Source organism: Dermacentor andersoni, chromosome 9 (genome assembly GCF_023375885.2).
Source record: "Dermacentor andersoni chromosome 9, qqDerAnde1_hic_scaffold, whole genome shotgun sequence".
Lineage (NCBI taxonomy): Eukaryota > Metazoa > Arthropoda > Arachnida > Ixodida > Ixodidae > Dermacentor > Dermacentor andersoni.
Window position 1 is genome coordinate 80,262,391 of NC_092822.1, and position 288,358 is coordinate 80,550,748.

Consider the following 288,358-nt stretch of genomic DNA (forward strand, 5'->3'; position numbering starts at 1 on the left):
GTGCAAATCTGCAAGCCAGACAAGTCCAGATAATTAAGCCATAGCTGCAGGACGCTGATTGTGGGAAAAGGGTAACCCAGGTACTTCACCACAAAAGCATGCAAAAAACTTGGTTACCTGAAATGGCATTTACACCTTGCGAATACAGATACCAGACTTCATGCATACAGTTCCCTTATCAGGCCCTCTTTAGAATATGCGTCCATAATTTGGCACCCCCATCACGCTAATCTCATGAACCTACTCGAATCAGTTCAAAAGAAAGCTGTGCAGTTCATCTTAACTTCATACTCTTGATATCAAAGTGTGTCCACCTTAAAGAAATTACTCCATCTCCATTCTCTTGACATGCGCAGGAAGTTATCACGGTTGTCCTTCTTCCATAGCCTTTACCATAGCAACATTGCATTCGCTCGAGCCCAAATTCTTCCCACTCCCCACATCTCGACCCGCACAGGCCATGTTCATAAAGTAAAACCTATATTTGCCAGGACTAACGCTTACCAAAATTTGCCTCTAGTTTCATCTGTCGCCGAATGGAACTCGCTACCTTCAAACATTGTCTCGCCTATGGAATCATTTCATGCAGCACTGCTAACCATTTTATACTGTATCAACCTGTCCAGACCCACATTTGCTTGAATATTTACTTAAACAGTGTTTTCATGTGCTTTGCATTGTATAATATTCATGCCGTTTCATCTTATATGTATCTGTGTAGGTTGTTTACCTAAATCATCATTCGATCGTATCTGTAAACTCGTGTTCTGATGGGTACTTGTCGTCTACATCGCGTTTTAGGCTCTTACGTGTTTTTCACACTGCCAAATAATTTATAAACTCCACTTCTTTTTTTCTATTTTGTTTGTTTCGGCTCGACGTATAGATAAATTTTTTTTTTCAATTGTTCCTAATGCTTTCCTATATTATTTGCATTGTACACATTGCATTTACGCTTGAACTTTTTGTCCCCCCTATGTAATGCCCTAGCAGGCCCTTAGGGGGCTCAAATAAATAAATAAATACTTTATTCCTTTTAGGTGATATGAATTGCAGACCGAGGGCATTTCACCGTATTCTCGCCATATTCCTGTGCTTAAATCTTCGTCGCCTGTTACAGCTTGTTTCGTCAACAAGGCAACTGGTTACATGTAGATGGTTACTGAAAAAGTTAATTGAATCACAATGAGTGTTACAGAATAAGCAAAGTAATCAATGAATTATAAAACTACCAAAAATGTAATTGATTACAAGTGGTAACATGTAATTTGTTATGTGCAAGAACGTGACTAATTGACTGTGTTTATGTCACAAAGCAATACAGGGGTTATGAAAGCCATGAAGGGCTCCAAATTAATTTCTATTACATGGGGCCAACATGCCTCTCATTGCTCGGCACACAAGTGTTTTTGCTGCATTGTAATGCTTTTATTTTGGTTGGCACCATCGACCTTCGTTACTATCATGCACGAGGTGCTGATTTAGTAAGTCAGCAAAAGGCAAAAGAAAGATTGGTGGCAATGGCCCCTTGAAGCCACCACAACAGCTTACCAGGGTATCATGAATTTTAAATGTGTCTGCACCTGCCGTGGTTGCTTATATAGTGGCTATGGTGTTGGGCTGCTAAGCACGAGGTCGCGGGATCGAATCCCTGCCACGACAGCTGCATTTCGATGGGGGTGAAAAGCAAATACACCCGGGTGCTTAGATTTAGGTGCACGTTAAAAGAACCCCATGTGGCACCAAATTTACAGAGTCCCCCACTTCGCTGTGCCTCATGATCTGGTTTTGGCACGTAAAACCCCATAATTTAATTTTTAATGCGCCTGCTGAGGCCTAGTTAGTTATCAGCAATGATAAACATAGAAAGCAGAGGACAGCACACACCACAGAAGGAGAATAAAAGGACTAGATAACCCGTTTTCATGCGATGATCCTTCTTTTTGAACTTGACCCAGTATTTGGTATCTGTACCCTTGTCTTCGGCTATCTTTCATGCCAACTTGGGTAGATGGGTAGAGCGTTGGGGCTGCTGTGCTGAGGGAACAGGCTTCAAAATCGACCATCTGACCAGCTTGGGTCATTAGGTATATGTTGTTCTTCGTCAACAAACCTTTTTACGACAAAATGGGTCAATTAGGATGTACCACTCTTCAATGAACCTCTTTTGACACCAACTGGGTCACTTGGAACTAGGATGTGAGCAAGTTCTCGTGGCCCACAGGTGAAGAGCTCGCATCCTAGCACTGGGTGCATACCACTGATGGCGCATAACCAGTGCACCATTTGCACAGCCATTTTAAAAATAGATTACTAACTACACTAACGCCTCCAGTCATCTCCAAAGGATGGATGTGCCAGCAACGCTTTGCGTCTACTGTGTGCTCCTTCCCACGTTCTGAAGTGTCTGGTCGCCAACTTGCACAACTGCTGACTTATCTTAGACTACCTTACATCCCAAGATAGCCAAAGATAATTGGCAATATTCATTCAAGGACCTTTTACAACAACTCGGCACACAAAATGCTTTGAAATTAATGACATCATACTGACCAGCATTCCTGCATTCTGCCCCATCTAACGCAGCTGTCGCCGCTAAAAGTCAAAAGCACAAACTTGGGCTCTACAGCAAAAACTGCACGACCAGTTAGCAGCTATTGTCGAATCCAGTGCCACAGCAGGACATGCAAGCGAGACTCAAAAGAAAATGTGTATTTCTTTGCAGCTGTCAGCTTCTCACAACCTCAAGAGAGTCAGTCAGGTAGTGAAGAACAAAAAGACAAATATTGCACTCTGGAAGCAAAGTGCAAGTGACCTGCTGGCAGGTCACTCCCTTTGGCAATGTCTGCACAGTGCCCGAGTCAGCAATTCCACTTTGTCTATTGGAAGTCCACAGTGCACAGGTTTCTAAACTATTCACTGTTACAGCTCCATGTTTTATTCCTCACGTTGTCTTTTTTTTTTAGTTTTTTACTAAACGTATATATACACTTTAACCTGTGACCCTCAATTCTTCCAAGGCCAAAAAATGAGACAAACAAAGTCCAGCCTAATTCATGCCGGATGGCATGGTGAGCCTTTATCACTTCAATTGGTATTGACTAGTAATGAACTTTGAAGTACATTCTGCTAACGAGCTAGCAGCAAATGCAAATCATGCTGCTCTGTTTGCTCAGACATACTACTTTATATGGTCCACAATCTGGCATAACTAGTGCAACAGAGTTCGTTTTAGATTCAATTGCTTTTTTTATGATTCTGCAGTCTTCCACTACACATGAATAAAACACCTTGTGCATTGCTTTTGGTTGTGTATTAAAGCGGCAAAAATGTTGCATTATAGCGAACCAAATGCAGCGTTTGCTTGGCCAAGCAGTTATGAGCTAAGGAATGGGCTATACTGTAACAGCACACAATATACCAAGGCAAGAAAGAAAAAGATTCTCATCAACGTTCATGTTTGAACCAAGTACTCCACACCTTTGAAACGAGTACCCAACAACTACACCCCAATCGCACTGCACAAGAAAAAGTTGTATTATAATCTTACTCTCTCCGTTAAAAACGCCCACCAAGCAAGGCACAGTGCGCCTCGTCACGTCCTTCTGAAATTCGCGGCCATCAGGGGATAGCAGGCAACAAGCAACCTTCTTCGCTAGTCCACACGAAGACACTGGGGCACCTCTCTCAGATGACAAGTATATTTGCCAAAAACTTGTCAAGCTGAGCGCAACTAATAGCGTGCTGTACCAAAGGAGGCCCAGAAATCCCATTCTCTACTTCTGACTCCCTCGTACCTTTTTCCAAGCACACATGCATGCAACTGTCTTAGGCCCTCACTCTCCCTTGGGATGTGATAAACCATCACAGTGAACGCAGATCAGGCCACCCCATTGGACAGGTCTGTAGGCAGTATACTACCATGGTACACAGGTCCTCGTGATGTCCCCACACCTTCTCACCACATATCATTCTGCACACCATCACCCCATCAGTGCCTTATATCTGGATGAACTAGATCATGCCTTACAAAGAAGGCATGTGCCAGACTGTGGCTGCTGCTGGCATGCTGCATCCGCCACATGACAGTGTCACATACACACCAAACATGCGTGATTAATTACGACTCAGATGTACACACTCGTCCTTTGCTGAGCGTGAACTAAAGGACGAATGTACATATCTGACTCGTATTTAATCCCACATGTTTGGTGTATAGGTAATACTGCAAGAGGCTTTAGTTGCCTTCAGTCTTCAACTTGACATGTTCCTCTTTGGACTTGTCATGTGTCTCTTTCAGAACAGCGCTTGTATTGTCCTTTCTTTTTGTATCTGTCAGCTGTGCTCATCCACAGTTTTAATTAATGTAATGAATGTAATTAATGACTGTAATTCAACTCATAGACTTTCCCATTTTCACCCAAATCATTTTGTTGCTAGTTGAAGCACAATTAAGTAAGCCTATGTAGGACATTAGCACCATACTTCTTTCTAGGATTCAAGTTTTACAAACACTCTCGGGCGCTCCTCAATGACTCATACTGATTCATGACACCTCAGCAATGAAGTAACCAATCAAGAAGTTCCTGACATTGCCTGGTAACAAGGCTAATAAATACCAACCGTGACTCTCAACTGATATCATGACCGGTATGTGAAGGTCTAATCTTTATGCTTGTAACTTCATTTACTGCACATTCACTTTCCAAGCACTCAGTTTTCTAAGCACGGCAAGGCAATTTGCACACATGCATAAACAATGCAAATCACTGAATTTGCAATGTAATGCTGTCTTGGAAATGATAAACTTGAGAAGTTGCGAAGCAAAATATTTGAAAGCATCACGACAAAGTTTTGGCAAGTCCATCTGCAGCCCACAATTCCCCATGCCAGCCGAATCACCATACTTGAAGCTCCTTTATACGACTAGCAACAGAGTTCCCCAAGTAATTTTAGTAACTGCAACTCTACGGTTTAACCCGCTTAGCTTCAAAATGAAGCATCTCTCTGTAACATTCAAGATCATGCTAGGACGCAACTTGCAGAAGCCACATTTGTGAGCACTCATCATGACAAGTATATAGAAATAGGCTTACAGGGACCAAGGAGAAGTTCAGGGGTGAGATTGCACAAGGATCTTGCTTTCCGAATGTTTGCTGTGCCTCCAACGTCACATACCAGGTAGTTTTCCATTTGTACTCGCACCTTGCCATGTTGACAACCTCTGGCGAAAGTGCGGCACAGGCCAATCATGAGAGTGCAAGCTAACGTTAGTAAAGCAAGATGCTTTAGCGACCTCACTCCAGCACGTTGACATTCATTACTGGGCCAACAAAGCTCTTATGCAGAACAATCTGCCCAATGAAAGGCATTCGCCATAACAAGAAAAAAAAAACACCAGAAAAAAAAAAAGACTTTATAGCGCTGACCATCACACGAATGTGGCCAGCTTGTAAGGCAATACATAAGTCTTTGCAGAAAAATGGTAAAAAGGAACAAAGGTGTCGGAAAGGACATCTGGCTTCTAAAAAACCAAGCGCAACATTCACAATGCACATATAACAGGTGTTCAAATCATGCGAATGCCAAAAACAGCAATTCACTTTTTAAAACACATCAGCTAGTTATATTATGTCTACAATAAGTTCCGAAAGAGTGTGTGGGGCAGTGTCACCAAACGAAGAACGCACACAAGAACATATAACCATGAAGTGAACACTTCTGGATAATCATTAGGACAGATGAACCAGGCCAAAATGCAGCCAAAGAGATTCCTTACACATTGAGAGGACTTCATCCACTTGCAAATTATACATTTGTTTTCGCTGGTCTGGTACGAAATACACTTTTCACGATAAAATGCGACAGCATTATCACAATAAAGTGGCTTTAGAAAAGCAACACAGCGCAGCTCCATTTCTCTGCAGACCTCCAACGACCTGAAAGGCTGCCCGAGAGCGCCACTTGATAGCCATGACTGAATAAAAAGCCCACCTGCCATTGGTATAAGCTGCGAGGCAAGACAGACAACAGTGTGGATAATGTGTGCTGTGGAGAACATCAGTTTTTTTCGTGAGGCTTCAGGCTACTTTGCAATTGAAGCAGGCCTAAAAGCAGGGCCTGAATATCATCCAGTACCATGCATGCCTTCATTCACTTATGCTCGAGCACCATAAGCAACAGGGCACCAGAGACCCTTCTTCATACAGTAGATTGACAAAGGTAAGTGATGGCTAAACAGGGAAAAAGAAGCTTGAGAACACTGTACTAAGCGTCATTTAAGGGCACAGGTGCATCATGTCATGCACCCATAACCCAAACAAGCACAGCAACACATGCACTGGGAGTCAAATTTCACAATGACTCTGTCTGGAGAAATTTGGCTCTGCCACGACACACAGCAAACGGCCTTTCATGCAGTGGTTTCAAGTCACATGCAAGCATTGCCGGTTCGTTTTTGCACTCATGGGAGAAAGAGCTGGAAGGCGGGCCAGCCACTTTCACAACTGAATGGCACAAAGCACACATTGGTAGACTTTGCTGTACTATTATAGAACTTTACTCAGTGCCACCAGAAGGCATATGGGACATTGGTTTTTGATCCACAACTATGGCTCACTCGCAGGCAGAGCTGTCAAAGGCCTTGTTGTGTGTTATGACTGCCACTGTCAATACCACAGCCCAGCATAGTTGCCTTGAAGGCTCGCGGGCAGGGGTCCACCTGCTGCAAACAGCCGCAGCCCCGAAGGATCATAGCAGTGCGTGTAGATGGCTGGATTGTACTCAGTGTTCCAGAAAACCTCACGGTACAACTCGTCGGCATGGACCCAGCCCCTGTTGGCTTTCAGGGTGCTGTACCTGGCCCTATCGGCGTCTTCGAGGTACTTGGAAGCGCGCAAGTCAAAGAACAGCAGCACACCTATACCAGTACCGATGGTTAGCAGGTCATCCATGAAGCTCAGAGACCGGATACCGCAGCCGATATATTTTGACGGAACCTTGTGCGTCTGCTGAAGCGTCCGCGAGTCCAGAAACGTGACGTACGACTTGGAACCGACCGCATAGACGTTGCGCTCCGGCTGCTGCGCGAGGCAGACGTTCTCTTGGCAGTAAGGCATCTTGTGGGATGCCTTCCAGCGAAGCGTGCGCGCGTCCCATTGGTGGATGTAAGCGTTGAGCGACAGCGCGACGATCTCGTCGTGCCGTCGGCTGAACAGCAGCGCTCGAATCTTGTCGGCGTCCTTGCAGCCGCGCACGGCGAGCGGCCTCACCACCTGATAGCGCAGCGGCAGCAGCGAGGGCGCATCCCAGGCGACGTCGTCCCAACCGCGCGGCTCCTGCACTCTCCACAGTGCCAGCGTCGCGTCCCGCGAACCAGTCACGTAAAACTCGTCATCGAGCCATGCCAGGTCGAAGATCCAGTCCGTGTGAGCCCTCTCGCCGACGCACACTGGGTCCAAGGTGGGCAGCCTGTAGATGGCCGTGTCGTTCGAGTGCTGGGCGCCCGTCGCCAGGAGAGTCCGCGACGGGTTCATCTGGAGAGCGTGGATGCCGCAGTGGTTCTCGGGCGGCGGGCTGGCATGCGAGCTCTGCAGGCTCGGAATCTGGCAGAGCTTGCCGTTCTCCGAGTCGAGCACCATGAGTTTGTTGCACTTCGTGCCGAACACTATTTGACGCTCCGAGAGCCACGCCGAGCAAAATACCTTGTTTATGCGACCTAGGCTGATCTCGCGCTCGCGGTAGAGGCCATTCTGGAGCAGGTGTCGGGCGCCGTACGTCTCGTTCACACCCAGCCGTTGTCTATGATGGAGGCCCAGTTCGCGGCTCTGCACGTAGTCGCCGAAGTTCCGCGAGGTTCTCTTCGAACAGTACATGTCACGTCGAATGATAAATTCGAGGCGCACCGGATCGTTCAAAAGCGACGGAGTCGTCGTTCCACCGTTCGCCGATTCCCCGGGCCAACCAAACTTGTAGGAGGCGTCGAGATTTCGCTCGTCGTCGTCATCGTCTGTGCGGAACCCGCTGATGCTTAGCTTCCTTACGTGGGCCATGGCGTTTCCTTTCGCTGTTGTGCTATACTATGGACGGTTTTAATCTGTAGAACAAAGCTGCGCAGGAAGTCTTGGCACCTACGAACACAACTTTCGCACATTCAGAGCTACCCAGCTGATGACTGCCATGACTGCGAGAGATGCCACTTCTGACCACCAAGTGTCGCCTCTGTAACGGCTATTTCGAAACCGAAACCGGATTCTTCTTGAAGTCAATCCAATCCTTAGCTTTTAGCTAACTCCGTTTGTGGCGCACACTTCGTTGTTGCGAATCGCGAACGTGTTCTGTGACAGAAGTTTGGCAAAGCGGACCAAGCGAAGCTGTTACCACTTCAGTACCACTGGGTCTAGTTGGTATGGCATCGTTCGGATTACTGCGCTGTTTGTTCACTCAAAGGACAAACTAAAAGAAGCGGACGCGCATGTGCGTACATGTGTGTCATATTCATTCATTTTGTCCTTTGTGTGAACAGTACAGCGCAGTAAACAGAATGCTGTTTTCAGTCTTCATTTCTGTCGCTGTGTCGGAGAAATAGAGTGACTGTCTTTGAGGCTTCGACGAGTTCGACTACAGGCCCGTGAAATTCGCTGGCGGACGGACGGGTGTGCGCTTTATGTGGTGTGCCCGCGGTAGCGCTGCCATGCAGCTTTGACCAAAATCCAACGTGGGCGCATGCCTCCTGCGCCTGTGCGAGCTATCGCTCTATTCAAGGCATGCTGACTCACGTGGACGCGAGCGGCCAACTACACTTCAGATCTGACGCCGTGCAGTTGCTCCAGAACGTTCACGTGTAACAATTCTGCGACAGGTGGAATGCGCCTACGGCATCCACGAAGCCCTCAGCGTCGACCTGCATCACTAACTTGCGGACTGCATTACCCTTAAAGATAACAGTGCTGGTTATTACCTGGTTGTTTCGTGACGTCCAGAAGACAATCGAAAAGAAGGTGACAACGTGCCCAAGTACTCGAGCGGTGCTCTATCTTAGGCTGGCAACTACGCACTTAATGCTTGTGGAAGGTGCTTGGTGAGTACTATCTGGCCCCTTCTGTTGAGCGAACCGTAGAATTTTTTGTTCACCTATAAGTGCTCTTGTGTGTCTACTTCATCTCACTTAAGTGCATGCGGTAAGAAATCACGTGCAGCAAAAGAACCTAAAAAAAGAAAAATGGCACGGCCCCTGACACTCTTATACAAACAGGCGGGTACAGTAGTAGATCAGCAGCTTCCAGGTTTATTTTGTGCGGACAACATTGTGTTGCTAGCTAACAAGCAAATTTATTCGCAACGTCTGGCAAATATCTGTGGACAGGAAAGCAACAATTTAGGTTTGAAATTTAGTGTTAGAAAATCAGGTGTTATGGTATTCAATGAAAACAGTGAACAGACAGTGGAGATGCAGGGCCAAGAAATAGCTCGGGTAACAGAATATAAATACCTTGGTATATGGATAAACGAAGGCAATAGAAATATGTAAACACAGGAAAAAACAATAACAGTGAAGGGGAAGAGAAATGCAGCCATAAAGAAGCACAGAGTGCTATGGGGATACAATAGGTACGAGGTGCTCCGGGGTGTGTGGAAAAGTGTAATGGTTCCAGGACTTACGTTTGGAAATGCGGTTGTTTGCTTTAAATCAGGGGTACAATCAGGACTCGGTGGGAACCAAAGGTCACTGGGACGCCTCAAATTGGGCGCTCACGGGAAGACTACAAATGAAGCTGTGCAGGGTGATATGGGCTGGACTAGCTTTGAAGTGAGGGAAGCTCGCAGTGAAATTGATTATGAAGAACGACTGAGGAATATGGAAGAAAGTAAATGGGCTGGGAGAGTGTTGAGGTACTTATACAGGAAAAACATTGATTCACAGTGGAGGAAAACAACCAGGAAGCTTACCAGCCTATATGTGGCCTGTAGGGTGAGCAACAAAGAATGTCAAGTGGAAAGTCAGAGAGGCTGAAATAATCTTATGGGTGGCGGCAATGGAGAAGAAACCTGCCATGACAAACTACTTAAAACGAAAAAATGAAATAAGAAAATAAACAATTTATGATAACTCAAAGGGAAGCTTGCTATTTTTCGAAGCGAGATCAGGATGCCTTAGGACACGCACCTATAAAGTGAGATATAAGAAGGAAGAAGCATGTGCTTGCTGCAGTAAAGCTAGGGAAACAATGGAGCATGTTTTATTAGAATTTGAATATATCTGCCGAGCGGTCGATTTAGGCACCACTGACGTCCTTGAAGCTCTTGGGTTTAGCGAGAGCAAGGGGAAAGTAAACATGTCTGCTGTAGAGATTAGTAAGAGGCATTTTGAAGATTGGTGGAAGAAAAGTAGGGAAACGACAAAAAACGGAGACGTGCAAAAGTAAAGTTTGCAATAGGGAATTCGAAAATTTTGTAGTGGGAGTTCAGTGTTCCTTTCTTAATTTTTTTTTTTTTACCTAGGTAGGACATTAGGCAGTATAATAGCAAGAGCTTGGTGGCGCAACCCACCGCCCCGTTCCAAAGGGGACGCTTATACATCCATCCATTTTCAGGTCAAGGAGTTCATAGTGTTTTCTTTTCCTTTCTTTCTCAACTTAGGTAGGACATTAGGCAGTATAATAGCAAGAGCTTGGCAGTGCACCCCACCGCCCCGTTTAAAGAAGACGCTCATAACATCCGTCTGGTACTCTACCGTTGATTGGTGCGGCGTTGTAATTAGTACGGCGACTGTTGTGTTGTGGCGAACTGCTTGCCTAGTTGATGATTTTTGCGAACACAGTGACAGTGATGTCACAAGGCTTTGATCGGTCCCTTGGCTCTGAAAGTTGACCGCCCGAACCTGAAAAATGTCAGTGCGTCTAGTCCACTCCTCTCTAAAATAGTGTTAAGTAACTACTCCTATTATCTTTTTCAGGCAGCAGCAAACCACACTGATCTTGCAGATTATTATAATTAACAGTGTAGAGTTCATCAAGTACAAAACAGTTTCATTGTGTACGATGTAAAGTTTGCTTCTGCGCTGTTTAGAAACTGGAAACCGCCGTAACGTTCGACGGCAGAACAATTGCCACTGATTTTAACTCTTAAAAGTTGTCCATGAATGCGTGGTAAGTTCAAAACGAGAATTATTCATACAGCTTCACTGTGCGCATATCTTTCAGACCACCGTTATGCTGCTGCCGTACCATGCAGAAAAGCTGGCTTTGCAGTTTAATTGAAAAGAGTTCAGTGACACAAAGCATGCAGCGCAGCACATGTTAAAGTACTGGGATTGCTTTTGCAAGCTTTCTACTGTGCGAGACATACAACAACATTAAGAACAAGCTATGCTCACCTCTCCTTGAAACAGACTTGATCAACCTATTGCACATATCGCGCACTGGACTTGTGAATCCTTTTACCAGATCATGTGCCTTTCACTACGGCACACAGGAGTAAATCCTAATGTCATCTACAACATTAGGATATCTGTAATCAGCTCAGAAAGCTAGATTATCCTACGAATCTTTTAAATCCATTTTTCCAGTCTCTTACGGAGGCTAGGAAATGGAATTTTATGCCGTCTAGCATTGCAGCTGCCACCTATGCTCGTTGTTTACCTCCCTTGCACCGCTCCTCCTCTAATTTCACCATTCAAATGCCAAGCATTCGCAAATTTAAAAGAAATATATATTTGTGAATTTATTATTTTCCCACCAATACAAGTGTTTTGTGCCTGCCAAAATGGCAACACGAGCGCTAAACAGATCACAGAAGCAGACGAAAGCGAACTAGTTATAACTAGCGCCACTCTGCTTGTACGCTCTGTCCTTAGCGGCAAAAGGGGCGAACTAGACCAGGCGTGCTAGAGCAGGGAGATATGTGCAGGTCTGGAGTTCAGTAGGTCATGGTAAAGACACACTTTATAGAAAAAGGACATCTAATCTTAAATAGAGTGTTGTAGTTGAGCGTCTTTACGGTCTGCTCAGAGTTTCCCCGCTAAGTCACAGCGGAGCGGCGTGCAATTAGAGTGTTTTAGTTTGGCGTTTTTACCTTCCGCTCAGCAGTTGAGCGGGAACTTGAACGCGCAGCATGTTGGCTAGCATTGGCATCAGAAAGGATTGGATGCAGAAAGCAAGCTCGCTGGTTATCACGTGGCGTTCCCCAAGACGGCGCTTTATTTTCCACTGGATAAACTGGACTGGTAATGCATTGCAAGCGCACATCTAGATACTTCATGAACAAATTGCATTTCCCTAAATCTAAATCAGTTGCATACTCTCTACGCTATAAAACCCGGTACATTGGTCCTAAACGATATATTTTTGGCAAATCATGCAACTCTGTAAAAGAAATTGTGTAGCAGTCATCCCGTCCTCTACAAAAAAAGAATCAACCGGAACTTGCACCCAGAAATGATCTTTCGTTTTCTGCAGTCTTTACTAACGCATGCAGTTATCTTCCAAAGCGCAAGCTTGTATCTAACGTCATATCATCAACAGACAGCAACTTGTTAATTCTAACAGAAACTTTGCTACACAATGACATCACTGATAGCGAAGTTTTGACCGAGCTATCTGACTTCCAAGTTTATCGAACTGACCGCGTAGGCACAAGGGGCGACAGTGGTCTTGTAGCAGTTCACCGGCAACTTTTGTGTTCATTTATTAACATTGCATCAAAAGTCGAAATACTATGGCTATTATGTCACACATCACCACTTACAGTGCTGCTGGGGGTTTGCTACAGGCCTCCCCATGCCACTCCTCAATTCTGTGGGGAGCTCAATAACAACATAATACAACTTATGACAACCTACCCTAATGCCTCCATCCTCCTTTTCTGCAACTTTAATTTCCCAAACATAGACTGGAGCAACTTACCATATTCTTCAATAGTAGGTCCCCCAGAGGCAAGAAATTTTATCAACATTTGTTCGAACTTTAATCTGACACAATTAGTTTCAGAGCCAACGCGTGTCGCACTAGAATCCGCAACCATTCTGGACCTAATCCTGACTGATAATCCCAGTACACTCTCATCTATTACACACCTTCGAGGAATTCGTGACCATGTCATTCATGCTACTTTGTTGGCTTCTCATGATATTTCTCTTTTCCTGTAACACCAAATAAGACACATAAGAAAGCTATAAGGCTTTACAAAAAGGGTGACCATGACGCAATTCACCGCGAACTTGAGACCTTCTTCCCCACGTTTGAAGCCGCGTATCGGAATTATTCAATATTCGATAACTGGTCGATGTTTAAGGATAAGTTAACAGATTTGGCTAACAAACGTATTCCTAAAGTTCACATTCGCCCCAGTAATCAAAAACCATGGTTTACTAATGCCTTAAAAAACTAGAAAATAAAAAGAAACGTCTTTACGAGTGGCTAAAAATAATGGAAACCAGGATTGATGAGAAATCTACTACAAAGCTGAAAACGAATATCTGATTGCTATCCGTAGCGCAAAGCGTTCCTTTTATGGCACCAAACTCCCAAATTTGCTGTACACTAACCAAAGACAATTTTGGCAAGTAATCAACCCTCATCCTGTTCGCACTATTATGTTCACCAATGACTCGCACAAGGAGATTACCGATACTGAATGCACCAACACTTTTAATTCCGCATTTACAACAGTATTCACGAAAGAAATCGAAACAAATGTTTCTTTATCTTTGTTCAGTATTGAAGGTCACATGCCATGCATCACATTTTGTGCTGACAGAATTTCATGCATAATCCAGAAGACTAAGCTATCATCATCAGTTGATGAAATCAACTCTAAACTTCTAAGAAACACAATACACATTGCTGCATCATACTTGTCCTTACTGTTCTCACAGTCACTCTCTTCAGGAAACATGCCGGGTGATTGGAAAGTGAGAAAGGTCGTTCCAGTCTACAAAACAAGTAACAGGAATTCTCCATTAGATTATCGACCTATCTCACTAACAAGCGTGCTGTGCAAAATCATGGAACATGTCATCTACTCTCAATTCATTGCCTTCTTGGACAGTAACCACTTTTTTCACCCTTCACAACATGATTTTTGCAAAGGTTTCTCTTGCGAAACTCAATTAGCTCATTTCGTTCATGACTTGCATACTAACTTTGACATTAATGTACAAACTGATGCAACCTTTTTGGATTTTGCAAAGGCATTTGGTAAAGTATTCCACCGACATTTGCTACTAAAACTTCAACTGTTGAACTTGGACCCAAACATTCTAATCAGGATGAAGGAATTTTTGTCTAATGCACACAAATGGTTTTAGTCAACATTAACCTATCAAGTCCCCTCCCAGAAACTTCTGGCATGCCCCATGGATCTGTTCTTGGTCCCCTGTTATTTGTAATATAGTAGTAGTAGTATAAGACTTTTATTCAGCCCAAAATTACAGGCCGAGCATATCGACCGCCTGGATGGCCAGTCGACGCTTCTCTTCTTCAGCGCCAAGCCAGTCGAGCAAGGTGGTGATGGAAAGCGAAGGGGGAGGATAGGAACTTGATTGCTGAGCAGCCGGACCGTAGAATAGGCAATGGGATAGGTCTCCATAAATAGAGGGGCGGTTGGGACAGGAGGGGTGGGAGCGATAGAGCAAGAGGCGGAAAGGGGTAACCAGTGCATTCATTTGGATGTGCCGCAGAAGGCGAGCCTCCGGCACAGTGAGTGATGGATGAGGTGGAGGGTACAGGCGCTTGTTGAGACGGAGCTGGAGGTAAACTTGAAATGATTTACCTCACTGTGTCTCTTGTAATATATGCACGTTTGCAGACGACTGCATCATCTACCGCTCTATCAATAACTCCTCTGACCATACTGCTCTCCAAAATGATCTTAATAGTGTTTTAGAATGGTGCAGCAATTCGCTGATGACCCTTAACGCCAACAAATGTAGATTCGTGTCCTTTTCCCGCCGTTGCAGCCTTTTCTTCTTCCCATATACAATTAATAACACACCATTAAAAATAGTACAATCCTATAAATATCTAGGTGTAACCCCATCTCATGATTTGTCTTGGCACGCACATGTCACTAGCACTATCTCCTGTTGGTATCGCACCGCTGGCACGAGTTGTTGCAAACTCAGCGCTGACACCCGTTGTTGCAATCGGGTCGCAAGCCCCAAGGGTAGCGTTGGCCTGGCGGCCTGGGGCACTGGAAGCATCCGAAGGTCCCGGCAAAGCATGAGTCAACTGGTAACAGAACAACTTGTTTATTCTAACATCGCAAAAGAGCGCGCGGTCAGGTCGACCGAAGTGGAGAGACGGGAGAGCACGTAACTCAACGGATGAAATCGGAGCCTCTCTCTTGGCGTCCGGGGGCAGCTGCTCTTATACTTTCGCAGTTGAGGGCAAGAAGGAAGACCTCGTGACGAGACCACGTGACGGCGGGTACGGACGAGCTGAGATACATGTTGAGACGAGTGTAGTGACGCATCGCCAAGCTGGCGCCTGTCAGACCTCCTCGCTTCACACTTGGGGAGCTCCTCTCCCCGGCTGCCGCGCTTTGACAAGCGTGGGCACACACACACACACGCACACACGAAGACACGTGGCACTGAAACACGCCTGGACGCGCTTGGCGGGGAGACTGCGGGAGCTCCGAACGGGCCAAAATGTCCGCCGCTTTGAACGAAGCTCCGGCGTCCGTTGCATCCGCGCCGGCTATACCGCGCGTTGTAGGCGAAACGTAACAGACCGCCCCGCCGGGGGAAGGAGATCCCGATGGTCAGGGGACTGCATCCGCTGTCCGGAGGGATGTCGCTCGATGATGCTCATAACCGAAGTCGGGCGTCCTTCGGCGTTTCTTGAGCGCAGCGCACAGAGAAGGCCTCGTTCTCTCGTTCAGGTTCACCCAGGACACTGCAAAGTGACTTCGGGAGAGTTGACATATTTGTTCTCGTTCCCGGCAAGCGTTAGAACTACGCCGAAACTCAACCGCTCAGTCAGCAAGCACGGCACAACCCTCACTAAGCCCTGCCAGGCTTTTTCCCCTTTTATACTACTGCCTAGTTCCTTACAGTAGTTTAGCAGCACTCAGAACACGTCCACAAATTGGAAAATTGCACGAGAAAGCACATCATCACTTTGAAACACTACACAAAAGCAATATGTTAAAAATCCTGCCTCAGGAAGAAAAACATCAGTAACAAACAATTTTGAGGCTGATTCCCACGTTAGGGGCTTCGACTTAAGCCATCGGCGTTACCGTTGAGACTCCCCTTTTTGTAACGCACCTCAAAGGAATATTGTTGCAAAGCGAGGCTCCAGCGCAGGAGGCGGCCATTTGTGGTAGAGATAGTCTGCAGCCATTGGAGAGGGCAGTGATCCGTCTCGAAGCATGCGAAGCGGAGAACGCAGCGAGCGACCGTACACTAGCTCAGCTGGCGAAAACCCCGTAGCCGCATGCGGCGCGGTACGTAATGCAAACATCACCCCAGGCAGACACAGCTCCCAGTCAGTTTGATGTTCAAAACACAATGCTCTCAACACGCGCTTCATGACGGAGTGGAGCTTCTCAACGGAATTCGACTGGGGGTGGTGCACTGAGCTGTGTAACAGCTTTACCCCGCACCTTTCAAGAAAGGCTGTCGTCAAAGCGCTAGTAAACACTGTGCCCTGATCTGATTGGATTTCCGCAGGAAAACCAACTCGCGCAAATATGGACAGTAGTGCATTGACCATCTCAACAGAGCTGAGTTCTTTAAGCGGCACTGCTTCAGGGAACTTTGTCGCTGGGCAGATCACAGTCAAAATGTGTCTGTACCCCGTGGTTGTTACCGGCAGAGGTCCCACTGTATCAATAACGAGCCGTCTAAAAGGCTCCGTAATGATAGGTACCAACTTCAACGGCGCCCTCGATTTGTCCCCTGGTTTGCCCACCCGCTGACAGGTGTCACATGTCTTCACAAAGTGGTCTGCGTCCCGAAAACACCCTGGCCAATAGTACTCTTGCAAGAGACGGTCCTTAGTTTTCTTAACTCCTAGGTGTCCGGACCACGAACCCCCATGCGACAAGCGCAACAGATCCTGACGATAGCATTGAGGCACGATCAGCTGATCGAACTCCACTCCCCTGCGGTCTAGATACTTCCGGTACAGGACCCCACCTCTTTCCACAAAGCGAGCATTTTTCTTGGCGATACCTTCCTTGACAATGCAGCGGATGTTTTCTAGGCTGCCATCCTTCTTTTGCTCGGCTATCAAAGCCGACCGGCTGACTTTTAGCAACCTGTTAAGTCCATCTGACGTAGGCGCGATGAGCAAATCTGCAGATAGCTCTTCTAACTTTCCCGTGTCGGGCATTTCCTCTCCAGTATCTGCTGCCTTTAACGCTACAGGCGCAATTTTATTCAGTTCGGGCGTGCTCTGAATATCAGCTTGCTGCACCTCTGACCCTTTCTCATTATCTGACAACGTCGGTCCCGCAACTACCGCCTTTGCAGCGAGCTCCCGAACCTTCGATCTGGTTAAGGCCTGAACGCTAGCCTCACCAAACAAAAGCCCCTTCTCGCGCAGGAGGTGATCGGACCTGTTCGAAAATAGGTACGGGTACTGGGGGGGCAGCATAGATGACACTGCGGCCTCCGTCTCAAGCGCTCCGAAAGGTCCTTCAATAAGCACTTTTGCTACGGGCAGACACACGCTATGAGCTTCCACGGCTTGCTTGATCCATGCACACTCGCCCGTGAACATATCGGGTTTTACGTAAGAGGGGTGAACTACATCCATCGTAGCTGCGGAATCGCGAAGCACTCGGCACTCTTTCCCGTTCACGAGGAGGTCTCGCATGTAAGGCTCGAGAAGCTTCATGTTCTCGTCAGTGCTGCATAAGGACAAAAGCACGACTTTTGTTTTTGTTTCTGGACACTGCGCCGAAAAGTGACCCGGCTTCTGGCACGTATAACAAACGCGCGCTTGCCTCGTCTCGAACCGCTTTCTGCGTTCGGCTTCGGTTGCCGCCGTCTCCTTACGTTCGGTCGGACTGCTTTCACTCGCATCCGCACTACGTGTGTCCCCCTTTGCTCTCATGGGCGTGAACTTCGGCCTCTCAAACTTGGAGCCAAATTCACCCTTTTGACCGTCCTTAGCTCCGCGAGCCCGACGCGTCACAAACTCCTCGGCTAGCTCGGCGGCTCTAGCCACCGTACTAACGTCTAGCCTATCCAAGACCCAGTACCGCACGTTCTCAGGTAACCGACTATAAAACTGTTCTAGCCCGAAACACTGCAGAACTTTCTCGTGGTCACCAAACGCTTTCTCTTCTTTGAGCCACTCCTGCATGTTTGACATTAGCCTGTAGGCAAACTCTGTATACGACTCACTTCTGCCTTTCTCATTTTCCCGGAACTTCCGACGGAACGCCTCCGCGGACAGCCTGTACTTTTTTAGCAGACTCGATTTCACTTGGTCGAAATCCTCTGCCTCCTCTCTCTTCAAGCGAGCGACTACGTCGGCCGCCTCGCCGGGTAACAAAGTGAGCAAGCGCTGTGGCCACGTTTCCCGAGAGAACCCCTGCTTCTTGCACGTTCGCTCAAAGTTAACCAGGAACAAACCAATGTCCTCTCCAAGCTTAAACGGCCGCATCAGGTCAGTCATTTTGAACAATACTCGTTCTCCTGCACCGTGTGCCTGACTTCCATTACGAGCGCGTTCCATCTCTACCTCGAGACGCTTCATTTCCAAAGCGTGTTCGCGCTCTTCTTTTTCTTTCTGCTCTTTTCGTTCGCGCTCCTGTTTCTCTTTTTGCTCTTTAAGTTCGCGCTCCTGTCTTTTTGCCGTCTCCCTCTCCTCAATGGTCTCAAGGCATTCCGACAGCTCGTCATCCTCAGCTTCTAACTCAAGAATAGCCCTCAGCAGTTCTGGTTTTCTGAGTTTGTCTGAGACATCCAGACCCAACTCTCTTGCAAGCTCCAGCAATTTCGGTTTGCGCAACGACTTCAAATCCATGGCTGCTCTGAACGCTGCTTTCTCTACTGCCTACTATTGTCTTGCCGCAAACTAACCCGGCAGCAACGACAACCACAATTACCAGCTCTGTTTCTGACACTAACAAAAGCCTGGCAAAACTCAGTAGAAGAAAGTCCCGCACTCACCAAACCTCGCAGCCAAGAATTCAGCGCAGTCGTTCCGCTGCAGGCAACCAGTCATCACACAGGGCTCGTTGCACTGCTCCCGGATGGTCGTTGTGCTGCTCAGCATACAGTCAACTGCATCTCTTCGCTGCTGGCCTCCGTTGTCGCGATCCCACCGCTGGCAACCAGCTGTTGGTATCGCACCGCTGGCACGAGTTGTTGCAAACTCAGCGCTGACACCCGTTGTTGCAATCGGGTCGCAAGCCCCAAGGGTAGCGTTGGCCTGACGGCCTGGGGCACTGGAAGCATCCGAAGGTCCCGGCAAAGCATGAGTCAACTGGTAACAGAACAACTTGTTTATTCTAACATCGCAAAAGAGCGCGCGGTCAGGTCGACCGAAGTGGAGAGACGGGAGAGCACGTAACTCAACGGATGAAATCGGAGCCTCTCTCTTGGCGTCCGGGGGCAGCTGCTCTTATACTTTCGCAGTTGAGGGCAAGAAGGAAGACCTCGTGACGAGACCACGTGACGGCGGGTACGGACGAGCTGAGATACATGTTGAGACGAGTGTAGTGACGCATCGCCAAGCTGGCGCCTGTCAGACCTCCTCGCTTCACACTTGGGGAGCTCCTCTCCCCGGCTGCCGCGCTTTGACAAGCGTGGGCACACACACACACACGCACACACGAAGACACGTGGCACTGAAACACGCCTGGACGCGCTTGGCGGGGAGACTGCGGGAGCTCCGAACGGGCCAAAATGTCCGCCGCTTTGAACGAAGCTCCGGCGTCCGTTGCATCCGCGCCGGCTATACCGCGCGTTGTAGGCGAAACGTAACACTCCGCAGCTAACAAAACCTTACATATTCTAAAACGGAATCTATGGCACGTCCCACCAGATGTAAAATTGCTAGCATGTAGCACTTATCAGGCCGAAACTGGAATATGCGTTGGCCATCTGGAACCCGCGTCAAGCATATCTAACCGATTCATTAGAATCAGTTCAAAATCGTGCTGTTAGATTCATTCATACCTCATACTCACATGACGTCAGCGTTTCATCTCTGAAATCAGAATCCGGCTTGTCAATGCTTTCATGTCGACGTTGACGTTTCCAGTCTTTCCCTGTGCCACAAGTTCTTCTTTTCTTCCCTTAATCAAGAGCCTTACATCACAGCAGCAGCAGCACGCATATCTCATTGCACCAGCCATCCACTTCATGTAGCATGCCCACGTGCACAGACAACCACCTTCACACACAGCCTCCTTTTTCTTCCGTACCGCCACAGACTGGAACAGCCTCCCCACCAACATCGCTCCTACCACTTGTCCATCTTCGTTCACAGAACTTGTAACCAACCATTTTGTTAAATAATTAATTCTCACAATGTCCTCGCTACTTTATAAAAGCCCACCCCTTATGTAATGCCCCTACGGGGGACTTTTAAGGTCACAAAATGTCAACTGAACTGAAATGAGTTATATATATATATATATATATATATATATATATATATATATATATTATTTTCAATACTGCTGCTCTCCTTTGAGAGCGTGGCAGTTGGGCAGTACAATAATTCAACTGTACAGAGCAAAGAAATCAAAGTATAGGTTACTCAAAAAACGACATAAGCAGTGCACGTTATACATACTATTCAAGTAAACCATGTTAAGATCAAACGGAATAGTAAATAAGGAAAAAAAAGGGGGAAAAAAGCAAGAGGCTTTATAACGATAGCACAGGTATCACTAGGCGCAAGTAATAAAACAAAAATAAAACTAACAGCAACTAAAATAAAACTGAGTTTTTGAGAATTATGGCAAACGAATAAGCTGTTGTAAATGAGAAGGTTTATTAAAATTTCCTAACAAATAAAGCAATCTGTGCCGGTGTCCCTGCATGCATAGGTACCGTTATTCACACACAGTTTCTTTCTATTTGTGAGATAAATTCAGATAATGATTCAGTGTTGGTGATAGTAGCATCAAGTTGGCTCCATTCTGCTATTGCGAGTGGGAAGAAAGAATACTTAAACGTGTCATTTTTACATACGTATTCTGTCAAGGTGTGCGCATCCTTGTTACGTGTAGGTCGAGCCTCGGAGAATGAAATGTATTTGGAGGTATCTATCCTGTAGTTATTTTTTAGTGGTTGAAACAAGAATTTTAAGCGAGCGTGTTTCGTTCTTGTGGATAACATTCGCAAACCGGACTGGGTTAAAAGATTTGTTGGTGAGTCTGTACTTTTATATTTGTTATGGATGAACCTGGCAGCCTTCCTTTGTATTCACTCTAGTTTACCTATGTTAGTGTATGTGGAAACCAGTGTTACCGTATTCGAGAACAGGCCTTACAAAGGATGTGTAGGCTAGCAGCTTCATTGACTTGGTTGCAAGCGCCAGGCTTCTTTTTAAGAAAAATAGTTTGCGTAGCGCCATTGAGATTATGTTTACTTTATAAATTTTATAATAATTATAAATATTATAATATATAAATTTAATATATATATATATATATATATATATAAAAATTATGTAATTATAAATATATATACTTTATAAATTTAGATTTTACTTTTTAAAAGTGATCAATGGGTGTTTTTTGTTTCTTTCATTACCCTGAATTTGGCCAGACGGTGCTGCAAATATGAAAGGTCCACTCCGCTGTGGCTTGGCAGGGCAACTCGGAGCGGAGCATACTGTAAAGATGCTCAACTAAAACGCTCTATTTTCACATTTTACTTATACGTTTAGTGTAGCGGAGTGGACGGATAGATGTTATGAGCGTCCCCTTTAGAACGGGGTGGTGGGTTGCACTACCAAGCTCTTGCTATTATGCTGCCTAATGTCCTACCTAGGTTAAAGAAGAAGAAAAACAGCCCATGCTGAATTTCCACAACCAAATTTTCTGACCCCCTATTGTGAACTTCGTTTTTGTACGTCTCCATTTTTGGTCGTTTCCCTACTTCCACCAATCTTCAAAATGCCTCGTACTAATCTCTACAGCAGACATGTTTACTTTCCCCTTGCTCTCGCTGAACCCAAGAGCTTCAAGGACGTCAGTGGTGCCTAAATCGACCGCTCGGCAGATATATTCAAATTCTAATAAAACATGCTCCATTGTTTCCCTAGCTTTACTGCAGCAAGCACATGCTTCTTCTTCCTTCTTATATCTCACTTTATAGGTGCGTGTTCTAAGGCATCCTGATCTCGCTTCGAAAAATAGCGAGCTTCTCTTTGAGTTATCATAAATTTTTATTTTCATATTTCATTTTTTCCTTTTAAGTAGTTTGTCATGGCAGGTTTCTTCTCCATTGCTGCCACCCTTGGGATTATTTCAGCCTCTCTGACTTTCCACTTGACATTCTTTGTTGCTCACCCTACAGGCCACATATTGGCTGGTAAGCTTCCTAGTTGTTTTCCTCCACTGTGAATCAATGTTTTTCCTGTATAAGTGCCTCAACACTCTCCCAGCCCATTTACTTTCTTCCATATTCCTCAGTCATTCTTCATAATCAATTTTACTGTGACCTTCCCTCACTTCAAAGCTTCTCCAGCCGATATCACCCTGCACAGCTTCATTTGTAGTCCTCCTGTGAGTGCCCAATGCGAGTCGTCCCACTTACATTTGGTTGCCATCGAGTCCTGATTGCACCCCTGATTTCAAACAAACAACTGCATTTCCAAAAGCAAGTCCTGGAACCATTACATCTTTCCATGTGTCCCGGAGCACCTCGTACCTATTGTATCCCCAAGCGCTCCATGGATCTTTCGTAGTTGCAGCGCCCTCTAGCCAAATTCAAGGTAATGAAAGAAAATAAAAACACCCGTTGATCACTTTTATAAAGTAAAACACACGTGTGTGTGTATATATATATATATATATATAGCTATTTTGTCTATGACGTATCTAGACATGCGCTTGTAATGCGTCACTGGTGCATTTTATCCAGTGGAAAATAAAGCGCTGTCTTGGGGAATGCCACGTGACAGCTAGCGAACTTGCTTTCTGCATCCAATCCTTTCTGACGCCAGCGCCAGCCAATGCGCTGCGCAGCACGCTTCGCCCAGGCATCTTGTAAGCGGACTGTGTTTGTCGCTCTGCTAGCCCACTTACGGCTAAGCAGAGGGTGCATGCACGCTTCCGCTCCGCTCAGCTGCTGAGCAGAACGTAAAACTGCCAAACTAAAGCACTCTAATGTCCCATCATGCATGTGCCTAATGCATCCAGTTGTTTAAGTATTGTTTCTTTGCTCGAGAGTGGTATTCTTATAATCAACCTCTTTTGTGCATGTGGAAGTGTCGCTTTTCTTTTTTAGCACCATTTACAACTGCACACCTTGGTGCCAGTTTTTCCGAGGCCGAGACTTGCACTGGGACGCTGCATTGTGCTGACGCTTTTTTTTTTTTTTGAGTCTGTGTGAGAGCTGGTGCACATGTGGCACAACAGCAGGGTACTTCTCTGAACAAGTGCATGCACCTTGTAGCTTCCTTCCACCAGACTACTCTGGTGAGACTTTATGAGAAAGATAAGTGTAGAATCATTGCATTCTGCCAGTACTAACATACGGAGGAGAAACTTGGAGGCTAACAAAAAGTGCTTGAGAACACGTTAAGAAAGAGCAATGGAAAGAAACATGTCAGGCATAACCTTATAGAACACAGCAAAAAAGTCGTGTAGATTAAAGAGCAACTGGTGGTAGCCTATATTCCAGTTGACATTAAGAGGAAAAAATGGAGCTGCGCAGAACTTGCATAGGGCAAATACCTGGCAGTCTATTAGAGTTACAAATTGAGTGCCAAGGGAAGGGAAGCGTAGTTGAGGACGGCGGAAAATCGCAGGCATAAGATGGCGTCAGCTAGTGCAAGACAAGGGTGGTAGGAGATCACTAGGAGAGGCCTTCGTCCTGCAGTGGACATAAAGATAGCCTAATCATGATGATGAGGCTTTCCAGGAGAGAGGAAAAGATCTCTTGTGGAAGTCTTCCGTTGAGAGATGTCTTATGGTACACTTAACTGTTTTCTATCGTACTGCCAACTTGGTATACAGCATTCAGAAGCCTCACGACATTGGATCCAGAGAAGGCATGCCTGAGCCAAATGTTGAGCTATTCCCAGAGCTATCAGAGGAGGCATGTGGCCAGACTTCTGTTGGATCATGCTTGGGCTCTTAGCTTGAAGTTGAGAACGCTCTGAACTGGACTGCTGTTGTCTTTCAACCAGCCGAAAGTAAACCTCACCGCAAAGGCTCTCTACAGTGACCAACCAAACGCACCAGTAATGGTATGCTGAGGGAGCATTGTGCACAGGCTCAGGTGACTGCAGGATCAGTGGTCCTCTTGCAGACCATTGCAAAAAAAAAATATGAATGCAAGCTAAGTTTGGCAGAACATGTGTACTGAATTGACATAAGGCTCAAAAATGCACATTTGTGTGCAAGGCCTTTTGAATTCGAAAAAAGAAAAGACATTGTATTCTACGTTCCAACGGCACAATATAATTGATCAACTTCGTGCTTATCACTGCAATACCATTGCAGCTAAGCTACTGTGGCAGGTTTTTCAATACGAAAAACTGATCACTGCATTAGCTTACCTTGTATCAGAATTTTAAGTGAAGAAATTTGTTACTTGAATAAAAGGGTGCATGCTACGCCCGTGATAGAAGATTTAGATGGTATATTGGGCTTCCTTGAAGTATGATGCAAGTGTGCCTTTCATGCATGTAAGCATTAGTGCAGTAAAACTAGTTGATGGTGCTTTTCCTGTTTGCCTTTGACTTCCTTGGTACTGTAACCTTGTCTCATAGTGCCAGTAATTAACTGAGCCATCCTTGAGCAATACTGTTTTAGTACCCCGCAGGGGCGTCTGCGTTCGCAGACGTTTGGTGTGTTGCGACACCACGGACTTGAGCACACGAGGGTTGGGTCCTTCCACCCCTAGCTATGCGTGGCTTTGCCAGGTCTAGGGAAATGGGGATCCTGGGGATTGAGATAATGCCAGGTGTTTGGACCTTTATGGCCCCTCGGCGGAGGCAAGACACCTTTTGGCCTCCGCTTCACGTAGGCGGGACCCCCGGACTGACCCACCTGGGGGAAATTGTTAGTTGCGTTTTCCTATCCTCCTCTCCAATCTTCGACTTTCTTACTTTAAATCTTTCCAGTCTTCTCTTTTCTTCACTTACTTTCATTTTTCCAGGCAGCAAAGGTGAACCTTGTGTGGGAGCCAACCTTGGATATACCATATTTGGTTATAGTAATGTCATACAGCTGGTGCATGCAGGAGCTTCCTTATCAAGGTCCTGCAGCATCCCCTCGTTGGGCACCGTAGTGGGTGGCTTCCATGTGTATCTGTGGCTACTTCTTGTCTCCCACTACCTAATCACCCTGAGAAACGAGGGTGCACCAAAGAAGTATTTAGGCTTTTCGCTGTCAAAAAGCGAATTTTTCTCGATTTCATGTCATACACTCAGCGAAAACCAAAAAGGCAGCTGGAATGATCTCTCCTTTTCTGGTTTTGAAATCACTAACTGAAGTTCTGGGCCAAGGCTATAATGTTTCCAAGCTAGCAAGGGGAGATCTCCTTCTGGAACTCCACGATAAGAATCAGTGTGAAAGGCTGCCAAATCTTCTGTCTTTTGGGGACGTTCCAGTGAATATGATCCTGCATCGTACCTTGAACACCAGCCGTGGTGTTGTATCTGATAGTGACCCGATTGATCTGACAGAGGCTGAGCTACTTGAAGGCTGGAGTGAGCAGAACGTGATCAGTGTAAAACAAATCAGAATGAAACACCATGGTAAATACGAACTAAGCATCTTATTCTGACATTCGGTTCAAGTGTGCTGCCCGAAGCAATCGAGGCACGCTATGTGAAGATCAGGTTCAGGCCATATATTCCAAACCCCCACCGATGCCTCAAATGACACAGGTTCAGCCACAGTTCTCAGAACTGCCAAGGCTGACCAACCTGCACCAAATGTAGCAACCATGAACATCCATGTGAATCATGTGAGAACGCTCCACACTGTGTGAATAGTAATGGGAGCACGCCACGTACTTGCTGTCCTGCCAATCTTAGAAAAAAGGAGAAATAGTGGCAATCAAAATCAAAACGTATTTAGTTTTAAGAAGCACACAGGCGAGTACTTTTCCTATTAAAGAATAGCTTTGCCGAAGTAGGGCATTAGAGCACAGCGCCACAAGGGCCTCTGGTGCAGTGGTTGCCGAGGAAAATGATTTCTACTTTTCCATGTATTTAGATAGGAGGCCCCTAGCTGAAGCATCCTTTAAAAGTATGTGCAGAGCAACAGCCCCTTGATAGGAAATGTGCACGAAATGGAGATTACAATGGCCCATTTAATTTGGCTCAACTGAAAACTTCTCTCACTTGTTGCAACAGCTCAGTGCCAGGCGGTGGCTGTATCATGTATGAAATGATCATGCACTTACACCCCAAAACACGAAAAACACTTCTCTCACTTTTTTAATGTCATGTGGGCTGCTGGGTACATTCCATAGTCTTGAAAAGAAGCAATAGTAATTTCCATACTTAAACAAGGCAAGGACCTGCCCTTAACTAGCAGCTACAGACTTTTTTTTGATAAGCCATCTCTGTAAGCTTTTTGAAAAGATCATAAACAGGTGGCTTGTCCACCTCTTAGAATGTAAGAGAATACTAGATTCTTACCAAGAAAGTAAATCGACAAAAGACCATCTTTTCTACATTGAGTCAAATGTGAGGTATGTGTTCATGCACAAACAGTTTTTAATGTGTGGGCATTCTTTGGCCAGCTCCCCAGCCCCGTCATGGAAAAAGTATAATTCCTTGTATCAGAACAAAAATGCATAATATGTAAAGTTAAGACATTTAATTGTTATGATAATGTAAATGTAGATGATTGGAAGCTTTTAAGCGATAAGGAACAATTTAAAGCAAAAAAAAACAAGAAGATACTACCTTTGAAATGCATATGACTCCTTAGAAAATGTATGGGGAAGCTTATAGTAATGGTGGGCCAACTGAAATTTAGGTGTGGTCCAACTTGAAATTTGGGGGTGGGCCAACTTGAAATTTGCATGTGGGCCAACTTAAATTGAGGGATGGGTCAACTTGAAGTTTGGGGCTGGGGTTGGTCTATTTGAAATTTGGGGGTGGACCTACTTAAGTTTTTCTCGGGATCATCATCAGCTATTTATATGTCCACTCCAAGATGAAGGCCTCCCCCTGCGATCTCCAATTACCCCTGTCGTGAGCCAATCAATTTCAACTAGTGTCCATGTATTTCCTAATTTCATAGCATCACGTAGTCTTCTGTCGTCCTCGACTGTGCTTCCCTTCTCTTGACACCCATTCTGTAACCCTAATGGTCTGCCGGTTATCTAACCTGTACATTACATGACCTACCCATCTCCATCTTTTTCTCTTAATGTCAATTAGAAATATTGGCTATACCTGTTTGCTCGCCGATCCAAATCGCTCTCTTTCTGTCTCTTAACATTATGCCTAGCATTGTTCGTACCATCACTCTTTGTGCGGTCCTTAACTTGTTCTCAAGCTTCTTTGTCAGACTCCAAGTTTCTGCCCCATATGTCAGCACCGGTAAAATGCACTGCCTGTACACCATCCTTTTCAGTGATAGTGGTAAACCTCTAGTCAGTAGCTGAAAATGTCTGCCATATGCACTCCAACCCATTTTTATTCTTCTTTAAATTTCTTTCTCGTGATCAGGGTTCCCTATGAGTAATTGACCTAGGTAAACATGCTCCTTCACAGACTCTAAAGGCTGATTGGCAATCCTGAATTCTTGTTCCGTTGCCCAGCTATTTATGATTATCTTTGTCTTGTGCATATTAATCTTTAACCCCACTCTTACACTCTCTCTGTTAAGGTCCTCTATGATTTGCTGTAATTCGTCTCCAGTGTTGCTGAACAGGAAAATGTCATCTGCAAATCAAAGGTTGCTAAGACATTCACCGTGGATCCTTACTCCTAAGCCTTCCCAGTTTAATTGCTTGAATACTTCTTCTAAGCATGCAGTGAATAACATTGGAGAGATTATGTCTCCTTGTCTGACACCTTTCTTTATAAGTATCTTCCTACTTCTGTTGTGTAGAATTAAGGTAGCTATTGAATCTCTGTAGATATTTTCCAACGTATTTATGTAAGCGGCCTGTACTTCTTGATTATGTAATGCCTCTATAACTTCTGGTATCTCTACTGAATCAAATGCCTTTTTCATAATCTGTGAAAGCCATATAGAGAGGCTGATTGTAGTCTGTGGATTTCTTTATTACGTGATTAATCACATGGATGTGATCCATTGTACAGTATCCCTTCCTGAAGCCAGCCTGTTCCCTTTGTTGACTAAAGTCCAGTGTTGCCATTATTCTATTGGAAATGACCTTGGTGAATATTTTATATAATACCGGGAGTAAGCTAATGGGCCTATAATTTTTCTATTCTTTGTCTCCCTTTTTGTGGATTAGTATGATGTTTGCATTCTTCTAGTTCTCTGAGACATTTGAAGTCGATACACACTTCGTATTGAGAGCCACCAGTTTTTTAAAGCATTATGTCTCCTCCATCTTTGATTAAATGTACTGTTATTCCATCTGCTCCTGCCACTCTTCGCCATTTCATGTCTTGCAAGGCCCTTCTGACCACATTGATAGCTATAAGAGGAGTTTCTGTATCTTGTTCATTACTGCTTCGAATGGAGGCATTTTGGCTCCTCTGGGTACTGTGCAGGTCAGTATAGAATTCTTCCACTGTTGTTACGATACCTTCGAAATTGCTGATGATATTACCCTGCTCATCTTTCAGTGCATACATATTGGTTCGTCCTATGCCAAGTTACCTGCTCACTGATTTCAGGCTGCGTTCATTTTTTACGGCTTCTTCAGTCTTTCTCATGTTATAATTTCGAATGTCCCTTATTTTCGCCTTGTTGATCAGTTTTGACAGTTCCGCGAATTCTGTCTTATCTCTTGAGTTGGACACTTTTATTCCTTGTCATTTCTTTATTAGGTCCTTTGTTAGGTACTTGGGAGAGCTTACCTACTGGTTGCCTTGGTGCCTTGCCTCCCATTTCGATTGCTGCCTCTGAAGCCAGCCTAGTTACGGTTTCATTCACTACTTCTATGTCATCTTCATATCTCTGTTCTAAGGCTGCATATTTGTTTGCAAGTGCCAGCCTGAATTTGTCTGCTTTTACCCTTACTGCCTCAAGGTTGACCTGTTTCTTCTTGACCAGTTTTACTCTTTCTTTCTTCAAATTGAGGTGACTCTTTGCCCTCACTAACCTATGAGCACTGCACTTTACCCGACCTATCACTCTTACATCCTGCACTATGCTGGGATCAGCAGAAAGTATGAAATCAGTTTAATTTCTTGTTTCTCCATTAGGGAAGCTTTTACAGGTCCACTTTCTGTTGCTACGCTTCTGAAGAAGGCGTTCATTATTCGGAGCTTATTCCTTTCCGTGAATTCTACCAACATCTCTCTTCTAGTGTTCCTTGAATCGATGCCGTAGTTGCCAATTGCTTGTTCACCAGCGTGCTTTTTTCGCACTTTTGCATTGTGAAGTCACTACAGTACACTATTAAAAGTGTGCAGTAAGCTTCCATTGGCAGTATGCCCCGCACACTGTAAAATAGGTGAAGATGCTTATCCCAATAAGGTTGGCGGCGATGCCTGTGAATGCAGCATGCGACGACAGGGGAGGAAATTTGCTGGTACCGGAATAGTAAATTGAATGTGCACTGGCATTTTTATGTGAGACAAGCAGGCGAGTATTGTGGCTACCGTTCCCGATTGCGCATGCCTCGCACCATTTCTTGTTTGCCTGGGACCTTGCAGCCGCAAAATGCATCATATGATTGCAATTTGGCAATGTACTGAGTGTTGGTGCCGAAAGATCATGCTTTCCGGGAACGTATGAACTGATAAAAGAGAAGCCTAACTGTATTGAGTCATTTCTTGCATTCTCGATTGCGAATGTTGGCACCTGGAAATCATACGTAATAGTATTGTATCACTGAAGTTCTGCTGTATGAAACAAAGAGAACAAGGAGCCAGTCCTTTTCTGATGCTCCTCAAGACACAAGTACACTTTCCCAGAAGCACTAATATTTGTATTTCTGTGCGAGAATTGTAAAAGAAATAATGCAGTTGGTGGAGGTATCACCAAGTGGCCGCCCTTTCTTGGAAAACTAAAACCTATAAATTCATTACCTGAATTGTCGCATTGTCAGATTATGCCTCGGTACCTCGGTGTCAGCATCCTCGTCAAAGTGCGCGAGGATGGGTGATTCCTGCAGGCGCTGCCGTAACTCGGTGAAAGCTGCGTCCTGCTCATCCGTCCATACGAAGGGTGTATATTCTTGCGTGAGGCGTATGAGTGGTTCGGCGATCCGGGAGAAGTTAGCGATGAAGCGACGATAGTATGCACACAGACCAAGAAAGCGGCGTACTGCGTTCTTGTCACGAGGAGTCGGAAAAGCAGCAACAGCAGATGTTTTGTCTGGGTCAGGCTGGACGCCATCGGCGTTCACGACATGTCCGAGAAACTTCAACTCTTCGTAACCGAAGTGACACTTTTCTGGCTTTGGTGTGAGATTAGCGGAGCGGAGAGCCTCAAGTACCGCCTCTAAATGCTTCAGATGTTCTTCGAAGGTTGCCGCAAACACGACGACGTCATCTAAGTATACTAAACAACTGTGCCATTTCAGACCCGTCAGAAGTGTCCATCATTCTCTGGAATGTGGCCGGTGCAGAAAACAGGCCGAATGGGAGTACTTTAAATTCATACAGTCCATCCAGGGTAACAAAGGCAGTTTTTTCGCGATCTTGTTCGTCAACTTCGATTTGCCTATATCCACTCTTCAAATCTATGGATGAAAAATACCTAGTTCGTCGCAGTCGATCTAATGCATCATCAATCCGCGGAAGCGGATAAACGTCTTTTTTTGTGACGTTATTCAACTTTCTATAGTCAACACAGAACCGAAGCGTTCCGTCTTTCTTTTTGACAAGGACCACCGGCGACGACCAAGGGCTTTGGGATGGTTGTATGACGTCATCGTCAAGCATTTCTTTCACTTGTGCATTAATCACATTGCGCTCTTTCGCCGATACGCAATAAGGCAGTTGTCGTATGGGACGAGAATCCTCATACGTGATTATTTTTGGTGTCTCGGGATGGGCGTCTGGCGTACCTTAGAAGAAGATGCAAAGCACTCCTTGAACCGAAGTAGCAACTCGCGCAGCGCTTCTTGCTTTTCCTCCGAAATGCCTGAATTGATGTTGATATTGCTGAGTGTCTGAGCTGGGTTGTCCTTTGTCATAGACGCAAAGCATTCAGCAACGTCCGCTATGGGCTCAGCAAAAGCGATAGTAGTACGACGAAACAGGTGCTGATGTTCCTGGCTGAAGTTCGTCACGAGGAGCGCAGAATGTCCACCTCGAAGCATAATGAGACTGCGGGCTGCACATACACCATGAGTCAGCATAAGGGAGGAATTGCCCTCTGCCACAGCTTCGCCGTCGCGCAGATCGTCGCATACAACCGCTACCAGGACACTTGCGCGTGGTGGTAAAGTTACACTGCCGGCGTAAATCCGAAGCGCGTTACGTCGGCAGTTGTCGCGGATGTTCGCTGCTCTCTCTGTCGAAAAAGTCACTGTGCGCTCCCGGAGGTCTATAATGGCACCATACTCTCGCAGAAAGTTGATGCCCAAGATGAGGTCCCGAGAACAATCGCGGAGTATAAGGCAGCTGGCTGGAAACGTACACCCACGAATTTCTACTCTGACCGTGCACATGCGCAACGGTGTTACGATATGCCCGCCAGCAGTACGAACTTGCGTTCCAGACCAAGGCGTGATAACTTTTCTGAGTTCTGTCGCTAGTTTTCCGCACACGATTGAGTAGTCGGCACCCGTGTCCAATAACACACTAACGTGGCGGCCATCGAGCACAACAGGTATGTCTAGCGAGAGTCTGTCGCTGAGTTCGGCTGCTGTCGTCATTGAATCGTTCTGAATAGACCGTGCTCGCGTCGATTGTAGGTCTTCGGAAGGGCGATTATCAGCGGCCTCGCCCCCGAAGGTCGCTGTTCTTAGTTTTCCTGGCGAGGGCTTGGCGATCGTCTCTGCGCTGCCATTGGAGGGCTTCTAGGAGCTGGGGAAGATCGCCTGGGGGACGGCGAGCGCGACTGCCACCGCGGGAACAGTGGCATACCCTGCTGGTTCAGGTACTCTTCAATTGCCTTAGGCCTTTCACCATATCTGGGCCTTGGTGAATCCGCGGCAAAACCTTGCAGTCCGAGGCGGCGGTATGGGCACTCGCGGTATACGTGACAGGCTTCTCCACAGTGATAACACAGAGGCCTTCTGTCCGTGGTACGCCAGACGTCAGATTTCCTTTCGAGCGGGCGCCGATCCTCCATACATTGGATCGGTTGCACTGATGGGAGCGGCGGGACGTATGACGCAGCGTAAGACGTGGCGGGGATGAAATGGGTTGGAGCACGGACAAGGACTCGCCCCAATACTTCCGCATACGACGGCCGCTGCAACTGTGTTGTCACAGGTGGCACATTGCTGCTTGGAGCGGGACCTTGGATCGCTTGCTGCACTTCACTTCTCACGAAGGCAGAAATGGAACGCAGCGTGGGCTGAGGTGGGCAGCTGAGCCGTTGAAGCTCATCACGCACCACCGAGCGGCTAACGTCTCGGAGAATGTCCAGGTTCCCAAAGGCAACCACATCCGTCAGTGAAGCAGCATTCACGTGCCTGTCATACGTAGTGGAGCGCTGGTCCGAAGGTGAAGTAGCGTCCATTTGCCTTTCATAGAAAGCTGAGCGCTGGTTCAGCATCTTTTCCATCGTGGTGGCTTCGGTTAAGAATTCAGCCATGGTCTTCGGCGGGCTTCGAACCAGGCCAGCAAATAGCTGTTCTTTAACTCCCCGCATTAGATGGTGCAGCTTCTTTTCCTCTGACATAGTAGGGTACACCCGACGAAAGAGGCGCGTCATATCCTCTACGTACGACATCACGCTTTCATTCGGCAGATGAATGCGGGATTGGAGCGCCCGTTCGGCTCGTTCACGGCGATCAGCATTGGTGTATGTCTCCAGCAAGGCACGGCGGAACTCGAGCCACGATTTGAGGAGCCCTTCTCGGTTCTCGTACCAAGTGCGAGCACTGTCCTCCAAGCTGAAGTAGACATTTCTCAACTTCGCGGCGTCACTCCATTCGTTTATCTCGGCAACGCGCTCAAATTGGGCTATCCAGTCTTCTACATCCTCGAAGATATCCCCGTGGAAGACTTTCGGCACTTGGAGATTCTGCAACAGGTACTGAGTTGCCGTTGTGGCCGTACCTTGCGTAATGGTTGATAGAGACGTCGATGTTCCTTCTATAATGGTCCGTGGGGGCGTCGATGTTGTTGCGGAGCGATGATCAAGCTCCGGAGGCAATCCTCGGATTCACCTGCTGGCCTGGTGAACAGGGGTGTCCACTAGTATAGGGCTGGTACTCCTGCTACCTGGAGGGGTTTGTGGCATCGGATGAACCGTACCCGGCACCTCCACCAGTTTTGTCACGAAAAGACAAATGAAGATGCACCCGGCGTCGGCGAGACAGACAGCTGTACAAGATGGCGTACACAAAACTCAAGCCGGCATCCTCAGCCTCTACTACTTCTTCTTCAGCGCCCACCTCTTGCCGAGCGCGCGTTCCAGTCACTTCTTTCTCAGCGCTGGCGCGTTACACCTAGCGGCAATATGCTGTTCACTATGGCGTGGTAATCCTGAAGCATGGCAGTATTGTATGGTCATAGAGTCTTGAATCAAGGCCATAAAGTATGCCTTTTTATGTCTCGTGCCACTACAGTTCCATTTGTGAGGTGGTGTTACAGCTGTCTGAGAGGGAGGACGCAGTCCCTCCTTGTCATCCATCTACCTAGAATGAATATTCCTGTTGGTGATGCGGCCGGTGTGCCTAGTATGCCTGTCATATGGGCAAATTTAGTGTCACTTTGAAGGGGTGCACTTCACCTTTAGTGTCATTCACAGGCTGTCAGAGGGAAATGCTTAGTGACACTCATTGTAGAGCATGTTTGCCTACAAGTCTAATGGTCAAGCTCACTTGATGGTCAAGCTGCGTCGAAGTGTGTAGCCTCAATGGCAGAGCTTTAAATATAAAAAATACTCAGTGGTCGGTCAGCACTAATTCTGAAACCTTTTCTATTAATTTTTTTATGTGTTTTAAGTGTCCCTGCTTATCAAAGATTGGCATTCTTTCTCTGCCAACGAAATCATTATTTTCTTAGGCGCCAGCACTTCATAACTGTCGGCACTGTCAAACACGCAGTGCATCGCTTTGCTGTTGGATGTAATGTCATCTGGTCTTCGCTCCTGACAATTGAGTATGTTAACAGTATTTTGCAGTGTTGACTAAAATGACAAGCATGTAATGTGCTGTCTCATTTGATACTGTCATCGTTTTGAGAGGACACTTTTCTTTCTTGTCTAGCAGTGCTCTGTCGAAGTGACACTCGCTGTGGTGAACTGAACTTGCTCAAAGTACTAAATTTGCCCGCTTGACTTGGGCATAAGTGTCGCCACAATAACATGGCGTAGGGTTTCAGCTACTAGCCTTGGTAGAAATTGGTGATGTGGCAGTGCATTTTATTGCGTTCTCGTTGACTTGTAATAGCTGAGCATGCCATTAATCAAACATTCCTTTATTAGCAAAGAGTTGGACATAATAGTTCTACGGAAACCCGTAAGGTGGAGAGAAGTAATTAATAAAGGGAAAATGGAAACATCCACCCAATCGTAGCAATTCCTTTGTAGCAATTGCTACAATTGGGTGGATGTCTCATTTTCCCTTAATAATTAGCAAAGAGGCTCCTAAGGGGTGTGGTAGCTTTCAAGAAGGGGCCAACTTGTGTTTACATAGTGGCGGTGATCTGGTGATAGATTTTGCTGCGTTGTGTTATCACATTTGTAAGAGCAACCGTTTGTTTTTCCATGTGAAGTTGAGTGCTGCCAAAGGCAGTGGGATGTTGTGAAGTAGTATGATAGATGTGGCTACTTGTTAATTTATTTGGAAGCATTATTATTTTATGGGAACATTAAATGTATCGCCCTCTGGCCCAGTAGAAATGAAGGGTAATAATAATGAGTGTAAGTAAAGCTAGTAGTGGCCTTGAAGCCCAGCTTTGCATGCAAAGTTCCTCAATGACACTGATGTGCACTGGATGGCAACCTGAATGGCTGGCTTTCTCTGGTCATGTTGACCAGATGGCAGGCTTTTGTGTTCCCTTCTGGTTCATCCAAGGCAGTGGTATTTCCACAACAGATGACTGCAACTGCGGTGCACTCCTGTGTTGCAGGTCCGACAGTAGATGGCGGGCGCTGCAGAAGAGGGCGTTTTGTCCCGCAGAGATGCACCTTTCTTGATGACACCTCTCCATACTGTGTCGGCCTCTTCAAGGTGGCCCTCTACCAGACCAGGGCATCATCCTCCGTGAGGGCTACTCCTATCATAGCTTCTGAACTGACCTGAAGACGGTGAGGGAGCTGCTTGGTGAGGTGTTACGTGGCACACCTGCTCGAAGCTCCCTTTTAGCATGCATTCTGTCTTGTTTTCTTAGGTCCCATAGACCGATGTGCTGCATCGTCCATCAGCGCAGATAAGTGGCAGAGGAACAGCTTGTTATTGGCTTCATTTCCAAGACAGCCCTGCTTGCATGCCCTGTACTATGTTTCATACTTAGCAGGCAATGCTGTGGAACTTATGCAAGTAGTAGTACCATCATGGAAGTTTCCCTTCACGCCTTTCGCTGTGCAACTGTTTTTCATCTGTCATGCTTTCTATGGAGATAACTGCTTCGTGTATGTGGACAATAGGTTACCTTAAGTTGCTTAATCTAGTTGGATCCTCGATTTTGGTGTTTTATAAATTTTTAAATTTGGAGGCAAAATTGGGTGTTATTTTTAAAGTGGAAAACTGGAAAAATTAAGATCTCTCTTTTGTCTGATAGCCCAAATTTCAGAATCTTTTCGGTAACCTTCACAAAAAAATAAAATGCAGGCAGTAGTTTTATTTTTGACACAAGCATTTTATTTAACAACCAAATTAATTACAGGAACATGTAATTGCAAAGAAAACTGCTCGCGAGTCGTGATGAATTTATCTACACAAATCTTCAGTGTAAGGTATTATTAGCACTCTTAAACAAACCAAATACACACGAAAAGTAGAGGCGTATTTAAAGATCTCTTACCTAATTTGCTCTTTGCACTATGAGTTGTGTGTGCACAACTCATAGTGCACACAGGCATGCAGAGGTGCAATGCTTGTAATTACAAGCCATTGTTAACGTACATTATTATTTGCCTTTTCATCATTCTTGGTCTATCCTAGAGCTGTCAGAACTTAGCCAAGAGAAACATGCGCTCAAGCTCATGCTTACTGTAGCTATGATCGTTTATAACTTGAATTTTTCATTCCTTCTGATATTGTTATAAGTCACGTGCACTGTATGCGCTCAGTCATCTAGCGAGTCACGCACAGCCACGGTCAGGCTAGAGGTGGAGACACACTTTCCCCCTGTAGCATGCGCCTGTCGAAATGACCGGGCGCCCACTCTCCCTCGCACTGGAGGAGGTGTTGCTGGGGTGTAAACATGGCTCACAGTATGCATTTCCGGCCCTGAAAGTTACTTCTGGCACATTTAACAAACAAAAGCACAGCCTTCGAGATTTGCTATTTTTATTCTGAGCTACTAGCCAGCTTCTCGCCTCTGCAAGTTCTTTACTAACACGACATATGGCGCTGCGCTGTTTGCTGAATACCACACACCTACGCAGCTTCGCTAAACCTGATCATCCCATTTTCTCGACTGCGTTTTTGCCACTCAAGCTCCTCTCGAACAGAAGGATACATTTAAATGATGACTTCTGCCTTTTGTAGTTTTGAATAAGTTTACTAGCCATGAAAGCTCCAAGTACATGCTTGAAAAGGCAGAAAGTTTTGGTAAATCTAAGCTGTGGTACGAAATTACTTGGCTAAATTGCAAAAAATGAATTTCGTATTCAATAGAACTGAGATCAGGATACCAAAATAGTTTGTTACATCAGGATTTTGGTAAATTTTGGTTCATGGTATTTAGCTTTGACTGCATTGTTCTGTTCAAGTACTATAAAAAACAGCAAAAGCTTTCACAGTTCACTGGGAGAAATACTGGTGCAACTGAAGACATTCGAATTAATCCGCTGCATAAAAAACCCCAGTTGTACAGACACACATATCCCTACGCGAACATATGAACCTGTTCACATTTGCACAATAGCTTTCAGTCAGTAAATTAGATTTTGCCTTAGACAGCCTGTAAGGATACTGTCTTAATCTCGATGAAGCGGTTTATCATTTCGCAAGTCTCACCGTGTTTCGATTCCTTTTGCACTGATGCGCAGTGCTCTAGTACTTCACTTACCTCCTTCACTGAGCACTAAACTGTACTATGAGCGTCTGCACACACGCATGCTGTTTCTTTGTTAGATTACTGTCATTGTCATGGTGCACCAGATGTGACCAACATTTCTTTTTTCTTGTAATTTAAAAGCTTCAATAGAGCTGTAATGCAGTTGATAAGTGCATCAATTGTGATTAATAATATAACTAACCTGCTGTTGCCAAATAGACTCCATTACACCTTTACATGTTAATTTGTTTAGAAATTTAAAACATATGGTATAATATATTTGGAGGTCATCATTATACAAGGCTTCTTTTAGAAGTGATTCAAAAATGTTCTATAAGAACACAAGCAATTGGAAACTAAGTGTTATACAAGTGACTGATCTGGTTACATTTTTCTCCCTTTTGTCACAGCAAGGCGTCATCGCCACCTTACAACCGCCAAGAACCAGGCGTTGCAGCAGAAGCACCTCATTTCTTGCGATCAATTTGACTTTGTCACCACCTGACAGTTTGAGAATTTTTGTATTTCATAAGGAAGAGTAAGGAATGGCAAACTGGTCCTGGACGAAGTAAAGCCGCATAAGTACATCTGCGTATGTGTGTGGATGCCTTTCTGTTTGTGCCCAGTTTGCACTCCTTTATTCTTCCTTTTGACAAAAGCTGCGATTTTAGTATTGTATCTTATTAATGCCACTCTTAGCAGTTCACTGTTGCAAACAGCTTTGTTTCACTCTTTCCCTACCAACATGTGTGTCACTGGTACATGGAAAATATTATATTTGAACTGCTGCTACATACTACATTTTTACAACTTGGGAAACTTGTTCTTGTTAGTGGCTGTCACTTTGTGAATGTTTGTGCAACTGTGTGTCTGATCTTTCAGTAATGTTGTTTGGTGCACGATATGATGTCGTCTTCTTTATTTTTAGTCTTGTGATTGACTTGCCTGTGTTTTCTAGCACTAGTGCACCTTTTTGCAGTTTATCTTATGATTTCAAGATTTTTCCTGTGCCTGGGCATACCTTTACAACAATTGAGTATTTTAATTGGTAATTTCACTCGCACTGTGTGTTTCACAGCGCTATATAAACGATTCTATATTGAATGTGCATTGTTTATTCTGGTTGATATTTTAATACTTGCAATAACGGCATCTAATCTTTTGGTATTAATATATTCGGTATGATGCAACGAGAAAAGTTTACTGATTGCACTTGAAAATTGTTTCTTTATTGCCATAATACAGTTTTAAGATATTCTTGACTAATTGCAATTTTCAGCTGATTGATTGATCCATGTTGTTATCTTAAACCTCTATTGATGCAGCTACATTATCAGGAGTCCTCCAGCCACCAGTGGGCCATGTTTCTCCAGGTATGCATATATGTATGAATTTGTGTTTTGTCTGAGCTGTGCAATGATATACAGTTAAACCTCAGCATAACGAGCTTCAATGTAAAGAAATCCTCAATGTAAGAAAGTATGTACCTTTTAATAATTTCTTGCTTAGAGAACTCCACGTATCTCGACGCTCAATATAACGAAGGGCTTTATATAAGATTTGAATACTACAATGAAATGTCACTGCTACTGTAAAGGAATATCGAAACAATTAATGGAAACCCCCACAGACACAGATGATTTTCGCATAGCTGAATTACATGTTTCTAGCACACCGCACTAGAAACAGCGGCTGCCAAAGCACAGCAGCGTAACGGGAAGACCTTCCTGCCATCGTGGCCGATATAAATTCGAAATGCAATAAGATCCTTTCACAAGCCGTATGTTGTTAAGCGGTGTGCAAGGATTACGACAAGGATAGTGGCGAATGAGCTTACTGTCAATAATAGAAATAGATCACATTGACAACATTCGCTTCTACATGCATCTCCTTTTTATTTGTATTTTAGAATGTTCAAGTCGATTCGCAATGGATTTTACCTTTCTTTTTTTTCGAAGGTATTTTATATGCTACGCATTTCACTAATCCCTCCCTCCTGTTAAAACTGGATTAAGCAGTTTCTCTTTGTTCTTAAGATACTTATTAGAGAGTGACAGCATCAGGTGACATGGTGTCAGCCCGTCTTGAAATAAAATAATGTTCTCTGTCACTCAGGGGATTTTACGAAGCCACTCAGGGAAAACCAGGAAAAATAAGCGAAATTGGAAATGTCAACTTGGTAGACACCCTGATTATATACCCATTATACTGCGCCATTCTATAATGTTCCCGCATCTTACGTTGAATTTGAAAGTGGCCACCATCTAAATATAACTGTACAGGGAGGCTCTTACATGTTACGACAAGCTACCAATTTTATGAGGCTATGACAGAGCATTTGCAAAGCATCTGAAAAAGCGCATCAATTAAAACCTACAGAAGTCATGCACGGGGCTAGAGTTACTTTGGAGCCTGCAAAGGTCTTTTTTGCATTTCACGCCAGTTCTCGTTAGTCAGCTTCGGCGCAGTATTACCATATTGTGCTTTGAAGCATATTCAGAATACTTCGGTAGGGGCCATTGTCCCGTAACACAGTAAGTTTCCCCTAACTATACATGCGTATATGTGCCTTTCCTGGTCACAGTACGAGCACCGAGACATTTAATACCTGCAGTAGCAGTCACTGTGACTGTTTCTCACGTTGTGCTGTGGTGAGTTGTACCTTTCTGCACGGTTACGTTTTCCCTATTGGTAAGTTTTTTTACCATCGTCAGTTTCAAAGCCTATCAATAGGGTTCTACTGTATCGAGGTATTTAACTGTACGTGCAGTACACATGCCATTGTACAAACAGCTTTTCTATCCCAGAAAGGTTCTTCCAGAATGGCATTTGTTCCAGTCTCTGATAGTACACTTCCTGAACACCAAAATCAATTGACGCATGTGTATTTATGTTCACAAACTTCAAGAATTATGTGTGCTTTGTTTACTGTGTATGTATCATACAATAATGCACCCATTTGGGTAAAGTAATAATGGGAGCGCATAATTGCTATCAACCAAGTGGCCCAATAAGAATTGGGTATACTAGACTGATATAATTACATTATTTTATGCAGTGCGATGCTTGTTGTGTATAGTTATTGTATGCTGAACTTCTCTGTCACTGTCACATGGATATACTTAAAGTGCCCCTGAAACGGTTCAGACAAATATTGTAGACGCGTGGGGTACAGCTTAGGTAGAACTTTCGCACCACAATTTAAGTGAAGCATTACATATTAATGGAGCTACAAGCGATTACAAGTTACCCTCCTCCCTAGCCATGCTTTTCCTCCTCAACTTGTTCCCCGAGCGACCGGGGCTAAGCTCCGCCTTCACTGGTTCTGCGTCACGATGCGACGTCACATCGTCCACTTGCGGTTGTTTGGAGCCCGCGCCCTCCCGCGCGAAACGTCTCCGCTACCTTGGCCGTCAACCCCAAGCGAGAGCTATCGAAGCAGCATGCGTTGGGAGCATTCTGTCGTAGCGCCGAACCTGTCTGGTATTCCAGTAATCACACACTAGCAGAACGTTCCGACGGAGCAGTGAAGGCGTAAACTCAAGCTGATGAAGGAACTTTAGCGTAGACGTACGTGAGCTGCCTGATCGGTCTCCAGAGTCCAGCCACACGTTGGCGCAGAGCTTAACCTGCCAAAGAAAGAGCAAATATTGCTCTAACAAAGTGTAAAACATTTTAAACATTTACAAAAACAACCTGTTAATGATTACACTCCTGCGAAAAGTTTACACCAGTAGCAAAGAAGAATACATTTTGTTACTGCTATTGTGTGTGGTTGAGCTCTGTGCCACGAGGTGGCTGCGCCGTGCAGACAATTCACATTTGCGCTTCGGTTCATCCCCTGAAGCGACACGCAAGGGGACACGGCCAGGCCCTGGCCCCTTGCGCTTGCGTTTACCATAATACCGGACTCGCGAAACGCTATTGCGTTCGTAATCTTCCAGTGTAAAGTGACGGCCGCAATCGCGCAAATCCTGGCGCCCATTGGATAGCGGCTGTCCAATGCGCTGCAGCCAGTCCGCTCGTCTACTGGCTTGCAGGAGGACACAATGTCACAGCTTGATATATTGCCAGTCGCTGCGCTTGCAGTCCACAACGCAACAACGTCGAATCATAGGGCTCGCGAAAAGGCAGACCGACACTGACTGCGGAGCTCTCGTCAAATACGGAGCACGTTGTAACCCAAGCTGACGACACTTGCTGTGTGCCGGACGTGCTTAAGTGTACTGAAAAATTGTTCGTGTGCATTCTCTTTGTTACTTTCTTTTAATAAAAACAAGCTGACAAACTAACATTCCAACTATTACAAACATCATTTGTTTACCATAAAGTTGGAAAAATTATCGATCACGCGCACTGGTCAGCCAATCGGATAGCTTGCCCCACTGACATCATATGGGTGATTTCCGTCATATGGGCAGGGGCGGCTTAAAATTCCGCCGAGCAATGTGCTGCGATTGGCAGCGATGTGCATTTTTCAAACCTTATAATAAATTACACCCTTTTCGCGGAGCACTCAGATGTGCCAATTAATGATCAGAAGGACCTACTCTAATGACTCAGTACGTTTAAAGAATCATCAAAATCGTTTCAGGGTCCCTTTAACAAATATGGCTTCTTGCACACTAAGATTCTTGCGTAGAAATGTAAAAATATTTCCTTTCAATACTGAAAAAATACTATACTTTCTGTACGTAAAACCTGTACTTGAGTGCTTTTGGTGTGTCCGGAATTCCTGGTTCAAAATTGAGATAGACCAGTATGAAAGAATACAGAATAGGCCTCCGATGTTTATATTTGCTGCTTACTGTACACATTTTAGGATGTCTAGTGCTAGAGAAAGCATTGACTTGGAGACACTGCATGAACGATAAAAGGAACTTCGATTAAAATTATTTCACGAAATATTTTATTCGAAAACTGGTATTAATCATAATGCATTTCCTTCTTTTCGCCTTATTTATCTTGTGCAAGGCGGGGTTTGTTTATCTGTTTGTTTATTTTCCTGATTTCGGGTATAATTTACGGTTGTTCAACTACTTGCCATGTTGGCTTAGTGGCTATGGTGTAGCTCTGGAAAGCACAAACGTCGCAGCATAAAATCCCAACTATGGTGGCTCCATTTCGATGAGGGTGAAATGCAAAAACGCCCGACTCCCATGCATTGGGGGCATGTTAAAGATCTGCAGGTAATCAAAATTATTCCAAAGTCCTCGACTGTAGCTTGCCTTCTTGATGAAATTGTGGTTTTGGTGCATAAAACCCCATAATTCATTCAGCCATTCTTTCCTGTTGCTCAATTATTTTAGGCTACTAATGCTAGTCTTGCTTTGTGTATCGATTCACCTGCTTGTCTTAGTTCCCCCCGCACTCTAATGCCGTAATAGTGCTGTGGTTACTCTGATAAATAAATGATGTATTTTTTTGTGTATTATGAGCAATTATAAACTATAACACACTGTTTGTTGTAATCTCCACAGTGAATATCGCCGTGGAGTGCACTAAAGGAAGGTATTGCTTGTTCCGAGTTAAGCTAGCCCTTACATTGAGATACGACATATCTGCTTTACGCATTTCCAAAGTGTACATAATCTTGTTCTTCAATGTTAATTATTGATCTATGTACTTGCTTACCGATTAGTGGTGCCTTTTCATGCTTAAGGGGGGACATGGGTTGTGGAGATTATTACCTGCATCTTATGGCCAAATCTGATGAAAATATACAAGCTTACTTAGTTTTTCGTGCTGATTTCAAATATGCAATAATCTTTCTTGTAGGTTCATTAGTTCAGGAGATCGACGGTGCTGCCACTCTATTGTTTCCGGAGACAATGGAAAAAAAACTGCTCAGCAGAAAGTGAATATTATTGAATAGCTAGATACTATAATGTGCAATAACTGCAATGCTGCAAAAAGTTTTCAAATGAAATTTTAATTAGCCATTCTGCAGGTGATCAAAATTCTTTCCTTGAACTAAGCCTACCACACCAAAAGAAAATTCATAAAATGGAAATATACATACGCACAAATTTGAAATTCTGCTCTCAGCACTTTGTAATATGTAGATTAGGCTTTCTGCTAAAGAAAGAATTAGTGCTCTAGCTGTTCTAGATCATGAGATATCACTTCGACAGTCTAGTGAAGTGACCCAAAAACATGTTTTGAGAAAAGTGAGAAAACGTGCAAAACCCTACTTTATTTGCAAATTTACAGCTGTAACAGCTCAGTAGGCACCAGGCATGTAGTCCTGCTGACTCCCAGCCCCGGTGTGCCGCTTTTTGAGGGACTGGCGCAAATTTTCTGATGCTTTGCATTTCTTTGCTGATGCTGTCATTTGACGCCTATCTTTCTCGGCCATGAGGGTGCGACTTTGCTCGCTCGAATTTAGACATAGTTCTTTCATTATGTCCTTTGAGGCCCTTGCCCTTGCACACAACGATGTTCCCAGTATGACCCACGTTCAGTTCGGCGTAAAGTTCGCGAACCGACCGCGCGCAGTCGCTCGTCAGATTACGCGCCGCGCGATCGGCCACTGGCGTCAACTTCGTCTTCACGTAGCTCTGGCACGTTTTCGTGTGAAGAGCCCGACGGCTGTTGCCCATCAACGAGACAAACGTCATTGAACGCGGTCTGTCGGTTCTCCGTTGCCTGCATGGCACGCGTAGCCAAAACGTTCACAGCAAAGGGTTTCATTCGTTCAGCACTGTGAACGCGCGGCGAGCTCCACACCGACGCAATCTCTCCGCAATTTGCGCACATAAACGCAGCTTCACAGCGAGTCCGTATTCCCGCTCGTCTCGGACGATTTATAAGGCACCACTGCAGATGTTGCTGTTCCCAAATGTTAATAAAGTGTTCACGGCACTCAAATCCACAATCGTAAACGTAGTCCAATCAGGCGGGCGAAGTGCATCGTCGGTACCGTCACCCACAAACTCGCGTTTCCTCTCCGTCGCTGGAGCGGAGGACAACTCCGATAGCTTTGCTTTGGCTTTCGCTTCCTCCTCCTCCCGCTTGGAGGGTTGCCGGTAGATCGTATCTTGCGGTACGCGAGCGCTGCGTCGAAGGGTCAACGGCAGGCGGACTTGTGACAGTATCCGTCTATGGTATCCGCAGCAGCCGATGCGGTCGTTAGGCCTGCCGTTGCTGCATCGACGATTTCGGCATCGGTCGCTGAGGTTGTGGCGTCCTGAGCGTTTTGCAGTGTTGAGCTGCGTTTTTTGAAGTTTTCGATGAGTGTCCGTCTCACTTTTTGCGCACCAAACTCGTGCCGCGTTCGAAATTTGCGTTCCGTTTCAGATATCGCGGTGACACTGGGGCAAGATGGCGCACCTCAGTGCGCGGCTCCAAGCGCGGAGCAGACGATGGCCATGCAGTTCCGCCAATCGGGAGGCAAGCTCAAGTCACGTGCACCGAGTGACGAATAGGAGGGCGTTCTAGTACCTTTCTTTGCCGCGCATTTTATAAGTGGTCAATGGCTGAATGGGGCCCGTTCTGGTGGGAATTTGAAGGGAAAAGTCGCCTCTTTCAAATGAGACCAAGATGTCCGCGCTAGCACACGTGGAAGAGCAGGCGCGCATTTCGGAAAATATGCCGTTTCAGCGCAAGTTCCGCCTGAAATTCAGCTAGTACATGTCGTATCAGGCGTCACTGCGGCTAAAATACTGATGTTATAGGTATGAAATTAACAATATAGATGCAATAATAGCTGTACATTCCAAAAATGCAAGAAAAAAAATCGAGTTTTTTTCGCGATTTTTGGTCGCCACAACCCGTGTCCCCCCTTAAAGGGACCCTCAAGTTCTTTTGACGATATTGTACAAACGCTCTGAGTCATCAATGTAATTTATTCTAATCAATAATTGACACATCTAAGTGCTCCACGTAGAGAGTGTAACTTACTATAAGTTTTAAAAAGGTTCATCGCTACCGATTGCAGCATGCCACTTGGCCGAGTTTTCCGCCTCCCCTGACCAGATGATGCAAGTTGACCATATTGCGCCAGTACGGCGAGCTAACCGATTGGCTGCACAGGCCACATCATCGATAATCTCAATGTAATAGTATTAAGGGCCACGTCTCGCAGAAATTCGTTGTCTGTATAAGATGTCGTTTTGCAAAATATAATTCCGAAACACAACCATGCAGGCCCTCTGCGTGGTGCACAAGCGTTACTGAACTAATTGAACTCCTTGAACTAAAATGCATCATAAAAATTGTAAAGCATGACCTAAACACAACATACAGTCATGATAGCGTTAGAGTTTAATTTCAATGTACCAGAAAACACAATTTTGTTATGCTGAAACAGGAACGATATTTCTACCATTCATAGAGTGCCACTGTCCACCGGCTTGCGGATGCATTCGCATCCGCAAGAAAGCTGTGCTTCCCGGAAAGTGCGGTAACCACTCAATGATTTTTGAATGCCTTAGTGTTCCACTCTTAAAGGCAAAGCTTAAGCGTCCTCCAAATTTTTGCAACTTCAAGGCAAAGTAATGTTAGTAATAGTTGGAATGTTAGTTCATTTGTTTCTATGGAAAAGAAATTAACAGAAAGCGAATGCACAAGGACAATTTATCGCTACACTCAAGACTTCCAGCACACAGCAAGTGTCGTCTGCTTGCGTTAAAACATGCTTCACGTTGACGAGAGCTCTGCAGTCAGTGTTGGTCTCGATCTTTCCTTTCGCGAACAACATGGTTCACCCTTGTCACTTTGTGGACTGCAAACGTAGCGACTCGCAATATGTCCAGCTGCAACATTGTGCCCTTCTGCAAGGCAGCAGAAGAGCGAAGTGGCTGCAGCACATCGCACTGTCTGTATCCAATCGGCGCCACAATTCGCGCATTTGCAGCCATCACTTTGCACCCAAGGATTACTACCGCAATGGTGTTTTGCATATCCGGTATTCGAGTAAATGCAAGCGCAAGCGGGCTGGGCTTGCACTTTTCAAGCATTAGCGCAAACGAGCATTTCGAGCATTAGCGCAAACATGAACGGTCTGCACGGTGCAGCCACCTGGAGGCACCAAGGTGAAACAAACTCGCAACTAATATAGCAGTAACATAGTTTATTCTTCTTTGCTACTGGTGTAAATATTTTAGAGGAATGTATTCATGAACACATCCTTTTTCGAAATATTTAAAATGCGTTACACTTGGTTAAAGCAATATCAGCTCTTTGTTTCTCTGGGTAAGCTCTGCGCCACCAGTTGGCTGAACCATGCAGACCGATCAGGCCCCTCACGTACGTCTACGCTAAAGCTCTTTCGTCATAGCAGTAGTAGTATGAAAAGCTTTAGTTTACGCCTCCACCCATCCATTGAAACGTAGAGGTTGGCTGTGGTTACCGAAGTACCAGACGCATTTCGTGCTGTGACAATGTTTGTAACGCACGCTGCTTCGACAGCTCTCGCTTGAGGTGGCTGTCGGGCAGGGGGTGAAGAGCTTGCAGAGGCTTTGCGCACTATCTCCAAGACAAGTATAAGTAGACAGCACGACGTGCCATCATGACACAGAGCCAGTTAAAGTGGAGCTTAGCCCCGATCGGAAAACACCTTCAGGAAAACATGCATAGCTATGCAGGAGTGTAAGTTCTAATTGTCTATAGCTCTCTTAATAGGAGACGTTTCACACAAACTGTGATGCGCGAATGATTTACTGTAGCTGTACCATGCACCTGTACACAATTTATCCAAGCCATAACTTAACAAACATTGACGCATTAAACATCTCGTACTGTTCTAAAGAGGCTAGCCAGCAATGCCAAGGGCAGTAGCAGCTTTAACGATACGTAGAATGGTGATGAAAACAGCTGTATTGATAGCGCTGCTGCATTATATACAACGCAGTGCTGGCAGGGTTTTGGGCAAGGGAAAGGGAAACAACATTATGTTGGTTCAGGAACAAGAGGGAGAAAAAATGTGGATGAAAGGACGTGTGCACAAAGCTTGCTTGGCTAATCTGCAAAAAGGAAAAAACAGAATGTAATGCAATCAATTAATATAAACAAGCAAAAACAAGTGTGTGTAATGAAAATTTGCTTTTCCAGCGGAGTGGGTGTTTTGGCATTTCACTCGAAAAGCCAAGTGCTCCATGCACCTCCTGTGTGGACGATGGCACCTTCACTTAATTGCTGTCATTAGTGACGCTTAGGTTGTGATGAACCGCACAAAACTTAGTGTGACAGTCGACATGTCCACAATGAGTAAACCATGCAAATACTGTGCACAAAATATCTTCATAAAGTGTGACATACAGAAAGAAAGCTGAATAACTAACAGTAACATATATTTTTTGTAGCACTTTTGCATATGTATTTTTTTATATGATTTCTATCAAGAATATCATGAAAGCTATTTTTGCACCCTGACAACTCGGCAGAAGAAACTGAAAATATTATGAGAAGTTTGCTTTGTTAATTGGCTGTATTGGCAGCATGTGCAGGCGCTTGACTCCCATCTGCTCTCACTTCACTAAATTGTTAGCACAAGCGTCTGTGTTTTTTTATTTGGCCTAAGGCAATGTTGTTTCACTGTGCAGGATCAAGGGACTCTACCTCTCTGTCAACTACCGAAGATGGCAGGTCACAACAGGGACTCCACTGCCGCTATCCTCTCTGTTACTACGAAGCAGAAACGCTGCTTGAAATGGAAAATCACGTCAAGATCCACAAAGACGAGCGTACATTTCAATGTGATTTCTGCCCTCGGAGCTTCTTGCAAAAAAGGAGTCTCGCACTACACCTACGCTCCCACACAGGCGCGAGGCCATTTCAATGCCCTTCATGCCCTCGGAGGTTTTCGCGCAACGACATCCTTAAAAAACACCTGTGCATCCAAACAGGCGACCATCCTTTTGCATGCCATTTCTGCCGTAAGACTTTTGCACGTGGTGACGGCCTCAAGCTACACATGCGCATCCACACGGGTGAGCGACCATTTCAATGCCATTTGTGCCCTCAGACCTTTACAATGAAAAGCTCCCTGAAGGACCACCTACGTATCCACACAGGGGAGCGCCCATTCCACTGCAAAATCTGCTTCAGGTCCTTTGTGAAGTCTGGTAATATGAACGCTCATATGAAAACACACCACCCAGATGCCACTTAGTAGGTCACTAGCTGGTTTAGTTTGCTCTATATACTAAGGGCCGTCTGAATTGCAAATCTAAATCAGTTTATTCGGGTAAATGACTGTCTTGTGCATCAGGATGCACAAGTGTTGCGATATGTTCTTATATGTTGAGCTGCCAAGTAACATAGCAGGATGTTTGACCATCACTGAACAACTGGCAGGGACATGGGTTGGAGTAACATTGCTTAGATTACAACTGTGTTCATGTGATATCGCTTCATGTGAAGGCACAATAATTTACACTCGATCATATCTGAAAAGTGTGTGGAAAACACTCATGTTTGCAATAAAATAGTGATGATAAATTTTGACTGTAGACCTCTCATTGGGACTTACTCGTATCCTCGAATTGTACTGCAACCTAAACGAACATCATTTTGATTGAAATGGTCCTTCATTATATTTTGGCATTGCCAACAGACAAGTGTGGTACATAGTTCACACAATAGCAATTGTCTCAGTAAAATAACAAACCATTCAGCGCAAAAATAGCTGAAAAGCAGTGGGTGCTTTCACTATGCCGGGTAGACGTTTGAGTCACTTTGTTTTTAACAGCCACTACTTGGAACTGGGTGAGACATGGTACAATTTTGGCTGTGACACGGCGTCCTATACACGGGAACGGCAAGCGGAGCTGAGGCGTTTTGCCGTGCCATAGTGCCGAATTGGACGCCTTGTGTGCAACAATTTAGTATGAGACACACAGTATGTTTCGGCGTCCACTGTGGTGGCTGATACGACAGATAGGCTACCGCAGTGTTGTGTCATGGGGCTGTCGCTGCGTATTATGCGGGTGAGCGCGGTCGTGGAGGCTTTATTTTGAAAGTAATCTACGGTGGAGGATGCAAAATCTAGCCGTGCAAAGGTCTGATTGACTGCTTCTTGCATGCAGTGTTCTCTTAACTTCCCATTGAAGCAAGAGGCAGCACGACAGACAGTTCAGTCGCTGCAGCTTCCCCTGTTCGTAACGCAAGCATACTGACAGCAAGTGTCTGCAGTCATCAAGTGAGACGTGTTCCCATTTGCCTGTGCATGTGAAACATGCTTGTCAATTTAATTAGTAAGCGAATGTTTACAAATTTATACTGCCGATAAAGCTACAATCCTTTCATTGTATAGCTGTCTAACAATTTTCTATTGCAATCAGTTCCTTGCTTTTGGGGCAATACTGCAACACTATTTTTTGAGACAATGGGGCAAAAGCAGGATCAAATCCTGTCAGCAGTGGCTACATTTCAATGGCAATCAAATGCAAGAACACCCATATACCGTGCATTGTTCGCGTTAAAGAGTGCCAGGTGGTAAAAATAAACTCAGAGTCCCCCACAACAGCATACGTCATAATCATATTGTGGTTTTGGCTTAAAGTTGTTGTTGTTGTTGTGATAACTTTATTTGGAGTCCGGCGATTGGGAGGCCCGGGCCTGGGGCCGCCTAGATGGCCACTGGGAGCTGCTGCTCCCATGCGGCTTCCTTGGCTCGCTGGACGGCCCAAAGTTGGTCTTGGACTTCTGAGCTGAGCAGCACAGTTGACCACCGCGCCCGTAGATTTTCTGGGGAGACTGCCATTTTATTTTGGTATATTTCACATCCCCACAACATGTGTTGAAGGGTGGCTCTAACAGACTTGCATAGCTTGCACATATCGCTCTCGTATATATCGGGGTAGAAAGTTTTTAGTTGCACGGGACTCGTATAAGTTTCTGTTTGTAGTCGCCTCCAAGTAACGGACTCAGCTCTGTTCAGTTTAGTGTGAGGCGGTGGTAATCACTAATCACTAAATCCTGTTAATATATCTTTTTCTCTCCAGATTTCCTCCTCCGCGTTCTCCTGACCGATGGAAGTCACTCTTTGCTCAGCTCGGCGAGTAAGACCTCGAGCTTCGCGGTGTGCTACCTCGTTGAGGTTGACTGCGGGAATGTCTGGAGTCGTATACGCTGGGAACCAGATCAATTGCCTGCCGTTTTTCTCTGCATTGGAGAACTTTGCTTCATTGACTCTGATGATGTGCCATGCCTCAGGAGAGATCCTACCTTTTGCATAATTTCTAATGGCCGCTTCAGAATCGCTAATGATGTACTGAGCATTCGTGGAGACCAATGCTAGTGCAATGGCTACCTCCTCTGCGGTCTCGGAATGTTTGGTATTAACTGATACGCTTGTAAGGGGTTTTTGGGTGTGATCTACGATTACTGCTACATAGCTATTTCTGTCTGGGTATTCAGCCGCGTCTACGAAGGTTGCTCTGTCGTCTGACCCAAAGCTTCGGATAATTTTCTCTGCTCTACTCTTGCGGTTTCGATGTGATCTTTTCCTTGCGTTCTCCATCGTGTTCTAGATTGGTTGTGTATCCTGTGCGTCGGAGAATTGCTCGGCCTGTGGTTGTGAGCTTGAGTCTCTCGGAACATGCATCCAGAACACCATCGAGGCAGACGGCTCGCCAGGGTAAACGCAATCAGACACAAGCACCGTAACGACCCGCAGGCGCGCTAAGTGGATGCAGCCAAGTATCCTGGCCGAAACGCCTTTGCCATCAGCGTGACAGACTACAGGGGGACGACACTGGCGTTGGCGACAATTCTCGCCAAACACGCGGAGACAGCTGAGGAGGCCGCTATAGCACTCGCCACCCATACAAGCGAGGATGCCATAGTGGTCTTCACCAACTCTCAAACAGCGGCACGCAACTACATGAAGGGCAGGATCTCCATCAAAGCGATCAACTTACTGAAACGTGGCGATACTCCTCCCCCTTACACCTGCGTCATGTGGGTTCCGGGACACGAGGGACTCGAGGGGAATGAAGCGGCACACACCGCGGCCCGCGCAAGCATCAACCGGGCTTCCCCGCACGACATTCTAGACAGGTCCCACCCACCCAAATCAGAGGAGGAAACGGAAACAATACTGTTAACTTACCAAGCACTGCTACAACACTATCGACTTGGACGCAGGGTCTACCCTCCACCACATCCAAAACTAACAAGAAACGAAGGCACAGACTACAGGCGACTCCAGAGCAATACCTTTACCCACGGAAGCTTACTGCATCATTTCCACCCGACGCTATACAGTTACATCTGTCCACACTGCAACGTGCCAGACACCCTGGCGCACCTCCTCATGCAATGCAAGAACGCCCGAGCAAGCATCACAGCGCCATAACTAATAGCAGCAGACGCAGACCCAAACCTCCTCGCTGAAATGTGGGAGGCTGCGATCTCCAAGCCGGACCTGGTCGACCAGCGCGAACTCGTCGCGCAGGCCCGGAGGGCGATCCAAGCCAGAGGGTTCCTGGAATAAGGGACCCTCCCACGTCGACTGACGTATCACTACAAATAAAAGTTTCTCTCTCTCTCTACTCTTGCGTCTGCCGTCATTGTAACCGGGATGCATGTTCTTGGGTATATTTGGTACTAGGAGTTTGTCACGAATTTCTCTCGTTATCGTCCTCTTTTCCCCGTATAGATTGTGATAATTCATTCCTAGTTTGCTTAGTATATGCCGTCCCGTTTTGGTTTTGGTTAGTCGCTCTGCTTGAGATGTTTGTTGTGCTTCTATGAGTTCTTCCAGTGTGTTGTGGAGTCCTAACTTTAGCAAGAGATCCGTGCTCGTACTGATGGGAATCCCTAGCGCTAGTTTGTATGCTTTTTTTTATCATGTTGTTAATTTTACGCTTTTCAACTGCAAACCAATTGTGGAAGGCTGCTATGTATGTGATCTGACTGATTACGAATGATTGTATCAGCCGTATGATACTTTCTTCCTTCATACTTTGGTGCTTGTTAGTAATTCGTTTGATTAATCTCATGGTGTTTGTTACCTTTGTGTCTAACTTCTTTACGGTTTCCTTATTAGTGCCTGTGTTCTCGATTACCAGACCCAGCACTTTGAGCTGGTTGACTATTGGGATATTCCGCCTGTTGTTGGTGTGTAGCTTGATTTCCTCATGAGCCTTGTTTCTGTCGTATCCTTTGGGAGGCCTGCCTCTAAGTGTGGGGCGGTACAATAGAAGTTCAGATTTCTCTGCAGAGCATGTGAGGCCTGTTCCTACGAGGTGTTCCTCTACTGTGTTAATTGCAGTCTGGAGTCGTTGTTCTATTGATCCGTCGCTGCCATCACAGGTCCAGATAGTAATATCGTCTGCGTAGATTGTGTGATTCAGGGACTCTAGGTGATTTAATTTTTCGGGGAGTCCCATCAAGACGAGATTAAACAGCATCGGCAAGATGACAGCGCCTTGCGGCGTGCCGGCCCCCCCTATGTCGATCTCGGGCGACTTGAGCCCTCCGACGGAGATGACTGCTTTCCTATCTGATAGGAAGCTCTTGATGTAGTCATACGTCCGTTGCCCTAGTCCTATTCGTTCGATGTTTTCCAATATGGTTGCGTGGTTGGCATTATCGAAAGCTTTTTTAAGATCAAGGCCCAAGATGGCCCTTGTCGAGCGCGTGTTATAATCGATTATCTGATGCTTAAGTTGGAGCATCGCATCTTGTGTCAAAAGATTTTTGCGAAATCCTATCATTGTATCTGGGTATATGTTATTATCCTCTAAGAAGTTGTCTACTCTGTTTAAAATTACATGTTCCATTAATTTTCCGACGCAGGATGTTAGGGAGATTGGTCTGAGGTTGTCTATCTCAAGCTTCTTACCAGGTTTTGGAATAAGCATTATCGTTGCTTTCTTCCATTGAGCTGGCACTTCTCCCTTTACCCAACACTCGTTTATGTATTTTGTTAGTTTGGCTATCGATTCATCATCCAGGTTCCTGAGAGTCTTGTTGGTTATGCTGTCCGGGCCTGGGGCGGATTTGGTGTTTAACTTTTGTAGGGCCGCGCGGATTCCTGCCTCCGTGAGTTCCTCGTCTAATTTTGCGTTTGTATTCCCGTTGTAGCTAGGATAGATGCAAGGGGATGCCTGTTTTAAGTATTTCTGCTGTAATTCATTGAGAAATTCCTCTTCTGTACCCTCATATGCGTGTATTAACTTATTAATGGCTTGCATGTAATTTTTCTTGTTATTGTCATGGTCAAGCACGAACCTGAGCATGTGCCAGGTTTTGCCGGTGCTTAATTGTCCGTCCATGGAATTACATATCTCGTCCCATTGTTGTTTGGTCAATTGCTTAGCATGTTCTTCTACTTTTTGTTGAGGAGTGCTATGCGCTTTCTTAACTTTCTGTTATACTTCTGACCGCTAAGTCTATTTTGAAGCGACTGCTTAGCTTCCCACATGTGTAGAAGTCTGCTGTCGCATTTATCCAAGTTAGATTCAGGTGGTGCTATTTTTGTGGCAGCTTTGACGTCATCACTGAGCTCCTTAGTCCATTGTTCTATGACTGCGATTGATCGTTGATGTGTCTTCTCTCGCGTTCTACGAAATAGTTCCCAGTCTACTAATTTGATCTGTTGTTCCTTGGGTCTATTCGGCCCTTCTCTGACGTGTAACTCCAATATGCGGTGGTCACTACCCAAATCTTCCAGTGTGTTGTGCCACGTCGCCTTTTCAATATTCTTGGTAAAGGTTAGGTCTGGGGTTATGTCCCTGTTTAGCGCCGTGCCTACTCTGGTTGGAGTGGCGGGGTCTGTGACGAGCGTGAGGCCTAATTCTTGCGAGTCGTTCCATAAGTCCCTTCCTTTTGCTCTGGTATATAAGTATCCCCACGTGGTGTGTGGGGCATTAAAGTCTCCTCCTATAACTACCAGATTTTCTCCAGCAAGTCTGAGTGTTTTCTGGAATAGGTTCTTGAATTTGTGTTTATGTAGCATGGGGTTACTATAAATGTTGAGAATAAATAAGCTACGTCCTGTCTTTTTTTGTGGGATGAGTTCAAATAGAATATTGTCAATGTGCGTTATGCCTGTGTTGTGCTGCATGCAAGTTATGTTTCTTTTTACCAGCGTAGTTAATGCCCTGGTGTCCCTTTCGACATAGCCAAAAGATCTGTATCCTGCTAGCTTTGCAATCCCGTGTGTTTCCTGCAGAATTATGACGTCCGGTGTATCCTTGCCTTTCAAATGCTGCTGCAAAACTGACTTTTTGTTTTCGTAACTTCTACAATTCCACTGCCATATCCTGAACCCTTCTTTAGCGCGCCTCATTTCGGGTGCGACCATGGGAGGGAGACGGGAGGTTGGAGAGAAGCTGATCTTATATAATTATGTGGTTGTGAAGTGGGTAAGGATCGTGGGGCTTCTGACGCAACGGAGGGGAGTCCATTACCTGGTGACTGGTTTGCCTCTAGGATTTCTAATCTACTCATAATTGCTACTATTGCCTTAGCCATTTGATTCATCATTTCATCCCGTTTTTCATTTGACTTTTGTATTTCTGCTAGGCTCTTTTGAATATCGGCTAATGCTTTATCTACCACTGCGTTATCTTGTTTATCACTGATGGCTTGGGCCTTGCATTTAAGTGGAGGGGGGGTCATCCCCTTCGTCCATCTTATTGTCCGGGATTTCAAATGGCTCTTTCGTGCTCGCGTGTGGAGCGGGAGTTACCTGATTTATTTGGTTTTTTCCTTCCTCGAGAATTTTGATTTCATCGCTCATACGGGCTAGCAAAATCCTCAACTGCGCGTTCTCGTGTTTTAGTTGCTTGACCTCGTTATTAATGGCAGTCTCCCCACCAGCCCCCGGGCGCACGCCATCGACCACGTCTGCCCAGCTCACCGTGTTAGTCTGGTTTGCTGAAGAGGATGGCCTAGTTCTGGACCTGGATCTGGATCGTGTCCCCGGTGTCCTGGAGCCGGACCGGGTTAAGGATCTGGTGGTGGATGGAGACGTTGTTCTCGATCTGGAGCGTCGTTCCCTGGCGTTTAGGAGGCCAGGCGTTCCGCGGGACTCTGCTCTGTCTTCTCTTGAGATAGCGTCTTCATGTTCTTCATGTCTTCATGTTCCTCTGTTAACTAAGCATGGCATAAATTAAGCATGTTGTCAGGGACAAATGAAAAGTTTTTAATCTTTGTAAGTTATACATAGAAAGTTACTTATTCAAACGTTCCAGAATGTTAAGGGGCTGTTTTACACAACATTGCCCAGAGTCCTAAAATAATGAGACAAGGCACCAACTGTAAATTGAGCAAAGATAGGGGGAATATGCCAAGTGCACAAAGCGATGAAAATTTTGTTTCTGATTTAAATAAAGCATTGTAAATAATTACTGAACCATCTTTCTTTTTTCAATGCCTGATATGAGGAATGCACCTTGTTAACCAGGTGTCCTGATAAACTAATCACCTTGTTTATATTCAACTGAACTTTGGGGAAGGTGTTGCATAATGTGTACCCAAAGTGTGTAGCCTAACCAGGGTTGCCAGATTTGGCTACTTTGCTCCAAATTGGCTACCTTTTTAGGCTGCTGGCGGGGAAAAAATGCCTTGGCTACTTGGCTACTTTTTTGGCTACTTTTGAAATAGCTTGACTACTGTAAAAATTGGATAGGAACTTGTGTATCTCATATTATGCAGCAATATTGGCAAATATTTAGGCCAGCGCACGACGACGACACTTCAAATCTTTTCAAACTGGTCCATCATCATTGTCAATCTGACTTGGGCGCTTTCATTTCATGCAAAGGATTTCGCACTGGTGACCTCACAGCGTGTTCCATCTTCGCATTGACGTTCCGCGTCAGGCCTTCCACACATTGGGCTTCTTCTGATTTTCGGAGTTCTGGCAGCCAGACGGCAGCCAGCTAGTGCTGGTCCTGATGGGAAGTCAACGTGAGGTGGGATCCTAAGACAACCCGAAGCTGCCCAAAGTTTGCAAAATCGGACACTTGGACAGCTGGCCGCGGGATAAACGTAAACATGCTACCAGCATGTCAGCGGCCGGTCTGGCGCGCGCGCTCTCGGCGTAGTCGGTCTATTTATGCGTTCCCAGCTTGAAAATATACAGCTGTATTCAGGAATACGATCACTTTTGCAAGATTTCGTGCGACTGGACATCTCACTTTGCAGAGCGTAACAAAAGGCCTGCAACGCGTCCGATGTCAAGACGCAAAATCGCACGTAAATAATCGCGAAAGCGATCGCTCGAGGATGCCTCGATCTTTGACATTCTTCGAGAAATGTGTGCCAAGATTAACTCAAACAATGATACCTGAACTGGAGCTGTGATTCTGATTTGTGATATTCTAGTCATATTGCATGCCTATCAAAGCGCTCTTAGCTGTAGTCGTCATTTATCCACGTTTCATAATATTTTTTGTATGTTCCTACATTTACTAAAAGCAGCTTTAAGTGTTGGCCGTGATAATGTCTTCAGAGTTGCATAATAAATAAAAAGGCAACGTTTTTCCATAACGTGGCTACTTTTTTGGCTACATTTCTGTGTGTGGCCAAAAATGGCTACTTTTCTGGCTACCTTTCGAGATTTTTTGGCTACTTTTCACATTTTGGACCTGGCAACCCTGAGCCTAACTACAGCTTTTGCAATGCATTACATATGCAAGTGCACGAAAACCTTACACGAGTATGGTTTATGAGCAGCACACTATTGTGCAAGCTGCCCTGGCATAACAAAAAACGCCAGCAAAATTAAAGCCACTGAAGTTAGAGGTGAAGTTCTTGGAAATTTGTGTACAAGATAAATGCATCTGCATAAGTTACTGTTTTTCTGAAAACTGCTTACGAAGTGCTTGAATTTGTCAGGTGAACGGTTTCACCTACATTTTCTTATTTCCTTTGAGAACTCTGCATTAAAAAAAATTACGCCTTTTCGAAATGCAGGGCGCGCTAACTGCAATGTTTACTGAAACTTTCATGTTCTTGGCTTGATAACTAAAGTTAAATATAAAATCGGACCCCTGTCTTCTCGGGTTTTTTTGTGTGTGATAGCATATTCGTTTGGTGTCCTTGGTGAGATAAACGAGGTGGCTACTTTAAGTTCAGGGACAGTAAGGGCCTGGTAAAGGGTGATGTGTAGACAAGGCTGAAAGAGAGTGGCTTTAATGGGGCCTTAGAAATAAATTATGTATTCAAATGCTCTTCAGTGTTATGAAGAGATTTAACAAATGTTGCTCAATTTAGAATTGACAGCATGTTCTTTCATAAAAAATATAATGCCTGGTTGCGCTGCCCCACTATAAATTGTGTTCTGCCAAAAGCAAGAGAAAGCTCTGAAACAAAATTAGGCTCGTTCATAGAGGCCTTCGTCCTCCACTGGACGTTAAGATCGGCTGTTGCTGATGATGATAGACTTGCTTGAAATGGAACAGTACCGTCGACGATCTGAGCCCCAGCCATTGTTACCAGAAACGTGTCGACCCTCCTCGTCCGAGCTCGTTCAAGCACCCAGCTTGGGCGAGCATGCAGCTAATCCAAAGCACAGACGCAGTTTAAGAAGCATGGGAAACAAAGCGGTGTTTGCCGTGCAGGGTACAGCGACAAAGTGTAGGGACTTGTAGGTCCATAGCGCCAGATGAGGTGGACCACCGTCCCGGGCAACCGCAATGACCAGTCTTGCTGCTGTAGGCAGAAGCTGTAGCTTGAGCTACTGTGTAGCTATCGTGGCCGTTGTTACAGCTACTTCTGTGGCTGAAAGTCATCCCATGCCATCGGCAAACCCATGGTAAAGTCATCCATAAGACATTGAATGCTTTGAGAACCAGAAGATGTACAGTCGAGCCCACTTATAACGGCCCCACTTAAGACGAACGCTCGCTTATCACGAACAAGTACGGCGTGACCGTCAAAATATACGTTTAGGCTATGGCGCTCAGTCTCGGCTACAACGAACGCCCACGAGCCTAGCCGATCGGCTACAGCGAACGCCTTGGTGTCGCGGACCACTTTCCACGTGGCAAGACGCCGACCCTGTGCTGTGCACGCTCCAAGAATTGGCTTTCCCGTGGCGTCTCGCCGAAGGCACGGAGGAGCGGCGATGTGCCGAGGGGATCGCCGCAATAACGAGAAAAAAAAAATTGCCGGCCCAGCTCGCATCAGCAATGTGAACACGCAAGTCGAAGGGAAGCCTGAAAGTGACAGCTCATTCGCCACGGGACCCCACGGGCCATCGTCGTCGTCAGGGCAGCGGCGAAGTTTTCCACCAATTGACAACGTAGCACGTGATCACGTGCTTTCGTACCCCCTCTTCTCCCTCCCCCCTCCCTTAACGCCGCGCCTCACACCTCATATGACTGCGGGACTGTCTTTTTCTCGCTTGTGGTTGTGCTAGCGTTGTCGGCATTGTGTCCTACTGGTGTGCTCCCGTGCCTATCCGAGATGGCAGATCCACCGGCGTCTGCTTTGACAGTGAAGCGAAAAGCTTTGGACTTGGCCACGAAACTGTTGATCTTGAAAGACCTTTCCCAAGGCGCGAGAAACCACGAACTGGTGAAAAAGTATGGTTTGTCGAAATCGACAATATCCACGATACTAAAAGAGAAGGACAAAATCTACAAGAGTGCCGCCACGGACTCCGCGACGAGGAAGCGCCTACGGAAAGCCACATATGCAGACGTTGAAGACGCGCTTCTAAAGTGGTTCCTTGATACTCGAGCACGCAATGTTCCCATCAGCGGGCCGCTGATGTTGTCCAAAGCAAAGGACTTAGCGTTCCTCCTGGACTTCCCAGATTTTTCTCCTGGTAATGGCTGGCTCCATCGCTTCAAGCTCCGCCACGGAATTATTTTCAAGACCATCAATGGCGAATCGGCATCGGTAAGCGACAAAGACATCAACACGTGGATGTCTAAAAACTTGGCCCGTATATCAAGTTATGCTGAAAGGGATGTGTATAATGCCGATGAAACGGCGCTATTCTATCAAATGCTGCCTGGCAAAACGCACGCTATGAAGGGTGACAAATGTGCTGGCGGCAAGCTCAACAAAGTTCGCATAACTGTGCTTTTGTGCACCAACATGGATGGAAGCGATCGTTGCTTGCCATTTGTCCTCGGTAAATCAAAGAGGCCACGTTGGTTCCGCACATACGTACCAGTGCGTTACAGGCATAACCCGAAGTCGTGAATGACACACGAGTTGTTCGCGGAATGGCTTATTGACTTTGACAGCAGCATGGCGAAGAAGGGGCGTAAAGTTCTGCTGATTCTCGACAACTGTACCGCCCAGCATGTCCAAGCTGTCTTAACGGCAGTTGAGTTGCTTTTTCTGCCGCCAAATGTAACTTCAACAGCGCAACCGCTGGACATGGGTGTAATACAGTCGTTTAAAGCGGCCTACAGGCGCCGTGTTGTGCAGCGGATGCTGATTGCAGTTGATCGCCCCACTGCCATTGTGCCTCTGCAGGTCTCGCTGTACTCGGCGATAGAAATGATCAAAGCGGCGTGGATGGAAGTGACACCCGAATGCATCCGGAATTGTTTTCGCAAGGCCGGCTTCACTGACGCACCTGAAGCAGGCATTGAAGACACTGAACAAAGCCAGCCGGACGACGACTTGTGGCGACACGTTGTTGACACTAACCTGGCCGGCTGCGATCTTGATTGGCAAGATTTTGTTGATGTGGATGACGCTGCTGAAGTTGCGGAGTCGTTTTGCGACGAGACTGCCGCCCGGGAAGTGCGGGCATCAAGCGACGCCGAAGCATCGGACGATGACAACGATTCGTCGGAGCCAGCACACGTAAGCGCGACCACAGCAGTGAGCCATATATTGAGGCACTTAGAAATCTTGTGTATTTTAAGGCCGTGGGTGACGAACACATCGCAGCTTTGAACAAGCTTGAAACCGCCGTCATCGGGTGTGCTCTGACGAGGCAGACAACGATCACCAATTTTTTTTCTCAATAAATTTTTTTTTTTGATTGATGTCAATTTTTGTGTGTGGCCCACATATCACGAACTTCTGGATAGAACGAACGAATTCCGCGTGACGCTCGGGTTCGTTATAAGCGGGCTCAACTGTACCTTGAAGCATCAGTGCAGCTCTACAACTACGAAACGCATGGCAGGAAACATTGTCTTATACAGTCGAACCCACTTACAACAATGCTGGTTTTAACAATATATTGGATATAACAGTAAGCAGCCAACATACTGTCAACTATAGTACATGCTCTATGGTAAAATGAAACTCTTACTGCAATGCTCCCATGTGTCGCTATAAGCTAAACGATTAAATCTCGCCACTGGGTGTCCCTGCAGGGGTGTCTGCATCAGCATACATTTGGTGCGTTGCGACACCACTTACCCGAGCACATGGGGGTAGGACCCTCCTGCTTGTAGCTGTCTGGGGAAAGCGGGATCCTGGGGGTTGAGCCGACTCCGGGTGTTCGGACCTATGAATCAGTGAATGAATGAATGAATGAGGTTTTATTATTGTCAGACAAGATATCGTACAAGGCACTAATATAAAGGAGGAGGGCCCGAGGTCAAAGACTGTAATGGGACCTCCTGTACAGTGTATAAGTAAAAATATGAACAATAGTTCCAACAAATAGTGTAATATATTCAAAAAGATAACAAACTTTGTATTGCTTTAGGTTTGGCAGTACTATACAATTCAGCTGCAGACATGCATGAAGTGCCTTCACACAGGCAACACACCTCTTTGTTCTTGACTTCACGTAGACAGCATCCCCAACTGACTCACCTGGGGGGAATGGGTAGTTGCCTTTTGCTATCTTCCTCTCCAATCTTTTCCTTGCTCTCTCACTTCCAATATTTCCTGTCTTCTATTCATCTCTTCTCACTTCCTCATTCCCTGGTGGAAGTTAGAAGAACCTGGTGTAGTTATCCAACGTTGGGTATCTTACATTAGGATATAGTAGCTATGTACAACTGGTGTCAAGAGAGCTGTACTACCACACCCTTCCGTAGACCTTCAGATGTAACAACTATCTATTATTTATTTATTTCAGGAGTACTGCCGACCTCTCATATGGGGCCCTAAGCAGGAGTGGGTTATAAAACAAAAACAGATTTGAAAACAAAAAAACAATTCTAGAAGTGCAACAGAAAAATTTGCCAAATCAAGTCCAATGCAGCTACTAGGGAGAACATGATTAATGCACAAGTACAAGAAACTAAAATGCTGGAAACTCGAACACTAGAAATTATACAATTCAAAGGCAGAATAATGGCAACAGACATCTCTTGACAAACATCTCTGCAGCGAGTGAACATACCATAATCAGTGCAAGATAAACATGTAATATATTGCGCCTTGCAAACACCAAAAGATACACATGATGCCAAGAAATATTTTTAGCACACCGAAAAAGTACTAGAGAATAAAATGTAAATTGAAGAGTAGTGCGCGTGCCTTGAGCGAGTCCAGATAAGGAAGGGGGGCATGTACAACGAAGTGAGGTCAAGTGGATTGTTGCCTCAGCCCTGCCATAAAAAAACTTAACAGTAGTGCAGTTTACTGTATCAGCAAAAGGAGCATTCCATTCAGTAACGGTGCGCGGAAAAAAAGTAATTTTTTAAAAGCTTGTGTCTTGCAAGAATACTCCCTCGGTTACATTGGGTGCTCAGATCGCCTAGATCGCCGATTAACGGATTCTATGTACGTCTCCTTGCTTATGCACAGCTTGTTATGATAAAGTAAAAACATGTATTTCAAACAATCATGCTGTCTTGTCTGCAATGTGTGTAGGTTAGCATTATTTAGACATGTGATGGGGGATGTAAAGGAACTGTAGCGATTGTAAACAAATCTAATTGCTTTTCTTTGAATCATTTCAAGCTTTTTAATGTTTTCTTGCGGATGCAGATCCCAACCCACGGAAGAGCACTCGAGGATTGGACGAATCTAAGTTTTGTACACAATTAATTTTTATTTTGGGGTGGATTTGCTTAGAGACCTTTTTAGAAATCCCAATTTCCATAATAGCTTTCTTTTTAATATAGGCAACATGCTCGTTTCACCTAAAATCAGCGCTAAGTATAACGCCCAAATACTTGTATCAACGAAAGATAGTTTTTGGCCATTAATAGAATAATCCTATTTTAAGGGAGACCATTTACGCGTCGCGCTCATAGCCAGTCTTCTTCTCGTTCACCTTCATTTGTCAGACTTCACACCAAGATATTTTGATTAAAGCTGTGTTTAAGAGAGCCTGGTCGTGTGGACTGTGTATTTCTTGATAAAGGATTCAGTTGTCTGCAAATAACCTAATAGTAACCGGAATATCAAGGGTGATGTCATTTATTAATATTAAAAAGAACAGTGGCCCAAGCTCTGAGCCTTGAGGGATTCCTGACTTCGCTGGTCGTGAATCGGAGCACACATTGTCGATAGTGACAGTTTGATTTCGATACGAGAAATAGGCCTCGATCCATGAAATTAAGGTATCATTTTTCAGTATAGGTTTGAGTTTTGCCAGAAGTTTGGGATGGGACACGCAATCAAACGCTTTTTCAAAGTCTAGCAATATCATGTCAATTTGACCTTGTTTATCTATGATAGCTGCAATATCATGAACAGTTTCCAGCAGTTCTGTGATAGCTGAGAGTCCCCTATGAATGCCGTGCCCTGGGTCATTGATTAGATTATGTTCCTCCAGAAAAAGTGACAGGTGCTTGAATATGAAGTGTTACAAAACTTTTGCACATGAGCACACCAGGGAAATCGGTGTGTAGGAATAATTTAGGGTAGTACTTGATGTTTTAGGTAAAGGAACAATTTTTGCATATTTCCAATCACTGGGAAGCTCGCGCTGAAAAAACAATCTCTGAAAAATAATGCACAAATACTTTGAGCACCATTCAGCATACCTCACAAGAAATGCATTGGGTATGCCATCTTTACTAGATCACTTTTTTGGATCTATATTAAGTAACAGTGACAAGATTCCTTCAGGTGTTGAGATGTCACGTATTGGTGGAATAACATGACCTGTTTTGGTGCATGATCTTCTACCATCATCATCGGTAAACACGGAACAAAAGAATGCCTTAAATGATTCCATAATTCTTTGTTTGTTACAACAGCAGCATTTATACACATATTAAGGAAGAACTTCTTGGAGAAAAGTGCCGCCAGAATTTCGCTGGGGACGAAAGTAAAAGGTTCTCTAAAGTAACGTTATAATATAATCGTCTGCTTTTTTATACTTTCAGCTCTTTGCACACGACACTGAGTTTATGCATGCACGACGAGGATCGGTTCTGACGATGTTGTTTTCTTAACCTTGCTTTTCTTCCCAAGCGAACCATTGGCATAGTAATCCACGGGCGAACATTTCTTATTATCTTTACTTTTGTTGGTACAAAGTCCTGAACGCATTGCAATACAGGGTACAGAAACACGAAACGGCATCAACAGTACAAGTGCTAGATTTAGAAAGCGTGGTAAATCGACAAAAATGTAATTCAAATGTATCTAGTATTTCTAAATCATTAGCATGCGAGAAGACCGAGACAACTCGCTCTTTCCGCTTTGTTTTTGTCACTTCGTTCGGTTTAGCGCCCATGCACACCAATTTGTGGTCTGATATTCTATCAACCACGTCGATACCCAACACACGATGTAGCATGCCTCTGTTAATGAAAGAAATATCCAGGGTTGAGGCAGTAGTGTTCTGGATGTGGGTAGGTAGCTTAAACAATTGGGTTAAATTATGATAAAGGATTATATCAACTAAGCGTTTAGCTGCATTTGTAGACGGTACAAAGAAATTTGTATCCCATGTGACTAAACGGACATTGAAATCACCGCCAAGTATTATGTTGCTAGAGTAGCCACGGACGGTGCAAAGAAATTCACTAAGCTTATCAAAGTATGTTTCATCTGTGCCTGGGAGGCGGTAAAAACCGCCAACTATAACTTCAAACCCTCACAATAACACATTCGAGATCTGGTATATAGGCCAGTCTTTCAACTTAAGGTTTCCTTAAAATATATTGCTACTCTGCCGCCTCATGATCTTCTGTCCTTGCGGATGACCCGGTATCCCTGTGGCGTGATTTCGTCATCGCCAATCTCGGTGTGAAGCCAGGTGTCAGTAATCATCAATAGTTGAGGCTGATAAGTTAATATGACACTGTCTAAATCATCGCTTTTTGCTAGAATGCTACGAGCATTAATATTTAAGCACCAGAAGTGTTTGCCATCGTTATCATTTCATTTATTAGGAATTCCTCTGGTCGCCGGTTTGTGCGCACCGGCCATTTTGCACTGAACTTTATCTAATGTTAGTAATCGATTGTCAATCTTAATTTTAGCATGTACGAGCTTCACCTTTGTACCACATTTCCTAATTTCTGAGGTACTGTTTCAGAGTAGGTTCCTCACGTGCCTAGTGGTTGCAGAAAAATCTTCGGAGATAGAGATTCCCTTCTCTTTCAATTTGTAGCAATTTTTTAGGACGTGAACTTTTTCCCTGTGTTCATAAAATTTCATGATCACTGGTCGCCGTTTACCATGCTGCTTTCATCCTAGCCTATGAATCCGTTCGACTGAGTTAACTTTCATGTCTAGAGTATGTGTCAACACATTATCAACTATGCTATCCATGAGGTCATCAGAGACGGCGTCTTTCTTTTCCGGTATGCCGAACACAACGTTATTACGCCTACTTCGGTCCTCCAAATCAACGAGCTTACTTTCAAGTTACGAATGGTCATTTCAAGACTAGAAAATTTATCGCTGAAGCCTTACTCGTCAGAGAAGCTTCCTAGACAGTTTTTAATTGCGACTCAATATATGTCATCAAGCCTTTTTTGGATATGCTAACATAGATTGAAGATGGAGTCTTACGAAAAAGACGCTTCTCTTTAATGGCGGGCCAGAAGAAGAACGTGCAGCCCACACGCTTCGTCTTTCATGGCGCCCACCTTTGCGCGCACAGTCCCGTGGTGCGGGAGCCCCACATCATTGTGTCAACTGCCAACTATGCGAAAAGCGACCATCTCGGTCTCAGAACTGCAGGGGACGATTCAGCAGGTCATGTCACTGAGGCGGCGTGTAACCTTGTAGGGAACAAAATACTGGCGGAGCAACTTTTCCGAGTCGACGGTGACAGATGGGCGTCCAGACCCACACAAACGCACCATTATTGTAATGGACGTCGCGTCGACCCTTGTTGTATCGAAAGGTTTCGGTATGCTGTTGGCTCCGGATACAATGCCGAGCAAGCTGACGTGCTTCTACGGCTCTTTGTACGAACTCTTCCGCGTGTTCGCTGGTTGGGCTATTATCAACTAGAGGTAGCACGGCGTCAAGTGTTGACGTGACGTGGCGCCTGTATACAAGTTCGAGTGGCGTAAACTGTGTAGTCTCCTGTACAGCAGTGTTATACGCGAAGGTCACATAGGGTAAAATCCCCGCAGGAGCGTCTGCGTCAGGAGGCGTTTGGTGTGTTGCGACACCACGTACCCGAGCACACGAGGGTTCGACCCTCCCGCGTCTAACCGTGAGCGGCTTAGCCGTGTCCGGGGAAAAGGGGATCCTGGGGGTTAAGTCGATGCCGGGTGTTTGGACATTTACGGCCCCTCTGTGGAAGCAACACAAACCTGTGGCCTCGGCTTCACGTAGACGGCACCCCCGGACTGACCCACCCGGGGGAAATCGGTAGTTGCCTTTTCCTTTCTCTCTCTCCCTCCAACCTTCATCTTTTTCTCACTTTCCATCTTTCCTGTCTTCAACTGACTTCCCTTTACTTCCAATTTTCCAAGCAGCAAGGGTTATTCCACTCCATCCAACATTTTCTCTTAGTCATGTTACCCTTTTTAACCTGGTAACAGTCTTTAGCGTTTTAGATTAAGCTACTATCGTGGAAATAATTTGGCCAGGCTATATGTAGTACAGCCTCGCCTTCAAGGCTGAAGCCGCAGTGACATAAGTATTTGAAGCACGTGCCTCTCAAACCTTTAATTCATGAGCCCTGTGGAGGCAGTATTGCTTGTATGCAAATTATTATATCACTTCGTCATAGCAAAACTTTTCTGTTCCTTTTGTATCACGAGTCATTGTCATTAATCCTATGCTTATATATCTTACGCAGCTTACAGCGACCAGTTTTTACGCCTCCTTACAGCCACATTACGTCTACATTTGCAACTTATTTGAGTATTTCATACATAATACTTAGACAATTCATTGCCATATGCCATGGCACTCCGTGGCCATAGCTGGCCCTTGCACCATTTAACACCACATATCATAAAGGAAACTTGGTGGCCGTGCCGCAAAAGGATACAGAATCCTCCATAAAATAAAATTAACACTAGCTTCTTTGCCACACACACACGGCATACTCACATTGCCGAGCAAAATAAAATCTTTAAAAATTAAAAAAAAATGCGATCCCTTTTGCCACACCTACCTTGCAAACACAACTCAACTTTGTTGTGCAATAAAAAAGCTTTTTTAAATTGCATTAAGTTCAGATGTTCAAGTTTGAGCAATAGAAATAATTTGACAGCTTCCCTCAACATTCCTGGTCGATGGTATGTTGTCACCGAGCACTTAGAAACAAATTATCTGTGACCCACGGTCATTCTCCATACACGTCCAGAGAATAAGAAAGGAAAGAAAAGTGAAATGGTAGCACCAACTCATTCTACAATGTCTGTAACATAGCGAGCACGAAGATATGCCATGGAAGCAACCCCGAAGCAGTGTACAGCCTAGTTTGCAGAAGTTGGCGCCGAGAAAGCGCAAAGCTGTGTGGCTTGAGATGAAGCTGCAAATTTTACAGGACTCAAAGAATTATGTTCTGTCACAGACAAAGATATAGGGGATTCTGAGAACAGGCAGCACCATGATCGTGAATGCTGGAACCAATGGCCATGCTCATCAACAGAAAAAAAAAAGGGTTAGGGACCCTTTTTGACCATAAGCGTCTGTTTCAGAAAGGCGGGCTTTGTGCACTAGGTTGAAATCCCCTACGATAGTGAGACCAACATTTTGGAATCCACTGACATTACCACAATCTGCGATCAGGTCGCTACTGGCAATGAAACAGGTGCCTCTGAGGCAAAGACAGCAGCGGCAGTAAAGACTAGATTCACAATGGGACATGTTTAACGCTTATCCCGGTGTTTATGCAAAGTGCACTGTCGTCGATCGAGTCGCTCATTGATTTCATGCACTTTAAGAGATTTGCTGCCGGTGTTCTTGCACCACGCGCGATGCACACTGCAGTTGTAAACATGAAAGTGCTTCAAAAGCGATTGCACATTTCAGACTATTTCAGTGCAGCTAACTCTTGACACGCTGTCTTGAGGTATAAATGAATGTTGAATTTTACACAGCCTAATTTCTGTGTTTATCTTTTGGTGTAAATGACAGATTTCACTTCAGAGCCACAAACATACATTTGGCACTTTCTTTTCTTTTTAAGGCAGTCCAGATACAGCTATGACCGCATATAACGATTGAATTTTTCATTCCTTCTGATATCGCTATAAGTCACGTGCACTGTATGCGCTCAGTAATGTAGCGAGTCATGCACAGCCACGGTCAGGCTAAAGGAGAAGACACACTTGCCCCCTGTACCATGCGCTTGTCGAAGTGACTGGGCGCTCAGTCTCCCTCGCAGTGGAGGAACTGTTGCTGCGGTGTAAACATGGCTCACAATAGTATTTCCAGCCCTGAAAATTACTTCTGGCACATTTAACGAACAGAAGCCCAGCCTTCGAGATTCGCTGTTTTTATTCCGAGCTGCTAGACAGCTTCTGGCCTCTGCAAGTTCTTTACTAACATCACATATGGTGCTGCGCTTATGGTTTACTGAATACCACGCACCTATGCAGCTTCGCGAAACCTGATCATCCCATTTTCATGATTGCGTTTCTTCCACTCAAACTCCTCTCGAACAAAAGGATACATTCAAATGATGACTTCTGCCTATTGTAGTTTTTAATAAATTTACTAGCCATGAAAGCTCCAAGTACATGCTTGAAAAGGCAGAAAGTTTTGGCAAATCTAAGCTGTGGTGCGTAATTACTTCACTAAGTAGAAAAGAATGATTTTCGTTTTCAATGGAACCGAGATCCGGAGACCAAAATAGTTGGTTACATGAGAATTTTGGTAAATAATTGTTCATGATATTTAGCTTTTACTTGATTGTTCCGTTCAAGTACTATAAAAAACAGCAAAAGCTTTCTCAGTTCACTGGGAAAAATACTAGTGCAGCTGAAGACATTCGAATTAATCCGCTGCATAAAAAACCCCAGTTGTACAGACACACATAATCCTAGGCAAACACATGAACCTGCTCACCTATGCACAATAGCTTTCAGTCAGTAAATAAGCTTGTGCCTTAGAGAGCCTGTAAGTATACTGTCTTAATCTCAACGAAGCGGTTTATCATTTGGCAAGTCTCACCGTGTTTCGCTTCCTTTTGAACTGATGCGCAGTGCTCTAGTATTTCATTTACCTCCTTCACTGAGCACTAAACTGTACTATGAGCGTCTGCACGCATGCCGTTTCTTTGTTCGATTACTGTCATTGTCATGTTGCACCAGATGTGACCAACTATTCCTTCTTTTTTTTTTGTCATTTAAAAGCTTCAATTGAGCTGTAATGCAGTTGATAAGCGCCTCAATTCTGATTAATAATATAACTAAGTTGCTGTTGCAAAATAGACTCCATTACACCTTTACATGTTAATTTGTTTAGAAATTTAAACATATGGTATACAATATTTGGAGGTCATCTTTACACAAGGTTTCTTTTAGATCTGATTCAAAACTGTTCTATTTAGAACACAAGCAATTGGAAACTAAGTGTTATAGAAGTGACTGATCTGATTACTTTTTTTTTACCTTTTGTCACAGCAAGGCGTCATCACCACCTTACAACTGCCAAGAACCAGGAGTTGCAGCAGAAGCGTCTCATTTGTTGCGATCAATTCGACTTTGTAACTACCCGACAGTTTGGGAATATTGTATTTCATAAGGAAGAATAAAGAATGGCAAACTGGACATGGACAAAGTAAAGCCGCATAAGTACATCTGCGTATGTGTGTAGATGCCTTTCTGTTTGTGCCCAGTTTGCACTCCTTTATTCTTCCTTCTGACAAAAGCTGCGATTTTAGTATTGTATCTTATTAATGCCACACTTAGGAGTTCACTGTTGCAAACAGCTTTCTTTCACTCTTTCCCTACCGACGTGTGTGTCACTGGTACATGGAAAATATATTTGAACTGCTGCTATATACTACATTTTTACAATTTGGGAAATTGGTTTTTGTTAGTGGCTGTCACTTTGTGAATGTTTGTGCACCTGTGTGTCTGATGCTTTCAGTAATGTTGTTTGGTGCACGATATGATGTCGTCTTCTTTATTTTTAGTCTTACGATTTACTTGCCTGTGTTTTCTAGCACTAGTACACCTTTTTGCAGTGTATCTTATGATTTCAAGATTGTTTTGGTTTTCCTGTGCCTAGGCACACCTTTACAACAATTGAGTATTGTAATTGTTAATTTCACTCACACTGTGTGTTTCACAGCGCTATATAAACGACTCTTTATTGAATGTGCATTGTTTATTCTGGTTGATATTTTAATGCTTGCAATAACGGCATCTAATCTTTTGGTATTAATATATTCGGTATGATGCAACGAGAAAAGTTTACTGATTGCACTTGAAAATTGTTTCTTTATTGCCATAATACAGTTTTAAGATATTCTTGAGTAATTGCAATTTTCAGCTGATTGTTTGATCCATGTTCTTATCTTAAATCTCTGTTGATGCAGCTACATTATCAGCAGTCCTGCAGCCACCAGTGGGCCATGTTTCTCCAGGTATGCATATATGTATGAATTTGTGTTTTGTCTGAGCTGTGCAATGATATACAGTTAAACCTCAGCATAACGAGCTTCAATGTAAAGAAATCCCCACTGTAAGAAAGTATGTACCTTTTGATAATTTCTTGCTTGGAGAACACACCACGTATCTCGATGCTCAATATAAAGAAGGGCTTTAGATAACATTTTAATACTACAATGAAATGTCACTGCTACAGTAAAGGAATATCGAACCAATTAATGGAAACCCCCACAGACACAGGTGATCTTTGCATAGCTGAATTACATGTTTCTAGCACACCGCGCTAGAAACAGCGGCTGCCAAAGCACAGCAGCGTAGCGGGAAGACCTTCTTGCCATCGTGGCCGATATAAATTCCAAATGCAATAAGATCCTTTCACAAGCCGTATGTTGTTAGACGGTGTGCAAGGATTACGACAAGGATAGTGGCTTGATGGACATTGCTTTCCCATGCAGGGGGCGGAAGAGTGCACCGTAATGTCATCAAGCGCGCATAGCTAGGTCGGGGAGGGTGGAGGCTGATGGACGCGTGTCTTCTGCCTTAAGCCAGCTGAGTGCATAGGCAGACCAGGCACCCTGCCTTGGAGGTAATCTATGTCATGTTCAAAGGCTTTACCAGCAGAGATCACCGTGGCCTCATGTTTGGTGCCTTCCAACGTGTTTATGCTGTAGGTTGCGTAATCTCGAGTTTTGGAAGCATGATACAGCCACATCTAGTTGAACCGTTAGCTGAGTTTCCCCTCTGTCTGCCCTGTTCATAATAGCGTTGTCCCACTGTGGACGACACTATCAGCCTCATCAGCGGAGTGCACGCGAAAGCTTCGTAGGCTTCACTTCGTACTACCAATTTGAAGATATCGTTGATGCAGCATGAAACAGTATCCGTGGTCACCGATGTTCAAATTCAGCAGAATATATTTTATCTCTTAGCGAACTTTCTTTCGTCCGAGTGCCTGATAATTCAGCAAATTTTACACCGCCTTCCGCAAAACAATATCCCATTGGCAGCTATACTTAAATGCTTAATAGGTCAAATATAAATGCATATAACAAAATTTTGTTAAACGTAGTCAAGCATGTATTTTGTCAAATTTGTTAAACGGTGGAACCTCATTGATACTTTCTTTGCATTCGCATTTTCCTAGCTCCCACGTCATGTTTCTGTGTTCCCGACCTAAATCTTATTCACTGTGATTCATTATATTCCCATTATACTGCGCCATTCTATAATGTTCCTGCATCTTACGTTTAATTTGAAAGTTGCCGCCATGTAAATATATCTGTACAGGGAGAAATTGGCTCTTACATGTTGCGACAAGCTACCAATATTGAGAGGCTATGAAAGAGCATTTGCAAAGCGTCTGAAAAAGTGCGCATCAGTTAAAACCTACAGAAATCATGCACGATGCTAGAGTTACTTCGCGGCCTGCAAAGGTCTTTATTGCATTTCATTCCAGCTTTCATTAGCCGGCTTCAGTGCAGTATAACCATGTTGTGCTTTGAAGCATACTCAAAATACTTCGGTAGGGGCCACTGTCACAGAACATTGTAGATTTCTCTTAAATATACATGGGCATATGTGCCCTTCCTGGTCACAGTACGAGCACCAAGACATCTAATAACTGCAGCAGCAGTCACTGTGACTTTCTCACGTTGTGCTGTGGTGAGTTGCGCCTTTCCGCACGGTTACGTTTTCCCCGTTGGTAAGTTTTTACAAAGGTCAGTTTCAAAGCGTATCAACGGGGTTCTACTGTATCGAGGTATTTAACTGTACATGCAGTACACATGCCATTGTACAAACAGCTTTTCTATCCCAGAAAGGTTCTTCCAGAATGGCATTGGTGCCAGTCTCTGATAGTACACTTCCTGAACACCAAAATCAATTGACGCATGTGTATTTTTGTTCACAAACTTCAAGAATTATGTGTGCTTTGTTTACTGTGTATGTATCATACAATAACGTACCCGTTTGGGTAAAATTAATAATGGGAGCGCATAATTGCTATCAGCCAAGTTGCCTACTTAGAATTGGAGTGTACTAGACTGATATAATTACATTATTTTATGCAGCGCGATGCTGGTTAATAATAATAAAAAAATATTTTATTGATGACTTGAGAATCATACAATGGAAGAATCGGGCCTGCCAAAGCCGCAGTGGGCTTGAACGGCAGTGCCTGGCAGACAGCAACACAGCCATTAGTAACACGTTATTAATTTTTAGACGACAATGAGAAAAAAACACACACACACATCACAGGCTTCCGATCACGCAATAATGTGTCCAACAGCCTTTCTGAGACCATATTTCGTCTTCACATCTTTTATGCTTTGGGGAAGTAAATTAAACGTTGCTACCGTAATAGTTACGAAGTCTTTGACCATATCTCGTCCTACAGTGACGTGTAACATACGGATTCTTTGGTCTCAGGCAACGAACAGGCACATAAGAAATTTTATACTGGCTTATCCAAAAATTTTCTAGCAGCAAAGAATTGAAATCAGGTAAAGCGAAAGTTTTGAACACATCAGATTTGGGGTAGACATCATAAGCAACATGCTTCAGAATGCCACGAAAGAAGGAGTTGACCCGGTTTTAGAAATGTTGAGCGCCATGACCATATGTAGATATCCCATACCGGATTACACTGTAGCATAAGGCATGTACTACAAGCTTTCGGACAGACAATGGCATATAAAATGTAATATTATACAAAACACAAGACACTGCGAAGTTTTTGACAAATATATGTGAAATGAGAGTTCCAGGATAAATCACTGTAAAAAAAAACACCAAGGTATTTAATTGAACAAGCGTATTGCACCGGGTCACACAAACAGGGATTGCAATGTGATGTGTGCAAATATAATGGGGTCGATAGGGTAACTTGCTTGACAGGGTTGTGGAAACAGATTAGTTGAGTTTTGGGTGCATTGATATGGACTACATTATTCCGAAACCAGTCCATCACTTTTGTTGTTGCCATTTGTAAAGAAGAGATGCCGTCAGTGTAACTTCGAGCGTGTGAAACAAGGACAGTGTCATCAGCATACTGATATAATTTGACGTTCACAACATTTGATAAATCTTTAAAATATAAATTAAATAATAACGGACTTAAAATTGAACCTTGGGGGACGCCAGCTTTAAATTCGGTCAGGTTGCTGTGAAATTTTCCAATAGACACAAGTTCGTGCCTGTGAGATAAGTTTTTCAGAAGCCGCAAAAACGCGCCCCGAAAGCCTAGTGAAGAAAGTTTGGTTAGTAGTATACAATGACAGACGCTGTCAAATGCTTTGTGGACGTCGAGAAACAGTGCACAAGCAATCTGATTGTGTTCAAACGCAGAGTTTAGTGTATCGGAAAAATCTTCAAGCAGCAACTGCGTACCCCGATTCGGCACAAAGCCATACTGGCTAGGAGATAACACGCCATGATTGTTTAAAAAGGTGCTCATTGTCTTGAGCAGATGTTTTTCCAATATCTGTCCAATGCATGAAAGGATTGAAATAGGCCGGTAGTTTTCGATATTGTTGCGTGTGCCATTTTTAAACAGAGGAATGACCAGTGCATTTCTCAGATTATCGGGAATGATACCAGTGGTAATAATATTGTTTAAAATGAGTAGTAGCACATCTTTTATTGCTTCGAAAGTTCTGCACAGGTCTAATATTGAAATACCATCAATTCCTGGGGACTTATTTGGTTTTGGGCCGAAAAAGACTGATTTCAGATCATGTTCCGAAAACATGAGAAGAAAGGTGCATTCTGAAATACTAGTTTGCAACGTGCAAATATCTGGATGAGGTCTCGCTACACTAGACACATTTGAAAAAAATGAGTTAAAATCATTAGCGGTGTTAGTACCATTTGAAGAAAAACGAGACATCAGATCAACATGGCAATTAGCGTTAATATCACCACCTCTAAGATTGTTAATAAGGACCATGTTTTCCTGCTGTCACAACGAGCGTCCGTGAATTTTGCTCATATGTTATTACGTTTTGCTAGACGTATCATAGCATTGACCTTATTTCGAAGCTCTTTGAACCGAAGCCGCAAAGCAGTACAATTAGGGCTTCTCTTTGTTTGAACCCATAACAAGTCTTTTGCTTTTATTGCCGCGAGTATTTCTGCCGACATCCATTTTTGGTCCAAGTTACATTGTTTAATTTTACAGACCTGTGTAGCTGCAAGCCGGAAATCGGTGAACGGTGTTACAAAGTTGTCATAGGTGTCACCTGGAGGAACAGTAATCAAAAAGTTATACCAGTCGTGATTCATTACAGATTTGTCGAAAGCCAAGGGGTCAACAATTGTGATTTGTTTGACTTCGTTTGGAGCGACCAAGTGAGTAGTGTCATCTGTTAGAGAGCAGCAGACCATGTAATGATCAGCAAGTTTCGCTGTAATAACGGCAGATTTGACACTCAAGTTATGTGCACGTATATTTATGTGATCTATGCAAGATGTGACAAGATGACCAGCAAGGAATTCTTCGCGCGTAGGTTCACAGATCGTGTTTTGCAAGCCCCATTTGGAAATGACGTCCAAATAATTACCAACTGTCGTCGCTGAAGGGCGTAGCGCATCTATGTTGACATCCCCAATTAGGCAAACACGGTCCATTGATGACATCGAGGCCAGGGCGACATCCAGTTCATCCAGGAATATATGACCGTTGCAACACTGTGGGCGATAAACTGCAAGCAGAATTAGTGACAAGGAAGGTGCGCAATGACGCACGGCCACAATTTCAGCTTGGGAAAAGGAGAAAGTCAACTCAGTCGTCGCCCATTTGTCTCGGATGAAAACTGCCACGCCTCCTCCCCTCTTAATTGGCTTAGTGTATGAAAAAACTTGGTATCTAATTATCTGATACTGATTGATGCAGGTGGACGGAACGTTTATCTCGGTAAGCATGATCACATCGAAATAGGAGTTCAAAGGGGTAATTAAGGCCTTAAAATGGTCCCAATGTTTTCTAACACTGCGAATGTTGACGTGAACAGCACGGAAGGCGCAACCGTTAGAATTTGGAAAGAAACTACAAACCTCATTCAGATTAGTACATCTCTTGAAGGCATCTTTGTTCATGCTCATGCAATACTCTCGAGATCAGATGCCGTATTGATATAGTACAGAATAGGTGCATCTTCATCCCTCTTAGCCAGTATCTTGCCGTTTTTGGTTCAAACAAATTTTAATTTTTTTTCTTTGCTTTTCTGCCTTGCCAGCCGATACAGCTCCCGTTGGGCACGTGAAAGATTATCGTTGAAGTAAAGCCGCGGAAAGGAACTATCATGAGCAAGTTCACGTAGGATTCCTCGTGCAGCGAACCATTGCTGTTTGGCCGAGACAGTGTGCACCTGCACAAGGTTTACATCATCATCATCATTTATTATTCCCTTAAGGGTCCCTTCGGGGACATAAGGGGGGGCATGGTATTACAGGACTGGTATTGCTGCATGCGGGAAGACGGTGAACGGCAGAAACATCGGTCGGTTTGAATTCAGAAATGTTTAGCTTCGACACCAGTCCTGACAAGAAGGAAGGCAAATCCTCGTTGGGGTTATATTATTACGATATTACGATGCTCAAGAGACGAGCCGCCGCGAGAACGACGACAAAGTGGGTCTGTGCCCTTCGCGCGAGCGAATGTCGGCCTGGCGCTCTGGCTCCAGTCCAGTGTAAATTAGTGTAAATAGCCTCTTCCGTCTGTGTCTTTCTACACGTATCATTCTGGTGGAGGTGAGCGATCCCCATTGTCGTCACGGAACTTCGGAGTGGTAGGTACATCGAGCTTGTCACGATGCCTCCCGGTGACGAGACCGCCTCTACAACGGCTTCGGCTTGTCTGACTGCTCCCATCGTCACGGTTGCCCAACATCGTGACCCTGGTGTGTTCTCTGGCCTGGAGGGACAGGACGTTGATGAATGGATCAAGCTATATGAACATGCCAGCGCTAATAACAGGTGGCACCCAACCATTGTGCTCGCCAATGTCATCTTTTATCTCAGCGGCACCCCACGCGTGTGGCACCAGACGCATGACGACCAGATAACCAGTTGGGACAGTTTCAAAGAAAACTACGGGAACTGTTTGGCGACCCTATTGGCCGCAAGGTTGCCGCGAGAAAGGCTCTTGCGTCTCGTGTTCAGACATCTACAGAGCCGTACGTTTCATACATCCTCGACGTCTTGGCTCTATGCCGCAAAGCTGACGATGCTATGTCTGAAGCTGATAAAGTGTCACATGTTCTAAAAAGCATCGTTGACGACGCTTTCAACTTGCTTGTTTTCAGCTACGTATCGACAATCGACGCCATCATTAAAGAATGCCGTCGCCTTGAACAAGCTAAGAGCCGCCGTATCACACACCACATCACGCGGCTACCCAACACTGCTGCTACGTCGACATGTGAGGGTCGACCGCGTCAGGCCACCACCTGTGATGACGTCACCCGTATTGTTCGCCGCGAGCTCGAGGCTGCCTGTTCGCCAGCTTTATCCGCGACGCCTCCCGATCCGCCAGCTACCACGCTTGCGATGATTCAGGCCGTAGTCAGACAGGAATTTGAGAGCATGGGTCTGCACTCCGTGTGTTCAACATCTCAACCCAGCGTTCCCCAGTTCTCTACTGGCCCTCCTTGTCCCTGGCAGTCCTTTTCTGCCATATCTCGCCGCAACCCGTCCGAATGGCGTACCCCTGATGACAGGCTGATCTGCTTCCTCTGCTGTCGCTCGTCACTGCCGCAACCGATCGCCACCACCTCCTCGGACATACGCCGCCACTTATTCCCGCACCTTTGCACCTTCTATTCCCTATGCCACCCGCCATGAACCCACTGCTGGTGATGCCCCTGCTCTGAACCTTCGCTACAGCCGCTCGCCCTCACCTCGACGACATCAGTCTCGTTCGCCCCAACCTCGCTGCTTCTATTCGCTGCCTATCGCCTCCCGGACCCAGCCAGAAAACTAGGCACTGCAGCTTCTGGAAGTGAAGCTGCGTTGTCGACCCTGCCCTCAAATCCTCTGCTCACGTTACCTATGAACCAAAACCTTCTTGACATTGACGTAGACGGCTATCCTGCCACTGCACTCATCGATACAGGCGCTCATCTTTCTATTATGAGTGCTGCCTTCCGACGACGACTCAAAAAGCTCCTCACCCCAGCGTCGGCAGGCGTCGTCCACATTTCGGATGGTGGTACTGTGCCTATCGTCAGCATGTGTACGGCATGCGTCAGCATCGCTGGCCGCCACACTCCTGTCCTCTTCACCGTGATTGCTCATTGCCCCCACAACCTAATTCTCGGCCTCGAATTTCTCTCCGCGCATTCTGCTCTTATTGACTGCTCTGCCAGTACCCTTCGCCTTGAGCTGCCGATTCTCGCAGAACCTTTAGACGCACCCCAGTGCCGCTTATGCCCCGCCGACTTTCTTCGCCTGCCGCCCAAGTCAATAGCCTTTATTTAACTGTTGTCTTCCCCACCAGTTCCTGATAGCGAGTACCTCGTCACTCCTCTGCCCGACATTCCACTACATTATGACGTTACCGTGCCTCACACTATAATTACTATTACTGCGAACCGCACTCGCATACCTATCTTTAACTTTGGATTGGCAAAGCCAATTCTACCACAATGTATTTGCCTGGCCAACATTGATTGTCTCGGTGACCATCATGTGGCAGCGCTATCAACCGATGGTTCTTACAAGCTTCGCAGGCCCCTCGCTCTAGCCTCGGGTGCCGATCCCAACATAAAGAAAATGGTTGCGATGGACCTGTCCTCCGCGCAGGCTGAAGACCTTTGCCAAGTGTTATCATCCTACCGAGATATTTTCGACTTTGACGATCACCCTTTAGGCCGCACGCTCGCGGTCAAGCATCAGATTCTTACTGGCGATGCTACGCCTATTCATCGACAACAGTATCGAGTTTCTGCGTCGGAACACCGAATAATTCAAAGTGAAGTGAACAAAATGCTAGATAAAAACATCGTTGAGCCTTCTTCGAGTCCCTGGGCATCACCTGTGGTGTTGGTTAAAAAGAAGGACGGCACATGGCGCTTCTGTGTAGACTACCGTCATCTGAACAACATTACTAAGAAGGATGTCTACCCGCTCCCACGTATAGACGATGCGCTTGACTGCTTCCACGGTTCCAGCAATTTCTCTTCTATTGATCTTCGTTCTGGATACTGGCAGATTGCTGTTGGCGATATGGACAGAGAAAAAACTGCGTTCATCACACCTGATGGCCTATACCAATTTAAAGTAATGCCGTTTGGATTATGCAACGCCCCTGCTACCTTTGAGCGTATGATGGAATCCTTGCTCCAAGGTTTCAAATGATCCACATGCCTCTGCTACCTCGACGATGTCATTGTCTTCTCGCTAACATTCGACACTCACCTTGAGCGTCTAACAACTATACTTGATGTATTTCGAAAGGCGAAGCTGCAGCTTAATTCGTCCAAATGTCGTTTTGGCCACCGCCAAATTACTCTTCTGGGCCATCTTCTTGACGCCTCCGGAGTACAGCCTGATCCCGAAAAAACTCGTGCTGTCCGAGACTTTCCGGTTCCGAAGACAGCCGCAGACGTCCGAAGTTTTGTAGGACTATACTCGTACTTTCGTCGTTTTGTTCCAGATTTTGCGACAATTGCTAGACCCCTCACTAATCTTTTGAAAAAAAGGCGTACAATTCTCGTGGAGCACTTCAGAAGCCGCCGCCTTCTCTCGTCTCATCACTCTTCTAACCTCACCACCGATTCTCGCCCACTTCGACCCTGATGCCCTTACAGAATTGCGTACAGATGCCAGCGGTCATGGTGTAGGTGCCGTCTTAGCCCAGCATCAGCGTGGCCAGGATTGCGTTATTGCTTATGCAAGCCGCCTCCTAGCACCATCGGAGCGCAACTATTCCATTACGGAATGAGAATGCTTTGCTGTTGTCTGGGAGGTTGCGAAGTTCCGTCCTTACCTTTACGGTCGCCCTTTTTCCGTAGTCACTGACCATCATGCTCTCTGCTGGCTCTCATCGCTAAAAGATCCTACAGGCCGGCTTGGTCGATGGCCTTTGAGGCTACAAGAATTTTCTTATTCCGTGGTCTACACGTCACGCTGCCTGCACCAAGACGCTGACAGCTTGTCGTGTTACCCTGTTGACGACCCTGACTCCTCAAATATTACCAGTGCTGCTTGCGTATTCTCTGTATCACAGCTGCTTCATTTCGCCGACGAGCAACGTCGTGACGCCTATATCAGAGCACTCATCGACCGTTTTGAACACTCTTTACCCGATGACACTCTACGCCTCTTCGTCCTCCGTGACAGTACTCTGTACACAGTCATAGGTTCGAGATACGCCAAGGTGTATCTCGAACCTATGACCGTGTACGTCGCCGTTTTTTCTGGCCGGGCCTTGCGGGCTCCGTACGACATTACGTCGCCGCTTGTGAACTTTGCCAACAACGCAAGAAGCCTTCGCAGCTCCCCTCAGGCTACCTGCAGCCGCTCGACATCCCTGCCGAGCCCTTCCATCGTGTTGGCTTAGACCTTCTCGGCCCATTTCCTGAATCTACATCAGGAAACAAGTGGATTGCAGTCGCGGCTGACTACGTGACCCGCTACGCCATAACCCACGCTCTTCCGACCAGTTGCGCAACTGATTTTGCGGACTTCCTTCTACATGATATCATTTTGATGCGTGGTGCTCCGTGTCAATTGCTAACAGACCGTGGCCGTACATGATATCATTTTGATGCATGGTGCTCCGCGTCAATTACTAACAGACTATGGCCGTACGTTTTTGGCCAAAGTCATTGACGACATCATGCAAGCCTGCTCCATACAGCATAAATTTGCCACCTCCTACCACCCTCAAACGAGCAGCCTCACTGAGCGTTTGAACCGCACCCTTACCGACATGCTATCAAAATACGTTTCAGACGACCACCGTGAGTGGGACCTGGCTCTGTCTTACATTACCTTTGCGTACAACTCGTCCCGTCTCGTAACTGCTGGCTTTTCCCCGTTTTACCTCTTATACGGCCAAGAACCGACGCTACTACTAGACACTGTGCTTCCGTCCACCACAGCTTCAACTAGCGCTTATGCCCGTGATGCCATCGCCCGTGCTGACCATGCTCGTCAACTTGTGCGCGATCGTCTACAAGTGTCTCAAGACAAACAGAAGCAATGCTACGACCTCCGTCACCGTGATGTCCATTTTGTGCCCGGCACCCTCGTGTTGCTTTGGTCACCATAGGTCATTGTGTAAAGTTGGCCTTTGTTAGAAACTGCTTTCCTGTTATACAGGCCCATATCGCGTGCTCCGTCAAGTGACCGATGTCACCTATGAAATTGTTCTAGCCACGCTCACTACGTCTTCCACTCAGAAAACCAGTGACATTGTCCACGTCGCCCGACTCAAGCCCTACAACTCTCCACGCGCCTTGGATATTTAACAGCACCGTGACGGCGCTTTTGCCGCCGGGGGGTAGTATTACGATGCTCAAGAGATGAGCCGCCGCGAGAACGACGACGAAGTGGGTCTGTGCCCTTGGCGCGAGCGAATGTCGACCTGGCGCTGTGGCTCCAGTCCAGTGTAAATTAGTGTAAATAGCCTCTTCCGTCTGTGTCTTTCTACATGTAACAATATTGCAGGCAACGAATCTTAAAATTGCAGCGTCGGCTGTATTGCTCTAATTTGCTAAGTTCAGAGCCAACCTTCTCAAGCAGCTCAGCCTGAGCAACAATCTTAGAGGAGAGTGTATCTACCTGCGAGCCAAGCTCGCCATCTGCTATCTGGTTCGCAGTTGCAGTGGACGACACTGATTTATGTTTAACAGCAAGGGAATCGAGCGACCCCTGTATCTGCAGAACAGTTTGTGCAGTTTTTTCTCCGATAGCTCTGAAGGTCAGTAGTTCTTCCACTCGACTAGCCAACATTTCGACTGTAGTCGTCAGCCGATCCAGTTTATCGTCTACAGTCAAAATTTGTTCTAGTGCTCCATCATCCGATTTATTACCCATTGCCAATTGCTTGACAGCTTGCGTCTTGCATGCCGGGCACACCCAAGATCCCCGTTTTGCTGCCGGCATTTTTAAAAAAGTGGGTTCAGCAACTGTCGAGCAGTTTTTACCCAGGTGAAAAGCTTCATTGCAAACAGAGCACGTCAGAAACTTATCGTCTGGCGGCAATGGCTCAGCACAAGTGGTACAATCAGGCATTGTGGTGCAGTCGGCGGCAGAGAGCAAAATACAAAAAGGAAATGCGGGCAGGTGGTCGTTTGAACTCACCTGTCGACAGCAAAATAATGGATCAATACATGGTACAGCCTTGCCGCCGACTGCGACGGGATTCTGTGAGAGCAGTCCTTTTGTAGTCGGTAGTCAGACTTGATTGGGCTGCCTAGATAAGGTGGCCAAGGTGATGGGAGCGACGGTGGGCGACAGGGAACGAAACTGATGTTGGTCCTTTGGTATCTTGACGCGAAAATCGGTGATCCAGGCAGCCAACACGCATCGATGCGTGTTCCCTGATAACCGGATCGGTAGCTTCAAGTGCGTGCGCAACCGGACAGCCTGTCGACAGCAAAATAACGTATCAATACATGGTACAGCCTTGCCACCGACTGCGACAGGAGTCAGCGAGAGCAGTCCTCTTGTAGTCGGTAGTCAGACTTGATTGGGCTGCCTAGATCAGGTGGCCAAGGCGATGGGAGTGACGGTGGGCGACAGGGAACAAAGCCGATGTTGGTACTTTGGTATCTTGATGCGAAAATCGGTAATCCAGGCAGCGAACACGCGTCAATGCATCTTCCCTGATAACCGGATCGGTAGCTTCGAGTGCGTGCACAACCGGACAGCTTGTCGACAGCAAAATAACGGATCAATACATGGTACAGCCTTGCCGCCGACTGCCAATAACTGTGTACAGTTATTGCATGTGGAACTTTTCTTTCATGATCGCATGGATATACTTAACAAATAGGGCTTCTCGCACACTAAGATTCTTGCATAGAAATGTAAAAATATTTCTTTTCAGTACTGAAAAATTACTATACTTCCTGTACGTAAAACCTATACTTGAGTGCTTTTGGTGTGTCCGGCATCCCTGGTTGAATATTGAGGTAGACCAGTATGAAAGAATACAGAACCGGGCTCCGATATTTATATTAACTACTTACTCTACACATTTTATCGTGTCTAGTGCTAGAGAAAGCATTAACTTGGAGAGACTGCATGAACAATAAAAGGAACTTCGATTAAAACTTTCTCACGAAATATTTTATTTGAGGACTGGTATTAATCATAGTGCATTTCCTTCTTTTCGCATTGCGTATTTTGTGCAAGGCGGGGGTTTGTTTATCTGTGTGTATTTTCCTGATTACGGGGATAATTTACGGTTGTTCAACTACTTGCCATGGTGGCTTAGTGGCTATGGTGCAGCGATGCAAAGCACAAAGGTTGCAGCATAAAATCTCAACTATGGCGGCTCCAGTCCCGTGCATTGTGGGCACGTTAAAAATCTTCAGGTAGTCAAAATTATTCCGTAGTCCTCGACTGCAGTGTGCTTCCTGATGAAATTGCAGTTTTGGTGCATAAAACTCCATAATTCACTCATTAATTCCCGGTTGTTCAGTTATTTTAGGCTACTAATGTTCGTCTTGCTTTGTGTATAGATTCACCTGCTTGTCTTACTTTCCTCCGCCTCCCCCCCCCACTCTAATGCCGCAAAAGTGCTGTGGTTACTCTGATAAATAAATGATGTATTGTTTTGTGTATTATGAGCAATTATAAACTATAGCACACTGTTTGTTGTAATCTCCACAGTGAATATCACCGTGGAGTGCACTAACGGAAGGTATTGCTTGTTCTGAGTTAAGCTAGCCCTTACATTGAGATACGACATATCTGCTTTACGCATTTCTGAAGTGTGCATCATCTTGTTCTTCAATGTTTTATTATTGATCGATGTACTTGCTTATTGATTAGTGGTGCCTTTTGTTGCTTTAAAGGACCCTGAACTTGTTTTGACAATATTGTACAAACGCTCTGAGTTGTAGTGTAATTTATTCTGATCAATAATTTACACATCTAAACGCTTTACGTGAAGCGTGTCATTTATTATAAGTTTTACAATTGCACATCGCTACCGATTGCAGCATGCCACTTGGCTGAGTTTTCAGCCACCCCTGACCAGGTGACGCAGGTTGAGCATATTGCGACAGTACAGCTAGCTATCCGATTGGCTGCACAGGCCACATCGATAATTTTGATGTAATATATTAAGGGCCCCGTGTTGCAGAAAATTTGTATCAGATGTCGTTTTGCAAAATATCATTCCGAAACACAACCATGCAGACCCTCTTCGTGATGCAGAAGTGTTGCTGAACTAACTGAACTCCTTGAAGTAAAATGCATCGGAAAAATTGTAACGCATGACTTAAACACAACATACAGTCATGATAGCATTGGAGTTTAATTTCAATGTACCAGAAAAGACATTGTTGTTATGCGGACACTGGAACAGTGTCTCTACCATTCATGGAGTGTCACAGCCCACCGGCTTGCGGATGCACTCTGTGCCTCTGTGCATCTGCAAGAAAGCTTTGCTTCCAGGCAAGTGTGGCAAGCAGTCAGGGATCTTTGAAAGCTAACGTGTTCCACTCTTAAAAGCGAAGCTTAACGATCCTCCAAATTTTTACAACTCCATGGCGAACAAATGTTAGTAATAGTTGGAATGTTAGTTCATTTGTTTCTATGGAAAAGAAATTAACAGAAAGAGAATGCAGAAGGACAATTTATCGCTACACTCATGACTTCCAGCACACAGCAAGCGTCATCTGCTTGCGTTAAAACATGCTTCGTGTTGACGAGCGCTCTGCAGTCAGTGTTGGTCTCGATCTTTACTTTCGCAAGCAACATCGTTCACCCTTGTTACTTTGTGGGCTGCAAACGTAGCTACTCGCCATATGTCAAGCTACAACATTGCGTCCTTCTGCAAGGCAGCAGCACAACGGAGTGGCTGCAGCTCAATGGTGATGCAAACAGCTCTATTGATAGCACTGCTGCATGATATACAAGGCAGCGCTGGCAGCGTTTTGGGCAAGGGCAAGGGAAACAACGATATGTTGGTTCAGGAATGAGGGGAGAAAAAACGGGTATGGAAGAACATGTACACAAAGCTTGCTTGGCTAATTTGTAAAAAGGAACAACAGAATGTAATGCAATCAATTAAAATAAACAAGCAACAACAAGTGTGTGTAATGAAAATTTACTTTTCCAGCGTAGTGGGTGTTTTGGCATTTCAATCAAAAAGCCAGATGCTCCATGCAGCTACTGTGTTGAGGATGGCACCTTCACTTAATTGCTGTCATTAGTGACGCTTAGGTTGTGATGAACCGCACAAAACTTAGTGTGACTGTCGACATGTCCACAATAAGTAACCCATGCAAGTACTGTGCACAAATGTATGTTCAGAAAGTGTGACATCCAGAAAGAAAGTAAGCTAAATAGCTAACAGTAACATATATTTTTTGTAGCACTGTTGCATATGTGTTTTTTTATATGATTTCTATCAAGAATGTCATGAAAGCATTCTTTCTGCACCCTGACAACTTGGCAGAAAAAAAACAAAATATTATGAGAAATTTGCTTTGTTAATTGGCTGAATTGGCAGCATGTGCAAGCGCTTGACTCCCATCTGCTCTCACTTCACTAAATTGTTAGCACAAGCATGTGTGTTCTTTGATTTGGCATAAGGCAATTTTGTTTCTCTCTGCAGGTTCAAGGGACTCTACCTCTCTGACAACTACCAAAGATGGCAGGTCGCAACAGGGACTCCACTGTCGCTATCCTTTCTGTTATTACAAGGCAGAAACGCGGCTTGAAATGGAAATTCACGTCAAGATCCACAAGGATGAGCGTACATTTCAATGTGATTTCTGCCCTCTGAGATTCTCGCGAAAAAACAAACTCGCACGACACCTACGCTCCCACACAGGCGAGAGGCCATTTCAATGCCCTTCATGCCCTCGGAGGTTTTCGCGCAAGGACATCCTTAAAAAACACCTATGCACCCACATAGGCAACCGTCCCTTTGCGTGCCGTTTCTGCCATAGGACTTTTACACGTGATGACAAACTCGCGCTACACCTACGTACCCACACAGGGGAGCGCCCATTTGAATGCCATTTGTGCCCTCAGTCCTTTACAGTGAAAAGCTCCCTGAAGGTACACCTACGTATCCACACAGGGGAGCGCCCATACCACTGCAAAATCTGCTCCAGGTCCTTTGTGCAGTCTGGTACTATGAATGCTCATATGAAAACACAGCACCCAGACGCCACTTAGTTGGTCACTTGCTGGGTTAGTTTGCTCTATGTATTGAGGGCCGTCTGAATTGCAAATCTAAATCTGTTTATCCGGATGAACGACTGTCTTGTGCATCAGGGTGCACAAGTGTTGCAATATGTTCTTATATGTTGAGCTGCCAAGTAACATTGCAGGATGTTTTACCATCACTGAACAACTGGCAGGGACATATGTTGGAGTAACTTTGCTTAGATTACAACTGTGTTCAGGTGATATCACTTCATGTGAAGGCACAATAATTTGCACTCCATCACATCTCAACTGTGTGTGGAAAACACCCATTTCTGCAATAAAATAGTAATGATCAATTTTGATTGTAGACCTCTCATTGGGACATACTGGTACCCTCGAATTGTACTGCAACTTAAACGAACATCATTTTGAGTAAAATGGCGCTTCGTCATAATTTGGCATTGCCAATAGACAAGTGTGGTACCTAGGTCACACAATGGCAATCGTCTTGGTAAAATAAGAAATCATTCAGCACAAAAATAGCTGAAAAGCAGTGGGTGCTTTAATTATGCAGGGTAGAAGTTTGAGTCACTTCTTTTTCTCGGCCACTACTTGAAACTGGGCGACACATGGTACAATTTTGGCTGTGACACAGCGCCCCACACGGGAACGACAAGTGGAGCTGAGGCGTTTTGCCGTGCCGTAGCGCCGAATTGGACACCTCGTGTGCAACAATTTAGTACGTACGAGACACGGTATTTTTCGGCGTCCAATACGGTGTCTGATACAACAGATGGGCTTCTGCACTGTTTTGGTATGGGGCTGCCGCTCCGCCGTGGTTGCTCAGTGGCTATGGTGTTGGGCTGCTGAGCACGAGGTCGCGGGATCGAATCCCGGCCACGGCGGCCGCATTTCGATGGGGGCGAAATGCGAAAACACCCGTGTACTTAGATTTAGGTGCACGTTAAAGAACCCCAGGTGGTCGAAATTTCCGGAGTCCTCCACTACGGCGTGCCTCATAATCAGAAAGTGGTTTTGGCACGTAAAACCCCATAATTAAATTAATTAAATGGGGCTGCCGCTGCGTATTATGCGGCTGAGCGCGATCGTGCAGGCTTTATTTTGGAAGTAATCTACACTGGAGGATGCAAAATCTAGACCTACAAAGGTCTGATTGACTGCTTCTTGCGTGCTGTGTCCTCTCCACTTAGTTCACATTGAAGCGAGAGGAAGCACGACGGGCAATTCGCTCGCTGCTGCTGCCCCTGTTCGTCACGCAAGCCTGCTGACAGCACGCGTCTGCAGTCATCAAGTGAGACGTGTTCCTGTTTGCCTGTGCGCATAAAACAGGCTTGTTAATTTAATTAGTAAGAGAATGTTTACAAGTTTATACGGCCGATAAAGCTACAATTCTTCCATTGTATAGGTGTCTAACAACTTTCCATTGCAATCGATTCTTTCCTTTTTGAGCTATACTGCAACACTACTTTTTGAGACAATGTGACAAAAGCATGACATGTGCGAAGTGCAGCATAAATGTGGGTGTGGTCAAGCGACTCGCTGCCCCTCCTTCCCCTGAGAATTTAACAATATTTTTCCTTTCAGGGTAGATACCTGAAATTTAATTGTTATAACCTTTTATCGTGGGAGCATTGTAGTAAGCAGTCTATTTTACGATCGAACATATACAGAAGTTGACTGCATCGCCTCCTCATTGTTATATCCCATGTATCGTTAAAAGCGGTTTCGTTATTAATGAAGTCGCAGGCGGTCTACCAACTCGGAAAACCGGGAATTCTCAGGGAATTCGAATAATCTGAAAATAGTGAGGGAAAACTCAGGGAATTTGTGCTTCTACACGGGACATTAGCTATAACTTTATAGAAAGTCAATGTCACGGTAATGTTGGCTCCCGTAACAGAGGAATTGCAACAAATCGTATTTGACGCTGTGTTGACGGCTCGAGGAGTTTCCAGAGTACAGTCAACGGCCAATTTTCCAGATGCCCGATTTTTCTGACTTGCCCAATAATTCGCACGTCTTCGCGGCACCACCATGGAGAGCCAGTGTATAAAAAACGTCTGAAATAATTTGGGATGCAAGAACACTTCGGGCCGACCGATATTTCATACTTTTTGCCGTGACTGTAGGTCCGAAACGGCATTAATCAAAGCCACCGCCGCCGCCATTCTGATTCGCCGCCTCGAACCGGCGCTCTAGCATGGAGAACCGCTGGCAGCCTTAGCCACCACCGTGGCAACGCCACGCCTAGCTGCTTCTACATTCTCTCTTAAGCTTCTTGCCGTGCAGTGCCGTGTTTTTCATTGAAATTTTTCATTGAAATAATTCGCTGCTGTCACCAGTGCAACCGACTCCGCCATTGTAACCCTCCAGATTGACTTCGAAGCTTGGAAAAGACAACGCGCTGCATAATGCTGGTTCTCGAAGGTCAGCTTTGCCTCAGTACACAATTGTTAGGCAGTGAAGCATACACAAATTATTGCGGTGAAGCTTAACAAGCGTGGGAAGGGCAGTTGTCACGGCACACAACATGTAGCCTAGGGTTTGACAGAACCCTGTCTGGCAAGGGATTTAAGGACACAGTACGTGTTCCTTAATTATATATGCTTGCATCCCCGTCTCCTGTCGCACTATCAACACCGACATGCCTAACAAGTTTACTGGCAGGCCTCCGTAGCTTTTTCAGACATGCCTGTGGCGATTTGAGGCGTTAAGGTCAGTTACACATGCATTCATATTTTTCGACTTGATTTATCAAATGGTACGTGGGGCGAACATGTGGTGAAAGAAGGACGAGAACAGAAAGGATCTATGCATAGAGGACTGAACAGGAAAGGAACCGTGCTGCCACATCTTTGAAGAAGCTTGAACTCAAAAACCAAAGTGTTGGCTGACGCCGACTGCAGGTGTCCCTCACCCTAACCAATATAAACTTTACAGCAGTGCAACCCAGCACTGAAGTGTTGTGTATGGGCATGGTATGGGCTGAGTGTATGTAAGGACAGTTGAGGTTGACTTTCCAGCTGCTGGGTGAGAATCTTAGTTGTGACAAAGTTCAGGCCTGATACCAATGAGCTTGCTATCAGTTGATAGAAATAGCTCATATCCGAAAAAAATATTTGCTTCTGTGCGCATCTCCTTTTCATTGGTGTTTGAAAATGTTCGACTCAATAATTAGGAATGGGGTTTGCCATTTTCTTTTTCCAATATATTTTATTCGTTGTGCATTTTATTAACCCCTTGCTTCTGTTTTCTTTTTCAATAAATTAAACATTACAACTTACTATTCAAACTGGATTGAGTCATTTTTTTGTTTCAACATGCTTACTGCAGAGTGACAGCATCGGGCAGGCAACGTGGTGTCAGCCCATCTTGACACATAACAAGATTCTATCCCATTCAGAAAATTTTGCAAATGCAGTCGGGGAAAGTCAGGAAAACTAGGGGAATTTGGAAATGTCAACTTGGCAGACGCCCTGAGTCGACAGTACTCCTCTTCAACCAAAATTACATGCAGTATTGGCAGAGGTGCTTTGGCATAGTGCTGCTAAGCCTGAGGGTGCAGGATCAAATCCGGTCTGGTGGCTACGTTTCGATGGCAATCAAATGCAAGAACACCCATATAAGGTGCATTGTTCACGTTAAAGAAGGCCAGGTGGTAAAAATTAACCCGTGAGTCCCCCACTACAGCACACGTCATAATCATATTGTGGTTGTTGCTTAAAACCCCGGAATTATTATAATTGACCCAAATTTTTTTGTATTGACAAAGACATATGTAGTTGTTTTGGCCTAGTCTCCTCTGTTAACTAAGAATGGCACAGTGCTTACATTTCAATATTAATTAAGCATGTTGTCACGGACAAATGAAAAGTTTTTAATCTTTGTAAGTTATACATAGAAAGTTACTTATTCAAATGTTCCAGAATGTCAAGGTGCTGTTTTACACAACATTGCCCAGAGTCGCATGGACAGCTACCATGTCTGTTTTTACAGCTGCTGCTGTGGCCACAAGTCATGCTATGCCATTGGCAAACCCATGGTAACATCATCCACAAGCCATTGAATGCGTCGAGGACCAGACGATGTTCCTTGAAGCATCAGCGCAGCTCCATAACAACGAAGCTGCATGGCAAAACACACGTTGTTCTATGCAGTCGAACCTACTTATAACAATACCGGTTTTAACAATATATTGGACATAACAGTGGGCAGCCAATGCACCGTCAACTATAGAGTATGTGTTCTATGGTAAAATAAAACTCTTATGACATTGCTCCCATGCAGCATTATCAGTGTTACGGTTAAATCTGACCACTAGGTGTCCCCATGTGGGTGTCTCCATCAGCAGATGTGTGCTGCGTTTCAACACCATGGATCCAAGCACATGGGTGTTGGACCCTCCCATGTGTAGCTGTGCGCGGCTTACCAGTGTCTGGGGAAAGGGGGATCCTGGAGGTTGAGCCAATGCCATCTGTTCAGACCTTTAAGGCCTCTCGGTGGAGGCAACATACCTCTTTGGCCTGGGCTTCGTGTAGACGACACCCTCAAGCTAACACACCTGGGGGAAATGGGTTGTTGCCTTTTGCTATCCTCCTCTCCAACTTTGCCTTTCTCTCTCACTTTCAATCTTTCCTGTCTTCTACTCATTTTTGCAATTCCTGGTGGAAGTGAGAAGGACCTGGTGTAGTTGTCTAACCTTGGGTATAGTATATTAGGTTACAGTAGCTATGTACTGCTGGCGTCTTGATTGCTTTTGGATTTTGTAGCACCCCTTTTTTAGGCTCGGTGGTGGGCGGCTGGCATAACTACCAAACTTATATTTACGTTTGTCTTTTTTTGGCATTCCCTCAACTCCCTCATCACCCTTGTTCCAAGTGAGGGTGCATCGATGCCTCCCGGGAACTTTTCGGGCGAACTAGAAATACTACCAGAAGCATCACATCCTAAGTTCTGAAAATCGTTAAATACTGCGAGAACACTATTGTAATTTGTTGTTGCAAAATGTGTTACTGAGAAACTAGGTCCCGGCTATGAGGCCACGGAAATGGCCAGCAGTGATCTATTGCTCAAAGTCAGTGACAAGAATCATTTCGAGAAACTGTCCGGACTTGTTGAAATTGGTAATACCCCAGTCACAATCAACCCGTACCATTCTCTGATTAGTTCACGTGGAGTCATATCTGAGCAAGACCTACTTGAGTGCAAGTGAGCTCCATGAGAGCTTAAGGAACAGCATGTGACAAATGTCCCTAGGATCAAGATCAGATAGGTTGACAAAAAGATTCCCACAAAATGCCTAATTTTGATGTTCTGCACAAGTACTCTACCAGAAAAAAGTTAGACCTCGATATTATGAAGAATGTAAAATTGGCAATTTGCTTCGTTATATTGAAATTTCATTGCATTCGATCAAGTTGACCTTTTATGCAAATAAATACAGTTGCCAATCGATTTTTTTACACGTAGTGGAGTGGCAGAATCCAATTATCGTGCATTCAACAAAACATTTGAGAAAACAATTCGTTTTGATAAATTTAAGAGCCAGCGACGAATGATATGGTTTCATGTCACATCGACGATATCTTTGCATAGGTGGTACGAATTAAGCGAAGCCAGCCATGCTTTTATGTGCACTCTGCCCCCGCGGTTTATTAGCGCAGAGAATTAGGAGTGGTGCCCTCTCGCGAGTGATGTCACGGCCAGGACGCCGCTCGCTCCGGCTTGCTCGGCTCCCGCGCACGCTCGTTCCCTTCGTGTATGCTTGGGGTATGGGTGGCTCGAGCCGTACGTGTTGAAGGATACGTCGGCTTCTTTCAGCTGGCATGCCTTAACCACAGTTTCTTCTTCAAAAGCACGTGAGTCGAGAAACTTTGCGGCTTGGATATCACAAGCTATGTAGCATTAAAGGGGTCTACTGGTTTACTGGTTTTGCAATGCACATATGCACCGTGTCTCTCCGTAAATTTTGCGTAAAAAGAATGTCTGCAAATTCAACATGCGAAGTTGTGTATGATGCCTCGCTAAACATTTAACATTCCCTTAGTATTTAGCTATGAAAGACATTGCATTTTACATGGAAGAAAAATCTAGGTAATTGGCGTCGGCATGTTATCCGATGTTAGAAAGACACTGCCCAGCGAAGCTGTTATAATGATTGTTATTACTCTGGTGTGTTCTTCTATTCAAATATGGCCATTCATTAATGCTTAAAAAAAATAGGCGTGGATTTCTTATGAAAAAGATTGCTGCTACTTTCATGCTCTTCTGAAATAGGCCTCCGAAAAACTAATTGCTCATGGCTGCTAACACGACGGCGCGTCATGTAGAGTATTTACATAGTTAATTCACAAGCACCATAGTAGCAATCACCTGAGAGAAAAGTTTCGTTGTTAAGATCGAGAGCCAATCAATTGAAAGTGATGAAATGTTTCATAGTGACCCTTAGTAGCCTTTATCGACAATATGGCATACCCCTGATCACGTAACGGTAGGAATCGCCTGTTGGTATGGCGAGGCACGCTATGTTCGCGAAACCCATCAGTTCACTACAACTTCGAATTGAAACCATAAAGCATTCTTTTACAGCGCCAACTGGAATGGCTAAAGTATTCTCGAGCTACTACAGCGCAGCTTAGATTGTCTAGAAAAGGAAAATTCAAGCACCTTCTGTCTCACCATGTCTCGATCCAGCATTCTTTAATTATACAAACGGATAACTATTCGCTTCGTTGGTACATAAAAGAGAACCTTGCCCAACTGCAGGCTAAATAAAGTTTGCTCCAATCCAATCGCAAACATTCATAAAGAAAGCACCACAAGCCTTGCATATACTTTCACTTGATTTCTGACCCTCCACCGGGGAATTTCGATATCTTCAATATGTCCCATACTACTAATGATTGACGCTTCGACTTCTTTCTGGCTGCAGCCATGCGGTCCAACAGGCATACTTCACTAAAAAAATTGGGCCGAGCAGCCTGTGTCAGTTCGCCAAACAGATTCGTCATGTATATTCCTCAAGCAACAAGCACCAGTAAATTTCTCAAGTGAGTTGAACGTGTATCATGGAAAAGGAAATATCTATTGGTACATTCCTATTTGTATTCTGTAAATAGCTGTAAGCCTTCATAAACTTTACTTCAAATTTCCGCCGCTTAAGGTAAACACGGGAAGAACACCTAATGTTGACAAGCAGTTAAAGAAGCAAGTGGTGCTTGTAGAATCTAAACTCCAGTATTAGTTAAGTCCCCGTGTTACTGCCGAGCGTTTCTGTGAATAAATGCAAAAATTCGATATTATACCATGAGCTACTCGTCGTGAGCAAACCTGTTTTAGCGGATTAAAATCAACGTAACTGTTGTAGAAGTCATATATAGCCAGCGTTTGTGACATACTTGTTGCACCACAGCAGGTATGGTATCATAACTGGATTCCTGTATGCTATGTTTTTGCGATTGTCCATCCACGCATGATAAACCCGCAATGGGCTCTTTTGCGCTCCTTCGGCTGGCACTGTAGCGTTGCCTTTGAGAGCTGCATTGTTGTCTAAGAAATTAGCTCTTTGAATAAATGTTCACAAAGGAAGACGTCGTAACATATTTGAGATGATCACCATAAGTATACAAGCAGAGAGAACGAGGGCGAACAAACGAATACACCGCAGAAAGCGCCCGGACAACGCCCGAACTGTAGCAGACGACAGGCGCGACTGATTGATTGAAAACTTTATTATTCCACCAAGCTGGGGTGCCCGCCTCTTAACCTACATGTAGGTGGGGGGGTGGGGGGGGGGGGGGAGAGGACAAAGCAGTCCCCGCGCGTTGAGGATGGCGAGTCTTCACGGCCTCAACGGCCAGGCGGATTGCTCGACGCTGGTCTTCTTAGGCTCGCTCTGGAGCAAGGCCTCCCAGGCTTCTCTACTGTCAATGTTTTCCTTGGCCCCTGGGGAGCCAGCACACTCCCATATTATATGGTCTAGCGTACCTTTTTGCTTACAAATTTTGCAGAGGGCGTCGTTATAGCCCCTCGTCTGTGTTAAGTAGATCCAATGTGGCGATGTATAATTGTTTCCCTGTAGGCGTCGCCAAATGCGAGCGTCCTCCAGAGAGAGAGACCGATGCGGAGGCGGAAAGATTCTTCTTTCGGCTTTGTAATGATCGACAATTTCCCTGTACGTGATGATGCTATCTTTTATCCCTGGAACTGGCTGCTCTAGAGTTGCCCGGTGGTAGAGTGCTCGGGCGAGCTCGTGAGCGGCTTCGTTGCCTGGGACTTCTTCATGGGCTGGTACCCAAATAAAAGTTATTTCCCTCCTGGGAGGGTTTTTGAGTAGAATGTGGAGGGCTTCTTCCGAGATTCTCCCTTTGTTAAAATTTCGGATAGCTAATTTGTTATCGCATAATATTACTCCCGCTTTTGTACTCGCACAAGCGAGCGCTACTGCAACCTCCTCGGCTGTACAGGCAACCCTCGTGCACGTGGAGCACGCTATCTTAACGCATCCGTCGCCATCAACCACCGTCGATACCGCAGCCCCGTCTCTGCCGCAAGCCGCGTCCACGTACGCTACTTTATGCGCCGGTGTGTTTTGAAGTTTATTTACTAGAGCCTTAGCCCTGTGAGCTCTCCTCTCTTTGTTGTAGATAGGATGCATATATTTAGGTAGGGGGGCGATTCGGAAACGTTTACGCACGTCCAACGGAATGTCTTTCTTGTCAGTCGGGGCACCCCTGTCGCATTGGATTCCTACCCATACCATGATTTTTCTCCCTGTTTTAGACTGGCCTAATCTTTCCAACTGAGACACTCGTACTGCCTCAGTGAGCTCAACTAGCGTGTTGTGAACTCCCATTTTGAGGAGGAGGTCTGTCTAGGTCGAGTCTGCGAGCCCTAGGGCTCTCTTAATTAACGCTCTTCCTAATTATCGCATCTATTTTCTCCTTTTCTTCTCGTTTAAACACAAGACACGGTGTGGCATACGCTATACGGCTGGTAATGAAGGCTTGCGTGAGTCTGAGGAGGCTATTCTCTTTGAGGCGCATGCCTTTGAGTGAAATTCTCCTAAAGATCCCCGTTACCTGGGCCGCATATCCTTATAGCTTTTTGATTGTCGTGAGGTTGCATCCATTTTTCTGGATATACATGCCCAGAATTCTGATTTCCTCCACCTTGGGAACCTCATTTCCGTTTATGAAAACATTGATGGGTCTGCTGCTCCCAGCTTGTCCCTTTTGATGTTTTGGCTCAATGATTAACAGCTCCGATTTCTGTGGCGAGCACGCCAAGCCTCTGCTGGCCGCATACTCTTCCACCATATTCGCCACTATCTGTAGTTTAAGTTCGATGGCTGCGTCACTCCCACTGTTAACCCATATGTTGATATCATCCGCGTACATGCTAAATTTAATCGATTTAATCTTATTGAGTTCCGCCGGGAGACCCCTCATCGCTATGTTGAATAGGAAGGGTGATAGCACCGACCCTTGCGGGGTCCCCTTGCTCCCAAGTGGGATGGGAGGGGATTTTACATCCAGAAATTTTATATTCGCCTCCCTCTGTGACAGAAAGTCTAACGTATGCATATACCCTGTGTCCCACACCTACCTCCTCGAGGCCTACCAAGATAGCCTTATGGCTAACGTTGTCAAATGCCTTGGTCAGGTCGAGGCCTAGGATCGCCCTGGTGTCAGTTGAGTCGTATATATCGGTCTAGGATATCGTGCTTAAGTCTGAGCATGACATCTTGTGTACTAAGCCCTGGCCTGAATCCAACCATTTCATGCGGCCAGATATCATTCTCCTCCATGTACCTGGACAGTCTCGTTTGAACAACATGCTCCATCAATTTCCCTACACATGAGGTGAGGGAGATTGGTCGCATGTTGTTCAAGCCGGGTACTTTCCCTGGCTTGGGAATAAAGACTACGTCCGCCTGTTTCCATGTTTTTGGGAGTTCTCCTTTCTCCCATACCTGGTTCATGAATTTGGTTAATGCAATGATGGACTCATCGTCTAGATTCCTGAGAGCTGTGTTTGTTATCCCGTCCGGACCGGGGGCCGATCTCTTTCTTAGGTTATTAATCTCTGCTCTAACCTCTGTCGTGGTGATGGGGGCATCGAGATCTGGATTGGAAGGTCCCTCGTAGTCCTTAAACACCTCGCTCTCTGCTTTGCCAAGATATGTCTCTTGGAGTTCGCTAATGAGCTCGTCATCTGTGCCAACAAAGCCATGCCTCGCTCTCACCTGGTTTGTACTAGCTTGCATTTTTTATTTACTAGGGTCGGTTAGATGTCTGAGAAGGCTCCAGGTTTTGGAGAGACTCATATTGGCTTCCATCTCATCGCACTTGCTGTACCAATTCTGCTCATTGAGCTTAATCGCATATGTTTCTATTTCTTTGTTGAGTCTGGCTAGTTCGCGCCGGATATTCCTGTTCCATCTTTGTGCCTCGAGTCTTTTCTCCAGGTTATTCTTTCTGCTCCAGATGTTCAGCAGTTTGCTGTCTAGTGCTGGGGGTGCGTCCTCATCCTCTACAGTTGTAGTTGCTTCCCCTATGTGCGTTTTAAGGAAGTGTGTCCACTCGTCGATGTTGTAGATATCGTCCGGCAGTGAGGCCTCCTTTCTTATTTCTCTGAATTTATCCCACTCCGTTAATTTCGGTTGTTTGATGAGGCGAGTTTTGACGCCTTTTCCTAGCGTGAGTGAAATAATGAAGTGGTCACTGCCTAGATTTTGTCCTGTGCTTTTCCATGTTACTGTTCCTGCCATATGGCTTATCGTGAGGTCGGGTGCAGTGTCCCTGGTTATACTGTTGCCTGTGTGCGTAGGGACGCATGGGTCAGTATGTGGAGTAAGCCCTAACGTTTGTATATCTTCCCATATTCGTCTACCTTTGGGGTCCCTGTACGTATATCCCCATTCCTCGTGAGCCGCGTTGAAGTCTCCCATAATGATGAGAGGTCTCCCATCTGCGGCTTTGAGTGCTTTGCGGAATAAAGTAATGAATTAATTTTCTTTCGCTTGGGTGTGCTGTACACATTCAGCAGGAATATGCTATCTCTATTTTTCTTCCCTGTGATAATCTCAACGAGAACAGCCTCTGCCTCGCTGGGGGAGACGGACAATGGTTGCAATGTTTCGCTTTACGAAGGTGGCGACTCGGCATTTATCCCCCTTGCCGCTGTCAAAGCTTTGGTAACCCGATAACGGGTCATCGAAACTCGAGATTACACCTGTGACGTCACCACAATATACTCACATAAAGTTGAGAAGGGAACTGTACCTTCCAAAGTGCAATGGAAATAAGAGTAGCGGTGGCGTTGTAAACTAAAGTATGCGACCTGGAGATTGCGCTGGCAAAATCAAAGCAGCATAGTAGTAAGAGCTTAGTGGCGCAAGCCACCGCCCCGTTCCAAAGGGGATGCTCATAACATCCATCCATCCATTCATCCTGATATCATCATCATCATTACGTAGTCATCAATATGGCCGCTACGTAGCGGCTGGTGGGGTTCGTTCACGACCGGCTTTATTACTAGAAGTAATACTCGAAGCTTTATTACTCGAAGTAATAAAGGCGGTCGTGGGTTCGTTACGCTGCTCATTCGCTGGTTTTGGGCGTATTCCTACCGCTTTCGGAACGGTGTTTGTGTGTACGATACTGTATAATGACTACCGATACCCTGACGATTACGCTGCTCGCAATAAAGACTTTTCTGAAACTGACACGCGTCGCATAACACTTGGGACGCGATATATCGCTGCGCGCTCTCGCTACAACGTTAGAAAAGGGTTGGATCGCCTTGATTTGCAACAGGCAGTCTCCTGACGGTTACGCTGATCGCAATAAAGACTTTTCTGGAACTGACACGCGTCGCATAACACTTGGGGCGCGATATATCACTGCGCGCTCTCGCTACAACGTTAGAAAAGGGTTGGATCGCCTTGATTTGCAACAGGCAGTCTCCTGACGGTTACGCTGCTCGCAATAAAGACTTTTCTGGAACTGACACGCGTCGCATAACACTTGGGGCGCGATATATCGCTGCGCGCTCTCGCTACAACGTTAGAAAAGGGTTGGATCGCCTTGATTTGCATAGGCAGTGTCCTGACGATTACGAAGGACTTTTCTGAAACTGACACGTGTCGCATAACACTTGGTGCAAGATATATCGCTGCGCGCTCTCGCTACAACGTTAGAAAAGGGTTGGATCGCCTTGATTTGCATAGGCAGTGTCCTGACGATTAGGAAAGACTTTTCTGAAACTGACACGCGTCGCATAACACTGCGTGCACGATATATCGCTGCGCGCTCTGGCTACAACGTTAGAAAAGGGTTGGATCGCCTTGATTTGCAACAGGCAGTGTCCTGACGGTTACGCTGCTCGCAATAAAGACTTTTCTGGAACTGACACGCGTCGCATAACACTTGGGGCGCAATATATCGCTGCGCGCTCTCGCTACAACGTTAGAAAACGGTTGGATCGCCTTGATTTGCAACAGGAAGTCTCCTGACGATTGGCGATCCAACCCTTTTCTAACGTTGTAGCGAGAGCGCGCAGCGATATATCGTGCACCAAGAGTTATGCGACGCGTCTCCGTTTCCGAACAGTGTATTGCGAGCAGCGTAACCGTCAGGAGACTGCCTGTACAAATCAAGGCGATGCAACCCTTTTATAACGTTGTAGCGAGAGCGCGCAGCGATATATCGTTATGCGACGCGTTTCAGTTTCAGATCCAGCGAAAGCCTCGTCCCGCGCGGACCAGCCAAAGCGTGTGCAGCGAAAGAAAGCGCTTCGTACCGTCGGAGAACAGGGCCCACAACAAGCAAGCGATTCGAAAGCGCGCGGGTTATGCAGCAGCTTTCCGGTACTGTCGGGAGCTGGGAGCCTGCGCGCAAGTGATCTGGTAACTCTGTGCGCTTCGAAAACGGCGTGTTGCATTCACTACATTTGACGGTGTTTTTTCCCGTCAAATTTGGCAGGCAGTCTGGCAACATTGACCCGCAAAGCTGGCAACAGGTTTAAACCACACCAGTCAGAACTCTGCCCCTTTATTATATCGCCAGGTGACCGAGAGGCCCCAACTGGCAAAAAACACGCCAGACAAGTAAGCTTTTACATTGTTTATTGTCAATCGTGAATGAAGTAGTACATACCCACAATTTTCGTACAGGTCAGGTGGAGCTAATGCTGTCAGTCACTGAGCTTACAACATACAGAAACACAAGATAGCACTCTATTTAACGGAATTGAAAGCTAAAATCGAGCGAAGTTTTCTCATCGTGTTTGGCGTGCCGCTAAAGCAACGACAACGATATTGTGCTCGCCTACACTCGTGCTTGTGTTGCGTACAGTGCCGTTTGACGGGATTCATACTATACGTATGTTGTCTGCATTCGACGACTTTAGCTAGATTTAAAAAAAAATAAACATAAGTCCACGGCAAAGATGTACTGTCAGTAAGGTAAGCTCGATCTGCAGTGTCGCATTGTTTTCATAACAGATTGGCGATAGGCATGAAGTGTAGAGGGAAAAAAAAAACATTGTGCTAAATCTTAGATCGCATATTGTGTGTTCTTGTTCTGCTGCACATTTAGTGTTCAAGAGCAGCAGTAAAGGCTTTGACACAAGTGGAGTACTCGCAGGAAGGCGAGGAACGTTACGGAGACGACAGCGTTTACAAGGTCCTCTGCAAATATTGTGTATAAACAAGGACACTAAAGAAACATATAAGTACGCCCAATTAATGCTCACGGATCCTTGTAAAATGCAATTTACGGCTTCATGTTGAAAAAACGTCTCGGTCTGCATGTTCAAACAATGCAGAAAGGTTACTAGGAGATGAACACCAGTTGAGTAACAGAGGTGAGCAAGGGAAGCCTCGCCTGCAGCCAACGTTTCAACAATCAAACATATTTGTGAGGGCCGTGACGAAGATAAGCTCTCACGCTGAGGCTTTCCTTGCTCGTCCACTGTTGATTGGCTGAATGTTAAGCCAAACTTCAAGTATATGTCATCAACTTTTTTGTGAACACACTGTCCTCAGGTATGTCATCTGCTGTTTGAAGAGAAAGAAAAATTTATTTTATTGGTTTGTCATGTTTGAGAAGTGTGGAGTAGCCCAGTTGTGTGAAGTTGCCTGTTCTAGCCATCTTTGAGGGTGCATGGCTAGCCTAGTTACTGATTTCATGCAAACTGTACATGAGCCGTTTGTAGTTGACAAATGAAAACTGCAATATCCAGATCTAATTCTAATCCTATCACTTACCATCTGTGCAATGTTCCCGTAGATTTCGTCATGTCCTGTAGATATATTGGTGTACACATTACAAATCATTTAAATTGGACTAATATAGAGTATCTCATTAGCAATGCTATTCACCTGCTCAGGTACGTACAGTGCCATTTTTCCAAAGCACTGTCTATGTTAAAACTACACCTTTACAAGACGGTAAAATGCTCAAAACTTGAATATGTAGCTGCAATATGGGATCCCAGTCGTGTTAGTCTTATTACTTCACTTGAACTAGTACAAAATAACTCTGCTCATTTCATTCTTTCTAATTATAACTGTACCGTGAGTGTAACCTTAATGAAACTAACCACCACTTGTTCCCCTAGCTAATCGCCGCAGTCACCATGTTTCGCTTTTTCACAAAACTTTCCGTCATACCACACTTCACGACGACTTCATACCGCGGCCTCAATTACATTTCAAACTGCATTGATCATCGCAGCAACCCAGGAATTGATTCTTGCTACACAGTCTTTTTTTTAATCTTTCATACCCCGTACATCGCAGGAATGGAACCACCTTCTCTCAAGTATCGTAGCCATCACCAATAAAAAACTTTTTTTGCAAAACATTAGCTAACATTGTATAATCAGGACAGTCGTTGTATTACCAGAACTCGCTGCTCTTGTTCGTTTGTTTTGCTCTACTGCTTTGTAACCACTCCCCTCTTTAATGGCATATGGCCCTGAGCATACTTTAAATAAAAAATAAAATAATAAAGTGAAGAGTGACTTCCAGAGTTTCAGTGAACATGAAGCATAATTTCCTCAAAATTGCACTGAGCGGTTTTAAAGTCATTAAAATTCTTTGCAGTTTCATGTAACAAGTTAACGCTATGAGGGAGCATGTGATACTTGGTGGTAATGCCCGTCAATCTGATTTGCAAATAGCAGATGACAGAGGTGGTGCATTACCAAGAAGGAGCTCGCTACATGACGAGAAAAAAAGAACAAGCTGGAACTCAATTCGTTACTTCTCCGATTGTCATAAAACGCCCTTAAACTCAAGTAAGCTTGTATGTCAAATTTTAGCATTCCCGCTCGGTACGATACAAAACTGCAGACTGCTGCTTTATTGATAGGGCTCACAGCCCTCTATCTGGTAAACTTGCAAACACTTCATGGTGAGGTACGTAGTTCAAGGGGACCTGTGGTCATTGTGGTGACTGTTGAGCTTCTTATGGCTTGGCATGGGCAGCTTGAAAACCCCCAATAATCTCTCTTTTGTCCTGCTTCCTGAAAAAAGAAATGATGAAGCCATGACAAACATGCAAGCAGAGAATGGTGAAACAAAAGTTTGTCCAATAAATGAACAAATCACAGTTCTAGTTGAACTGTTCAGAAACATACCTTGCGAAGATTCTGGCTCTGTGGTGACACATTCACTGTTGACTTGTACGTCCAGACACAATAGAGTCCAAAGGGGTGATCAAACATGAGCAGGATCTTGGAGGCTGGAGGCAAAAGACGAAAGAGCCTCAATTACTATGGCGGAAGCGTGGGTGAGCTTGTGATTCATGTACGACTAAGAACAGTGCACAAAACGCTCCATGACAAAAAAGCACACACACACAACACTCTTTTGAGTGTGCATTTCTTTCAATGGTGGCCTTGTGCGGGCTGTGCTTCGTGATGCCTCGATTAAACTTTTTGCCTGCTACTGGGTAATAAACACAGTAATTTTATTATGTATCAAATGATATTAATCAAACTGTATCACCGGAAGTACACTTGCACTGATGTGCTGTGAATTTATCGCAGTGTATCATTCATGCAGACACAGCCAAAACTATTTATTTTTGAAATTGAACTCCGTGTTAGGATTTTTAGCAACATGGCAAAATAACAAGAGCCTTGTTTGAATTGCCTCTGAAGAGCAATAACTTTATTATGATTTTCCACTATAAAAAAGAATGACTACAGGAATCTGTTTTATCCGCCTCGCAACCGAAGAAATTGAAAGTTGAAAATGCGAAGCAGTGTTTTTTTACTCACCGATGCACACACCCAGAGGCTGAAAGGTTAATCCGCTTTCTTGGGTAGTTCCCAGACAGACTGTGCTCGCTTCCAGTGACGAGTTTTCACGCTAGCTAACACATGTTTTTCAAGCAACCCGACTCTTGTCACGCTGCACGTGATTTGAAAGGTGCGTTTGCTAGCACCTGCTTGTAATTCAATCATTTCACCATCTGCATCCGCAGAAGTTTCCATTTCAATAAATGGAAACTTCCGCCGACGTACCACACGTGCGAATTGCGCGTCACACGTTCTTCCTGCCAACGGTTGTACTGAGACACACCACTGTGCAAACTGCGACGGTGAACACCCTGCATACTCCCAGTCACGTCCTTGTTGGAAGAGGATAAAGGAAATATATTTACCCAAAAGATTAAAGAGAATGTTTGGTTTCAGGGGGCCTGAAAGTGTATTTCATTCCTCCATACTGCAGGCTATGCTGGTGTGGCGGGCAAGGTGCAACGCCACAGCAGACTCTGGCATTGGCGTGGCTCACTAAGAGTGGTCGCGGCAGCGCCACCAGGCGACAGCAGCCAGAGCTGCTGCACCACTTCTGAAGGAGGGCCCGTCGACCTCTGGATTGGTGGCCTCCAAGGCTCTTCTTTTCAAGAGAAGGCCCATCCCGAAAACATGCCACTCTAGTGAGCAAAAGTCCACCGGTTTCCAGCAGTCAACGAACACAACTCCGAACATAAATTCTTAGGCATTATCTTGGACAGCAAACTAACCTTTATCTCCCACCTGAAGTTTCTTAAAGTGAAATGCCTCAGGAGTGTGAACCTGCTGAAGCTATTGTCACGCACTTCCTGGGGAAGTGAAAGGAGGTGCCTCATAAGCTTGTATAAAGTCGAATGTGATCGCGTCTTGACTACTGCACAATAGTCTATGATTCTGCTGCAGCTAGTGCCTTGAAAATGTTAGATCCTATCACCCACTAGGGAATCTACCTTGCTACAGTTGACTTCGGGACAAGTACTGTACAAAGCCTGTATGCTGAATGTAATGAATAGTCTCTACACTTCCAAAAGACATATTACAGCGTAGCTATATATGGCTAGCCAATTCGTCCATCTGTCAGTTGCCCGTATGCCGAAACCTCCTCTGGCACAACCTCATGAGCATGCGCAATAAAAAAAGAGAGAGAAAGGCAAGCACGCAATTAGCCAACACCACCTAGACAGCACAAGGCCTGTTTATCCCAATCCATGATGTTACTCTAACTGGCCTAAAATTTCCATTGACAAGGCTGGCGTGATGAAAGCTGCGACAACAACATCACTGTTGCCTACTCGAGAGCTCTCCATCGTAGCCGAGTGCGCATGCAGCAGTTTCTCTCCAGCTCCGAAATGGGTAGGTGTCATATGCAAGTGCCGCGAGTCGCCACTAGAAGATCAGAGCGGCCACCAAGCTCCGTGAAGAACGAAGAAGGCAACGGGTGCACGAGCACGGCAGCACGAGGGCGCGCTCGGAGTGTTCGATCCAGGCGGGCAGCAGTTCCGAGCTCCTGGGCTGAACGAGGCGAGGGTTCCTGCCAGGCGAGATGTCCGTGGCAAGGTGCGGAGAATCGCGGAGCCAAGCACGGACGAGGACATCCGAGGAACCAGGGCTCCTGCTGCCAGTGCTCGAGACGCTGGCTGACCCGAGGGGCGCCGGTTCCTGAGCTGCCGCACCTGAGCTGTGCTGAGCAGCGTTCCAGTCTGGCACAGATGTTGCTGTGCTAAACACAGTCCTCACGTGCGACCGCTGCACATGGATTTCGAGTGGCGTACGATCTGGGCACCGAGGCCGTGCTGGACGTGCGACTGTACCCCGTCGGTCGCGAGCAGCATCCGAGCCGGACATCGAGGGCGTGTGGAACAAGGCATCCGCTGGTTGCTGCCGCTGCGGCTCCTGAGTGTACCGAGCCCGACAACCGTGCTGAACGGAGCCTGAGCGTGTGGTCGTTGCAGCCATCTCAAGCACGGGTGAACCCACAGTGCCGTGACGACCGAACCGTGAGCCTCGCAACACGGGACTGTTTCAGCCCGTGGACACACTGACTGCAGTTACGCTGTCATCAACTCTGTATATATAGATATTTTAAAGGTTGCTTCGATTTTTATAAATGCACATAAATGACTCTCTGTCTTCTGCATCACTGCGCACTAGCAAAAGTGGCAAATAGTTCCAAACACCGCAGTAGGCCATGCATCATATGTACAGCAGGCAGCAGGTGGCTTTTGGTTAGCAGCGCTGCTAGCAGAACCAGGAACGAGCTTGTTTACGCCATGCCGATGCTGCAGCCCGGGCACAAAAACAGGCTCGTGCAGCTGAGTGTAAGCAGCAACTGCATACCGAGGATACGGCAGCTTACCAAGCACTCGTTTAATGAACCATTGGGATTAACCCAGTGATAAACACCGAGGCCGCACGTTTCATCTTCACTGGTTAACCATCTGTAGGGAGTGCTTGGGGGGGTGATTTTTTAAACTTCTCCTATGCCTTGAAGGTGAGCTCAGATGAGGCCACATTTGTCGGTTCATTTATCATACTGGCAAAGTGCTCTAGGCAAGTCATACTCGGCATGGACTTTCTTTGGGAGTACGGTGCAATCATAAACCTTCGCGAGTTGCTTGTCACTTTTTTCCAGCGAACATGCAGCTCATTCGGACGACTATCACCCACAGTCCACGGTGTTACGTGTTTCGGGTGACTGCGCTACTTTACCACCCCAGAGTACTGCGGTGGTCACCGTAGAAACAGACGATGATCCTCCCCATCTCGGGATTGCTAAAGGCAATCTGTCAGTCTTGTTGGCTCCACAGTTTTGCGTAGCCCGCAGCATCTTGCAACTGTCGTCACGGACTGCTCAGATTTTAGTGACCAGTTTCAGTCGTGAATACCCAGCACCTCCACCAGTTTGTCACAAATAAAGCCACGAAAGACTTCGGTCGATGCTTTAGATCTTTTATAAAGCTGTCCTGGTACCTTCGTCATTGCCTTCTCCTGGGAGCCACCCAACATGCCTAGTATGTGGCACCGAATTGCACCCAGTGGCTGTCAATTGTGTCAAGGTCGTAGCAATATCATCCACGCCATTCAATTACTCGTGACTTCTCCATGGCTAGGCTGTTTCATAATCGTCCAGTCACTGTGCCTCCTCTGTCTTTCTGGTTGGAAGTACTGTCAGAAGGAACAGGCGTACTTCTAGAGAATGTCCTAATGGCTCCTACTCGGCTTCCACCACCTTGGGAGTGGTGGACTATCCAGTGTGACGTCTGTTTCATAGAAATATCAAAACGAGCTGCTGAGGTACATATACAATCACATTTTCTTAAACTTTAGGAGAAGTATGCCCGTGCTGAATTTTATACAGATTCTTCTAAGTCTCCTGCTGGTGTTGCTTATGCATACCTAGGCCTGGTACATTGAATTCATATACAAGTATTTTTGCAGCGGAAGCATATGCGATCGTTTCAACAGTTAAACCCATAAAGCAAAGGAATCTCACTAGATCTATTGTGTTCACGAACTCATTGAGTGTAGTCCAAGCCCTAATCAGTTTATGAAAACCCTGTCTTTAACGAACTATATGCATTGCTATGCTCAACTTTTGTGGGTAAAGAAGTCATCATCTTATGCTGGGTACCTATCCATAGTGGCATAAAAGGCAATGAAGGTGCCAATGAGAACGCTACCGCAGTAGCTTTTAGCGACGCCAACAGAAACATACCCGTTGCAGCCACAGACCTTAGACCATACTTGCATCATCAGCTGAAGAAGCACTGGCAGAAACAGTGGGGTACCCAATAATCCAATAAAATGCATTTGACCAAACCTTAATTATGGGACTTTATATCAGAGAAAACAGCATGATACAAGGAAGTTCTCCTTTGTCAATTAACAACAGATCATATCTTCGGCACCCGCTGTCACCTACTGACTGTAAATGACCCTCCTTCATGACGAAGGTGTGGCGACAGCTGTACAGTTCTCCATGTCCGTATCCAGTGCAGGTAAATAGAAACTAAGCGCAAAAAGCACTTTCATTCTGTGTTTCTTCAGCATGTTCCACTTCGCCCAGCATTTTTTCATAGTCGTGAACCGCTTTCTAACCTGGAAACAGTTTTTAGCTTTTTAGATGAAGTTAACATCGTGCAAATAATTTGACCGGGTCATGTTTAGCACAGCCTCGCCTTCGAGGCTCTAGCAGCAGTAGCATAAGATTTTAAAGCATGTACAGTCTGTTTCACACTTAGGGGAAAACTCGGAGCGCGTGGCATCGGCGATGCGGCGAGCGCTGGAGTCGCGCGGCGGAAGCAGCTCGCGCAGGCGCAGACGCTCTAGGTGCGGAGTCGTGATCTGCGTCGTCTGCTACGGCGGCGCGCGCTGGCCGCATTGTCGGGAAGAGTGCTACGGTCAGAGGCTGTGTGCGTATTCCGTTGTTACTGCGGGAACTGAGCCGATATTCCTTATTAAGCATTGTGCAACGCCGAACTCTGAGCTTTCATTGGCCACATTCGAGTTCTACGAACTTCTTTTGACGACATGCTTCTTTCGTTCTTTAGAAAGGTCGGGGTGCTTAGTGCGTGCACGTATATTTCTTCGCTGTGTGTGTTACCGTAACACGCAGCGGTAAGAAAGGGACACCGAACTCTGCGCGCAACGTGCTCGGTTTTTATTTGGCGCGAAAGGAAAACAGAACGCTCACTATAATGACTATGCGAGTCGAACACGATGAAACAAACGGATAAGAATAAAAGACTACTTTAGGTTAAGGCATTGAGCTGAAAGTGTTTCTTCTCGACAATAGTTCTTTACGCAAGACAGGCTCTGTCAGCCGACAAGGAAATGCACGCGTCACGCTCCGAACATCACTTAGTACATCGTCATGTCCCCAGCGGCAGCGATGACAGCGCTCATTCTGGAGGGCAGTGAGTTGCAAATTGAGTCGGTAAGTCATGTGTTCATTCGCAGCACGTCCCCCTCGCTGACGATGGCCGACTTTGTGGTGATTTGGCGCTCTTTAAACTTCTGAAGATAAAATGTAAATGACCTTGAAAAGCCAATGCAGCGTCATCTGTCTGTCTTGTGTAACGAACTATTGTCGAGAAGAAACACTTTCAGCTCAATGCCTTAACCTAAAGTATTCTTTTATTCTTATCCGTTTGTTTCATCGTGTTAGACTCGCATAGTCAATATATTGAGTGTTTTGTTTTCCTTTCGCGCCAAATAAAGACCGAGCACGTTGCGCGCACAGTTCGGTGTCCCTTTCTTATCGCTGCATGTTACGGTAACACACACAGCGAAGAAATATACGTGCACGCACTAAGTACCCCGACCTTTCGAAAGAACGAAAGAAGCCTGTCGTCAAAAGAAGTTCGTAGAACTCGAATGTGGCCAATGAAAGCTCAGAGTTTGGCGTTGCACAACGCTTAATAAGGAATATCGGCTCAGTTCCCGCAGTAACAATGGAATACGCACACTGCCTCTGACTGTAGCACTCTTCCCGACAATGGGGCCAGCGCGCGCTGCCGTAGCAGACGACGCAGATCACGACTCCGCCTCTAGAGCGTCTGCGCCTGCGCGAGCTGCTTCCGCCGCGCGACTCCAGCGCCTGCCGTATCGTCGATGCCACGCGCTCCGAGTTTTCCCCCAAGTGTGAAACAGACTGTACCTCTCAGCTGTTTAATTCAAGAGCCATGTGGAGACTAGTGCTTGTATGCATCTTATAATATCATTTTGTCGTAGCCAAACTTTTACGCTCCTTTTGTATCATGAGTCATTGTCATTATTTTGATACTTACATAATTTAGGCAGCTTACAGCGTTTAGGCATGTTTACAGCCACATTACATCTATGTTTGCAACTCATGTGTTCATTTCATACATAATACATAGACAATTCATTACGATATGTCTTTGGCCATAGCTGACCCTTGCACCATTAAACACCACACATTATCAAGGCCACTGGGTGTGTGTGCCGCAAAAGAATGCAAAATCCTCCAGAAAAAAAAAATCAGCCGCTTTGCCACACCCAGACAGCACACCTTTGTCACATTACCCAGCAAAATAAAAAAAAATAAATAAAAAAATCTGTTTTGCCACACCTGCCTTGCAAGTACAACTTTGTTGTAGTTGCAGCAAAAAAACTTTGTTAAATCGCAAATGCTGTTAAATTCAGATTTTAGAGTTTCAGTAGTAAAAATAATTTGACAGGTTCCTAGAGCATTCCTGGTCAATGTTGTCTTGTTGGTCAGCGCTTATAAACAAATTATCTTGTGGCACTTTGCACATGTTGCAAGATGGCACTTGTGTCACCCACGATCGTGCTCCAAACGATTCCAGATAAGAAAGAAAGAAATAAAAGTGAAAAATGAAGTGGCCGCACCTGCCTTTTCTACAATGTCTGTATCTTAGTGAGCTCGAAAATGCGCCGTGCAAGCAGCCTCGAAGCAGTGTACAGCGTAGTTTGTAGAAGATGGTGCCGATCATGCTCCATATGCGTCCAGAAAAGAATGAGAGAAAGAAGAGTGAAAAGCAAAGTGTTTCCGCCCGCTCTTCCTGCAATTCCTGTATCTTGGCAAGCACAAAATTGTGCAGTGGAAGCAACCTCGAAGCATTGGACAGCCTAGTTTGTAAAAGATGGCGCCAAGAAAGCGCAAAGCTGTGTGGCTTGAGATGAAGGTGCCAGTTCTGCATCACATAAAGAAATATCATCTGGCACAAAGATATCGACGATTCTTAATACTGGAAGCGCCATAATCATGAATGCTGTAACCAATGGCCATGCTAACCAACAAAAAAATAGTTAGGGACTTCTTTCCACCATAGGCAACTGTTTCAGAAAGGCGGGCTTTGTGCACTAGGGTGAAATCCCCCACGATATTGAGACCAACACGGTGTAAGCCGCTGACATTACCACGATCTGTGAACACATCGCTACTCGAGATGAAACAGGTGCTACTTCGATGCAGTAGTTTCACAGAGAAGATAGTCTTGCCTCATTCTGCTAAACAATATTGGATGAGACGGTCACTGCGACACACGGCGGGGTTGTGCATCGGAGGTGATGGCAGCAACTGCAGTATCGAGATTCAAATTGGCACGTGTTGACCTTAACTCCAGTTTTGACGCAAAATGCACTGTTATCACTTGTGTCGCTCATTGATTTCGTGCACGCTAGGGGATTGTTGCAGGTGCTCTTGCACCACGTGCGATGCACACTGTGGTTGTAAACCTGAAACTTCCACAAAAGCGATTGCACATTTCTGACTATTTGAGTGCGCCTAACGCTTGATATGCTTTCTGGAGGATTAAATAAGTGTTAAAATTTTCACAGCCTAAATTCTGCAACGTTTATATTTTGGTGTATGCGGCAAATTTCAGTTCATAGCTGCAAACTTACCTTTGGCACCTTTCTTTTTTACAGCAGTCTAGATATAGCTATGATCGCTTGTAACAATTGAATTTTTCATTCCTTCTGATATCGCTGTAAGTCACAGGCACTGTATGAGCTCAGTCACGTAGCGAGTCATGCACAGCCACGGTCAGGCTAAAGGAGGAGACGCACTTTCCCCCTGTAGCATGCGCTTGTCGAAGTGACCGGGCGCTCACTCTCCCTCGCACTGGAACAACTGTTGCTGGGGTGTAAACATGGCTCACAACATGTATTTCCAGCCCTGAAAGTTTAACAACAACAGCACATTTAACAAACAGAAGCATGGCCTTAGAGATTCGCTATTTTTATTCTGAGTTACTACGCAGCATGTGACCTCCGTAAGTTCTTTACTAACACGACAGATGGCGCTGCATTGTTTGCTGAATGCCACGCTCCTATGCACCTTTGCGAAACCCGATCATCCCATTTTCACGACTGCATTTTTGCCACTCGAACTCCGTTCGAATGGAAGAATAGGTCAAATGATCCCTTCTGCCTTTTGTAGCTTTGAATAAGTTTACTAGCCATGAAAGCTCTAAGTATCTGCTTAAAAAGTTAGAAAGCTTTAGTAAGTCTAAGCTGTGGTACCAAATTACTTTGCGAAATGGCAAAAAAACTATTTTGTTTCCAATAGAACCAAGACCGGGAAACAAAAATAGTTTGTTGCTTCACGGCTTAAGGTAAAGCTTAGTTCATTAAATTGAGGTTTGATTCCATTAGTTTAGTTCAATTACCATAAAAAATTGCAACAGCTTTCACAGTTCTCAGGGAGAAATACTGGTACAAGTGAAGACACTCAAATTATTCCACTTTAAGTATTTCACTTACCTCCTTCACTGAGCACTACAATGTACTACGAGCATCCAGACACATTCTGTTTCTTTGTTCTATTAGTGCTGTCATTGTCATGGTGCACCAGATGTTACCAACTTTCCCTTCCTTTCTTTTTCGTTTAAAAGCTTCAGTTGAGCTGTAATGCAGTTGATAAGTGCATTAGTTGTGATTAATAATGTAACTAAGCTGCTGTTGCCAAATAGACTCCATTACATCTTTATTTGTTAATTTGATTAGAAATTTAAAACATCTGGTATACAATATTTGGAGGACTTGTTTATACAAGGTTCTTTTCAGATTCGATTCATAAATGTACTATTTAGAATACAAGCAATTGGAAACTAAATGTTGTGCAAGTGACTGATCTGGTTACCTTTTTTTACCTTTTGTCACAGCAAGGTGTTACCACCTTACAACCGCCAAGAACCAGGAGTTGCAGCAGAAGCACCTCATTTGTTGCGATCAATTCAACTTTGTAACCACCCGACAGTTTGTGAATTTTTGTATTTCATAAGGAAGAATAAAGAATGGCAAACTGGACATGGACCAAAAAAAGCCGCATAAGTACATCTGCATACGTGTGTAGATGCCCTTCTGTTTGTGCCCAGTTTGCACTCCCTTATCCTTCCTTTTGACAAAGGCTGTGATTTTAGTATTGTATCTTATTAATGCCACCCTTAGGAGTTCACTGTTGCTAACAGCTTTGTTTCACTCTTTCCCTACCTACGTGTGTGTCACTGGTGCATGGAAAATATTATGTTTGAACTGTTGCTATATACTACATTTTTACAACTTGGGATATTTGTTTTTGTTAGTGGCTGTTACTTTGTGAATGTTTGTGCACCTGTGTGTCTGATGCTTTCAGTAATGTTGCTTGGTGCACAGCATGATGTCGTCTTCTTTATTTTTAGTCTCCTGCTTTCGTCGCCTGTGTTTTCTAGTTTTCTAGTATGTGAGTCTTCTGCCATTAGCCGGCTGAGTGCATAAGCAGACTACGTGCTCTGTACCGATGTTTAAATTCAGCAGAATTTATTTTTTTCTCTTAATGAACTTTCTTTCCTCCAATTGCCTCATAATTCCGAAAGTTTTACACTGCCTTCCGCAAAACAAAATCAGCTATACTTACATGCTTAATAGGTCAAATATAAATGAATATAACAAGATTTTGTTAAACGTAGTCAAGCCCTCATTTTGTTGAATTCACTATACGGTAGAACCTCATTGATACTTTCTTCGGTGTTGCGTTTTCCCGGCTCCCACGTCGTGTTTTTGTGGTCTCGACCCAAATCTCATTTGCTCTTATGTATTATGTTCCCATTATACTGCGCCATTCTGTGATGTTCCCGCATCTTACGTTGAATTTGAAAGTGGCCACCATGTAAATATAGCTGTACAGGGAGAAATTGGCTCTTACATGTTACGACAAGCTACCAATATTAAGAGGCTATGACAGAGCATTTGCAAAGCATCTGAAGAAGTGCGCATCGTTTAAAACCTACAGAAGTCATGCACGGGGCTAGAGTTACTTCGGGGCCTGCAAAGGTCTTTATTGCATTTCATTCCAGTTTTCATTAGTCGGCTTCAGTGCAGTATAACCATGTTGTGCTTCGAAGCATACTCAAAATACTTCGCTGGGGCCACTGTCACAGAACACAGTCGGTTTCCCTTAACTATACATGCGCATATATGCCTTTCCTGGTCACAGTACGAGCACCGAGACATCTAATAACTGCAGCGGCGCTGACTGTGACTGTTTCTTACGTTGTGCTGTGGCGAGTTGCACTGTTGCACACGGTTACGTTTTCCCCATTGTTGCATTTATTACAATGGTCAGTTTCAAAGCGTGTCAACGGGGTTCTACTGTATCGGGGTATTTAACTGTACATGCAATACACATGCCATTGTACACAGAGCTTTTCTATCCCAGAAAGATTCTTCCAGAATGGCATTGGTGCCAGTCTCTGGTAGGACAGTTCCTGAACACCAAAATCAATTGACACATGTGTATTTTCGTTTACAAACTTCAAGAATTATGTCTGCTTTGTTTACTGTGTATGTGTCATACAATAATGCACCCTTTTGGGTAAAATTAATAATGTGAGCTCATGAGTGCTATCAGCCAAGTGGCCTACTTAGAATTGGAGTATACTAGACTGATATAATTACATTATTTTATGCTGTACGATGCTTGTTGTGTATAGTTGTCTGTACTGAACTTTTCTGTTGCTGTCACATTGATATACTTAACAAGTAAGGCTTCTCGCACTCTAGGATTCTTGCATAGAAATCTAAAAGTGTTTCCTTTGAATACTGAAAAACTACTATATTTGTTGAACGTGAGACCTACACTTGAGTGCTGTTGGTGTGTCTGGGATTCCTGGTTGAAGATTGAGGTAGACCAGTTGGAAAGAATACAGAATCAAGCTCCGATGTTTATACTTGCTACTCTACACATTTTAGCGAGTCTATTGCTAGAGAAAGCATTGACTTGGAGACACTGCATGAACGGCGGAAGAGACTTCGATTAAAACTTTTTCACAAATTATTTTATTCGAAGACTGGTATTAATGATAGTGCACTTTATTCCATCTTTTTGCCTTACCTATGTTGTGCAAGGCGTGGTTTGTTTACCTGTTTGTTAATTTTCCTGATTTCGTGTATAATTTATGGTTGTTCAATTACCCGCCGTGGTGGCTTAGCGGCTCTGGTGTAGCACTGCAAGGCACTAAGTCGTGGCATAAAATTCCAACTGTGGTGGCCGCATTTCGATGAGGGCGAAATGCAAAAACGCCAGAGTCCCATGCATTGGGGGCACATTAAAAATCTGCAGGTAGTCAAAATTAATCCAGTCTCTCTCACTGCAGTGTGTCTCCTGAGGAAATCGTGATTTTGGTGCATGAAACCCCATAATTCATTCATTCATTCCTGGTTCAAATATTTTAGCCTAATAATGCTAGTCTTGCTTTGTGTATAAATTCACCTGCTTGTCTTACTTTCCTCGTCCCCCCATTCTAATGCCGTAAGAGTGCTGTGGTTACTCTAATAACTAATGTTGTATTGTATTGTGTATTATGAGCAATTATAAACTGTAGCACACTGTTGTAATCTCCACAGTGAATATCACCGTGCAGTGATATAACAGAAGGTATTGCTTGTTTCGAGTTAAGGTAGTCCTTGCATTGAGATGCGACATATCTGCTTTACCCATTTCCGAAGTGTGCATCATCTTGTTCTTCAATGTTAATTATTGATCGATGTACTTGCTTATTGATTAGTGGTGCCTTTTTATGCTTAAAGGGACCCTGAAATGATTTTGACGAATTTGTTTGAAGGCTCTGTGTCATCAGGGTAATTCATTCTGAACAATAATTGACACATCTAAGTGCTCTGCGAAAAGCGTGCAACTTATCATAAGGTTTTACAAATGTACATCGCTACCCATTGCAGCATGTCACTTGGCCGAGTTGTCAGCCGCCCCTGACCAGATGACGCAAGATGACCATATAACCGATTGGCTGCACTGGCCACATCATCGATAATTTTAATGCAATAGTGTAAGGTCCCCGTGTTGCAGAAAATTTGTTGGTGTCAGATGTCGATTCGCTAAATACTGTTACGGAAGGATGAACGAAGAGAGGAAGAAGACCGCGAGACGCTGGCTGCTGCGGGTTGTTGGTCAGCCATTTTAACTACTCAGACTCATTTTGTATATATATTGTAAATATAATCTTCTATAATCCCAACATCCCCGTAACATATTGGTGGACGTGCAGGGTACCACGGCTGGAAACGGAGCTCCGCATCACCGTCCGCACCATGATTGACAGTGAGCACACAGGATCAACGTCATTGCCGCCTCCTACGTCACCGTCGCATGCTACGTTGCGGTCAGCATCAGTTGTCGTAGTGCAACCCAGGGATCCTGTAACTTTCTGCAGGACCGATGGCGCCGACTTTGAAGAGTGGGTCGCAATGTACGAATGCGTGAGTGGAATCAACAGATGGGACCCTACGCTTATGCTAGCTAACCTGTTGTTCTACCTAAGAGGCATGGCAAAGGTGTGGTACGAAAACCACGAAGAGGAGCTAACCAGCTGGGACCAATGCAAAGAGAAATTGACAGAGTTGTTCGGCAAACCAACCAGCCGTAAAATTGCCGCAAATCAGGAACTGGCCTCCCGTGCCCAATCCCCCACGGAGTCCTATGTCCCGTACATCCAGGACGTGCTGGCACTTTGTCGTAAAGCCGATCACGAGATTACTGAAGCAGAGAAGGTAGGGCACGTGCTTAAAGGCATTGCTGACAACGCATTTTATCTGCTCATGTGCAAAAGCTGCTCTACAGTTGATGCAATCATTAAAGAGTGCCGACGATTTGAGCAGGCCAAAACCCGATGCGTCTTACAACCATTTGCCTGACTTCCCAATACTGCCGCAACGTCAAAGTCTGAAGATCAACCCACACAGCAGCATGCATCGCCATCAGAGGACGTGGTGCGAATCGTTAGACGTGAATTGGATGCAATGGCGCCCGCAGCTTTCTGTTCACGTAGCCCTGATGCTACATTTTCAGTTCCTCTCGTACAAGCCATCGTCCACCAAACTTGCAAACATTAGTTTACATTCTGTGTGTGCTGTCGCCAATCCCAGAGCTAACGAACGCCCTTCTACTATTTTCGCTCCACTCCTACGCTTCTCTCCGCGTTATCACAACCCGAATGAGTGGAGAACTGCGGACGACCAGCTGATATGTTTCACCTGTCGCCGCATTGGTCATGTCGCCCAATACCGTTGCAACTCGTGGCCCTCAACACCTCGCATGCCGACCAACCTGAGCCATTGTGATGGAAATGCCCGCAATGTTTCGCCCACCGCCGAGTCTAACAGCGCCGACAACTCTGCTAGGAACACGTGGTACAGCCGCTCACCATCGTTGCGCGGACACCAGTCTTGTTCACCGCTAACACATCGCCCACCTTCCCGTTCGCCGCAGCCACGTTGCCTTTCATCCCCTGAGGCATTTGGCCGCACCCTTTCAGAAAACTAAGAAATGCAGCCCTCGGAGGTGGTGCTGCATTGCCTACTACTGCAGCAAATCTTCTGTCTGTGCCCACAAGGAGAAGTGTAGTAGACATTAAAATAGACGGCGTACCTGTCCAAGCACTCGTCGACACTGGAGCCCCCCCGTATCTGTGATGAGTGCTAGCCTACGTAAACGTTTAAAGAAGGTCCTCACCCCAGCAACTGCCCAAGTCACGGTTACTAATAACGACGCCGTTCTACCGCTTCTGAATTTCAGTCTGTGCCCCCAAGTGATTCCAGCTGGCAATTTCTTAATATATTAATTATTAATCTCATATTAAGCTCTCTTCATATGAGATGCTTCACACAAACTGTGATGCGCGAATGATTTACTGTAGCTGTACTCTATGCGTCTACTAAATTTGTCCGAGCCGTTTCAGGGACCCTTTAACATAATAAACAATGACACATTAAACGACTCATACTGTTGTAAATGAGCTAATCTGCTATGACCAGGGTAGCAGCATGAATGACACGTTGGCTGGCGGTGAATAACTGCTCTGTTGATAGTGCCGCTGCATCATATATGATGCAGCGCTGAAAGAGTTTTGGGAAAGGGAAACAAATATATGTTGGTTCAGGAATAGGGGGAAGAGAAAACGGGGATGGAAGAATTTGTGCGCGCATAGCTTGCTTGGCTAATCTGCAACAATGAACAACAAAATGTAATGCAAACAATTAAAATAAACAAGCAAATACAACTGTGTGCAATGAGAATTTGCTTTTTGAGCAGAGTCAGTATTTTGGCATTTCACTCGAAAAGCCAGATGCTCCATGCACCTACTGTGTTGATGATGGCACCTTTAAACATGGCATTTGATGGCATTTTAAACATATACAAAAACAATGTGTTAACGATTACACTCCTGCAAAAAATTTACACCAGCAGCAAAGAAGAATACATTTTGGTACTGCTACTGTGTGTGGTTGAGCTCTATGCCACCAGGTGGCCGCACCATGCAGACCATTCACATTTGCGCTTCTGTTCATTCCCTGAAACAGCACGCAAGGAAACGCGGCCAGGCCCTGTCCCCTTGCGCTTGCATTTACCTTACGGGACTCGTGAAACGCTTTTGCGTTAGTAATCTTCCGGTGTAAAGTGATGGCTGCAATCGCGCAAATCTTGGCGCCCATCGTATAGCGGCAGTCCGATGCGCTGCAGCCAGTCCGCTCGTTTACTGGCTTGCAGAGGGACACGATGGCGCAGCTTGACATATTGCCAGTCGCTACGTTTGCAGTCCACAACACAACAAAGTCGAATCATAGCGCTCGCGAAAAGACAGACCGACACTGACGGCGGAGCTCTCGTCAGAGACGGAGCACGTTGTAACATAAGCAGACAACACTTGCTGTGTGCAGGAAGTGCTTAAGTGTACTGAAAAATTGTTCTTGTGCATTCTCTTTATGTTACTTTCTCTCTATAAAAACAAGTTAACTAACATTTCAACTATTACGAACATCATTTGTTTACCATAAAGTTGAAAAAATTATCGATCATGTGCCCTGGTCAGCCAATCGGATAGCTCGCCCCCACTGAGTTCATATGGGTGATTTCTGTCATATGGGTAAGGGTGGCTTAAAATTCCGCCGAGTAGTGTGCTGCGATCGGCAGTGATGTACATTTTTAAAACCTTATAATAAATTATGCGCTTTACGCGGAGCACTTAGATGTGTCAATTAATGATAATGAAGAACCTACTCTAACGACTCAGTATGTTTGTAGAAAATCATCAAAATCATTTCAGGGTCCATTTAACTGCCGTCATTACCGACGCTTAGGTTGTGATGAACCGCACAAAACTTAGTGTGACTGTCGACATCTCCACGAAGAGTAGCCCATGTAAATACTGTGCACAAATGTATCTGCAGAAAGTGTGACACACAGAAAGAAAGTAAGCTAAATAGCTAACAATAACATATATCTTTTGCAGCACTTATGCATATGTATTGTTTTGACATGATTTCTATCAAGAATGTCATGAAAGGTTTTTTTGCACCCTGACAACTTGGCAGAAAAAAACTGAAAATATTATGAGAAGTTTGCTTTGTTAATTGGCTGAATTGGCAGCATGTGCAAGTGCTTGACTCCCATTTGCTCTCACTTCACTAAATTATTAGCACAAGCATCTGTGTTCTTTGATTTGGCTTAAGGCAATTTTGTTTCTCTGTGCAGGATCAAGGGATTTTACCTATCCAACAACTACCAAAGATGACAAGTCACAAGACCGACTCCTCTGCCAATGTACTCTCTGTTACTACGAAGCAGAAACGCTGTTTGATCTGGAAAAACACGTCGAGATCCATAAGGACGAGCGTACATTTCAATGTGATTTCTGCCCTCAGAGCTTCTGGCGAAAAGACAGACTCATGGTACACCTACGCTCCCACACAGGCGAGAAGCCATTTCAATGCCCTTCATGCCCTCAGAGGTTCTCACGCAAGGATAACATTAAGCAACACCTACGCATCCACACAGGCGGCCGTCCCTTTGAGTGCCATTTCTGCCATAAGACCTTTGCACGTGACTACAGCCTCAAGCTACACCTACGCACCCACACGGGTGAGCGACCATTTCAATGCCATTTGTGCCCTCAAACCTTTACAGTGGAAAGCCACCGGAAGCAACACCTACGTACCCACACAGGGGAGCGCCCATACCACTGCAAAATCTGCTGCATGTCCTTTGTGCAGTGTGGTCACTTGAACACTCATATGAAAACACAGCACCCAGACGCCACTTAGTAGGTCACTTGCTGGGCTAGTTTGCTCTATTTATTAAGGGCCGTCTGAATTGCAAATCTAGATCTGTTTATTTGGGTGAATGACTGTCTTGTGCATCAGGATGCACAAGTGTTGCGATATGTTCTTATATGTTGAGCTGCCAAGTAACATAGCAGGATGTTCGAGCCCCACTGAACAAGTGGTAGGGACATGTGTTGGAGTAAGATTGCTTAGATTACAACTGTGTTCATGTGATATCCCTTCATGTGAAGACACAATAAGTTGGACTCGATCATATCTGAACTGTGTGTATAAAATACTCATGTTTGCAATAAAATAGTGATGATCAATTTTGATTGTAGACCTCTCATTGGGACTTACTGGTGTCCTCGAATTGTACTGCAACTTAAACATCATTTTTAGTGAAATGGCCCTTCGTCATATTTTGGCATTGCCAACAGACAAGTGTGGTGCATAGGTCACACAATGGCAATCGTCTCAGTAAAATAAGAAACCATTAAAGGGACACTAAAGTGAAAAATGAATCTTCTGCATCAGTAAATTACTGTTCTACAACACCAAAAACGCCACTCTTACAATGATAAGACGTTCGGTAAGCCAGAAAAAGCGCAAGATCGAAATATGGGTGGCGACGTCTACGTAAGTTCCCGCACCTGGGGGCTGTGACGTCTTGGAATTTGATTGCATCTTCTAGTGCCTGCTAATTATATGTAGCGGTACAGATTGACTACATTGTGTTCTAAAGGAACCAAATATTAAACATGGCAAGTTTAGGGAACCTTTATTCAGCCAACACGGCCCAAATGGGAAAACATACTTTGGAATCCCCGACGTCACGCTGACGTACTGGCGCTGGGGTTTCGGCGCGTAATTCAAATACTGATGCTTGGACCTTCATTTTCTCATCTAAATATCAAACTGTTTTTTTTAAATGGCTGCCTGCAGGGTTCTCAAACAATGCTTCATTAGTCTAAACTGATTTATTGTTTCGCTTTAGTGTCCCTTTAAGCACAAAAATAGCTGAAAATCAGGGGGTGCTTTGATTATGCAAGGTAAAAGTTTGAGCGACCTTTTTTTTTTTGCGGCCACCACTTCAAGCTAGGCGACACAGGATGCAATTTTGGCTGTGACACAACGTCCTACACACTGGAACTGCAAGTGGAGCCAAGGCGTCTTGCCGGGCCGTAGCACCGGATTGGACACCTTGTGTGCGACAATCTAGTAGGAGACACACAGTATGTTTCGGCGTCCAATACGGCGTCTGATACGACCGATAGGCAGCTGCATCCTAACCCTTGTGGCGTGGGCCGCCGTTGCAGATTGTGCCGCTGAGTGCTGTAGTCTACTGTAGTCTCAGTCATAGAAGATACCTGTATGCACCCACCAATAAGTACATGGGCGCGTTGCCATTTTGGAGCTAAGCAGTCTTTTTTCAAGTTGTCGAGAATTTAAGCAGTATAGGTGCGCTCATAGAAGACCCTATTTTATCGTCTTGTCGGCATCTTTCTCTGCATTGACCATTTCTTTTCTGCACATTGTAATTTGAAAAGTTAGCGATAATGAGCGATCCTGTCTCGTGTTTGCATCGTGTTGTCATTTACGAATATTCTCTGTAGAAGACACACATAAACAGGGGGAACCCTGTCGAAACAAAAGGTCCATCCTATAATATATTCACTTTAGTCAAAAGTGACTAATATGAAAACATCAGTTCAATCTTCAGTCCTCAGCAGAGTAGCGGAGCAGTTCTTTATTCCTACTCAATGCCAGTCCTTTACTTGGAATAGTAAAGGCTGGGCCATTCCCACTCCTGGAGTGGCTGAGCTGGTCCATTCCATTCCTCTTATTCCAGCAAACAAAACATTTTCTCTTTGTCTAGTTGTGCCTTGTGTGCGCGGTAACAAAAACATTTTTAAACTCTTCACAGGGTGTGCAATAATGTTACATGCTATCTTTTTTCACACGGGAATGCACACACACTGTGGACTTTTATTTCAACAGCGTGCTGCTGCCTGTAATCTCTAATATTTGTTGTTTTCAAAAAGAGCCTTTTTCAAATTTCGGTTTCAGTAAATCTTTCTGCCTGTCAGTGGTGGAAACTTGAGCGGCCGAGAACAGTGCGAAAGCGCAACCACATCTCAAGCCGTGGTACAAGTATAAATAAATTAATTAATAACCTTTCCAAAAATATTTAATCCTTCAGGAAATGCTGTTTATTCAAGTTACAGTACAAAACAATCTTGCACCTCTGTGCATGGATCAGGCTAGATTATTCTGTCACTTTGGTGGCCAACATTGTCAATGTTTCAGATGCGTCAATGTTTCTTTTTTTTGGGGGGGGGGTGGGGGTGATCTTTCTTGTTTTACATTTACCGACATGTTATTGGGCACCATATTTTCCAGCACACTTCTCTGGCCGCCTGTTATCCTGTCTTCGGGATGCTCGCCAATGCACAAAAAAACATGGTACGCATTCCAAATCATCGTGGACTCGTGCAGGGTACACGCTTTCGTGGTGCTGTTCTTGACCTCGATTCTTCTGTCGTAGGTCAAGCACGCTCTTGCTAAATTGAATTACTTTTGACAACTAAAATTTTCTCACTGGAACACTTTTTATCGAAGCCAAGAAATGCATTTGACATTAAATAAACTGCTTCAGAAATACCTTGCAGTTAAAGGTACTTCAATGAATTCAGCAAAAACAGAATTATTCGCAGTTAAAGATTGCCTTTTCCTGCCTGATCCTGTTCGCACTGCTACTGCTCCTCAACGCCTTGCACTGTGAAGGCTACGGTGAAGTGGGAGCAACAAAAGTAATGACAACAGATTTTCCAGTCCACAGGAAGAAAGAGTGTTGCATGCGTAAGCTCTTCTTAATTATTTTGCTGCAGGAAAACTGAAAATAGGGGCTGTTGTGCAGACTCCCCTCGTTCTTATCAAATGCAAGAAGGAGCTCATTTATGCTCAGTAGTTTCTGTTTGTTAAATAAGCAGGTTTGCAGGCTGTACAAGTCTGCAAATTTGGGCGAAATGAGCGAAATGCGAAAATTGGGCGAAATGCGAAAACACCCGTGTGCTTAGATTTAGGTGCACATTAAAGAACCCCAGGTGGTCGAAATTTCCGGACTCCTCCATTACGGCGTGCTTCATAATCAGAAGGTGGTTTTGGCACGTAAAACCCCATAATTTATATTTAATTAATTTTCTTGCTGTCATCCGCTGTCTTTTCCACGCTAGTTAATGATGTCTCAAGTGTGTAATGAGCACCAACAAGCCCAACTGTCTTCTCTAATTGTGCTACTTTCTAATTTATTCAAAGTTTTGTTGATGTGAAGGGATATGCTTTTTGAAGCCATTCAGTAAATATGCGCTTGCATTTTGGCATTATTTTACGTGCTTCCAATGCCACACGCATGACATGCAAAACTGCACGAAGTGTTGGGGACGCTTCGGCTTGGCTACGGCTCATTATCCAATGCATTGAAAAGTTCATTGTAGCTGGACCAAGGGAACGGGAGAGCGGGGGGAGGGGGGGGGGGAGGTACCAGCCATAATTACTTGTGCTTTCTAGGAGGGGTGGGATTTTATAACAGTTAGGAAAGCAAACCGTTCGCATAGCCTCACGTGAGTGATCAGAATTGAGCTTTGGTCGGCAAGAGCACCATTCTGACTAATCACGCGACCACAAGAGAATGGTTCGCTTTCTGAAACAATATAAATTCGCAGGTGCTGCCATCTTAGTTATGGGAATTATTCTACTGCATGGCTGTTCAGAGCTTTCCTGCAGTGAAGTGAAGAACACACTGACATGCTAAGTAGGCAACGCACACTTCAGTGCAAACAACACACAGACGTAGACGGACGGCACACATTGCTGTGTCCTGTCCTATCTGTCTACGTGCGTGCGTGGTTTATGCTGAAGTGTACATGATACCAGATCAACTAGCCCAACAGTCTGTCCTTTAAGTAGGAGAATCGGGAGAGGTACATCTCTAGTATAAATTCATACACTCATGAGAAGTAAGTGTGGGACAGGGTATGTGAAGCAAACCGGCTGGCAGCCCCATTCCCTACCCTTACCAAATTCCCAACGCGACAGCCTGGAAGAGCAGGCAGACTTTCTGACTGAACACTTCGGATATATCTCTAGTGCATCACACTGCACGGAAACTTTCTTGAGGTTTAAAGAATGCACAGAGCGGCAGCCCCTTGAACACAACTGTGCACAAAATGAGGCTTGCAACCGCCACTAAAGTGCCCACACAGAACTTAAGACTTCTTTCAATTGTTGCAACAGCTCGGAACCAGGTGGCAAATGTATCATGTATGAAATGATCAGGTGCCTACACTCTGGAACACGGAAAACACTCCGCTCTATTTTCAATGCTATATGGCTGACTGGGTACATTACATCTTGGGAAGAGGCTATTAAGGATCCTTGCTTAGCCAGTAGTTACAGACTAATAGCTTTGACAATTTGTCTGTCCTAGCTTTTTGGAGAAGTGTAAACTGGCACCTAATCTATCTTCTAGAAAGCAACAAAACACTAGATCCTCTCCAGTGTGGCTTCTGAAAAGGGAGGTCAACAACAAAACACCTTGTCTGCATTGAGGCATACGTTAGAGATGCATTCATACACAGAAAGTTCTTCCACCATGTTTTTTGGCTTTGCAAATGCTTTGACATGACATGGCATTTCAGAGTTCTCAGAGATATTTCCACCAAGGTTGCCCTTGGCAGCATGCTAAATGCAATCGAAAACTACCTTTCGAACCGCGCCTTTCATGCAAGGGTTGACCAGGCCAGGTCCAAGTATTTTCGGTTGAACTCGCAGAATAGTGCATGTGTACTTTTCACAAATAAGGGGATAGGAATTGTACCTGACCCTATTGAGTACGCTATCTGTAAGAGCAACACACACATTTCTTGGCATCATTCTAGACTCCAAAATTACATTTGTTCCTCATATTAAATACTTAAGATATAAAATCCCCAAGGCAATAACTAATTGAAGCTTCTGTTGCATACAACATGGGGTAATGACTGGAACTGCCTCATGTTCGAACCTGCACAAGACCCTTGTAGAACCACATTTAGACTGCGGTGCCATAGTTTATCACTCTGCTGCACACAGTGCTCAAGATGCTTGATCTGTTGCACCATCTAGGTATAGGATTAGCAACCGGTGCCTTCAGAACAAGTCTGATGCAGAGCCTCTGCACAGAAACAAATGAACGGTCATTCCATTTACAAATGACATAGTATTCCAGGTTCCACGACCTTCAGTGAAAAAGCACTTCTCACTTTGTGTGACAAAACTGATTGACGAAATATGTGTCCCACTTTTAGAACATAGCCTAATCCCTTTAACGAACCTGCTGCCATTATGGCAGTGACATCTGGTTGAATGTGACACATCATTTATCGTGGTCACAAAACACAACCCTGAGGGTCACGTTCGAATGTTCTTCTAAAGCTTCAGGCAAAGAACTCGCACATGGGGTATTACACTGACACACCTAGGTCGCACGAAGGCGTGTCTTATGCGGCGGTCGGGCCACCTTTCTCTAAATCAGACATTCTGCACACTGAAATGAGTACCTTTACAGCTGATGCATGTGCCGTATACTGTGGGTTGTGAAACACAATAAGAAAGCGAAGTCACAAAATGCCATCATATTCACTCACTCTGTAAATGTCATAGGATCTCTAATAGTTCATTCCCTAAATATAAAAATCCAGTACTAAATGGTCTTTATTCACTTCTGTGTATGACGTACATCTCTAACCATCATGTAACACTATGCTGGGTGCCACAGCACCGAGGCATTGAAAGCAATGCGCTAGCAGAGGAAACCGCCACTTCCTGATCTGCAACAAGAGCTTGCAATTCTTCCATAGCTGTCCACTCCATACATTTGAAACCTTTGATTAAAGAAACCTAGGTTATTGGCAACGCTTATGTTATGCTGAAACTTCCAATAAACCCCACATAATTAGGCCACAGGTAGGCAATTTGTCACCCGCAATAAAATTGTGACAAATCATTGTTCTGTTCTGTCAACTCCATATAAGGCACACGTATGGCACACGACTTGCTCTCTAGCGGCAAACCTGCAGTCTGCAGTAGATGGGGTGAATGACTGATCGTTGTCCACGTCCTTGCCGAGTGTTAGGAAGCAGCAGCTGAATGGAGAAAGCCTTTTCCCCAAGCCTACCCACACCATATCTCTTTACATCCGGGATTGTTTATTGGCACAGAACTTTTTTTCTTTTTTTTTTTTGAGATTAAAACAGTTTTAAATTTCTTAAATGATCTTGTGCTACGTTGCGTCAGTCCAAGAGATTTGTAGGACACACTCTCACCAGCGGGTGCTGCTGTGACGGTAGTTTTGTAGAGCACATGCCTCCGAGCTCTTGCATTTAAGGCTCCTGGTGAGGTGGTAGTTCTACTGGCACTAACTAATTTTAGTATATCATCCCTTTGTAAACATATGTTTTATACTCCTATCACACCACACTTTCATTGTCGTTTAACGCTTCTATATTTTACACACTTAACAGCTACTGATTTTTATATTTTTTTATAGCCCTGTTACGTTTACCTATCACAATAGGACATAAGAACTTTCAGCACCTGCCATGGTTGTTTAGTGGCTTTGGTGTTGGCTTGCTAAGCACGAGGTAGTGGGATCAAATCCTGGCCATGACGGCCGCATTTCGATGGGGCCGAAATGCAAAACCACCCGTGGTACTTAGATTTAGGTGCATGTTAAAGAATCCCAGGTGGTCAAAATCCAGAGTTCCCCACTACAGCGTGCCTCATGTTAAAATCGTGGTGTTGCACATCAAACTCCATAACTTTTTTTTTTTTACCATTCGGTGCAAAATGTGCTGCCACAGTGAATATGTTCAACTTATGTACGGTAGTATTTTGCTTAGCTTCTTCAATGAGTAGTACACTGTACTGCAAGCATCTAGACGCATGCTGTTTCTTTGTTTAACATTTTTGCCATTATCATGATGCACCAGATATGACCAACTTTTTTTTTTTTCTCGTTTACAAGTCAGTTTAGCTGCAATCCAGTTGATCAAGACATGAGATAAATTAACATAACCTTCTTGTTGCTAGGTAGACTCCATGAAACCTTCCCATTTCACTTTATTCACCAACTTGAAATAGTATTTGCTATTTGATTTGATCGTTGGAGGTCATTTTTCTTGATTTCTTGTGTTTGATCATATTTTAAGTCTTCCTTTTTTGAACACAAAAAAATTGCAAAGTGTTATGCAGGTGGCTAAACTGATTACTTTTATTTAAACTCTTGTTACAGCAAGGCATCATCAACACCCAGCTACAGTCAAGAACCAAACGTTGCAGCAGAAGCGTCTCAATTGTTGCGATAACTCTGAGGGTACAACCTCGGGATTCCTGCTCTCATAACACAGAAGGGCAAGCACATGGACAGACAGTGACTTCATTGTCAATATAGCCCTAGGAGCTTTTCACAGGAGAACAACTTCAGGTCTAAGCTGCGCACCTACACGGATGAACAACCCTCTCATTACACCGCCCAACATCCTTTCTACAGTCTGACCACCTGAGCTGTCACTTGAGTGCTCGTGCAATGCCGTTGTATCAGATCAAGATAGATCACCAGGCCACTAACCTGAATAGTGACTATGAGAACTTGGTACCGTGATGCCACGGCAGAGTGCACAACTGTAGCAGTCTAGGTGCACATCATGGATTACACAGAATCAAAAGTAAGAATGCACAATTGAATTCAATAGTAGCTTCAACACAGTCTGCATAGTAGAAGGGGCTCCAAGACTGCACAGTGGCGCAAGGTATGAAAATTTTTGAGGAGTAAACCGTGCCTCAATCGCTAGTACTTATTAAATGAATTTTTCATATGTTGGTGTGCGGTGCAGTTTTGGAACTGTTTCGACTACGGGGACTGTGTGTCATATTGAATTGAACGTACTAGCTGTACATATGTGTGCAGTAACCTGCACGAGTGTATTCACATTTTGGTGCATCATGGAGGGCAAGTATGACCACATGCTGTCTTAAACCACACTGTAAAATTTCTTGAAAGGATATTGCAGTAGGATTTACCAGGGTGTTGCATCATGTTAGAATGTAGCTGTTGACTGCTATAGTGAAGGTTACGGGGGCATTTTTTTTTTTCGCTTGAGATTAGGTTGTTTAATGTGACTATTCGTGCGCTATTTATTCAGGTGAAAACACAACGAAGTCTGCAGTGCTCAATTGTGTTTATGTAGTATGTACCAATGCCAGTAGCGCAAGGGCCAAAGAAGACCTATTGAGCAGCCACAATGCAGTCACATCTCACAACAGGTGGCAGTTTGGCGACATTGGTATTTCATACGGAAGAATAAAGAATGTCAAACTGAACATGGACTGAAAAAAGCCACATAAGTTCATCTGCGTATGTGTGTAGGCCTTTTTTCTGTGTCCAGTTTGCACTTCTTTATTCATTACTTTACTCATTCCAATCCTTAATATGCCAGTCACAATTTTCGCAGCCAACTAGCCGCAGTCTTCACTCCACCGCTCCATATTTTGCAGCATGAATGGAGCACAGTGTGCGAGTGCAAGCCCATTTCAGACATCTGATCACACAGAAGCATGGCAGAAGAGGCAGTGGTTTTGTACTCGTGCGCTTTCGCTGAGGCAACGTGTGGCGTGCAGCCGCAAGCGATATCTCGTTTGTCTGGAGCGAACTGCCTCAAAAGGCAAGCACTGTCTTTGCTAAATTGTAGGATGCCAAACGCACTAAACCGCCAGTGGAAGTGTGTCGCACTGTGAAAAATGGTGCAAGAAAAGAAAGGAGGTGTAGTCTGTGATGTTTACGACGTGGTTTCTCTGTTCTGGTACAACAGAAGGCAGTGAAGGAATGCGACTTCTGGACACTAGTAGAGGCAAAGGAAATGTCTAGGTTAGCAGGATAGCTTGCCTCCTGGAAGAATATTTTTTTAAATAATGAAGGAATTTGAAAAATTATTGCGGTAAAATGCTTCCCTACATGGCACTTTGCAACTTCATGCTGTATCTGAAATTTCTGATGGGGCCTAGTGAAGGCCTGTTCAATTGATACCTTACATGTGCACTAGAAAAGCTAACTACTTATTGTTTTTCTCAGTCATAAAAAATCACGAGCCATTCCACTCTGTGAAGGTGGATGACGAGCGAAGCTTTGTAGCACACGACAAAGGCGCGACAGAATTTTTAACAAAGGTGCAAGCAGATTTATTGTGTTGATCGGTGGTTATTGTGACGAAAGGTATGCATGCACATTTATTTTTATACATTCACGTTAATTCGTGTTTTTATTTTACAATATGTTGAGGCAAGGAATTTGAGACTGAAGTCACTGCACCGACAAGCACTGGGCCAGTGGCGTCAGCGCCTTTGCAGAGGGAGGGGCAGCATGGGAACACTGACATGATGAGTGCCATCGGAGCCAGCTGTGGAAAATGACGACGACGAAGGCGTGAGTAGTGGCATGAGTGTGAGGAGCAACAGCCGTGGAAGAAGACAACGAACGCACGAGCAGTGGCCGGAGCATGTTCGTGCGGTTACGCCTAGGGGTGCCAATGAGCCAGCTAGGGAAGTAGACAACGAACGTGAGGGCAATGGCACGAGCCAGTGCTGACGATGATAGTACAGTGGACTAGAATATAAGGGGTAGTGGGCTCAGCAGTACAGGGTGCATGAAGCCGCCGATGTCAACTTGGAAACATCGGTGCGATGCCTAGTGTGCCACAGGAAAAGTGCGTACTGCTACATATGCAAAGAAGAGCGGTGTCATACCGTCAAGGTCAATGTAACGTCTGCGACCACGTTTGTACCCTTTCCGTCTGTGCTTCGACGCCACAGCGCTTGCTGTGCATGTTCACGCCGTCTCTTTAATTGTGTAGCAACATGCGCTTTCCCTGTGGTACACCAGGCGTCGCACCGTCGATTTCACTGTATAGCTACGTTTTTAAGTTGACAACGGTGGCTTCACCTATTACCATTATATTCTAGTACACTGTAACGATAGTTCCTGCTTGCACACATGAAAATTTCATGCCACCCTAGCCATAAACAGCTTTGTTGTAAAAGAACTGTGTGCCGAGGTACAATCAGTATGTGGGTACCTTATTTAGAGGCTAATCAATATTCCCAAGTGGCCAACAAGCTTCGCAGTATGGATGCATTCTTAGGAGAACACGTTTCGTCATCTTGCCATTTTTTACAGCAGAGCTGTATATGGCTAAGGTACCATGGCATTTTCATGTCCGCACACAAAACTATCATCGTCAGTGGCTCATACCCCCATAAGCGATCAGAAAATGCAGTGACTCATGCCCCGTAAGGCAGAGGCTACACGCACTCAGCAAAGTGGGTGAACAGTGCTTGCATTCTTTCTAAACACGCATACAACATGCAGAACAGCATTAAAAAACTATCATCAACCCATGCCTCCGTAAGCAATGGCTTATACCCCCATAAGCAAGCAAAAAATGCAATGGCTCATAGACCCTTAATGTTCATGGCTACTCACTTTGCATGGGTTAGTTGCAATAACACTACCCCTGTGGTCGTCTGTGATTTCAATGTGGATGCGTCGGGGCCGAAAATGGAGTGGTTTACGTGCTTCACGTTGCAGATCCCTTGCAATGCCACATCAAACCGGCTCAATCGACCAGCCAGCGGCGTACATGCATCTATTTGGCATTATCAAAGAATACGATTGCAGTTGTGACTATGGCGACCAGTGTCTATCTTAGCAACCACACAGCCATTGTGACCATCATCACTAAGCAACAATGACTGATGCAATGTCTTTACCACAATGTTTACAGCTCCGCTGATCATCCACCTTCGCAGGGTGGAATGGCCTTGAATTTTTTCTCTGCCTTGGTTATTTGTTTGCTACACAGAGCAACTTGAATCGAGAGATAACCAGTAATCCTGTCTCGCGCGTGCTTCATCTTGTCATTTACACATCTTCTCAATAAAAGACACCTTGAAACACTCATTTATCACAGATTATTATATCATTGCTTTAAAGTGAAGCTTTCTTTGCCTCTTCTGTCAACTTTTCCAGTGCTGCTGTCAAAGTCTTGCATGCCGCATTGGGAGGTGGTTGAAAGCTCACAGTAGGAATGCGGGAAAAGGGATAGGTGAAGTCAGAAAGCATGCCTCACTTGGGGGGAGCTCTGGAGCTCCGAGAGAGTTGCCACAATGCTTGCTCCCTGCAACAGCATTGCAAATGCTTCGGCACTTTGTGCTCACGCACAAAAGTCCGGAGAAGGAGTAGAATGAGGAGGCAGGGATTGGGTAGAACCAGATGCCCCACTCATTCAATCATCGATGCAGTCGCGGAACTTGTGAGCAACTTAACGCTCTTCACTTGTGGCAGCTTGCCTTGGGAGAGGGGCCATGCGACTTCAGAAAGCATGCATCATTTGGGGTCTCTTCAATGAAGGAAAGGCTAGGGTGCCTCAATGCCAGCACCAATGTGGTATGTGGAACAGCAGTTGCAGAGTAAATTGATAAATGAGTCCACCTAGGCACAGTAACTGACGCAGGGCACGCAGACAGAAAGCGGCAGTAAAGCACTGCAGTGTCAAGAGGACACTATGCAATCGGCCACCCTGCAAATCAACACTTTTGTTCCAGACATGGTGTTTTAATAGCGATGGAGTGTGCTGCTTGTTCTCAGTTACGCTAGCTCATAGCTTGCTAGACCACACATACCTAGCTTACCTTGCTGCAGCATGTGCGCATTATCTTATTCCTCAGTGCTGATTACTGACCCATGTATTTTGTTAATTGGTTATTGATGTCCTTCATGCTTACGAAAACAAAGACCGGCACGTTAAAACAACTCGGACAATGAAAATAAACAAGGGGGGGATGCTGAAGCAGCATATTACCACATTATGTGGACATGTTGATCATTGTTGGAGGCTCTGAGCATTATGCATGTAGTAAATACCTCAGATCTCAAATTACCACTATAAAACCAGAAATAGCTGTAATAATGGTGTATGCTCGACCACGAGCATCTGCTCTTAACTCGATTTCATTGCAAAGAGGTCCGCCTTATCATCCGAGAAACAGTATGCCGGTGCATTCAGTCAAAAAAAAAAAGTTGCTTTTGTATGGTCAGTGCAAAGATGTGATATTGTTTATAAGTTTATGTTGCAAACAACTTATACGCTATAGTAGGTTACGCTTGTCCAGGAAAGCAGTTGTTTCAACATTACAATAAAAACGTCAAACGTTCTGTGCTTTTACTGTTTTCATAATGTCACTTTCACTAATACTGCCATTGTTACTGGTGCATAGGCTGCGATAAACTGCACAAAATTGAAATGTTGCCATGCTCACAGTGGGCACCACATACACCCGTGAGCAAAAGTATACGTACCAGGGATTGCTCGATAAAACTGATTTTCTCCTTCTCCTGTAAATGTAATTTGAAATTAAAGACTGCAGTCCAATCTTGGTGCTGGGGATTTTCTAGTGCACTCGTCAGGTTCTGTTTATGCATGATAATTACGAATAAATAGTTTTTTCGGCGACTCTGTGGTCTGTGTACTTTTGCTCATGGGTGTACACATATGGTGTATAAATGTCTGTGCACCAAGGTTGGTATTTAGGCAGAAAATATCCTAAATCACTTACAGTGGCAACTTTTCTTTTTTTCTGCACTGCATCGTATATTGGTTTTGTGTGATTGTTACCAAGCCTACAGTTGAACTCTGATATACCAAACCTGACGGCGATCGCAAAAAAGTTTGATATATGGGTAATTTGATGCATAAAATTAAAATTTTATACAAAAATTTTCCAAGGGTATTTTACTGCTTTCGTTATACACAATTAATTATATGTGGGTTCGATATATCTGGGTTTCACTGTACAATGAAAACTGTTTTTTGCACTAGGACAACTTAGCATAAAAACTTTGCTGCTTCATTTGGCTGAAGACAGCACGAGGCAGCCTATACAAACACTGCACACCTCCTCTCTAATAATTTTTCTAATACAAAATTTTTTAAAAAATCTGTTCGTATTTGACACACGTGGTCATTAAGTAATCACATACATTATTATTTAGTAAAACAGAAAAGTCTACCAGTCATGCTTTGTTTGATCTTTTCTGAGGTGACCCTCGAAAACTATTGAACAAATGAAAGGCTCATCATTATCATGGCATCTGTGTTTTTATTTTGGCATTTCGTAAGCACTGTTTTGTTTTCACTGTGCAGGATAAGGGTATTCTCCCTTCCAACAACCACTGAGGATGAAAAGTCGTAGCTGGAATGCCTCTACTGGTGACTTGCGACTACAAAACTGGAAGTCTGTTATACCTGAAAACACATCAGGGTCCACACAGATGAGTGTCCATTTCAGTGCCATTTGTACCCTCAGAGCTTCTCACGAAGGTCCAAGCTCAAGTGCCACCTATGCATCCAGAGCTGAGGAGCCATTTCAGTGCCCTTCATGTCCAGAGTGTCGTGCAAAAAAAGTTAGAGACATTTGGTGATCCACACAGGCAAGCGTCCATTTCAGTGCCTTCATACCCCGAGTGTCGTACGAAAGGGTAGTTTGAAGAGACATTTGGTGGTCCCCACAGGCAAGTGTCCATTTCAGTGCACTTCATGCACTAAGTGCCACACAAAACGGTAGTCTGAGGACACGTGGTCATCCACACAGGCAACCGTCCATTTCAGTGCTCTTCATGCCCTAGTGTCGTGCAAAAGGTCAGTCTGAAGAGACATATGGTGGTCGACACAGGCAAGTGTCCATTTCAGTGCCATTTGTGCCCTCAAGAGCTTCTCACGAAGGTCCAAGCTCAAGTGCAACCTGTGCATCCGGAGTTGAGCCATTTCAGTACCCTTATGCCCCGAGTGTCGTGCAAAAAAGGTTGGTGACATTTGGTGATCCACACAGGCAAGTGTCCATTTCAGTGCCCTTCATGCCCTGAGTGTTGTAGGAAAGGGCAGTCTGAAGAGGCATTTGGTGGTTCACAAAGGCAAGTGTTCATTTCAGTGCCCTTCATGCACTGAGTGCGACACAACACGGTAGTCTGAAGAGACGTAAGGCGGTCAACACAGGCAAGTGTCCATTTCAGTGCCCTTCATGCCCCGAGTGTCACACAAAAGGGTAGTTTGAAGAGGCATCTGGTGATCCACACAGGCAAGTGTCCATTTCAGTGCTCTTCATGCCCGGGTGTCATACAAAGGGTAGTCTGAAGAGACATTTGGTGGTCCGCACAGGCAAGTGTCCATTTCAGTGCCCTTCATGTCCTAAGCTTCTTACAAAAGGGTAGTCTGAAGAGCCATCTGGTCACTCACACAGGCGTCCATTTCAGTGCCCTTCATGCACTCATAGATTCTCTGCAAAGACCAGTCTGCTCCAAGTTCTTTGTTCAGGCCCATCACCTAAAGAAACATATGAAGACAAATCACTATGAGGCCACTGAATAAGTCATCAGCCATGCAAGCGTGCATTATGAATCAACAGAATGCCATGCACAGCATGCTGCATGGCATTCTGGTGCATCAGGAAGCAAGGGTAGCTATAGGATTTTAAATATCGAACTGTCAAGCGACTTTTCAGCATGTTCTGGCATACTGTTCTGGCAAGCTGTAGTGACATTGTTTGCATTACACTACCACACTCATGCAGTATGCCTTCATGTGAAGGCATAACAAAGAAGCAAATATCCGTCAATTATGCCTTCAAAACACTTTGTTTGCAGCAAAAATAGCTTAGGTAAATTCCGAGTGTTAACCCAATCATTTGGACTCATGTGTCCTCTAAATGTCCCCAGTATCAGAGAAAAAAATTAAATTATGGGGTTTTACGTGCCAAAACCACTTTCTGATTATGAGGCACGCCGTAGTGAAGGACTCCGAAAATTTCGACCACTTGGGGTTCGTCAACGTGCACCTAAATCTAAGTACACGGGTGTTTTCGCATTTCGCCCCCATCGAAATGCGGCCGCCGGGGCCAGGATTCAATCCTGCGACCTCATGCTCAGCAGCCCAACACCATACCCACTGAGCAACCACGGCAGGCAGTATCGGAGAAGGCAAGGAAGGAATGTCACTTGTGGACATTAGTAGAGGTAAAGGGCCTATGTTGGCAGTCAAGCTCGCCTCCTGGCAACATGGTAGCCAAACATTTTAATTCCTCCTATCTCCTCTAATAATGTGGCAATTTGAAAAATTACTGCAGTGAATGCTCTCCAGACAGCGCTTTAAAAGCTCCAGTGTATCACCAATATTTCCAGTGGGGCCTGTTGGGGGCATTTCAAGAGATGCCCACATGTGCACCAGGAAAGCTAAATTCACATCATTTTTATTAGGTCTCAATGCTCCCAGGTATTGTAAAGACCTATATGTTGAGGTATGACCAGCATGTGGGGGCCTTGTTTTGGAGCTAAACAATATTTCCAAGTTGTCATGCACTTAACACTTTCCTGTCCACGCCTATACCCATCGATAACAGATTGTCGATGGTGTCAACTTAACATTTTGCCACGCTCGGAAAGCTTCTGGACAGCTACCACCATCTAGCGCCTAAAAGAGGAACTATTGTTTACTTTCGCTTGTGTGTCTTTTTTTCACCACGGGGGGAGGGGGGATGTTTAAAGTGCCTTGTAGCCACACGTGACAAGCGCTCGTTGCTCCTGACATGGTGTCGACATCACATGCAGCTGCCCTTCAGAAACGGCGAATTTCCACGGATTCAGATAGTCTGAGTCAGAATTTTGTGATGGTTATAGCAGCATTTACTCAGAAGACGATTTTGATTTGTCTGACTTTAGCATGGACAGCAAAACTGCGTCAAATAGCCCTGGAAAATCAACAGGTACCCGCCGGTAAGTTCTGTTTTCTACCCCAAACCATTTCGTCACATCCACATTCAAATTTAAAGATTTCCGGTGTGTTCTAAAAGTCACAGTTCTTATCTGCACAATGTCAACATCATTTGGGCAGGATCATTTGCTGGCGGTGAAGCAAAGAGTGGATTTTTGTGCGAGAAGACGGCCAGAAGTTGACCTCGGCACTGCGCTGCGCAGTGCCATGCGGTTGCGATGCGACGGTTTGTGTGGTGACACGACAGCCACTTGGGCCTCAAACCTTTTTACAATTGTGCATTGGATCTACAGACCACACCTGCCTTTGATTTCTACGCATATATTACTTAAAGTAAATAATCATTGGCCAAAAGGAATCGTCAGTACCTTGGGTTACTTTACACATTGCAAAACTTAAAATGCGGATGTTCTGCGTTCAAGGCCGTTTAACTTTTGAATGTGATTATAACATTTCATACTCAACTGCTGGTGGCATAGTTGCACTGGCCAAGATGTGCTGGCCAAGATGTCAAATTAATGCTGGCACATCTCTAAAATTTTGCTTCCATGCTTTCTCGTCACTGCAGATGAAGAAGACTGGCAAATACCTGCATACTTGAACAGGGACTTTGAGAAGCTAATTCAAGAATGCAAGTGAAAAAGAAAGAAGAAAGAAAAAAAAACAGGAAAGTGACGAAGTGGTCAAACACTACTACTACTGCAAAGAGGCTAGAAGGGACAGGAATATGCTGGTCTTGTGCGTCAAATTTAGTTGTTTAGAGGGGTCGCTTACCGGAAAAAGGTCCACTTGCAACCGTCTTGCCTCCTTTTGACTCTTGAGTTCTCCTCCAAGCCCAGAAGTCCATTCTCTGATGGGAAACACACACTTATACCCCTGTGTGTATGCTTCCTTCCCCACAACCTTTGCCTGGCGGAGGAAGTTCTTTGGAGGCCCCAACACTTGCGATGCCTTCTCCTGGGTATCTGCAAGCGAAAATTCCAACTACTTATCTCCTGTAAATGTCCCACAAATGTTCCAATAGGACATAGTGGACCTCCTTAGATGTCAACTGAACTGGAAAACGTCCTAGGAACATTCTGGCAACATGCACTTTCCAACAAAATGTTCCTCCCATATAGTTAATTTTATGGCTCTCGTAGAGTGTAACTAACTGCTTCACTGACTGTAGCATTTGCTCATCTGAAAGCACAAGTGAGACAAATTTCGTGCACCTACAACTGTGGTGAGTGCTACAACTGTGGTGAGCTCGGCCCTCGATGACCAGCTCAAGCTGATCCAGAGAGCTGAGAAGATGGCAAGAGCCAGTGGAGCCCTGGACTAAGGCCCACAACCATTGGCGATTATTCTGCTTATCCTTTTAATAAAGGTCATCTATCCTATCCTATGGTACACACACATTGCGGTATAACAGCCTGTAGACACATGTAATTGCAATCACTATATTTGTTGCTTCCCGTGCATTTTTCTCATGTTACATGCAAAATCAAAACCAAGCACTCTGCTAACCCGATCATCCTCGCCCGTCGTTCCTGTCTGCACAGTATATCATCAAGACTAGATATACTAACGTATACAGTTATACATCACCTGAACAGACAGAAACAAGTAGCAAGGCTGATGGACACAGCAGGTCAGTTGCATTTGATGTTGCACGACACTTGAGGACGCACAGAAAGCAATAAATACAGTGACTGGAAGTGCACATTTCTACATACTGTATACCGGTAACTGTGTGCTGCTTGCAATGGTGGTAGGTGCATAAAGTTCGGCTCTCATGTGTATTGCACAGTTTTGTGTGCCTAAAGCAGGAGGCACACTTCAACAAACTGCTTCACGCAAGGCACTTTTTCCTTGTGAAAACACATTTAACAATAAACACTGTACACCAACATCACAACCACATGCTTGAACACACAGTAGGGTACTACTGATGAGATTAAGGTTCCGAGTAAAGTGGGTAAAAGTGCCCATGATGGTAGCAGAGGCTGGACATAGTATAGACTGTTTCATCGGGTGAGGAGGATAGGGCGCGCGGAGAGCCTTTCCTCCTCTCTGGCTTGGGCGATCCGGTGCGGCGCTGCTTGAAAGTAATGCTGTCACGTGCTGCGTAACGATTTCGAGATGTTTTAGATCTTTGTGAAATTTACGCCATGTTCGTTCATATAAGGTCGTCAGGGAAGCCTTTCGGTGCATCGGTTACTACTGTAGGCAGAAATATGTCTTGGGGGCGCAAAAATGTGACGTGCAATATCGGCCGCGGTGTGCGCGCATTATCAGTCGCGGTGCGTGTATGTGTTGTTTACTATTTTGCTTATATCTATTTTAATTGAACAAAGAAAACCGGCGTCTCTGTATTACCAGCAATAAATGGTAAATCAGCTCACTGATCGATTGGCGTAGGGAGTGAAACATAAAACATAAGAGCACATGCTCGTGCACGGCCAACCTAAGGCAACCACGAAACATCTGAGCGGCAGGCGCTATCAAATATTTGTGATACACTGGCATTGTTCTCATGCATTTCAAGTCTAGTATGCTTGAAATAACCATATGTCTACGCTAGGCTTGCTGCATGAGGTCCATGGCGCTGCTCAACACAGCGATCACTGCAGTTGGTGAGCCAGCACGATACACATATAAGCTGTGTGCTTCGGCATTGCCTTTTTGGCCTGTATACAGCCATAATATATGAGAGGGTTCGCATAAAAAGAATGCAATGGCTATATTTGAGTGCGAAATTTCCGTAATACGTGTGAGTGCGCCGTAGAGAACTGAACGAACACAACCGAAAAAAGAACTGTTATCATTCTCTTTCTCTAAAAAGCAAGAGAAAACGGGCTAACGCCGCAGAATGTTTATAAATATATAACCGCTGATGCCGTATGCTTGGACCATGCGCTATATAGAACAAATATATCTGTAATCCAGCACCTACTACTGCTTAGGACGCTCGCGCAGTTCGTAAACAGTCGCTTTGCTGGACAAGCTTAATTCAGACTGTAAGGTATGCTGCTATTACTAGCCAAATCTATTTTATTCATGGGTAGAAACCTCATCCATCCAACCAAGTAGTCACACAATGTAACCTGCAGCGAACAGTTTGAACGCCTGTCAAAGTATAACAGTACAGCTCCTATCGTAGCAGAACGGTACCCACGCTGTTACGATCGTCGCGTATGTTTCATGGCTCCTAAACCGCAACTTACAAATAGAGGATAATACTGAAATAAGGTCACATTAGTGATTGGAACATTCAGAAATACACAATTGATTTCCGAGGCTGATTGTAGGCTCAAATATGCGTGCACACATCGCGCTGCGTGTTCCGTCCACCTCAACGCCGGCGGAAATTCTGGCCATGACGCCTTACCCACTTCAACTTCAAAACGCACGTCATACTAAATAGACCCCACGACCGCGAAATCAAACGCCAGAACCTACCACTGAGCGTATACCTGCCATGCAAAAAAACCGCTTTCACCCAAGCCATTATGGCGCTGCTCATAGGCGGCGCCACTGCGTTCACAATATGGCGGCGCCTACGAAAAAACGGTCTATATATGCCCGAACCAGAAAGGCTGTACCAGATTGTGCTGCCCTCCCACTTTTTTTTTTTTACCTCTCGCTTTTGTAGGAAAGCACACGTCTTGTTAATTCCAGAGCCGGCCACTCAGAAGTAATACTCTAGTCCTTAATTTTTTTTGCGATTCCTGCACATCTGGAAAGTGAGAAAAAAACCCAGCACAACAAAATAAAGGTAGCTACAGCTTTGTTAACTTTGCACATAGCTTTGTGCAACCTATCTACAGCACTTGTGGGTTTCTAACTACTTCTTAAACCAAAATGCCTGCACAGCAAATATGCCACAACGCAAATACAGGTAACAATGAGGCTTGTGGCTTTCAAGGGTTGACACCCGTGTTCACATGCACGTCTTGTTTAGTAAAATAATTCTTTAACACGGTACTTCAGCATCTTGTAAGCAAATCTGTGCTATGTACGCTGCAGTGTGCTATACCTTCTGGCACTGCCTGTGGTGAACTATTTTGTATTGGAAATATTAAATTTGGCACTTATATTGTTGTTTTCAGAGCTTGTCCGCTCGTGTCTCGCAAAATATAAAAGCTGGATTATTATGTCCTACCATATTCAACATAAACTGAATGAAATATGAAGTCTTATTATAACTTCCGAGTGCTAAAAGCTTAAACAATGAATAACCGAAAAACTTGATGCACAACTTCGATCACGACTTAATGAGAGCTCATTGCGCGAATTCGACAGTATGTCCCAAGCCGTCCTAAAATGCAAAAAAAAAAAAAAAATTAATGATCACGCGTAACAAATAAAATGTCCAATGTGTGTGGTTCGGTACAATGCAAACTGGTAGTGCGTGCATTCATTATAGCTTAACGTCCGATATGAAGTTGTCAATGTCATATTGCGAAGTGTAAAAACTAAATTGGACGTGCTTTTGTTATTATGCTAGCGCAGGTATGCAATATTTAAATCCTAAGCCACGAGGAACAAGTTTTTGGCGCGTTTTCGTCAACCTCCGGCGTCGTAAGCTTGTTCTTTCTGGTTGGACATTAAAATAAGAGCTGCGTTCTAAGAAATCAAAACGGAATGCCCAACACGTAAGACGTATGAATCATCATGATCTGCGATCGAAGGCCGCTATGGTTCCCGAATCAAACGCTAAGGAGAAAACAGGCAGAGCGCGTACTCTACACGCGCGAAAAAGAGTACAGGCGCGAGTACATCCATATCAAGGGTGTCCATAGCTTTTTTTATAATGCCCGTGTTTTACCAAGTTTTACTCCGGCTTCTCAATACACTCAATACTAATTTCTGACTATGAACTACGCGTTCACATGCGCAAGAGCACTCACACAATTCTCACCCACGACGAGCAGAACGAAGAGAGAAACAGCGGACTGCAAGGGCATGCATACGTAACTACACTCGCCGACAAAATCTTGCGTGGCGCGCGAGCGCGTGACCCAACGAGACGGTCATTAGAGGAAACGCCAGTTCACGGGATTGGCCAGTCGTTTCAGCGGGTGCGAGAGAGAAAATCTGGGGGCTTTCGCGCTTGAAATTTCTCCCTTTGCCTAGGTACCACGGAGGAGCAGTTTCTTTGGTCGTTCTGTCCCTAGGCGTGCCCTGGCGTGCCGGCATTTTGCGATGTGTCGGCTGGCGATCTGAGCGTCGCGTACAAGTTTTCCTCGTGCGTCTCCTTGGGTGTTGCTGGCGCAGTGCACTGGCGCGAACGATTGTTGTCGTTTGGTCAGTGGTCTCCCGTGAAGGCGAGTATGATATGGCGTTGCCCTGTCACTACCAGTGTCACACGTATACTTCTCATCGCGATCGGCACCGATCCGGATCGAAATTCTCGACTGTTATTGGGTCTCTCGCTCATTTTGTCCAAAGAAGGCAATCACGACCGCGAAATTCGATCAGGATCGGGCGTGATCGCGATGAGCAGTGAGCCGGAACACAAGATACACACACAGCGCACACTGTCAACAATTTCATTGCGAAAGCATTGCGACCTTTGAAGATTATAGCATGGCACTAGTCACTTGATAGATATAGCATATATTACATATATAGCAAAATATATAGCATCTTCACAGTTTGCCCTGTGTGTGCGTTTTCGTTCCTTGTTTGTGCCCCTGTCACACTGGTATCTTACCGTCCTCGCGAATTTTTCCATGCGTCGAACGCTTCGAGAGGGCTCAGTTGCGCGTTATTCAATTGCCATAATTTAAATATTAAAATACTACTAACTTGTAGCGTGGGGTCTCTTTTTCACGTTTCTGTGTCTTCGTCCGCTTCCGCTGCTGCCTTAGTATGTCAAACGGCAAACTTCTGACTGCTGTTGCAGAAGTCTTGGCGTCACAAGTTGGCGGCTGGACGTAATAATATTTATTTTAAGTCCAGCACGCTTAGGCCTCCGCCACTCCAATCCTACGGGCCATCCTGCTTCCAGCTTTGATCTCCCCACTACCCCTTGGGTGCCCTGGGGATCCTGCGCCGCCTGCTTTATTATAACCTCAGGTCCTCTCCTGAGGCCTCCGGTTGCATGTGCCCTCTTGGAGCAGTGCTTGTAAAAAATCCAATCTATCGTCGCGACTTAAAAAGCGATCCGCGACAACAGTCACAAAAAGCGACAACACCAGTCAGAACCTTGCCTGTCGAACCAAGTCATTCTCACCTAATTATTTAAATGATTAAGTGACTTCTGTAGGTGTCGGTCAATGTCATATTAAGCGACTGGCGAATTTGTTCCCTTTACTTGATGGATCCTGCATCTCGGCATGCATTTTGTAGCTGTGTATTCGTATAGATGTAGGAGCTCGGTGGGAGATCTATTAGTGCAGGCAGCATGCGCTAACACCATGTGGCAGATGCTGCTTGATGATTTCTAGTATATCATACCCGCGCGCAGCTATCGTGTGCGCCACAGCCCTTTATAAGTTATTTGGCTGAGCCATAAGTTCCAGCTTTGCTCCGACACCACGTGAGTGCTGGTTTCCCATGTCTTTCTGTCCACACAGTTCTTTAAGCTGACAATGAACGCTGTCATCATTGATTTTCATTTTTCGTTGCCAGGATCGTGATCCCCATCTTCACATTGCATTAGTACAAATAATAAGAAAACTTTGACCACTATTGTCACCACTTTGATTAAAGTTCAGGTCCCTGCAATAATGTGCATTTCACTCTATATATATCTATACATTTCTTTTCTTGGGAGTTCTTCGAAAGTATATTTTTTTCACTAGAAGGTTGGTAACAATGAGCACCTCACCGTCATGGGCTACCAGTTTGGTGCAATGTCCCACTCATTATAAAAATCTTATAGGTGGATCGTCATTTGAAGAAAACCAATTCTTTAACAAATGGTCCATTCTGCATTATGGTTCTACCTACCTGTCTTCTACAAGCTATGCATTCACATATGAAAGAACGGTATATAATGATAGTGATGAAGCGGTGTATCTGAAATAACCTTTGACATCATCACAGGAACTTGGAAACAGGTACCACATAGTGATAACTCTGATAATCATTAATCATGTCTTATACATGGCTGGACATGTTTTCGTTCGCTTCTGGCCTTCCTTGGGTCACATGATATTTTCTGTACCTCACAATGAGACCTTAAAGCATAGGCATCTAAGGCTTTCACCTTAAAATGGAAAGACGCAAAATTGATTGCTTCAATGTTGCTTCCCATGAAAATGAACTACGTGTACTTTGTTTAATTTATTCACTTGAGAAATGCACATATAATACCATCCATGTTAACATAGCAGTATAGACGGTGACTATGTGGGGGCCTCCGGGGCCCGAGCCCCCTCCGGAGATTTTCAGGGGGGAGGGGGCTGAGCCCCCCACCCTGAAAAAAAGATTGTAATCTTGGTCCCCCACTTGATTAATGGCTAGCGTCATTACTATTGTAGTGTTGATAGCTCAGATATGTTGAAATAATTTTTGCTCTTCAAAATGAGAAAACACATGACATTGCTGAACTGTGGCTGTTTGTCAACTCTTGATATTAAACAATAGAGAATCTTCTTACCGCCCTCAAATAGTTTGTGCGTGGTTTACAAGCTGGAACATACATTCAACAAACTTTCTCCTCAAAACTTAATAACCGCTTCTCAGAATTACAATATTGTAAATTGTTCATGGCAGAACAGCCCTTTTTGCATCATTTTGTGGAGTCTTGATAATAGCAATCCCTTGCTATTGAAAGTTGTAACATTCTTTTCATTAACATTGAAGTTCGAATGCTTTCAAGTCCTTTTAAATAAAAAAATAGGAGGCTTGGGACATTGTGATATAGGGCCTGTCCAGACATTTTTAAACTGCTAGAATAAGAAGTTAACATTCACGAATGTTTGTACTGAGAAAAAGGTACCGAGTTCGATTTATCTAAGCAGTGGTTCATACGCACCTCTAACACCACCCCAGGAGGAGCCAGACACTGCCAAATTTTTTCCAATATACCCCCCCCCCCCCCCTCCTTACTTTCTCCCGCACGCAAGAGGTATTCGCCAAATGCCAGTTAGGTCGGAAGAGACAAAATAGAAAGGCGTCTTTTTGCGCCTCTTGTTCATCGAGCAATGTTTCAGAAAAAATGAGGACATACAAGGCACTGTTTCCAACTAAATCTTTTATCCAAGAAAACCAATATACAGTAAACTACCACTTGAACGTCACTTAAGCAAATTATTCAGCTGTACGAACTTTTTTTGTATCCCCCATCGAAACCCCATTCAACCCAATGCAAATGCCTTTCAGTTTAACAAAATTCAGTACAGTGGCATTTCAGTTCTGTGATCATATTCTGCTACATCATCATCATCATGATTTTTATTTTTACCACTGGATACAAGGTGAAAAAGGGAGAGCCGGGAAAAAAGCCGAAATCTCTTCGGCTTGACAAAGTTCCGGTCTCCCAGACAGGCACGGAAGCGGCTGGTGTAGCAATACAATTACGCAGAAAGTGTGGATATAAGAGTTTTTTAAACACAAATACATATAGAAATTTTCATGTTATTACATGGAAACTAGTTGTAATACAGTTGTGTCAAATGACTCCCAGTATACAATTATAATCTGTTATCTTGCATATTATTATTTAACACAGACTCAGTTGCATATATCATAGTGGACTTGGAAGCACCGAACGAGTACGGATGCTGATCAAATTTTTTCTGATCGCACAGATCGTGCTGTCGAGGACCGGATTCGTCGACGCAGGGTCTGAGCATGCACTGCATCAGGCCTATCTACTGCTACCTCCGGCTGTCTGCCCTGCTGGCTTCATCGGACAAAACAAGTCGCAGGGAGCTGTACCACGTGCACTGCACTGGGACCACCTGACCAGCACGGTAACGTCGACGGAGACATCGTGGCACCCGGATAAAAGCAGCAGCCTTTTCGACGTTCCCTTCAGTGGACTTGGAAGCACCTAACGAGCACGGATGCTGATAAAATTTTTTCTGATCGCACAGGTTAGTGACCAGCATTTAGTCTCTTCAGTTAGAGACAACGGTGTAACGTTAACGGTGCTCCCAAGTCCACAATGCTGTGTTGCTATTTTGCGGGGTTGTTTTAATGTTGTCCGCTTAATGTTACTAACATCCGGAGACGAACAAAATCCAGGCCCTTACTCTGATTCAGATAAATGTTCGCAGCGGGAACTAATGAAACACATTCTAAGAGAACAAAAGGAAACGAACAAAACACTGAAACAACTGTCTTCAAATATCAAGCATGTGGAGACAATAGTTGCAGATTTGCAAGAAATAATGACAGTTATTGAGAATGAAAGGGGATTATGGAAAGAATGCGAAGACAGGATAGTACACTGCGAGGAATCTTGTAAATCTACCATGATGCAAGTAGAATTTCTGGCATCGAAGGTCGATGATTTAGAAAATAGAAGTAGGCGGAATAACCTAGTAATTTATGGATTAAGAGAGAGCTCTGATGAAGATGTTAAAACACTTGAAGAAGAAGTGCACGGTATACTTAAGAAGACCCTAGGAATAGAAATTAACTCAATAGAACGAGTTCACAGAATTGGTACAAAGCAAAGCCAAAGGACACGCCCCGTTATTATCAGGCTATTCAACTTCGCTGAGAAAAACAAAATATTATCAAGCTGCTTCAAGGTGAAAAACACTCGGATTTCAATATCCGAGGATTTCTCAAAGAAAGTATGCGACACACGTGCTAAATTATGGTGTTCTGCAGTAAGTGACAAGGCGAAAGGGGCAAAGGTATCTCTGTCATTTGATAAACTAAAAATAAATGGCAACACCTTTATATGGAATGAGTGTGAGGTCAGAAGAATTGAACTATCTAAACCGAAAACTTCTGCACACGCTGGCCCAGCAGCTTGCGATGGCACGTGACAACAACGTACGAAATCTATCACAGTGTTATCACTGAATGCGCGCAGCGTAGTCAATAAGTCAAGCCTACTTGAAAGCATAGTTGCAGCCCATCAACCGCACGTTATAGTCATCATGGAAACCTGGCTTCAGGAAAGCGTCCAGGATTCCGAAGTGTTTCCACCTTCTTATCGGCTCATACGGAAAGACAGAGAATCGCGGGGGGGGAGGTGTAGCTGTCGCAATTAAATCTAACATAAAATTCACAGTTTTAAACAGCATACCTGACCATGAAAGCGTATGGTGTAACCTTACATTTAATGGAAAAAGCATATTTCTGGGTGGCGTATACCGACCTCCGAATGCGCCCCCTGAATACCTAGACGTTATGCATGATTACATTGCACAACACACTTATTCACGTTTCAATATTATTATCACGGGTGATTTCAATTTACCAGGAATCAATTGGTCTAATCTTTCGCACAACAGCTCCGACGCAAAAAGTGCTGAATCACTATTGTTCATGTCATTTACCTTCTCTCTAGACCAGCTAGTTTCCGAACTGACTAGAATAGCTGGTCCGTCATGTTCTGTGCTTTATCTGATGTTCGTAAGCAGTCTATTTCAAAATAACACATTAAATGTTGAAAATAGCATTTCGGACCATAAAACTATTGTATTCTCCTGTCCGATTTTAGGAAACTGTGAACGCGTTAAGCCATCGATTGCTGTTATCAGGGATTACTCAAGAGCGGATGACAATGCTATCTCAGAATATTTAAACGCCTGCGTTCTGCAGGTTTCATTACTTCATGACGTAAATGAATTATGGTTACGTTTGAAGCATATTGTACACTTTTGTGAAGAAAACTACATTCCCTCCAGAAAGAAAAGAGTGAACAGAGAACATCCTTGGGTATCGCGCGAAATAATACATTTAAAACGAAAAATTAAAAGAAAGCGCAGAAAGAAAACCACACGTGACCTTCAAGATCTTGTACGCTTATTACAATATAAGATAAACATATGGCCAAGGAGCGTTTTTTCACTGTTACTCTGCCTTCTTACATGACGAATAAACCACAAAAATCCTGGTGCTACCTATCGAGGGAGTGGCACACCGTATCGCAGATTACTGTTTCAAACGAGACGTTTGTTCAGCCTGACGTCATAGCAAGCAAATTTAATGAATTTTTTCTATCTGTATTTAACAGAACTACATTATCATTTCAAGAATCCGATGCCTGAAATAGATATCGACCAACAAGGAATTCTTTGACTCTTACAAAAACTGGATGTAAAGAAACCCTGTGGCCTTGATCTTATATCAGATGCATTTTTGCAAAAACATGCAGTTTGGACGTCAAAATACTTATACGTAATTTACAGGCGATCTTTGGAAACTTCAGTGATACCCGACGACTGGCGAAGGGCCAAAGTAATACCTGTGCACAAATCTGGCTCTAAACTCGACGTAAGTAACTATAGATCTGTTTCATTAACATGTGCATCCAGTAAACATGTGCATCCAGTAACATGTGCATCCAGTAACATGTGCATCCAGTTTTTTTTTTTTGTTCGAACATATTATTTATAAGGCCATAATATTGCACTTAGAGAATAATAACCTACTATACAGCTGGCAACATGGATTTCGTTCAGGTCTAAGTACTATTACTCAGTTAGCTGAGTTAACCCATGATGTAGCTACCACAATAAATAACAGAAGCCAAATAGATGCCATTTTCTTAGATTTTTCAAAGGCCTTTGATGTTGTTCCTCATCCAGATCTTATTACTAAACTAATTGCCATTGGTGTACATGAGAAAACAGTATCATGGATCAAGAACTATCTCGAAAACGGAAAGCAATGCGTAGCTGTGAATGATATTACGTCTGATTACGTCAACGTTTTTTCTGGTGTTCCACAAGGCTCTGTTCTTGCCCCCCTCCTATTTCTGATCTACATCAATGATATTCGTTCATGCGTTCAGCCGCCTATTCGTCGATGATTGCGTAGTGTACGAAACAGTGAATACCAGAGAGGATCAGGTAAAACTAGATGATTCGTTAGCTGCTGTACAAAATTGGTGCGACATTTGGGGGATGAAACTGAATGCATCAAAAACTACCAGTATCTCCTTCACTCACAAGAAAAATGTGCTTCAGTTTACATACACAATAAACAATATATCACTAAGAAAATACGAGGAGGTCACATATCTCGAGGTCACTCTTACAACGAAATTAAATTGGGAAACTCATATAAATAACATATATGACAAGGCCCTAGGTAAACTACATTTATTGAGAAGAAAACTTGGAAACACACCTCCTAGTGTTAAATTAAATGCATACAAAACCCTCATTAGACCCTCTTTAGAGTATGCTGATATTATTTGGGCCCCGCACCAGAAGTATTTAACCGAGAAACTAGAACGCATACAGAACTTAGCATTGAGATTTATATATTCACAATATTCACGTCAAACGAGCATTACGAACCTGCGCGTCAAGGCTAACATTAAATCACTGGCTCAACATAGAATGATTTCCAGATTAAAATTTCTATACTTACTTTATCACGGCTCCTATCGAATACCACAAGCAACATACATTCAAGCGCCATTCAGACTTTCTGCCCGAACCAACCATAATAAATCAATACGACACCATCCCAGCCATAATAACACTCACAAGTACTCTTTATTCCCACACGCCATTTCCCATTGGAACATACTACCCTCTAGAGCCGTAAATTGCCCATCTGCCAACGCAATTATTGACAGTATTGAGAATCTGGAATTCGAATGGTGATATTACCTGTATTTCATATGCAGCCTCTGTAGATGCATTCTTATGGTAAACGCTGTTTCTCCTGCTTCCCGGACGGCTCATTTAAACAGTGTATATATTTATTGAGTGTGTTCTTTTTTGTGTGTGCTAATGCTCTTTGTTTTGGATACACTAGTTTCACTTTATTCTTTTTTTGTACTGTATTCCATGTTGTAACCACCCCTGCATGGGCCCGACGATGGCCTGCAGTATTGTAAAATATATAAATAAATAAGAATGCAAAAGCAATATATGTATACATATATATACATATACACACATACATATATAAATATAACAAATTTCACAGAAGTTTACAATAAACACAAGTTAAGTTACCATCAGGAAACATTCTTTTTTTCAGAAATTATTTTACATACTTGCAAATATATATGTGCATCTATGTTAAAAAACATAAAAAAAGAAAATCTGCATATAGGCTGCTGCTTTCGCGACAGACATCACGGCAACGTAGCCCAGGGCGTCATCACATCCTTGAATTTTAACAAACGCGAAGACGTCCTTTGCAGCATCCAGTTTACAACACGAAACCCTGCCACGTGGTTCGGGCACAATCACTGCAGCGGAAACCCGGATTCTAGGAATAGTAGTTACAAGTGTGAATGTATAAACAAAATGAGAATATATGCTAAGTTCTGCGGAACTGTTGGAGCAGTTAACAATACACATCTATAAGAACAAATCCAATATTTTAGTTTTGTTTAGAGATAACACATCAACATGTTGTTGGTTAAAATAGTTAAGTAGGGACGGTAGTGTATGTTTAAGGCATTGGCAGCCATAATTAGTATGTGAGAAAGGGATCTGCCATGGTGCCTGGTGACGATATGAATATGCACTTCTATTTTGTTGTAGAGTTGCCGGGGCTAGGAATGAATCGAGTTTTCCCAGCATAGCATTTCTATAGCTTAGTAATGTTTTGAATTTATATATGTCACGGGCTCTGATTATTCTGTTTTGTTGGAAAAGCTCTTGCGTATGCTCGAAAAAAGAAACGTTCGCTATCGCCCGAATTGCTTTCTTTTGAAGTATTTCCAGCATTTGAATATTTTGCGCTGTAGTGTTACCCCATATAAGTGAACAGTAACTGAGGTGTGAATGGAGAAGAGCATGATAAATGAGACACTTAACTTGAAAATGTAATGCACTTCAATTGCAATTTAACACACCAACAACTTTTCGTACCTTTGAGCAAACATGACTAACATGTTTATTCCAGGACATATGCTTAGCGAGTATTATGCCTAGGGTTTTTATGGATGACGTAAGGTTAATTTTATACAGACCCCACACAATATTATCTGGCAATGTAGTAGAACTTCCCAGAGCATGAAAAATAACGCACTTTGTTTTGGTTTCATTGAGGATGAGGCCGTTTGCCTTAGACCATGCTCGAAGTCCATAACAAACGAGCTTGCTATAGGCGTTATTTCTTTTAAATCTTTACCTGTAAAGAAAACAGAGCAATCATCTGCATACGTGACAAATTTACACATATCGCTCACTTGTACAATATCATTAATGTAATACAGGAAAAGTATCGGGCCAAGAATGCTACCTTGGGGCACACTCGCTGTCAAAGATTTTATCTGCGATCTGTTCTCATTAATTTCAGCAAACTGATGTCGGCTTTCTAAATAAGATCAGATAAGTTCAAGTGTTATTCCTCGGAAGCCATATTTTTCCAGCTTTATCAGCAGCAATTTCTGGTTGACCCTATCAAAGGCTTTGCTGAAGTCTAAGTATAACCCTAAAGTCAGAAATTTTTTGTCAGTGTTCTCTAGAATAAGCTCCTTCTGTATACTTAAAGCAGTTTCCATAGACCGCTTTTTCTTAAACCCGTGTTGACAGTCGGTTAGCAGGCTATGTTTTTGCGAAAATTTATTAATACAAAAGTTAATTTTTTTGAGTCCCTTTGATAGCACAGGAAGTATAGATACTGGCCAATAATTGCCCATATTATTTTTGTCACCTCCTTTGTGAACTATTACTCTCGCTACCTGCATATTACGCGGGAAAACTCCGGTTGACAAGAAAATATAAAAAATGTGCATTACTGCAGGTGCAAGTAAGTCTATGACGTACTTAATTGGCCTAATTTCTAAATCATCTACGTCTCGACTATGGCTATTTTTCAAGGATGAAAATGTTGTAATCACCTCAGGTTTGCTAGTAATCTTTAGGAATAAAGATTCTCTTAATGAAGCGGCATGCATTGTATCTTGAATGTCGTGATCTATGCATCCTACTTTAACAAAAAAATTGTTAAAACGGTCTGCAAGTTCTGTACCACCTACAAAAGTGCAATCAATGTTCAACGTATCTGTTTGTGTATCGACTGACTTCCGATGTAGTGCTTCGTTTATTTTTTTCCATACTTTGTCACTTCTGCTATTACCTCCATGGAGTTGTTAGTTGAGTTTTCTTCTCTATTAGTTGCAGGTGTGCCTAATACAGTGTTTTCACTTTAACCTCCTTATTTGCCTTTCTTCACTCTCATTTCCACTTGAGAATTTTGAACTTTGAGTGCCTATAACCTATATTAGGAAGTAGCCGCTAGCAACACTTGGGAAGCAGTGTTTTTTTATTTTAAGCATGAATGACATTGTCATTCACTGAATTTTGTGTGTAGTGCACAAAGCATCACATGGCAATAATTTCTTTGTTGAAAGAACTATAAAAGACACTGGTAAAAAATTACTGCATAATTCATTTGGGATAAGTAAGTTGAAAACCCTGTATTGTTTTTAGAATGCTTTTCTTCCCAATTGGATGTTTTACTGGAAAACATTTTGCAGCAGAAATTATGTTCCTGTGTCATCCTTCCAAAAGGCACAGTAAAACTTGTGAGCCCACTTAGTGTCTGCAAAACTGAATGAATTGGTTTTATGTGTAAGATTAAATTGCCCAAATTATACAGAATTTTTAATGTTAATTATTAAGCTCAAGGATGTAATTAATGCTTTGAAACATTTGTTCTATGCTTCCATATATGTAAATGTAAGCTTTCACCCAGTGAACACACTAAATTAGAAATATGCCTGCTATCCATGCTTTTTGCGCGTTAAAGGAACTTGCATGCTTTTGCATGTTTAGGAAATTGCCTTTCATTCTGTTTATACAGCATAATTTTCTCACCTATACTAGTAGCTACAGTGTACTGAGGTTGAGTGCCCAGGCAAGGAACCCGGAAATTTTACGGGAATAACTACCCAAAATTACTGTGGATGGATCTGGCAGTGGGAGCGGTTCAGGAAGTGCACTGAAACTTCGAAATTAATGTTCAGTGTGACCTGCAGCATCCTGGAGTGAGGGTCTGCACTGGAAGGAAACTATGAAATATGTTAGCAACTAGTCAAACATTGTTTTAACCCCAATGAGTGCTTTTAATGGTGCATAATGGGAAAGGACAACCAGTGACATCGATGCGAGCCTTCAGACTCTAAAGTTTGCTCTATGCATTCCTCTGTGTCATTTCATCAATGGCAACAGAGCAGGCGCGTATGCAGTAACTTTTTTTTGGGGGGGGGGCAACCATAGGTCTCCTTCCTATGCAAATTAGGGGAAGGGTACCTTTATTTTACAAATATGAATAATGCCGACCATTCACCATAAAGACACATAAACCCGAAAAGAGAAATGAAATAAGGTGCATCTCACAGGTAGGCCTGTGAGATGCACCTCTCCTTTACATGGCAAACAAGGAACCCCATCAAATGGACTCACACTGGAAAGAACCGCAGGAAGAACACTGCCAAGAACAAGTAAACAAGTGAAAATGTAAATTAAAGATTTCTATAGTAGAATACATAGCAACCATGGCACATGAACCGCGCGGGGTTGTGTTACTTAGCCAGCCAATCACAAAAGCAAACAAAATCATCGTCATGTGGCCTTTTCAACAATGCGTCGTACTTGATAGATCCGGAGAGTCTGCTGTTCTTGAAGAGCCTTTTATCGGCAGAAGCAATGAGGTGTGCAACAGACATGGACAAAGTGTATGGAGTCTGAGCATTTCACTCTTCAAAAGTCTGCGGTACAGTTCATTTCACTGCTGAACCAGTTTTACTCATGAAACTTCACTGCCAACTGCACTGAAACTTGAAAACAAATAGTTGCAGCAAAGCAAGCATTTTATAATTTTCAGTTGAATAAAGAATTCGACTTTCGCCATTATTTTATTTATTTATTTTATTTACAATACTGCTACTCTCATTTGAGAGCGTGGCAGTTGGGCGATACAGTAGACATGTATATGAATACGCATTTAGGCAGAACAGTTAATTGAATAAAGGAAGAAAAAAGAAAACAATTGCCCGAGGATGGTAATATAAGAAAGAAGCTGAGTTTAGAAACAAAAATGCAAGTTTTCACATGACAGTTAATTAACATGATTCTGGCAGTTAAGAACACGTAATTAACTAGTTTATACATAAAATAGGAGCGAACTGAAAGATAACACTTAACGCGTGAAGAAATTTTAAAGTTGTGTGAAGGGATACGCTTTAAAGCATACACTTTGAGAGCGAGAAGACATGAATGGAAAAAGAAAGAACAATCTAGGCAAGCAATCAGCAGGAAATGGCAGTTATAACAATTATCTTAGGAGTAGTACAGTAATGAAAATTTATTTTGTGAACACAGTGTACCATATGTCCACATAATGACAATCAAACAAAAATGGAAAAAGAAAAGTGGGAAGTCGAAAGCAACACAATGCGAAATTTCTGACGATGACACGTGCGATGATAAATTGTTTAATTTACGCACTGCAGCTTCCACTTGTGAAGTAAATTCGGACAACGATTCGATGGCGGTTATAGCAGGATCAAGTCAGTTCCATTCAGCAATTGTAAGGGGGAAGAATGAATACTTAAACGTGTCATTGTTGCATGTGTATTCTGTTAAAGTGTGCGCGTGTTTGTTACGTGTTTTTCGAGCCTCAGAAAATGAAATGTACCTGGACACATCTATCTTATAGTTATTTTTTAGAAGCTGAAACAAGAACTTCAGGCGAGCGTGTTTTGCCCTGGTAGATAGCATTTGCAATCCAGACTGCGTTAGAAGATTAGTCGGTGAGTCAGTGCGTTTATATTTGTTGTGAATGAACCTTATAGCCTTTCTTTGTACTGCCTCTAATTTTGTTATGTTAGTTGTTGTATGAGGAAACCAGACTGTGTTTGCATATTCGAGAACCAGCCTAACGAACGTTGTGTAGGCCAGTAACTTCGTTGATGTTGTAGAGAGCGCAAGGCTTCTTTTGAGGAAGAATAGTTTGCGTAATGCTCCTGCCGTGATATTAGCAATGTGTTTATCCCACCTGAGGTCTGAGGTTAATGTAACTCCCAGATATTTGTGTTGTTCAACTTTAGTTAGTGGTATGCCGTTAATCTCATATGTAAAGTTAGATGGTCTTGTTTTCCTTGTTACGGTCATGAACAGAGACTTTTTTACGTTAATTGACATCTGCCAATTAGAGCACCAAATAGCTAGAGTGTTGAGGGATGTATTAAGTGCGATGTTATCGTTATAATTAGTGATTTCACTATAGATAACGCAGTCGTCAGCGAACAGTTTTATATTACAACCAATGTTAGCTGTGATGTCATTAATATAGATTATTAAGAAGAGTAAGGCCCAAGAACTGAGCCTTGGGGAACTTTGGAAGTAACGGTGACAGTGTTAGGTGGCATTTTTTCGTAGGTTACAAATTGTGAACGATTGGCTAGAAATTCTTATCCAGGCTGAAAGGAGCCCTTTCCCAACAACACTTTCAACTTTAGCGATTAATTTGTTATGGCATACACAATCAAATGCCTTAGATGGATCAAGTAAAATCATGTCAGTCTGGCCGCGGTGATTGATAGTATATGCAAGATCGTGGATTCGTTCTGTTAGTTGGGTTATTGTTGATAAACCACTGCGAAAACCATGTTGGTAGGGAGACAAGAAGCCAATGCTCTCTAGAAAAACCGTTATGTGCTTTAAGATTATGTGCTCTAGAAGCTTACAGGATGTACTAGTTAATGAAATGGGTCTAAAATTTGAAATTTCTGTTGTGTCGCCTGATTTATGGATAGGTATTATCTTTGCAATTTTCCAGTCGTTCGGTAGCTGTGAAGTCGTGAGTGATTTACGAAAAATTATGCCGAGGTATCTACTGCACCATTCCGCATACCTTTTCAGAAAGTCGTTAGGTATGTTGTCAGGACCGCTGCCTTTTTTAGGGTCAAGATTAAGCAGAAGATTAAGTATGCCAGCGTCCGTAATGTGTAATTCGCCAATGCTTACGCCCTGTCTCGTTAGAATGGGGGGACTAATGTTATTGTCTGTAGTAAATACTGATTGAAAAAAAATGTTATATGCGTTGGCTTTCGCAGTTTCTTCCTCTGGGCTTAAGTGGGACGCTTCATCATTGGTGCGAAAGTGCCTCCAGAACCTTCCGGGATTATTAGTAAGAAAGCTCGGTAACTTTACATTAAAATAATATTTTTTTGCTCATTTGGCTGCAAGCTTGAATTCCGCGATGGCATTAGGAAGTTTCGTCACCCTGGATTCGTCTCCTCCTTTAATTTTTATTGTTCTATGCAGTCTTTTCAGACGGCGCTTTGCCTGAATTACTTCTTGGGTTATCCAGGGATTATTTTTTGGCGGCCGCTTGGTTTTAGTGGGCACGTAGTTTGTGACGCAGTAGAGGACGATAGATTTGTACTTATACTCGCCTATTATACTTTAATAGGCGAGGGAAAATGTATAAAATTATGCGCTAATAATATGATTTTTGTGGTTACCGCCTTATTTGCCTAACAGGAAAAGTTTGAAGTATGAATTATTTGCAGCCTCGCAGAGGAACAGTGGCTGGCGGTTATAAGGCCGTGGGCGGGGCTTCGCTGCATACTTAAGTTGCATCCGACTATAGTTTCGTTTTTTGAATTACCTCTAGAAGAATTATAGAGAAATATATATTTGCGGAACAACCACATTTCTTTTGGATCCCTCGTTTACTGCTCTACCAAGTGCCAAAACTGACTCTTATTGTTATTTGGGAGGTTGTGTAACGATGCGTGGCCGCCACTCCCGTGCAACCGCATAGAGCGCAGGACGCTGCGGCTCTAGACATGCTGCACCCACCGTGAAGGTTAGAAAAAAGCCCACATAAGCACAACAGAGAAGTGGCAACATTAGGCGGTGTGACTGATAACTGTACAAGCGTCATTCAAGACACACGGAATTGCTCCCCACTTCTGGCGGCGTTTACAGTAACGAACGGCACACGCGTTATCATCATGATAGCATTGCCTGTTACTTTCCTGTCGGGAATGATAACGCGCATGCCGTTCGTTACTGGAAAGTACCGGGCTCGCCGCGTTAAAGAAAGGAAATGCGGACAAGCAGATGACGATTATCGTTGTGTGGCAAAAGGGTGTAATTATGCTTAAGAGTGTATGCTAGCCACCATACCCTTAGTATAAACATATCTTCTCTGTAAAAAAAAAAAAAAAAAAAAGTTTAACACAGTGATATTCGTCTGGCGACAAAAAAAGTCGCTTCCAAAGATTGTGCGCATCTATAGCCAAGCCGATCCATGCCTAAAGCTTCCCAAAATGGCCGACTGCATCGTCGAAATCGTTAATACACTCTAATCGTTCACTTGATTTTTCGCTGCATTGGAAATGCAAGCGGTTAATTTCGCCGAATGAAATGTCTCGACGCTTTTCAGCGGCCGTCTCGTGCTTCTGAAAAGAGCTTGCGGTATTGGCGTGAACAGACAGGCAAGTGGACGTATTTATTCTACAGTTATTGAACAGTTACTTATCGATACATCTTGAAGTTAGCCTACAAGCTGTCGTTAAAAGTTCCGTCTTTCAGTAGACCTTGTGCAGCGTACTCTCAGCTCAATACGAAATTCTTGACTGCGTTCTCGAGTTTTGTTTAACGGTAATGAGAAGGAGTTAGATAATGCACAGAGGCAAGGTTTTGTCTGGTCTTGCAGGAGTCCCAGGTGCTTTTTCCGCCGCGTACACTGTCGCAATCGTTACACGTCTGAGGAACCAGACTGGCGGCGCATAGGTAAAGCCGGCTGCCAGTGCAAGCCGCAGTCCCCTACATTGTCGCTATAAAGAGGAAATTTGTACGTGTACTAAGTGTACGCAACGTTTCTTTGTTTAGTATAATTTGGCGGTGCCTCCAGCAGACAAAATGTGGATCCCATACTGCTGCGTCGGTTTGGGCTCGGCAATGCCTCCGCGTGGCGGGCGCGTTTAAGAGAAAGCTTTAGCTCGGGTGTTCCAATCTAAATACATGTAAACGCAGTATTCGTTTTTCTCGGCAACCACTGCACCAAATTTGACGAGGTTTGTTACATTTAAAACAAAAGCTTAGAATCTAGAATCTCTACTGGGTACACAAAAGATTTAAGCGAAACAACTGAAGCAAAGCGGGGCATGGTGCTTTCAGTGCCCAATTTTTTATAGAACATGTAGTTTTCAATTATAAAGGGGACTGTAATGCGATGTCTAAGTAGGGGGATGTCTTATATTCAGAGTCGACTTATGTTTCAATATGAACGGGAATGAAGTGTTACGCAATTCTATTAACGAAATTTACCTCTGCTGTTTAGTTTCCATAATGTGCGTAGAAGCAACAGTGCGTGCACTTTCAGCTGCTCAGTTTATCTTCAATGCTGCTCTCATTTTGTAGAGTTCCATCACTTGTGCATGTGCAACACATTGGCGGAGGCAATACGAACTGCATTTCTCACTAGCTGGACAAGTCGGAATGGCAGTGCACCTTGGAGAACAAGACTCGAATTGTGAAAGTCTGGTGGTAAGTCTGAATTAATATATTTTCATTTATATTTGGCGTTAACTTTCCAGCGCACTTTCTATCCTATTGAAGAAACATTTAGCCCCGTTTGGCCTGTTTTTTGAGGGCCTTACATCAGGCCCCCTAGCAAGTTTTAGTTTACACTGCAATTTAAAGCTTCTTGAGACCCGAATACAGCCATGGGACATAATTACTTTTCAAGCTGGTTATTATTGCCTCCAGGCATGTTACGAACATGAAAGATGTTTTTTTAATAACATAGTTTTAAATAACTGGCATCTTTCTTAAATGTCACAGTCATACGTAGACAGGCTAAGAGCTGCATCTCCAACAAGTGAACATCTCATGTTCGCTATGGTAAAAACTGTATTTCATTGCCTGAACGCAGAGGTGAAGATGGAGTTATGTGTAGTAGACTGTTACTTGGCTGCTGCATCCTGGATTTTCATGCATTAATGAGGAATTCAAAACAGGCTTCAAGGTTGCTTCCTGCTGTTTGTGACAATGCAGAGGTCTAGATCAATTTAGTGTGAAATTTCTTGAAAGTAGATGAGAAGAATATGAGTGAACCACTTTCGACAGTTCCACATGCATTGGACTTCATATCCATGATGAATGTTTGGAGTAATGACTTCAGACTTCTGGCATTGCTTTACCGAAATAATCTTTTAAACTGGTTTATTATTAGAGGAGACAGAAGAAATTGAATGCCCTCTTACCACACCACCATGAGGTGAGCGTGACTGCCTTGTCACATACTTGAGCCGAAGAACCACATCGGGTTCACGTGACTAACACCACCCGCTTTTTTTTTCTTATCCATTTTTGTTGCGTGGCACATTTTCCACCGTGGCATTGTGCATTCTGAATTGGGCGATTTACCGAAGTAATGCGTTATGGCGAACGACACTTTTAAGACTGTGTTTTGCGTCGCACTGTTTGTTTGTGTTGCCTTGACTCTAGCTGGGTGTGGCGCTTTCTCGAGAGGGAGGAAAGTGGCGTTTCATTTGACATTTCAGCTGTCTGTATGACATGCACAGATTTGTCATGAATATCTGTGTCATGTGCTGTAAGGCTGTAAACTTAAGAACAGCATTAAATACATTCTCTTAGTGGTGAATGCAACGCATATTTATCTTTTGCGCACAAAGAAAATGTGAACAGTGTACAGTGCTCCCACTTCTGCGTCAGTCTGATAAAAAGGCCAACAAAGAGTGATACTGCACTAAATCAAGTATCTTGAAATTTGGAGACATCCTAGGGATGCTTCTGCAGCAGACATGATTGACCAGAGAGGTTAACAATGTACAGCTGCTTGCGGTGACCAAATGCACAGCACCATCAGTTTTGTGCCATGCTATAATTCTATCAAAACCGCCTAAAATTCTTGCAGCTTTTTAAGAAAGGATTAGTGGCACATAACAGTCTGCCTTTTTTTTCCGTTTTTTGAATGTATATTTTTCTCCCACATAGCTGATGTGACTCAAAGGTTTATAGTCCTGAAAGCTTGTTTGCTTTGTTATGAATGTTACCAAAAACTTACGTGTGCAAGCTTACCTCTGCCCACACTGAACGCAGACACAGTGAGTTTATTTAGTATGGAAAGCTAAAACAATGTAGTGGCTGCACTATTGTTATGAATCTGTCGTAGTGATAGATGTTGCTGATTTTATGTAGTGCTTGTTTTCATCACTCAGGATATCACCCAAAATTCTAAGAGGCAAAAAAAAAATGTATATAATGTTCACAAGATATGGTTATGTGACGAGTAGAGACTGGGTGATGGCAGCCGATTGAGGGAACGAGCTCGCCTGCGGATCTTGCAACCACAAGAGGTTTAAGTAGATTTTATCGCATTAAAGTGTAACAAGTGACGAGAAAAAAAAAAGCCTGGGCATGTCATCAAAAGATACCACTGGGAACAAAAGTCTATGGATCTACACGCACCGTGAAATACCCAATTTTTTTTCTTACTTGCCATGTTGGCATACATTGGTCCACAGTAAAGTTGCAGAATGGGGCAGGCCCTCCATTTCATTCCTGCTTGACAAAGTTGAGATCTCTTAATTCCACTCTTTTTAACTCCCCAGAATGCCAAGAGTTGTACCATTCCTCCAACTTTATATGAAATTCTTACTATACTGGCTCTTTCAGTATCTACCTGTAGGTCACTATCTCTGCCGTGGTACTTGCCAACAAAATGGTATTCTACTTATTGTGAAATACTGAAGTACTGGAGACTGTTCCAATGACGAGCTTTAATTGCACCTAAACACTAAGCTTTAGTTGCCAAGAATGATTCTATTTAGCAAGAGCATGCTTGGACTATGACACAAGGATGGAGGCCAAAAAGTTACTGCCCTTCCACTGCTGCGAAGTGGGGTGCAAGCGAAACTTGGGATCTGCGGCTCTTTCTAATGCCTCACGGCGAGGGCGGCACGTCAACGTCGACCCCTTTCTCAAGTTCCCGGTGGCATCAATCAAACACTGCCGGTTCTTTGGCCAAAGGCACAACACATGGCCTGCTCCCACTGCCATTCCTTCAACACAGCCTGCTCTTCAGCAGAACAGACCAAACGCAGCCTCCCCATCTGACTGCTGGGCCTGAGCTGGTGTGGGAAACTGCGGGTGTCAGGCGAGCGAACACACCCTTTCCCTCCTCTGGAGGAAGGGGACGCCCGTGATTGGCTCATGCCTTGCGCTGCTTCTACTTACCCACCTTAAAGGCAGCGTTTGATGAACTGACAGTGGCTGAATCGGTTAGCATGGTGATCTCGCAACCCAGAGGTCGGTGGTTCGAATCCGCAGCCTGATAAGCAATTTCTATTTTTGCGCAGCTTGGGTTTTTTCGCGCGGTAACACCGACACCAGTGAGGCAATACAAGCTTCTGTTAAAAAGGTCACAAATGGTTGCATCTTATGCCAGTTCCTGTTCATGTGGACATTCAGTGTTATTTTTCACTGTCAGAAGTATCCTTGAAGAAAAAAGGGGAGGGGGGCCAACGAAGTATCAACACTAAAGAAGCAAGGTCGACGTACATGGTAGTTGAAATAAATCGATGATTAAATGTTGATTATGCTGTCATGTACGACGCACAAATTGTGAGATGGATCTGGCGAGCTTCAAGCTCACCTGTCAGCACTCTCATTGGCCTGTTGAGCATGTGTAGCGTTGGTAAGATTAACATTTCCTCTCTTCAGCGTTGACTGCTGCATTGTGGCGTGGTGGAGCACTGCCATTACGAATCCCCTCGCAAACTATGAGCTACCAAGCTGCACTAAGGCCAGTGCACCAGTTTCACGTCTGTGCGCACTCAAGGATGACAGCACGCATTGCATGCGAACTCAGATGTGCATACATACAAATTCTTGGTTACGTCTCTCATTGTACTGTTACACTAAGGTACGTTTTAATACTGCATAAAATTACTGCTTAATTTGCACATCACATAGCATTAATTATAAAAAATTCAGCATGTGCATATTATAGCCGGCTATAAAGAAAAAAAGTTACAGAGCTCCTTCCAACATATCATGCTATGTTTCGCAAGCTGTTCCAACAACGAAATAGATGATTGCACAATGGTGGCCGCTTTTCATAAGTTAGCTTCGCTGGAATACATCTGTGTTAGTGGCAAAGCATACGAATTTGGTTTCGTGTCTTGGTGAACTGTGCAAGCTATTTCCGGCCCAAATTTCTTTTTAAAGAGTTGCACGCATTCATCATCATCATCATCCTATTTTAAAGTTCAATGCAGAATGAAGGTGCCTCCCTGCAATCTCCAATTATCATTGTCTTGCACTAGCTGATGCGAACTTGTGCTTTCAAATTTCATCTCACCTAGTTTTCTGTCATCCTTGACAGAACTTCCCTTCCCTTGGCACCCATTCTGCAACTCTAATGGTCTACTGGTTATCTACCCTATGCATTACATGGCCTGCCCAGCTTCATTTTTTCCTCTTAATGTCTACTAGAATATCGACTATCCACACTGCTCTCTTCCTGTCTCATTGTCATTTATCATTGCATTGCTCTTTGTACGGCCCTTAACATGTTCTCGAGATTCTTCGTTAACCTCCAGGCTTATGTGCCATACTGCATGCTTAGAAGAACAACGTGTCTACCAAGTTGACGTTTTCAAATTCCCTGATTTTTTCAGGTTTCACAGAACTTTGTTTTATGTCAAGATGGGCTGACACCATGTCACCTGATGCTGTCACTCTCTGGTAAGCATGTTAAAAAAATAAAAACAATCCAGTTTGAACAGTAAGGAGTAGTGTTTATTTTATTCAAAATAGAAAACTGAAAAGAGGGGTTTGTAAAATGCACAGCTACTAAAATATCTTCGGAAGAAACTCGGTGCCCTTTTACTCTGTGAAGGATGACCAGCAAAGCTGCGTACGTGGGCCCCTTAATGGTGAACTGCACCTCTACCGCGGGTCGGCCTGGTATTGCACTACCTATGGGATTGGCCCATGTGTGGGGGAGTGCTTAAAGCCTGCTTCATCTCCGCCGCAGGTTTGACTGGCATTTCACGACCTTCGGGATCAGCCCACATATGGGGAGTGCTTAATGCTTGCTTCACTTCTGCCTCGGGTTGGCCTGGTATTGCACTTTCTTCGGGATCGGCCCACCGTATGAAAAATTGTTGGTCTATGTGCAAATGCGATCTGCCAGATCCTCACCATAGACAGCTTCACTGTAAAAAAAGTGGTCTAGCTCACGGCAAATAGAGTCAAACATTTTAAAATGCGAATAAAAAGAGATGCATACAAAAGCAAATAGCTATTTGTATCAACTGATAGCAAGCTCATTGGTATCATGCCCGAACTTTGTCACATATGAGATTCTCCAAGCAACTGGAAAGTCAACCTCAACTGTCTTGACATACTCTCAGCCTGCCCATAATGCCTCAGTGTTGCATTTCATTGCTTTAAGAGATTTATTTTGGTTTGGATGTGGGTAACCTGCATCTTAGCGTCAGCCAACACTTTGCTTTTTGAGCGCAAGCTCCTTCAAAGAGGCGGCGGCACAGTTCCTTTCCTGATCATTCCTCGATGCAATGGTCCTTCCTATTCTTGTCCTTGTTACGCTGCGTGTTCGCCCCATGGATGAAGCATCCTTTTGGTCAGTTGTACAGTCCGATTTTTCAGACTCCCTAAGGGCCGCTACAATGTCCGAAAAAAAAATGAATGCATGTCTTTTACTGCCCTTAAGGGCCCAAATCGCCACAGGCACGTCCGTAAAAGCTCTGAAGGTCTGCCAGTACACTTATTAGGCATATAGGTGCTTGCACTCTGACAGGAGACTGCAAGTGCACGTGAGTCTAACAATATATGTGCTGCGTCCCATACACTTCACCGCGTAGCATCACTGTGCTGAGGCAAAGCTGCCTTTCGAGGACTAGCAATATGCAACGCGCCGTGCTTTACGAGGATTGCAGAGGCAGAGTGGGTACCTTTGCTGACAGCGGTGAATTCTTTCAATGAAAAAGACAGCACCGAATGTCAAGAACCGTAATAGCATACCTAGGCCTAGCGTTCCCGCCATGGTGATTACAGTGGCCAGTGGATCTGCGTGTGAGTGTCAGTTCAAGGTGGTGAGATAACACGGCGGTGTTGGCTTTGATTAATGCCATATCAAATCTGCAGTTGCAGCACATTCGGAGTGCGGATCAATGGTGAATATCTCGGCAACAGTGGGGACAAATTACTAGTGATTGAGGACCTTAACCAAAAAAGTGTTAGAGTGGGTTTGAAGATTAATATGCAGAAGACAATGTTGAATTCACATTGCCAGTCAGCCTCTAGAGTCTGTACAGGAGTAAGTCAGTTGCTCGTAAGGGACCCTGATCATGAAAAGGCAATTTACCTAAGAATAAAAATGGGGTGGAATGCATATGGCAGGCATTACCAAATCATGGCTGGGAGCTTACCACTGTCATTGAAAGAAAAAAATTAAATTATGGATTTTTACTTGCCAAAACCACTTTCTGATTATGAGGCACGCCGTAGTGGAGGACTCTGGAAATTTCGACCACCTAGGGTTCTTTAACGTGCACCTAAATCTAAGTACACGGGTGTTTTCGCATTTCGCCCCCATCGAAATGCGGCCGCCGTGGCCGGGATTCGATCCCCATCCTCGTGCTCATCAGCCCAACACCATAGTCACTGAAAAGAAAAGTGTACAACTATTGCATTCTACTAGTGCTAACTTATGAGGCACACATCAGAATCGGGTAAATACCGTAATTAAACTTTGTGATATATGGTTCTTGCTTCAAAAGTTTCCTATGGCAAGCATAAATGGGAGTTGTCGACACGCGATCACACGTGTTGAATGCATACATTGTTTCCTAAGCATCGTCGAGCTAGACGTGCTGCCACTAAAGGAGTCGCTATTGGGTTCACCATAGGGGTCAACAGCGAGTCACTGTTCCAAGTTCAAGTTATCCTGTGAAGGCCAATTTTACAATCAAAATAAGAGATTCGGGACTGTAGAAATGTATGACTGCCGGCCAAGACCTTTGGCCAGGATTGAATTACTCGGAGTCGACTGTACCATATGGCAGTGGAGTTTGCAGCAAGAATGTATCTCCTACTACACATAGCAGTATATTGGCATGCTGCAGTGCTCAGTGGCTGCAGAACAGTAGACTCCTATAAATTTGATCCCGTCTGAAAGTCCCAGCCGACACACGTGCATTTCTATAGGTCCAAACTTCGGTTATTTTGATACTAAAATAGGCCTTCACCAAACAACTCCAACTTGAGCAGTCAGCATGCATGCTGACCCCTACAGTGAACCCAATAAGCGACCCCTTTGGTGACATACCTTAGAGGACAGTAGATGTGTGAAACAGACTTTATCTCCTGCAGGAAATGCCTATTTTCTGCCTGCCCAGGAGGAGCTCCAAGCAATAATCACAGATCAAAACGTCTGATTGTGGTATTCACCCATTTCTAATGTGCCATCTTAACAAAACTTCCTTGGCGATTTTTGTATGCTTTACCGCATAACCGATGGGTATTGCGGCGAAGCTCACTTTTGAAAATTGGTTGCAATGTGCAACACATTGGACCCCTGTCCATTTCTTTTTTTAATAAAAATTGTGTGCGCATTTGATTTCTCTTTCATTTTAGGGGCTTTTGTCCTTTCTATGCTAGTTTACACTTCGGACACAGAGACAGCAGGCGTGTGTTTCACTCTGGGGCATGTTAGAATCTGTACGTAAACCATGGCAAATAAATCAGTCATGTGTGTTGGCATTTCTTCTGCATCTTCTTAAATTTGACCCACCAGATAATTCAATCTGTTTCGTCAGTCCCGTCAGAGTCGAATTAACGGAATGAAGTCAACTGCATTTTGCTTGCTGCTCAGAAGTATGAGCTTGAATAAATAACATAGCATTACAACACATAGGACATAAAGGAGACAAATGAAGTGCTGCAACATGTGCCAGCTTGCCTAAGTTAGCACTATATAAGCTTGAACCCAGATGTGCCAGCTACATTAAGGTTGTGACAAAATGTAAAATCGCATGTGTTGGAGACTCAGTAGGTTGGCTTTCCTTCTTGAAAAAGTGTTGCAGAGTGCCTGTTAAGGATTCACTGATTGATGCTGTCAAACTGTCAACAAGGCTGCCAAAAAATTATTCTTAATACAACCCTTTCATGGACACAACAAGGTAACAAATTGTTTTGTGTGTGAAGCATTAAGAGTATATTCGTGATCAAATATTGTTCTTAAAAAGTGACCTCAACGAGACAGCACACGAGACTGCACAAGATCTAACTCACCGTGTGAGCCCGGACTCCCTCTCGGCAGGATGGGCAAGCGAGTGCGATCCCCTCGTCACAACGATCTCACCCAGCATTACAAGTTAATCAAGAGAACCATGCCGCTACCGCACAAAGCACCCAATAAAGCACAAGAAGTCACGTACAGGTGGCTTCAGACAGGCACCTACGCATGCCCGGCCTTCCTGCACAAAATCTTTCCGGACGTGCACCCTCACAATGCGTGTCACTACTGTAAGGATATAGCTAGCCTTGATCACATGCTCTGGGCTTGCCCCCTGGTGCCAGGACCACCAAGGAAGAGTGGGACCGAGCTCCACACAGCTCGGACCTTGAAGCACAGCTCTGGGCTGTCCATCGGGCCCGCAACGCGGTGGAGGGGCATGGCCCACTGTGCGCTAATCGCACGTACCGACGGACGTCAAGAAATTTATTCATCCATCCATCATCAAAGCAGTTGTCAGAAAACATTCTGCAGGGAACAGCTAAAACACTATGCATTTCTCATTACAGTGATATTATGTGTGCGTGAGTTTAATAAATAGATAATTGCAGGTGTGTGTATGGCAAATTCAGATGCTAACTTCACCAAAGTCATAAAAGCACACAGCACTCTACTTAAAAGGAATCTGAGCATTTGGCCACTGTTGTGTCACTAATGTGCACTGTCGTAGCCGTCTTCATTACCAAGCAGAAATACACCCAACAAACTATTTTTCGGATATGCATGAGAATTCGGGTATCCTTGCAACACTGCCACGTACCTCACAGAGGCAATTAATTATAAGCACAGCTGAAATTTCGGATGCTGAAATGCTTTGCCTTCAAAGTGCGGAAGGCACAACCATTGTCGAAAGTGTTGTATAATGCCGGTTTTCAAGAGTCAACTTTGCTGCAATATAGCTTGCTACGGGAAGAGGCTTATGCAATGTATCGTGGTGGAGCATACCAGCAGTGAAAAGGGGCCATTGTAAGATGGCATGATTTAAATTTTTTTATTTACACACATACATACTCTCTTCTGTTACAGCACAAGTGCCAAGAAGCCTGATAAGTGTTGTGGTTGGTCTACAAAATTAAGAAAAATTAAATTATGGGGTCTTACGTGCCAAAACCACTTTCTGATTATGAGGCATGCCGTAGTGTGGGACTCCGGAAATTTCTACCAACTGGGGTTTTTTAACATGCACCTACAGTAAATTTAAGTGCACAGGTGTTTTCGCCTTTTGCCCCCATTGAAATGCGGCAGCTCTGGCCGAGATTCGATCCTGCGACCTCGTGCTTAGCAGCCCAACACCACAGCCACTAAGCAACTAGGGCGGGTACAAATTAAGTTCCTTGCCTACCTAAACAAAAATGTTTGCAACATGATGTGCGTGGTATACCGTCCTTGGGAAGGCAAGCTTAATTGGTTGCTGTTGCCTTTGTGTCTTGCTTCACTCTTGAGCAGCGCTTACTGACTGCACAGTAATAATAAGCTCCACCAAATGGCTAGATTACTTCTGTACTACTCCAAGTGTTCCAAGAAGACTTTTGGAACATGAAGTAGAAAAAAAATTTCTGCTCCTAAACTGCTCCAGAATGTCAACTTTGTGCTTGAAACCATAAACTGTCTTGACCACCACTGAGGGGTTGATCTTGAACATCACTTATATACTTAAGATAAAATCTTGAGTAACACTTACTGGTTGTCTAAACATTTTGAAATGGTTTCACAGGTTCTAATTTAACACTTATATGCACTTTTTAAAACAACAGTGAATAACGATTTCGGTAACATATTTCAGTATTCTACAGTTGATTTGGAGGATTATGCGCCATCACTGGTCTGCAATTATGGAAGTTTAGAGATAAAAAAATGGGGGCAATAATGCCTACGTTTTACACATTGTCATTGTACAGAACACAACCTATGCAACTTGCTATAAAACTGATTTATATAGTATTTGAAATTACCATAAGAGTATGTAAACAGCTGGGGTTTCATAGTTCTAGGTTCTTGTTATGTTTTAAACTAGCACCTCCCTTTAAATGGCAGTAAAAGGCATGCATTAATTTTTTTTTGGACTGCCTGATTTTCTAAATGTTTTGTTTTTGCAGTCCTCAGGGAACCACCCACCGCCACCAAGAAAAAGCACTTTTGACTGTAGCAGTAATCAGTGATTCGCCTAATTGTCAAACAGTTCAGGATGCCAAACAGCCTCGAGACAGCTGTACCTCTGACAGAAGGCACTAATACACAGTGCAATGCACTTTCTGCACTCTAGACTGTGGGATTCTCATCCCGTACCTTGGGTCAAAGGAACGACAATCACAAGGGCATTTATTGCACCTTTCATAGATCAATGCCTGCTAGCCGAGTTGCTATCCACAAAACATGCCGATGGGCGTGCGACAAATCGCGGAAGTCCGACTCACCGCGACCGGATAGCGAGCGAATATGTTCGCCCCTTGCTGGATCCCAATGCCTGGTCGTTCACGCGTACGGTCACGCGAACGGTGGCTCTTTCGCACAAGGCCTCACGAGACGATCTCGCAGAAGCATGGATCGGCGCACGGGCGGCACGTCCGTGCTGCTTGCCGTCCCGAACCAAAGAGGAAACATGTTCTCCCTTGCGCCCCCAAGTAACCCTGCCATGAGGCGGCGTTAGCAGCGCAACACTCGCGCCATCTCTCGCGTGGCCTGGGGCCCGCGGCGAAGCCGTAATGCAGGAGACGGAAGCTATGCGGGAAAAACAACATATCAGGGGACGTGTGACAGTCGCGCATCCCCACAAGACAAATATGATAAGAGCTGTATTATGTGACCTATTATAACTCCGTGGTGACAATACAGACAGGATATGCAGGGCATATAGCGATGAGGACAGTAGCAATGGAATGATATCACCAGTATACAGAGCGCTGAATTCATTCTTGCTCCGTTACTGATAATTGAGAACTCTATCAAATGAAAAATTAAGAGAAATATCATGTGTGAAGGAATACTACTCATCATATCTATTGCAATTATTCTTGGACAGCATTCCCTCTTTCTTGCTTTTATTATTAAGGCATTTATATAGTACTGCTCACCTGCTGTTCCATGTGTTCCATCGACACATATACGATCAGTTCCAAGCCTCTTGAAAAGCTCCTGTTGTGGTGTGGTCATGATGACTAGCATAAAATCTCTGTCATCCAAAAGGTCCTCATTTTTTTCTCTAAAAAAATGTCACTTTTTGTCAGGTTGTCCTTGGTGTTTAAAGAAGAGCAATGGGTTTTCCTTTTCACTATGCATCCTCTCAACCCAGAGTTGCACGCTCACATAGTCATTATCGTGCAGCCGCTCGGTCTTCAAGACTCTGGCATCCCTCATTATTTTGCGGAGATCCTGCTTGCTTAACAGGTTAATGCGGTGGAATGTCTCATCCACGTTGGACCGCACATTATCCAGTACTGCATCCATGGACACGCCTTCTCGCAGCTTGTCTTGAGAGAGTAGAGAAAAAGTGTATATTAGTTGAAGCATAAGTAAAAATTACCGAGCACGCAAGGAAGTGAAATGGGCACTGATGAACATTTTTAATATCATTATTTAGAATTCCTTTAATTGAATAATGAGTTACATTGACTTACAAAAACCTTTTGCAATGGTGTGTGTTAAATAGTTCAAGCTGTCGCAATTTTTGTTCTTTTTAGGTTAGGTTAGGTGTTATGCAGCCTTCAGCTGCTGAAGAGGCAAGATTACATTTCTGAATTATACTACACGATTACATTACATTTGAAGAGGCAAGATTACATATTAAAGTGTTTAAATGTTTGGTGTCATTGATAAACCGTCATAGGGATTATCTGCACCAGTGTTATCAGGTACGTAAGTGAAGAAATTTATTGTGTGTACCAAGTTTACAGCTAGGCTGCCAATTTCATCCTTCACTGTTGGTAACCTTGTTCGCACAAAAGACATTACTGAACCATTGTAAAAGCATTGCACTGGACTGGACATGTGCAGATTGTGGTTCAGATCCTACCCAGGGCAAAAATGTCTTCCACTTTAGTTCCTTTACTAAATATTGCCATTGTTATCAATTTCTATCCTACAGTTAGAACTTAATTTTCCAATTACATTCCATAGCATAAGTTATTGCCACTTCCATAGTGGCATGCCACCATAGAAGGGCAAAACAGTCTGCAATCGAAAGCATGTGCAGCATTTCCAGATTAACTTAAACATCACTGTTACTGACTGAATTGATGCACATAATTTGATTAATGTCAATATAAAAATTGTCAATTAAAGCTTTCAGCAATTATTTTTAATGGTTGATTTATCAGTCATTCATCCATATTTACAGAGCAGACACACCTGTGAACGTATGCTTTGAAGGCTATGCAGTCATGTGGGTTTTTGAGTTAAAGGTATTATTTCAGTCAAGTAGAGTACTGACTGGACACTTGAAGCTGTTTTACGAGTTCATGTCTAATACCCCTGTCACACGGCAAATCTAATGTCATTTACAACGAATGACATTCGCTGATAATGCCATTTCTTTGGTGTCACACGGTAAAACGTAAGGACATTTACAAACAAATCAGTTCGCCAAACTCATTCGCATTCGTTTGGAACTGAATGTGTATCCTCGACACCACGAGTTTACCAGTGTTTCGCAAACAGTACGTGCTTCTTTTTTGTTTTAACAAAAAATCACTATTATTCTATCCATTTTATTACCTAATTATTGCTTTAACAACATTGAAGTCCATCACATAGGTAAATACAGAAAACTACTCTCAGTCCAGTGACCAGACAGCCATCTTTAGCTTTCGCTGCAGCAGTCATGTTGGTTCTCACCGGAGCATCGGCCGCGGCCACTTCAATTGACTTGGCATAAAAGCGTGCGCGTTTTTTCCTGTGGCACGCGCCAAGAACGAGGATATTAGAAGCTCGCATGCACATCAGAAAGGCGATGACATGCAACTGCCCTTCTCGTACCTTTTTTAGCAGATGTAGCGGACGCGCCTATCGTTCTCTTCGCCCTGTTGCTTGCCTTAGCTCGACTCGACTTCGTTGGCAATGTCGACAAGTTAGTAATCGAACACTACGGTTTGAAAGCAGTGATCACATATTCTAGTGGAATTTAGCATACTGGAAAATAATTATTGGACAAAAGTGGGTTTGAGGTGTGTTTTTTTTTTTACTATCGTCATTGTCATCATTTTCAAATGGCATTAGTTTTCGCCGTGTCACAGGGGTATAAGCCTAATTATCGTGATCGTTTCAATCATGTTTCATTCACATAGCTGATTCATGAGCATCCAAATATTAAGGCACCATATTTTCCAAACCATAGGTGCCACCATTTTCTTTTCATTTTCGTCCAAGCGTATTGTAGAACAGTGTAACTTATATATGCAAGACCAACATGAGACATTCTTTTTCTCCAGCAATGTACTTGCAGTTTACTTTGTCTGCTAGAATGTGCGGCTCATAAAATTTTTTTTTACTGAAGTTTAGTGCCCTGAAATGGGTAAGTACGACATTTTAGGATAAGTGTATAAACATGCACAATCGCATTTCACGATGCTGACCCAAGTTAAGATAGATGCATCTTATACAATGAGTTATATACACATATTTTTTCTTTGAAAGTTGTGAAAAGAGGGGGGCAAGGGGGTGACTTGTACAACAGTTCAAATTATAGTCCAGAAAATATGGCACATGGTTTGTGAGCCCTACATATAGTAGAGTAAAATACAACTTGAGCTGATGAAAGTTTCACATGGAAAGCACATCTGCTGTGGATGACCTACAGTAGTGGCGAGAGGTCGCAGTTTCATCGATGTCTGTAATACTTGCACTTCAGTTTAGGCAAAATGGCAGACATAATTATGTACAATGCACCTTAAGTAATCCCAAGTGGAAATTATTCCAGCCCACTGCTATTTTGAGACATTGAATCCCACTAGGATCATAAGTCATACCAATACAGTTAACTGAAAGCCTGAAAAATAATACAGAAAAAGAAAAAGCCACAGTCTGCTACGTGGCCTACAGTGCACCAGGAGGCACTACACTTTCCTGCTTGGTACATGAAGTGATGCAAACAAGTATAAAATAACTAAAGTCGTTGCCTGCAATAAGAATAGCCATATAGGTCAAATATAGGCCACTGGCTGTGCCAAGGTAGTTGTTACCGCTGTGAAATTGGAGAACGGTTCCCTTTTTCTCTCTCTCTCTCTGAACCCTTCAGGCATTGATACAATGTAGCAAAATGATAAACATGTTTATGATGTCATTAACTATAATGCCCTGCATTCAGTAAAGGTGGCCTCGAATTATGTGGAAATTATGAATTATAAATGAATTTCATGTGCTCCAAGTTCATTGCATGGTCTGGCATGAGTATTGCCTTGTATTTGGGATGTTGAAAACTCAACAACCACTCTTTATGTATTATAAAGCAGGGCAAAAGCGGTTTCTTACCAGCAATAGCAGCTCTTTCCGACTTGGACAGAAAAACACGACCCAGTTCAAAGTCGTGGCCTCTGTGCTTGAATTGGAAAACCACATACACACCTGTGTTGTCTTCAGTCACAGCCATTGCCGCAAAACATCTTTTTCCACACTTGACACTTGAAGGCCGCTTCAGCTTTTGTTTACTTGTAGCTGTGGAAAAAGATAACCGGGTAGTTTTTTCTAACTTAAGCACTGGACTTCCAACACATGCTTAGTGGTGGTTCTACTACACCATTTACACCATTTAGCTACAATTCAACTTGCCTGAAACCTGGCTACGCGAACTGTGCAAAGGTGTGGTATTTTCACGCTTTCAGGGCAACGCAGCGTTTTCAGCAGGGGTACGAGAAGACTTAAATATAAGAAACAAATAGTGAACGTGCAAGTAATTCAGTTTGAGATGGATCATCTACTAGACTTTTCAAATATTGAGTAATATTTGCAGTAATGCAATGGATTGCCCGAGATCAAAGCATTGCATGCAGCATTTCAAAAACACTTGGTTTGTCTCGAAACAAGAACAAATAAAACAAATCTGGGTTTTTACATGCCAATACCACGATCTGATTATCAGGCATGCCTCTCTCAGTATAAGTTTCGTCCTGGCTGTCAACACCAATCGAAGCAATTACTATATGCAATGCTAACAGGCTACGGTGACAAAAGCAGCATTCATAGCAAGCACAATGGCATGCACTAAGACCCATTGACCACTGGAAGGCACACAGTTTGCATTGCATACATGTGTTCTTGCACGTGGTTCAGAACTGTATGGCAATTTGTGATCTTTTAAGTACAGGAACTAACTTCTGTGCACACTTGTGATAGTTGCCGACTTGTGAAAAGAGGGGGAGGTTACTTGTGCCAGGTTCAAATTATTGTCCGGAAAATATTGTATATGGTTTGCGAGCCCTGCATATAGTAGAATAATATACAAGTTAAAGTGATGAAAGCTTCACATGGAAAGCAGATCTGCTGTGATCTTGTGGACTCGTACAGCAGTGCTTCATGAGTTATCAAAAACTCGTACTAATGATCTCGGAAACAATTGCCAATCGTACCAATATATTAACACCAAGCTTCCTGTAACTGCTTGCAGCCCATATCACAATCACCAAAAGCTAATTTCATGGCACACTACCCTGACCATTGGCCCTAATCAGCACTGCTTCATCAGGTCGGTTGGGTATCAGTAACTAGAGCTACAGTTAGCTGATGAATTGACTCATATCTATTTGCAGTTGAATCGACTCATATCTATTTGCAGAGGCCAGCAAACCACCTTGTAACAAAATTGAGTGCATGGAATGGTAGCAATGTTGTTTGTGTCCACCACTGCCATCTTTGCATCCATTTGTGCTATGGCACCTCCTTCTGGACGCCGTTCATAGCCTCGCGGCAGTCTCTTGTCGAGCTTCTTGCATTGTTATCGGGTGTAATACACTTGTGCATGTGTTATAGTGCATATGAAAGCACATGTGTCATTTGCAATGCACATAAGACATTCACCTTCACTTCTTTTGTTATGTGTGACAGAGCAAATTTTTCTAGTGCAGTTGTAATTTCTTGCCTCTCCGACGCCTAGGCACACAGCTGCTTTCATTAGCCCACAAAATTTTTATTTACAAAGGCTTTCTACCTACTCAAATGAAAGTACTTGCAACATACTGGCATGGTAATAATTGGCTGGTTCTGGGTGTTAAAATTTTCTTAAATGTGTAAGCATTTCTATGCTTACCAAACGTCCATCACGCAAGATAAAAATGTGGGCCGATCCCAGAGATAGTGCAATACTGGGCCGACCCACGGCGGAGGTGAACAGCCTTCAAGTACCCAACAAAGTGAAAAGTGCATACAATATAGATAGAGCATGGAGCAGTGAGTGGCTTTACCTTTGTTCTGCCTGTCGCTACCACGAGATCGAAGCAGCGCTCGCAAATCTCTCAGCACACACCGCACCCTGCACCTTTCGCAGATCGCTTTCAAGATATGGGCCCGCTCTTCAAGGCAAAGCGACGAGAACACGGAGTTCAAGATATGGTCCACGCGGCGCATAATGGTTTGACGTGGATGGATAAGGCACTAAAGAGCAGTATCAGCTTATAATGATCAGAACGTCATCAGCACACCTGGCGCCGCCGTCTGCAGCAGTCCGTGTTGCTGCGACGCTGCTGTTTATACCGGTCATATTAACTTCCATAACACTTTTTTGTTCAAGTACCCTAAAGAGCCCAGGAGGCATAGGGGTGGGGGATGTTACGATTGGCCAGCGGGGATAGTGACCTTCTGGCTTCACTGCAATGAATCGCTTCGTGAAGCCAACAACACGCCCCCTTCGAATAGCCCTTCGGAGCCAGTAAGGCTAGACACGTTTGGCGGACAGGATTGTTAGCTGGTTCGCTGTCACCTTCAGGGACCAATTGGAGCAAGAAAACTCCTGGAAATGTTTGTTCTATGGCATTCCCCCATGTACTCTGGTAATAGTCACGGTCATGACAGATTCAGCAGCAAACTGCAGAGTCAGCTCAGGAACGACATGCCAGCTTGAGTCAAGCGTGACAACACCTGTCTATGAGGCCTCACTGGTTTTGGTGTGTTCAGTAAAACAAAAGTGCAAGAGAGTGTGTGAACCTTCGCCCTCAAAGGCGGGTACTTCGACGACTTTGGACGCTTTGATTGGATGAAGGTTGGATGGCAGCTTTCCCTGGCCTAGGGATCTAGTAAGGACAGAGAGTGTTTAAGCAGACATTTTCGGCTGTTCAGTGTGCATTTCAGTCATGCTAGACTGATCAGATGTACTGTTCTCCACCCTTCATGTAGATATTGTAAATAAATCCCCTACTCCTCATTCCTCCCTTCAACAACATCCTTAGCATGAATGAGTCGGAGGATGGTATGGGCCAGGTACCCTTTTCATGGCAGACACCATCTCTTACAGGGATTACAATGAAAGGAGCAAAACATACCAAAAGTACACAACTAAACAAGAAATATGAATTGGAACAACATGAATTAGTGAAAAAAAACGACTTATTACAGGGTATATACAATGTGTGAAAAAACATAGTAATGACAAGGTTCAAGGTTCCTAAAATACTTGACTTATCACAATGAGCTGTTTTACATTACAAAACAATGGAAAAAATTTAAGTATACATTACTAAACAGGAAAGCAAAATTGCATATTAAATAAGAACATCAAGAAATGCAACTGGAACGGAACAGCAAGGTAAGAGGTAGTTCAGATTTCTAGGAACAACTTTAAATTATGTACAAATGAGTCGTGACAAATAGCGAGGAGAAGAGGTGAGTGGAAAAACTGATTAGTGTGGGCGAAGATGGGTGCGATTTTAAGTTGGTGATCAAGCCGTCAAGACACATGTCACGAGCTAGTCTGATATTTAGAGTCACGTGGGACAACCGATTGGAGTAAAGTTTATGAAAGAAGGACAATAGTGTCGGAAGCCTGCGTATATTGAGAGGAGCTAAATTAATCTAATATTTGATTTCCGTAACTAGATGTATGCGAGTAGTTTCTTGTGAAGAAGCGAGCAACATTATTTTGCAGAGACTCTAGTTTGTGTTCGAGGTAGGCCTCATGTGTGGATTCCAAATTAAGAAGGCATATTCGATTTTAGAGCATACTAAGGTGGTGTAAGCCAGAAATTTGGTCTCGAAGTTAGCCGAGTGCAAATAGTGCCTTATGAAGCCAAGTGATCTGGTTGCTTTAGTAGAGTGTTCTAGTTTGCCGTTTTTACACTCTGCTAAGCAGCTGAGCGGAGCGAAAGCGTGAATGCGCATGCGCCCTTCGCTTAGCTGCAAGCAGGCTGGTGGAGTCAGAAACACGGTCCGCTTACAAGCTGCCTGAGCAGAAGGTTGCTGCCATTTTTTTCTAGCAAGGGTGGTCGATGCACACACCCACTCTGGCACGTGCATCGAGGCACCTTGCCTGCCTTGCTCTTTACAAGACAGATTTGCACAGACGAAGACTTATGTCTGCTAGAAGGTGCGCATGCTGACCCATTTGAAAACCTCGCAGCGCGGTAGTATGTGATGCATGCTGTGCAACATGTTGGCATCAGAAAGGATCAGATTGGATGCAAAATGCAAGCTCGCTGGCTATCACGTGGCATTTCCCAAGATGGGGCTTTATTTTCCACTGGATAAAATGGACCAGTAATGCATTACAAGTTCACGTTTAGATGCTTTATGGACAAATAAGCTATATGTATTCATTTTACTTATAAAAGCTTTACTTACAAGTTTTACTTATAGGTGCTTTTATTTTGTTTCATTACCCTGAATTCGGCCAGAAGGCACTGCAAATACGAAAGGAACATCAAGCGGAAAGCCAGAAAGGCCGAGATAATCTCGTGGCTGGCGGCAATGGAAAATAAACCTGCTATGAGTAACTACTGAAGAGGAAATAACAATATCGGGAAAGAAACAATCTATAATAACTCAAAGGGAAGCTTATTACTTTCTGAAATGAGCTCGGGATGCCTTAGAACACGCACTTATACAGCAAGATATAAGAAGGAAGAAGCATGTGCTTGCAGCGGTAAAGCTAGGGAAACAATAGAGCATGCTTTACTAGAATGTGAAATATCTCCCCAGCAGTAGATTTAGGCACCACTGGCCTATATACCATTAATAAAATATATCCAGAGAGGGAGATTAAGATGGACTGCAATGATTGTAATGGCATCATTGGAATCGGACATATGCTGGCGGGGTGTCCCGCGACTCTCCCCAAACTTGTTGAAGAATGGACACAGTGGGAGAAAAGGATTCAAAGCCCATTGTTTCAGGACCAACTAAGGGCAGTCCAGGGGGCCCATGATGTCGCTGAAAGGCTTGGCCTGACAGTGCCAACATGGCCTTGGCTTGAGAAGTCTAGCCTCCGGACATCATTACAATAAAAGTTTTCACACACATACACCACTGGCCTGCTTGAAGCCCTTGGGTTCAGCAAGAGCAGAGGGAAAGTAAAAATGTATGCAGTAAAGATTGGTAAGCAGCGAATGGAAGATTGGTGGACAAAAAGTAGGGAAACGTCAAACAACAGAGGCTTGCAAAGACAAAGTTCAGAAAGTTTGGTTATGGGAAGTCATCGTGGGTTTTTTTTTTCTTTGTTAACATAGGTAGAACATTAGGCAATACAAGAGCTTCATGGCGCAACCCACACATCTTTCCAAAGGGGACACTCGTAGCACCTATCCATCCGTCCCTCTGCTCCGCTAGGCTAGACATACAACTAAAACATGCAATCACCCACCACTCCACCATGTGGCTTAGCGGGGCAACTTGGAGCGGGGTGGACCGTAATGACACTAAACTAAAACACTCTAGTGAAAATCACATCTACGCAAATGTTCCATGACAGATCGGATGACAAATGAACACCCAGATATTGCGAATACCGAGGCTACGGGCATGTTTTATAATTATGCAATTGCATAACACGGGTTTAGCTGTAGTCCCGAATCTGATAGCTTTTGTTATATTAATGTTGATTTCCGCTTGCTTACTGCCCCACTTACGGAGATTGTCTAAGTAAGATGGAAGGTAGCAGGTGTCCTCAGGGATAGTAGATCACGCAATCATCAGCAAATAGTCTATGAAACGCCTACCATTACTAATATCGTTAATATAATCTAAAAACAAAATAGGCCTGAGCATGGAACCTTACGGTACTCCAGATTTGACATGATTTAATGGAGACAAATGGTCATTGATGAAAACTGATTGCTACCGGTTAGTTAAAAAGATTGTAGTCCACCTAGTTATCCTCACATGTTAAGATCTGTCAGTTTATGAATAAGCCAGAATTGAGGAACCTTGTCAAAAGCCTTCGCGAAGTCTAGAGATATTACATCGATTCGATAAAAAGAATGAGTGGAGTTATGCAAGTCATTAATTCAAATCAATCGTGTAAAAGTCCATGCCGACTGATAAAGAAAAAGTTATGTTCTGTAAGAAACTTCATTAGAGCAGATGAAATGATGTGTTCGAGAAGTTTGCAGCACATGCTAGTTAAAGAAATTGGTCTGTAATTTGATGGGTTAGACGAATCACCATATTTAAATATGAGAATTATGCAAGCTGCCTTCCAAACATTTGGGACGCATCCCGTGTCAATACATTGCTGAAAAGGCTTGGCTAAAATGCGACATATTGCAGGTTTGGATATCTTAAGAAGTTTAGGGCAGATGCCATCATGGCCAGGAGCAGAGTTAGTTGGAAGACAATCGATACAGGACTGTACTACTTCAGAAGCGATATTAATGTTGTGCATGCTTGAATGCAAAATAGGGGCCTGAAAGCTACTAGGTACAGGAGTCTCGTCCGTGAAAACGGATGAAAAGAAACTTGTTGAATTCAATAGCAACACGTGCCAGAGAAAGAATGTTACCATCCTTAGATAACGGTACCGTCAAGTTCGATAATTTGGGTTTCCCAAATTTTTGTGTCATTGCTAAGCATGTCTGAAATGTCATGGTTGAAAAATTTATCTTTGGCTGTTGTTACGGTCCTGCATAAGTGTGCGTGCTCACGATAGGGCCTCCAATATTCCACAGATGCTCATAGTTCAGCTCTGCAATATATAGGTTTCACATGCGTCGCAAACCAAGTGCTTTCTGTGCAGGCTGTTATTTTGAATTTTGGAATATGCTTTTCTTTTTAAGTGTGATCAGCCCATTATGAAGAAAAACCCAGTTTGTGTTTATGTTGCAATGAGGGAATGACTGCAAGAAGCCGACAGAAAAGGTGGAAAGGTCACTAACAAGCCCGCTGACATTCACGCGGGTGTAATCAAATATTAATTTCTTTCTATTTTCATGTTTCTTTAGGGCACCTATGAATTCACAATGCAAGATATTGTGGCCACTGATACCATCCAATACATTTTCCGTAACATTATTTGGTTCTGTGGCTAGTATGAGGTCAGAGTGAATCACCATGAGTGGGAACAGAAACAATTTGATGCAAATTGAAAGTTGAGAGCATGCCAGGAAAATATTGGCATTGACGTTTTTCTTGTGCCATACAGGAGTCGGCATCAATGCCATTCAGTATTGGGATAGTCGAAATCGCCGACAAGAAATATTGGTGATGTCGGGTACTTGTTCTGGACAAAACTTAAAGACTTGTTTAGATGATCCGGAAAGTAGTGGGATGAATCAAGTGGACGATAGCAGACTCCAATGACAGAGGTAGAATGTGTGGGCAGACAGAGCAACCCTTACAATTTTGAGGCAGGAATTAGTTTCAATAACACAAGCTTCCAAACTAGATTTTACTGCGATTAACACACCGCCACCTCTCGATTCAGTTTTATGTTTTCTAAATAATGAAAACTGACGAGACAAGGACGATCCAAAATGTCGAATGACAACCAGGTTTCGGTGCCTAGAACGTCTACTGAACAGGATTCAAGATAAGAACAGAGGTGATCTTGCTTACGAAATAAGCTGCGGAAGTTTGACAAAAGAATTGACACACATGCATCACAGCGTTCATTTTTTACATCACTGGGTTTTCACGAGGACATGACGTTTCGGAAGGGCACTTACTTCATTAGTGGTATGGTCAAAGACAAATCGTGTTGTTTAGTAGAAGCTTGCCAAACAGAAGTTTGAACCTTTCAGCGGGCTTCTGTTTGGAACGTCCGAAATCTCGGAGTTTCTGGACTGCATCCTCATTGAAAAATCCTTATCAGTCCACATGAGACGATTCAAACCTTTTTTAGTTTAAATGCATTTTTCAGTATGTGTTTTCTTTTTTAAGTTTAGGAATTTCACAATTACCAGCGAAGTATAGCCTTGTCTTTTCTGTCCTATTCTATGGGCACGTTCAATTTCACCAGCTGCAATGCCTAAATATTTAGAAACTAACTCAGTTACAAGCCCTTCCTTTTCCTGCCACGTCTCTGAGTCTTGCTCAATGACTGCTTTAAAGATAAGGTTGTTGTGACGCAATCTGTTACTGAGGTCGTCTACCACCAAACTTGTGTTACAATTGTCCCGATTTTATGCTTTCCAGTTTGTCCTGGGTGTCAAGCATATGAATTACCTCGTGACGCCAGAGGTTCCTTCCATTTAGGAAAGAAGTTCAGTAACATTCGTTTGGACGTCTTTTACTTTCCCTAGGATGTCTTTCTGAAATTTTCCATTACAGGCTGCCGTATCCTTGAAAATGAGTTGATAATGACATTGGGCTGCGTGGAGATGAGCAAGTGGTACAATGCTTAAGCGTACTTAAGTCCCAGAGGAGTTTCTGCATGAATTTTTCAATTGTTTATGAAGGTTTCTTACCTATTCAAAGAAAAGTGTTTGCAACATACTGACGTGGTACTAATTGGCTGCTGCTGGCTGTTGGCCTTGGTGTCTTCCTTTGCTGTTGAGCAGCATTTAGTGAGTGCACAGTAATAATGAGCTGCACCAAATGGCTACACATTACTGCTGTACTACTCGAACTATTCCAAAAGGGCAAATTTTTCTGCTCCAACATGCACCATGACTACTTATTTCCTAGCCCAAATCCTTAACTGGCTAGGCCACCGCTGCATGCTGACACACCACCCACTGTGGGTGTGGGCTGTATTAGCCAAGTCTCAGTAAGACAAAAATAACTGTGGCACTGTTCTTTTTGAGCTTTGTTATTTAATGAAAAGGCTTTGAATTCAGGCCACCAGTGCCACAATAAAGTATTCCTATTCCAGCCGCACTACTTGTTAGAGCTGCATGCCACCTGCACTACTAGCTGGGCCAGTCACTTGAAATCCGTGGACTATAAGGTTAGAGTAGAATCAAACAGAAGACATTTTTTTGATATACTGGCTTTGGACGTCCCCAAATTTTTGGGATGGGCCTGCTATAAATTTTACGTATTCATAACATGGGAAGGTTATGACGACATGTAACCCAGGCAGGCAATGCTTTTGGAAACGAACTTTAAACTTTGCCACTCCGACAGTGGTGAATAGTGATCTGTTGTCATGTTGAGCAGTACTACTTGCATCTGACCGCTGGATGTATTGTGTCACTGTTCGTTATTTATTACATGTGCTTATAACATGTGCTCCAAAAAGATGTTCCAATCATTGGTGCAATCTACTAATACCAGCTACTTTCGCAATGTCTCTGTAGGCATCTCTTTAATCCTTTTATGTCTCACACGATACACGAGGACTCCCCTGCAATCACTGACACAGAAATAGTACAGTGTAGTTCTAAAACAAATGTGCTTAACTCATATTGGTGACAACAAATAGTTTAACATTGGTGCTATCATAGGTCTGGTTTGCGATTACAGCCGATGTCTTGTGGTTGATTATAGGAGTTCTTTAACAGCAAGGTCCAGCATTACTAGAGCTTTGTTTAAAGGGCAGCCACTTGGACAGTGGTACGCTTGGACTCGGGTGTAAGTAGTTTAATATTGATGCATAGGCTTTGAGGTGACCAGGGTCAGGCTAGTGTATACAATTTTTATCCTGTTCTATTTTCTTTCGCATCACTCGCACTTCATTCAGTGTTACTGCATACATGGTGCGTTGAATGATAGGAAGGAAATAGAATAATATGTATAATCTTGGCCAAGATGGCCTTGGAGTATGTTTAAGCCCAACTTTAGGCACACATGATTCCCAGCTTGGGTGAGCATACCGAGATAACTGTCCAGGTTGAGGTTCATTCCGATATGCTGTTAACGCTTCTTTGAGTAATCGTATAAACATGACTGAACAAAAATCTTTGTGGTTTTTAAAAACCCATCAAAGCCAGAGACTCAGACTGGTGGTCATGATACGGGCATTTCACGATACCTTGTGAAGCATAACTTCCTGACCGGTGACAGACGAAGTAGAAATGCTTCTTTTTCAGGTGGCCGCAAGTCTCTGTACCTGTCCTTGCAATGAAGTGACTGCGTGTGTCTTTCTCCACCTTTTCCTTCAATGACTTGAAAGCTGATCAGGATAATAAAATAAAGCAAATGTTACATGTATGCAGTGTGTCAAGGGGAATCAGTTTATTGTAAGCCCACGTTGGCTGTGCAGAATATCTTATGGGGTAATTTAGAAGAAGAAAGAAGATTAAGTACCCTGGACACTTGTATGTTCAGTCTGCATTTCAGGGTGTGTAATGCACAGAACTAGCGTTACAAAGTTGAATCGTAGACATGTTGTGGAACTTAGTAGTTATGAAGAAGAGGTTCAGTGACATCTTTTCTCTTTTCCTGATGAGGATCAAGCATTTGTTTTTCTCAGGGCAAAATTTTAGAGCGAAGCATAATGGAATTGAAGAAAAAGAAGATATAAAAAAGTGACAAGAATGATGTTGCTTCTTGTACATTTTTAAACTATGCTTTGTTTGAGTACATTTTGCAGCTTTCATACAGAGATCAAACTCCTGCGAAGACAGTATGTATAGAAACTGTAAGCTAATTTGCTTTATTAATTTGAGGTTGACACTGTGACATGGCGTCTAATTATAGCAGCACAAAGTGACTGCCATCAAAATTTTTTTCGTGAGCAACGCCAAGAACTGCATGAAATGACAACTGAAAATGACAACTCTACATCTTGCAAATTTCCGTTCTGAACGAGAAAGAAAATACAGAGAATCATACCTTATCTATAAGTTCAAGGCATTGCAACAAATAGGCATAAACATTTCAAAAGGAGCTTTATAATCTATCCGCTATGCTAAATTTCAAGCTATAGGCAACAACACTTAGTTTGGTTTCTTGGCGTATCCTTCTTTTTTTCTTTCCTCTTCTTTTTCTCAGCCGGCGTGTCAGACGCCGTTGACATGCCGGCTAACACGCGTGAGTTGGCACGTGGTTGACACCATGTTTTCCCCGTGTTTTAACTGAACAATTAGTAGATTTAAATTTTTTGCACATTGGGAATTCAGGAAATATAAAACTTCGACAGGAGCTATCATTAGAACTAGTGTACAGTACTTCTAGCACTTCTTTAATCAAACAATGCAAAATTTGCGCTTTGGTTGACTCAGCATTTACTTATTGTGTTAAGATTGATATGAAGTGCTACTTTGTTTTTTCTGCTGTGTGTACATGTTTTTAGACGCAATCCTTTCCATTGTATGGAGTTCTCACTCACACAAAGCCATGTACTCGATTGCAGATCGACCTTAGGCAGAAGTGCAATCTCATACCTGTGCACTTGCCTCTATTCATTAGTGTGCAATACCGCGCAAGCCTGTGCATAACTATACGACGACTGTAAAGCATATGAAAGCTCCAGCACCAGTTTAGGGCACAAGATTAGACCAGATTTCTTGAACAGAAAAGCTGATTTAACACATTATTAATGTACAAGGAGGCTTGTCCATGCTACCTAACCTGACAACTATTGCTTCTAGACCCTAAAGAATGCCGTAAAAAAAAAAAGTAGGTGCTTGCTGCAATGGGGAGAAACAAATTTTTCCTGTACCATACTATAGGTGCTTACCCATTTCCAAGTTTGCAAAGCGAGTGCTTTCCTGCATGGCATGGCCACCACTATGGCTAATATTCATGCTACCAAATCTGCATATATTGTATCGCATGGTTTACCTTACAGAAGTTGGGAACTAGAAGCAGGGTTCATACTTTGTATATTTGTTTTCTTTCTTTCATTAGTTAAAGTAAAAATAGCAAATCATTAACTTCATTCATGCTCCTCCAGTCACTTTTCTTTTATAGAATGTATTCTAGGGTTTTATGCGCTAAAACCACGATTTGATTATGAGGCATGCCATAGTGGCGCAGTCCGGATTAATTTTGACCACGAGGGGATCTTTAAAGGGACACTAAAGCGAAACAATAAATCAGTTTAGACTAATGAAGCATTGTTTGAGAACCCTGCAGGCAGTGATTTCAAAAAAATAGTTTGATTATTAGATGAGAAAATGAAGGTCGAAGTATCAGTATTTGAATTTCGCGCCGAAACCCCAGCGCCGGTACGTTAGCGTGACATCAGGGATTCCAAAGTATGTTTTCGCATTTGGGCCTCGTTGGCTGAATAAAGGTTCCTGAAACTTGCCATGTTTAATATTTGGTTCCTTTAGAACTCAATATAGTCAATCTGTACCGCTATATATAATTAGTAGGCCCTAGAAGATGCCATCAAAATCCACGACGTCACAGCCCCCAGGTGCGGGAACTCAAGTAGGCGTCGCCACCCGTATTTCGTTCTTGCGCTTTTTCTGGCTTACCAAACGTCTTATCATTGTAACAGTGGTGTTTTTGGTGTTGTAGAACGGTAATTTACTGATGCAGAAGAAATAATTTTTCACTTTAATGTCCCTTTAACGTGCCACACAGGCGTTTCTTGCATTTCGCTCCCATCTAAATGCGGCCGCCGCGGCGGGTACATTTTTTTAAAACTTAAATATGCGATTCCTAAAAAAGATCCATCAGCAATGATTCTGCGTTGCTTCGATTCAAAACAGCAATGATAAGCATGCAATTTAATGTATGATGGTATAAGTTGCAGCTAGTGCATGGTCAGATAAAATGTTAAGCATGAAAGCACCATAAATGAGCACATTTCAAGCAATAAGTGAACAAGTGAATCGTTCACTCTGCAAGCCCGTAATGCAAAAATAACAGGTGCAGCGGTAATCACGCGTTGCTTTGAGAGAATAAGCAAGTGTCTTACCTGGCATTGTCAGAAAGTGATACCTCTCATATTCTGGCTCGAAGAAATGCACGCTGATATGGCGGTACTCCAGTTCTTTCAAAGTCGGGGCTACTTCACACTCGTCGCAGTTGTACTTCGGGTGAGTGATTTTGTGCACAAGTTTTATGTGCCTCTGCAGACTGCGATTGTTCGCTAACCGCAGGTCGCAGTACTGACATTCAAAGGAAGCAACTTTCGCCATTGCGAGACCGCGAAGAGAAGCATGGGGTTTCCTAAAAACCGATTACGTAACTATGCTCAGTGCGTGCAAGCGGGCCTTCTATATCTGCGGGTGCTCTGACCATGGAGGAAAGAAAAAGCTGAGAGATGCTGACGTCACTCTTTGCGAAGCATGAGTGACGTCGGAAGGCGTGGCAGATATCCTCTCTTGTGCATATCTCTCTCCTCCGGCCCGCAATCACGCACGAACTGCGTGGGCTGCACGGGCGCGCCTGTAGCAATCCGAAAGCATCTACTATTCTGACAAAAGATGCAATCGTGATGTAACGTTGGCGAAGTCTGAGTATTCTGCCCTGGCATTGAAACAAGTTTAAAATAAACTCCTCACATTAGACCGTCATGTTGGACTCCGCAACTTTTGCGGGCTTTTGTGAAAAGCAATATGGTTTATTGGTCCAGCCAACTGAAACTGTCCTGATGGCTTCTAGACCCACCATGTTGTATTAGTGGTTTTGGCGTTGCGCTGCGAAAGTGAGGTTGTGGGATCACATCTCGGTCGTGGAGGCCGCATTTCGACGGGGTTCGACGAAGTAAAAAAGCAATGCCCGTGTACCGTACGTTAAACACATGTTAACGAATCCCGCGCGGTGAAAATTAATCCGCAGTTCACCGCTACGGTGTGCCTCATTATCAGTTCTCGGCTTTGGCACGTGAAGTGTCAAAATTTGAATGTTTGATTAACCGCAGGTACGGTGGCTGCCTAGTTCCTGCGTCATTTTAGATTACCTTTATCGTTCATTTCTACCTTCGTTTCCTCTGTTTGGGCTCCCTGGGGCTAGACCATAGTGGTTATGGCTAGACGCGGCGATGAAAAAATCAACGAGTCTAGAAGTTCAGGACAACATTCATTTGGGCTAGATGGTGCATACTTGATTTAGGAAGGAACAGCGCCAACGAAGACGTTTACAAGTGGGGAGAATGACACAGGACAAGCACCATGTTAAAATTGGCTCCAAGGCGCTGTCAATACAGGTTAAGAAAATGTTAGTAAGCACCGGGGCGCCGCAGGATCCAATACAAACCCCGTGTCTTTGTCGATAAAACTTGTTCTCGAAAGAGATTAACGTCACATCAAGGTAAAATTCTAGCATTTTCATAAAATTATATATTGACACGCCAGAGGAGTTTTGGAACTCTACTGCACTGTTACTTCCTATAGCATCTCTGACAGAACGAAATAAGGCATCGTGGGGCACAGAGTAAAACAAGTCTTCAACATCTACTGAAAACACATAACCATTGGAAGTACATCCCTCAAGAAACCTAACAACATCTTTTGAACTCTTTGTGGCATAGGGATCTTGAACTTTAAGGGATGTAAGGTGCTTTTGAAGAAACTTGCTTAACACAATCAGCCAAGTTCCATTTTCGCTGACCACTGTTCTGAATGGCACGGACAGTTTGTGCGTTTTGGCCGTAAAGAACATGGAAAGGGCATTGCTTTTGCTGTTACCAATGTCATTGGCCAGCGTGCTCAGATCTAATTCTTTGCACGTCGCAGCCGCCTTGCCTCTCACTCGCGTCGCACTAGCTTTCAGAGGGATGAAGTTCTTTGCAATTGCTTCGCCGGCTCTTTTTTGAAACTCTTCCTCGGTGAGCACCACAAACCCACCATCCTTGTCAGCTTGAAAAAGCCGGAGTCTATTCTTCCTGTAATACGACACGACTTTTGCCATAGAATCTTTGCTAGTCAACGTGTTAGTGCTGGTCGTAGATCTTATAAGCGTATTCACACCATCCAGAAGGCATCTTTCACGGTTTTCTTCCAACGCCTTTCCTGCTATGCGCCTATTAAGCGCCAGGAACTCATGTGCTTCTATCCGTGGCTCGTGGCTGAATTTCGAACCTTTGTTCAACACATGCCTGACATCGTTGGGAAGATCAACGTCTCCGATGACCGTCACCAGCCTTTCCGGGGGCTTCTTGTCCTTCTTCAGAGAAGACGACCGTAAACACTGGTTCCGTGTCTGAGCCCATCAAAATATATATGTATATATATATATATTATAGAGAGAGAGAGAGAGAGAGAGAGAGAGAGAAAGAACAGCGCATTAGTAACTCCCAGTTATGGATATCCATACATTTGTTCCCGCGAGCAGGCATCATGTAATGAATGATTGTAGACCAAAAAATATTTCGCGTTTCTTTCCGGATAAATACATGAACATTAATAATGCCTTGGTTTTCATACTTATTAAGAAGTAAAGGAACATTACAGGTTAGCGATTGCATTAAATAAATTGTTAGCCTTTTTGGCACGAGCCATCTATCCTGGCTGTAGTCCCGACAGTGATTTTACAAGTGAAGAGACTTTGTTAGAGGAAAAAAATATGAATAGAGTAAAGGAAAGCCATACAGATCTGGCAGTTTGAAATCGCGTTAAATTTGGTGAAAAGTGGTGATGTTGTGTGGAGGTATGGAACGTTAGCAATAATTCCGACGTGCACGTTTCTGAAGAAAAAGCTTGTGTTAGTGTTCACAGTGGTGCCCCACACATGCATGCAGTAGTTAATATGAGACGCAAATAGTGCCTGGTAAATTTGTAATTTCAACTGTTCTGGAAAGAAATATTTTTAAGGCCGTTGTGGCTGGACCATCCCAATGAAGTGGAAAGGAGCACGTTCGCTTTAGGAATGACATCGCAAGCCTCCAGACCAGAGACAAACAGGCTGGTATGATCCACATATAGAATGGTTGTTGCCTCGCTTTCTGCAAGGGTTCATCGAGCAATAAGGTTCCCAAAGAGCTCCAGCCGCACGGGAAGGTGCGAGGTGAAATCCGGCAACACTCATGCAGGCGGCTGTTCCCCCACTCTCCATTCCCCCCAGCCGCACTTTGCCTCGCTGCACCGCTCATTCTTGGCTCAGCAGCCGTCCGATATGGAGGTTCCCATTGTTGATCGCGCCAAGTACGAGATTTGTTCCGCAATTCGCTTTTTGCACGCCAAGGGGACTCCCCCGTGGATATTCATCATCAGTTGACAGAGGTGTATGGCGACAAGTGCATGTCCGTTCAACACGTCCGAAAGTGGTTTAGGGAGTTTAGTGCCGGTTGAAAGAAAGTCCACGATGAAGAACGGAGTGGAAGACCGTCAGTTTCGAAGGTGGTTATCAAGATGGCCCAACGCAAAGTGCTTCGGAAGAGGAGGATCAACATCTGTGAACTTATTGCTCAGATTCCTGGAAGTTCTTACGGTACAGTGGAAAGAGCTTTGACTAAAGTATTGGGGTATCAGAAGTGTTGTGCTCAATGGATACCGCGGCTATTGACATCAGACTACAAGGAAAAACGCCTTGACTGTGCTCGCCAGTTTCTTCAAAATTGTCAAGAAGATAAGGAAGGATTGTTGGACTCCATTTTTATGGGAGACTAAAAGTGGGTGTTTCATTTCACTCCTGATATGAAATAAAAATCCCAAGAGTGGCGTCACCCAGAGTCACCAGTCGCAAAGAAGTTCAAACTCCTTCTGCTGGCAAAGTCATGGCCACTGTTTTTTGGGATCATAAGGGAGTACTGCTGATCGATTTAATGGAACGTGGGACAACAATCAACTCTGAGAGTTATTGTGCAACACTATGAAAACTCAGGCAAGCTATTCACAACTGCCGGCGAGGACAACTGGCAGCCAGTGTAACACTGCTTCACGACAATGCCCGACCTGATGTCTCCTGCCAAACCCAGGAACTTTTGACAAACTTTGGGTCGACTGTCATGCCCCACCCACCGTACAGTCCGGACCTTGCACCTAGTGATTATCACTTGTTCCCCAAGCTAAAAGAACATTTTAGTAGCCAACGCTTCCGGAGCGATGAAGTCGAAGAGGTGAAATGCTTCCTCAGTGGGTCGGCGGCAGACTTCTACGACACTGGGATACAGAAATTGGAGCACTGTATACAAAAATGCATAGAAAAAGATGGCGATTATGTAAGTTTCATCTTTCCAATAATGTAAATTTCTATGAGAATAAACAATGTTCTCTACTTCTAAAATTGATGGGAACCTTATTTCTGGATCAACCTTCGTATGTCTATCATGTCATTAACGTAAATGTCGAAGGGGACCTAAAATGCTGCCCTGTGGGACACCTAACAATATTGCCGTCCAAGGAAATACTATTTCCAATGACAACGCATTGCCTGCAATCAAGCAGATACGAACACAACAAAATATGTCATTCCATGTACACCGTTTGCAGTCAACTTTGTTATTAGAATCTTGTGTTGCAGACTGTCAAAAGCCTTGCTGTAGTCAATAAATATCCAGACTACTAGGTTTCATTTTTCTAGCTTCTTGATTAACACCTGCTGAACAAGCAGTGCAGTTTCGGTAGAGCAGGTCATCAAAGCTGTTTCTCCATCGCCAGGGTTTGTGTCATGCTCTCCAACCATGATTCCTCGCTCCTTTGTGCCCTCCAGAGGGGCACGGTCATGGCCCCCCAAACAAGGGGCTTAAATCACCACAGCAATGAAATTGCAATTTTTCGCTTTTAATATGCTTCAGTGCAATACATTGCATAAGCTTCCCTGCTTAACTCAACTGTAATGCGGCAGAGGTGACTTTAGGAACACTTTCTAGACATGCCAAACAATATGTGCATTCTGGTCAGAACTACACCTGATTTAACATTCCGACACGTCGGCATATGGATGGCCCTTGTGCAGTTTAAGAGCACGAATACGCATGCTGGTTGTGGCTTGAGGAAATGTGATTTCTTAAACAAGTTTCAATGCCAATGCCCTAGACTAAGCTTCACCGCAATGCAGTTGTGTTATGCACTGGAGCTTCTGTAATGTATTGCGGTCCATCACTGCAGCAACGTCAGAACCAGCTTTGAATGGGTGTCATGTGAGTTATTAGATGTCTCGGTGCTCATACTGTGACAGATGACGGCACATGTGCGCATGTATAGTCGGGAACATGTGCAAGGCTGTGTTGCAGTCTCGTATATGGAGCTTGCAAGATGGGCGAAGCAAGGGCCCAAATCACCACAACCCTGCCGGAAATAGCTCTAAATCCCTGCCTGTACACTTCTTAAGGGTTTCGGTGCTTTTACCGTAATCGGAGATTGCACATATAATACTATATTTTCAAAACTGAGCTCATTGGAACATCTTCCTGTTCATGCTATGCACACAAAAATGAGGAATAAGGGAAAAATTATGCAGATCCCACACCCTGTAGGAATTGATGTAAGTGAAGCTTTCCATGCTGGATGCTCTGATTGACGATAATTAGCAGTGTTGACGGCTAAAGCTTAATTTCTTCAACGTTTAGGCTAACACGAGATTGGCGAATTGATGTTAAACGTTACCTTGTGGGCACCACTGCTGTTTGTCTGCGTAATAGGCAGAACACACAGGGAGAAGTGTTTGCATGAGGAATTGTTGTGGGCCATATCTTATAACCCGAGAGGGTTAAGTGTTGTCATTTCCTCATATGGCACATCGCGTTATGGCAGAAGTTTTAAACTTGAATTGGATTATGGGGCTGTACGTGCCAAAACGACACTCAGATTATGAAGCACGGCATAGTGGCAGACTCCAGATTAATTTTGACACCGTGATGTTCTTTAATGTGTCCTAAAATCTAAGTGCACATGGGTTTTCTATTTTGCCCCCGTCGAAATGTGGCTCCCGCGATTGGGATCAAATCCATGACCTCTCGCAATGCCATAGCAGCAGACCTAATGCAGCGGGCACAGAAGTGTTGATTTGACGGTCAACCACTTCTGTAGTGTTTCCTGGACGCTGCAGTGTGCTTTAATTAATGCGGCTCTGCTTCTGCACGCCGTGTGAATTGCCCGCTTGACATATTTTCATTGTGTTTATTTTTTCAGAAATAGCAGCAACGTATTGTATTGTGCCTTGAACATAAGCACACCGCAACCGCTGTTGTATGTTAGTGGAGTTTCCTTGCCTTCTCATGTCACTTCCCCCATCTTATATGGGAACTGCCTCTTCTCCTCCCTCTTCTTCTCTCTACAGTTCTATCTGTGTCCCCTCTCGCCTCGCACATAAGCGCTGCAGTTTCTTCAGTGCTTCTGAGGGGAGTCACGGATAATTGCAGCTGTCAGGTGGCTAATGTGACAACGGCCAGGGAGCTCCAGAGGACATTGTGCACATTCGATGCGGTGGGGTGAAAACAAGCTTCTCCCATCTCCTTTCCTCTCTTACTTGTGCCTGTCATGTATATACACACTCTGAACCCCCCCCCCGATGTGGTGTGTGTGACATCAGCAGCAGTCCACAGCAGCAGCTGGAGTGGGAAAGTCAGAGGAAGAGACAAAGAAAGCTTCACTTTAAAACAAAATGCGTAAAGGTTTCTATGCTTACCCAATGAGGAAACCCGTCCATCACGTAAGATGATTGCTTTCAAGATAAGGCCCGCATGAGCGAGCGAATTGTAAGATCGGGCCTGCGCAGCCGTGCCATAAGCAGCGGCCGCTGATGTACAGTTGATAATGGTTTGCATCGAGAGGAGGCAGCATCATTGACCACATCTACGTATGACGTCTACCTAACGTGACAGTTCAATTACGTCACATAGAACAGCACGCATTGGCCAATGCTCATCTTCCATGAAGCAGCAACATCATCCAAATGCACCATAATATAAAAGGAGTGAACAGTGCTACTACTGGCCTCTGCTTCATACTCATGCTGGTCTCAGTTTAACATTTTGGTGTTGCAAATGCGCTTCTCCATTTCATGATTTTTTTCGTGGCGTTTCTCGCAATTATATGAAACGCAGCAGCATATGACGACAAAACAGTAGGTGATCAGTCGCAAATGCTTATGCATCATTTAGATAACTCCCACAGGATACTCTGCATGTAATTTTATCTTTTTCCACTTTCAGTATGCTTCAGCGCTATGGTATGCTTGACCGCGTAACCTTGCTATGTCCAGTGTTTGTGACCCCTTCCCACTGTTGGTATACTTCATCCCAATGCTAAGTGCATGGTTGAATGCGTAACACCACTGTATTGGGATGAAGCTAACTTATGGGTCTGACATTACAGTTTTAATTTAGCGTACGCAACTATAGCGTATGCTATACGCTAAAGTATATATAGCGTATGCTAAGCAGCACACATTTCTTTAGGTTGAGTTGGCCTGTGAGATGTTCAGATCTTAAAGGCCATGTGCCGTCATTGCGGCTATCTCCCGACTGTAGCTATAGGTGGTGCTAACATGTCGGATGTTTCTTTCGTTAGGTTTCAACTCACTCGAAACGAGAAGCGATCTCGAAAACACCACAAGGTTATCCATAATACTCTGTCGTCGAAGCAGCCTGAGACTAAGCGAAAGCCATTTACACAGTCAGTTGCAAAGAACGAAGTCCATTTTACAAAAGCAACGCCAAATTCAATTCGAAGCTGGCAGCCGGGGCTGCCGCCATGTTTCACGCAAATTCCGCAAACCACGCAAAGACACTAATGCTAAATCTGAGAAATAGTGCGCGTACGCTATACGCAATGGGTCGTTTAGTGTTCTGCGCATGCGCAGTGATGACCCACTATTTTATAGCGTACGCTAAACTAAAACTGTCTATTATGCAGCACATTTTAGATGCTTGCTGGTTTTAAAGTCCGAAAGCTGAGATACAACAGCGTCGCACACTATCACGTGAGGAAAACGAACCGCTGCATGCAGCAAGTAGCATCAGCACTAGATTACAGTTGAACAGCTCTACAATGAAGACCACAATTAATTTGCCTGTAAAACAAAGAAACTTATGCGTCCCTGGCGGCTGATTTACGTTTATAAAACGAATGACGCACCAGTGCCGCCACTGCCCCGCGAAGATGTCACCAGGGTAAGCTGTGCGCTAGCGCTAACAGCAGTGTATTTGAAGAGCATGCTGATATTACTAGTTCTGTTGCCCTGCTCCAGGATTCACTCACCTCGTATGCTACTTGTTGTGACGGATCAACGGCTGACGAATGCATGGATAGGCCGCGAATGTCAACGAAGGCGACCAAAAATTTTGCAGCAAGGCAGGCTTAGGGGCACTAGACAATCGGGGGCTTTGCTTTGCATGGTTCCTGCATTTGGTTGGAGAGCAAGCTGGGAACCTCAATGGAGCATAGGGTGGCTACAGTAGAACGTGCTGTCAGGGATATTTTGCAGAGAAAAATTAGCGGTCTATTTCATTAAGTCTCTCTTGAATTCTTGTTAAAGATTTTCTTTTGTTGAAAGTGCTTAGCTATTGTGAGCAGTGAGCTGCGCAACCTTTAAAACAAAGTGACCTGCATAGCAAAGGATTTTGAAGGTGCGAGCACTTTGTTAAAAAGGCGTTTGACTACATAGATACATTCAGAGCAGCGCTTTCTACCCTTTAGACCATGCAGAATTTGTAGGTCCTATTTGCGCCACCAGGATCTGCCGATGTACTGCAGTGAAGCCTTTAATATGTGTCCCAATGTCCAATGCTACGGAGTTCAATATATCCATTTAATGTCTGAGCAAGTTTGATGTATGAAGTTTCATATACATGTAATTCTCTTGGTGATTCACCACCTGTTATTTAAGCAGTAATTCTATTTATAATTGTTTCAAATAACAAGGTTTAATTGTAATGAATTATTGCTATACGACATTCTTTCCATTACTATAACTAATACTCTCAAGCTTGGAATCTCCCAGCTTCCTCATACAGTTGGCCAATGGGACAGTGCACCTGACACAACAAGCCATGTCGTACACTTACCCTGTGCATATTCACAGCCCATGCAAGCTTGTGCTGAAAGCTTGTTGCTGCTTGCAGAGGTAAACGTTTCACTTGACTGTTGTAATGATCTCGCTGACTATGTGATGGAATAAACAGTTACTCCAAAATAAAACATAGTATGAGGCCATTTTGTAAACATGAGCTTGAAGTAAAACTGTGCCATGCATCGTCGAAAAAGGAAAACAACATTACAGGGATGAGGATACTTATCGTGGGCTTGTCTCTATAGCTTTTATGTCTTGCTTTGTCCACATTATGCTGCACAGTTTTAGTTGAAGCGGTTACTGGCTGGCAGACGTCTTCCCATCATGTTACTACGAGTTTTGATGAAAGCAGTCTTGGCCAGCCTCTCTACCCCTGGTTCTCTGGCTTAGGTGCTGGTGCCTCCAGTAGTTCAGATTTGAATGGGTGCAGATTAATTTTCCCTCTCAGTGAAATCATACCAACTTTCCCAGGTTACCGGGCTTCTACAATTCCTCGTAAGTTGAACTTGTTCAACAGCTTTACCGAGTACTTTAAGTAGGCAGTGTATTCTATGTCGTAGGGCAAACAGAAAATTAGCATAAGCACTCTTGCTTTCAGGCTGCCATAGACTTCGAGTTAAAAGTGCAGTCGAGATCAACATGTCCAACCTTGATCCCTCCAGCCAATGTGCCAGCCTTCCCTATGAGCCACTACTTGCGAAAGTGAACATACCTTCTTTGTTCCATGCAAAACATTTTGTTAACTGTTTCCAGGAAAAAGTAGTTCAAGCATAAATGGCCAACGCATGCTCTTCATACCAGGTTGCCATGGATAATGGAGACGATAGGAAAGTACAGGCCAGCGTCGCTGTCCCAGATCCATCCGGCAGCTTTTCTGTCACAGGTCCATGTGTCCTAACTGCTGGTCTTCAATGGGAGTTGACACTGTCTCCTTCTATAGGGGGCATTTTCTGACATGCTCTTCTGTGGGAGAATGCCCCATTCATAAAAAGAAACAACAAAGATTGGACACAAAATGGTGCAGCTCATTAAAAGAAAATTACTTGCAGGGTTCGCCACTGGGCCGTATGCGTCGGCGCTCGTGACTCGACAAAAAGCAGCCGCAGCGGCACGCGCAAGCTCAGGCTTCACATAGTTTCGTGCCCATCGCAAGAGGGGCACCTCACGGCTACATTCGGATATCGCCGGCGCACAAGGAGGAAGTGCAGAAACATGCACGCTTGCAGTCTCAGAGGGACGCGCATGCGTGCAAACTCGATACCATGGGTGCACAGCTAGAAGGGAAGAAGGGTCGTTTTGCCACACGCTTGCGCACCCTGTAACATTTTGTGGGCGAGTGTACATGCTAGACATGTCTGTAGTGCTTATTTTTGAAATGTGATCTTTTGGGATGTATAATACATATAATATGCATCTTAGCTTTGTTGTGCATTAAGAAGAATTTTTTTTACAAATACTATATAATTATCTGAAAAGATGAATGTTTCTTTAGATTTCACACATTTCTTTTGCTACATTGTAAATGTATATCCTAATAGATTAGTGTTTCGTATGTTATACGTTTGCCGATAGGAGACTTACTGCTGCCATGCGAGGGCCTTCAGGCACATTAAAGCTGTATGTTGCAGCTTTTCGCCTGGAGGACACCCAACAATGTTTGTTGGAAATAAAACCATTTCTGGTATGGTAAGTCGAAAATTCTATTTCAAGTCGCTGCCTCTAGACCCTTCGTGCCAACCGCCATTTTGGCAAGGCTGTGTGATGTCTGGGAATAAGGCTGCTTCGATGGATTTCAAGACCAGATAGCAGCCTTCCTTCACACACTCTGGCACCAAAAAGGGCAGCACAGGTGTCAGTGTTACTTGTGCTACAATTCCTTCACTTGTGCTATAAATAGCAGCAGCAAACTGCCAAGATGCAAAAGCAAAACAATGAATGAGGGCCATAACGTATTTCCCAGCTCCTGAAATCAGTTCCAGTTTTTCCAATAGACAAAAGCATGGCCTTCAAGATCAGCTTCGATTACCAGTGGGAACAGTTTCCGAGGGTGCCAATTCATTTCATCAAGACTCAGTGTTGCCACACTGCTTTTGATTGAAGTGTGAGAAAAAAATATTGAAGTGAACGTTTTCTAACACATTGAATGCAGTCAAATTTTCTTTCTGTTATGCTTTCCTTTTATTTCAAAGCAAAAAAAAAACCAAAAATCTAAGAAAGCAAGAAGCAAAACAGAAAGAAAAATATCTCAGTATAGGGCATCATTGCACAGTGTTGTGAAACCAGATGTGCACGCCTGTGAGGGTGATGATTGGCCAAGTGTGTGCACTATACATTCAGTGATGCTACAGGCATGCACTCTGCTGTTTGCGTTTCATTTGACGCTGATAGTACATCCACACAATGTAGCCACAGGGACAAGTGAGCAGTCAAGTGAAGCTTTTTGAGATCATGTTTAGTTGGATCATGCAAATAAAATGCATTAATTAATCATATGCCATTAAAGATACAAGCACAAGTACACAAATTACTGTGCATGACAGGAGTGGCTGCGAAGATGTATAAGGCTCACACAAAGGCCGGACAGCAGACAAAGGACGATGATATTTAACTCATTTCGCCAGGAAAAATGACTTCGAAGTTTGTGCATTAAGTACGAAGAAAATCCGAGGATACCTAAGCACTTCTTATGAGTTGTGAATACTTTAATGTCCAACTGAACGCCACTGAGCAGTCCGAGTTATGAACTCCTCGCGGGCAAGCGGGCACGTTAAGACGCTTGGCACATATTGATTTAGCTTAGCCTCACCGAGGCGCAGTTAGAACACACACAAGAGCTTGAGTAGACAAGGAACAGGTGGTAACACAGGCTTGCGAGAGGGAAGGTGATGTTTTGTCGTAGCAATGCACTCTCCCCTCGCGAAGTAGCGCAGCAGCAGATGTTCCCCTTCACTCGCTTTCCTCTGCTGAGACACGAGCCAGCAAATGCAAGCTAGTGTCATGAGCGCGCCTCGTGTGCTCACATGGCGTCACAGTCAACGGGAAATTAGGCACCGTTTTGCTGCTACAGGTGCTGCCGGCTTTTTCACTGAAGGAACCATTTAACATTCTTGCATAAAAAAAAATCCTGTCACTGACCACATAATAAACAGCAATAAAGAAATTCCGTTAAAAGTATTGCATCAAACCAGCTCAGAGCACGAAAGATTGACCAAAGCTGTCAGGCTTGGCTGCTGAAAATTAATGTCTTGTAGCAAGGTTTAACAAGCGAAAATGATATGCAAGAATACTCAGAATGATGCGAATGCTCAGATGCTAAGCTCTGCTCTTGTGCAGGAGCTTGGCAATGCAGCTGGCATAAATGCCAGTCTTCTGACTACTACTCTGGTTTCATGAAAAGTAGGTTATTCTGGCAAGAGTATCACTGCAACATCACTGCAGTGCATTTTTACTTCACAGTGAGTAAGTACACTTTTACTTCACTGTGTCAGATAAACAAGTCGACAGACGTTTGAAGTGGTTCAACCACGATTCACAGCTGGAGAACAGGATAGCAACCATAGAATTTGGCGAGATGATTAGACAACAGGCAAAGGAGAGTGGACAAAAGTTGGAGGTGAAAGCTGTTCTGTTTGACTGTGGCGAGGTGTAATGGAGTCGTCAAGCAACAGGCAATGGCGATGGTGCTTCCTAGCGTGCTGATATTGTTCTGGATGCAAGGCACATAATGGTGATTACTGCATTTTATAGTGTCCCATTTTTCTTTAGATGACAAAGTATTTAAATTTGTGTATTGGTTACATTTGCAGTGACATCCAAAATCCAGATTTGTACTGGGCAAAGACAATACTTAAAAATTAAGTTCAGTGGTTTTACATGCCAAAATCACTAAATGATGATGAGGGATGCAATAATGAGAAACTCTGGATTAATTCTGACTACCTGGGTTTAACATGCACCCAATGCAAGGCGCACAGCATTTTTTGCATTTTGCCCCGATCGAAATGTGGCCGCAGGGGCTTGGATTTGATCGCACGGCCTTGGGCTTAGCAGCCAACACCAAAGCCACAGCACCAGTAACATTAAAACAAAGCAGTGATTTGATAAAGCGTGTAAGAGCACAACGGTTTTTAAGCATTGCTTCATGCTAAGGTCTAAGTTCGGTACTGTCACACAACAACCACAATAATGAGATGAACAACGGGGGTAAAATGCTAAATTAAGCTGCAAAATTATGAAACAAAAGCCTTTGAAGCTGTGAAGTTCTTTAGGAACTTGCAAGGTGTGGACATTTGGACATGCAAAGGATGTAGCCTTTGGAAACAACTTGCCAAGTTAATTAGTTGTTTTTTACTAAAGCAATACTTCATCACAAAGCAAATAGCTATAATTTCAGTATGCTCCAAGACTGAATGCCCTATGATGAAAATTTCTATTGCATTTCTAGCAAGTTATATGGAGCAACAAAAGGTAAGAGACATTTGATGCTAGTGTTCAATAAATTTCAGTTATTAGACAGCACTCGTCCAGTGCCCTTCCGTGTGTCTTCCATTGCTTCCGCACTGATTAGTAAGTATGATGCTAGTGACTGCAATAGAATACGCGAAGGCCGAGAAAATAGCAATGGCAATGAAGAGCTATTGCTTGAACAAAAAAAAAAAAAAAAAGAAGGAAGCATAGGTGTAGTGCCAAAGCAGAAAGGAGAACATGAACGAAAAGTATGTGCAAAGTCATACATGACAAGAGAAAGCAGCAGGCAAGATGTGGTGAGCAGGGGGGTGGGGGGTGGGGAGGAGTATTCTGTAAGAGCCCACCTAGTGGACTGTCCATTTCGGCCGCTACTGATTGGCTAGGGCTGCTCGTCTCCTCCTCTCACAGAGCTGAATCCAATCAGCAGTGGCCGAAATGGACAGCCCACTAGGTGTACTCTTACAGAATACCCCCCCCCCCCCCCCCAGGAGAAAATGATGAGATGGATTCTTGCCTTGTGAAGTGCAGCAACCGTTTTTTTTTTTTTCTGTTCAGAGCGAACGTGAGTGAGACTGGAGATGTAATGGTGATATGAGGCTTTGATGTGGAGATAAGCTGTGGTCTGGGATGAAGCACAATTTTGGTTTCCAGCTGTGGATGAATTTCCAGGAGACCCTGCAGATAAAAGTTTTTTTAGCAATTAATAATTCACGTATCTGGCGAAGGAAATCATTACAGTGAACATGCGGCATAAGCAATAGACAGCCAGGCACATATAGCAAAAGACAGTGCCACTGTAGAGGAATGGAGACGGGGAAGAGCAACAAAAAGTGATCAAGCATGTGCAGGGAGAAGGGTACAGAAAAACTACAAGGGATCACACAAAGGAGATCAGTTTGACAGTGACGACAACAGCAGCACTTATGAGCACAAATTTCAGAAGAAAGTAGCAAATTAATTGGGTCGTAAGTTGCCAAAGAGCAAGCACTTTCTGTCACGAATGCTACTGATGCCAAGCATCAGTCCTGGCGCTGTTAAGGAAGTGACGGCGCAGTTGTGGCAAGGGATAGCAGCAGGTGTCTCATAAAAATGGCAGTACCGGGCAGTACTGGGCTACAGTGAGCCAAGTGTACCAGCCTGTGCTTCTTGAAATCTGTCCCCTATGTCGAGTTGAAATGTACTGCTAAAGTGGGTGTACGTCGGAAAGACTTTCTCGCCCGTGCGGCGCTCGTGCCGAGTTGGTGATGGCGGATTATTGATTTAATGAGCCATCTTTCGTCTCATTAAAGATGTTTTGCGTCTCTTCCCGGGCGAGGAATAGGGGCCATAGTGTAGACCAGGCATGCTCTCCTGGAGCAGTACCTTCGCTCGTGCAACGCTTTTTGTACGCTGCTCTCTGACTTTTAAATGGAATATTTGAATGGTCCCCTTCGATATAAATAAAGGTTCTTCAGCAAAACCATGTGCAATAAATCGGTAAGCGGGAGCCGCAGAGCTAGCGAAACGGAAGCAAAGCAGGCAAGTCGGACGTACATTTAAATTAAATTATGGGGTTTTACGTGCCAAAACCACTTTCTGATTATGAGGCACGCCGTAGTGGAGGACTCCGGAAATTTCGACCACCTGGGGTTCTTTAACATGCACCTAAACCTAAGCACACGGGTGTTTTCGCATTTCGCCCCCATCGAAATGCGGCCGCCGTGGCCGGGATCGGATGTACATTTAGACAGAGCGTTATTATAAGCTCAGGTGCTCTCGTGAGGGCTCCGTTTGCCGGTGACGTATGCCGTCCTGTCGCAGTACTGGTAAAAATCGATTATATCGTCGGGACGAAAAAAGCACCCCGCCACTTCTATAACACCAGTCGGAACACTGCGGCCGCCATCACGTTTCAGAGTGGTCTACGGCCATAAATTGCATAACGACTTTCGCTTTTCCCAACTACAGGGTGCTAAATGTGTTTCGACATGCAGACATGCATGTTCACGCGTATCTCTTGAAGGGTGCAGTATGCACCGATAAACAACACATCATGGACACGGCGTAATGCTTTTACGCCGTGGCATTAAGTTATCCGATTGGTCCTCGATATCACAGGTTCACTGATCCCGTCGCACGTTCCGTATGTTACCAAAAAGCGCAACAAACCTACCGGCAACATCCAAGGAGACGCAGGAGGAACACTTATGCACGACGCATGGCACGCACGGCTTCGTCAAGATTGATTTGAAGGATCGCCAGCCGACACACGGCAAAATGCGCGCCTAGGGACAAACGCATACGAAACAAGCAAATCGGCTTCTCCTCCGTAGTACCTAGGCAAAGGGAGAAATTTCAGGCGCAAACGCCCCCAGATTTTCTCTCTCGCACCCGCTGAAACGACTGGCCAATCCCGTGAACTGGCGTTTCCTCTAATGACCGTCTCGTCGTGACCCACGGCGCGGCTGGCGCGGCTAGTACCAGGGTTGCCAGATGGTCCCCCCACATAATAGCCAAATGATCTCAAAATGTAACCCAAAAGTCGCCAACGCAAATTTTTTGTGAGCGAAAAATACCTAAAAACATAGCCAAAACGTTTTATGACGTTCTGCAGGTAGCTTATAGATTGTGCAGATGGTGTCCAAATCTCACAGCGTATTTTTCCAGCTCAAAAATTACTTCAACCCACTTCCTCCATGCTTCCACCGCATTCAACCAGAGCAAGGCCTCAAGAACTGCCTAAAGAGTTCTAGTACACTCTTAAGCAAAATTACACTCTTTTGCCACGCAGCGATAATCGTTTCCAATAACGTACTTTCCAATAACGAACGGCATGCGCGTTATCAGCATGACATAGCATTCCCGACAGGAAAGTAGCGGGCGCGGCGTTTTCAAGAAAGGAAACGCAAGCAAGGCAGATGAATATTATCGTTGTGTGGCAGAGATACACCCCAAAAGGTGTAACTTTGTCTAAGAGAGCACTCTAAAAAAGTTTACAACCTCTGGGGTGTATGGGCGTCAGACTCTGGAGTTTTGCAAGACGCGTAGCGCCACCTGCCGTTGCGAGGAGGCAGTAATTGAGTAGTGCGAAGCCCGACTCCCTTGCTAAGTTGCCTATGCAGCTAGCGACTGCGAAACAACGATTTAACTAGGTTTTGGTCCATATTGCGAGTGTTTTGCGCATTTAATACTCAGACAGAGAGCTATGAATTTCTACGCTTTAGGTCGGACGCGCCGCCGAACTGCCATAAAGCGCTTGCTGGCTCACTCTTCAGACTGATGGCAGAAATGACGGCAACCGCGATAGCTCCTCGCGCTACGAAAAAACGCCGCAATCGACGCTACTGTTGTGTTGTAAATTGTCATGAACGTGAAGGACGGAATAACAACGTTCAGTTTTACTGATTTCCATCGCGATCGTATGAAGGGGAAAGGCGAGAGCGCTGGATGACTGCTGGGTAATCTGTTGGGTAATCTGTTGTTGGGATGACTGTTGGGTAATCAGGGTAACCTGTTGAGTAATCGGATTACTTGCATTCCACACAACACAGCGGCTCGCATGAGAAAGTGCGACAATTTTGTTCTTCTGTAATTGTGTTGCGTAGCCCTGACGGAGGACCGTGGTAACCAAGCGAAAACTCAAGAATCTGCAGCCGCCACTTCGTTGGTAACAGAAAAAACAACGTTGCGAACCATCCTGCTTATGTGCCATCGATATCTCCACCTTTTAACAGATGTCCGCCTTCTCTTGACTCAACAAGTGGAACGGGGAGATTTGGCAGGTCAGCTTAACCAAACATTTTGGTTCATTTATGGATTCAAAATCCTGTTCTGGAGCATCGTTGTATCGCGAGCTCATTTCTACCCATTGGACCACGAATATCCTCTGGACATCCCGATTAGATCCGAACGTCCAAGTCCCGCTCACAGGACGTCCAGAGGGTACCATGTGGACATTAAATTCGGGATGTCCTGTTTAAGACATCCTTCAGACATCCACACGATTGAACTTCTGGGATCTAAACAAAATCCCAAAACTTTAATCCTATGGATGTCCGAAGGATGTTTTCAACGGCATGTCTCATACCGGCCATATGTGGGACCAACACACACACTCCTACACGTACTACGTGATCATATCGCGGCATATTAAATCTCTACCACGGCTGCCTTCAGCGCACGCTCCTCCGTAAAGACATGTCTGCCAGCAATGTGAAGTTGCTGCACTCATAATCAAACTTCCAATGCAGACGATAAACGGAGAAGTTGAAATGAACGACCGAAACTGCACAAGCATATTGGGAGGAAACGTCACAAAGAAACAGGCAGAACGCCAGAACAACTGCGCATTACCACCTACTGCAAGGCGTAACCGAATCAATCGTGCTCTATGCTCCTACCAACTCCTACGCTCTCCGAACATGTGGAGAAAGAAGAGTACGGCAACATCTACAACACCTGCAACCCCTGCCGTTGTACAGAGCAGTGACTGCCTTTACCCAGTCGAATCACCACTGGCTGTTGCATTCACACGCACGCTTTGTGCTGATTTGGGCGTAGTCAGTCACATGACGTAACGACGCCGTCTTATTGGATCTCTTCGCCCTTCTGCGTAAGCTCGGAATGCCAACGCCTGAAGGTTGCTGGGTTGGTGTGCTCTACACTCTCACACGCTCAGTTCGCGCGCTTTCTCTGAACGTGGAGGTTGAATCGTTGTGCCATGTGCTCATGAGTTCCAGGGTGAGTGTTGGTCAGCTCCAGGTGAACGTTTTTGTCATGCGCTTTGGAGCTCCATTTCTGCGGCACCTGTACGTCTTACGCCTATCAAGAGGTAAGTGACAGTTCATGAAATCAATGTTTTTCTATTAGCAGCCCTGCAAGTGTCGTGTCTGCGCATAATCGAATGACGGGCATTGTAGTACATCCCCATCTTTTGCAGCGACGGCGCAACATCAATCGGCGATTGACCATGCGTTGTGTTGCGTTTGGTCGCATCGTACTACTTTTTTGCAAACTTCTGAGCTTACTCTGTCCTATATCTCTGCGCAGCGCTGAGATCCGCAAAAAAAAAGGAATCTGAATTCGTAACTTTAGAACCGTTAACTCGCATGTTGCCCACAGGATGAGTCCGCAAGATCGAGTTATCGTTGTCTTTACTGAACAGTGGCGAATAATAAGAAAATGAATATTAATTATAATAGCTACCCGACACACACTGTCCAGAATAGCCTTGCTTCAGCTTCGTTTGCGTTTTCTTTGCGTAACCATGATTGCGAGAGCAATCAATCGTACAACTGTAAGGTTGAAATAGCTGAAAGTTTGTGTGCATTTGTATCGCGGTCGGGGCACTTGCTTCACGTTATGGCCGGCAACGCTGCTGAACTTTAATACACCTGTCTTTAGGGCTGATATATTCTTACTAACAGTGCATGCACGTTTCTTGAAATAACTGAAACTTAGGGCGACTTGTTTGACTTCAAGACAAATTTACTACTCGGCTGCCTGTGACGAACGAAACGTTTGCGCCTACTTAATTGCCCGTTCGCACGTGGTCGTATTTTTTAGTACGTAACATGAAACTTTTTCTCACTTGACTGATTCTTTCGCGTGCTCGTACTGATAACCGTGTCGCTTAAACTTCGCTACGTGTGCTGTTGGCGTTTTGTTTGCGTAACAGCGATTGCCAAAGTAATCGTAAAACTGCGTACGTTAGGAATAATAGAACTTTGTTAGCGTTTGTATCGCGATTTGAGAATTTGCTGCCCGTGATGGCCGGTCGCGCTGCTGAATTAAACAGATCGTGTATTTACGGCTGGTATTGTTTTGGCTAACAGTGCCGTGCACGTTGTCGTAATAACGAGACATCTGGGCGACTTGTTAGGTTTCTGCATATTTACACGTGAACGGATGCATGCTAGTATGGTGTTAAGGACAAATTCACGTCTCAGCTCTGTAACGACGAAACGTGCGCGCTGATGAACTCGTTCGCACGTGGTATCAATTTCTTTATTATAAGAGTTTGTGAGGGTTGACCCCATCACACGCTCGTAGTGAGTAACCGTGTCGCTTAAGCTTCGTCTGCCATTGCTGTTTTGTTTGCTTAACAATCGCGATAGCAATCGTAAAAACTGCGTAAGGATGGATTAACTGAATTTACTCATTTCAATACTCTTAATGTCACGCAGAACGTTACAAGGAGGGTGGGATTCTGTACAATAAGTGGAAATCGGGGTTTTGAAGTATGATGGGACAGGTTGTCGCTGACCTTAGAACAAGGAATAACCGTGCACGTTTGTACGTGAACTTGGGACGTGGAATACAGATGTAGGCATCTGTATAACGATCGGAGCACTTGCTGCGCGTGATGGCTAATTGGTCGGCCGTACTGCTGAACTTTACCACGCTTGTCTTTACGGCTGGTATACCAGCCGTAAAGACAAGCGTGGTAAAGTTCAGCAGTGCGGCCGGCCCCTTAAGCATTACGTACAGCATACATATATGTGCCAAACAGTGGTGACATGCATATTTTTCTAAATAACGAAACTTTTGGACGACTTGTTAGGCTGCTGCCTGTTTGCATGTGGGCGGATGCATGCTCTTATGAGGGTAATAAGATCAAGCTTAGGCCTCAGCTTCCTGTTACGATCGACACATATACTTATACTATAGCTCGCTCGCACGTGGTCGTATTGTTTCGTATTAATAATGGGGAACGTTTGTCGATCTTCGTTGACTGCTAAATTTGCGTCACGCTCCCGCCCTCATGATTAACCGTGTCGCCAGTTGAGCTTCGTCTGCCGTTTGAGTTTTCTTTGCGTAACCGCGACTGCGAGAGCGATCGTAAAATGGCATGCGGTTGAAATAACTAAACATTTGTGGGCATTTGTACCGCGATCGCAGCACTTGTTGCACGTGATTCTTGGCCTGCCGCGCTGCGGAATTTTCCCACGCGTTTCTGTCATACAATACCCTACACGTTCTTTTCTGGGAATAACGAAATTTCGGGCGACATCTTGTGAACTGCTGCTCATTTACACGTTCTCAGGTGCATGCTAGTATGTTGGTGAGGTCAAGCTTACGTCTCAGATGTCTGTAACGATCGAATCGTTTGCGCCTATTAGACTATCGCTCCGAATTCGCACGTTGTCGTATTTTTAGTAATAGAGTCTCGGCCACGGCGCCCGCATTTTGATGAGGGCGATACGCGAAAACACCCGTGTACTTAGATTTAAGTGCATGTTAAGAACCCCAGGGGGTCCAAATTATTCCGGAGTCCCCCACTATGGCGTGCTTCATAATCAGATCGTGGTTTTGGCACTTAAAAACCCAATAATTTATTTTTTAGTAATGGTGAACGTTTGTCTCTCTTGACTGTTAATTACCCGCCGTGGTAGCTCAGTGGCTATGGTGTTGGGCTGCGGAGCACGACGTCGCGGGATCGAATCCCGGCCACGGCGGTCGCATTTCGATGGGGGCGAAATGCGAAAACACCCGTGTACTTAGATTTAGGTGCACGTTAAAGAACCCCAGGTGGTCGAAATTTCCGGAGTCCTCCACTACTGCGTGCCTCATAATCAGAAAGTGGTTTTGGCACGTAAAAACCCCATAATTTAATTTGACTGTTAACTAAATTTCTGGCGGGTGCGCGTTTTATCGCGTTTTGCTGGACCCAATAAAAGTTTATTCACTCACTCGCTCTGTCAGGTGATTTACCGTGTCGCCTAAGTTTTGTCTACCCTTTGAGTTTTCTTTGCGTAATCGCATTTGCAAGACCAATACAATCGCGGAAGTTCTAAATAATGGAACTATATTGTAGGCATTTGTATTTCAATGGCAGCACCTCGCACACAGGGCGGTTGACCAACCGTGCTGCTTCAGTTTTCTCGCATTTGCTATCATTTGGGCCAGCGTATGTGCTGACATGTGTGCGCGACGCGCTGGAAAAAATTACGTGACTGTTGCATCCCCATATTGTCATTGTATATTTACTGGAGTTATATAGTCGACAATCGCATAACTTTTGTATTATATTGCGACAGAAACTGTACGGACACTCCTGATGAAATTCCGCTGACGCGGACGTGCGCCGCGGTGGGTAGTGGCTTCGTGGGCGCTGTTCCCGCGCGGCTTAGTGTCGAAGTTCGCGTAAATTTGGCTCTGGAAAGGCATTGTGGCTGAAAGCAGCAAGAAGCGATCGCGTGTCGCTGCTGCCCCGCTTCACGCCAGCGTAGCGTATTTACCGTGGAGGTGTGTTCATGTTTGGCTTTGCGCATGACACTGTTTGTTAATTTAACAAGGAAGCGAAGGTTTACTGTAATTTAAAGTGGCGATAACACGTACAGCTGCTTAAATATAGCCGTTTGGTAATTTGCTCTCCCAATCGCTGCTTCGCTTTTCGGACGAAACTATGCTATGCTGACGTAGTAACTAGGAGAATTCCTTTTATCTTTGTAAAGAGATGAAATCATTACTTCTTTTTTGATAACTGTTCGCTCAACGAGTTTGTATTAAGCCACAAAGAAGCAAAGTTCCTGTCAGAACCTGCAGATTGCTGTTAAATGTGCACGTTGTTACGATAGCAGTTTTCATAAACATTTCTAACACATTTTTATTGCATACTTTACAGTCATGCTGTGTTCCTGCCATCAGCCTGGTGTCACTTTGGGTCGACATCCTTCTTTGTTGAGGATCAGCACAGAAACAAGCCCGCGGAAATCTGCTTTCTTAGTACCTCTGATCTCAGCAGTGTATTTCGTGTCTGCGACCACTGGCACCGATCCTTCAGGATGACTAGTAAATTGTGTAGCGTACCCGTGACCTCTTCTGTTCTGCATCTGAAACTATGGACGAAAGGCTTCACCCAGCGTGTGGCGACTTCCTTATGGGCCGATGTACCTGTGAACTCGGTTAATTTTGGTCTCTGGGACTGTTCAAGCAAGTCCACAGAAATGCCCCACTAAATTTTGTAGTACACGTGAACTGCAATTGTAGTCGTCTTCGACCGCTGAGCCAGCCTGCAGTGAGGCTTAGTGAAATGTTTAGTCGCCAAGATACCTGTGATATTTTCAAAAGTATTTGTAACTGTTGCCATTGAAGAACAGTCATGCTCTGCCTCTGGTAACTTCCATCGAGGCTGTCTGATTCCCGTGAATTTTTAGGATGAAATTGTGTTTATGTATGGCTGCTGAAGCAAGCCCACACAAGTCCTCTATTAGCTTTTCATATGGGTGAACTCATATAATGCATTTTTCTGTCTATGACTGCTGAAGCGAGCATGCTGCAAGCTTTTAGTTAATTGTTTAGTCGCCAAGGTACCTGTGACGGTTCAGCAATATTTGGCTGTGACCACGGAAAGGTCGCATTCTGCTTCTGTTGACTTGCTTAGAGGCCTTCAAGCCTATGAACACTTATGGTGAATTTGTGTTTGTGACCACTCAAGTGCAGCGAGTGTCTTGTAACTCTAGTACTTGTGACGTCAGTTTGGTATTGTATTGAAGCAAGTGTCTTGTAACTGCCTTTGTATCTGAACTCTCCAGTAATGTTCGTGTTTGCAACTACTTAAGTGATCCTTTAGTAACTTTTTTTATGCCCAGTGTGTCTATAAAATATTTAGTACTTTTACTGTGTGCAAACGCTGAAGGAGGCCTCCAGAAAGTGGAGTAGCTTCCGTCATGGCTAAGACACCTCTGAACTTTCCAGTAAATATTATATTTATGTGCCCGCGACCGTTGAAGTGGGCCAGCCCACAGTAGCCCTCCTACTAACTTCCTTTGTACCCCCCTACCCCCCCCCCCCCCCCCCCCCCACCCTTGCATAGGGCTTTTAAGGTTCTTTTACTGGCCGAGGTGCATCTGCGTATAATTAGCTCAACTGAAATGGTCTTATCACTACACACAAAAGTGTCGATGTTTGCTCTGGTGACCTTTGCCAGAACTTGTTATGGATGCACAGTGCATTAGCTGTACACTCTAAGAACAGTTGCACCCGTTGGGGTGTAATTTTGCCACAGAACGATAATCGTCATCTGTCTTGCTTGTGTTTCTTTTCTTGAAAACCCTGCGCTCGTTACTTTCCTGTCGAGAATGCTCTGTTATGCTGATAATGTGCATGCCATTCGTGACATGGAAGTACCAGGCTTGCAGCGTTAAAGAAAGGAAATGTGGGCAAGACGGATGACAATTATTGTTCTGTGGCAAATATGCACCCCAAAGGGTGCAACTATTTTTAGAGTGTAAATGGATGATTATACAGCAGCTGTTTGTCTATATATGACCACTGAACTAGCCTCGAGTAATTTTGTTAATGCCTAATGTAGTTGTGACATCTTAATTTAGCATAACTCGTGTTCGTGTATGTAACTACTGAATATGGCCTAGGGAAAGGCTGTGGCAACTTAAAGTGGCTAACATATCTAAACTTTTCAGCAAATTTTGCATTGATGTGCCTGCTACCACGGAAGTGAGCCCACTGCAAGCCTCGTGATAAGTTCCATAGTGGGCCCACTGCGAATTCTGAAATTTTCTTGCTACCCAAAGTGCATTTGTAAAGAGTTTGATTAATGTACACTTTTACTAACCATGGTGCGGTATAAATAACTCCAATAGCTAAGCTTATATGAAGAAATTATCGACTTTTATTTGTTTGCAGTCCTGGGTTTTACTGAATACTGCTGAGTGCATTTTAGAGTTCAACGAGTGATCTTCCTGCAACTGTTTTATTGAAATAAATGCTGTATTTTTGATGAGATTGTCAAACGATTCAGCAGTCTGCAGAACTTCGTTCTGTAGCTTCGTCCCTGTTAGCACAAAAAAGTATAGGTTGCATGTCAATATGTTGTGAATTAATGCATTTTTATCAAGTTGTATGTAATGTATTTGCTTAGCGTAGCAGGGAACCATGTGCACAATGCTTAGTTGCACTGCAGTCTTCATTTAACGTGCTTTGAGATGTGGTGGGCTGCATTCCTGGCTTGTCTACTGGTACTTCAGCTTTTGCATGACGAAAATATTTGGTCGCCTTATTGGACCACTGGGATGGATCTTCAAGAGCTGTGCAGTTCCTTTTCATCATTGCCCACAAGTCATCACAAAACCAGCTTACTTTGTTAATGGTATGTAAATTGCAGCAGGCTTGCTGCACTGTAGGGTCCATACTGAGGAACGTCCCAATTATGGTAACTTATAATCAATATGGACGCCCTGTGGATATCCTCAATCCCCAACCAAATGTCCCACAAACGTCCTTAGGACGATTGGTAAAATGTCCCAGAAGCGTCCTATATCCTGACAAAAATGTCCTTAGGATGTACTCGGGGTTATGCAATAAGAATAATCCGTATTTAGACATCTCTTGGACGTCCGAATATCCCATTATGACGTTCGGGGGACGTTTCTATAAACGTCAATCCCAGGGACGTCCGAATGTCCCGTTTTTGATCTCCGCTGGACATCTGTAGGACGCTGGTGCTCCAATGGGATTATCTTCAAAGGTCCTGCGGACGTCCGGATATTTGATTTTGATGTACGATGGACGTTCGTGGGATGTGCAATTCTCTTGCGTCGGACGATCCTATGGACATCCGTAGTACATCATCGGGACTTCTAGGGATGTCCGACGGACATCAAAATATCCTTTGTAGGACGTCCTTTGGACATTCACTGGAGATTTGTGGTCCAATGGGTACTTTCGGTATTTTGTATGTCCTGCGCCGATACAACAAGCATGCTTCGCAATGTGCTGAGCCTGCTCGACTGCGTTTTTCAAATGTGAGCAATAAAGTTGCTGTAGGAGCACTGGATGAGTAATTGCGAAGTAACGCCCGTGTGTAAAGAAAAAAATGTTGCGTTTATTTACATTTATTTGTGCGCACTTGTTGCTCGAAGCGTCTGCGAAAAGTTCAAATTAAGGTACTGAGCGATGCTGTAGCTTCTGCGAGAAAGAAATATGCAGCGCGTAGGCACTGTAGGAAGCTTACTTTCGTTATGATCGCACGCTGCTTGCTGCCTTGGAAAACGTTTTCTGTTTGCTGCCCTGGAAAAGACTATGAAAGGATTTAGTCTCTGTAAATAATTGCGAGACAAAACATTACGATAAAATACATAAAAATATAGGAGATACTTAAGTCTTGTGTTCAGGACATATTCAATATGAACCAATTTGAAATGCTTAGATTTTTATGCTGATATGCCTACACTCTTAGGCAAAGTTACACCCTTTGGCTTGCCCCTTCTGCCACACAACAATAATCGTTATCTGCCTTGATGCGTTTCCTTTCTTTAACGCTGCGAGCCCAGTACTTTCCAGTAACGAACGGCAAGCGCGTTATCACCATAGAACAGTTTACACCCTTTGGAGTGCCCCTTCTGATAACGCGCGTGCCGTTCGTTACTGGAAAGTTCCGGGCTCGCTGCGTTAAGGAAAGGAAACGCATCAAGGCAGATGACGATTATCGTTGTGTGGCAGAAGGGGCACTGCAAAGGATGTAAGCTTTTCTTAGAGTGTAAGAGAAGTTTACACCCTTTGGGGTGTATATTTGCCACACAACGATAATCGTCATCTTTCTTGCTTGCGTTTCCTTTCTTGAAAACGCTGCGCTCGCTACTTTCCTGTCGAGAATGATCTGTCATGCTGAGAACGCGCGTATGCCGTTCGGCACTTGGAAGTACCGGGCTCGCAGCGTTAAAGAAAGGAAATGCGGGCAAGACAGATGACGATTATCGTTGTGTGGCAAATATACACCCCGAAGGGTGCAACTGTTTTTAGAGTGTACATAAAGAATCGAACCGTCACGTTTCTCGTTTAAGGCGACTTGTGAATTTCTTGCGCGAGGTTACCGGGTAAATAAACAATGAGGTGGTTTGCAGGAAAACCAAGCAATAGGCTTCGAGGAACCCTCGATAAACATTGAAGGACCACGGGTCAAAATGACGCGCCACGACATGCGTACGCATACTTGAGCTGTTTTGTAAGTCCACATAATAATTTGCTCTATAGCAGTCGGCAGGGAACACGTACTCGAAAGCTGTCAGCCCCACTCTTTTTCCTATTGAATGACGCGTGAACTGGAAGCAGATGGTGCCGAACACAAAAGAAAAAGAAGAGAGCTTAGCAGCTTGGTTTGAGCTTTTCAATTATAAATATCCTTTCTCTAGGAGCCTCCTCTCTTGGAAAGTGTCACAGGGATATTTGCTCAACCGTGGATGAATTTATAATTGCTACAAAGAGATTGTCTTGAATTCTTAAACATCTTATTTTTGTTCATTTCCTCCAGTTAGCTTTACCAATTTTAGTATTTCATAAAGATTGCCTAATTTCATCCAAACCTTGGCCAACCCGAACAGTGGGTCTGCGCCATTGCATAAGGAATACCATACCATACCATACTGGAATAACGTGTAAACATGGCAGCCATGACTAAATGCCATCCTCTCAGCGCCGACATTGCCTAAAAACACATCCTTCGACATTGTCTGCATAACATCGTAGCAGAAATGAGCTTTGGCTTTCATCAACGGACGTTGCCAAATTTTGTCAGCGTTGACGTGGTCCTCGGGACTCGGAAGTCCTTAAGACAAAAATATTTCCCATATAGCCATGTAGCAAACTTGGAATTGTCGACGCCAACCCGCATAAAAGGTAGCCAAATTTGGCTACTAATAGCCCAATCTGGCAACCCTGGCCAGTACCATAGAATAAAGAACCAACCTTGCCAGTATACACTCCGGCGTGCTAGCGTGGCGAAATAAATCGTAAAATAAATCCCGAAACGGCCATCCGCGCCTTCTAGCGGTGCACCCTGTGTTGCCAGATTGGAGAAAGCGGCGCAGCCCAAAATTAGAGAAAGTGTAGCCCAAATATAGCCAAACACAAAAAAGAGCAAAATAAATTGGTAGCCACGTATAGCCATTTTTATTTGCAGTTTTATTTGTATATAGATTTTCACATTCGACTACGGTAATCCCTTTTTTCCCAACCAGTCGTAACAAAAGATGTCCGTGACGCCGTGACGGTCGACCTTTGTGGAGTTACTGTATATGCTACCAAAGGTAGCTATACAGTAACCGTATACAGTAACTGTATAGCTACCTTTGGTAGCATATACAGTAACGCTAGACCCTTGTGAAGGCCCTTGACATCAACAGCGACATCCTGTTTGCACACCAAACACTTTTTGGTTGGTCCCGGAAACTGAAGTTCCAGCGAATCGCTGCAGAGGGCAAACCTATCGAAATGAAGCTCTAATATAAGTGCTAACAGAAAACTTGGAGGAAGCTTAAACGGACTGAGAACTGGCCAGAATGTGTTACGAGACGTTGATGGAAATTAAATGACCATGATTTTTAGTGATAGAACCCAGCACGCTGTTCGCGATAGAAGTAGGGATTATGATTTCAAATTGGCAAAGAAAGTCTCAAAAGCCAGTAAGTGGCGAGGCCAGGCAGTGAAATCTTGGTACTCTCTTAAAGGGCCCCTCACCAGGTCTGGCCATTTTGAGCTGACAAGCGCAGAGCATACATTGCGCGGTAACGATCGTATCTGCAAAGTAATACGTCGCTACGCGCCGCGGAAAGATCTGAAATTTCAGACCGAACGCCATTTTTCCTTCTCCTCGCGGCCGCCGCTCTCCAAGCCGGTGACGTAGTCATGCCCCTGCGCCTACGTAGTCGTGTCCGCAATGTGAGGTCGCTCGTGGTGACACGTGACTTCCAGAATTATTCAAGACATTTAACATCTGTTATCTGTGCGATCAGTTGCTTGAATTGACGAATTGAAGTTCAGAAAAATAATAACACACGAAAACGGGATGTCTGCGTGTCTTTTTGTTTTCCTTCGCACTGAAGCAAGAGAGATGTACTTCCGCTTCGTCTGCTTGTTCCCACGGTCGTGCGGTCACGTGCGCAGGCACCTAAACTATGCCATTTTCTACCGCGTTCCAGCGCGTGATCATGCTCTGCGATCCGCTTGTTCTGCCTCAGTACTCATGTAACACTGAATTATACCGCTAGTCATGCTTCCTTGTGCAAGCGCTCAAAATCGTGCGCTGCGCGAACGAGACACCTCGCGCGCAACGCCGTCGGCGGAAGAGCGTAGCGCCGAAAAAGAAGCGAGCAAAATAATGAAGGCGGGGCCTGTGACGTATGCGTCACGCGATCCTCGAGGTCCGGTATGGGAGAACGCAGGGAAGGAATTTCGCTTGCGTAGCATGTTGCGTAGGCTAGACGGGGCGAATGTAGAGAACGTCTTGCTTGCGAATAGAGCCCGCGTACTGAAATCATGAGTTCGTGGCACTGAAATATTTATATCTCGGCTATTAATGAGCCGATGTGAAAAATTTTTGCGGCAGAACGCTCCCTAGAGGACACGTAACAACTTCCCGCGTATAACCAAAATTTGCTATGGGACCTGTTGAGGGCACTTTTAACATCAACACTAGGGTCGAACTCCACCACTGGAAAAGCTGGCGCCACCGTCGGCGTGAAGTGGCATGAGGGATCACGTTGACACAGCGGCCGCGTCGGCTGCTTCGGAAGCGCCGAAGCGAGCTGTCAACGAAAGTTTAAAGTCCCACCTGCGCTGTGGTTCTGATTAAGTGGTGAGGCTTTCCCGCCTTGGGTGTGTCCGCTTGACAACATTTGAAGGCACTATAAAATATTCGCAGTTCCGCCAGAAAGGCGAAGCACCGTTTGCGATAGCAAAGTAGTAGATAGCTGTAGGAGTAAGAATAGTAGTTTTATCAGCCGTATAAACTTGCAAACACTCGCTTGCTAACTAAATTACCAAGGATAGAACGTGTAAGCGTGACTCAACGAGGACGTAGAAAGAAACACGCACAGAGACAGTGGTCTTTTTCTGTCTGCTTCTTTCTGCGTCCTTGTTCAGTCGCGCCTACACATTCTATAATGGATTCAAACCAACTAGCCCGTCAACGTCGTCATCATCATCATCAGCCTATTTTATGTTCACTGCAGGACGAAGGCCTGTCCCTGCGATCTCCAATTACCCCTGCCCTGCGCCAACCGATTCCAACTAGCAACCGCAAATTTCCTGATTTCGTCGCACCACCTATAGTCTTCTGCCATCCTCTACTGCGCTTCCCTTCTCTTGGTACCCATTCTGTCACCCTAATGGTCCAACGGTTCTCTAATCTGCGCATTACATGACCGCCCCAGCTCCATTTTTTTCTCTTAATGCCTATTAGAATATCGTCGATACCCGTTTGCTCTCTGATCCAAACCGCTCTCTTTCTGTCTCTTAAAGTTATGCCTAGCATTCTTCGTTCCATCGCTTTTTGCACGGTCCTTAACTTGTTCTCAAGCTTCTTTGTCAGTCTCCAAGTCTATGTCCCATATGTCATCACCGGTGAAATGCACTGAGTGTATACTTTCCTTTTCAATGGTAACGGTAAGCTCCCAGTCAGGAGCTGACGATGTTTGCCGTATGCGATCCAAACCATTTTTATTCTTCTGTGAATTTTCTTCTCATGATCAGGGTTCCCTGTGATTAGTTGACCTAGGTAAACGTACTCCTTCAGACTCTATAGACTGACGCGATCTTGAACTCTTGTTTCCTTGCCCGGTTATTTATCATCATCTTTGTTCTTCTGCATATTAATCTTCAATCCCACTCTTACACTCTCCCTGTTAAGGTCCTCAATCATTTGTTGTAACTCGTCCGCAGTGTTGCTGAATAGAACAATGCCATCGGCAAACCGAAGGTTACTGAGGTATTCGCCGTCGATCCTTACGCCTAAACCTTCCCAGTTTAATAGCTTGAATGCTTCTTCCAAGCACGCAATGAATAGCAATGGAGTAATTGTGTCTCCTTGTCTGGCCCCTTTCTTTAAAGGTATCTTCATACTTTTCTTGTGTAGAATTAAGGTGGCTGTGGAAGCTATGTAGATATTCTGTAGATCTCTGTTTTAACTAAATTAACCACCAAGGTGTCACGCGCGCACAGGTAAACATGAATACACCTCGCTCGATGAGCGCGGAAACTCGCTGCGAAAATTCTGGAGTGAGGAATCGCGGCAGCAGCAAGCGAATTTACCTTCATGCATGTCTTGCTTCAGCGCGAACGAAACATGGAAAGCACAGCGCATATACAAAGCTACCTGCACTGCGCGCACTCTGCAAACATCGCAAATCGCTTTGAAGATGAGGCCACACGAGCACCGGCAACGCGTGCCTACGGCGTCCGCCAGAGCGTCTACTACGGCGTCCGCGATTCGCGTGGCCAACGCCGTAGCACATAATGAATATCCCGCCGCGGTTGTCTCCACTCTGCACGGAGCGGCGAGCGAGGAGGACATCGAGGCACCGTAGCAGCCGCCGGAAAAGAACGCCCCTCCTCCCTCGCCTCACCCTCCCCCCCCCCCGCCTCGCGCGCCACAGGAGAGGGCACGCATCCGAGCCGCGTTCCTTTCTCTCCCTCTACTTTCATTCCCTACCCCCTGTGCAGCGCGGTTGAGGTGTCCTCTGCTGAGAGACAGTTACTGCGCTGCACTTTACCCCAACCTTTCCTCCCCATCATCAAGAATCTCCTTCTCTCTCTCTCGCTCGCGCACGCGAACGGTGGGAACTACAACACAAGAGAGGCGAGCGTGTACGGCCAGCTCAGTGCAATCCCGAAACATCAAAGCACCAATCGTTATAAAGCGTTTGCGTCAGCCACAGACATCGCTTTCTTAAGCATTTGAAGTCTAGTAGACTTAAAATCACTACGCTATGTCTACGTCATCCTCCCGTATGAGTGCGATGGCGTTGCTCAACACAGCGAGCCCTGCAGTTGGTAAACGAGCATGATATTGACACGTGTACTTATCTGTATCGGGCAACCACGTTTCGCCGCCTAACAAATGTAATCGCACAGCGTGGGACGCGCCTGCATGTATCCGAAGTTTCTGGAAAATTATCGATGCTTCTATCCGCTGTCTGTTGTCGCCGAACCTTATGTTATCTGATTTCATCGCGTGACGCGAATGGTGTAGAACTTTGTGGAAGGCACGCGGGTCCGAACGATTAGTCTGGAACATTCAATGACTGCTCTATAAAAGCCGACGCGCTTGACCCGCTGATCAGATTTTCGACGATCGCTGACCGTGTTCGCCGCTATCGTTGTGCTATAAGTGTAGCCTCTTTTGTGGGCACAGGTTCGCCCAATAAAAGTTAGTTTTGTGTTTCACAGTATTGCTACTGTGTTCTTTGACGTCACGACCACGTGACAATATATATATAAGCTTTATGCTTCCGCATTGCCTTTTCTGCCCTGTAAACTTTAAGCATTAATATCCAAAGGGGATCGCATAAAAAGGATCGGGCGGCTAGTCTGTGAGGACGCAATTTCCGTAAAACGGGTGAGTTCGTCGTAGAGGACGGGTCGATCAATAACTAAAACAAAACAAAAATGTTTTCATCCTAGTCTGTCGCGAAATATAAATGCTGGCTAACGCTGAAATAAGACGTCGCATGGTCATGCCGCATGCTTGTACCGTGCGATATATATAGAACAAACAAATCTATTTAACAGATCCAAGATTACAGATCTTGGACAGAAAGATTATGAAAGGGCTCGAGAAATCGGGCTTTGTTTTTGGCACACACCCGTGCCATACCATTTAGTAAGCAGCTTCCAAGAATGCGCGTGAATGCAACAGATTTAGCGCGCCCAAAAAAACATACGGGGCATCGAAGTAAATTTTCACAGGACGCAATATGCAAGAACGCTTTGTACGCGTCGGGTGTTCTAGAGGCCGCATGTGAAGTAGAAATAGAGTGTATCGCAGTTCCAAACTTTCGCATGCATTTCTCTCATTTTGCATTTTTTTGAGCAGTTCCTGAGTTTTCAAAAAAGAAAAAGGATCGCGTTTACATCACATTACGCAGACTCAGTTTTGGAGAGTCTTCAGGGGTTAGATACTGCATAGAGGATGCTACTGTGGACTCATATTTGTGTCCTGCCATGTCCTTCATATCGAGACATTAAAATCTTGCACGTAGGGTGTAAGTGGAGTTGTAGCAGTACCAATTATATATATCCTCCTTTTCTGTGAAAAATATCGAAGCGTAAAACAAATGGCTCCACAGTAGCAAAGCTAGCGCCTTCCTAGTATTACACAAAGCACGAAAAGGCTGAACTTTATCATTTCCGGTCGGTATTGTTTTGCGACTTGAACATTTTAAGAACCGCAGCTCTGTGACTAATCATTCTTTAATGTTAACATTTTGCAGTCGGCCCTATGCTATTGCTTAAAACTTGCCTTTCAATTTTTACCGAAATTAGCCAGGTGTTCAAAAGTACACTTTCACGGGCTTTTTCCCCCATTCAACTCGGGAATTCAATATTTAAGAATACCCGCCGCGGTATACGGTAGTTACGGCGTTGCAGAGCCTGACGTCGTGGGTTCGAATCTGGCCCGCATATCGATGGAGGTGGAATGCAAGAAATACGGCCCATTAAGGGTAACTATCGTGGTGCGAAGTATTATACAGGGTGCTTCAGCGAACACTTTCAACAATTCTTATAGGTTGCCTGTGTCAGATAGCCCAACTCTAGTTCTCGAGGTGGTCTAATCGAAGCGGTGGACTCTGTACCTGCGCAAAGAATTGAAATGCATAGTCGACTAATCAACAAAAAATCCGCCAATTATGTTTTTAACTAATTACCTTATGGCCCATATTGCAATTTACAAATTCTAGCCGTGGAATTCTCAGGAGGGCACCAGTTTCGAGATATTAATTCCCGAACTTTGCGGAGAAATGCGTCGGCGTTCCAGCTACTTTCTTGACAAAACGACGTTTTATGCATTCAAGCACGAAAGTAATTGGGGTATCTACCGCAGGCAACAAGAGAAAAAAAAAATTTTTTTTTTGAAAGTGTTCGCTGAAACACCCGTATCGTGACTCCAATGCGGGTTTGTGAGGTGAACGTTCTTGGTTCTCTTCTTAGATTAGGGTAGTGCTACCTGTCTCTGGCTGTTCTGGCACATGAGGACCAACGCTCGCATTCTTCGGTCGAGACATGTTTGCAGTCCGATAGTAGCAGCCACAAGTATCACATGACCGGTGTAGGTGGAGAAGTATAAGAGAGGCCTTTGCGCTGCAGTGGGCGTAGCCAGGCTGCTGCTGATGATGATGAGCAGCAACAGCAGCTGTGGAGAGCGGCGGTCGGAGCCCGCCACGTGACCGCTCTAGCTGTATACGCCAGTCGCGCGGTACACTCTTCGGCAAAGTTACACCCTTTGGTGTGCCCCTTCTGCCACACAGCGATAATCGTCATCTGCCTTGATGCGTTTCCTTTCTTTAACGCTGCGAGCCCGGTACTTTCCAGTAACGAACGGCATGCGCGTTATCAGCATGATAGCATTCCCGACAGGAAAGTAGCGGGCGCGGCGTTTTCAAGAAAGGAAACGCATCAAGGCAGATAACGATTATTGTTGTGTGGCAGAAGGGGCACACCAAAGGGTGTAACTTTGCCTATAAGAGTGTAGGACGTCAGGACTCACTAATTACCGCACGGTCGCGTGACTCACGTTGAATTAACCTTTACTACATGGATAATACAGAGTGCCCATTTTCCAACTCATAAAAGTTAGCTCATCAATAAATACACACTCTCCACAAAAACAGGAAATTGAGTTTTAAGTTTGTTTTGTTGTGACTATAGTCCTATATACAACCACGTCGGTATTGTACATTATAGACATTATTGGGTGCAGCTTAATTTTGTAGCAGTATCTTGCCGAATTTATAAGCGAAATAATTTTCTTAAGGTGAAGCGAAAAAATTAAAATGACCTTGCATGACCTTGCTGAGATATATGATGATGATGAAAAACTTTATCCCTCATTAAAGGGAAGGGGGCAATGGAATAGAGGGTGGGGGGAGGAACTACTTGAAGTAGGCCTCCTTTATCCTCTCAGCACACTCCAGGATGGCCTCCTGAAGATCGGGCCTGGAGCTGCGCAAGGCAGCCTCCAACTGCTCCTCACTAGATATTCTTTGCTTGAGGAAAGGGGGAAGGGGGTGCTTAGGGCACCCCCACATGATGTGGTTTAAGTCTGCTTTGGGAGAGACACACAATTTACAAGAGGGAGAAAGGTAAATGGCGGGATGAATGCGGTGGAGGAGGTAAGGGGACGGAAAGGTGCGAGTCTGCAGCTGTCGCCACAGAATTTCACATCTACGCGGGGATTTGCCCATGAGTGGCGGAAAGGTTAAGCGGTCTAATCGGTAGTGTGGGCAGATGTCGTGGTAAGTAATAAGTCGATCCCGCGCTGTAAACGGCGCCTCCTCCGTGGCGAGGTCGGACACATCTGATGCCTAAGCCCGGACTGTAAATCCTCGGGCACTGGCATGAGCCGCCTCGTTTCCGGCAAGGCCCACATGCGCGGGAGTCCAGATTAATGCCACAGTTTGATGGAAAGGATGGGCCAAGAGGAGAGAAAGGGCTGGCTTAGAGACCCTACCCGCTCCGAAGTTATGTATGGCTGCTTTGGAGTCGCTAACGATAACTGATGAATTTGGGATTGTGAGGGCCAGGGCTATGGCCGCTTCCTCCGCCTCCTCCGAGGAAGAGCCAGGAATGGAGGCAGTCGCAGCGACCTGGCCGTGAGAGTTAATGACTGATATTGCGTAATGATTTCTGTTCCCATATTCGGCGGCATCAACATAGAGCACGTCTTTAGAAGTGGAAAATTGTTTTTGGAGAGCCTTTGCTCGCTGCTTCCTGCGCTGTTTGTGATGCACAGGGTGCATGTTTTTAGGAAGGGGGGGGGGGATGCAGAGGTTCTCGTGTATGTGATGTGGAATGGTGTGTTTAGTCTTGATGATGGGGGCCGGAGTGATAGAAAGAGTTTGTAGAATGTGTCGACCTGTTGCGGTGTTAGAAAGTCTGCTATATTGGGATGTGAGGTGGGCTTCTGTGAGTTCAGTAAGTGTGTTGAAAGTTCCAGTAAGCATTAACCTTTCAGTGGAAGTACGTATGGGGACCCCCAGAGCGAAATTATATATTTTGCGTAAAAGAGTGTCGATCTTATCTGATTCTGATTTAAGGAAATGTAGATATGGTGTTGCGAACGTAATCTTACTGGTAACGAAGGCCTGAATCAAGCGGAGAAGTTCGGCCTCCTTTAGTCCGCCATGTTTATTGGAGACTCGCCCTAGAAGGCGCAGGGTTGAGATATATAATGTTTCGCATTAAAGTCGTCGTGTATCGTGCTTTTGTTGCACGTTAAGGAACGCCAGGTGACGGAAACGAATGCGGAGCCCCGCATTTTCGGCGTGTCTCGTAATCAGGTCAAGGTTTTGGCACGTAATAGCGCAGAATTTCTTTTTTTTTAAATATTGAATTTAATAATTTCGCGGCACTTCTATAGTTTACTCTTGCCTCCTCGTGTACCGACCTCTTCTTCGTCGATACCCCGTGGTGGGTACTTGTCGATATTTCGAGGTCAGCAGCAGCGGCAGCAGCAGCAGCCCGAATCTCTCTCTCCCCGCGCTCTCGAGCCGATAGCACGCGCATTGCTCGCGCTCCCGTTCTCCTGCAGCATTCGGTAAGCGCACGGACCTCCTTCTGCACCTTTCAGGTTAGAATTTTTAGCTTCCTGCCGTGTTTGGTAAGGGACCAAAGAGCCTCCCGGCATCGTTTTGCGATGCAGAAAGTGTAGCGTCGGGATAGCGGGCCGCTATTTTGCCGCGTTTCGCGTTATATAGGCTTATGGTAGCGCATTCGCTGTTCGCTCGCGACCTGGGCGTCAGCGCTATAGACGCCTGGTGATTGGGGCCGCGCTGTTAAAATATTTCTGCACGCTTTGGGACTTAAGCTCGTCCTCAACACTATAGCCTTCATCGATCTTGCGTTTTCCTTAACCCCCTGCTCTTGCAACGGTAGGCCTTCCTGTGTGGAACGCTATATGCCTTTGCATGGTACGCGCCTGCCGTTCCCTTATTCTAAGCTGCTGTTACAGTGCAGCTTTAAAGAAAGGAGATGAACGCAGCACAGATAATTACATATGAAGGAAAAGTCGCAAACGGTGCTTTTTGTGTGTGTGTGTGTGTGTGTGTGTATCAAGCTGACTGAAATCCCAACGCTTGCCGTCTGCTATAGTAAGGCGAGTTCGGGCGTCTCCAAAAATAATTCGACAGCATACTGTTGTTATATAAATCATTGTGACGAGTGTAAAAAAAAAATGCCAGGAAGAGAAAGGCCTGGCGGGCAGTATACAAACGCTCACTAGCGACTGAGGATTTATTGAAGCCTTCAAATATGAGCATGCAGAAGTATGCATACGCTGGGAAGCGCGCACATGCGCGTCAGATGAGCGGGCATACCAGACGCTACCTAATAAGATAATATAAATGCTACAGATGCCTTGTGTAATAGTACGTTTGGCATTTTATCTGTTCCGCCTGCATCGACCTACCATGGTACCTGTTGAAACGGAAATCTTATTGCGTGTTTGCAGACATATATGCCGTCGCTAAGGGTTACAGTTTAGCGCATCTGATCTGTCACGGCTATAGGTGCATATTTATCAGTATCAGTGCGAGTGAATCGAAATTCTATGCCGCCCATTGGCTGGTAAATAAGTGAAGTCTGCGCGTTGTTAAAATTCAGCCGTTCTACGCCAAGCTGTCAATATGAGCTGAAGCATACAGAAATGCCATCTTGAGACGCATTCGATAAGGCGAGCCTGTGTAGGCGTCTCTAAAAAGTTAGCCCACCCATGGGAAGTATTTTGTCAGCCGTGGCGAAGTACCGGCTTACCTGTGCCGGTTGAAGCAATCCTATATATACAGCGTCTGGACCAGGCATCTGGATTAAAGTTCGGTCTTTAATGCGTCGAGTATTTTATCTGTCATGGCGAGACACAGGTTCGTTGGTATCAGTGAAAGCACATCAAGATCTGTCGCGTGCGAACTGGAAAATTTTACTCAGCTAAAATTAACCGTTGTGCATCCGGTATTTTATTAGTACTGCTACAAGGCGCTGCAGTAGCGAAGGATGATGAGAGGACTGACGAAGACGACGGTCGCCCATAGTCGTGCGCACGGGCTCCATCTTGTATGCCTGTCCTTCTGCCCGTTGTATATATCTCGTAAATATATTGTCAAGCGTCTTTTCTCCGCGTAACATTTTGGTGGAGAGTGCGTGTTTTTTAAGTTTCAGGACGCATTTACGCAGCGGACGCTCCTTGGCGGCATCTACAATGCCAGCGCAAGGCGGGGACGAGAATGCTTCGCGCAGGTCATTAACCTTGCCTCAAAATACGCCGCCAACTGCACCGTCGTCTTCAAACAACCATGTGACCCAGGTACCTTTTCCGGCTCTGACAGCACCGACGTCGAAGACTGGCTTCAACTGTATGAACGGGTGAGCACTAAAAACTGGCACCCGACTTTGATGCTAGCGAACATCATATTTTACCTGGCGGGCACGGCACAAGTGTGGTTTCCGAACCACGAACAGCAAAAGCTCATCGATCTGTTCGGCAAGACGATCGGATGCCGTCGTGCTGTGCAGAACTTGCATGCCGAGCTCAGACTAGCACCGAGTCCTATGTGAAGTACATCCAGCAGGTGCCCGCGCTTTGTCGCAAAGCCGATGACACGACGTCGGCAACGGAAGAGGTTGCGCATATCCTCAAAGGTATCGCGGATGACGCGTTTACACTTCTGGTTTTTAAGACGCTTTGTCCTTTCTTCCCGTAACAGTACTATCAATATATGCGTTAAAGCATTAGAAATACCATAGCGTGTCGCTAATGAGCCGAGGTTAAGCGCTAAAGATGAGACATTCCGCACGAAGTATTTTCATTAGCCGTGGCTATATAGCTACCAGCCCATCGGCACGTCTTGAAACATGGCAGTCAGTGGTCAGAGCGCATGTCAGGGTGGCACGGAGCCCGCGTTACCGGCGAGATCAGCAGGTCACGAGCGGAGGACGATAATAAGAGTGCATTAAATACCAACCCTGTCACGCATTTATTGTTTACGCAGCTTGTCACCGTGCCTGTGTCCCCACCACGGCGGTCCCGATGACGACAAAGAAACCATCCGTACAATATCGACTGTTAATAAGGTGAGTTTGGTACACTCACGAAATATTAGCCCTTAATGCGTCAAATATACTTTCGGTCGCGGCTATACGTGCAGGTTTATCGGTATACCATCTGAAGCGGATAAAAAGCCTATCGTTGTGCCGTGCGTTAGGGAGGCGAGTTTGGTCGCGATTGTTAGTATGGCTGCTTGGCAAGCGGTGTCAAATATCAATCGCGGCTTTACGCACGCCTATCTATTAGTGGGATCAATAAAAATCCTCGCGTTACGTGCGTCGGTAAGGCGAGTTCGTGCTAAGGTCCTCCAAGATCGGGGCCTCGTCCGTGCGAGGCCATGGCGGCATGCAAGTGCGACCTTTCGACGCTGATGGGGGCGCTCGTCACACCAGCGATGTTCCTGCCGCGCAGCAGCCGCCGTTCGCGTCAATTCAGTAGCGTCGCGCCAGTGTGTCGCCCCTGCGTATTGCACGAACACTGTTAGATTGTGCACACTTCTATGCGCTCTGTGTGCCGCCGATTTTCAGTAGACACCGATGAGAGAAACCGTCCATTATTATTTTTTTTTTTTTTTGATGCGAAAGCGTCAAATGGCTCATTGAGCGAAAAAAGGCCAGCGACCCGGCCGCGTCTGTAACAGCACCTAAATTCCCATTGGCTGCGACGCCACTCCACGTCACGAACGCGTCTCGATGGAGTAGAGCGGGTGAACGGGAACACCTGCTGCCGCAGTAGCGCCATAGAGAAAGAGACTTTCTCGATGGTAGTGCGCCAGGTGTTGCGTGAGGGGAGAGGACATCGCCGCGACGCCAAATGACTTCGCAGCTCGATCTCGGAAGCCCGTGTTATCCGCGCGTTCCTTGTCCGTGCAAACTCTCGCCCGCGTTCTAACTGCGCCTCGGTAAGGCCAGATAAAAAAAAAAAACGCACCAAGTGTCTCAACGCGTTCGCTTGCGCGCGACGAGTTCATTAACTCGAAGGACCGCTCAGCCAGCGGCGTTCAATTAGACATCAATGCTTTCGCATTCGCAACTCGTAAGTGCTTAAATTTCATGGGATTTTTAAAACCGTATTTCGCTGTTCACGGCTGTCAGGCATCGCATGCGCCCAAACTTTAGTGACGTTTTATGTTTATGTGTATACTGCAGCCATCGATCTACCGTGTGAGTAGTGCGGCAGTCCTACTTAATTAAAGGGCCCCTGAAACGGTTCGGACAAATTTTGTAGACGCGTAGGGTACAGCTTAAGTCGAACATTCGCACCATAATTCACACAAGCTGAACGTTTCGGCTGAACGGTGGAGGCATAACCTCAAGCTGATGAAGGAACTTTAGCGTAGACGTACGTGAGCTGCCTGATCGGTCTCTACGGTCCAGCCACCCGAGGCGCAGAGCTTAACCAGCCAAAGAAAGAGCTAATATTGTTCTAACCAAGTGTAAAACATTTTAAACATTTAAAAAAGCAACGTGTTAACGATTACACTCCTGCGGAAAATTTACACCAGCAACAAAGAATACATTTTATTTCTGTTACTGTGTGTGGTTGAGCTCTATGCCACCAGGTGGCTGCACCATGCAGACCATTCACATTTGCGTTTCTGTTCATCCCGCGTACGACACGCAAGGTGACACGGCCAGGCCCTGTCCCCTTGCGCTTGCGTTTACCCTAATACCGGACTCGCGAAACGCTATTGCGTTAGTAATCTTCCGGTGTAAAGTGACAGCCGCAAACGCGCAAATCCTGGCGCCGATCGGATAGCGGCAGTCCGATGCGCTACAGCCAGTCCGCTCGTCTACTGGCTTGCAGAGGGACACGATGTCGCAGCTTGAAATATTGCCAGTCGCTACATTTGCAGTCCACAGCGCAACAAAGTCGAATCATAGCGCTCGCGAAAAGACAGACCGACACTGACGGCGGAGCTCTCGTCAAAGACGGAACACGTCGTAACACAAGCAGACGACACTCGCTGTGTGCCGGAAGTGCTTAAGTGTACTGAAAAAGTGTTCTTGTGCATTCCCTTTATGTTACTTTCTTTTTATGAAAACAAATTAATCAACATTCCAATTATTACGAACATCATTTGTTTACCATAAAGTTGGGAAAATTATCAATCAGGCGCTCTGGTCAGCCAATCGGATAGCTTGCCCCACTGACGTCATATGGGCGATTTGCGTCATATGGGCAGGGGCGGCTTAAAATTCCGCCGAGCAGTGTGCTGCGATCGGCAGCGACGTGCATTTTTAAAACCTTATAATAAATTACACGCTTTACGCGGAACACTTAGATGCGTAAATTATCAGAAGGACCTACTCTAACGACTCTGTACTATTGTAGAAAATCGTCAAAATCGTTTTAGGGTCCCTTTAAGAGAACGCTTTAATTAGGATGCTCCTGTCTAAATACACGGGAACGGAAAAATCGTATTTCTCGGCAGCCACTGCACTAAACTAGATGAGGTTTGTTGCATTCGAAATAAAAAGTTTACAGCGTAGCGGTTTGAGGTTATAAAGTTGGTTTGTCATGACTACCGGGGGATAGTGGTAGCGCGAGGTAAGCGAACAAATGGACGAGACCAACATGCACTAGCGCCTCACACAATAACCCTCAGTTAGAATCCTTGTTTGACTTGTCGCCCAGCTGTTCTTCTTCTGCCTCGGGCTAGCGCTCTGCCCAGTAAAAAAGTTAAATGATCCAGGGATTGCCGGAAGCGTATTTTTCATGCCGTAAATTTTTGAATAAAGGTTGTTGAACATCGCAAGATTTCAAAAGGCGAAGTTATCAAGTTTACGTCCCTTTAACTCAGCAGTGGAAAATGATATTATAGTTCTGTATCTAATAGTACATCTAAATCGGACAAAGCTGTCTTAAATACACCACTAATATATGAGTAGGCCTTCTGCAACTCTAGTAAGATTGCTACAAATTTACGTGCAATAAAATTGAATGTATCAAATTTGTCCGCTTTAGATGTTCTAACGGATGATGTTTGGAGAACTGCAATATCTGTTCTCGGTGCATATTTATGGAATTGTAACTCTCGTGCTTCTATATTATTGAAACTTACCAATTTTTTTTTTATTTCTGAAAAAAGAATTTAAAGCATAAAGGTTATGCTTCCCACAGTCACTAGAATTAAACTTTATCCCTTAAATACAACAAGCTAATTCAAATTGGTTTAGAGGTAGCCTCATAAAAATATTTCTCCGTTTTAAATGTATTTGAACGGGCGGCATCGGAGTTGGGCCCGAGCTAAAGCTATCTCTTGATGTCCAAACTTTCCGAAAGGAAACACAGTTGTCATCGACCCGACAGAAGCCGATCGAAGGTGCAAAGGAAAGCAGTGCATGTTTCTCAGAAAGCTTCGCACTTTACGTAACATTTGTCCTGGTTCACGGCATCGGAACTCGAACCAGTGCCTTTCCCAGGTGGCCCCTCTACCATCTCACATAAACAGGAGGATGGCGATCGTAGAACGAGGCAGCATGAATCGGCAACTGAGCAAGGTCATATACCTTGGTCATAGAACCCACGTTGGTCGGGCGTTCGATAACCGGACCAGGACGAACTTTTCTTCCACTGCGCAGCCTTCTTTTCGAGAAAACGCCGTACGGGTTTCCGCTGCGTAGCTTCCGAATCACGCAAGTGTTTCCTTTCGTGATTCATTCTCCACGTCATTTTCCCAAACTATTTCTGTAGAAATGCGAAGGCAACATCAATCGCCGCAATATTCATAGGTGTCGGCCTATGAATTTTACGATTCCAGGAGTTGTGTAAATTGCATGTCCAGCCGGAAGGCACGCATGTATACCAGGAAGAGAGATGAATATATATTTTTGGTTCACGGAATATGTAACCGTATATACTTGGCACGACGTCACCGGCTTGCTTACCGGTAATGGCAGCTCCATTCACGTGGGGACGCATTCCAAAAAAAAAAAAAGGATTTCCTATGGGTTCACATGAAAGGTGGCCATGACGGTCAAAATTGTTTCGGAGCCCTACATTTAAGGCTCTTCTGTGTCCTTGCTTTTAGGGGAACGGTAAACCCGGCAAGTTTGTGCTTCTTAGTGACGCTGGTTCAGCGCGTTGTTCCTAGTTGTTCTTGCGTGTGTCTCTCCGCCTCTTGTTTTATTGTGCCGTTAACTGTGACCCCTGCGTTGCTTTTGGGACGCAAAACCCCGCGATTCCGTCGATCATTTGGCCAATAGTGTCGCTGTCGGGGATTATAGTTCGATCGACCTTGATTATTGTTCTTGTAATTGATAACGGAGAAACTAAAATGAGCTACTGGCCCGCCGCGGTGCATGGCTGCAGTGGCAATGACGTTCTGCTGCGGGGCATCTACGTGGGCGCGGGTTGCATTCGCGGCCACGGCGGCCGCATTTAAATTAGGGAAAAATGCAAAAACATATGCTCATGCATACATAGATATGCACGTCAAGAACCCTAGCTGGTCAACATTAATCGCCAGCGCTCCTCTGCGGCGTCTTTGCTAAACCACTTAGCAGTTCCCTGGACGTTAAGCCCCACAATGTTTCTTGTTTTCTTTTTTTTTTGTAGTGGGTTAGGCTTCAGGGATATCTTGTGCACGACTACGGTTGTTCCCTTTAAACGGTGGAAATTTAGGCGTCTAGCATGATTCGAATGTGCACCTGGAGTGTGTCTGCGATCGACACAAACACAAACGCGGCCCTGTCGGCCAGCTTCGCTGCAGTACTTGAAGCGAAGTCTACTTTTGACCTTACCGGTTGGCAACGTGTGCTCCAAGGCAAAGCTACCCCAATTAGTACAGAAACAAGGCGCAGATATGCCAGGTGTTTTAACGCGAAAGCGTTAAGGACCCCCTGTCGCAAAAAATCCGGCGTCGGCGTCGCGCGTCGTTTCGGCAAAGATAATTTCGATACACGCATACCCAACACGCAGGCCCTCCATGTGGCGCAAAGAAGTTGCTGAACTAATTGAATTTCTCAAGGTAAAATACGTAGAAACATCGTAAGGTACGACTATACAGACATGATAGCGTCGGATTGTAATTCGAATATACGAGAAAACAATTCTGTCGCGCGAAAACTTAAAAAAAAAATATCTGACAGGGTGACGTCGGCGATATGGTCGCTTGCAGCAGCTGTCACTCTTCAGAAATCCAGGCTGGCCCCTTTCTGAAGTTGCGTGCATACACCAAGCATAGCGTTCGCAGCCAGCGTTTCTCGGTAAACATTACGATTACACACGCTGCAGTTGCCGAAGCGTGAGAAGCAGTCAGGGATCTTTGAATGCTATCGTGTTCCACTCTTAAAGGCGATGCATACCCGTACTCCATATTTATTTATTTATTTATTTATTTATTTATTTATTTATTTATTTACTTATTTATTTATTTATTTATTTATTATCATTTCTTTTACAGCGGAGTTGTATATGGCTAGGGTAACATAGAATTTGCGTGTCCGCACACACAAACTATCATCATCAATTACTCATAGCCATGTAAGGTTCATTGCTACTCACTTTGCGGGGGTTAGTTGCAATGACACTGCCCCTGTGGTCGTTGTCGGTGATTTCAATGTAGATGTGTCGGGACCGCGTTACGCGTTTCCTGTTGCAGACATATCCTTTGCGGTGCCACATCAATCCGGCGCAACCGACCACCTAGCGGCGTACGTGTATCGATTTGACGCCATCAAAGAATGTGACTGCAGTTGCGAGTATGTCGACCAGTGTATATCATAGCGACCACAAAGCCATTGTGACCATCGTTACTTCAATGAAAATAAGTGATGCAGTGAAGTCTTTACCACAAGTTCACTCACCATCATGTTTACAACTCCACAGGTCATCCACCTTTGCAGGGTGGAATCGCCTTTTTTTTTTTTTTTAGCTGCACCAACTTTGTGAAAATTGCCCTTGACGGAACGCACAGTTCTAACCCTTGAAATTAATTACTCCCTTACACGGGAACCACTAGAAGTCAAAAATATTAATTGATTAGCGTAATAACACTAGTTATCTTTTTATTTGCACGCTTTACGGCACATATTTCAAGTTACCAAGTGTAGCCGGTGAGTTCGCAAGGCGTATCCATTTGGAACGAATTCTCAGAACTACGGCAGTTTCTACATGACTTTTAATGTGTACGACGAAATGCGTTGGCATTCCAGTTACTTTTGTGCTTCAACGCATAGGAGAGAGCTTTCATGAAAAAAGTAAGTGGAAGAACAGTTTGTTTTTACCGCAAGTCTGACGGCGCATATATCGAAATCGGTGCCATCCTCCGAATTCGTTCTAAGTCGATAAGCCTTACATAGTCACCAGCTACAATTCATAGGTTGAAATATGTTTCGCAGGGTAATTAATTCAAAATGTAATTATCGTAGTTTTGTTAAGTATTCAATATAATCCATAACATAATAACTGCTCAAACACAAGGACACGAAATTAAGCTTTGTTGGATACCAAGCCATCATGGAATTAGAGGCAACGAGAGAGCTGACGCGTGCGCCGCTCAAGCCTGCCATAAGGATGTCAGTACTGTAAATATACCCTATGCAGATTGCATGAAGTTAGTAAAAAACAAGCTTTAAGAAAAATGGCAGTGTACATGGAATAGCGAAGAAAATAACAAACTACATTTAGTAAAACCTATTCTAGAAGAATGGAGATCATGCAGACATCAGGAACGTTTTATAGAAGTAATTCTATGCCGCCTGCGCATCGGACACACACACCTAACACATAACTTTCTACTGACAAAACAAGGCAAACACTTATGTGAGAAATGTGGAGATGAACTCACTGTAAATCACATTTCATTGTCGTGCTCACAACTCGAACGGCTAAGGAAAAAATATTTTACTGTGTTTTACAATGAACGCATTCCCTTCCATCCCAGTCTACTTTTAGGAGATAAACCACTTGTAGGAACTTCATCTGTTTTTAGTTTTTGAAAGACGCAGCGATCCTAAACGAAATATAATATATCACAGAACTACTAATTCTAAAAATTCTTACCCAGTTTTTTCACGCATCTAATGATGCACCTCACCCATTTTCTCAGTCCTGAGAAGAAAGCTGAGGTCTTCATTTGATTTGTTGGGCTCCTCAGAGTCCTTGTCCGGACAAGGACCTTCGCTGAGGGTACCCAATTTTTGAAATATATTATACCATGTGTTTGGCGCATGATAGCCTGAGTTGCTTATGCGCCATAAAACCCAATACAATACAATCAACTAATCTTTCTTTATTCACGGTAGAAGTAATGGCCTCTTCACAGAGTAATTTGCATAAAGGGTTATATAATTGTGCTATTTAGATTAATGATTATAGAATTGCGCTATCTGCCGCAGGCAATTTTTAAAAAGTTGGTGCAGCTAAACACACACACGCACACACACAAACAAACACACACATACACACACACACACACGCACACACACACACACACACACACACACACACGCACGCACGCACGCACGCGCGCTGTACATATTCTGTGCTGTCAGTGCGATTTTTCCTTGATGTGTCTGCGCCCTCTCGTTCACGGTGTGCACGCACTGACTTCTTGCTCCTCGTGCGCAGCCTGGACGATTTCTCAACGTTACCATACCCAGCCCCGCAAAGACGGGTACAGGCCAGAAGTGAGGAAACTGTATGCCATTGCCACGGCTCCAACGTCGATGGTGAGTGCAGCTGCAACCTTATTACGATAGCAATTGTATGGACACTCCAAGCACGCTACTGCCGTCGACGTCGACGTGAGGTTTCGTATAAAGTCTAAGGGCGATGAAACCGTGGCCGCGCGCCGTATGCTGTATGTGCGAGTGAAATCGTGCGAGGGCGAGCCGGCAATCGCGGCTCAATCTCGCGCACGCAGCGGCGGAAAGCGGGGTGGTTGGAAGCGCGCCGCATTCCGTCGCTCGCAAGGCTTCGGGGTGGGGGGGGGGGGGAGGAGGGTAGGTAGGGGTGGCGCGTACTGCTCCGAGCGGGTGCGCGCGCTCGGCCGGGCCGCTGCATCTCGAAAGCACCCGCAACGGGCACAGAGTCCGCGCGGCGCTGTGTTCTCGGGGCGTAGGTCTCGTTCACGCGAGTGGCTGCACGAAGGTCAATTCGCTCGCTGCTGCTGCCGCGTTTCCTCACTTCAGCGTTTTGACAGCGAGTTTCCGCGGTCATCAAGTGAAATGTGTTCATGTTGGCTTGTGCGCGCGTGACGCCATGCTTGTTAGTTAGTATGTCTATGTTTGCAAGTTCATACGGCCGATAAAGCTACTATCCTTAATTCGTATAGCTGTAAAGAAAGTAGAATATCCCCGCAATAGTAGCTTCTCTGATGCTCTATGGTTAAACTCTGCCTCACAATATGTCCCTACAAGCGATGATGCTGTCTTAAGCCTCTCCAGTAACCAGGTATTGCTCAAATGGTAACACGTTTACGGACGAACGGAAACTCTCTAGTACATGGCAGTGTGGCAAGCGAATTTATGGATAACAAGCAACTCCGATAAAAATATATAAGAAAAGAAAACTTGAGATGTGTGAAAATCAAAGTGATACATGAATGGCTTCGAGTCTCTATATTAGTGTTAACGTCCTCATACCCAAAGGGTGTAATTACCCTTGATGTACTCATATTTGTGAACGTTTCTCCAAACCCCATCCTTCATTGTAACCGAGGTATTTTCATGCGCTAGCTTAGTGCTTCATCGCTTTCCGCTATATTTTAGGCATGCAATGTTGCATGCGAATCCGCACTGCTGATTGCTCCGTTGATTTGCTTTCCCTATACGTATAGTAGAACGTTTAACCATATCTAGTGTACTTCATTGTTATACTCGAAGAATCATTGCACACTTCAAGAAAGTACTTTAGGAAAGTATGAAAATACGGGCCTTAGTGCTTCCATGCTCTCCCCTGTCCGGCACTTGTTGCTCTGTGACTCGCCGTGTCCTGGCCACTGCAACTCTGCCAGGTGTTGCCGCCGTCACCGCCCGAAAACTGCTGTGGATCTTCTCAATGCGGATTACCGTAATGAAAGGTAAATCTGACTTGCCCGGAAGCCTCGCTTCTCAATTAACGACGCAAAGATGGTCCTAAGTCTGTTGTAGCGGCAAAGGCTCGGCATAGTCGTGTAAATCCAATTTGGGTACTTCGGCGGAAACCCTTTTACCCTTCGCAACGCTAGACTTCACCTCCTCTTTCCTCTTTTTTGCAAATAACATCCCCGTATAGGAAACTAATTGATAAGGAAGTCCGTATTTAAGCAGGCTAGCAAGTTCGGGACGCTAAACAAGTTCTAATTTTTGCAATAAGAAATAAGAAAAGACGTCGCAAGAAAAGAATAATCGGCGGGTACCGCGCATGTGTGGGAATGGCGAAGCTTTCTCCGATGTGTACGCGAATATTAAAAAAAAATTAAATGCCAATGACTCAAATGCAGTATTCATGCAAATGTAATGCCGTTAGGCAGACACAACGCAATGCCAGAAATGTTTAGGAATAGGTACACGAGGCGTCAGTTTTAACGTGACGCAAGGGCGCAGTAAATTTATTGGATGCAACGCACACGTGTCCTTTGGCGTTTTGTACTGCACGTCACAGCCACCACTCGCCAGACAGTTTCATCCCGTTATGCATCGTCAGAAACTTCAACGTTCGTAATCGCCGATGCGACTTCAACAAGCACTGTTTCACATGGTTGCACGAACGTCGTGTAACGGAGGCGATGCATCGGCCTAACGTGCGACTCGCATCTTCTCTAGTTTGTTCTTTTTCTTGGCGTTGCTGTTGACCTGTCCCAATGAGTGGTCAGTATGGGCACAGTGTAGTAATACCATAGCGCTGTAGTAGTACCTATATAGACATAAAACAACGACATATCAGAGGCCCAAAAGCCAACTGTAAGAAAATTTCGTTTTTGCGAAATAGGCCTGTCTACGTGCGTCATCGACGATTTCTTCGTTGGATGCTTGAGGGCGTTAATCTCGCGGCACGTAGGGGCTAGTCACGTGGTACTTCAGAAAGAAACTAAAAATTATCATTTGGGTATTTCTCAGTAAGTTCTACAACCTCTACATTGAAAATTTTGCGTTTACATCAATACTTTGAAAGCTGGTTAAATAATTATTGCAAAGTATTACTTAAGCTTGTAGTAAAAATACATAGTGTTGTTCAAACTATATTTGCACGTGCAAGGTAGCACGCGCGTGCAGCTGATTGCACGTCACAGTCATCACAATTTAACTGGTATCGCATACTTTGAGACTTAGCGGTGCTTAGTTGTGGTCTAGCTTTGAATACGTCTAGCATTCTTTGGGAACTGGCAACAATTTATCGAGACTGCCGAAGCGTTTTAACGTCGAAGCGTTATCGAGACTGCCGAAGCGGTTGTCTAAGTATGCGTAAGCATTTTGCCACTAGCTCATTTCCACGCAGCCCGGTGTCATTATCACAGTGTTATGAAACTTTATCCGACCAGTATAAACGACAGCGCTGCTGAGGGCGGCGCAAAGTGAATTGATGACGCGAGAAAACTACTGCAGGTGGTGGTGCCAGACGCAGTGATAGCTTTCCAATCAATCAATCAATCAATCAATCAATCAATCAATCAATCAATCAATCAATCAATCAATCAATCAATCAATCAATCAATCAATTTATTCATGTATCGATGTGCAGGGAGGGGTGAAAAAAAGCTGCCGATAAAGCAGCTTGGTGGGTTCTCGCCTCCGTACGGTTGAGCAGCAACCGTTTACATCAAGCGGAAGCACCCCCCGCCCCCCCTATCATTATAAGCCGTTATCGCTCTTTGGCGCCTTATCCATCCGCGTCGAAGCACTATCAACCATGATGAACCGTATTCCGTCGGCGGTTGCGTATAGCGCGGCCGCGCAAGGGAGGAAAGCGGGGAGATAGCACGCCGTCTTACTCCATCACGTGCAAGGCTCCGGGTGGGGGAGGGAGTGGGGGGGGCCGTTCTACTTCGGCGGCGGCCGCGTATAGCCCTGCCGCGCGGGCCTTATTTTGAAAGCGATCTGCCATGGATGCAGAGTGCGTCGAATGCTGATAGCTTGTTTAAATGCTCACGTATTTAAAACTTCATGGCGGAAGGGTACCACCGCGTACGTTGCTAAGGAGAGCGTTTCTAAGGAGCCTGTTCAGACGCTGCTGCTGAGACACTGGGCCTATGAGCGAAGGCGCGGACGCGGTCGGTTTAGATGCTGCGCCTCTGGTCCCAACATGTGCGATCAAAGACGGCCCCTGCGGCCGGTTCTAATCTGCTCCTTGAGGAAGTCGCGTTCGAAGTATCGATTGGCTCCAGTGTTCGGGTAAGGCACGGTTGTAAGGGATGCTCCACGCATAACACATAGTGCAACATAGTGCCACATATAACTACCTCTGAAAGCATACTAAAGCCGTTCTTGTATAGCAACTGGGGTTGGTTCTCATGTTTTTGTTTGTGGAGTCAAGACTGGTTACTGGCTATTTTAAGTCCTCCGAAGCGCTCAGGAGCAGGCCGTTATGCAATTATGCCTTGAGATGTATCAACAATTATGCCTTGAGATGTCAACACAGTTATCATCAGCCTATTTTACGCCCCCTTTAAGACGTGGGCCTCTTCCAGTGGTCTCCAATCACTGCTTTCTTGTGCTGGGTGATTGCAAGTTACACCTTATTGGATCTTTCCGTTGAGTGCGAGAGTTGGCCGACGTTGAGGAGGATTTTGAGATGAAACTGAAGGTTTATTTACATTATTTACAGTAATAACACAAAGTAGTTAACAGTCATAAAGTCAATGATGGCGGGAAGCAAATCGGACGCTGCGACCCGTGGCAAGAAGAACGAAAAAATGAATGAATGCATGCATGAATAAATGAATGAATGAATGAATGAATGAATGAATGAATGAATGAATGAATGAATGAATGAATGAATGAATGAATGAATGAATGCTTCTCTCAGCTTCCTGTCTCTCGCTTTTAATCCCTTCGGTATCTCGGGGTCACGTCATTTTCAGCGAATCGTCGAGCCCGCTCAGGTGTCGTCATTTTCCTCCAATGGTAGGCACCCGTGTAAGTGCCCTCACATTCGGCCACTGGGGACGCTCCAAGGTCTCCACTGTCGGAGGAATGACTTAACACCGGTGTTGCCTCCTGGCCTGCATGGGCCGTTAGAATCGGCTCATGGGGTCGCTCCAAGGGCTCCATTGTCCGAGGGGTGTCTTGCCATGGCATTGCCTCCTGGTTTGCCAGCGCTCAGCTGGAGCAGACTGGTTGTTTTCGAGCTACCTTTCAGAGCTGCAAAACAGCTTCACTCGGGACCGAGATTACTTCGAACCGTGCCAGGCTCCCTTTGCACTTTCGGGAAGAGTCAAGCAGGGGGAAAATAGCTCGACTTGCGGCGCACGCGGTGGGGGTCGCCAACTCGTCTGACAGGTCCGGGAACGTGTTAGACGCGCTTCTGCGCAACTTAATTCGGTGCGACGGCTATCCGATGTTGTCTGGTGAACTCGAGTGATGCCAGGAAAAGGGTCCATATCTAACAGCCTACAAATATCCTAATTACGTCTCGCCACCTAATCTCTGCTGTCCTCGACTGCGCTTCCTTTCCTTGGCACCCATTCTGTAACCCTAATGGTCCACCGGTTACCTGCCCTACGCTTTACATGGCCTGCCAAGCTCCATTTTCCCCCCTTAATGTCAACTAGAATATCGCATACCCCCATTTGCATACTAATATGCACCGCTGTCTTCCTGTTTAATTACCTTATACCTTAAATATTTCGTTCCATCACTAGTTGTACGATCCTTATTCTCGAGCTTCATCGTTATATGTTAGCACTTGTAGAATGCAATGTTGTTCACTTTTATTTTTAAGAATAGCGGTAAGTTGCCGCTCATGATCTAGGAAAGCCTGCCAAATGAACTCCAACCCAGTTTTATTCTTCTGTAAATTTCCTTCTCATGTTCATGGCATCCTGTGTGTAATTGATCTAGATAAACGTACGCTTGCACAGTTTCTAGAAGCTGACTGCCAATCATGAATTTTGTTATCTTTCTACGTATTGAGCATTACTGTAGTTTTATGCATATTATTCTTCAACCATACTCTTCTTACACTTTCTCGGCTAGGACTCAATCATTTTTTGCAATTCATCACCAGCGTTTCCGAACCGGACGATGTTATTTGTAAACCTAGGTTGCTGAGATGTTCACCGTTTATCTTAATTCTCTTCTAATCCTTTCCCGTCCAATACCTTGAATACTTCGAAGCATGCAGTGAAAATATAGGATAGGTTGTGTCTCCTTGCCGACCCCTTTCTTCACCGGCATGTTCACGCTTTTCCTGTGGGGAATTATGATAGCTGTGGAGTGTTTATACATATTTCCTTATATATTCACGTATGCTTTCTGTTGTAGTCCTTGATTACGCAATGCTTCCATATATGCTGATATCTCTAATGAATCAAATGCCTTTTTGTAATCTATGAAAGCTACATAATATATATATATATATATATATATATATATATATATATATATATATATATATATATATATATATATATATATATATATATATATCCACGACAGTAGAAAACAAAAAGTTTGCACGATACGCATGCATGCAAACCACAAAGCGCCCGACGCCTTCCTGCAGAGGTGTTCCGCCGAGATACACGTATGGCAGCACCATCCGATGGCGTCCACCGTCCATCCTGCTTTTAATTCCCACCGCCTCACCAAGCTGCAATGTAGCGCCATTTCGCAGGGATGCCAGGAAATTTTCACGCGCGCGACAGTCACGCGCGCTCAAGCACACGTGAACACATCTCACTCGATGACCGCGGAAACTCCCTATCAGAACGCTGGAGTGAGGAAGCGCGGCAGAAGCAGCGAGCGAATTGACTTTCGTGCTGTCTTTCGCTGCAACGCTAACTTAGCGGCGAAAATACAGCGCACACGAAGCTATCAGCATTCGGCGCATACTCTTCCCATTGCAAATCACTTTCAAAATAAGGCCGTCGCGGCCACGCCATATGCAGTAACCTCCGGCGTAGGACGCCCCTCCCCCCCCCAGCCTCCCCTCCCCTCGGTGTCTTGCGCGAGACGGAAGACGGCGCGCATCCTCCCTGCTTTCCTCCGTTGCGAGCGTGAGATTGAGCCGCCATTGTCGGCTCACCCTCGCACGTTTAGCTCCAACACACAGCATACGGTGTGCGGCGACGATGTCATCGATCTTGGGACTTTATGCGGAACATAACGCCGACGCCGACACTGACGGCAGTAATGCGCTTGGAATGTCCATATAATCCCTATGGCAATAAAATTATTTTTTTAGCACGGGCGTGCAACGTTAAATTGTCCTAATGCATGACGCTGGTCAAATAGGCGCACGTAGGTAGTGCTACTTGATTTCAGCCTTTATTCCTAGGCTGCGAAGAAAAAAAAAAACATTAGCGGCACCCGTGGTTCCCTAACTTTTGCTTTCGAATTTACATGGCGCAGATTTTGCTGGAGCTCGATCGGCAGGGAACAACACATTCGTGTTAAAATAGAATGCCATGCCGCCGGACAAGGACAAAAATATGAAGAAATACAAACAAGTGCCACCATAGCTGCGTGGAACGTTTCCGTATTTCGCGGGTTTTCTTTGAGGCTTAGAAAAAATTTTGCATAGCACGTATTGAGCAACAGAAAGCTCGTTCGGGAATTATTCGGGATGGTCTACGGTTTCCTATTACGCCCTACTTCTTGTGAGCGCAATTTCTGAGCAATTGAGAAATTTAGAACTAATTATGTAATTAGCTAGGTGAAATACAAAATATAATCTGACTGGCTCCCAGCAACGGCAAACACTACCTCGGTTCTGTCCAGCCATGTCCCTTGGATATCTTTTTAAATTTTGGCACACGTTACGCAGGCCACGTGGTATAATATGCCGTTTATCTGAAACCAAACTAACGTAAAACAAAAGAACAATACGATGCCTGCTTGGGAAGGAGGGCGCTCACAAGCCGAATATTTCCTGGCGCAACGTCACTTGCGATGTGTTCTCAGGTTGTCTTAGTTGTGCTCTCTAAATTCTTGTGCAGGAACAGATTGTGACGGGCTGCATTCACGACCTGCATATTTTGAGGACTTTTTCTTGTTCTTGGACTGGTTGTCTACATCAATAGGTAATTTTCTTAACGGAGCATCTTCAATTGAATGGCGGCAGCTCGCCAAAAAACAAACTGTCCATAAACAAACAGGGAGTGCTTGTTACCATAACGTACTCAGATCGAGAAATACGTTCGTGCGGTGCTGTGAGGCAAGCATTACTTGTACCAGATGTGATACAGCATGCTGTTATGGATTGCTTTGTGGGGGAAAGTAGAGACTGGTTTTCTCGCAGAAGGATACATTTAGTGGCATGAAATAAAGTTTGTGTGTGCTATGCTCCTTTTTAAACTATTATTGGTGTAGAATAGGTAAGAAATAGTAAATTTTAGCACCGTTTACGATGAAGGTAGCATGGGGCTTGCCACGTTCCAAGACATAATGACAGCAGCTGTAAAAATTAACTCTCTGAAGAAAAGGAAGGTTTTCTTTGTAATTCCATGATACTTGCAATTGCTATGGAAATGAAAAATACCACGAAGCCAACGTCTATCAATAAGCCCAGCTTATATGGACTGAAGGTATCCGTTTGTAAAACAAGGACGACATCATCACTTTTTAATGAAATCTGAGTAGCTTGACCTGCGAAACATGCTGCCCATTTCTTAGTCATGCGTAAACACTTTTCAATGGTACTTCGATTTTTTCTAGTTCTCTGGAATGGAAACGTATGTTTCGACTTGTTCGCAAAATATTCCCTTCACTGTAATGTTTCATCCTAGTGATGCACGATCATTCTCGTTCGTGAAAGCAAACAAGCATTTTCTTAGAAAGGTGAGATTACTTTATCCATATGTGGAATAGACAAAGGCGTGCCTAATAGTTTCACAAGAAAATAAATATTGACGCATTAAGAGGTTACCGTTACGGTAAGGGGAAGAAGTTTGAGCGAGTAATTTTCAACGTCAAGGCGCCAGGCCATGAAAGCAGAAGTGGACAAGGTGCCAGCAAAGACATCATTGACCCATCGTCAAGTCTGTGGGCGTCACATGTCGTGTTTGTGAAATGGAAAGACGGTACGTGGAGATCCTGCGTTGGCTAACACCACCTCACTCACATCACAAAGAAGGACGTCTACTCAGTACCTCGTGTAGACAACGCCCTTGATTATCTCCATAGTGCCCAGTGCTTTTTGTCCATCGACCTTCGTTCCGGGTATTGGCAAAGCGCCCTGTGTAGTCTCGATCGGGAAATATAGCCTTTTTAGCGCGCACTGAACTTTAGCATAAGGTTTAAGGTGTGAATTGAAGCCTTTTTGCCTTATGTAACCCTCCCACGACATTTGAGTGCATGATCGACCCTTCAAGGGTTTAAGTGGGCAACATTGGGCGCATACATTCAGCCAGCGCCTCACGGCCATTCTTGGTGTTTGTCGCAACTCTGGCGTGCAGCTCAACTGGGAATAAATGCCGCCAGATAACCGTGCCTGGACATCTCGTCGACATTTCTTTGAATACGACTTCATTAGGGGAAGATTTGCACCGTCAGATATTTCTTGTGCCGCAGTCAGCAAAAGGTGTCCACGGCTTGGCGTGAAACTTCCTCTTACTTTCACTGCAATGTGAAAAGCTTCGCTTCCATATACCGGCAGTTGCCGGAAAGCGTGAGAACTAGTCAGGGATCTTTGAATGCTATCGTGTTATGCTGTTAAAGGCGAAGCTTAAGCGTCGTCCAATTTTTTTTCAGCGGAATTGTATACGCCTAGGGTACCATGGAATTTTCGTGTCCGCACACACAATCTATCAATAGCTCACACCTCCGTAAGCAAGAAAATAATGTAACTACTCGTAGCCCCGTAATGTTCATGGCTACTTACTCCCTTTGCATGGGTTAGTGGCGATTTCACTACCCAAGTTGTCGTCGGCGATTTCAATGTGGATTTGTCGGGACCGAATACGGAGTGGTTTACGCGTTTCATGTTGTAGGTATATCCCTTGCGATGCCACACCGATCCGGCCCAACCGACCGCCCAGCAGCGTGGGGGCATCGATTTGACGTCATCAAAGAATGTCTTTGCAGTTGCGAATATGCCGATCAGTGTTATCACAACGACCACAAAGCCATTGTGACCGTCGTTACTTCAATGACAATAAGTGATGCAGTGAACTCCTTACCACAAGTTCTCTCACCATGCTGTTTACTGGTCATCCACCTTTGCAGGGCAGAATCTCCTTTTTTTTAGCTGCACCAACTTTGTGAAAATTGCCCTTGACGAAGCGCACAGTTATAACCCTTGAACTAAATTACTCCCTTACACGAGAACCACTAGAAGTCAAAACTATTAATTGATTAGCATAATAACACTAGTTATCTTATTATTTGCTCACTTTGCGGCACATATTTCAAATTACCAATTGTAGCCGGCGAGTTCGCAAGGCGCATCCATTTGGAACGAATTCTCAGAACTACGCCAGTTTCTACATAGTGACTTCTAATGTGTACGACGAAATGCGTTGGCGTTGCAGTTACTCTTGTGCTTCAACGCATAAGAGAGAGTTTTCATAAAGAAAAGTAAGTGGACGAATAGTTTGTTTTTACCGCAAGTCTGACGGCGCATATTTAGAAATCGGTGCCATCCTCCGAATTCGTTCTAAGTCGATAAGCCTTGCATAGTGACAAGCTACAATTCGTAGGTTGAAATATGTTTCGTAGGCTAATTAATTGAAAATGTAATTGTGCAAGATAAATGGGAAAATGTAGTCAGGTTGCCTCAGTGCGCGTCAATTTTCTCAGCAGAATGTCATGCCATTTCGGTGGCTGTATCAAAAATAGTCGAGATGAACATTCAAAACAGCATTATCTACACGGACTCGCTAAGTGCAATCACAGCACTGAAAGCCAGAAACGTAAGGGAACCTTTAATAGGAAATATAATCCATAACATAATAACTGCTCAAACACAAGGACACGAAATTAAGCTTTGTTGGATACCAAGCCATCAAGGAATTAGAGGCAACGAGAGAGCTGACGCGTGTGCCGCTCAAGCCTGCCATAAGGATGTCAGTACTGTAAATATACCCTATGCAGATTGCATGAAGTTAGTAAAAAACAAGCTTAAAGAAAAATGGCAGCGTACATGGAATAGCGAAGAAGATAACAAACTACATTTAGTAAAACCTATCCTAGGAGAATGGAGATCATGCAGGCACCAGGAACGTTTCATAGAAGTAATTTTATGCCGCCTGCGAATCGGACACACACACCTAACACATAACTTTCTACTGACAAAACAAGACAAACCCTTATGTGAGAAATGTGGAGACGCACTCACTGTAAATCACATTTTATTCTCGTGCACACAACTCGAACGGCTAAGGAAAAAATATTTTACTGTATTTTACAATGAACGCATTCCCTTTCATCCCAGTCTGCTTTTAGGAGATAACCCACTAGTAGAAACTTCATCTGTTTTTAGTTTTTTGAAAGACGCAGCGATCCTAAACGAAATATAATATATCACAGAACTACTAATTCTAAAGATTATTACCCAGTTTTTTCAAGCATCTTATGATACACCTCACCCATTTTCTCAGTCCTGAGAAGAAGGCTGAGGTCTTCATTTGGTTTGTTGGGCTCCTCAGAGTCCTTGTCCGGACAAGGACCTTCGCTGAGGATACCCAATTTTGAAATAAATTAAACCATGTGTTTGGCGCATGATAGCCTGAGTTGCTTATGCGCCATAAAACCCAATACCAATACCAATTGTCGTAGTTTTAGTAATTATTCAATTATACATTTTTATTCTTGGTAGAAGTAATGGCCGCTTCACTGAGTAATTTGCATAAAGGGTTATATAATTGTGCTATTTACTATTTAGATTAAGCATTATAGAATTGCGCTATCTGCCGCAGGCAATATTTTTAAAGAGTTGGTGCAGCTAAACACACAACACACACACACAGTCACACACACGCACACACACACACACACACACACACACACACACGCGCGCGCGCGCGCGCGCTGTACATAGTCTGCACTGTCAGTGCGATTTTTTCATGATGTGGCTGCCCCCTATCGTTCACGGTGTGCACGCACCGACTTCTTGCTCCTCGTGCGCAGCCTGGACGATTTCTCAGCGTAACCATTCCAAGCCCTGCAAAGCCGGGTACAGACCAGAAGTGAGGAAACTGTATGTCATTGCCACTACTGCAACGTCGATGGTGAGTGCGGCTGCAATTTTATTGCGATAGCAATTGTATGGACGCTCCAAGCGCACTACTGCTGTCGCCGTCGCCGTGAGGTTCCGTATAAAGTCTAAGGGCTCATTCACACCGGCGATTGACAGTGGTCGCGCGACCAAGTTGGTCGCACAGCGACCAGTCGCAAACGGTCACAAATAGTCGCAAATGGTCGCTTCTCTCGAAAAGCGACCATTCTGGGCCAGTCGCTGTTTGCGCGATTATTCAGTCGCGCGACCATGGTCGCAAAACTGATAAACCAATCAGCGGAGCACCATTAGTGATCTTTCATGTGTCTACATCCGGCCTCCTCCCGCGTCGCGGCAAATTCCGCGTAGATTCCGAGAGTTCTCGCTGAGAACGATAATCTCCAGGATTGCGACTTGCGGGTCGCGCTGAGCCGGCTTTGCCGGTGTGAACATCAGTCGCCTTTGGTCGCTTTTTGATCGCGAGTCGCAAATGGTCGCACGACCTCCTCAAGTCGCCGGTGTGAATGAGCCATAGGGCGATGAAACCGTGGTCGCGCACCGTATGTTGTATGTGCGAGTGAAATCGCGCGAGGGCGAGCCGGCAATCGCGGCTCAATCTCGCGCACGCATCGGCGGAAAGCGGGGATGGAAGCGCGCCGCCTTCCGTCGCGCGCAAGGCTTCGGGGGGGGGGGGGGGGAGGGTAGGTTGGGGAGGCGCGTTCTGCTCCGAGTGGTGGCGCGCACTCGGCCGGGCCGCTGCATCTTCAAAGCACCCGCAACGGGCACAGAGTCCGCGCGGCGCTGTATTTTGGCGGCGTAGTTCGTGTTCATGCGAGTGGCTGCACGAAAGTCAATTCGCTCGCTGCTGCTGCCGCGTTTGCTCACTTCAGCGTTTTGACAGCGAGTTTCTGCGGTCATCTAGCGAAATGTATTCATGTTGGCTTGTGCGCGCGTGACGCCATGCTTGTTAGTTTATTTAGTATGTCTATGCTTGCAAGTTCATACGGCCGATAAAACTACTATCCTTAGTTCGTATAGTTGTAAAGAAAGTAGAATATCCCCGCAATAGTAGCTTCTCTGATGCTGTATGGTTAAACTCTGCCTCACAATATCTCCCTACAAGCGATGATGCTGTCTTAATTAAGCCTCCCCGGTAACCAGGTATTGCTCAAAGGGTAACCCGTTTACGGACGAATTGAAACTCTCTGGTACATGGCAGTGTGGCAAGCGAATTCATGGATCGCAAGCAACTCCGATAAAAATATATAAGAAAACTTGAGATATATGAAAATCAAAGTGATACATGAATGGCTTTGAGTCTCTGTTAACGTTATCATGCCCAAAGGTTGTAGTTGCCCGTGATGTACTCGTATTTGTAAACGCTTCTCCAAACCCTATCCTTCATTGCAGTTTAGGTATTTTCATGCGCGTCATTATATCCGAGCTTAGTGCTTCTTTGCTTTCCGCTATATTTTACGCATGCTATGTTGCATGCAAATCCGCACTGCTGATTGCTCCACTAATTTGCTTTTCCTATACGTATAGTAGAACGTTTAACCTTATCTAGTGTACTTCATTGTTATACTCGAAGAATCATTACACACTTCAAGACAGTACTTTAGGAAAGTATGAAGAAACGGGCCTTAGTACTTCCATGCTCTGCCCTATGCCCGGCACTTGTTGCTCTGTGACTCGCCGTGTCCACTGCGAGCTCCGCCCGGCGTTGCAGCCGTCACCGCCCGAAAACTGCTGTGGATCTTCTCAATGCGGATTACCGTAATGAAAGGTAAATCTGACTCGCCCGGAAGCCTCGCCTCTCAATTAACGACGCAAAGATGGTCCTAAGTCTGTTGTAGCGGCAAAGGCTCGGCAAAGTCGTGTAAATCCAATTTGGGTACTTCGGCGGAAACTCTTTTACCCTTCGCAACGCTAGACTTCACCTCCTCTTTCCTCTTTTTGGCAAATAAAATTCCCGTATAGGAAAGTAGTTGATAAGGAAGTCCGTATTTAAGCAGGCTAGCAAGTTCGGGACACTAAGCAAGTTCTAATTTTTGTAATAAGAAATAAGAAAAGACGTCGCAAGAAAAAAATAATCGGTGGATGCCGCGCATGTGTGGGAATGGCGATGCTTTCTCCGATGTGTATACGTGAATATTTAAAAAATTGAATGCCAATGACTGAAATGCAGTATTCATGCAAATGTAATGCCATTAGGCAGGCGCAACGCAATGACGGTAATGTTTGGGAATAGGTACACGATGCGTCAGTTTCAACCTGACGCAAGGACGCAGTAAATTTATTGGATGCAACGCACACGTGTCCTTTGGCGTTTTGTACTGCACGTCACAGCCACCACTCGCGAGACAGTTTCATCCCGTTATGCATCGTCAGAAACTTCAACGTTCGTAATCGCCGATGCGACTTCAACAAGCACCGTTTCACATGATTACAAGAACGTCGTGTAACGGAGGCGATGCATCGACCGAACGTGCGACTCGCTTCTTCTCGAGCCTGTTCTTCTTCTTGGCGTTGCTGTTTATTGACCTTTCCCAATGGTTGGTCAGCGTGGGCACAGTGTAGTAATGTTATAGCGCTGTAGTAGTACCTATACAGACATAAAATAACGGCATATCGGAGGCCCAAAAGCCAACTGTAACGAAATATCGTTTTTGCGAAATAGGCCTATCTACGTGCGTCATCGACGATTTCTTCGTTGGATGCTTGAGGGCGTTAATCTCACTGCACGTAAGTGCTAGTCACGTGGTACTTCCAAAAGACACTAAAAATCCTTCTTTGGGTATTTCTCAGGAAGTTCTACTACCTCTACATTGAAGATTTTGCGTTTACATCAATACCTTAAAGGCTGGTTAAATAATTATTGCAAAGTATTACCTAAGCTTGTAGTAAAAATACATAGTGTTGTTCAAACTATTTTTGCATGTGCAAGGTAGCACGCGCGTGCAGCTGGTTGCACGTCACTGTCATCACAATTTAACTAAGGTATCGCATACTTTGAGACTTAGCGGTGCTTAGTTGTGGTCTAGCTTTGAATACGTTTAGCATTGTTTGGGAACTAGCAACGATTTATCGAGACTGCCAAAGCGTTTTAACGTCGAAGCGTTATCACGACTGCCGAAGCGGTTGTCTAAGTGTGCGTAAGCATTTTGCCACTAGCTCACCTCCACGCAGCCCGGTGTCATTATCACAGTGTTATGAAACTTTATCCGGCCAGTATAAACGACAGCGCTGCTGACGGCAGCGCAAAGTTAATTGATGACGCAAGAAAACTACTGCAGGTGGCGGTGTCAGACGCAGTGATAGCTTTCCAATCAATGAATCAGTCAATCAATTTATTCATATATCAATGTGAATGGAGGGGTGAAAAAGCTGCCAATAAAGCAGCTTGGTGGGTTCTCGCCCCCGTACGATTGAACAACAAGTGTTTACATCAAGCGGAAGCACCCCCCTATCATTATAAGCCGTTATCGCTCTTTAGCGCCTTATCCATGCGCGTCGAAGCACTATCAACCACGATGAACCGTATACCGTCGGCGGTTGCGTATGGCGCGGCCGCGCAAGGGTGGAAAGCGGGGAGATAGCACGCCGTCTTGCTCCATCGCGTGCAAGGCTCCGGGTGGGGGAGGGAGGGGAGGGGCGTTCTACTCCGGCGGCGGCCGCGTATGGCACTGCCGCGCAGGCCTTATGTTAAAAGCGATGTGCGATGGAGGCAGAGTGCGGCGAATGCTGACAGCTTGTTTTAATGCTCACGCATTTAAAACTTCATGGCGGAACGGTACCACCGCGTACGTTGCTAAGGAGAGCGTTTCTACAGCCTGTACAGACGCTGCTGCCGAGACACTGGGCTTCTGAGCGAAGGCGTGGACGCGATCGATTGAGATGCTGCACCTCTGGTCGCAACGTGTGTGATCAAAGGCGGTCGCTGCACGCGGTTCTGATCTGCTCCTTGAGGAAGTCGCGTTCGAAGTATCGATTGGCTTCAGTGTTCGGGTAAGGCACGGTTGTAAGGGATGCACCACGCATAACACATAGTGCAACGTAGTGCCACAAATAACTACCTCTGAAAGCATATTGAACCCGTTCTTGTATAGCAACTGGGGTTGGTTCTCATAAACGTTTTTGTTTGTAGAGTCAAGACTGGTTAATGGCTATATTAAGGTCCTCCGAAGCGCTCAGGAGCAGGGCGTTAGGCAATTATGCCTTGAGATGTATCAACAATTATGCTTTGAGATGTCATCACCATTATCATCAGCTTATATTATGTCCCCTATAAGACGACGGCCTCTTCCAGTGGTCTCGAATTACCACTTGCTTGTGCTAGGTGATTGCAAGTTACGCCTTGTTGGATCTTGCCGTTGAGTGCGGGAGTTGGCCGACGTTGAGGAGGATTTTGAGATGAAACGGAAGGTTTATTTACATTATTTACAGTGATAACATAAAGTAGTTAAGTCATAAAGTCATTGATGGCCGGAAGCAAATGGGGCGCTGCGGCCCGTGGCAAGAAGAATCGTCGAGCCCGCTCAGGTGTCGTGATATTCCTGCAATGGTAGGCGGCCGTGTAAGTGCCGTCACGTTCGGCCAATGGGGACGCTCCAAGGTCTCCACTGTCGGAGGGATGACTTGCCACCGGTGTTGGCTCCTGGCCTGCAAGTGCCGTTACAAGCGGCTCATGGGGTCGCTCCAAGGGCTCCATTGTGCGAGGAAACGCCTTGTCATGGCCTTGCCTCCTGGTTTGCAAGCGCTCAGCTGGAGGAGGTGGGTTGTTTTCGAGCGACCTTTCAGAGCTGCAAAACAACTTCGATCGGGACCGAGATTACCTAGAACCGTGCCAGGCTCCCGTTGCCCTTTCGGGAAGAGTCAAGCAGGGGGAAAATAGCTCGACGTGCGCCGCACGAGGTGGGGGTCGCCAACTTGTCTGACAGGTCCGGGAACGTGTTAGACGCCCTTCTACGCACCTTAATTGTGTGCGACGGCGATCCGATGTGGTCTGGTGAACTCGATTGATGCCAGGAAAAGGGTCCGTATCTAACAGCCTACAAATTTCCTAATTACGGCTCGCCACCTAATCTCTGCTGTCCTCGACTGCGCTTCCTTTCTCTTCGCACCCATTCTGTAACCCTAATGGTCCACGGCTTATCGGCCCTACGCATTACATGCCCTGCCCAACTCAATTTTTCCCACTTAATGTCAACTAGAATATCGGATACCCTTGATTGCATGCTAATATACACCGTTGTCTCCCTGCATAATTTTGTTATACGTTAAATATTTCGTTCCATCATTAGTTGTGCGATCCATATTCTCGCGCTTCACCGTTATATGTTAGCACTTGTAGAATGCAATGTTGTACACCTTTATGTGTAAGAATAGCGGTAAGTTGCCGCTCATGATCTAGGAAAGATGCCAAATGAGCTCCAACCCAGTTTTATCCTTCTTTAAATTTCCTCCTCATGTTCATGGCCTCTTGCGTGTAACTGGTCTAGATAAATGTACGCTTGCACAGTTTCAGGAAGCTGACTGCCAATCATGAATTTTGTTATCTTTCTACGTATTGAGCATGACTAGTTTTATGCGGATTCTTCAACCATACTCTTCTTACACTTTCTCGGCTAGAACTCAATAATTTCTTGCAATTCATTCCCAGCGTTTCTGAACCGGATGATGTCATTTGCAAGCCTAGGTTGCTGAGATGTTCACCGTTTATTTTAATTTTCTTCTAATCCTTTCCCGTCGAATAGCTTGAATACTTCGAAGCATGCAGTGAAAATATCGGAGAGGTTGTGTCTCCTTGCCGACCCCTTTGTTGACCGGTATGTTCACGCTTTTCCTGTGGGGAATTATGATATATGATAGCTGTGCGGTGTTTACACATATCTTCTAAGATATTTACGTATGCTTTTTGTTTTTGTCCTCGATTACGCAATGTCTCCATAAATGCTATCTCTACTGAATCAAATGCCTTTTTGTAATCTATGAAAACTATATAGCGAGGCTGATATATATATATCCGCGACAGTAGAAAACAAAGTTTGCACGATACGCATGCATGCAAACCACAAAGCGCCCAACGCCTTCCGCCGAGATGCACGTATGGCAGCACCATCCGATGGCGTCCACCGACCATCCCGCTTTCAGTTCCCACCGCCTCACAAAGCTGCAATGTAGCGCCATTTCGCAGGGATGCCAGGAAATTTTCACGCGCGCGACAGTCACGCGCGCTCAAGCGCACGTGAACACATCTTACTCGATGACCGCGGAAACTCCCTATCAGAACGCTGGAGTGAGGAAGTGCGGAAGCAGCAGCGAGCGAATTGGCTTTTGTGCTGTCCCTCGCTGCAACGCGAACTTAGCGGTGAAAATACAGCGCACACGAAGCTATCAGCAATCGGCGCACACTCTTCCCATTGCAAATCACTTTCAAAATAAGGCCCGCGCGCTCGCGCCATATGCAGCAGCCACCGGCATAGAACGCCCCTCCCCCACCAGCTTCCCCTCCTCCCGGTGCCTTGCGCGAGACGGAAGACGGCGCGCTTCCTCCCTGCTTTCCTCCGTTGCGAGCGTGAGATTGAGCCGCCATTGTCGGCTCACCCTCGCACGTTTAGCTCCAACACACAGCATACGGTGTGCGGCGACGATGTCATTGATCTTATACTTTATACGGAACACAACGCCGACGCCGACACCGACGGCAGTAATGAGTTTGGAGTGAACATATAATTGCTATCGCAATAAAATTATTTTTTTAGCACGGGCGTGCAACGTGAAATTGTCCTAATGCATGACGCTGGTCAAACAGGCGCACGTAGGTAGTGCTACTTGATTTCAGACTTTATTCCTAGGCTGCGAAGAACAAAACACATTAGCGGCACCTATTTGCTGGAGCTCGATCGGCAGGGAAATAGAATGCCGTGCCGCCGGACAAGACAAAAATACGAAGAAATACAAACAAGTGCCGCCATAATTGCGTGGAACGTTTCCGTATTTCGCGGGTTTTCTTTGAGACTTAGAACAAATTTTACGCAGCACGTATTGAGCAACAGAAAGCTCGTGCGGGAATTATTCGGGATGGTCTACGGTTTCCTATTACGCCCTACTTCTTGTGAGCGCAATTTCTGTTCACTTGAGACATTTAGAACTAATTATGTAATTAGCTAGGTGAAATAATAAAAATAATCTGACTGGCTCCCAGCAACAGCAAACACTACCTCGGTTCTGCCCAGCTACATGTCACTTGCATATCTTTTTAAATTTTGACACACGTTACGCTGGCCATGTGGTATAATATGCCGTTTATCTGAAACCAAACCAACGAAAGAAAATACAGAACGATGCCTGCTTGAGGGATGAGGGCGCCCACAAGTCGGAGATTTCCTGGCACAACGTCGTTTGCGATGTCCTTGCACGTTGGCTTACTTGTGCTCTCTAAATTCTTGTGCAGGAACAGATTCTGACGGGCTGCATTCACGACCTGCATCTTTTGAGGACTTTCTCGGGTTCTTGGATTGGTTGTCTACATCAATAGGTAATTTTCTTAACAGAGCATCTTCAATTTAGTGGCGGCAGCTCGTCAAAAAACAAGCAACTGTCCATAAACAAACAGGGAGTGCTTGTTACCATAACGTACTCAGGTCGAGAAATACGTTCGTACAGCGCTGTGAGGCAAGCATTATTTGTTGTATCATAGGTGATACAACATGCTGTTACGGATTGCTTTGTAGGTGAAACTAGAGACTGGTTTTCTCGCAGAAGGATACATTTAGTGGCATGAAATAAACTTTGTGTGTGCTATGCTCCTCTTTTAAACCATTATTGGTGTAGAATTGGTAAGAAATAGTAAATTTTGGCAGCGTTTACGATGAAGGTAGCATGGGGCTTGCCACGTTCCAAGACATAATGACAGCAGCAGTAAAAATTAACTCTCGGAAGAAAAGGAAGGTTTTCTTTGTAATTCCATGATACTTGCAATTGCTATGGAAATGAAAAATACCACGAAGCCAACGTCTGTCAATAAGCCCAGCTTATATAGACTGAAGCTATCCGTTTCTAAAACAAGGATGACATCATCACTTTTTAATGAAATCTGAGTAGCTTGACCTGCGAAAAATGCTGCCCATTTCTTAGTCATGCGTAAACACTTTTCAATGGTACTTCGATTTTTTTCTAATTCTCTGGAATGGAAACGTATGTTTCGACTTGTTCGCAAAATATTCCCTTCACTGTTATGTTTCATCCTAGTGATGCACGATCATTCTCGTTCGTGAAACCGCAAACAAGCATTTTCTTTGAAATGTGAGATTACTTTATCCATATGTGGAATAAACAAAGGCTTGTCTAATAGCTTCACAAGAAAATAAATATTGACGCATTAAGACGTTACCGTTACGGTAAGGGGAAGAAGTTTGAGCGAGTAAATTTCAACGTCAAGGCGCCAGGCCATGAAAGCAGAAGGGGACAACGTGCCAGCAAAGACATCATTAACACATCGTCAAGTCTGTGGGCGTCACATGCCGTGTTTGTGAAATAGAAAGACGGTACGTGGAGATTCTGCGTTGACTAACACCACCTCAATCACATCACAAAGAAGGATGTCTACCCGCTAACTCGTGTGCCCTTGATTTATCTACATAGTGCCCAATGCTTTTCGTCCATCGACCTTCGTTCCGGGTATTGGCAAAGTGCCCTGTGTAGTCTGGATCGGGAAATATAGCCTTTTTAGCGCGCACTGAACTTTAGCATAAGGTTTAAGGTTTCAATTGAAGCCTTTTTGCCTTATGTAACCCTCCGAAGACTTTTGAGTGCATGATCGACCCTTCAAGGGTTTAAGTGGGCAACATTGGGCGCATACATTCAGCTAGCGCCTCACGGCCATTCTTGGTGTTTGTCGCAACTCTGGCGTGCAGATCAACTGGGAATAAATGCCGTCAGATAACTGTGCCTGGACATCTCGCCAACGTTTCTTCGAATACGACTTCATTAGGGAAAAATTCGTGCCGTCAGATATTTCCTGTGCCGCAGTGAGCAAAAGGTGCCCACGGCTTCGCGTGGAACTTCCTCTTACTTTCACTGCATTGTGAAAAGCTTCGCCTCCATAGACCCGCAGTTGCCGGAAAGCGTGAGAAGTAGTCAGGGATCTTTGAACGCTATCGCCTTATGCTGTTAAAGGCGAAGCTTAAGCGTCGTCCAATTTTTTTTCAGCAGAATTGCATACGCCTAGGGTACCATAGAATTTTCGTGTCCGCACACACAATCTATCAATAGCTCACACCTCCGTAAGCAAGAAAATAATGCAATGACTCGTAGCCCCGTAATGTTCATGGCTACTCCCTTTGCATGGGTTAGTTGCGATTTCGCTAGCCCAGTTGTCGCGGGCGATTTCAATGTGGATTTGTCGGGACCGAATAAGGAGTGGTTTACGCGTTTCATGTTGTAGGCATATCCGTTGCGATGCGACACCGATCCGGCCCAACTGACCGCCCAGCAGCGTGGGGGAATCGGTTTGACGTCATCAGAGAATGTCTTTACAGTTGCGAATATGCCGATAAGTGTTATCACAACGACCACAAAGCCATTGTGAGCGTCGTTACTTCAATGACAATGAGTGATGCAGTGAACTCCTTACCACAAGTTCTCTCACAATGCTGTTTACAGCTCCACTGGATCATCCACCTTTGCAGAGCGGAATTGCCTTTTTTTTAGCTGCACCAACTTTGTGAAAATTGCCCTTGACGAAGCGCACAGTTCTAACCCTTGAACCAAATTACTCCCTTACACGGGAACCACTAGAAGTCAAAACTATTATTTGATTAGCATAATAACACTAGTTATCTTTTTATTTGCACACTTTACGTCACATATTTCAAGTTACCAGTTGTAGCCGGTGAGTTCGCAAGGCGTATCCGTTTGGAACGAATTCTCAGAACTACGCCAGTTTCTGAATAGGGACTTTTAAAGTGTACGACGAAATGCGTTGGCGTTCCAGTTATTTTTGTGCTTCAACGCATAGGAGAGAGTTTTCATTTAAAAAAAGTAAGTGGAAGAACAGTGTGTTTTTACCGCAAGTCTGACGGCGCATATTTCGAAATCGCTGCCATCCTCCGAATTCGTTCTAGGTTGATAAGCCTTACATAGTCACCAGCTACAATTCGTAGGTTGCAATATGTTTTGTAGGCTAAATAATTCAAAATGTAATTGTCGTAGTTTTATTAATTATTCAATTAATCATTTTTTATTTATGGTAGAAGTAATGGCCGCTTCACTGAGTAATTTGCATATAGGGTTATATAATTGTGCTATTTACTATTTAGATTAAGGATTATAGAATTGCGCTGTCTGCCGCAGGCAATTTTTTTAAAGAGCTGGTGCAGCTAAACACATACACACAACACACGCACACACACACACACACACACACACACATACACACACACGCACACACACATACACGCACGCACGCACGCACGCTCGCTGTACATATTCTGTACTGTCAATACGATTTTTTCTCGATGTGGCTGCGCCCTCTCGTTCACGGTGTGCACGCCCTGACTCCTTGCTCCTCGTGCGCAGCCTGGACGATTTCTCAACGTAACCATACCAAGCCCAGCAAAGCCGGGTACAGACCAGAAGTGAGGAAACTGTATGCCATTGCCACTACTGCAACGTCGATGGTGGGTGCAGCTGCAATCTTATTGCGATAGAAATTGTATGCACACTCCAAGCGCGCTACTGCCGTCGACGTCGACGTGAGGTTCCGTATAAAGTCTAAGGACGATGAAACCGTGGCCCCGCACCGTATGCTGTATGTGCGAGTGAAATCGTGCGAGGGCGAGCCGGCGATCGCGGCTCAATCTCGCGCACGCAACGTCGCAACGCGGGGGGTGGAAGCGCGCCGCCTTCCGTCGCGCGCAGGGCTACACCGAGCGGTCGCGCGCGCTCGGCCAGGCCGCTGCATCTCGAAAGCACCCGCAACGGGCACAGAGTCCGCGCGGCGCTGTGTTCTCGGGGCGTAGTTCTCGTTCACGCGAGTGGCTGCACGAAGGTCAATTCGCACGCCGCTGCTGCCGCGTTTCCTCACTTCAGCGTTTTGACAGCGAGTTTCCGCGGTCATCTAGCGAAATGTGTTCATGTTGGCTTGTGCGGGCGTGACGCCATGCTTGTTAGTTTACTCAGTATGTCTATGTTTGCAAGTTCGTGCGGCCGATAAAACTACTGTCCTTAGTTCGTGCAGCTGTAAAGAAAGTAGAATATCCCCGCAATAGTAGATTCTCTGCTGCTGTATGGTTAAACTCTGCCTCACAATATCTCCCTACAAGCGATGATGCTTTCTTAAGCCTCCCGAGTAACCAGGTATTGCTCAAATGGTAACTCGTTTACTGACGAATTGAAACTCTCTAGTACATGGCAGTGTCGCAACCGAATTGATGAATCTCAAGCAACTCCGATAAAAATATATAAGAAAAAAAAACTTGAGATGCATGAAAATCAAAGAATGTGCTACATGAATGGCTTCGAATCTCTATAACAGTGTTAACGTCCTCATGCCCAAAGGGTGTAATTACCCGTGATGTACTCGTATTTGTAAACGTTTCTCCAAACCCCATCCTTCATTGTAACCGAGGTATTTTCATGCGCGAGCTTAGTGCTTCTTTGCTTCCCGCTATATTTTACGCATGCTATGTTGCTGCGAATCCGCAATGCCGAGTCTTCTTTTTTTTGGCGTTGCTGTTGACCGGTCCCAATGGGTGGTCAGTATGGGCACAGTGTAGTAATGACATAGCGCTGTAGTAGTACCTATATAGACATAAAATAACGGCATATCGGAGGCCCAAAAGCCAAATGTAACGAAATTTCATTTTTGCTAAATAGGCCTTTCTACGGGCGTCATCGATGATTTCTTTGTTGGAAGCTTGATGGAATTAATCTCGCTGCACGTAAGTGCTAGTCACGTCGTACTTCAGAAAAGACAAAAATATTCTGTGGGCATTTCTCAACAAGTTCTATAACCTCTACATTGACGATTTTGCGTTTACATCAATTCCTTAAAAGCTGATTAAATAATTATTGCTATGTATTACCTAAGCTTGTAGCAAAAATGCATAGTGTTGCTCAAACTATTTTTGCACGTGCAAGGTAGCACGCGCACGCAGCTGGTGGGACGTCACAGTCATCACAATTTAACTAATGTATCGCATAATTTCAGACATAACGGTGCTTAGTTGTGGTCTAGCTTTCAATACGTTTGACATTCTTTGGGAACTAGCAACGATTTATCGAGACTGTCGAAGCGTTATCGAGACTGCCGAAGCGGTTGCCTAAGTATGCGTAAGCATTTTGCCACTAGCTCATCTCCGCGCAGCCCGGTGTCATTATCAGTGCTATGAAACTTTATCCGACCAGTATAAACGACAATAAACGACAGCGCTGCGGACGGCGGCGCAAAGTGAATTGATGACGCAAGAAAAATACTGCAGGTGGTGGTGCCAGGCACAGTGATATCTTTCCAATCAATCAATCAATCAATCAATCAATCAATCAATCAATCAATCAATCAATCAATCAATCAATCTATTTATTCATGTGTCAATGTGCATGGAGGGGTGAAAAAAAGCTGCCGATAAGGCAGCTTGTGGGTCCTTGCACCCGTACGATTGAGCAGCAACCGTTTACATCAAACGCAAGTAGCCCCCTATCATTATAAGCCGTTATCGCTCTTTAGCGTCTTATCCACCCGTGTCGAAGCACTATCAACCCTGATGGAGCGTATTCAGTCGGCCGTTGCGTATGGCGCGGTCGCGCAAGGAGGAAAGTGGGGAGATAGCACGCCGTCTTCCTCCATCGCGTGCAAAGCTCCGGGTGAGGGAGGGAGGGGCTCCGGCGGCGGCCGCGTGGGCCCTATCTTGAAAGCGATCTTCAATGGGGACAGAGTGCGCCGAGAGCTCATAGCTTGTTTTAAATGCTGACGCATTTAAAACTTCGTGACTGAACGGTACCACCGCGTACGTTGCTAAGGAGAGCGTTTCTATAGCCTGTTCAGACGCTGTTGCTGGGACGCTGGGCCTCTCAGCGAAGGCATAGACGCGGCCGTTGAAATGCTGCACCTCCGGTCGCAACGTGTGCGATCAAAGGCGGTCGCTGCACGCGGTTCTAATCTGGTCCTTGAAGAAGTGTTTTTCGAAGTTACGGTTGGCTCCAGTGTTCGGGTAAGGCACGGTTGTAAGCGAAGCACCACGCATAACTCGTAGTGCAACATACTGCCACAAATAACTACTACCTCTGAATGCACACTGATGCCATTCTTTGATAGCAACTGGGGTTGGTTCTCGTTTTGTTTGTGGATTTCAAGACTGGCTACTGGCAATTTCCAAGTCCAAGAGGGATCGCGAAAAGACGGTCTTTCCGAAGCGCTGAGGAGCAGGACGTTATGCCATTACGCCTTGAGATGTCATCACCGTCGTCATCAGCTTATTTCATGTCCCCTGCAACACGACGGGCACTTCCAGCCTTCTCCAATCACCGCTGTCTTGCGTTAGGTAATTGCAAGTTATGCCTATACAAATTCTTATATACGTCTTGCCACCTAATCTCTGCTGTCCTCGACTGCGCCTCCTTTCTCTTGGCAGCCATTCTGTAACCCTAATGGTCCACGGGTTATCTGCCCTACGCATTACATGGCCTGCCCAACTCAATTTTTCCCACCTAATGTCAACTAGAATATCGGATACCCTTGTCTGCATGCTAATATACACCGCTGTCTCCCTGTTTAATTAAGGTATACCTTAAATATTTCTTTCCATCGCTAGTTGTGCGATACTTATTCTCGAGCTTCATCGTTCTGTTAGCACGGGTAGAATGCAATGTTGTGTACACTTTTATTTTTAAGAATAGCGGTAAGTTTCCGCTCATGATTTCGGAATGCCTGCCACATGAGCTTCAAACCAGTTTTATTCTGTAAATTTTCTTGTCCTCTTCATGACGTCCTGGGTATAATTAATCTAGATAAACGTACGCTAGCACAGTTTCTGCAAGCTGACTGCCAATCATGAATTTTGTTATCTTGCTACGTATTGAACATTACTGTAGTTTTATGCATATTATTTTTCAACCATACTCTTCTTACACTTTCTCGGCTAGGACTCAATCATTTCTTACAATTCATCCCCAGCGTTTCTGAACCGGACGATGTAATTTGCAAGCCTAGGTTGCTGTGATGTTCACCGTTTATCTTAATTCTCTTCTAATCCTTTCCCGTCGAATAACTTGAATACTTCGAAGCATGCAGTGAAAATATTGGAGAGGTTGTGTCTCCTTGCCGACCCCTTTCTTGACCGGTATGTTCACGCTTTTCCTGTGGGGAATTATGATAGCTGTGGAGTGTTTATATATATTTGCTAAGATATTTACGTATGCTTTCTATTTTAGTCCTTGATTGCACAATGCCTCTATATATGCTGATATCTGTACTGAATCAAATGCCTTTTTGTAATCTATGAAATCTATATAGCGAGGCTGATATATATATATATATATATATATATATATATATATATATAATGACGCGAAAGTTTGCACGTGTTGACACGGGACCCTTAAGGCGAGAACGATGAAGTTCGTTTTTGCGCGCGGGCTCTCCGAGGACCAGCCATCGCTAAAGGCAGACGTTTTTTCCCAATCTGTCGGTGGTAAACTGTTTTAGTTGCCATAGCTGGGTGACATTTCTGGTGGAGGTGCGGGGTACGGTCGATGTTAAGATCTCCGGAGCATACCCCAGACCTCAGCCCGGCGAGTAGTTCAACCGAGCTTACCCCTGTGCACGTACGTGCCAGCCGACGCCTCCAGGGACTCCAGCCACAGCACGGTCTGCTACCCGAACGAACTAGAATGACGACCCAACCACCACCTGCCACTCCTGCAGCATCGCACGTTGTCGTCAATCACATCCGGACGCCGAATCTGTTCCACGGAAGTGCTTCAGAGGACGCCGATGACTGGCTTGACCATTTTGACCGGGTTGCCAACCTCAACGACTGGAACCACGAGCGTAAGCTACGTTACGTGTACTTCGCTCTTGAGGAGTCCGCGAAAACATGGTTTGAGAACCACGAGGCGACACTGACGTCATGGGAAGACTTTCGTAGGCAGTTCCTCAATGCCTTCGCCAGGGCGGATAGGAAGGAGAGGGCGGAGTTAGCGTTGGAGGCAAGAATTCAAGGCCCGAATGAGCGAGTGACGGCGTACGTAGAAGACATGAATCGGCTTTTCAGACGTGCGGACCCTTTGATGACTGAAGCAAAGAAGGTGCGCCATCTCATGCGCGGCGTCAAAGAGGAAATCATGTTGGCATTCTTGCCCATAGTGCGCGCCCGCTGCCCTTGAAGCGACCGGGCCGGTCGCTTTTGAGAGGGGAGCAATGACGCGAAATAAGTTTGCACGTGTTGACACGGGACCCTTAAGGCGAGAACGATGAAGTTCGTTTTTGCGCGCGGGCTCTCCGAGGACCAGCCATCGCTAAAGGCAGACGTTTTTTCCCAATCTGTCGGTGGTAAACTGTTTTAGTTGCCATAGCTGGGTGACAATATATATATATATATATATATATATATATATATATATATATATATATTATGCATATATCTGCGACAATAGAAAACAAAGTTTACACGATACGCATGCATGCAAACCACGAAGCGCCCAACGCCTTCCTGTAGAGGTGTTCCGCCGAGATACACGTATGGCAGCACCATCCGATGGCGTCCACCGTCCATCCCGCTTTCAATTCCCTCCGCCTCACAAAGCTGCAATGCAGCGCCATTTCGCAGGGACGCCCGGAAACTTTCACGCGCGCGAAAGTCACGCGCGCTCAAGCACACATGAACACATCTCACTCGATGACCGCTGAAACTCCCTATCAGAACGCTGGAGTGAGGAAGCGCGGCAGCAGCAGCGAGCAAATTGGCTTTCTTGCTGTCTCTCGCTGCAACGCGAACTTAGCGGTGAAAATACAGCGCACACGAAGCTATCAGCACTCGGCGCACACTCTTCCCATTGCAAATCACTTTCAAAATAAAGCCCGCGCGCCCGTGCCATATGCAGCAGCCACCGGCGTAGAACGCCCCTCCCCCCCAGCCTCCCCTACCCCGGTGCCTCGCGCGATACGGAAGACGGCGCGCTTCCTCCCTGCTTTCCTCCGTTGTGAGCGTGAGATTGAACCGCCATTGTCGGCTCACGCTTGCACGTTTAGCTCCCACACACAGCATACGGTGTGCGGCGACGATGTCATCGATCTTGTACTTTATACGGAACACAACGCCGACGCCGACACCGACGGCAGTAATGCGCTTGGAGTGAACATATAATTGCTATCGCAATAAAATTATTTTTTTAGCACGGGCGTGCAACGTGAAATTGTCCTAATGCATGACGCTGGTCAAACAGGCGCACGTAGGTAGTGCTACTTGATTTCAGCCTTTATGCGTAGGCTGCGAAGAAAATAAATTAGCGGCCCCTGTGGTACCCTAACTATTGCTTTCGAATTTACATGGCACAGATTTTGCTGCAGCTCGGATCGGCAGGGAACAACACATTTCTGTTAAAATAGAATGCCATGCCGCCAGCCAAGACAAAAATACGAAGAAATACAAGCAAGTGCCACCATAGTTGCGTGGAACGTTTCCGTATTTCGCGGGTTCTCTTTGGGGCTTAGAAAAAATTTGGATAGCACGTATTGAGCAACAGAAAGCTCGTTCGGGAATTATTCGGGATGGTCTACGGTTTCCTATTACGCCCTACTTCTTGTGAGCGCAATTTCTGTTCAATTGAGACATTTAGAACTAATTATGTAATTAGCTAGGTGAAATAATAAAAATAATCTGACTGGCTCCCAGCAACAGCAAACACTACCTCGGTTCTGCCCAGCTACATGTCACTTGCATATGTTTTTAAATTCTGACACACGTTACGCTGGCCATGTGGTATAATATGCCGTTTATCTGAAACCAAACCAACGAAAAAGAAATACAGAACGATGCCTGCTTGAGGGATGAGGGCGCCCACAAGTCGTAGATTTCCTGGCACAACGTCGCTTGCGATGTGCTTGCACGTTGACTTACTTGTGCTCTCTAAATTCTTGTGCAGGAACAGATTCTTACGGGCTGCATTCACGACCTGCATATATTGAGGACTTTTTCGGGTTCTTGGATTGGTTGTCTACATCAATAGGTAATTTTCTTAACGGAGCATCTTCAATTGAATGGCGGCAGCTCGTCAAAAAACAAGCAACTGTCCATAAACAAACAGGGAGTGCTTGTTACCATAACGTATTCATGTCGAGAAATAGTTGCATAGTTGCAATAGTTGCATAGAAGCATTAATTGAACCAGATGTGATACAGCATGCTGTCGTGGATTGCTTTGTGGGGGAAAGTAGACTGGTTATCTCGCAGAAGGATACATTTAGTGGCATGAAATAAAGTTTGTGTGTGCTATCCTCCTTTTAAAACCATTATTGGCGTAGAATAGGTAAGAAATAGGTAAGAAATAGGTAAGAAATAGGTAAGAAATAGCAGCGTTTACGATGAAGGCAGCATGGGGCTTGCCACGTTCAAGGCGTAATGACAGCAGCAGTAAAAATTAACTCTCGGAAGAAAAGGAAAGTTTTCTTTGTAATTCCATGATACTTGCAATTACTATGGAAATGAAAAATACCACGAAGCCAATGTCTGTCAATGAGCCCAGCTTATATAGACTGAAGCTATCCGTTTGTAAACAAGGATGACATCATCACGTTTTAATGAAATCTGAGTAGCTTGACCGACGAAAAATGCTACCCATCTCTTAGTCATGCGCAAACACTTTTCAATAGTACTTCGATTTTTTTCTAGTTTTTTGGAATTGAAACGTATGTTTCGACTTGTTCGCAAAATATTCCCTTCACTGTAATGTTTCATCCTAGTGATGCACGATCATTCTCATTCGTGAAACCGCAAACAAGCATTTTCTTTGAAATGTGAGATTATCCACATGTGGAATAAACAAAGGCTTGTCTAATAGTTTCACAAGAAAATAAATATTGATGCATTAAGAGGTTACCGTGACGGTGAAGAGAAGAAATTTGAGCGAGTAAATTTCAACGTCGAGGCGCCAGGCCATCAAAGCAGAAGGGGACAAGGTGCCAGCAAAGACATCATTGACCCATCGTCAAGTCTGTGGGCGTCACATGTCGTGTTTGTGAAATAGAAAGACGGTACGTGGAGATCCTGCGTTGACTAACACCACCTCACTCACATCACAAAGAAGGACGTCTACCCAGTACCTCGTGTAGACAACGCCCTTGATTATCTCCATAGTGTCCAGTGCTTTTTGTCCATCGACCTTCGTTCCAGGTATTGGCAAAGCGCCTTGTGTAGTCTGGATCGGGAAATATAGCCTTTTTAGCGCGCACTGAACTTTAGCATAAGGTTTAAGGTGTCAATTGAAGCCTTTTTTGCCTTGTGTAACCCTCCGACGACTTTTGAGTGCATGATCGACCCTTCAAGGGTTTAAGTGGGCAACATTGGGCGCATACATTCAGCCAGCGCCTCACGGCCATTCTTGGTGTTTGTCGCAACTCTGGCGTGCAGCTCAAGTGGGAATAAATGCCGTCAGATAACTGTGCCTGGACATCTCGTCGACATTTCTTTGAATACGACTTCGTTAGGGAAAAATTCGCGCCGTCAGGTATGCCATGTGCCGCAGACAGCAAAGGGTGTCCACGGCTTCGCGTGAAACTTCCTCTTACTTTCACTGCATTGTGAAAAGCTTCGCTTCCATAGACCGGCAGTTGCCGGAAAGCGTGAGAACTAGTCAGGGATCGTTTAACGCTATCGCGTTATGCTGTTAAAGGCGAAGCTTAAGCGTCGTCCATTTGCTTTTTTCAGTGGAATTGTATACGCCTAGGGTACCATAGAATTTTCGTGTCCGTACAGACAATGTTTCAATAGCTCACACCCCCGTAAGCAGGTAAATAATGCAATGACTCGTAGCCCCGTAATGTTCATGGCTACTTCCTTTGCATGGGTTAGTTGCGATTTCACTACCCCAGTTGTCGTTGGCGATTTCAATGTGGATTTGTCGGGACCGAATACGGAGTGGTTTACGCGTTTCCTGTTGTAGGCATATCCCTTGCGATGCCACACCGATCCGGCCCAACCTACCGCCCAGCAGCGTGCGGGCATCGATTTGACGTCATCAAAGAATGTCTTTGCAGTTGCGAATATGCCGATCAGTGTTATCACAACGACCACAAAGCCATTGTGACCGTCGTAACTTCAATGACAATAAGTGGTGCAGTGAAGTCTTTACCACAAGTTCACTCACCATGATGTTTACAACTCCACAGGTCATCCACCTTTGCAGGGCGGAATCGCCTTTTTTCTTAGTTGCACCAACTTTGTGAAAATTGCCCTTGACGAAGCGCACAGTTCTAACCCTTGAACTAAATTACTCCCTTACACGGGAACCACTAGAAGTCAAAACTATTAATTGATTAGCATAATAACACTAGTTATCTCTTTATTTGCTCACTTTACGGCACATATTTCAAATTACCAATTGTAGCCGGCGAGTTCGCAAGGCGCATCCATTTGGAACGAATTCTCAGAACTACGCCAGTTTCTACATAATGACTTTTAAAGTGTACGACGAAATGCGTTGGCGTTCTAGTTACTTTTGTGCATCAACGCATAAGAGAGAGTTTTCATAAAAAAAAGTAAGTGGAAGAATAGTTTGTTTTTACCGCAAGTCTGACGGCGCATATTTCGAAATCGGTGCCATCTTCCGAATTCGTTCTCAGTCGATATGCCTTGCATGCTCACCATCTACAATACGTAGGTCGAAATATGTTTCGTAGGGTAATTAATTCAATATGTAGTTATCGCAGTTTTGTTCATTATTCAGTAAATCAGTTTTATTCATGGTAGAAGTAATGGCCGCTTGAGTGAGTAGTTTGCATAAATGGTTATATAATTGTGCTATTTACTATTTAGATTAAGGATTATAGAATTGCGCTATCTGCCGCAGGCAATTTTTTTAAAGAGTTGGTGCAGCTAAACACACACGCAGCACACACGCACACGCACACACGCATACACGCACACACGCATACACGCACACACTCACACACACACACACGCACGCACACACATACACACACACTCACACACACACATACACACACACTCACACACGCACTCACACATGCACGCACGCGCGCGCGCTGTACATATTCTGTACTGTCAATGCGATTTTTTCATGATGTGGCTGTGCCCTCTCGTTGACGGTGTGCACGCACTGACTTCTTTCTCCTCGTGGGCAGCCTGGACGATTTCTCAACGTTACCATACCTAGCCCTGCCAAGCCGGGTACAGGCCAGAAGTGAAGAAACTGTATACCATTACCGCTGCTGCAACGTCGATGGTGAGAGCAGCTGCAATCTTACTACGATATCAATTGTATGGACACTCCAAGCGCACTACTGCTGTCGCCGTCGCCGTGAGGTTCCGTATAAAGTCTAAGGGCTCATTCACACCGGCGATTGACAGTGGTCGCGCGACCAAGTTGGTCGCAAATGGTCGCAAACAGTCGCGAACGGTCGCTTTTCTCGAAACGCGACAATTTTGGGCCAGTCGCTCGCTGCGCGATTTTTCAGTCACGTGACCATGGTTGCGAAACTGATAAACCAATCAGCGGCGCACCGGAAGTGATCTTTCATGTGTCTACATCCGGCCTCCTCCCGCGTCGCGGCAAATTCCGCGTAGATTCCGAGAGTTCTCGCTGAGAACGATAATCTCCAGGATTGCGTCTTGCGGGTCGCGCTCAGCCGGGCTTGCCGCCTTCGGTCGCTTTTTGATCGCGAGTCGCAAATGGTCACACGACCTCCTCAAGTCGCCGGTGTGAATTAACCATAAGGGCGATGAAACCGTGGTCGCGCACCGTATGCTCTGTATGAGAGTGAAATCGTGTGAGGGCGAGCCGGCAATCGCGGCTCAATCTCGTGCACGCATCGGCGGAAAGCGGGGGTGGCAGCGCGCCGCTTTCCGTCGCGCGCAAGGCTTCGGGGGGAGGGTAGGTTGGGGTGGCGCGTTCTGCTCCGAGCGACCTCGCGCGCTCGGCGCGACGTCGCTCGTGATGTACTCGTATTCGTGAACGCTTCTCCAAACCCCATCCTTCATTGTAGCAGAGGTATTTTCATGCGCTTCATTATATCTGAGCGTAGTGCTTCTTTCCTTCCCGCTATATTTTACGCATGCTATGTTGCTGCGAATCCGCAATGCCGATTGCTCCACTAATTTACTTTCCCCTACGTTTAGTAGAACGTTTAACCATATCTAGTGTACTTCTTTATACTCGAAGAATCATTGCAGGCTTCAAGACAGTACTTTAGGAAAGTACTTTATGAAAATACTGGCCTTAGTACTTCCGTGCTCTCCCCTATGTCCGGCACTTGTTGCTCGGTGACTCGCCGTGTCCTAGCCACTGCAACTCTGCCAGGTGTTGCCGCCGCACCGCCCGAAAACTGCTGTGGATCTTCCCAATGCGGATTGCCGTAATGAAAGGTAAATCTGACTTGCCCGAAAGCCTCGCTTCTCAATTAACGACGCAAAGGTGGTCCTAAGTCTGTTCTGGCAGCAAAGGCTCGGCAAAGTCGTGTAAATCCGATTTGGGTACTTAGGCGGAAACCCTTTTATCCTTCGCAACGGTAGACTTCACCTCCTCTTTCCTCTTTTTTGTAAATAAGATCCCCTAATAGGAAAGTAATTGATAAGGAAGTCCGGATTTAAGCAGGGTAGCAAGTTCTGGTCAATAAAAAGTTGTAGTTGTTGCAATAAAAAGATAAATAAGAAAAGACGTCGCAAGAAAAAAAATCGACGGATGTTACGCATGTGTGGGAATGGCGAAGCTTTCTGCGATGTGTACGCGAATATTAAAAAAAAAATTGAACGTCAATGACTCAAAATACAGTATTCGTGCAAATTTATGTAACTCAATCAGGCAGACGCAACACAATGACGGAAATGTTTAGGAATAGGCACATGAGGCGTCAGTTTCAAAGCGATGCAAGGGCGCAGTAAATTTATTGGATGCAGTGTACGCGTGTCCTTTGGCGTATTGTGCTGCACGTCACAGCCACCACTCGCAAGACAGTTTCATCCCATTATGCTTCGTCAGAAACTTCAACGTTCGTCAACGCCGATGCGACTTCAACAAGCACCGTTTCACGTGGTTACAAGAACGTCGGGTAACGGAGGCGATGCATCGACCGAACATGCGACTCGCATCTTCTCGAGTCTGTTCTTGTTCTTGGCGTTGCTGTTGACCTGTCCCAATGGTTGGTCAGCATGGGCACAGTGTAGTAATGTTGTAACGCTATAGTAGTACCTATAGGGACATAAAAAGACGCCATAGCGGAGGCCTAAAAGCCAACTGTAACGAAATTTCACTTTTAAAAGATTAAACTATGGGGTTTTACGTGCCAAAACAACTTTCTGATTATGAGGCACGCCGTAGTGGAGGACTCCGAAAATTTTGGCCACTTGGGGTTCCTTAACGCGCAAATTTGACTTCGGCTAAGTAGGCCTGTCTACGTGGGTCATGGATCATTTGTTCGTCGCATTAGTGAGGGATTTAACCTCACTGCGCGCAAGTGCTAGTCACATGGTACTTCAGAAAAAAACACAGAAAAATACATTTTTTGGGTATTTCTCAGTAAGTTCTACAACCTCTAAATTGAAGATTTTGCGCTTACGTGAATACTTTAAAGGTTGGTTAAATAATTATGGCAATCTATTACCTCTTAAGCTTGTAGTAAAAATACAGTGTTGTCATTTTTGCACGTGCAAGGTGGCACGCGCACGCTGCTGGTGGGACGTCCCAGTCATCACAACTTAAGTAAGCTATCGCATACATTGAGATTTAGCTTTGCTTAGATCTGGTCTAGCTTTGAATACGTTTAGCATTCTTTGGGAACTAGCAACGATTTGTCGAGAGTGCCGAAGCGTTTTCGCGGGCTGATCCCGAATGTAGTGCAGCCTAATACAGCAGAAAAAAAACTCGCGCAGAAACTTTTCTGTACGTTGTCTAAGTATGCGTAAGCATTTTGCCACTTGCTTATCTCCACGCAGCCCGGTGTCACAATCAGTGTTAGGAAACTTGATACGACCAGTATAAACGACAGCGCTGCGGCGACACGAACTGTTGCGGACGGCGGCGCAAGGTGAATTGATGACGCAAAAAAACTACTCCAGGTGACGGTGCCAGGTGCAATGATAACGTTTCAATCAATCAAATAATCAATCAATTAATCAATCAATTAATTAATCAATCAATCAATCAGTCAATCACTTTATTCACATATCAGTGTACATGGAGCGGTTAAAGAAAAGGTTGCCGATAAGGCAGCTTAACGGGTTCTCACCCCCGTACGATTGAGCAGCAACCGTCTACATCAAGCAGAAGCACCCCCGATCATCGCTCTTTAGCGCCTTATCAACCGTGATGAACCGTACTCCGGCGGCGGTTGCGCATGGCGTAGCCGCGCAAGGGAGGAAAGCGGGGAGGTCGCACTCCGTCTTGTTCCATCGCGTGCAAGGCTTCGGGTGGGGGGAGGGAGGGGGAGGGGCTTTCTACTCCGGCGGCGGCCGCACGCGCCCTATTTTGAAAGCGATCTGCGATGGAGGCAGAGTGCGGCGAATTCTGATAGCTTGTTTTAAATGCTGACGCATTTGAAACTGCATTGCGAAACGGTACCACCGCATACGTTGCTGAGGAGAGCATTTCTATAGCCTGTTGAGACGCTGTTGTTGAGACGCTGGGCCTCTGATCGAAGGGACAGACGCTGTCGTTTGAGATGCTGCATCTCGGGTAACAACGTGTGCGATCAAAAGCGGTCGCTGCACCCGGTTCTATTCTGCTCCTTGAAGAAGTGTTTTTCGATGTATTAACGGCTGGCTCCAGTGTTCGGGTAAGGCACGGTTTTGAAGCCCCACGCGTAACACATAGTGCAACATAATGCCACAAATAACTACTTCCGAAAGCATACTAAAGCCATTCTTGGATAGCAGCTGGGGATGGTTCTTATAAATGTTTTTGCTTGTGGATGTCAAGACTAGTTACGGGCAATTTCCAAGTCCAAGAGCGATCGCGAAAAGTCGGTCTTTCCGAAGCGCTCAGGAGCAGGACGTTATACAATTACGCCTTGAGATATGACTGTCATGGTCAGCTTATTTCATCTCCCCTGCAAGACGACGGCCTCTTCGCGTGGTCTCCAGTTACCGCTGTCTTGCGCTAGGTGATTGCTAGTTATGCCTACAGATTTCCTAATTACATCTCGCCACCTAATCTTTGCTATCCTCGACCGTGCTTCCTTTCTCTTGGCACCCATTCTGTAGCTCTAGTGGTCCACCTGTTATCTGCCCTACCCATTACATGGCCTGCCCAGCTCCGTTTTTCCCACTTAACGTCAACTAGAATATCGGATACCCCCGTTTGCTTAGCAATATACACAGCTGTCTTCCTGTCTAATTACGTTATGCCTTAAATATTTCGTTCCATCACTGGTTGCGCGATCCTTAACTTATTCTCGAGCGTCATCGTTATATGTTAGCACCGGTAGACTGCAATGTTGTACACTTTTATTTTTAAGAATAGCGGTAAATTGCCGCTCATGATTTGGCAATGCCTTCCATATGAGCTCCAACCCAGTTTTATTCTTCTGTAATCTTTCTTCTCATGTTCAGGGCCTCCTGTGTATAATTTATTTAAACATACGCTTGCACAGTTTCTAGAGGCTGACTACAAATCATGAATATTTGTTACCCTGCTATAAATTGAGCATTACTTTAGTGTTCTGCATATTATTCAACCATACTTTTCTTACACTTCTCGGCTAGGACTCAATCATTTCTTGCAATTCATTCCCAGCGTTTCGGAACCGGACGATGTAATTTGCAAACCGTACGTTGCCGACATGTTCACCGTTGATCTCTCCTAATCTTTTCCCGTTGAATAGCTTGAATACTTCGAAGCATGCATTGAAAATATTGGAGAGGTTGTGTCTGCTTGCCGACCCCTTTCTTGACCGGTATGTTCACGCTTTTCCTTTGGGGAATTGGGATAGCTGTGGAGTGTTTATAAATATTTGCTAAGATATTCATGTATGCTTTATGTTGTAGTCCTCATTGATTACGCAATGCGTCCATATAACCTGATATCACTACTGAATCAAATGCCTTTTTGTAAATGTAAGGGAGGCTGATATATATATATATATATATATATATATATATATATATATATATATATATATATATATATATATATATATATATAATACGCGACAGTGGTAAACGAAAAGTTTGCGCGATGCACATGCATCCTAACCACAAAGCACACATCGCCTGCCTTTTTGACCACCTGTAGAGGTGTTCCGCCGAGATACGCGTATGACAGCACCATCTCCCTTTCAATTCCTACCGCATCACAAAACGGCAATGTAGTGCCATTTCGCAGGGATGCCAGGAAATTTTCACGATTGCGTGACGTACGCACAGTCGAGAGCAAAAGGCTAAAGACCTCGGCATCAGCAATAGAAAGCGAAGTTTTGCCCGAAAGGCGAAGTATCGATTGCGACAGCAAATTAGTAGACAGCTGTACGTAGTAAGGATAGTAGCTTTATCGTCCGTATGAAGTTGTAAAGATTCGCTTACTAAATTTCCAAAATGCAAACTAAAACACGCCCTACACTCTGTTAAATCAATCGCTTATTACTAAATTCGACCGAATCTCGAGTACGTTTGTAGTATCTGGGATCCCTACGCTCGCTATAACATAAAATCTTGAACGAATTCAAAGACAGGCTATGCGGTTTGTTTACAACAAATTTTCGATATTCGACTCTAACTGAACTAACGACATCTAATACTATTGCTACACCTGAATCGCGCTGAAAAAAAAATACTGCTCGACTTTCTTTCTCAGTTACTTAATAACAAACTGGCACTCGACCCGGCTATATATGTAAGTCCACTAATAATGGGACCTACTGGACAACATCACGAAAATACTCTAACCCTCTATTTATGCTCCCGGACCAACCTATTTAAATACTCTTTCTTTCCACACACCATCAGTGACTGGAACGACTTGCCTTTATAAAAGTTGTGTCAGCATTGTTTACCTTTTGTATCAGCATTATTACTGTATTGTTGCAGCATTTTGTTGTATTAGCATTGTTTTACTTGTGACCTAACATTGTATTTTATCCACTCTGCATGGACTTCGTGTCCGCAGTATGTGTTAAAGAAATAAATTAGTAAGCATGGTGCCACGTGCTCATAAGCAAAGGTCAACACATCTTGCTCGATGACCGCGGAAACTCCCTATCAGAACGCTGGAGTGAGGAAGTGCGGCAGCAGCAGCGAGCGAATTGACTTTCGTGCTGTCTCAGGCTGCAACGCGAACTTAGCGGCGAAAGTGCAGCGCACACGAAGCTATCGGCACTCGGCGCACACTCTTCCAATTGCAAATCACTCAAAATAAGGCCCTCACGGCCGCGCCATATGCAGCAGCCGCCGGCGTAGGATGACCCTCCCCCCACCAGTCTCCCCTTCTCCCGGTGCCCTGCGCGGGACGGAAGACGGCGCGCTTCCTCCCTGCTTTCCTCCGTTGCTAGCGTGAGATTGAACATAACGCCGACACCGACGGCAAAAATGCGCTTGGAGTGTCCATATAATTGCTGTCGCAATAAAATTATTTTTAGCATGGGCGTGTAACGTGAAATTGTCTTAATGCAGGGCGCTGGTCAAACAGGTGCACGTAGGTAGTGCTACTTGATTTCAGCCTTTATTTCTGGGCTGCGAAAAAAAAAATTAGCGGCACTTCTGGTTTTCTAACTTTTGCTTTCGAATTTACATGGCACAAAATTTGGCTGCAGCTCGATCGGAAGAACAACACAGTCGTGTTAAAACAGAAAGCCATGCTGCCGGACAAAACAAAAATATACGAAGACGTACAAAAAAATGTCACGATAGTCGCGTGGAACTTTTTCGTATTTCGCGGGTTTCCGTTCAGGCTTATAAGAAACTTCTATGTAGCACTTATTGAGCAACAGAATGCTTGTTCGGGAATTATTCATTTCCTGTTAGACACTACTTCTGGGAACGCAATTTTTGAGCAGTTCAAAAATTTATAACTAATTATATAGTTTGGTGAAATACAAAAATAATCTGACTGGCTCCCAGCAACGGCAAACACTACCTCGGTTCTGTCCAGCTACATGTCACTAGGATATCTTTTCAAATTTTGGCACACATTACGTGGGACACGTGGTATAATATGCCGTTTATCTCAAACCAAACCAACGGAAAAAAAACAAGAAAAACTATGCTTGCTTACGGGATGAGGGCGCTCAGAAGTCTGAGATTTCCTGGCGCAACGTCGCTTGCGATGTTCTTGCACGTTGACTTACTTGTGCTCTCTAAATTCTTGTGCAGGAACAGATTCTGACGGGCTGCATTCACGACCTGCATCTTCTGAGGATTTTTTCTGGTTCTTGGATTGGTTGTCTACATCAAGTAGGTAATTTTCTTAACGGAGCATGTTCGATTGAATGGCGGCAACTCGTCAAAAAACAAGCAATTGTCCGTAAACAAACAGGGAGTGTTTGCTATCATAACGTGCTCAGATAGAGAAATACGTTCGTGCGCGGTGCTGTGAGGCAAGCATTAATTGTTGTATCAGATGTTATACAGCATGCTGTTATGGATTGCTTTGTGGGGGAAAGTGGAGATTGGTTTTCTCGCAGAACGAGACATTTAGTGGCATGAAATAAAGTTTGTGTGTGCTATACTCCTTTTTAAACCATTATTGGTGTAGAATATGTAAGAAATAGTGTTTACGATGAAGGTAGCATGGGGCTTGCCACGTTCCAAGACATAATGACAGCAGCAGTAAAAATTAACCTTTGGAAGAAAAGGAAGGTTTTTTTTGTAATTCCATGATACTTGCAATTACTATGGAAATGAAAAATACCACGAAGCCAATGTCTGTCAATAAGCCCAGCTTATATAGACTGAAGCTATCCGTTGGTAAAACAAGGATGACATCATCACGTTTTAATGAAATCTGAGTAGCTTGACCTGCGAAAAATGCTGCCCATTTCTTAGTCATGCGTAAACACTTTTCAATGGTACTTTGATTTTTTTCTAGTTCTCTGGAATTGAAATGTATGTTTCGACTTGTCCGCAAAATATTCCCTTCACTGCAATGCTTCATCCCAGTGATGCACGATCATTCTCGTTCGTCAAACCGCAAACAAGCATTTCCTTAGAAAGGTGAGATTACTTTATCCATATGTGGAATAAACAAAGGCTTGTCTATTAGTTTCACAAGAAAATAAATATTGATGTATTAGAGGTTACTGTTACGGGGAGGTGAAGAAGTTTGAGCGAGTAAATTTCAACGTCAATGACATCAGGCATTCAAAGCAAAAGTGGACAAGGCACCAGCAAAAGACAACATTGACCAATCTTCAAGTCTCTGGGCGTCACATGTCGTGTTTGTGAAATAGAAAGACGGTACGTGGAGATTCTGCGTTGACTAACACCACCTCACTCGCAGCACAAAGAAGGATGTCTACCCATTACCTCGTGTAGACAATGCTATTGATTTATCTCCATAGTGTCCTGTGCTTTTCGTCCATCGACCTTCGTTCCGGGTATTGGGAAAGCGCTCTGTGTGATCTCGATGGGGAAACATAGCCTTTATAGCGCCCGATGAACTTTAGAAACTTAAGGCTTAAGGTGCCGATTGAAGCCTTTTTGCCTTGTGTAACCCTACGGCGACTTTTGAGTGCATGATGGACCCTTCAAGGGTTTAAGTGGACAACATTGGGCGCATACCTTCAGCGCCTCACGACCGTTCTTGGTGTTTCTCGCAACTCTGGCGTGCAGCTGAACTGGGTATAAATGCCGTGAGATAACTGTGCCTGGACATCTCGCCGACGTTTCTTTGAATACGACTTTGTTAGGGGAAAATTCGCGCCGTCAGATATTTCCTGTGCCGCAGTCAGCAAAAGTTGTCCACGGCTTCGTGTGAAACTTCCTCTTACTTTCACTGCATTGTGAAAAACTTTGCCACCATAGACCCCTCGCGGAGGCCTCGCACAGACTTCCTCAAAAGAGTGTGACTTTATCATGGGCCTTCTTCCCAGCGACGACCCTACTCACCCCTCCACCTATCCGCGGGCAGTTCAATCCATCGAGTCGGTGCTGCTTTGGAGCCACTCCGGCGTGTTCATTTCATGTCCGCGTCATTTTGTTCCCCCAGCCGCCTTTTGTCGCCTTCGGAGTAAAACTACTTTTCTGAGCGCTAATGTCTGACTCCAGTCGGAGTGGTTATGAAATTGAAATCTACATTTACCACAGGTTATTTTATATCGTCACCAACGATCACGCTCTCGCCCGGCTTTTGACCTTTTCGAGACTGCAGTGGAAGGCTTGGACGACGGGCTTACCGACTGCGGGAGTATTCCTATTCGTTGGTCTACAGGTCTGGGCGGTTGCGCACCGACACCTACTGCTTGTCCCGTTACACAGCAGACACGTCCGACATTAGTGACACGGAGGTAGTATCGGGTATCGAGGGCATCGAAACTACATCTACTGACCCGTCATTACGGTGGTTCGTCCTCCAGGGCGGTGTATTGTACCGATGCAATTTTTACATAGACGGTCCTTCCCTTGTGTCTGTCGTCGCTCGACATGTATCGTTCAGCCACTGTCTATAGCGTGTTTGCTTATCTTCCGCCGTTTTGACTATTTCCGCATATAAAATTTCGACCTTATGCGATTTGATCTCGAACGAATTTTGCTCGCACTGCGCAACGATTTGGAATGTGCAAATTTGAAGTTTACTGCGATTTGCCCGAATCTCGGTCAAGTTATTTTAAGGCGAAAGCCTTATATGCCCCATGAAGAGAAAAATCCGCCGAGCATCCGGCATTAAACATCCGATGGCAAGAAAACCCACGTGACCAAGGGATGACGTCACGTTCCCGGCGCTGGACCTGCTGCGGCTAGCACTGCGAAATCCTACGGTGAACAGCGACGGCGTCGGGCGGACGCCATAGCCGCCCACACCCAAAAACCGACCTGGCCCACTCCCAAAATTCAATTGAGGTGGATTAAAGTGGGATAAGGTGATTAAAGTTAAGGTGGGTTAATGTGGACTAAGGTTAAGGTGGCATAAAGTGGACTATGGTGGATTAAGGTGGATTGAGGTGGACTAAGGTGAATTAAGTTGGATTAAAGGTAATTACGGTGGATAACGCTGGATTAATGTTGGGGCATATTGGAGCAAGGGGGATTAAGGTAGCTTTAATATAAGGTGATAACTTAGAAAGTCACCATGCTTTCGCATTCAAATCCGGTAAGGATAGCTAAGTGACTTTTTTGTTACGAAGCCGAACAAGAATGTTCCTAACAACTGTAGTCAAGATGATTTACTTTCTTTAAATGTTAAACTTTAAAGATAATTTTTTAGCCTACTTGAATTATGTTTTTATGGTGCAATAGAAGCTGTTTATAACTGTCCTAGACCTGTGTCGAGGAGAAAGATTGCGCAAGAAAGAGAGCCCACTTTTCCCAATTCCAGGTGGTACAGAAATATAACAAGGCAAGACTTTGGGAAACTGAAACTATATTCAGAAACTGGGGAATAAACGCTACAACATGCATAAATTTCATCCCCTTGACTGTCTTATGGCGGACCTCTGAGGTGCATCTCTCTCTAAGGCACCTGTATTTCTCCATTGGCGACAAGGATAGCGAAAGACAATTGGCATAAAAGATGTGTGTGTGTGCGTTTCTAATAATAGCTGGTTCATTCTTCGGCTGTTAAGATAACGCGATGTGCCGATCAAGTCTTTCGCTTTTCTCAGCACTTTTACCCCGAGAATAGCACGCAAGACGCTACATCAGTGATGGCGTCAGTAGTATATCCCGGGGCAAATAGTCTCGAGAAAGGGTGTTCGGCATCATATTTGTTCATCTCACTTTTTTCATACTGTCTTCCAGGGAGGGCGCCGGCACCGGCAACAGCCAGGCCGCTGCTGCTTCCAGTGGTCCGCCTGTCGATGCAGTCGCACACGACGCACCTCCGCCATTCCGCCGTTGTGTGCAGTCTCACACAACGGCGGAGTGGTGGCCAACAAGGGGCGTGAACTCCGCTCTCAGGTACGTGTTCAATGCGTGCATAGCGTTTAGGGGCGTTCCAACGAAAAGTATGTCTGATTTGAGGTGTAACGAAAGTGTTTACTGGAGCTTTCTGTTAACCGTCTTTCCTTAATAAAGTCTGTAGACAAAAAAAACGAAAAAAAAAACGGAGGCAATGACCGTCTCAGTAAAGAAAAAAGAAAGAAGGAAAAACGGAGGCGTGATGGTAGCCGCAAAGGCGACGTGAACTCGAAAGTGTGGCCGCTTGAGACAAATCTGCGGATAACCAGTGCAAGGAGGAAACGAGTATATGTACACCCGCACAAACGTATCTCGCCGCGATAGGAAGGGCCATGTACGAGAGTGGCGGCTGTTGCTAGGCAACCAGCTATTCTCGTAGACATATATATATGCGCTCATTGCCTCGGAGACACGCGGACGTATACGTAGGCGCCGTGTTCGAAAATTGGCGCGGTACCTTGCACGATTTTACTAAGTACCACCTAAATAGAGCAACGCACACAGTACAATGGGGAAAACGACTGGTTGATTTGCCAATAAGCCAGCACGAACAACTGTCTCTGCACCACACTGGTGCTGCCGTTTACATTTGCGTTTGCTGCGTCGAAATGAGCGGGCGCTATTTCGCAAGCAGCCCACTCGCCTTGATTTTCGCTGGGCGTTTTTCACGTGCCGTGTACCTCTCCAGGTGCAAGTATAGCAGCTCACTGCGATCCGTGATAGTGTGCACAGTCGCATACGTGAAAGGGACACTAAAGGTTACTATTAAGTCAACGTGGACTGTTGAAATACCATCACAGAAACCTCGAAACGCTTGTTTCGTGCCAAGGAGAGACTTATTTTAAGAGAAAACGTGTTCTGAAGCGTCCGCGTACCTCTAGCGCAGTTCAAATCGCCCGCCCTCCGATCGAGGAGTACTGACATCATGGTCTCATAGTGACGTTGCGCCATCGGTGAGTAGAACGGCGTCCGCAGACGGCGCTACGGCTTTTCTGCGCAAAACGCAAACGCGCGGCCAGAAACAGAGCCAAGACAGAGCCGACAGCAGAGCGAAAGCGGGAGTATGGTGGCTAGCGGAAGGAGAAACGAATTACGTCCCACGGCACACGGAGAGTCCGTTTTCGTTAAACTATAGGCTGCGGCGAGCTCGCAGCGTGGTCGGCGTGGTCTGTGAGAAGTGACGAGCCTTTTCGCACTTGCAACAGGGTATAAAAAAGTGCGAATCGACGCAAAACTCGGCCTAGAAACGTGCTTCGCCACAGCCAGGGCTCAATACGACCCAAGCTGGCACGACCCAGATGTCGTTTCCCGCACCGCCACCAGGCGCCGCTACTATACCTCAAACTCCAGCGCAAGACGCCCATAAGCTGGTACTTCATTCTATGACGCAAACTTCGATGCTCGTCGCAATGGACCCTGACACCGACAGATTGGCTCGCGATGGTGGGCTCAACTTCAGCGATTTGAACACCGACGAGCGCGACCTGCTGCTGAGGGCTCGCACAGCCGGCGTCGTTGCGTACTACGACGGCGGCCTCGACACCGGCTCTCCGGAGCGGGAAAGCAACGAGGGCTTCCCACGACATCACATGGACGTGGCATTCTCGCTGCTTGTTCCAAATGAAACTTTCGCGAGCCAGCACAACCCTCACAGCACGACGCGTTAACGAAACTACTGAAACTCCAAAGCGTGCGCGGCGCAGAGTCGAGCGGGCAGAGTCGAGCGAAAACGAAACCTTTCGAACACCCATATTACTGAAGGGTAACCTCAAGATGTTATTTTTTCTTAGAATCGAATAGACGTAGACAAGTAGCATTTTTTTCAGTCTTATAATCAAATGAAATGATATTTTTAATACGAGTAGTTGAGTATTAGTAACACAAATTATGAGGAGTGCTTTCGTCATCGGGCTAGTACCGGAATGTCGCTGGGGGGTCTCAAATCGTGTCATGCATTTACCTCAATTTCTCGGTTACTAAAGCTCTGTTCGCGATTATATCGACGCCTTAGACGTTCTAGAACATTGCTCTACCACTTTAACTTGTATTTGCCCTAACCGATGGGCGACCACCAATGCTATTGTGCACATGGGATTCATTTACTGGACCGGCGTACATGGTGTTGGGCTGCTGAGCACGAGGTCGCGGGATCGAATCCCGGCCACGGCGGCCGCATTTAGATGGGGGCGAAATGCGAAAACACCCGTGTACTTAGATTTAGGTGCACGTTAAAGAACCCCAGGTGGTCGAAGTTTCCGGAGTCCTCCACTACGGCGTGCCTCATAATCAGAAAGTGGTTTTGGCACGTAAAACCACATAATTTAATTTTTTGGACCGGCGTACACACTGTAAAATGATTTACACTCTTACAAGTGAATAAGGGTGAAAGCGGTCATAAAAGTGTAAATGAGCCATAGGTCGATTTGCGCCTTTATTCACTTGTAAGGGTATAAATTTTACAGTGTACCGCCTTGCGCGGCTGTCTACAGGCAGAACATGCATTTTTTTTATAGTGGCACACATTGATCTCTGCACACCAAAATGTTCTGTATTTTCAGAACTAAATAAGACACTACATTAACAAAGTGCCATATTTATAATTAACTTCCGCTTTGGTAAAACTAGCATTAGGATGCGAAATGTTTTCGTAGTTCCATCTTTGTAGTTTGACAATTTCTTTCCGCTATTTCCGCTAGTAGAGAGGATAAAATTGTAAAAGGCAGTGGGCTGAGCAACAATTGAAATAAACTTTTTTTTATCAACATTACATTGGAGAATGGAAGCAAGAGTGTGCTAGAGTGCGACCGCCTATGTCCCGTGCATTGGGGGCAGGTCAGAGATCCCCTGGTTGTCAGAATTAATGCGGAATCGCCCAATACGGCGTGTCTCATAATCAAATTGTGGTTTTGTCACGTAAAACCCCCACAATTCATTCATACGGCCACCGAAAATGTTGGGATCTAATTGTCTTGGAATATTTTCAGCTCAGTAAAGAAAGCGGTATTCTCCTTTCGGGGAGAATAAATAATGTGCCTAATTTCACAACCTGCGAGTGTTTATTTCTACACATATCTTGCACAATGTTTACTGAAATGAAAACACATGTTACAGAGTACATTCCAGATCTGGATCATGCATAATGATTATATTAGAGCTACGTTTAGGATTAGGAGCGTAGCAAGCGTGTCGTTTTTGCAAAGTTCCAATGAAAGGTGCACATACGTAGCACACTCAATAACGTGAGTTTTGGAAGAGTAACCAAATTTTTTTTTTTTTTTTGAACATAGAAGGTTCGGGGGGGGGGGGGGGGGGACAAATATTGAGGGGTCCCACTTTATTCGACCCCAACTTTTCTTAACATCTCGAAAATCGTGATGCTCGAGATATTCATCCTTAAATGACAACGCCTACTCCATACAATATGCAAACCTACACTCTTAAACCAATGTACACCCTTTGGGGTGTATGTTTGCCACAAAACGATAATCGTCATCTGCCTTGCTTGCGTTTCCTTTCTTGAAAACGCCGCGCCCGCTACTTTCCTGTCGGGAATGCTAAGTCACGCTGATAACGCGCATGCCGTTCGTTACTGGGAAGTACCGGGCTCGCCGCGTTAAAGAAAGGAAATGCGGACAAGACAGATGACGATTATTGTTGTGTGGCAAAAGGGTGTAATTTTGATTAAGAGTGTACACTATAAGAAAGTTTACACCCTTTGAGGGATATATCTGTCACACAACGATAATCGTCATCTGCCTTGCTTGCGTTTCCTTTCTTGAAAACGCCGCGCCCGCTACTTTCCTGTCGGCAATGCTATGCCATGCTGATAACGCGCATGCCGTTCGATACTGGGAAGTACCGGGCTCGCAGCGTCAAAGACACAAGGAAATGCGGACGAGACAGATCACCTTTACCGTTGTGTGGCAAGATACGACTCAAAGGGTGTAAACTTTTCTTAGAGTGTAAATGATGGCCCCGGTGTTACGTCAGACGGAAAGGACCCGTGACGAATTGCGTGACGTAGGTTGAACGATGGCACGTCGCTGCAAACGCTGATATGGCGGGTGGAGGCGGGTGCTTGCAAGGCACTGGCGTCTGCCGTCACTGGCCGCGAAGTTCAGTTTTAAACTTCGTCGCGCGCTTCAAATCACGAGGCGTTCCCGTCCGATATAGTGGCGGGGCTGTTTTTCAGTTTCCGTGATCGTTGTTGAGATGCTGCTTAGTTTAAGGGTTGAAATGAGATTATGGATATATGTAGAATAAGGTGGGGGGCTTTGAAATGATATTTGTGTAAACACGTGTGCATTATAATGCGATTACGTCCAAGTTTGTCAGTTAAACAGTTTCCCCTTAGGTTGTAATAACAGAGGTCGTTTTTATAAATTTGGGGTAATTCTTCTTGCAAGATTTGTTTATATGCAACAGAGCATGGCCGCCTCAGTTAAGAACTCCCCTGCAAAGAGTCACCCTACGAACGAGGCGTTGTTGCAATTCGTATAGTATATAAAAAAATATACGCGGTACATAGACCAGGAAACCGAGTAGTTGGAAAGCGTGTGCGATACTAAACTATGTAGGTTGTAGTCGGGCAAGAAATATTGTGTTTTCTTGTGCACTTTGCGAGTAATGCCTGGTTGCTCGCTCGCATTACGCAACTGCTTGTGCAGGGACAACGGCCGGATAAACGCATTGACGACGTGCGTCCTCTTGGAATTATTCCTCGAATTGGTTATCTACACTGAAAAAGTAAGTGTCCCAACTGAGCCTCTTGAGCGCCACAGGAAGGGAAAAAAAGGTATTTCAGTGGTTTGTGAGGGGCTCCTTGCGCATGACACATTCTAAAAGGGCAATGCAGACAATAAGGCTACGAGTTACGCTTATTCCCTATGACAGAAAGCGACTCTTATCATTTGAGGAGGAATGACCACCAAAAGAGAGTCGCCAGAACTAAAGAGGGCCGCCTTGAGTTTTCCAGACCATCTCGCCTTCGCATCATGAATTTTGACGGCCCTCTTGCTCCAAGAGTTGTTCAAATAATATTGGTGTATAAAAATACAAGATTGTGCTTGAAGGAGTACAACGCGGAGCTTGGCTCCTTTAGACGCTACAAATACGAAAAAGGAAACGCACTTCCATATGCATGATGTCCCAGTGGCGTAGTGCCTGTCGCGCGAAATTAACATACGGATTTACGTTTATCATTTTCATTTTCTTTTAATCGGTGTAATGCAGCAAATTAACGGATTTGGGCGTCTGAAAGAGTGTTTCCAGAATAAACTGACCTAGAGTTCTTTTTCTTTTTTTAGTGACCCATTAATGTGGTCGCACGCAGTTTCTGTAACTCACTGCGCAGTGCGCACCCGTGCCGCATCACGTGACGTAGCGAGCAATTGTCAATTGCGAGATCTTTGAATACAGCTAAAGATAACTCATCCCATTACGCATATTCTTGTTTGCTTGTTATATCAGTTTCGGATATCTCTGTCTTCGGCGTGAAGTAGGCATGCTGCATGTAATACAACGCTAAGCACGACGCCAACTGAAATCCTGCCACCTAAAACAAACGTCACGATCACGACAAAGGACCAGCGTGTCTTACCGTGGCAGTTCAGTTGTGGTACGCTTGCTCGGAATGTTAGTTACAGGGAAACAGAGGCCGAATTCATTCAGCTCTTCATTTATACGAGAGCTGGCTACGGCTGGCCGGCAGCCTGTCCTGGTGATTTGACCGACGTGTATTTTTGTCGACTTTTGTTCGTACGGGCAGCTCTAGCGCAAGCACTCAATGTTAACGATGCGTCCAGTTCAGTTTCGCCAAGTAAGAAAATGCGTGCGAAATGGCCAGCTGTGCCGCACTGGTTCTGCCGTCGATGTCTGCGATTGGTGTTTACCCAAATTACAGGGCGATATTGCGCGCTTCGGACTTTTTTCCAGTCTTCCAATGCGGAGCGTTATCGACCACAACTTATTTCGGTTACCTCCTTCGAAAATTGACGCAAGTGGCCGGCCCACTGAAGATGCTGTTATTTCTTGCCCGTGAATTGTTTGTCCCGATCATGAAGAGTGCTGAAACTTTGCAGAAACGGCATGGGCTGCCATATAAGGTTTCGGGGAAAATTCATGTGGGGCCGCCAGCATATCTCGAAAGCGCGATTAGATAAAATGCCACCAGGTCGACGTACGATGTCATGGCACAGTTGCGTGTTCCATTTCATTCTCGCCAAACACACATATCACAACTAAAGAGACCAAAGGCACGTCGCCTGCCGAATCCGCAAACAGTACTGATATCGACCACGGCCATGAATCTCTAGCTATAGCGTTAACTCATAGGACACTTACCTTTGCTCTCAAGCAAGCTGATTTATGCTTTCTTGTCCCGTCCAAATTTGTTATTTTATTTTGTGAAGTGTGTGGCAATTTGTGTTGCAACTTCAGTATTATAGCCCTCCACAGTGCATCACAAGGAAGCTCCGAGGCAACTGGAAACAAAAATACACTTCAGATCCCACGCGCTGTGGAAACCGGTTTTTGTTGAACTTACCCCAACTTGTCCCTTGTGACGTAGTAAGGTGGCGTCACTAGCAATGTGTTCATACGTTGACCTAATTGTGTTGTCCAAATGCTTGTGCAGGAACAGGTTCTGGCAGGCTGCATCTATGACCTGCATCCTCTGAGGACTATTTCCGGTTCTTGGATTGGTTATCTACATAAAAAGGTGATTTTCTTAACAGAGCCTCCCCAACTATATATTATGGAGGCAGCTCGACACAACAGGTACAAATGTTAAAAAAAAAGGTTTTTAAATAAACAAAATTTTTTATGAAGTAAAAAAAATGGGTGTTTATTACCGTAATGTGATGCTTTGATTGAAAAATACATCCGTGTGATTCGTTGAGGCAAGCATCAATTGCTGTATCAGATAGATACAGCATGCTGTTATGGGTTGTTTTGTGGAGGAGGCTATTCATTGGTTTGCTCGCAAAAGGATGAATTTGGTGGCAGAATATGTTTGTACGTGCTACACTCTTTTCCCTGCGACATTATTGATGTAGAATAGGTAATAAATAGTAATTACACACAGCGCTTACGAAGAAGGTATAGCGCGGGACATGCCGCGTTCCAAGAGATAATGAAAGCAGCACTTAACAACAAACTACCCGAAAAGAAGGAAGATTTAATTCGCTTGCATCAAACTTCTAAATATAACGCAAAGTCAAACTAACATAAAACCAATGTATATCAGTGATCCGGCATTTATTTACTAGTGAAACAAGGATGATACCATCAAATTTAATACCTGTGGCAGCTGGACCTGTGTAAAGTACAGCCCGTTTTTTAAAGGAATGCGTCCTAATGTTTAAGTGGTCTTTTGGTGTTTGCTTTGGCAAGTTTTTGGGAATTGAAATGTTTCCTGCCCGTTGGCAAAATATACCTTCCCCTGTAATGTTCATGGGCTCATTATGGTTCGTAATATCGCAACCAAGCATTTCGTGAGAAAGGTGAGGTTGCTTTATCCGTGTCTGGCCGAAACTAAAGATCGCACATTTTCAAGGGAAAACAATGAAATGGCTAAAACAATGGCTAAAAGCTTAAAAGCTTACTGCGTCATTGTTGGTGCGCACGTGTACGTCTTTTAATTCATAGTTTCGCTTTATTTCTACAAATCCTGACAATAGGAGGGCAAGCGCATCAGAAGCACCAGCGACAGCTACATGATCCGTATATTTTCACAGTTCATGTTTTTTTAATTCCCACTATAAACACCGTGCACAGACACAATGTATTTAAGTATGTACACATAACAAAGTAACAATTAATTCTAATAGTATGTATAGCCTATGCCTAAGAATTAATAGATTGCTACATGTTCACCTAGCTTCAAATTGCTTTGCGTGCTTTTTGGCCCTGTAGTATGAATAATAATAATAATAATAATAATAACGGTGACATTTATGTGTGGGTTTATGTATTTTTGTGAGTTTTTGTGTATTGTGATCGAATTCGTATAAATCTATTAGGGCCAAACAATGATATCTTCCTTACGTCAGTAAGGAGGAAACCTTCATTGCGGTGAGGCTACCTTATGTCACTCTGAAAGCTTCCTTACTGAGGGGCCCTCGGTGAAGGCTTCCTTGGTGCTTCCTCAGCATAAGGTAGCTGCAAAGCTACCTTCATGCGTCCTTACGCCGCTCCTGGCCCTGAACGAGCGCTTCACCTCACTTCTTAACCACGTGACGTTTGCTTGCGCATGCGCGCTGTCGCCCACCTGCGGAGAAGCGCGAGCACGGTAAGTCTAAAACCCCTCCATACACGTTTCCGCCGGCCAGGAAAGTGGCGGTGGCGCGTGGATGTAGGGGTTTTAGGTAAGTCTTGGCAGGCGTGTTCGTTTCGGTCAGGCGTGCGGCATGAAAGCGTTGCTAGGCGTTGCTAGGCGTTGCACGACGCCGGCGTGCCAGCGTTCATGGAGTACATACTGTAATGCGCTACATTTTTAAACTTTAGTAAACAAAAATAGAACAAAGCGTCCACGCTTCTCTATATTAGCTCTTCAATTTAAAGACTGTGCGACGATCAATTTTTAATAGAATAATGGTGTTCGCGTAAAGACTATAAGAGATAATCTCGAACCCAGGCATGCGGCAACCGCTGCTTACGTGAGCACGGGTGAAGGGAGCTTTCAGAGTACGCTTGCTTCCTCCATCGGTCCTTCGCTGTAAGGAGGCCTCACGTAAGGTTAGCAAGCGCTCGAAGGAAAGGAACGTTTCATTGTTTGGGCCTTAGGCTTTCAAGAAAACTTAAAGTTGAAGAGAATGGCCTGTGTTGTGGACTTGGTTAACAGGCGACATCGAGAAGGAACAACGCAGCCGCTCTCTTATTTAAATATTCAGGTATCTTGCACAGTTCGTTATGTCATAAGTGACTGCAATATCAACCGTTCTCCATGTGATTACGGCGATCACTGGTAGGAGTAGAACGGAATGAAGAGGCACAATATGTTAAAGACGTTCGACTCAGAAATTAAGGTATGCGAGAATCACCACTGTTATTCTTTTTTAATTCGCTTCATTGTTTTTGTCGTTGTCTTCGCACTCATCATAGCCGCTGCGGCCCCTCTCGCGACAGCTGCGTACATTAGTCGAATGCCCTATCTGCAAATTTATCTTTATACGTTGATCGTAAGATGCTTGAATACACAGTCGCAAGCTTTTTAACTCAGTATTTAAAGGACAAAAGTATGTTTTCTTGGTAGCATGGTTTTGCGAAAGCATTTTCGGCAGTCACAATGTTTACAACGGCTGTTCATTCTTTTGCGAGCATCCTAGATAAAGCAGGACAGCTTTATTTACATACATTTTAGTGAAACTTTCGGCCTCGTTTCACATAAGCTAGTTCAGAAGAAATATAGGTCTTCCCCCGTTCCTAGTTAATTAGGTTAGAGCATATTAGAGCAGTGTTGTTAGCCCCTTGGTGGTTTATATTTTTCGGGTCCGTCAGTGAGCAGAAATTATCAGCAACGGCTGCAGTGACTCACGTCCCTCGTAATGCAGAGGCTACAAGAACTCAGCAAAGTGAAGCGAACAGTGCATGCATTCATTGCAATCACGCATACAACGTACAGAACAGCACACGTTTCAATAACGAAACAGCTCAAGAAGAGCGTCCGGACCATAAATCAAGCATTGAATGCCTCCATAAGCAGTTGTGGTGGTGTTGTAAAAGCTTCGCTGGACATCCACTTTAGTTGGGTCGGGATGGCTAGCTATTTTTTTTCAACTCACCACGCCTAGTTTGTTATTATTGACAGTTTTGCGTCTAAGCCATTACCGGCTTCATCGCGCGTCCCACAAGGAAGGTTTCTAGGAGCTTTATATTATTTTTTACTTTTTTTTGTTAATGACATTGCCTACGTAGTTTTACCACTCCAAGTTCAACTCGGGCTGCTTGCGGATTTCAATTCTTTTCACTGCAGTGACTATCGCCAATGATCTGTTACATTTTGTAAAGCCTTCCGTCTCTTGAACTCAATCAGCTTGGCCAATGCAAGTATCAAGGCGTAACTATAACAAGAAACCCAAGTTCGAACTCTCATATGTCTAAGATTTGCGACCCAGCGTTTTGTAAACTTTGTTTTCTAAGGAATAAACTAAAGCATGCTCCCGCTAAACTGAACATATAGGTTATTCATGCATCATCAGTCCTGAATACGCGTGCGTAATTTCGTACCCCTTACACAAAGAGGAACATTGACGCACTCCAGAGGACACAGCGAAAGCTGTTCGTCTTATCAAAATGTCGACATTCTCCCACCCCACTAATGGCCAAACACGGCGTCCTAACGCACCCAAGAAGATCAAAAATTTAGACTAATGTTCCGATTCTTGCTCAATACAGCAAGATTTCTCTCAACTTCAAAGTACTGCGCCCAAGCCCTATAACTGCGAGATGAACGAGGCGTCATCACGACCACTCTAATTCTATGCAACGAGATCCATACAGCTAGACTGCACAAAATGCTGAAGTTGTTCGACTCGGAAATATCCCTATCTTTTGTTCGTCTGATTTACTTTTTGTCGTTGTCTTCGCACCCAGCACAGCCGTTGCGGCAGGGGCTGAGAAGGGTAAGTACCCGGGCACGAGTGTCCCACCTCCAAGTTTACCTTTTAATATAAAGGAAGCTTTAGCTCCGCTCCAGCTCCAACGCCACCTATTCCAAAACATGTAAACGCAGAGACGCTGTCCAGAGATTTCCCCTGGGACAATTTTAAGGGAATTTACGGATTGTATCACCTTTTTAGTTTTCTCATATTTATCGAAAAGTGCAAAACACCCGTGTACTTAGATTTAGGTGCACGTTAAAGAAGCCTAGGTGGCCCAAATTTCCGGAGTCCCCCACTGCGGCGTGCGTCGTATTCAGATCGCGGTTTTGGCACGTAAAACCCCATAATCTCGCCCGTACTGTAAACATCGCCTCCCTTGCGGATAATAGTGCAAGGGAGCTTAAATTTGTGCACTTTTGCCATTGCAATAAAGCAGGCTGAAAAATGCGTCAGTGAAAGTTCTCTTTGTCACTGACAGATGTGATTTTCTATCGCGCATTATGAACCATTACAGCCTAGTGTTTTCAACATTTTATCAAGCGTGTCACTGAAGTGAGACAAAAAAGTCACTAATATTGTTCCTATGACAGTGAAGTGGATTTCAACAACGTAGGTATTTTGAGACACTCTTATATAAGCAAGCGCGAAGCAAATAATTTATAGACGTTTCCCGCTGGTATAATGACCTTGCAGCTGGAGGGAAACAGTGAATTTACTAGCAGGGTATAGAGGATTTTAGCTTTTCTAATGTATTTACTGAACATAGGCGCGCGAATACTGCAAGCTTCGAATATGAATAGTCGGTGTGAGATATTCGCATTAGAAAATGAACTATGCGGTATTTTCGAATATCAAAACTAATCAAATATTTCCGAACAACCGACTGTTCAAATCGGGTGCCTTTTCTCCTCCTGCTGAACAAAGTATCGCAAATTTCATTTATCAGGAGTAAAACAGCGACAAAATTTTCGAAGCAATGCAGAAACGAAATCGGTAATGCCGGCTTTGTTTTCGGTTCTGCGGGGGAAGTGTGGCGCCGGCCAACACTGCTTGGGTTGTGTGTTGTACAAATGCATTAATAACCTAGAATGCATAGACGTGGGAACTGCCGTCGCCATAGCAACATTTCTAATGCAACGAGCGCGTAATGCAGAAGTTGTGGACTCTGTTCACACCGTCAGCAAGTTAAGTTTTGCTCCATTTCCCATTACCTTCGCATTTTTGCACTTCAATTAGAAATGACAGATAGCCTTTCCTATGCTGTCCTTTTCTTCATTAAAGTTGGTTTCATATGGTTCTGAATAACAGATACGTGCGGGCATTCTTACAGAAACGGTGCTCTTACTATAGGGCCCCTCGGCTCCCCTTCTTTTCGTCCAATACATGATAATGCGCTATCTTGTGCTTACTGCCTGCCAATTAGTCTTTCTTGCAGCCTGGTCATGTAGGAGCTTTATGTTTTACGTTACAAACAATCATGCTTTTTCTTGGAGCAGGCTCTTCATTCTGCGTAGGGCACACAAATACCTCATTAGCGCTTTTTCTTTTTCCGGAACTTGATATTTTTTCAACTATTTATTTTGCGTTTCTGAAATGTTGGTCAGTTTCAAATGCCTGTCATTCTTAGAGAGCTTGTTTGCCACCAGGCTTAAAGGTATAAAGCGGCTGTTCGTGTAGGTATTTTTATTACTGTTGTGATCTTGCATTTAAAACGACCTTAATTGTGCATGATAGCTGATTTCTATTTAGTACAAGCGTGTTCCTAATTATATCGAAATAAATATTCCTGCTATAAATATGTACGTCTGCGTTTTTCTGTTTGATATTCGATCGCCTCCCCAACCTCTAATATTTACATACTGGATTAGGACAGCTTAAACTTTTCGTTGCCTTCACATTAGATGGTTACACATAGAGCACCACTAAAAGAACGCAGGCAACGTAGTTTTCCTATAACATGAAAATGCATTTAGTCTGATATTCTCCCTAAATTTCTTGTGCTTCTCAAGATTTGTGGTAGCAGAACTAGATTATATGTAACGCGCTTGGCCGCATGTTGTTCACATGGCGATGACAATTACCCGAGCTTTGTACAAGTAAAATACCACGTTTTCACCCTTTATAGAATTGAAAGCTGCCGTGAAGGAGAAAATGGTCCGAAAGCCGCGAGAAACGGAAGCGATTTGTTGAGCCACGCGTGAACGAGCTAAGCCGTTCCGATATTTACGCCTTCTTACCCACTCGATAGGTCTTATTCATCTGCTGTGTTCGAAATGTGAACACAAAATTTATTCTAGTCGGTGTCGGTAAATTAATTCTGTCACACGCTTGCGCACGTCTACCAGTCGAACGCATTTAGGGACGCCGCTGAGCCCGCAGCGTTTAAACGCATTGAAATAAGCTTTGTAAATAATAAAGAATCTTCACTTTTGTGAGCACAATGTGTAGGCTGATGATGACCACTGTGCTGTGAAACACAATTGCAATGTGCAGGCCACCAATGTGAAGGCAACCGTTGGTTCATCATGGTCACGGAGCCTGTATGCGTCGTACGGCGAGTTTCGGCCACTTGCATGTGGCGTTTGAATAATTTAGACTGCGTTCTTTGAGGCAATTTTTCAAGCAACACTTCCAACTTATATAAGTCGTTAAAATATCGCCACCAGTTCATTCAAGTCACTTAAGAAGTGGTTCATTGCTAAATAGGAATCTTTTTCATAAACATACAAAGATGTCCCAAAACCAAGCGTCAGAATTGCTAAAATGGCAACGGTGATTAAACACCGGTAAATTGTATAAGCATATTTGATTTTGTGATTATTCGAATGGCCAAAAGCCGCAAGTGCGACACATGCAGCAGCGATGAGACGCTCGCACGTATTAGCTGTGTCTACCCACGATATAATGCCAAGAGACAAGTGATGTCTCAGGGCACTATACCGGAATTATGTCTTACAACCGAAATTATGTCATCCACATCATTCGAAGTTTCTTTTGAGTGGCCTCTGCGTTTTCACTTACAATTTTATTGTTGCTAAAAGCTTAATGCATTATTGTTGGCGTGGACGTACATGGCATTTATTTCATAGTTTCGCTTTATTCCTGCAAATCCTGACTATATGAGGACAAGCGCGTTAGAAGCCACCAGCGGTGGCTACCTCATCCCTACCTTCACAATTCATTTTTTTAATGTTTCCGCTAAAACACAATGCACAGACAGAATGTCTAAGTATATACAAGGGACAAAGCTTATTTATTTTAAATATAAGGAGCTATCGAATTAATTCTAATGACATGTATAGCCTGTGCCTAGATAATTAATATGTTGCTATACGTTCACCTCTCATCAAATTGCTTTGCGTGCTTTTTCAACCCTGAAAGGACCTGCCGACTTCGGTGACCGCTTCGGCAGACACTTTTATCATCGGCGTTTGAAATGCATGTAATCAATGATAAGTGTCTCAGCATTGCTTCGCTTTTCAGTAAGAAATGCTAACGACTCGTGAGAAAAAAAAAGCAAACTCTACTAATAATTTACAATATTTAATAGAGATGCAAACATCATCAGATGGAAACATCGCCACTTGCATGCAGAGGTCATGAAATAGCCGGATTTTCTCGAAATTAGAATATAGCATTATTGTGCAGCAATGCTTATACTCAGACTCAGTAAAAAAACACACAAGAAAGGAGAGGCTCTAGTTTTCACCGCAAAGACGAAACAGTATATAGTGATAGCAAAGTATAATACTGACATCTCACGACCAATTTCGATCGCGACCAGGGCCGATCCGGATCGAAATTCTCGTCCGCAATGGGCTCAATCGCGCTAAGACTAAGACTTATCTTGCACTCATGAACAAATCACAACCGAGAAATTCGATCCGCATCGGGCTTGGTCGCGATCAAAATATGCGCCGTGTGACACCCGCATAACACAACTATGCGAAGCAAGATCGCACCAGCGAGAGGCGACAGATTCTTTGTGGTGCGAGAGGACGCGATCAGGCTGTGAAATTGAACTGCCTCCCACCATGAGGTCTCGCATATACTCGTATAAAGCCGTCACTACATATATATGGTCGCGTAGTTGTGACGGTGAAGAAAGGAGCAAAACTGTGAATGACCAAACTAGTGTTTTATTGGACGTACCTGTATCCTCAAAAGGAAGTTACACTGAAGAACAACGATAACGGCGAACACAGTCGACGATCGTCGAAAATCTGATTTGCGGGTCAAACACGTCGAGTATTTGCGAAAGCGTTTTCGGCAGTCACAAAGTTAACAACAGTTGTTCATTCTTTTGCGAGCATCCTAGATAAAGAGCAGGACAGGTTGGTTTACGGACCTTTTAGTGAAGCTTTCGGCCTCGTTTCACATAATAAGCTTGTTCAGAAGAAATAGTGGTCTTCCCCCGTTCCTAGTTAATTAGGTTACAGCATATTAGAGCAGAATTGTTAGCCTCTCGGTGCTTGATATTTTTCGTGTCCGTCAGTGAGCAGAAATTATCAGCAATGACTCACAACCCCCTAAGCAAGCAACAGTGCAGAGGCTCACCTCCCTCGTAATGCAGAGGCTACAACAACTCAGCAAAGTGAAGCGAACAATGCATGCATTCATTGCAATCACGCATACAACGCACAGAACAGCGCACGTTTCAATAACGAAACAGCTCAAGAAGAGCGTCCGGACCATAAATCGAGCATTGAATGCCTCCATAAGCAGTTGTGGTGGTTTCGTAAAAGTTTCGCTGGACATCCACTTTAGCTGGGTCGGGATGGCGAGTCAATTTCTTTTTAACTCACCACGCGTAGTTTGTTGTTATTGACAGTTTCGCGTCTAAGCCATTACCTGTTTCACCTGGCGTCCCTCAAGGAAGGTTTCTAGGAGCTTTATATTATCTTTAATTTTTTGTTAATAACATTGCCTGCGTAGTTGGACCACTCCAAGTTCAAGTCAGGCTGTTTGCGGTTGATTGCATTTTTTTGTCTGCAGTCACTATCGCCAATGATCTGTTACATTTTGTAAAACCTTCCGTCTCTTGAACTCAGTCAGCATGGCGAATACAAGTATCAAGGCATAACTATAACAAGAAACACAAGTTCGAACTCTCATATGTCTAGCATTTGTAGCTCAGCGTTTTGTAAACTTTATTTTCTAATGCATAAACTAAAGCATGCTCCCGCAAAACTGAACATATAGGTTATTCATGCGTCATCAGGCGTGAATACGCGTGCATCATTTGGGACCCTTACACAAAGAGGAACATTGACGCACTCCAGAGGACACAGCGAAAGCTGTTCGTCTTATCAAAATTTCCACAAACATTCTCCCACCCCACTAATGGCCGAACACGGCGTCCTAACGCACCCAAGAAGATGTAAAATTTAGAATAATGTTCCTCTTCTTGCTCAAAACAGCAAGATTTCTCTCAACTTCGAAGTACTGCGCCCAAGCCCTATAACTGCGAGATGAACGAGGCGTCATCACGACCACTCTAATTCTATGCAACGAGATCCATACAGCTAGAGTGCACAAAATGCTGAAGTTGTTCGACTCGGAAATATCCCTATCTTTCGTTCGTCTGATTTACTTTTTGTCGTTGTCTTCGCACTCATCACAGCCGTTGCGGCCGGGGCAGAGAAGGGTAAGTACCCGGGCGCGAGTGTCCCACCTCCAAGTTTACCTTTTAATATAAAGGAGGCTTTCGCTCCGCTCCAGCTCCAACGCCGCCTATTCCAATACATGTAAATGCAGAGACGCTGTTCAGAGATTTCCCCTGGGACAATTTTAAGGGAATTTACGGATTGTATCAGCTTTTTAGTTTTCTCAGATTTATCGAAAAGTGCAAAACACCCGTGTGTTTAGATTTAGGTGCACGTTAAAAAAGCCTAGGCGGCCCAAATTTCCGGAGTCCCCCACTGCGGCGTGCGTCATAATCGGATCGTGGTTTCGGCACGTAAAACCCCATAATCTGGCACGTAGTGTAAAGATCGCCTCCCTTGCGGATAATAGTGCAAGGGA

At 44.8% G+C, this 288,358-nt stretch overlaps 5 protein-coding genes and 4 long non-coding RNA genes across 28 annotated transcripts in view; 5 read left to right on the top strand and 4 right to left on the bottom strand.

Annotated features, from left to right (window-relative positions):
• Positions 1 to 5,401: 5,401 nt before the first annotated feature.
• DCAF12 (DDB1 and CUL4 associated factor 12-like protein) lies at positions 5,402 to 8,196 on the bottom strand. The gene has a single exon (XM_050176185.3). The coding sequence runs from the start codon at positions 8,049 to 8,051 to the stop codon at positions 6,669 to 6,671; it is 1,383 nt and encodes a 460-aa protein (XP_050032142.1). The 5' UTR covers positions 8,052 to 8,196; the 3' UTR covers positions 5,402 to 6,668.
• A 134-nt stretch (positions 8,197 to 8,330) lies between these two features.
• On the top strand, positions 8,331 to 48,249 carry LOC126528302 (uncharacterized). Of its 2 annotated transcripts, XR_011890042.1 has the most exons (4): positions 8,331 to 9,079; positions 35,514 to 35,691; positions 35,775 to 38,980; positions 48,152 to 48,249. It is a non-coding gene; the product is annotated as an uncharacterized lncRNA (long non-coding RNA). The 2 variants fall into 2 exon arrangements; XR_011890041.1 differs by having other exon boundaries at positions 35,514 to 38,980.
• A 5,765-nt stretch (positions 48,250 to 54,014) lies between these two features.
• On the bottom strand, positions 54,015 to 61,553 carry LOC129384114 (uncharacterized). The gene is made up of 3 exons (XR_008611891.2): positions 61,308 to 61,553; positions 60,906 to 60,993; positions 54,015 to 55,658 (listed from the first exon to the last, which is right to left on the bottom strand). It is a non-coding gene; the product is annotated as an uncharacterized lncRNA (long non-coding RNA).
• Positions 61,554 to 69,655: 8,102 nt separating this feature from the next.
• On the top strand, positions 69,656 to 118,530 carry LOC140213323 (uncharacterized). Its single transcript, XM_072284553.1, has 3 exons — positions 69,656 to 70,413; positions 85,239 to 85,804; positions 117,572 to 118,530. The coding sequence occupies exons 2-3, from the start codon at positions 85,346 to 85,348 to the stop codon at positions 118,193 to 118,195; spliced, it is 1,083 nt and encodes a 360-aa protein (XP_072140654.1). The 5' UTR covers positions 69,656 to 70,413; positions 85,239 to 85,345; the 3' UTR covers positions 118,196 to 118,530.
• Positions 98,854 to 104,234, top strand: LOC140213108 (uncharacterized). 2 transcript variants are annotated; one of them, XR_011890039.1, is made up of 2 exons: positions 98,854 to 98,912; positions 99,403 to 104,234. It is a non-coding gene; the product is annotated as an uncharacterized lncRNA (long non-coding RNA). The 2 variants fall into 2 exon arrangements; XR_011890040.1 differs by having other exon boundaries at positions 102,549 to 104,234.
• A 12,896-nt stretch (positions 118,531 to 131,426) lies between the features above and the next one.
• Positions 131,427 to 139,111, bottom strand: LOC129384115 (uncharacterized). 4 transcript variants are annotated; one of them, XR_008611894.2, is made up of 4 exons: positions 139,016 to 139,110; positions 137,732 to 137,830; positions 134,884 to 135,074; positions 131,427 to 132,666 (listed from the first exon to the last, which is right to left on the bottom strand). XR_008611894.2 is itself a non-coding variant. In XM_055069254.2 (3 exons), exons 1-3 carry the CDS (start codon positions 139,059 to 139,061, stop codon positions 132,541 to 132,543), a joined length of 363 nt encoding a protein of 120 aa, XP_054925229.1. In that variant the 5' UTR covers positions 139,062 to 139,111; the 3' UTR covers positions 131,427 to 132,540. The 4 variants fall into 4 exon arrangements, 1 of the variants encoding a protein (XP_054925229.1); XR_008611892.2 differs by lacking the exon at positions 137,732 to 137,830 and having other exon boundaries at positions 139,005 to 139,110; XR_008611893.2 differs by lacking the exon at positions 139,016 to 139,110 and having other exon boundaries at positions 137,732 to 138,998.
• A 12-nt stretch (positions 139,112 to 139,123) lies between these two features.
• Positions 139,124 to 192,792, top strand: LOC129382127 (uncharacterized). Of its 8 annotated transcripts, XM_072284228.1 has the most exons (8): positions 139,124 to 139,421; positions 142,857 to 143,144; positions 145,422 to 145,506; positions 154,609 to 154,660; positions 155,589 to 155,714; positions 159,875 to 159,941; positions 188,926 to 189,071; positions 192,708 to 192,792. In XM_072284228.1, exons 5-8 carry the CDS (start codon positions 155,667 to 155,669, stop codon positions 192,741 to 192,743), a joined length of 297 nt encoding a protein of 98 aa, XP_072140329.1. In that variant the 5' UTR covers positions 139,124 to 139,421; positions 142,857 to 143,144; positions 145,422 to 145,506; positions 154,609 to 154,660; positions 155,589 to 155,666; the 3' UTR covers positions 192,744 to 192,792. The 8 variants fall into 8 exon arrangements, 4 of the variants coding, with proteins under 4 accessions (XP_072140329.1, XP_072140327.1, XP_072140328.1 ...); XR_011890038.1 differs by lacking the exons at positions 188,926 to 189,071; positions 192,708 to 192,792 and adding an exon at positions 163,469 to 166,402; XM_072284226.1 differs by lacking the exon at positions 145,422 to 145,506 and having other exon boundaries at positions 155,653 to 155,714.
• On the bottom strand, positions 166,485 to 198,365 carry LOC126520403 (zinc finger transcription factor family protein 17-like). Of its 5 annotated transcripts, none has more exons than XR_008610202.1 (4): positions 198,278 to 198,365; positions 192,457 to 196,800; positions 169,981 to 170,163; positions 166,485 to 166,985 (listed from the first exon to the last, which is right to left on the bottom strand). XR_008610202.1 is itself a non-coding variant. In XM_050169327.3 (4 exons), the coding sequence occupies exons 1-4, from the start codon at positions 182,901 to 182,903 to the stop codon at positions 166,729 to 166,731; spliced, it is 711 nt and encodes a 236-aa protein (XP_050025284.1). In that variant the 5' UTR covers positions 182,904 to 183,853; the 3' UTR covers positions 166,485 to 166,728. The 5 variants fall into 5 exon arrangements, 2 of the variants coding, with proteins under 2 accessions (XP_050025284.1, XP_050025283.1); XR_011890033.1 differs by having other exon boundaries at positions 192,457 to 192,621; positions 198,278 to 198,319; XM_050169327.3 differs by lacking the exons at positions 192,457 to 196,800; positions 198,278 to 198,365 and adding exons at positions 179,840 to 179,980; positions 182,681 to 183,853 and having other exon boundaries at positions 170,074 to 170,163.
• Positions 198,366 to 228,735: 30,370 nt separating this feature from the next.
• LOC126528304 (uncharacterized) overlaps positions 228,736 to 288,358 on the top strand; it is a 69,569-nt gene continuing 9,946 nt past the window's right edge. For 2 of the 4 annotated variants that reach the window (XR_011890045.1, XR_011890043.1), the window contains exons 1-9: positions 240,374 to 240,470; positions 247,914 to 247,997; positions 251,039 to 251,139; positions 257,603 to 257,686; positions 260,819 to 260,919; positions 267,993 to 268,073; positions 271,575 to 271,733; positions 276,401 to 276,479; positions 278,368 to 278,451. This is a non-coding gene — a long non-coding RNA (uncharacterized lncRNA). Of the gene's footprint in view, positions 228,832 to 240,373; positions 240,471 to 247,913; positions 247,998 to 251,038; positions 251,140 to 257,602; positions 257,687 to 260,818; positions 260,920 to 267,992; positions 268,074 to 271,574; positions 271,734 to 276,400; positions 276,480 to 278,367; positions 278,452 to 288,358 lie in introns of those variants that run through there. The other 2 variants (XR_011890044.1, XR_011890046.1) reach the window with 2 other exon arrangements.

Bases quoted from the DNA above. Each gene is read 5' to 3' on its own strand.
- DCAF12 (XM_050176185.3), bottom strand. From the start codon at position 8,051: ATGGCCCACGTAAGGAAGCTAAGCATCAGCGGGTTCCGCACAGACGAT.
- LOC140213323 (XM_072284553.1), top strand. From the start codon at position 85,346: ATGGAAATTCACGTCAAGATCCACAAGGATGAGCGTACATTTCAATGT. The intron at 85,805-117,571 runs TAGTTGGTCACT...CTAAATTATTAG, and splicing joins CACAGCACCCAGACGCCACT to CACAAGCATCTGTGTTCTTT.
- LOC129384115 (XM_055069254.2), bottom strand. From the start codon at position 139,061: ATGCCCTTGCAGTCCGCTGTTTCTCTCTTCGTTCTGCTCGTCGTGG. The intron at 135,075-139,015 runs GTGAGAATTGTG...TTTCGCTTGCAG, and splicing joins CTTCGTTCTGCTCGTCGTGG to ATACCCAGGAGAAGGCATCG. The intron at 132,667-134,883 runs GTAAGCGACCCC...ATGTTTCTTTAG, and splicing joins TGCAAGTGGACCTTTTTCCG to GTGATGGGCCTGAACAAAGA.
- LOC129382127 (XM_072284226.1), top strand. From the start codon at position 143,115: ATGCTGATAAAATTTTTTCTGATCGCACAG. The intron at 155,715-159,874 runs GTAAGTCTGAAT...TGATTTTTTCAG, and splicing joins CGAATTGTGAAAGTCTGGTG to GTTTCACAGAACTTTGTTTT. The intron at 159,942-188,925 runs GTAAGCATGTTA...TTCTCTCTACAG, and splicing joins CCTGATGCTGTCACTCTCTG to TTCTATCTGTGTCCCCTCTC.
- LOC126520403 (XM_050169326.3), bottom strand. From the start codon at position 182,903: ATGGCGAAAGTTGCTTCCTTTGAATGTCAGTACTGCGACCTGCGGTTA. The intron at 170,164-179,839 runs GTATCGTGAAAT...CTTTTTCCACAG, and splicing joins AGGAAGTTATGCTTCACAAG to CTACAAGTAAACAAAAGCTG. The intron at 166,986-169,980 runs GTAAGAAACCGC...TACTCTCTCAAG, and splicing joins GGAAAGAGCTGCTATTGCTG to ACAAGCTGCGAGAAGGCGTG.